The 283911-nt window shown below is 46.9% G+C and overlaps 8 protein-coding genes across 18 annotated transcripts in view; 5 read left to right on the top strand and 3 right to left on the bottom strand.

Moving 5' to 3' along the window:
- PLEKHH3 (pleckstrin homology, MyTH4 and FERM domain containing H3) overlaps positions 1-37649 on the top strand; it is a 41433-nt gene extending 3784 nt beyond the window's left edge. For 2 of the 3 annotated variants that reach the window (XM_077917527.1, XM_028702931.2), the window contains exons 2-12: positions 11328-11386; positions 18727-18815; positions 20889-21083; positions 23350-23507; positions 26980-27088; positions 28520-28817; positions 31118-31325; positions 32416-32552; positions 33507-33627; positions 33903-34138; positions 37080-37649. In XM_077917527.1, coding sequence (XP_077773653.1) covers positions 11328-11386; positions 18727-18815; positions 20889-21083; positions 23350-23507; positions 26980-27088; positions 28520-28817; positions 31118-31325; positions 32416-32552; positions 33507-33627; positions 33903-34118 — 1590 coding nt within the window. In that variant the 3' untranslated portion in view covers positions 34119-34138; positions 37080-37649. Of the gene's footprint in view, positions 1-11327; positions 11387-14755; positions 14866-18726; positions 18816-20888; positions 21084-23349; positions 23508-26979; positions 27089-28519; positions 28818-31117; positions 31326-32415; positions 32553-33506; positions 33628-33902; positions 34139-37079 lie in introns of those variants that run through there. The other variant, XM_028702932.2, reaches the window with a different exon arrangement.
- Positions 37650-40221: 2572 nt separating this feature from the next.
- Positions 40222-63351, bottom strand: TUBG1 (tubulin gamma 1). Of its 2 annotated transcripts, XM_028705121.2 has the most exons (12): positions 63221-63351; positions 62655-62749; positions 60848-60960; positions 59322-59489; positions 58694-58762; positions 53248-53327; positions 51315-51441; positions 50193-50279; positions 47404-47553; positions 44776-44928; positions 42750-42911; positions 40222-40835 (listed from the first exon to the last, which is right to left on the bottom strand). In XM_028705121.2, the coding sequence occupies exons 2-12, from the start codon at positions 62701-62703 to the stop codon at positions 40638-40640; spliced, it is 1356 nt and encodes a 451-aa protein (XP_028560954.1). In that variant the 5' UTR covers positions 62704-62749; positions 63221-63351; the 3' UTR covers positions 40222-40637. The 2 variants fall into 2 exon arrangements, with proteins under 2 accessions (XP_028560954.1, XP_028560955.1); XM_028705122.2 differs by lacking the exon at positions 63221-63351 and having other exon boundaries at positions 62655-62857.
- RETREG3 (reticulophagy regulator family member 3) lies at positions 62937-78222 on the top strand. 2 transcript variants are annotated; one of them, XM_028705120.2, is made up of 9 exons: positions 62937-63336; positions 67967-68073; positions 69682-69709; positions 70804-70930; positions 71857-71941; positions 72521-72658; positions 73110-73192; positions 74037-74169; positions 75468-78222. In XM_028705120.2, the coding sequence occupies exons 1-9, from the start codon at positions 63092-63094 to the stop codon at positions 75914-75916; spliced, it is 1395 nt and encodes a 464-aa protein (XP_028560953.2). In that variant the 5' UTR covers positions 62937-63091; the 3' UTR covers positions 75917-78222. The 2 variants fall into 2 exon arrangements, with proteins under 2 accessions (XP_028560953.2, XP_028560952.2); XM_028705119.2 differs by having other exon boundaries at positions 69679-69709.
- A 2255-nt stretch (positions 78223-80477) lies between these two features.
- PSMC3IP (PSMC3 interacting protein) lies at positions 80478-88644 on the top strand. Its single transcript, XM_028703058.2, has 8 exons — positions 80478-80606; positions 82663-82778; positions 83695-83784; positions 84061-84172; positions 84364-84509; positions 85134-85187; positions 87961-88020; positions 88201-88644. Exons 1-8 carry the CDS (start codon positions 80570-80572, stop codon positions 88255-88257), a joined length of 672 nt encoding a protein of 223 aa, XP_028558891.1. The 5' UTR covers positions 80478-80569; the 3' UTR covers positions 88258-88644.
- Positions 88645-89470: 826 nt separating this feature from the next.
- MLX (MAX dimerization protein MLX) lies at positions 89471-98924 on the bottom strand. 2 transcript variants are annotated; one of them, XM_028701599.2, is made up of 8 exons: positions 98833-98924; positions 96954-96990; positions 95795-95884; positions 94736-94842; positions 94434-94533; positions 93980-94079; positions 93041-93242; positions 89471-90540 (listed from the first exon to the last, which is right to left on the bottom strand). In XM_028701599.2, exons 1-8 carry the CDS (start codon positions 98878-98880, stop codon positions 90484-90486), a joined length of 741 nt encoding a protein of 246 aa, XP_028557432.2. In that variant the 5' UTR covers positions 98881-98924; the 3' UTR covers positions 89471-90483. The 2 variants fall into 2 exon arrangements, with proteins under 2 accessions (XP_028557432.2, XP_028557433.2); XM_028701600.2 differs by lacking the exon at positions 95795-95884.
- Positions 98925-101063: 2139 nt separating this feature from the next.
- DHX8 (DEAH-box helicase 8) lies at positions 101064-141701 on the top strand. Of its 2 annotated transcripts, none has more exons than XM_028701598.2 (23): positions 101064-101245; positions 106626-106711; positions 106851-106923; positions 107946-108028; positions 108818-108927; positions 114118-114420; positions 115067-115211; positions 116911-117111; positions 117286-117373; positions 118638-118735; positions 119346-119493; positions 120894-121075; positions 122687-122881; positions 124161-124346; positions 125222-125432; positions 128222-128403; positions 128548-128688; positions 130397-130552; positions 131525-131662; positions 133788-133916; positions 135860-136056; positions 137762-137941; positions 140851-141701. In XM_028701598.2, the coding sequence occupies exons 1-23, from the start codon at positions 101140-101142 to the stop codon at positions 141068-141070; spliced, it is 3558 nt and encodes a 1185-aa protein (XP_028557431.2). In that variant the 5' UTR covers positions 101064-101139; the 3' UTR covers positions 141071-141701. The 2 variants fall into 2 exon arrangements, with proteins under 2 accessions (XP_028557431.2, XP_028557430.2); XM_028701597.2 differs by having other exon boundaries at positions 114115-114420.
- Positions 141702-152509: 10808 nt separating this feature from the next.
- Positions 152510-248687, top strand: MRC2 (mannose receptor C-type 2). Its single transcript, XM_077917520.1, has 30 exons — positions 152510-153000; positions 178900-179307; positions 183911-184084; positions 187037-187201; positions 189728-189841; positions 192685-192828; positions 194057-194242; positions 195840-195994; positions 199219-199326; positions 211445-211560; positions 214367-214515; positions 215795-216012; positions 218070-218212; positions 219865-219967; positions 220933-221071; positions 222943-222978; positions 226036-226196; positions 228490-228557; positions 228672-228772; positions 231221-231360; positions 232611-232716; positions 233753-233916; positions 235754-235862; positions 236770-237008; positions 238362-238530; positions 238644-238793; positions 240574-240693; positions 242144-242323; positions 244016-244042; positions 245637-248687. Exons 1-30 carry the CDS (start codon positions 152898-152900, stop codon positions 245855-245857), a joined length of 4416 nt encoding a protein of 1471 aa, XP_077773646.1. The 5' UTR covers positions 152510-152897; the 3' UTR covers positions 245858-248687.
- Positions 248688-250179: 1492 nt separating this feature from the next.
- Positions 250180-283575, bottom strand: MARCHF10 (membrane associated ring-CH-type finger 10). Of its 5 annotated transcripts, none has more exons than XM_077917523.1 (12): positions 283402-283575; positions 280967-281051; positions 273912-274017; positions 272866-273021; positions 270354-270531; positions 267719-267868; positions 264891-266283; positions 262688-262854; positions 258506-258615; positions 255574-255687; positions 253741-253774; positions 250180-250903 (listed from the first exon to the last, which is right to left on the bottom strand). In XM_077917523.1, the coding sequence occupies exons 3-12, from the start codon at positions 273996-273998 to the stop codon at positions 250875-250877; spliced, it is 2418 nt and encodes an 805-aa protein (XP_077773649.1). In that variant the 5' UTR covers positions 273999-274017; positions 280967-281051; positions 283402-283575; the 3' UTR covers positions 250180-250874. The 5 variants fall into 5 exon arrangements, with proteins under 5 accessions (XP_077773649.1, XP_028607570.2, XP_077773647.1 ...); XM_028751737.2 differs by lacking the exon at positions 283402-283575 and adding an exon at positions 283038-283159 and having other exon boundaries at positions 280953-281051; XM_077917521.1 differs by lacking the exon at positions 283402-283575 and adding an exon at positions 283038-283159.
- Between the last annotated feature and the right edge of the window lie 336 nt (positions 283576-283911).

The raw sequence follows: 283911 nt of genomic DNA, 5'->3' as shown, positions 1-283911 counted from the left end.
TCCCCGTGACGGGGTGAGCTCCCGTTGCTCAGTCCCTGCTCCTGCCCACCTAGCAGTTCGAAAGCATGTCAAAGTGCAAGTAGATAAATAGGTACTGCTCTGGCGGGAAGGTAAACGCCGTTTCCGTGCGCTGCTCTGGTTCGCCAGAAGCGGCTTAGTCATGCTGGCCACATGACCCGGAAGCTGTACGCCAGCTCCCTCGGCCAATAAAGCGAGATGAGCGCCGCAACCCCAGAGTCGGTCACGACTGGACCTAACGGTCAGGGGTCCCTTTACCTTAATATCCAGCTAAAGCAGGAATGGAGAAACTGTGGCCCTCTGTATGCTGTTGGACTACAGTTCCCATCTTCCATCACCAGTGGCCATGTTGCCTGGAGCTGATGGGAGATTGAGTCCATCAACAGCTCGGCCCCCCCCCCCCCCCCGCCTCCCGGCTGAATTAGATGGTTCTGGGAAGCCCACAGCAGGGCTTGAATCCAACAGCCCTCTCCATGGCTGTTGGATTAATTACCATGGCTAATGCCTATCAATAGGCCCGTTTATAGAGGATAGGTCCAATCCCATTTTAGAGCCATGTAAACCCATGGCCATTGCCTCTTGTGGCCGTAAGTTCAATACATTGCATCAGGGCTGGGGAACCTGTGGTCTTTCAGCTGTTCCTGGACTCCAGCTCCCATCAGCCCTAGCCAATGTGGCCAATCTTTAGGGATGATGGGAATTGTGGCCATTGTGTGACTTTCTTTTGTCTGTCCCCAGTCTGCTGGCCAACCAATTTAACAGGGTGACCCTCAGTTTCAGCATTGAAAGGGGTGGGGACATTCCCCCTCCCCAATACCATGCTGATTTTGCGCACCTCTGTCTTAACCATCCTTGTTTGTATAGCTCAATTGGTTAGAGCGTGGTGCTGATAACGGCAAGGTTGCAGGTTTGATCCTCGTATAGGTTAGCTGCATATTCTTGCATTGCACGGACTTGAACTATATGATGATGAAGATGAAGATGATGATAATAATTTATTATTTGTACCCCACCCACTCTGGGCGGCTTCCAACAGAGATTAAAAATACATTAAAATATTTAATACAGAGATTAAAAATACATTAAACCATGGCAAAGCTAACCTGGTTCCATTTGTTTATCTTCAGAGTCCCTTCCAACTCTAAAATTCTATGATTATCTGATCCCCAAAAAAGTAATTTCCAAGTGCTCTAGCTTTTTTCTTCTTCTTCTTCTTCTTCTTTTGGACAGCGGAAATGCTCCAGCTACTCCATCATGTCTTTTAACTATAGCCTTTGTGCGATGCTGCCAGAACCTGTTCTCCCCAGTGGGGTGCTACGCCAAAGCAGAGCTGGGGTGGGCGTGAGCCTCACTTACCACTACAAAAGCAGCTTGCCTAGCCGGAGAGACCAGATCCTGAACCTGGTCATCTGATAGGTGTTAACTGGGTGTGCCGTAGTGTCACCTTACACTCCTTACCTTGACCCCTCAGGAAATTTAAGGATTTGGAGCAGGCATCCCCAAACTCGGCCTTCCAGATGTTTTGGGACTACAGCTCCCATCATCCCTGACCACCGGTCCTGTTAGCTAGGGATGATGGGAGTTGTAGTCCCAAAACATCTGGAGGGCCGGGTTTGGGGGCGCCTGATTTGGAGGATGCTATCCAGCTTGGGACGCGGGTGGCGCTGTGGGTTAAACCACAGAGCCTAGGACTTGCCGATCAGAAGGTCAGCGGTTCGAATCCCCGCGATGGGGTGAGCTCCCCGTTGCTCGGTCCTTGCTCCTGCCCACCTGGCAGTTCGAAAGTACGTCAAAGTGCAAGTAGATAAATAGGTACCACTCTGGTGTTTAGGTAAACAGCGTTTCCGTGCGCTGCTCTGGTTTGCCAGAAGCGGCTTAGTCTTGCTGGCCACATGACTCAGAAGCTGTACGCCAGCTCCTTTGGCCAATAAAGCGAGATGAGCGCCGCAACCCCTGAGTCGGCCACGACTGGACCTAAGCTTCATGACCGAGTACATATTTGAACCGTGATCTCCCAGGTCCTAGTCCGACACTCTCACCCATGGGTAGGCAAACTAAGGCCCGGGGGCCGCATCCAGCCCAGGAGCCTTCTAAATCCGGCCCACGGACGGTCCAGGAATCAGCATGTTTTTACACGAGTAGAATGTGTCCTTTTATTTAAAATGCATCTCTGGGTTATTTGTGGGGCATAGGAATTCGTTCGTTATTTTTCCTTCAAAATATAGTCCGGCCCCCCACAAGGTCTGAGGGACAGTGGACCCTGCTGAAAACGTTTGCTGACCCCTGCTCTAACCACTACATCACCCTGGCTTCCTAGAGTACTTCTGCTGTGCTATGAGCTAAATTAAGTAGGCAAATAAATATGGGGGAAAGCAAAATGTCTCTTGGAGAAGGATCTGAAATATTTTCCCTGCAGGGTGAATTTGTTTTATTCTGGATTTCATCATTTGATGTTTTAATGTGTTGTAAAGCGCTTTGAGACTTCTTCTTCTTCGAGATATAAAGCAGTCTAGAAAGGAACTGAAGAAAAGGAAAAAGAAATCTCATTAGGGGGGTGGAATGGCGCCTAGACATTCTGTTGTGGCGACCGTAACCTAGGTTTTATGGTGCCATTTGGCAATGACCTTATATGTCTTGAGTTTCCTAACACGGCTCACCCCTGGTTTATGGAACAGCAATTGAAGAACTTCTAGCCCCACATTCCCCCTTTTAGTGGCTTTTCTCCAAGTCCAGTGCCTTTGCCCTGCCAAGGCTTTCTGAAAGAATTTATTTTTCAGTCATGCAAGTTCCTTCATTTCGGGCCCTCAGAACGGTAAGGAAAAGTGTTCCCTTCTCTTCTCCGTCAGGTTGTGGTGAGAAGTGATCAGACACAACCGTGTTTTCACCCGCAGACGCCACTTTGCCCAAGTGAGAAAATCCATGATTTGTCAACTTGCTCATTTATGTGGATTGTCGTCCCAAGAGTTCCATAAGCTGAAACAGTTTTATTTTTCAGGGAGTAGAGTTCTCTCTTTCGAAGGAGGTGGGAAATCTGCTGTAGTCAATGGGCAAACTCTTACAAAGAGTTTACTATTTCAGAACACTTTACAGTGGTACCTCTGGATGTGACCGGGATCCGTTCCGGAGCCCCGTTCACATCCAGAAGCGAACGCAACCCGTGTCTGCACGGGTCACAATTCGCCACTTCTGCGCATGCGCATGTCTTCATTTTGACTGTGCATGCGCGAGCAGCAAAACACGGAGATAACGCATTCTGTTATTTCCGGGTCACCACGGAGTGCAACCCGAAAGCGCTCAACCTGAAGCAACTTCAACCCGAGGTATGACTGTATTTCTAAAGTATTACAGTGGTACCTCGGGTTACAAACGCTTCAGGTTACAGACTCTGCTAACCCAGAAATAGTACCTCGGGTTAAGAACTTTGCTTCAGGATGAGAACAGAAATCGCACGGCAGCAGCGGGAGGCCCCATTAGTTAAAGTGGTACCTCAGGTTAAGAACGGACCTCCAGAATGAATTTTAAGTTCTTAACCCGAGGTCCCACTGTACAGTGTTCACCTGAACTAAAACCCTACCAAAGAAAGCAAAGAGAAGTACCTAGCTTCTTTTTGCTCCCTCCCCCCCACCAGTCCCTCACAGTTCAGACTTCTGATCTGAAATATTTCAAGTAAAGGTGCTTTTTCAGTGAGTACAAGGACTTGCCGATCGTATGGTCGGCGGTTCGAATCCCCGCGGCGGGGTGAGCTCCCATTGCTCGGTCCCAGCGCCTGCCAACCTAGCAGTTCGAAAGCACGTCAGAGTGCAAGTAGATAAATAGGTACCGCTTTATAGTGGGAAGGTAAACGGCGTTTCCGTCTGCGGCTCTGGCTCGCCAGAGCAGCGATGTCACGCTGGCCACGTGACCCGGAAGTGTCTCCGGACAGCGCTGGCCCCCAGCCTCTTAAGCGAGATGGGCGCGCAACCCTAGAGTCGGACACGACTGGCCCGTACGGGCAGGGGTACCTTTTACCTTTACAAGGGCTTGCAGACTCAAAGAGGGCCCTTCCTTACCATGCAAATTTGAGATAATTGCTACAAACAACCATTAAACTTTTAAAAGCCTTCCTGAGCCTAGTCATTATAGTATGGCGTCATTCATTTCTCCTGGAGAAGGAGGAAGGGACACCTGTCAGAACAGGGGAGGGATGTTTAATTTCCATTTTTCATTTCACATTTAATTTGTATACCACCTTTCTATTTCACTATACCCAAGGCGGTTTAGAAGCTGAAGAAGCAAAGAATGTACACCATATAACAATCCAATCCAAAAATGTGATAATAAAACATAACTTTAAAATAAGCAGCTTATATCAAATAAAGTCAGATTCAACAATACACTAGAATAGTATAGAATATTAAATATCAGCGTATAAAAATGAAACAGAAATCAACTCTTAACAATTACAATAAATAATTTCTAAACTAAAATCAGTAAAAACAACGGCAAGTCACAGTGCATTTTGTTGTGGTTTAATCGTTTAGTCGTGTCCGACTCTTCATGACCCCATGCACCAGAGCACGCCAGACACTCCTGTCTTCCACTGCCTCCCGCAGTTTTGTCAAACTCATGCTGGTAGCTTCGTGAACACTGTCCAACCATCTCGTCCTCTGTCATCCCCTTCTCCTTGTGCCCTCCATCTTTCCCAACATCAGGGTCTTTTCCAGGGAGTCTTCTCTTCTCATGAGGTGGCCAAAGTATTGGAGCCTCAGCTTCAGGATCCGTCCTTCCAGTGAGCACTCAGGGCTGATTTCCTTCAGAATGGATAGGTTTGATCTTCTTGCAGTCCATGGGACTCTCAAGAGTCTCCTCCAGCACCATAATTCAAAAGCATCAATTCTTCAGCGATCAGCCTTCTTTATGGTCCAGCTTTCACTTCCATACATCACTACTGGGAAAACCATAGCTTTTACTATACAGACCTTTGTTGGCATCACAGTGCATAAAATAATACAAAACAAATTGAGAAGCAGAGATTGGAGGGTGGGGCAAGACAGGCGGAAAGGTCTTGCCTGATGGGCGGCTGGAAGTATCTCCCCTTGAGGAGACCTTGAGGAATCCTGCCTAGGGTTCTCCTTGCTGGAAGCAAATTAGGGCCTTCTCCCACAAAGACTCTGAACCTGCAGTTTCCAGCTCTGGTAGTTTAATCCTGCTAGGAAGTCACCTGACAAGGATTCCAGGAGAGCAGTCTCAACTCCTGGTGGGGTGGGGTCATCATGCAACGGGTGAGTGTTGGACTAAGACCTGGGAGACCAGGGTCCATGTTTCCACTCAGCCATGAAGCTCACCACCACTTACCCCAACCTACCTCACAGGCTTGTTGTGAGGATAATACGGAAAGGGGAAGAGCCACGGACATCATCTTCAATGTTCGAAATTGTTGTTGTTTAGTCATCTCCAACTCTTTGTGACCCCCTGGACCAGAGCACGCCAGGCACTCCTGTCTTCCACTGCCTGCCGCAGTTTGGTCAAACTCATGCTGGTAGCTTCGAGAACACTGTCCCACCATCTCGTCCTCTGTCGTCCCCTTCTCCTTGTGCCCTCCATCTTTCCCAACATCAGGGTCTTTTCCAGGGAGTCTTCTCTTCTCATGAGGTGGCCAAAGTATTGGAGCCTCAGCTTCAGGATCTGTCCTTCCCGTGAGCACTCAGGGCTGATTTCCTTCAGAATGGAGAGGTTGGATCTTCTTGCAGTCCATGGGACTCTCAAGAGTCTCCTCCAGCACCATAATTAAAAAGCATCAATTCTTCGGCGATCAGCCTTCTTTCTGGTCTGGCTTTCACTTCCATACTTCCATACATGATGTATGGAAGTGTATGGAAGTTCGAAATTAGCCGGGCACATTTTGTACCTGGCTATCGACCACTTGGGACGCGGGTGGCGCTGTGGGTAAAAGCCTCAGTGCCTAGGGCTTGCCGATCGAATGGTCGGCGGTTCGAATCCCTGCGGCGGGGTGCGCTCCCGTTGCTCGGTCCCAGCGCCTGCCAACCTAGCAGTTCGAAAGCACCCCCGGGTGCAAGTAGATAAATAGGGACCGCTTACTAGCGGGAAGGTAAACGCCGTTTCCGTGTGCTGCGCTGGCTCGCCAGATGCAGCTTTGTCACGCTGGCCACGTGACCCGGAAGTGTCTGCGGACAGCGCTGGCCCCCGGCCTCTTGAGTGAGATGGGCGCACAATCCTAGAGTCTGTCAAGACTGGCCCGTACGGGCAGGGGTACCTTTACCTTTACCTTATCGACCACTTGGGGCCAAGTCAAGATGCCTGGGCTCCAGGATGGTGCCTGACATGTCCATCATCTGGGGATCATTGGATCTGGACTGTTTTCACACACTAGTACCACGTCCTGTAGAATTTTCTCCGTTATATTTTATCTGCATAATCAGAATGCATTTTTGGAACCAAATTATTGTTGTTCTCTGTGCAGCTATGAGTAGGAGCAGTCACCATTGAGAAAAAGAGGTGCAAATAGGTCATTATATGTGTGGATTGTCCCTGGATAAGTTCTCAAAGTTCTTAAGCAAGCTCACGGTTGCCATCTGAACTAGCCAGATGTTTAACAGAATCACAGTCAGTCCATCATTTGGAAAATAAGATGTTAGTTCTTGCTTCGGCAGCACATATACTAAAATTGGAGCATGGAAAATAAGACTTTAGAGCCTTCTTGCCCCAAAATGGCAACCAGACATTCCGTTTTGGCGACTGTAAGCTTGGTTTAAGGAACCATTTGGCCCCTAGCTTATATATCTGAGTTTTTAACGCTGGTTTGAGCGCTTTGGAGGAAAGCTGGGACAAGAAAGCTAATTAATATACAGTGGTGCATCGGGTTAAGAACTTAATTCGTTCTGGAGGTCCGTTCTTAACCTGAAACTGTTCTTAACCTGAGGTACCACTTTAGCTAATGGGGCTTCCTGCTGCTGCTGTGCCACCGGCATGTGATTTCTGTTCTCATCCTGAAGTAAAGTTCTTAACCCGAGGTACTATTTCTGGGTTAGTGGAGTCTGTAATCTGTAGTGTCTGTAACCTGAAGCGTATGTAACCCGAGGTACCACTATTATTATAACATAACAACACATAACATAACATAACATCATAACGTAACGTAACGTAACGTAACATCACAACACATAACAACATAACATAACATAACATAACATAACATAACATAACATAACATAACATAACATAACATAACATAACATAACATAACATAACAACAATAAGCATTGTTCTGGAAGCACCCTGTGTGTGTGCTGTTACTGGTGATCAGCCATGATGAAACTGTAGGCTCTGGGTTGCCCTCAACTCCGCAAAGGAGCTCAGTCTCTGGAACAAGACTGCGGCATTTATTTACCAGCCTTTGCATGGGCACCCACTGGAAAGATGCAAAAACAAGGGCAGGGCCTCTTGCACTTTGAATAATTGTGAAGAAGGAGGCATTTCAAGAGTTGTCACTTGCATGACAACCTCGCATGGGACGAAGATGGCCCCATCGGTGCTGCAAACCTTGCCGTTTGGTACTTTGGGGAAATCGTGGCTTCCAGAAACTGGCATTCCCCACCCCCACCCCCCGTAACATGAGGATAGGTAAAGGTAAAGGGACCCCTGACCATTAGGTCCAGTCGTGGCCGACTCTGGGGTTGCGGCGCTCATCTCACTTTATCTCGTTGTCCCCGAGAGGGGGCAATGACAATAAAGATATTATTATTATTATTATTATTATTATTATTATTATTATTATTATTGGCCGAGGCAGCTGGCGTACAGCTTCCGGGTCATGTGGCCAGCATGACTAAGCCGCTTCTGGCGAACCAGAGCAGCGCACGGAAATGCCGTTTACCTTCCCGCCAGAGCAGTACCTATTTATCTACTTGCACTGGCGTGCTTTCGAACTGCTAGGTTGGCAGGAGCTGGGACCGAGCAACGGGAGCTCGCCCCGTCATGGGGATTCAAACCTCCAACCTTCTGATCAGCAAGTCCTAGGCTCTGTGGTTTAACCCACAGCACCACCCGCGTCCCTTTAACATGAGGATAGTTGAGAGCTAAGGGAATCACAGCGGTCTTATAGTCTTGGGGGATGTAATGGGATGGGTGCCAGGCAGCGCTTGCTTCTACTGGTCCTCTGTTGCAAGCCCCCTTCTTCCTCTCTCTGTGTGCCCAGTGCTCGCCCTCTGGGCAGTTAAATATAGTGCTGTTAAATATGTGCTGAGCAACAGTGCCAGAGTGCAGGCATACTGTGATTTTTTAAAGATACAATGCAGCCTGACCTATTACAATGGCACTCACGAAATCAAGACAGCTTTTGCTTATGTTTTGGCCTCTACATACTCGCTGTTTCCTTACCGTCTTTTCAGCCATGCTCCTCTGCAGGTTGGGACAACGTTGAAGCTGGGCTAGCTTGGTGCATGAATTTTAATATGCTTGTAAATGCTAAAATCTGAATTATGACAGCCGCCTTCTTGCTGATTTTAAGCCGAAGAGAGCAAGATGGTGCATGTTGCCGAACCAAAAGGAAACCCAGCAAAGTTTTGCATTTTTGAGCATCATCAGAACATCCCACTTCTTCTGCTTTGCTGCTAATTTTCTGAACCATGAATTCATTTTTAAACACAGCCTACGTGTTGGAAAGGCTGATTTTATGCATGCTGCATGAGTCATAAATCAGGATTCGCTTCTTCTTTTCCATTGCTTGTTCCACCTTGTGATGATAAAGGCCTTTGTCTTGTATCCTTCTCCATAGCCTTGGTCAACATTTTGATCTCCCAGTTCTCCTATAATGACCCACCATTATTAGCTTTTGCCACTTCCTCTAATTCAGATGAAATCACCAGCAATGGCAGCGCATGATGCTTGTAGTCATTGCATAGCATGGATGTAAAGCAAGGCACATCTAGCACCAATACAGTGGTACCTCAGGTTACATACGCTTCAGGTTACGTTCGTTTCAGGTTGCAGACTCCACTAACCCAGAAATAGTGCTTCAGGTTAAGAACTTTGCTTCAGGATGAGAACAGAAATCAGACTCCGACGGCGCGGCGGCAGGAGGAGGCCCCATTAGCTAAAGTGGTGCTTCAGGTTAAGAACAATTCAGGTTAAGTACGGACCTCTGGAATGAATTAGGTACTTAACCTGAGGTACCACTGTAACAGCCTTTTGTAGGCATTATTTGGGCTCCACAACTTTCCGGTGTCCTGGTTTTTACTTTCTGAAATATGGCAAACCCTAGGCTTTTGGCGCATACCTGAATTTGTACATTCACAGAGCCTAGGACTTGCCGATCAGAAGGTCGGAGGTTCAAATCCCCACAACGGGGTGAGCTACAGTTGCTCGGTCCCTGCTCCTGCCAACCTAGCAGTTCGAAAGCACATCAAAGTGCAAGTAGATAAATAGGTACCGCTCCGGCGGGAAGGTTAACGGCATTTCCGTGCGCTGCTCTGGTTAGCCAGAAGTGGCTTTGTCATGCTGGCCACATGACCCGGAAGCTGTACGCCGGCTCCCTCGGCCAATAAAACGAGATGAGCGTCGCAACCCCAGAGTTGGTCATGATTGGACCTAATGGTCACGGGTCCCTTTACCTTTACTTTTACCTTTTTTAGGCTTTTGGCGCATACCTAAATTTGTACATTCCTCAACTTGCCACTTTCAATCAGTGGTTTTGATCCTAAAATCCGGCAGCATTTATGATACGGGTGGTGATAATTAACTGAGCTAGGAGAAAGAGGGTTCTACTTTTTCATTTTTGGTAAGCATTTGAAGGTGTACGAGGGTCTCCCCGCCAGTTCCAGCTCTGCTTCTTCTGCAGAATAATCCTTCCACGCTCTCTTGGCGCCTGCTGCCAGCCTGCCTGCCCCTGCAAGGATTGTGGCAGCCCTTGCAAACTTGATCTGATTTATAACAGGTGTTCTAATGCCAGAGGGCAGTTGGTGCCCTGTCTATAACAGGCTACCTGTCGCAGCAGCTCCCTGGCTTTATATTTCGCCTCTCCCGTTTTTTTCCACCTGGCCTTTGCTCTGGCAGGGAGAAGGGGCCAGGAGGAGCGCATTGGCCTGTGTCGAAACCGGACCTGGCTGTGTGTCCGGCACTGCCCCCGTCCCCGGTCCCCTTGAACTGTGCCAAAAATCTCCTTGCAGATTTTGGCGCCTGCCAATACCACTGAGCCCCTTTGAATAAGGTGCACGAGGCCAGGTTTCCCTCTTGCCCACTGCTGGGGACTTTTCTGCTCTCCCGGCCCGCCCATCCCCCTTTGCAGAGGAAGGAAGCCTTGGCCACAATAGGACTTTGTTTGCCTGTATCTTACTCAGCAATGTGCTTGTGCAATTCTGCACAGCCCTGGAGCCCAGTGCCAAGGTCGGCTGAGGATACAGAAACCCGTTCAGCTGCTGCAGCTTGCGGTGTGTGCAGTGGGGTGGGGGTGGGGGGTGGCTAGCCAGACAGACTGTGGCCTGGGAGGGGCAGCAGCCCAGACGAGGCAGCCTGGGAAAATTGCAGATTAATAATTCGCTCCCATGTGTGGTTGGGGAAATGGGAAGGGCAACGTTACTGTGCATTTTCTCCCAGTCTCTCTTCGGATCGGCCTCTTGCTTTTGTGTGAGAACACACACACACACACACACACACACACACACACACACACACTATAATAATGTGCGGCAGAGGGTGTTGTTCCGGCTCTTGAAACCACCCCAGTCTTAAAAGCCTTCTAATACGTCTTCTAACACGGGTGGCATTGTGGGTTAAACCACAGAGCCTAGGACTTGCCCATCAGAAGGTCGGCGGTTCGAATCCCCGCGACGGGGTGAGCTCCCGTTGCTCGGTCCCTGCTCCTGCCAACTTAGTGTGGCAAGGCCACCTGGAAGAGTTTTACCTTTACATTTTCTGTACAACCATGTATCCTAATAATGCTTAAATTGTTAAGGCTAGAAGGGCCTAAAATCTTACGAATCCAAAGTCTCTCTCTGCCCTGTTCAAAAGCACGTCAAAGTGCAAGTAGATAAATAGGTACAGCTCCAGCAGGAAGGTAAACAGTGTTTCTGTCCGCTGCTCTGGTTCGCCAGAAGCTGCTTAGTCATGCTGGCCACATGACCCGGAAGCTGTACGCCGGCTCCCTCAGCCAATAAAGCGAGATGAGCGCCGCAACCCCAGAGTTGGCCACGACTGGACCTAATGGTCAGGGGTCCCTTTACCTTTAACATGTCTCCTTATCCAAATCACCTGCAAAGCGTAGCTTTGTTTTCTTGTGTCCTGATCAGTGTCTCCCCCCTCCCCTTGCTTTTCAGGGAGCTCCCTTGCAGGTGAACGTCACTCAACCCAGTCGGACCAGCAGCGGTTCCGAAAGGTGAGCAGCGAAGGGTCGCGGGGCAGCTTGGTCGGTAGAAGCACAAGGCTCTGAATCTCAGGGTTGCGGGTTGGATCTCCACGTTGGTCAAAAGATTACTGTGTTGCATGTGGTTGGGCCTGTAATAAACAAAAATTCCCATAAGGGAATAAGGACAGATTTTTATGACCCTTGCGGTCCCTAACAACTCTTCAATTCTGATTCAGTTTGGGGCGTGGCACTCAAATAAGCAAATGTGTTATTGGGGGTGGGGTAGCTGTTCATGTCAGAATTCTGGCTCCTGTCAGCAGAAACCTGTAGGATCCTGCAACTAATGTGATTGGCTTAGGCCCTGACACTTAATCTTTTTTAAAATAATAATAATAATAATAATAAAGATCTATTTGGTCAACTAGATCTTTCCCTCACTCCCATGCCTGCAATCTAAGTCAGAACCCCTTCCCATCAAAGGCCAGTGACTGCCTGCCCTTTCTGTTTGTTGCCAACTTATTCCCTTCTTCTTCGAAGCTGTCATCAGGCTCCACCTTTGGCCAAAAGCAAAATACTGGAAAGGCATTAGTGAACAGAGTTTTTTTTAAAATCCCTACGGCTGAATCCTGCCTCCGTGACAAGCCACCTTGCTTCAAAGTCCTACCTTCTCATTTGGGATGTGCAGTGGTTGGCAGCAGTAGCTACGTGCTAAGGGAGGATCACACACTGCATGTGATTTTCTTGTTGCATGTTTAAAAAAAACCGCTCCTGGGACTCGGTCCTCTCTCAAGTTAGCATATGACTGGGGGTTCCTACTGACTTAGATTGCAGGCATAGGAGTGGGCGAAAGATCATTCTAGCTGCCCAAATATGTCTTTAATTTTTAAAAAAGAATAAGTGGCAGGGCCTAAGCTTGCCTAGAAAACCAGCCCTCTCCCCTGAAAGTATTTCCTCTGATTTCAGATATCTGGGGGCGGCTGTGTGGGGAGAACACTTTGTACATGTTCAGATGCACTCTGATCCCAGGTTCAGTTGCTGATATCTTCGATTAGGACTAGGGAGAGAAACCCCATCTGAAACTCTGGAGAACCGCTGCAAGTCATTGTAGATTACTATTATTATTCATTTATTTCATTTTTATACCGCTTTATATTTTTAAGAAAAATCTCAAAGCGGTTTACTTCATATTAAACATCAACAGAACAATCCAGAATCAAACATTTCTGAAGAAAGTACACAGTCAAAGCAACACAATTAACAGGAAACCAAAATACCATCTCAAAGATTTCAAAATAAAACATTACAAAGGAGGTCAACTACAGAATACATATTTAACACAAAGTTAACGAAAACAAAACAAAAATCTTAAAACATTTCAAAAGAAAACATTTCTGAGTAAAGTCAAATATAAAACGCACATTTAAAACAGCATAATTAACAAGGGAATAAAATATTATCATAAGCGTGACACGGCTGCTGGGCAGGCACAAAAAGATGGGGCAAAAGGACCTAATAATTAGAATTTGTTGTCAGGCATCACCATAGATGATGCTGAGCTACACAGACCAGTTTCCTGACACTGAAAACCTAAGAGTTCAGCCCTAATTTGGGGGGCATTTCTCATGGGCCTCAGACTAATGCGTCCCAAGAGCGCCTTGTTTTGTTCCTTTTTGGAAGGTTTCTCCCTTCTTTCTCAACTAGAGAGCAACTGGGAGAGAGAGAGAGAGGAGAAGCGATTGTGGGAAGAATTCTGTCTGGTGACCCACACTCCTCCCGCCCCACTTGCAAGCTAATGGTTCCCAGCTGGGGTCAGGCCTAGCGAGGGCGCCTGGAGGAAAGGGACTCTAGCATCTTCCTCTGTTGCAAGACAGGGCCTGGGAAAAGGCCGAGGGGAACTGAGGCCCATGTGCGAAGCTGAGAGCTCTGGGCTTCGTCCTCCGCAGAGCGAGCGTCTGAACATAGCTGTGGCTGAGCGCCTGGGGAAAGGGAAAGGGGCGAGTGATGCCTTTTGGAAGGGGCGTTAAAAACATCTAGGTGGCAGTGGACTCGTGTGTGTGTGTGTGTGTGTGTGTGTACACACACACACACACACACACACACACATGCGCAGCTAGACTGGTGACTGGGCGTGGCTGCCAAGACCACATAACACCAGTCTTGAAAGACCTACATTGGCTCCCAGTACCTTTCTGAGCACAATTCAGAGTGTTGGTGCTGACCTTTAAAGCCCTAAATGGCCTCGGTCCAGTATATCTGAAGGAGCGTCTCCACCCCCATCATTCTGCCCGGACGCTGAGGTCCAGCACCGAGGGCCTTCTGGTGGTTCCATCACTGCAAGAAGTCAAGTTTCAGGGAACCAGGCAGAGGGCCTTCTCGGTAGTGGCACCCGCCCTGTGGAACGCCCTCCCACCAGATGACAAGGAGAACAACAACTACCAGACTTTTAGAAGACATATGAAAGCAGCCCTGTTTAGGTATTTTAATTTTTTTTTTTGGAAGCCCGCCCAGAGTGGCTGGGGAAGCCCAGCCAGATGGCCGGGGTATAAATAATAAATTATTATTATTATTATTATTATTATTATTAATTGTAGAGTTGGGACCACACTGGTCATTAATCCACCCCCCTGCATTGCAGGAATCTTTTTGCCCAACGTGGGGCTCAAACCCACGACCCTCAAATTCCGAGTCTCGAGCTAGGCGTTTGGACGAAGGACAACAGGAGGTGCCTGAGATGGGTGCCTCTCAATCTGCACTCGAGCCCCAGGACCTATTCTCATTACCAGGGCGAGCAAAGTGGTCAGTGAAGGAGAGTGAGCAAGTGCAGGCATTGATTTTTCTCATCATGGTATCACGTGCTTCCGGGTCAAAGGCTGTGGGATTGGCTGGCAGCACCTCTTGTCTTGGTTGGAGAGCTTTTCTTTCTACCTGAGCTCACCTGGCAGGCTATCAGGGTGCCAGTACGTTTCCGAGCACAATTCAAAGTGTTGGTGCTGACCTTTAAAGCCCTAAGCTGCCTCAGCCCGGTATATCTAAAGGATCATCTCCACCTCCATTGTTCAGCCCGGACACTGAGGTCCAGCTCCGAGGGCCTTCTGGCGGTTCCCTCATTGTGAGAAGTAAGGTTACAGGGAACCAGGCAGAGGGCCTTCTCGGTGGTGGCACCCGCCCTGTGGAACGCCCTCCCACCAGATGTCAAGGCAATAAACAACTATTTTACTTTTAAAAGACAACTGAAGGCGGCCCTCTTTAGGGAAGTTTTTAATGTCTGACTCTGTATTGTCTTTAATATTCGGTTGGAAGCCGCCCAGAGTGGCTGAGGAAACCCAACCAGATGGGTGGGGTATAAATAATAAATTATTATTATCTTGGGTGGGGCCGAAGCCAGCGGTGGATGTGGCCAGGACCAAAACGTAGATGGGGCCTTTCTCTTTCCCTCTTATTCTCCACTTTGCAATCTGCTATGGGAGGGGAGGGTCACTCTTGCCAGAAGCCTTAAACTGGCCTTCAAAGTTAGTCGGACTTCTGCTGTTTGCCTGCCCTTGTCTTGGAGTAACTGGGAGTCTTGGTTTTCCTGTTTTCCATCTCCCTTGTGTGTGTTTTTAAAAAAATAATATTTATTAATTTTCAACAATTTAAACACAACACTACAAAAAACCAAAGAAAAACAATACAACAATACAATACCGTACAAAAAAGACTACACAACACTAACACAAACAATTAACAAAACAAAACAAAAACCATTCAAAACACAATCCAATTTCAATATCTTATCTTTCGTTCACTTGTTTCCACGACCTCCTCACACCTCCCTTTTTGTCTTCCACTTCTATTAATTGTTTCGGATCTATCCAATTACCGCCCGGTCTCGAATCTTCCATTCCTGGGTAAGGTGATTGAGAGAGCGGTTGCTGAACAGCTTGGTAGGTTTCTGGATGAAACATCTGCTCTGGATCCATTCCAGTCCGGCTTCCGCGCTGGTCATGGGACCGAGACGGCTCTGGTCGCCCTAACAGATGATCTCCGCAGGCAGCTGGATCGAGGTGGGTCGGGGCTGCTGATTCTTCTAGATCTGTCAGCAGCCTTTGACATGGTCGATCACGAACTCCTGGACCACCGCCTTGCCGACGTGGGGATCCAGGGCACAGTCCTTCAATGGCTGCGCTCGTTTCTCTCTGGTCGGGGACAGAGGGTGGCGCTTGGGGGGGAATTGTCATCGCGCCACTCCTTGGTGTGTGGAGTGCCTCAGGGTGTGATTCTCTCCCCGATGCTTTTTAACATCTTTATGCGCCCCCTCGCCCAGCTTGTCCGGAGCTTCGGGCTGGGTTGCCATCAGTATGCTGATGACACCCAACTCTATCTGTTGATGGATGGCCATCCTGACTCGGCCCCAGACACACTGACCAGATGTCTGGAGGCTGTGGCTGGATGGTTACGTGGGAGCCGGTTGAAGTTAAATCCTGCGAAGACAGAGGTCCTTTGGCTGGGGCGGGACGATATGGGATCGGGGGGGCAACTCCCATCTCTTGCGGGGGTGCAATTGGTGCCAGCACCGTCCGTTAAGAGTCTGGGTGTAATCTTCGATACCTCCCTCTCTATGGAGGCGCAGATTACAGCTACAACAAAGGCGGCATTTTTTCATCTCCGCCAAGCTAAGCAGTTGGCCCCTTATCTCTCTCGCCCTGACCTAGCCACTGTGATCCATGCGACGGTCACCTCCAGACTGGATTATTGTAACTCGCTCTACGTGGGGCTGCCCTTGAGACTGACCCAGAAACTCCAGCGGGTACAGAATGCCGCAGCGAGACTCCTTACGGGGTCCTCGCTGCGAGATCACATTCACCCGGTGCTATACCACCTGCACTGGCTCCCGGTGGAGTATAGGATCAGGTTTAAGGTGCTGGTTTTAACCTTTAAAGCCCTATACGGCCTGGGACCCTCGTACCTACGGGACCGCCTCTCCTGGTATGCCCCACAGAGAAACCTACGGTCGGTAAATAAAAACATCCTTAAGGTCCCAGGCCTCAGAGAGGTTAGGCTGGCCTCAACTAGAGCCAGGGCCTTCTCGGCTGTGGCTCCAATCTGGTGGAATGCTCTGTCACAAGAGACTAGGGCCCTGCGGGACCTGACATCTTTCCGCAGGGCCTGCAAGACAGAGTTGTTCCACCAGGCCTTTGGTTGGGGCGCAGCCTGACCCCCTCCTCTGGCAACCTGCACAGTATTTTGGTTGCCATCAATTTGATTTTAATTAATTTTTATAATGATATATTTTAGAATGTGTGATTATTCAACTATTTGGTTATTTGATTGTTGTTAGCCGCCCTGAGCCCAGCTTCGGCTGGGGAGGGCGGGATATAAATAAAATTTATTATTATTATTATTATTATTTCAGCAATTCCTCTCCATCTTCCTCTGTTTTCTATCCTATAATTATCTTAATTCCATCTCCCTTGTGGGGTGTGTGGGGATCCCCAATCTACCTCCCTCTCTGGTCATAGGGAAGGCCCTCCCCCTAAGCCCCAAATGGAATCATAAGTGCTTGTTCCGTATTAACTAATGATAGTACCCCTGAGCACCTGAAATGTAGTTTAGAGTCACCCCCCAAGAAGGAGAATATTGTATATCCCAGACCCATGGAAGTGTACAAATGGGAAATAGCACTTGCAAGTGGACCCTATGCCATGGGATGGAGTCAAAATTCAGAGATGGCGGTGGGCGGATAAGGCTGGAAATCGCTTAACTATTTTGCACATTTTGGAGCACTCCTAACGACACTGGGGGTGGGGGCAATGCAAATATGCAAGTCAGATGCAAAAATAAATAAATAAAATAAATGTGGGGCTGGACTCCCTTCATAGAGAGGGTTGCAGAATTTAGGGGTAGGGTGGGGGCAAGCCCTTCCCTTCCTCTTTCGTCGTTGCCCCCCCTTCCCCAAATGCACACACTGTTCCCTCGGACAATCCAGCCGACATCCTCTCCTCTCCTGAGCTCCTTCGTTTCCCAAATTCTTGGCAGCCTTTCTATATAAACAGCTTATTTTTAGCCGGAGGTTAACAGTGCAAGAGCTGGCGGCCCACTTTCCCACAGCCGTGGAGGGAAGTGGGTGTGGGGCCGCGTCCGAGGAAGGGGAGAAAAAGCCGTGGGGACGGGTGCTGGAATGAGCGTAGGCCGCAGTTTGGGGTTCTGTGGGGAGGGAGGCGAGGAAACATGGGAGCAGGCAGTTTTCAAACCCTGAGCCCCACCTTTAGCTGAACATTAGCAAATTTGGGGCTGTGTTTTAATTTTTGACCATATAGGTTGTGAACCCGCTTTAGTTCCAGCTGAAATGCAGCTTTTTTGACTCCCGACCCACCAGTTGGAGACCAGGCCTCTGGGTATGGGTCACACTCAGGGTGGATTTGATTTAAATCAAATTGATTTAAATCACAATTTTAATCACTAGTCAGTAAGACTTGATTTAAATTATATAATTTTTTATAGAAAGACTCATTCTTGCTGGTATAATCTTAATATTGACAGCCAGATGGAGGTTTCTTTTTTGGAAGAATAAATTTTCAGAGTAGTTTCTGCAGTTGCATCAAAAATTACTGATGTGGTTATGCTATTAGAAATACGTAGAGAGATGATTATGAAATTATTGTGAGATTTAATAAGTTAACTGTTTGGACAACTTTTCTGCTATACTTTATTGGAAGGAGGAAACAATCGTTTCCCTAACAACAATTTAAACAATTTATTTAACTAAAACAATAACATTACAGCGTATGTATCCATGTTTGTTAACCGATGTGGTTGAACAACAAAAACAGACTGAGTTTTAGCACACATGAAAAACTTAAAAACAAATCCTTATTTCCTGATGAATAGCCTTTGGACTATAATGTAGCTTAAATAGAAAACTAGAAAGATTTTTTTTCTCCAAAAGCATTTTATTTAAAAAATCCAATTGAAATAAAAAAAATTTCCAATTTAAAAATTTGATTTATTGTTTTAAAAGTTGATTTTTATTCACCCTGGTCACACTAGGGCCTCAGGTTGATGCTTCCATCTCTTTACCTCAGAGGCACATAAAGCCCTGAGGTAAAGCAAATGTGGCCCTTCAAGGCTCTCTGTTTGGCCCTCAGCACCTCCCCCTTGCAGCCACACCCTGTCTCTCCAGACCGCAGTCCTCACCAGCCCCAGAATATTGCCTGACTGGAATATTTCCTTGGACTCAGAGGGGCATAGAAACTAGCCTACATGGAAAGGTTGGAGCATTTGCATTTGTTGCTCCACCCACTTTTGCCTGTGGCCCTCAGAAGCTTGCTGAGAGGGGAATGCGGCCCCCGAGCTCAGCGAGGCCCTGCTTGACCCTCTCTGTCGTCCCGCAGGTCTCTGCCAGTGTCCGAAGAAACGCACAGTCTTATCACGGAGAAGAAGAGCGGGAGACTGCAAGGAGAACCCGATGCTATCGTGAAAGGTGGGGTCTTAATGCAGCGCGACTCCCTGAGCAGAATCGGGGCTCCTTGGTTTCGTTTGGGTTTTCATTATTCCTGTCACCCGACACTGCCTAGCCTTTTTCAGCAGGTTGGGTCCCAGTCATTTGGAGGAGCGACAAGGTGCGTGTTGAAGGGATGAAAAGCGTGGTACTTTCATTGCAAGTTGCGCTCAATTAAAGAGCAGCCACAAAGTGTTTAGGGGACGCGGGTGGCGCTGTGGGTTAAACCACAGAGCCTAGGACTTGCCGATCAGAAGGTCGGCGGTTCAAATCCCCGCGACGGGGTGAGCTCCCATTGCTCAGCCTTCTCCTGCCAACCTAGCAGTTTGAAAGCACGTCAGAGTGCAAGTAGATAAATAGGTACCGCTCCGGCGGGAAGGTAAACGGCGTTTCCGTGCGCTGCTCTGGTTTGCCAGAAGCGGCTTAGTCATGCTGGCCACATGACCCGGAAGCTGTACACTGGCTCCCTCGGCCAGTAAAGCCAGATGAGTGCCGCAACCCTAGAGTCGGTCACGACTAGACCTAATGGTCAGGGGTCCCTTTACCTTACAAAGCAGTTGTGCAAGATACTGGATGAGCTGGCCAGCTCTTTTTGCCTTCTCCATTCTGGCGCTCTCCAGATCCCATCATTCCTGGCCGTTGGGCCGTTGGGCTTGGGCTGGTAGAAGTTGCGCATGATACCAACTTGGGGAATGCTGCTTTGACCTTGGAGCCAGACCGCAGCCTCTCTGCACATTTTGAAATGGTTGTTCGCGATGCATAATCATGCATTTTTCCTTAACGTTCGCATTTCCAGTCTCTCATTGTTGGCGTCCACCTGTCTTGAGAGACAATGGAGTGCTCCTCCAGGGGTGAAGTCAAAACTGCTGCGATGGCCACCCCGGGGTGCAAGCCTAGGCAGTGTGTATGGAGGTCCTGGGCTGCCCGGACAACAAGACACACACACACCCCTTTCAGCCTCTCTGATGTGGTCCAAAGGAAAGCAGAGTAATACGTTGGGCGCCAGTTTGCCTGCAGGAGTTGCCGGAATGAAGCGTACAAGGCCCCATCCAACCATCTTAGGGACTCCACTCCAAATTTGTGTAGGGTTTACTCCTGAGCCTTCTCTTCTTCTGGAGATATCCCTCAAGGCGCGGGTGGCGCTGTGGGTAAAAGCCTCAGCGCCTAGGGCTTGCCGATCGAAAGGTCGGCGGTTCGAATCCCCGCGGCGGGGTGCGCTCCCATTGCTCGGTCCCAGCACCTGCCAACCTAGCAGTTCAAAAGCACCCCCGGGTGCAAGTAGATAAATAGGGACCGCTTACTGGCGGGAAGGTAAACAGCATTTCCGTGTGCGGCTCTGGCTGCCAGAGCAGCGATGTCATGCTGGCCACGTGACCCGGAAGTGTCTCTGGACAGCGCTGGCCCCCGGCCTCTTGAGTGAGATGGGCGCACAACCCTAGAGTCTGTCAAGACTGGCCTGTACGGGCAGGGGTACCTTTACTCCTGAGCCTTCTCTTCTTCTGGAGATATCCCTCAAGGCAGCAGAGGTTTTGGATCAGAGTATTCCTTCTCCTATGGGACGTGGGTGGCATTGTGGGTTAAACCACAGAGCCTAGGACTTGCCGATCAGAAGGTCGGCGGTTCGAATCCCCGCGACGGGGTGAGCTCCTGTTGCTCGGTCCCTGCTCCTGCCAAGCTCGCGGTTCAAAAGCACATCAAAGTGCAAGTAGATAAATAGGTACCACTCCAGTGGGAAGGTAAACAGTGTTTCCGTGCGCTGCCCTGGTTTGCCAGAAGCGGCTTAGTCATGCTGGCCACACGACCCAGAAGCTGTACGCCGGCTCCCTCGGCCAATAAAGCGAGATGAGCGCCGCAACCCCAGAGTCGGCCACGAGTGGACCTAATGGTCAGGGGTGCCTTTACCTTTTTACTATTCCTTCTCCTACATAGATGGGCTACCTTCCCAGGTTGACCAGCCCTATCTGGCCCACCTGTAGAAGCAGAAAGAGAGCCAAAGTGTCCTTTGTCAACCTGAGCACAGGCTCCACCTCACCATCTTTCTATTGCCTCTTCCAGGCTGGCTGCAACGGGAGGTCCGGGGAGGTATAAAGACCCCTTGGCTGCGTCCTCGCAAGTACTGGTTTGTGCTGACGGAGGATTCCCTCGACTACTATAGCGGGTGTGAGGTGACGGCCCGGTGCCTTGGTTCGCTCGTCCTCACCAGTCTCTGTTCTGTGCTGTGGCCCGACAAGCAGACCTACAAGGAAACAGGTAAAGAATGTGGGCCTGTGCCTGGCTGTGGAGCTCCTTTGCTTGGGTATCGAGCCTTTTAGCACAGGGTTGGAGAACCTCAGATCCAATTGTGGCCCTCTGAACCCTTTCCTCTGGCCCTTGGGATTCTCCTCAGACCACGCCCTCTTCAACTTGGGGGGTGGGGTAGGAACCAACGACATTTCTGTCCGGATTTTCACTTTTTGAAATATGGCAAACCGACTGGAACGTGACCTTGTAACTTGTTTGGGTGGAGGTGTGTGTTGTGTGTAGAAACTTCCTTTTTGTGTGCCTTTTGTGCGGCTGGAGTGCAGCCTTCTGTACAAAGGGAAGAATCGTGCCTATTGCTCTGCCCGTTCCTGCCCTGCCCACTGCTGGTGCCCCTGGCCCTTGAGGAAATGTGGCCTTTGAGCCGAAGCAGGTTCCCAACTCCTGTTTCAGCTTTCTTTGATTGATTGATTGATTGATTGATTGATTGACTGACTGACTGATTGATTGATTGATTATATGCCGCCCATCAGACTGGGTTGCTGCAGCCACTCTGGGCGGCTTCCGGCAAATGTAAACATCAAACACAGTAAAACGTCAAACATTAAAAACTTCCCTGTGCAGGGCTGCCTTTCTATGCTTCCTAAAAGTCGGATAGTCGTTTATTTCCTTGACATTTGAGGGCAGCGCGTTCCACTGGGTGGGCACAAGGACCGAGAAGGCCCCTCTGCTTTTTGCTACCTCGGTCTCAAAGCTGCTTTTCTGCAATAGAAATACATTGCATGCAAAAGGACACGGTGGAGTCTACCTCCTTCTGAATCTGAGCGACTTTATCTGCAAAAAACTTTGCAAAAGCATCTACACTTCCAACACGGGTTGCCATAAGCCCGGACTTTCCCGGACATTTAAGCAATTTCCACCCAGACACTGTTTCCAACGGCTGAATCCCAGCAATGTCTGAAAAATTCCGGACATATGGCAACCCAAAAATATACATACAGTGGTGCCCTACAAGACGAATGCCTCGCAAGACGAAAAACCCGCTAGACGAAAGGGTTTTCCGTCGCGGAAGCGCTTCGCAAGACGAAGTTCCCTATGGGCTTGCTTCGCAAGACGAAAACATCTTGCGAGTCTCGCCATTTCCCCCCCGCTTTCCCCCCCTTATTCAAAGCCGCTAAGCCGTTAATAGCGCTAAATCGCTAATAGCGCTAATCCGCTTAGCCGCTAATGGGGTTGCTTCGCAAGACGAAAAAACCGCTAGACGAAGAGAATCGCGGAACGGATTCTTTTCGTCTTGCGAGGCACCACTGTACACCCTAGGATGAAGCAGGAAGTGTACAGTCCTTAACTTACACACCATGTAGAGATATAGCTATAGATCTATATCTATTAGCATTAGTAGCAGATATAGCCCTGAAAGGAACACAGAAATGAGGGAAGTAGGAAGAGAAAAGGCTTTGGATTCCCCATGACAGCCACACACAGGTCATAGAGAGGCTATGCTTTTATATCTATATCTATCCTTTCAAACTTAGGAGCCCTTTGTCTCATGCACACTTCTCCGAAGTTTCACTTTTTGAAATATGGCAACCCTAGTATATTTACAGGGACGTGGGTGGTGCTGTGGTCTAAACCACAGAGCCTAGGGCTTGCCAATCGGAAGGTCGGCGGTTCGAATCCCCGTGACAGGGTGAGCTCCCATTGCTTGGTCCCAGCTCCTGCCAACCTAGCAGTTCGAAAGCACGTCAAAGTGCAAGTAGATAAATAGGTACCGCTCCAGTGGGAAGGTAAACGGCGTTTCCGTGCACTGCTCTGGTTTGCCAGAAGCTGCTTAGTCATGCTGGCCACACGACCTGGAAGCTGTATGCCAGCTCCCTCGGCCAATAAAGCGAGATGAGCGCCACAACCCCAGAGTCGTCTGCGACTGGACCTAATGGTCAGGAGTCCCTTTACCTTTACTAGTAATTTATACCTGTGTATACGTGTGTGTGTGTGTTTTTATTAATCACATGCTGGTACTCCCTTCTCTGGTTCAGAGCGGTGGACTCGTAATCTGGTGAACCAGGTTCGCGTCTCCGCTCCTCCACATGCAGCTGCTGGGTGACCTTGGGCTAGTCACACTTCTCTGAAGTCTCTCAGCCCCACTCACCCCACAGAGTGTTTGTTGTGGGGGAGGAAGGGAAAGGAGATTGTTAGCCGCTTTGAGACTCCTTAAAGGGAGTGAAAGGCGGGATATCAAATCCAAACTCTTCTTCCTCTTCTTATCCCTTCTTTGCAGGATACTGGGCAGTGACTGTTTTTGGCAGAAAGCACTGCTACCGCCTCTACACAGAGCACTTAAACGAAGCTGTGCATTGGGTTTGCGCCCTGCAGAAGGTCATCATCAGCAAGCCCCCCGTGCAGACCCCAACGCAACTCCTCATGTGTGACATTGAGGTGAGTGGGGGATGGGGCAGGAAGGGAATGGGTGTGATGCGAGGGCCAGGACACACCTGCTGAGGCTGTGAATGGGCCAAGCCACTCTCCCGTCAGGCAGCAAAGGAGCTGGGAAGCCCTTGGAGCTGAGAGGGCAGTTGCAGTTGCAGAGAGGGCGGTTTTCTCCCTTAAATGAAGGGAGTGGCACCTGCACACACAGCATTTCTTACTCCTTTAAGGTCACGCTGCTGGTTTGGACTGTCATTTTTTGCACGCTTTAATTCTTATTCATAACTGCTTTAAGAGCGTCTGCAATGTTACGGGCTTGACGGGTTGTTTAAACATCTTTTTGATAATTATTATTTTACCTGCTGGGTCACCGCTGTTGTAATTTTTATTTGATTTTAGAAAATATATGAAAGTCAATTAAAAATCCATATACAGTGGTGCCTCTGGTTACATACGCTTCAGGTTACATATGCTTCAGGTTGCAGACTCCGCTAACCGAGAAATAGTGCTTCAGGTTAAGAACTTTGCTTCAGGATGAGAACAGAAATCGTGCTCCAGCGACACGGCGGCAGCAGGAGGCCCTATTAGCTAAAGTGGTGCTTCAGGTTAAGAACAGTTTCAGGTTAAGTACGGACCTCTGGAACGAATTAAGTACTTAACCTGAGGTACCACTGTAAAGGGATTGCTCTAAATCTCACGACTCCCCCTCCACCATCCCCTCTATGGGTCCTAATGCCAATATTTACAACTGCATATTTATCCATTATCCACATTTTTTATCCATCTAAATCAGGCATCCTCAGCCTTCGGCCCTCCAGATGTTTTGGACTACAATTCCCATCATCCCTGACCACTGGCCCTGTTAGTTAGGGATCATGGGAGTTGTAGGCCAAAACATCTGGAGGGCCGCAGGTTGGGGATGCCTGATCTAAATTATCCATCGCTTCTGTTGCCTTTCAAGTGTGATTAAAATCCTGCTAATGTTTTCATCTGCTTACAATGGTCTCCCAAATAAATTATAAATTTTCCCCATTCTTTTTAAAAAGTTCTTGTCTTCTTTGTTCCTGAGCTTTCCACTTAATTTTGCCATTTCAGCATAGTCCCATCAACTTGGTTTGCCATTCTTCCCTGGTCAGGATTGTTTCTTCTTTCCATCTGTGGGCTAATAGCATAAACATATTTTTAATAATAATAATAATAAGAATGATAATAATATTTATTATTTATACCCCACTCTGGGCTGCTTCCAACCGAATATTAAAAACAATACAGCATCAGACATTAAAAACTTCCCTAAACAGGGCCTAAATTTAACGATCTAAGCCTCGGGGCAGGGGGCTGGTTTCTGTCGGAGAGGCGAGGCCTATGCTAATTAAACAAACGACCAATTAATATTGTTGCAGGTAGGGGTGGAGAGCTAGGCCCGTTCCTTATTGCTGACGTGCCCAAAAGTGTTAAGTTGCAGCATCTGCCCTGAGGATTTGCAATGTGAAATGCAAACTGGTTTCGTGCCCGGAGCCCACGCGCACCTGGTTAGCCACCTTTGGCGATGGCTGCCCCTTCGTGATGGCAGCAGGTATTTGCATGCAGGTTTCCTAAAGCAGCTCTTCTGGGAAGGTGCTCTTGTTGACACCGCAGCAGTTTCCAGACTAGAATCAGTATCTCTAGAAATTCTGCAGTCAGAAATAGCTCAACTGGCAAATAGGTTAAGGGGAAATACAAAACAATCATTTACTCAAAAATGGGATATGTTCAAGAAATACCTACAAAAATATAATAGCGATATAACATCTATGGCAGAGATACGTTATAAGAAAGTATTAGAAAATATATTAAGAGTAAGCTAATAAGTATAAGTACACTCAATATTGTAAATGTAAAGTACATCAGGAAATGACGGGAAGTCTGTCTTAACATAGGGACGCAGGTGGTGCTGTGGGTTAAACCACAGAGCCTAGGACTTGCCGATCAGAAGGTCAGCGGTTTGAATCCCCATGACGGGGTGAGTTCCTGTTGCTCAGTCCCTGCTCCTGCCAACCTCGCAGTTCGAAAGCACGTCAAAGTGCAAGTAGATAAATAGGTACCGCTCCAGCGGGAAGGTAAATGCCGTTTCCGTGCACTGCTCTGGTTAAACCAGAAGCGGCTTAGTCATGCTGGCCACATGAGCTGTACTCCGGCTCCCTTGGCCAATAAAGCGAGATGAGCGCCGCAACCCCAGAGTCGGTCATGACTGGACCTAATTGTCAGGGGTCCCTTTAACTTTACCTGTCTTAACATAGTTTAGTTTAGTTTATTCTACTTTGGTTTATGGGACGCGGGTGGCACTGTGGGTAAAAGCCTCAGCGCCTAGGGCTTGCCGATCGAAAGGTTGGCGGTTCGAATCCCCGCGGCGGGGTGCGCTCCCGTTGCTCGGCCCCAGCGCCTGCCAACCTAGCAGTTCGAAAGCACCCCCGGGTGCAAGTAGATAAATAGGGACCGCTTACTGGCGGGAAGGTAAACGGTGTTTCTGTGTGCTGCGCTGGCTAGCCAGAGCAGCTTTGTCACACTGGCCACGTGACCCGGAAGTGTCTCCGGACAGCGCTGGCCCCCGGCCTCTTAAGTGAGATGGGCGCACAACCCCAGAGTCTGTCAAGACTGGCCCGTACGGGCAGGGGTACCTTTACCTTTACCTTTTACTTTGGTTTATTTTTGTTTAGTTAGAAAATATAAGAAAAGAGCACGTATAAGTATAAATATTTAATGGTAAAATCATTTAAGGTTATTATTATTATTGTCGTCATCATCACTATTACCTTTGTATGTGAATATAAGATCATGTATGATATCCATGGAATTCAGTAAAAAAGATAGTAATAATAATGATAAAAAGAAATTCTTCAGGCAGGGTGGACCTGTAAGTCAGCAAACGCTTTCGGGGAAATGATTTATAGTGAGCTAAAAAAATGTTTAAAATAACTTTCGTTAAAAAACCAAAGGCTTTTCTATTAGGTATAATAGTAGAAGAGATAGCAAAAGAGGAAAAAGGTCCTATTTATGTATGCGACGACAGTGGCAAGAATGTTGTATGCTCAGGGATGGAAGGAAGGAAGAAAGAAAGAACCCCATCAAAAGAAGAATGGATATTGAAACGGATGGATTATGCCGAAATGGCGATACTGACCAGGAAGATTAGACACCAAGAGGACAAAAAAATGAGAAATAAATGGATTAACTTTATAAGAATATATGGAGGAGCATTGCAAACATTTAAAAACGTTAGCAGGATTGGATTAGCACTCGTAATATAATTTGATAAAGGGTATTGAAAAAGGAGACCTAATAGATTGGATAAAAGTATTTAGTCGCAGAAAAGAGAAGAGATAATTACTGGAAACCGGGGGGAAGGGTGGGGGAAAGTCCAGGGGTCAGAAGAACCCCTATAAAAATATTGAATTTGTTACGGATTAATGCAATTCGCTTTTTTTCTTTCTCCTCCCCATCCCAGGAGAACCGTAACAGCCCAGAAATCCTGGATCAGATTTATCAAAATAACCCCATCCTGTGCTACACGGCTGGCCCAATCTACGCGCCTCTGCTACCCTTCCCGTATGCAGGTGGGTGACCGCTTCCTTGCACACGGGTCAGCATCGTCCTAAAATTCGTTGGCTTCAGTCCTTGGGCACCACGTGCCGTTGACTGTACAGTCCAAGCAGTCCAGGAACTTGGTGGTATGTGTCTCAGGACCGCAATACCTTAAGGACCGCCTCTTCCCATATGAACCTACCCAGTCCCCGAGTTCATCTTCTGAGGCCCTCCTTCGTGTGTCTCCTCCTTGAGAGGTCCAGAGCATGGCAACATGAGAACGGGGCCTTCTCTGCAGTGGCTCCCCATCTGTGGAACGCTCTCCCCAGGGAAGTTCGTCTGGCGCCTTCATTATACACCTTTAGGTGCTAGGCAAAAAGTTCCTTTTTAACCAGGCGTTTGGTTGATATTGGGACGCGGGTGGCGCTGTAGGTTAAACCACAGAGCCTAGGACTTGCCGATCAGAAGGTCGGTGGTTCGAATCCCCACGACGGGGTGAGCTCCCGTTGCTCGGTCCCTGCTCCTGCCAACCTAGCAGTTCGAAAGCACAAAGTGGAAGTAGATAAGTAGGTACTGCTCTGGCGGGAAGGTAAACGGCGTTTCCGTGCGCTGCTCTGGTTCGCCAGAAGCGGCTTAGTCATGCTGGCCACATGACCTGGATGCTGTACGCCGGCTCCCTCGGTCAGTAAAGCGAGATGAGCGCCACAGCCCCCGAGTCGGCCACGACTGGACCTAACGGTCAGGGGTCCCTTCACCTTTACGTTTTTTGGTTGATCTTATTGACATCCAATCCAATACCCTTTTAGAATGTAGCTCTTTTTTTTGGGTTTTTTATTGGGCTATTTTTAATTTGATTTTATATACAGTGGTACCTTTGTTCTCAAACTTAATCCATTCAGGAAGTTTATGCCAAAACCAAAGCGTTCCAAAACCAAGGCGCACTTTCCCATAGAAAGTAAGGCAAAATGGATTAATCCGTTCCAGACTTTTAAAAACAATGCCTGAAACAGCAATTTAGCATGGATTTTACTATCTAACGAGACCCTTGATCCATGAAATGAAAGCAGTAAACAATGTACTGCAGTCACACAATCAATCAGTAGCTGAACTGAGTTCCTCACAGTCACAAAAACAAAACAAAAAGACCGCAAAAACAAAAACACAAAATGAATAGCAAAACAGACAGACCTCAGCAAAACACTCAAAACGGAAGTGTGGCCCTCGAATCGGAAGCGTAACACTCAAAACGGAGCACGTTCGGCTTCCGAAAAAAGTTCGCAAACCGGAACACTTCCGGGTTTGCAGCGTTTGGGTTCCGAGTTGTTTGAGTACCAAGGCGTTTGAGAACCAAGGTACCACTGTATTATGATTTTCTTTGTGAACCGCCCTGAGACCTCCGGGTCTAAATCCAATAAACGATAATGGATCCTGAGCGCACAGCTTATTTCTCCGTGTCTCCGCAGCTCCCGGTGGCCAGGGCTACGCGGGGATCCGTGACGAAGCTGTCAAGCTGTTCCACTCGCTGCAGCAGCTGGAGGGGCTGCGGGACCCGGCCCTTCTCATGCAGGGGGTGCTGCAGACGTGCCACGACCTCCCCGCCCTGGTGGACGAGATCTACTGCCAGCTGGTGAAGCAGACCACAGAGCCCCCAGCGCCGGGTGCAGCCGCAGACCTTCGCTACTGGCAGCTGCTTGCTTGCATGAGCTCCACCTTCAGGCCGTCGCTTCCTGTCCTCTGCTACTTGCAGCTGCACCTCCAGCGGTGAGCCCTGGGGCAAAGGGAAATCGGGGTGCGTTTGTGTATGGGGTGCGTGTGTTGCCTTGCTCATCGTCATCAGGCAGAGAGGCCAGAGATGATGGAATCGTGGAGATGGAAAGGACCTCAGGGTTCATCTAGTTCAGGGGTCCGCAACCCGCGGCTCCGGAGCCGCATGTGGCTCTTTTACACCTTTGCCGCGGCTCCGGGGCGGATACTAGCGAGGGGAGGAGGCACATTGTGCGCCCCAACACTCCCCACTGTGGCGGGCACAGTACTGGCTGTGACGTCGCATGGGGGCGGTGTGTGCGTTAGTCATGCACCGTCCCGACGTCACCTTCCCGCCCGCTGTCAGATCGGAGGGCAGCGGCGCGCATGCTTTAAATGTCGCAATGGTTTTGCGGCTCCCAGTTTTCCCCCCCCTTCGGAAACGGGTCCAAGTGGCTCTTTTTGTCTTAAAGGTTGCAGACCCCTGATCTAGTTCAACCCCCTGCGACGCAAGAAACTTTTTTCCCCCAATTTTTTTTAAATTAATTTTCCAAAAAAATTAAACAAACATACATTTTAATTGTACTTAATCCAATCTTAGTAACATTGTTAAGTGACTTCCTCAAATCCCCCTGGCTGAATTTCAGAGTACATCATTGTAACAGTTTTCCAAAACCAATTTTCTCATTGTTGTTTAGTCGTTTAGTCGTGTCCGACTCTTCATGACCCCCTGGACCAGAGCACGCCAGGCCCTCCTGTCTTCCACTGCTTCCCGCAGTTTGGTCAAACTCAGGCTGGTAGCTTTGAGAACACTGTCCAACCATCTTGTCCTCTGCCGTCCCCTTCTCCTTGTGCCCTCCATCTTTCCCAACATCGGGGTCTTTTCCAGGGAGTCTTCTCTTCTCATGAGGTGACCAAAGTATTGGAGCCTCAGCTTCACGATCTGTCCTTCCAGTGAGCACTCAGGGCTGGTTTCTTTCAGAATGGAGAGGTTTGATCTTCTTGCAGTCCATGGGACTCTCAAGAGTCTCCTCCAGCACCATAATTCAAAAGCATCAATTCTTCGGCGATCAGCCTTCTTTATGGTCCAGCTCTCACTTAACATCTTTCTTTCTTTTCATTTTAACTTTAAACATGTTATTCTCTAACATTACATATTTAAATCCTAAGCCTATCTGGTATGTGCAAGTTTTTCCAATTAAGTTATCTTAACGTATTTAACTAAATAGTCTTTGAATTTCATCCATTCCTCCTGGTAGTCCTCTTCCTTCTGGTCGCGGACTCTTCCAGTCAGGTCAGCTAGCTCCGAAAAGTCCATCATCTTCATCTGCAAAGAAGGAAACTTTTGCCGAACGTGGGGCGCGAACCCACAGCCCTGAGATGCAGAGTCTCATGCTCTGCTAGCTGAGCTATCACTTGGCAGAAGCTTCTCTGCTACTCTAAGCAAAGGCAGTCCTGTTCTCCCTCTGCAACGACTCTTGTCGATAGGACGGTCAGGAAAGGGGCCCCTGTTCTCTCTATCTCTGTTGCTTGGAGGTGGAATGCAAAAAATTGGAAAGAAAAGATTGTCCCAACTAAGGATCAGTGGTTGGATAAATTAATAGAGTTTGCAGAGTTAGCAAGTTTGACAGCCGAATGAAGGATTAACAATGGAGGGGGCAGGGAGTGAATGGGAATGCCTTGAAGAGTATTTAAAGAAAGATGGCATTAAGGTAAACTGGCAAGTAGAATGAGCCTATGATCAGCAGCGGAGAATTCAGTGGTGCCTCAGGTTTACATACGCTTCAGGTTACAGACTCCGCTAACCCAGAAATACTACCTCGGGTTAAGAACTTTGCTTCAGGATGAGAACAGAAATCGTGCTCCGGCGGCGTGGCGGCAGCAGGAGGCCCCCATTAGCTAAAGTGGTGCTTCAGGTTAAGAACAGTTTCAGATTGAGAACGGACCTCCGGAACAAATTAAGTTCTTAACCCAAGGTACTACTATATAAGTGATGGAGAATGCTAAAATAAAGGTGGAACAAAATAATGTGAATTGGATGTCGGGATAGGTTGGGAAGTCCATATAAGAGGATGACAGAATGACGAATGTGTGTAAACTATAATCTGGAAAAAAGGTAGAAATAAAGCTCCGTGCTTGGAGGCGGGATTAAACCTGCCAAGAGGAAGTGGACATTCTTCATGCCCTCCTGTATCTGCCACTGCCAGCAATTTGCCGGTCCTTTCCTCGGAATCTTGTTTGTGGATAGGGCTGTGGAGTGCTGAGCAACGGTCCCGGGCATGGGTTCCCTAATGCCGGTGTTTCCCTGGTCCCAGCAGGACAGAGAACCAGTTCCCAGGCTCGGAGGCGACTTGGTACGGGCGCTTCATCGCAGAGGCCCTGCACAAGACCAAGGGGCGAGAGTGCGTGCCTTCGCTGGAGGAGATTGCGGGGCTGATGGGGCGCCAGGAGACCGAGTGCGGTGTGCATTGCCCTAGCGTTGCCACCTGCCATGTGGCCGTCACCTCCCAGACCACAGTCCAGGAGGTGAGCAGGGGCTGAATGGCGAGGGTGGGTGGTGGGCAGGGGCGACGCCAGTTGGGCCGAAATTCCTACCCGTGGGGCTTGTAGGTTGCCAACAGGAAGCTGTGGCTGAACTTGCGGATTGGTGGTGTTTACTTGGGAGAGGGCGTTTGCAGGTGGCGCTGTGGGTTAGACCACAGAGCCTAGGGCTTGCCGATCAGAAGGTCGGCGGTTCGAATCCCCGAGACGGGGTGAGCTCCTGTTGCTCAGTCCCTGCTCCTGCCAACATAGCAGTTTGAAAGCACACTAGTGCAAGTAGATAAATAGGTACCGCTCCAGCGGGAAGGTAAACAACATTTCCGTGTGCTGCTCTGGTTTGCCAGAAGCGGCTTAGTCATGCTGACCACTAAGAAGAAGAAGAAGAAGAATATTTCTTATTTATACCCCGCCCATCTGGCTGGGCTTCCCCAGCCACTCTGGGCGGCTTCCAGAAAAATATTAAAATACTGCAATACATCAAACATTAAAAGCTTCCCTAAACAGGGCTGCCTTCAGATGTCTTCTAAAAGTCTGGTAGTTCTTGTTCTCGTTGACATCTGATGGGAGGGTGTTCCACAGGGAGGGCGCCACTACCGAGAAGGCCCTCTGCCTGGTTCTCTGTAATGTGACCCGGAAGCTGTACACCAGCCCCCTCGGCCTATAGAGCAAGATGAGCGCCGCAACCCCAGAGTCGTCTGCGACTGGACCTAATGGTCAGGGGTCCCTTTACCCTTTACCTTATTTGGGAGAGAGGAGGGAGGAAGGGAAAGACTTGCCTCTTTCTTCACCAAAAGGCCCAAGCAGCCAGGATTTCGTCTTGCATCATGGTGCTGGCTGCTTCCGTTCCGTGGTGCAGTTGGCGAGAGATGAGGCAAGCTTCTTTTCCCTTCTCCTCCCACCACAGTGTACCAGTTGGGTCTCTGCGCCACTACCCTTCCGCCCCTACCCTTCCCCCCTCTCCGCCCCTCCGCATGCTTGACACTGTCTGTCTGTGTGTGTCCCCTTTGCAGCACTGAGTGCCCTCCTGCTGGACATGCCCAGGCCTCCTGTCACCCCCTTTGTCTCCTCGTCCCAGGTGGCCCTGGAACTGATGTTGCGCCTGGGCCTGGCGCATAGCCCCAACTCATTTGCCCTCTACGAGGAGAGCTGGCAGCATGTGCGCCCCCTGCCGGAGGATGCCCTGGTGGCAGACGTTCTCACGAGGTTCGAAAGGTAAATGACCTCCCCTCAACCCAGTACAATTTAACCTGTGTCACAGCTGGACACACAGGAGCCAGGAGGAGTTAAAAAAGAGTTGGCAGCATGTTGAAAATCCCAACTCAAAGCGACATCCTAGCCTTTGCGGCTCCAGAGAGGATCTTGCAAATATACGGTGGAAGTGGCTTGGGAAATGCTGGGTTGCTGGAGGAGGAATGTGCATGTGATTGCAGGGGTGGGGTCTATTTCAGCTAGCGGGAGCAAAACTCGGCAAAAATAAAAATTTGAAAAACCTATAGTTATGCAGGGCACACTTCTGAGATGAGTACAGAATGTATCTGACTTTGTGGGGAAGAGGGATACAGTAAAACCTCGGTTGTCGAATGTACAGTGGTACCTCTAGTTAAGAACTTAATTCGTTCTGGAGGTCCGTGCTTAACCTGAAACTGTTCTTAACCTGAAGCACCACTATAGGTAATGGGGCCTCCCGCTGCCGTCGTGCCACCGCCACCCGATTTCTGTTCTCGTCCTGCAGCAAAGTTCTTAACCCGATGTACTATTTCTGGGTTAGCAGAGTCTGTAACCTGAAGCGTCTGTAACCCAAGGTACCACTGTAACCCATTCTAGAAGCCCGTTTGGCTTCCGAATGTTTAATGACCGAGGCGCAGCTTCCAGTTGGTTGCAAGAGCTTCCCGCACTCAGGCGGTAGCTGCGTCGGACGTTTGGCTTCCGAAAAACGTTCGAAAACCAGAGCATTTACTTCCAGGTTTTCGGCATTCGGGAGCCGAAACGCTCCAAAACGGAGGTGTTCAGGAACCAAGGTTTGACTGTTATCAAGCTAGCAGGAAAGTTTCAGCCTTTTTCGTCTGCCCCAGTATCCGTGGCATATGCGGTCAGAACATTGGATCAGGTTAGGGCGTTTTTGCATGTCCCAGAACTGACGGGATGTCTTTGCTTGCCTTGTTCTAGCTCAGCTGGGGAAGAGCCACCCAGGAAGCTCCCTGGCAGACTCTGGTTCAGGCATTATGGGTGTCTGAACTTGGACTGCGTCCCCTGCAACAGCCAGGAGTTTGCAGTGCTATTTGAACAGGTAAGAGCTCACGCTGACCAAGAGAACAAGCTTGCAGGTGTGGGGAGTGCTGTTGTTCCAAGCGACACACCCTCTCCCTGCAAGGCCCATTAGCTGTTAATCTACGGCCGTATTGCCCATTTCGAGCCTTGGGCTGCGTCACACTTGCCGAACCTGAATGGAGGCTTCTCCACCCACGCCCACATCCCTTGCTTAGACCAGCTTTTCCTTATTGACCTGCTGTCCACCCGCCTTAGTTGCCTGCTCTCTAATTCCAAGATCTTCCTTACCACCAGGGGATCTCTCGCTGGAGCATCGTCTGCTGGGCTGTGGGCTCTCCCGCCCGCGGTCAAGCTGCGAGCGGAGTGGAAGCAGCTCCCGTGCAGCCATTTCCTGGAGACAGCCTCTCTGATGGGAGTTGCCGCGTGCGAACGGAAACAGATACAGGGGACGAGGCATGCAGAGATCAGCTTGGCGGGCACGTGGTCGGCCTTTGGGTCTGTCCTCTGTGATCCAGAGGTTTAATTATCAGGTAAGTCGTCCCCCCAGCATTTCCCTATTTCCAGGCATGACTTGAGAAGGTACCGTATTTTTTGTTCTATAAGACTCACTTTTCCCCTCCTAAAAAGTAAGGGGAAATGTGTGTGCGTCTTATGGAGCGAATGCAGGCTGCGCAGCTATCCCAGAAGCCAGAACAGAAAGAGGGATTGCTGCTTTCACTGCGCAGCAATCCCTCTTGCTGTTCTGGTTTCTGAGATTCAGAATATTTTTTTTCTTGTTTTCCTCCTCCGAAAACTAGGTGCGTCTTGTGGTCTGGTGCGTCTTATAGAACGAAAAATACGGTACATGATGGAGAGAACTACGAGAGACCAGTGGTACACACTCGAGGCCAGTGGTGAGGAGTAATGGGCAGGCACTGCTATTTGGCAAAGCAGGATCCGACCATTATTGTGGAGGGAGGATTTTCCAAGACATGTAGCACACTCCGGTATCAAAACAGATTTTGGGTGTATTTGCAGGTGGCACTGTGGGTTAAACCACAGAGCCTAGGACTTGCTGATCAGAAGGTTGGTGGTTTGAATCCTCGCAACGGGGTGAGCTCCCGTTGCTCAGTCCCTGCTCCTGCCAACCTAGCAGTTTGACAGCACGTCCAAATGCAAGTAGATAAATAGGTACCGCTCCAGCAGGAAGTTAAACGATGTTTCCGTGCACTGCTCTGGTTCGCCAGAAGCTGCTTAGTCATGCTGGCCACATGACCCAGAAGCTGTACGCCGCCTCCCTTGGCCAATAAAGCGAGATGAGCGCCACAACCCCAGAGTCGGCCACGACTGGACCTAATGGTGAGGGGTCCCTTTACCTTTCTCTAACACTTCTTTCATGCAGTAGCTTGCTATCTATTATCTTCTGGAAAGGGTGTATTTTCAACGCTTAGGGATTTGCATTGTGCCGGGGCAACTCTTAATACCTGTGCTATTTTCCTAGAAAAAAAAGGTGTCAGAACTCACCACAAACTCCTCCCTTGTTCTCTCATAATGGCAATGGCTCTCACCTAAGAGGTGCCAGAACTGAGTTCCAGTGAGTTCAGACTGGGAAAAAGTCCTGCATCTTAACAGATATTGTGGGACCTAGTCATGACCATAGCTGTCAACTTTTCCCTTTTCTTGTGAGGAATCCTATTCAGAATAAGGGAATTTCCCTTAAAAAGGGGGAAACATTGACAGCTATGGTCACGACAGGGCAGTGACACAAGGTGGTAAACAAGTTTTGCTGAAACGACACATTGTGGGCAGCAACTGTTGGCTTTAGAAAAGGGACTCCCTACCCTGTGGCTTGTCCCAAGGTGGCTGCGGTTGGGGATTAAGCCCATTATGGAAAGCCGATTCATCTCAATAAATGTACTTTGAAAAGTGAATTTTTCATCCACCCCTCTTCCTGAATTTTCAATTCCCCCATTTTTGTAAAATCTGAAAATTTTGGAAGTCAAACTAGTGAGAGATGGCACCTCTGATTATATCGTCTCTCCCCTTACTAATGGTTTCAGGTTTTTCGAAAAGTGTAGCCTAAATAAACACAAGCCCTTCTCCGTAACCTAGCCCTAGGGAGGGTCAGAGTTGAAATCCCAGCTAGCGAGCAGACTATCCTCTCTAAGGCCACTTGTATTTAGTGTTTCACCAAATAGATAACCATCTCACTGGTTGTCTTTAGCACCCCTAAACAGTTTCTCCTTCCCTTCATCAAAAGCTTTGCTTTGCTTGAAAGCGGAGCTCCTTGCTTGCGGAATATATACAGTGGTACCTCGGGTTAAGTACTTAATTCGTTCCGGATGTCCATTCTCAACCTGAAACTGTTCTTAACCTGAAGCTAATTTAGCTAATGGGGCCTCCCGCTGCTGCCGCAGCACGATTTCTGTTCTCATCCTGAAGCAAAGTTTTTAACCCAAGGTACTATTTCTGGGTTAGCGGAGTCTGTAACCTGAAGCATATGTAACCCAAGGCACCACTGTAAATGTACTTTTAAATGTGCATTTTTCATCCACCCCTCTTACTGAATTTTCAATTCCCCCCTCCCAATTGTTGTACAATCTGAAAATTTTATTTCGGAAGTCAAACTAGTGAGAGATGGCAGCTCTGACTATATCGTCTCTCCACTTTCTAATGGTTTCAGATTTTCCGAAAAGAAAAGTATAGCCTATATAAACATAAATCAAGCTCATCTCCGTAACCTAGCCCGAGGGAGGTTCAGAGTTTAAATCCCAGCTAACGAGCAGACTATCCTCTCTAGGTCACTTAAAATATATATAAATATCACCTTGTATTTAGTGTTTCACCAAATAGATAACCATCTCACTGGTTGTCTTTAGCACCCCAAAACAGTTTCTCCTTCCCCTTCATCAAAAGCTTTGCTTTTCTTGAAAGTGGAGCTCCTTGCTTGCGGAATATATACAGCTCTCTGACCAGGCTGGCTGAAGGATATAGACTACCCCTTTCTGCCCCCTCCCCTATTGTCCTTCAAGGGAAAGGAGGCGGAGACTTAATCTGCAAGCAGAAGGGCAGGAGAGGGACGCGGGTGGCGCTGTGGGTTAAACCACAGAGCCTAGGACTTGCTGAAGGTCGGCAGTTCAAATCCCCGCGACGGGGTGAGCTCCCGTTGCTCGGTCCCTGCTCCTGCCAACCTAGCAGTTCGAAAGCACCCTTAAGTGCAAGTAGATAAATAGGTACCACTCCGGCGGGAAGGTAAACGACGTTTCCGTGCGCTGCTCTGCTTCGCCAGAAGTGGCTTAGTCATGCTGGCCACATGACCCGGAAGCTGTACGCTGGCTCCCTCAGCCAATAAAGCGAGATGAGTGCTGCAACCCCAGAGTCGGTCACAACTGGACCTAATGGTCAGGGGTCCCTTTGCCTTTACCTTAGAGGGGCAGGAAACGGCATAGGAGGGGGAGGCTGAGCTCTGACCTTCCCCTATTTTCTTCTCAGGCAAAGGAGGCAGTGCAGCAGGCCAAGCGTATTCCGCACGGAGCTGCAGGAGGAGACTCCCGCCGTGATCGCCACCAACAAAGGACTGCACTTAATGAAACGGCCAGCGATGGGACCCTGCCTGCTCTGACTTTTTGCCCTGGCAGCAGCCTTGAAGGCCAGGGAGATCTAGTGCCTTCCCCAGCCAGACACTTGTAGTGACGATACCCGTGGTACTTTATGCTCCTAAGGAGCTGGAAACGTATGTCCTCTCCTGTGTAGAGGGATTCCCTTCCCTTCCCCAACGCGTGTAAAAATTTATTTATATCGATAGATCTCCTTTCCTCCATTCGGTCTCTCGGAACAAGTAGTTGGCACGCTTCACTCTTCTGCCCGTAAAGCTGCAGGCGGCTTGACACTGTGCCTATTGTCTGGTCTGTGCAGGCAGTGCCGGGTTTTAACTCACACATAAAGAGATGGTGAAGAACAGTGGAGGACTTGGGAGTGCTGGGTAGCATCTCCTCCTATGGCTCTCTCTTGTAAAGCTTTTTTTAAAAAAAAACCAAAACAAAATAAATGTAGTAAACACAAGCCAGTGGCTGCTTAGCTTTGAGCTGGATGAAGTGTGTCTTGTGAGAGGGATTACCAGTTTCCCCCCGGAGTTTCTTGTCTCTTTTCCCACCACAAAGGCCTCTGGCCAAGCTGTTCTGAGCCCAGCTGATAGCATCGTGATTTATCGGCGAGAATCGTTTTTTTAAAAAGGCAGGGTGTAAGTCTATAAATACTGTACGGTAACAGGGTGCCTCTAAAACAGCTGGTGCTCATGTTGCATCGCGTGGCCTCTTGCCTTTTTGTGCTGAACCTCTAATATCGTAGCTCATTTTTCCGATCTCTCTCACGGCATGGTGAATGGCTTCCAATCTGCACCATCCATAAGAGCATTCATGTGAACAGAGGCTTGCTCAGCAGCAGATTTGTGCACATGGAGTTTCCACACCTTCTACACAACGCCTAAAGAAAAGGATTTCACAAGAGTTCTGAGTAAATGGAAGTCCAGGGGCCTGCTGGACCAGGGTGAGAGAGCCCACGTCACGCTACAAGCATTTTGGCAAATAGTTATGTTTTCTTTGACGTCCACAAATTGTGTCAAGACCCGATAGGTAGCAGGGAAATACAGAAAGCTGCTTTGAAGCACACACAGAATGACTTTCACTTATCTACTGAGCAAGTGTGTTGAGCCCGAACCCACAAGAATCTGAAGTGGCCTTCAGCCCATGCTGAAATCAGAACTCAAAGAAGGTTTCTCTCGTCTCCCCAGCTGCAACCTCCAGGATGATCTTAACACACACCAGTTTAGGCCTGGAAAACATTTTTCAAGCCAAACCAATACAGGGGGAAGAGAGGCAGTAAGTGTAAGGTAGGTTCTCACGGGCCCCAAAAGGTTGGCAACCCCTAACTCCCATCTCCAGGGACGTGGGTGGCGCTGTGGGTTAAACCACAGAGCCTAGGACTTTCCGATCAGAAGCTCGGTGGTTCGAATCCCCACGACGGGGTGAGCGCCCGTTGCTCGGTCCCTGCTCCTGCCAACCTAGCAGTTCAAAAGCACATCAAAGTGCAAGTAGATAAATAGGTACCGCTCCGGCGGGAAGGTAAACAGCGTTTCCGTGCGCTGCTCTGGTTCGCCAGAAGTAGCTTAGTCATGCTGGCCACATGACCCAGAAGCTGTACGCCAGCTCCCTTGGCCAATAAAGCGAGATGAGCGCCGCAACCCCAGAGTCGGCCACGACTGGACCTAATGGTCAGGGGTCCCTTTAGATAGATGATAGACTTGTAGATGATAGATGATAGATAGACTTGTAGATTTCTTCTTTGCACTGATCTCTTTTTTAGAGCTGCCCATTCTACATAAACAAGATCAAGTCTTTCTTGTTTAATCAAACACTCCCATTTGTGGGATGGGCGAAACACCCCCCGTTTCTGGGACACTTTTTCAGGGGGCGGATGGGTCACCTATGAGCCACTTGCTACAAAAACAGCATTGGCTGGAGTGTAGCAAGACAGCGGGAAAGAATAAAGAGCGTGAAGTATCGCTCCCTCGCGCGTCAGGAAGTGACAGCAGCTGAAAAGGTTAATCTGGCCGTTTATTGTTTTTAAAGAGGGCAAAATACGAGGGCACTCCTCGGTTCTGATCACCCAGCATAAATTCTTGCCCATCATGACAAACCCATTTGTGGGCTTCTGTTTCTCCTGCAGTGGTTGGGCTGTGCAGAGCAGAGGGAGACAACCTGTAGCCTCATTTGGTGGCGGCGGCAGGGCCAACCCCACCCCAGTTCCCATGCAGCCCCTGCCAAGCCACCCTTACGCCGGTGCATCCCTCAACAGGCTGAGCCACCCTAATGCAGTTTCCTCAAGGTGCAAGAGCTTTTAGAAGAATTCATGGTAGGGAATAGGAGGAGAATCCTATTGTGTTGTTTGAAGCAAAAGAAAACAAATGCCATTGCTACCCAAAAGAAAAGGGAATAAAGGGTTCCTTTGTCCAGCAGCTTTAAGAGCAAGAATTATGTCTGTTTCATCCCTGCTACTGGTCTCCATGGTCCTGTCCCTTTATCAGCATGAACCTCCCTGTTAAAAAAAAGGTAGCCGGATGCTATGATAGAGGTTCTGCCCTGCCCTGCCTCGCCTGTTAGTCTGGTACAGTGGTACCTCGCAAGACGAATGCCTCGCAAGACAAAAAACTCGCTAGACGAAAGGGTTTTTTGTTTTTTGAGCTGCTTCGCAAGACGATTTTCCCTATGGGCTTGCTTCGCAAGACAGAAATGTCTTGCAAGTTTGTTTCCTTTTTCTTAACACCGTTAATACAGTTGCGACTTGACTTTGAGGAGCAATTCATAGAACGCGGTGTGGTAGCCTTTTTTGAGGTCTTTAAAGACTTTGGTGATTTTTGAAGCTTTTCCAAAACTTTTCCGACACCGTGCTTCGCAAGACGAAAAAAATCGCAAGACGACAAAACTCGCGGAACGAATTAATTTCGTCTTGCGAGGCACCACTGTATCTCCTCACGCGTGTCCTGTCTTACGTGTAGCTACGGCACAGTTTCTTTCAGCTGCTGTGGGACGGTAACACAAAATACCTTAAGATCGTACACAGAAACACAGATACCTAGTTAACTTCAAAACATTGCATTTCTTAATCCGTTTTGGTGCTTATTTCCGCCTGCAATTGAATACGTTTCAATAAAACACACGTGCGACATGAAAACCGCTTAGCAGAGGAAAAAGCTTCTTAGGGACACGGAAAGGAACAAACAATAAAAGGAGCTATCCTAATGCTGCTAACCAGACTCGCTCCAGGGGAAAATGCCAAAGGGACAGCCTGGTTCTTTTAAGGCAACGGGGGTGCAGTCAGGCCCGGGAATGGGAGCATTAGGCTGCAGTGATGGAGAATTCTAACAGGAGAGCCGAAACAACACAAGGAATCCCTTCCCCTGTTTAGGGACCTGCAAGTACCCTCACAGCCCCAGCCCTGGGTCACAGAAGGTGAAGGACGGCATATTTGTCACTTCCGGAGGGATGCCATGCCTCACTGCTCTTGTGTGCCCCAGGAAATGTAGTCGGGCCGAGTGGCGGCGTGGTATTCATCTATCAGCTCCTGGACAACCTTCCGGGAGTCGTCCAGCTCGTCAAAGTTCTCCTTGAAGATGTCCTCCTTGCGGAACTGCTCCAGGAAGGCTTCGCGTTTGCGCAGCTTGTCGTACTGCTGGCAGGTGCGTTCAAAGAGCTGGGTAAAAAGAAGAAGAGTTTGGATTTGATATCCCGCTTTATCACTACCCTAAGGAGGGACGCGGGTGGCGCTGTGGGTTAAACCACAGAGCCTAGGGCTTGCCGATCAGAAGGTCGGCGGTTCAAATCCCTGCCACGGGGTGAGCTCCCGTTGCTCTGTCCCTGCTCCTGCCAACCTAGCAGTTCGAAAGCACGTCAAAGTGCAAGTAGATAAATAGGTACCGCTCCGGCGGGAAGGTAAACAGCGTTTCTGTGCGCTGCTCAGGTTCGCCAGAAGCAGCTTAGTCATGCTGGCCACACGACCTGGAAGCTGTACGCCGGCTCCCTCGGCCAATAAAGTGAGATGAGCACCGCAACCCCAGAGTCGGCCACGACTGGACCTAATGGTCAGGGGTCCCTTTACCTTTATCTTTAAGGAGTCTCAAAGCGGCTAACATTCTCCTTTCCCTTCCTCCCCCACAACAAACACTCTGTGAGGTGAGTGAGGCTGAGAGACTTCAGAGAAGTGTGACTAGCCCAAGGTCACCCATCAGCTGCATGTGGAGGAGCGGGGAAGCGAACCTGGTTCGCCAGATTATGAGTCCACCGCTCTTAACTACTACACCACACAGCTCAGAAAGCCACAGGGGGGCAGGGCGCTGTAGATTTTGCATCAAGGTGGAGCCAAGCTGAAATAAATTGGCGACTTAAAAAAACCAACAACTACGGTATGTTTTGTGCAGAAGGGTTGCTAATAGTTCCAATGCCTCCTGCTACTCAGAAGGCAACTAGGCCTCTCAGCACTTGAAAGAGCTCTGCTGCCCAATGTATTACAGATTTAGTTGCAGCGGGGAAGGATTTTTTTCGCTGCTGCCATCTCTGGCTGCATCTAGAGCCTCCGAACCAGCTGTCAACAGGGGCTGGGGGTCGCTTGGGATGGTCTACCCATGGAGGCTTTTAAAGCCTAGTGGTTTCATCATTATCATCATACACCACCCATTTGGCTGAGTTGTCCCAGCCACTCTTGGCGTCTTCCAGCACACATATAAAAACATCAAACATTAAAAACTTCTCTAAACAGGGCTGCCTTAAGATGTCTTCTAAAAGTCAGATAGTTGTTTATTTCCTTGACATCTGATGGGAGGGCATTTCACAGGGAGGGCACCACCACCGAGAAGGCCCTCTGCCTGGTTCCCTGTAACCTCACTTCTCACACTGAGGGAACCACCAGAAGGCTGGACCTCAGGAGCTGGACCACAGGGTCCGGGCGGAACGATGGAGGTGGAGACGCTCCTTCAGGTCTAGTGGGCTGAGGCCGTTTAGGGCTTTAAAGGTCAGCACCAACACTTTGAATTGTGCTCGGAAACGTACTGGGAGCCAATCTTTCAGGACCGGTGTTATATGGTCTCGGCAACCACTCCCAGTCACCAGTCTAGCTGCCGCATTCTGGATTAGTTGTAGTTTCCGAGTCACCTTCAAAAGTAGCCCCATGTAGAGCGCATTGCAGTAGTCCGAGAGGGAGATAACCAGAGCATGTGCCATAGTTCTCTGGCCAGCCCATTGCTCCATACAGTCACGGCAACACCCTCTTCCAAACAACCCATAACCACCCACCCTTTACTAGAAGCCTCTCCAGGAACATCTTACAGGACTTTCTTTTCTCTCCTAGATTTACTTTCAGAGAGCTATCATCTTTCGGCCCTTGCTTTTCTTACATATATCTCAACAGACTTGAAACTTGAGCACGAAAAGCCTTAAGGGAAACAGAATCCAGTTTACAAGCGGTTCCTGGACTGTGATCAGGAACTGCGTTAGCTACTAGTCAGGAGAGTAGGTGGAATTAACAGGCGTGCTGCCAGGGCAATATTTCTTAGGTCTGAAAACGCCAATCCCCTTAGTAAACAGCCACATCCGTGCTTGCACCTGGACTCACCGATGAAATGTTGGTATGGTTGGCCATCATCAGACCGCTGACCCGGTGTGCTGACGGCAAGTACGGAGACTTCCTAGAAAGTGCTACTTGGATGCTGGCTGGTCCCCAGGGAATGAAATTGGCCAGCTTCCTCTCTCGGATCCGCTGCAGGCTCTTGTGGACCTGGAAGGAAGGCAGATTATTTTCAAGGGTGCAAACGCAGCTGTTCAAACCGAGGGACCTGTATAGAATAGCGGAGTTGGAAGGAACCATGAGGGTCATCTAGCCTGACCCCCTGCAATGCAGCAATCTTTCGCCCAATGCAGGACTCGAACCCACAACCCTGAGATGAAGGGTGCCGTGCTCTACCAACCGAGCTATCCTGACTGCTTCCTCTTTGGATCATAGAAGGGTAGGAGTTGGAAGGGACCCTGACGGTCGCCTAGTCCAAGGTTTCCCAAACTTAGGTCTCCAGCTGTTTTTGGACTACAATTCCCATCATCCCTTCCCACGCTAGCAGGGGATGATGGGAGTTGTAGTCCATAAACAGCTGGAGACCCACGTTCGGGAAACCCCTGATCTAGTCCAACGCCCTGTAATATGGAAATAAGCAGCTGCCCCATACTGGGATCGAACCTGCGACCTTGGCATTCTCAGCACCATGCTTGAACCAACTGAGCTATCCAGGCTAGGAAGAGACTGTGGACACTTTATATTTTGAGTAGTGGAGGACCTCTGCAGCATTCTACAGGCACTGCAGAGGTATCTGGAGGTGGATGGAGGATGGATGGCGGCTAACAGATTGAGGTTGAATCCTGACAAGACAGAAGTACTGTTTTGGGGGGACGGGGCAGGCGGGTGTGGGGGTCTCTTTGGTCCTGAATGGGGTAACTGTGCCCCTGAAGGACCAGGTGTGCAGCCTGGGAGTCATTCTGGACTCACAGCTGCCCATGGAGGCACAGGTCAAATCTGTGTCCAGGGCAGCTGTCTACCAGCTCCATCTGGTACACAGGCTGAGACCCTACCTGCCCGCACACTGTCTCACCAGAGTGGTGCATGCTCTGGTTATCTCCCGCTTCGACTACGGCAATGTGCTCTGCGTGGGGCTAACTTTGAAGGTGAGCCAGAAACTGCAGCTAATCCAGAATGAGGCAGCTCGACTGGTGACTGGGAGCGGCCGCCGAGACCACACAACACCGGTCCTGAAAGACCTACATTGGCTCCCAGTACATTTCCGAGCACAATTCAAAGTGTTGGTGCTGACCTTTAAAGCCCTAAACAGCCTCGGCCCAGTATACCTGAAAGAGCGTCTCCATCCCCACCCTTCAGCCCAGAAACTGAGGTCCAGCTCCGAGGGCCTTCTGACGGTTCCCTCCCTGAGAGAAGGGAGCTTACAGGGAACCAGGCAAAGGGCCTTCTTGGTAGTGGCACCCTCCCTGTGGAACGCCCTCCTGTCAGATGTCAAGCAAGCAAGCAAGCAAGCAAGCAAGCAAGCAAGCAAGCAAACAAACAAACAAATAAATAAATAAATAAATAATAATTTATTTATACTCCGCCCATCTGGCTGGGCTTCCCCAGCCACTCTTGGCAGCTTCCCAAAAAAATATTAAAATACTGTAATACATCAAACATTAAAAGCTTCCCTCAACAGGGCTGCCTTCAGATGTCTTCAAAAAGTCTGGTAGTTTTTGTTCTCTTTGACATCTGGTGGGAGGGCATTCCACAGGGAGGGCGCCACTACCGAGAAGGCCCTAAACAACTATCTGAAATTTAGAAGACATCTGAAGGCAGCCCTGTTTAGTGAAGTTTATAATGTTTTATCCTGTTTTTAATATTTTGTTGGAAGCCGCCCAGAAGTGGCTGGGGAAACCCAGCCAGATGGGCAGGGTCATTTATTTATGTATTTATTTATGAATGAAATGTGGGTATGCGGTTCTCAGATTGCTTTCCTTGACACTGCCCATCATGAGCAGTGACACACACACACCCCGTGCAGGTTCTTCCATACAGTCGCTCTCCTATGGCTGATCTCTCTCCAGCCACTGACCTGGGTGGGGTCCACTTCCCCCTGGATGATGTTAAGGATGGCGATGTAGCAATGGTTCGTCTGCCGGTCACGCCCCATGGACACCATGACGTTCTTGGGCTGCAGAAGCCGTCGCATCACGTCAAGGACGGTGGTTTTGCGGACGCTGGCCACCTGCGGGGGGGGGGGGGGAGGAGAGGTCAGTATAGGCCAGCATTGGTAGAGAGGTCAGTATTGGTAGAATAAATGAAATGTTCATGCTGCACACAGAGAGTGGATCAGCACAGCTGGGAAGAATTCTCCATTTCAGGAACTGTCTTCCCCAAGAGGCTATCCTGAGACATTACAGAAGAATCACCCCTAGGTTCCAAGACCATTCGGAAGGAAAATGTTTCAGCCTCCCAGCTTTAGTTAACACGCCTCATACAACATCTCTTTTAATAACAATAATAATTTTATAAAAAAAATTATTTATATCCCGCCCTCCCCAGCCGAAGCCGGGCTCAGGGCGGCTAACAACAATAAAATAATACAACATTCTAAAACCATTTCATTAAAATTAATTCAACTCAAATTGATGGCAACCATTAGACTAAAGTTCAGTGAAGATTGCCAAAGGAGGGGGTCAGGCTGTGCCTTGGCCAAAGGCCTGGTGGAACAGCTCCGTCTTGCAGGCCCTGCGGAAACATGTCAAGTCCCGCAGGGCCCTAGTCTCTTGTGACAGAGCGTTCCACCGGATCGGAGCCACAGCCGAAAAAGCCCTGGCTCTGGTTGAGGCCAGCCTAACCTCTCTGTGGCCTGGGACCTCCAAGATGTTTTTGTTTGAAGACCATAAATTCCTCTGTGGGACATACCAGGAGATGCGGTCCCGTAGGTACATGGGTCCTAGGCTGTATAGGGCTTTAAAGGTTAAAACCAGCACCTTAAACCTGATCCTGTACTCCACCGGGAGCCAGTGCAGCTGGTATAGCACCGGGTGAATGTGATCTCGCAGCAAGGACCCCATAAGGAGTCTCGCCGCGGCATTCTGCACCCGCTGGAGTTTCTGGGTCAGTCTCAAGGGCAGCCCCACGTAGAGCGAGTTTTTCTGATATTTGGGGGAGCAGATTCACCTCCTTGGGCCACTCTGGCTGCCCTTAAGTGACAGAGATAGAAACAGAAAGACCAGCTGCCAGGTCAAACCCTGTATCTACAGATCAAGGTCAAGAAAACAGGGAGCGAGAGAGCTCTCACACACAGAAGTCGCCACACCCACACCATGCATTTGATACCCTCTTCTGAACTGCCAGCCTCTGCGATCTGCCCTTCTGCATCTTCTCCTGCTGCTTGCGAGGGAAGGGGTGAAAAGGGGAGAAAACATCTGTATTTAGCGGGGTGGGAGTGCTGCCGAAGGGGTCAGCCTCAGGTATTACCCTTCCTTTCCATTTCTGCACACCTGCAGGCAGCGAGGACACAGGGGGACACATACCCCTAAACATTTTGTGATCTAATGGGAGAAGAAACTAAAAATTTCCAAAAAAAATTAGTTTCTTTGCTAGCACGGTGATCGTCAGTTCCGTTGCTACCCACGATAGCGGCCTCATTCCCTGTCACGGTGTTTCCTGAGTCTCAGACAGAAGCGAGTGTTTAATGTGTGAAGTAGGAGTTGGAATCTAGCACGGCGATGGGTCAGTTTCGGGAAGATGTTTGTGCACAAAACGTCATGCCAATGTGGAGGTTACTGGGAGCTGACAGCTGTGTAATAGGAGGCAATGCATGTTCTTTGTGCTTTTGTCCTTTTACTGTAGTTGCCGTATTTTTCGCTCCATAAGACGCACCTGACCATAAGACGCAACTAGTTTTTAGAGGGGGAATGCAAGGGGGGGAAATCCTTTAAAGGGAGCGCTGAGCAGAGCCTGTATGCACCCAGGCTCTGCTCAGCTCTCCCTTTCACGAGCCGCGAGATGAAGGGCTGCCCTTCTCCCTCCTTGGGGAAAAGCCTGCAAGCGACGCACACACACACCTCGCGGCTCTTTAAAGGGAGCGAGGCTCTTGGGGTATAGCTGCACGAAGCCTCCGCAGGGCACGGGGATGAAGGCTCCCTGTGCCCTTCAGAGGCTTCGCACGAAGCTATAACAGCTAGAGAAAGCGCTGCGCAGCCCTCCCTCTAGCTGTTCTGGCTTTTGGATAGCCCCGCGAAGCCTCCCCAGGGCACAGGGATGAAGGCTCCCTCTAGCTGTTCTGGCTTCTGGGATAGCCGCGCAGCCTGCATTCGCTCCATAAGATGCACACACATTTCCCCTTACTTTTTAGGAGGGGGAAAGTGCGTCTTATAGAGCGAAAAATACGGCATTTCCCCCGATTTGAACTAGAAAATGGTGGTTTTCTTGAGTCAAAATGAGAGTACCCCTAAGCATTGTTTCAGAAGAAAAGCACTGCCTGCAGGCCTCTAACACCATTATAATCATTGCAACCATAGACCGGACACATTCTGACCGCACAGTTCCTAGGATGTGCGATGGCTGGACATTAAAACAGGAGGGCAGGAGACTGAAGACGGTCTCTTCTCAGACCCCTTGAGGGTGCAGAGGGGGGGCCAAAAACCAATAATGGAACAAACCTGAGAACTCACAGAGCTTGGCTTAGAATCAGAGGCAGGAAAGTACTTACAGCCTGGTCTGTGGTGAGAGGGGTGTAGCCCGTGATCAGGAAGTGCAATCTGGGAGTGGGAATCAGGGAGGCGATCAGCCCGATCAAGTCATTGTTCATGTAGCCCGGGTAGCGCAACGTTGTGGTGCTGGCAGACATGATGGTGGAGACCTAGCCAAGGAAGCAAAACCAAAACCGTAAGTCAGGGCAAGGCTTTTTGCCAACAGCAAAAGGAAAACACATTCCTACCTTGGATCCCAAACGCCTTGGTGCTCGGACGTTTTGGCTCCCGAACGCCGCAAACCTGGAAGTGAGTGTTCCGGTTTGCGGACGTTCTTTGGAACCCGAACGTCCGACGGGGCATCCACAGCTTCCTTTTTAAAAATATTTTTTTATTAGAAACTTAAACAAAACAGATTACCCAAAAATATCACATCCTTAATTTCCCCCGTTTTCCTCCCTCCCACCACCCTCCCATAAAGGATCCCCCCCCCCGACTCCCCTCAGTTCCAATCTTTGGTTTCTCTGTGGATTCTGTCCTCTGCATGTTACAAATTTGTATAAATCCTTAAATTATCTAACTGATTATTGTCAATAAAGAGTTTGGGTTTATTCAAAACCTGCCAAAGAGTCCAATTCACTTTGTTGCGTCATCAGGTACTTTGTAAAGGGTTCCCATTCATCTTTGAAATCACACTTGTCCTTGTCCCGTAGCTTGTGTGTCAATTTTGCCAGTTCTGAATAATCCATCAATTTCTCTTGCCGTGATATCCGCGGCTTCCGATTGGCTGCAGGAGCTTCCTGCAGCCAATCGGAAGCCGCGCCTTGGTTTCCGAACGTTTTGGAAATCGAATGGACTTCCGGAATGGATTCCGTTCAACTTCCAAGGTACTGTACTGTTTTCAAGGGGCTCCAGGAAAAGGAACACGTATCTATTTTCCAGGACCACTTCTCTCAACCTCCTCTCAGAATCCTAAAATATAATAGAATCATAGAGTTGGAAGGTACCACGAAGGTCATCTGCTCCAACCCCTTGCAATGCAGTAATCTTTTGCCCAATGTGGGGCTCAAACTCACAGCCCTGAGATGAGGAGTCTCCTGCTCTGCTGACTGGGCTATCTCAGGTCCAATGTGGGCCACAAAGCCGAGTCAGAGGGAGATGTGCCGGCGCGAAGAGTTTATTCCAAATACTTCCAAGTTTAGAAAATAAATGGAGCCAAAATGTAGTCGCTACCCTTCCTGGGATGCAAATGTTGGGCTTGGACATATGAGAACCAGGTTAACCAGCCCTTCTACAGGGCTCTCATCTCTGGAATAAGGCAATTCATCTTGCAAGATGTAATAGCACTCTTAAATTACCGTATTTTTCACTCTATAAGATGCACCAGAACACAAGACCAGTTTTTGGAGAAGGAAAACAAGAAAAAAAATATATATTCTGAATCTCAGAAGCCAGAACAGCAAGAGGGATCGCTGCGCAGTGAAAGCAGCAATCCCTCTTGCTGTTCTGGCTTCTGGGATAGCTGCGCAGCCTGCATTCGCTCCATAAGACGCACACACATTTCCCCTTACTTTTTAGGAGGGGAAAAGTGAGTCTTATAGAGCAAAAAATATGGTAACTACACACAACCTAACACACGCCACTAAAAACACCTGTCAGGGCCGCCTCAGGTCCCAGCTCACAAGAGACCAACGCCAAGTCCACTTTATATACAAAAGTCTTTATTGAAGTACATTGTTTGTTCCACAGCCGAGGCGCGCAGCCCCACGTCTGTTACGCTTAGACCGCTGAAGTCCCCTCTGAATCAGTCCCGCCTCCACACCAGTTTAAGAGGCTTCTGCTGGTCCACCTCTTCCTGTCCTTCCTTTTCCGCAGGGTCTTTCTGCCCCCCTGGGTTCCTTCCCTCCTGCTTTCCCCTGACGCGGAGTCCCCAAACGCCTGCTCCCCCCTCCTCCGTGCTTTGGGACCAGGCTCCTCCTCCGGGCTCTCCGCATTTCCGCGCGCCTCCACATTTGAACTTGGCGCGCGTTCGCTACCCCTGACCTTCCTCTTGACAGTTATACTACTCTCTGTACTACTCTACGCCCCTTCCGGCAGGACGTCTTGCCCCGATCTCCTTCCCCTCTCTGCTTCCTGCTCTGCTTCGTCTGTCCCACTGGGAACTCCACCCTCTTCACTCCGTTCCGGCGGGGAAGCCGGCCCCGATCTCCAACTCCCACTCGGGGTTCCCCTGCTGCTCCCCTGCTCCTGACTGGTCCCCCCTGTGGCTCCCCTTGGCCTGACCAGGGGCGCCCCCTTTTGGGAATCCTCCGATTCACTTGATAGACTCATGGAAGCCCGCAAGTCATTGTCATCCTCCTCCTCCTCGTTCCGGGATTCTTCCCCCTCGCTCTCAGTCTCCTCCCTCATCTGTGCCTCTCTCCCTGAACCCCTGACAACACCCAAATACTCAAACTTGCAGAGAACATGAGAAAATAGCTGGCAAACCAGAAATGCCCAACGCTGAAATCTGAAAAAGAGGAGTTTGCTTATTTCTAGCGAGTGAATAGGGTGGGGCTAAAATGTCATTTGGGTCAAGTTCATTAGAAGCCCACACTTTTATTTGCCTGGAAACATTACGTGCCACTTTTCTTTAAAGTGGCATACAGTTGCCATTTTAAAAAGCGCCTACAGAACCAAAGGTAAAGTAAACAGCAGGTTTAAATTCCCGGCCCTGTATTTTGACATCACCTTAACCCCCAGCCTTCCTTCTTCAGGGGCTTGGGGGTGGGGACAGCATCTTCTTCTCCCATCATCCCTGCTTACTCACCAGCTGGTTAATTTGGGAAAAGGTGGGATTCTGGATATGCAGTCTGTCAGTCGCAATGCGGTTCAGGGCTGTGTTGTCTAGAACCACCTATCAAAAGGGGAGGCAGGGGTTAAGAAGCAAAGGATGAGTACATGCGGTGAGGGAGGGGATCCCTCTGCCCGTTTAATGGACACACGATGTTCCAATTCCACCCCACATCCCCATTCGTTTCCTGACTGCTCTCAGCTGAATTCTCAGCCACATTACAGGGTTAACCGTCATGGAGGTACTAGGGAACAATGTATGAAACAACAATGGAAGCTCAGGAAACACCCAGAAGCTCCCTGACTCTGACTGTGTTGCCGTACGACCAGCGAAACCTTAAAAAAATACCAACCAACTCTACGGAAATTGTTCCCGTGGTCCATCTCTCCATATACAGTGATACAGTGGTACCTCGCAAGACGAATGCCTCGCAAGACAAAAAACTCGCTAGACGAAAGGGTTTTTGGTTTTTTGAGCTGCTTCGCAAGACAATTTTCCCTATGGGCTTGCTTCACAAGACGGAAACGTCTTGCAAGTTTGTTTCCTTTTTCTTAACACCGTTAATACAGTTGCGACTTGACTTCGAGGAGCAACTCATAGCACGCGGTGTGGTAGCCTTTTTTGAGGTTTGTAAAGACTTTGGTGATTTTTGAAGCTTTTCCAAAACTTTCCCGACACCGTGCTTCGCAAGACGAAAAAAATCGCAAGACGACAAAACTCGCGGAACGAATTAATTTCGTCTTGCGAGGCACCACTGTAGCTTGGTTGTTGAATGGCTTGGCTCCCTAACAAATCGGCTCCCAAACGCCACAAACCCGGAAGTGAGTGTTCCGGTTTGCAAACGCTTTTTGGAAGCTGAATGTCTGACGCAGCTTCCGATTGACTGGTTTTTGAACCGTTTCGGGAGTCGAATGGACTCCTCGAACGGATTAAATTCGAGAACCAAGGTACCACTGTATTTAAGAATAGAGTGTTATGTTTCTCAGCTCTACTACTGAGATCTGGGGGGCAAGGGACGGACGAAAGGAAGGAAGGAAGGAAGGAAGGGAGTTTTGCCTCCCCCCCCCCCATGGCAACCCCCAAATTTGTACCCCTTACCACACAGTCGGCATTCTGTGTCAGCCGCTTGAGGGTCAGGAGAGAGTTGTACGGCTGAACAACCACATCACTCATCTCATCTTGGTTGGGAAAGACCGAGTATGTCTGCACCAGCTTCTTGGGGTACCTGCGAGGAGAGAGACGGCCGCTTCAGTAAAGACAAACATCCTGTATCTCTCTGTGCTTTTGAAGGACTCGTTTCTGTGGCCGCAGCGCCAGGGCGTGCATGACGACCCGGGAACCATTTTAGGAGATTAGATGTGCTACTGGGCTGAGGCCTAATCAGATGTTGGGGTGATGAACATCACGGGGTATCTTACTGACTCCTGGCAGAGTCCGTTAACAATTTATACTTTATTCTTGGCTTCTTCCCCTGACAGATAAATTTAGATATATATTTCTGCCGTTCCTTGAAGTGTCCTGCACCGCTGATTATGGGTATCGATTGGAACAAAGATAACATCCTTGGCAATACATTCATTTTTATGACTGATATCCTCCCCCACAGAGATAAATTCATCCTTCCCCATACCTCCCAATTTTTCTTTATTTCTTTCCAGGTATTTGTATAGTTATCCTTAAAGATATTTATATTCTTAGCTGTCAACCACACTCCTAAGTATTTGACCTTCTCTTCTATTATCAATTCCGTAATTTGTTGTAGGTCTTTTTTATATTGTTCTGCCACATTTTTCACCGTTTTCATTTTACTTTTTTTAACTTGAAACCCGCTACCTGTCCAAATTCACTGAGAGGGAGAGGAAGACTTAATGGAGTGGGACAAATCTTATCCAAGACCCATGGTGTACTGGCCATCAGGTCTTCCACAGTAATGACAAGGTCACCTGCATGCTTTACTTCCCACTGAGAGGGAGAGGAAGACTTAATGGAGTGGGACAAACATATCGTTTTTTCAGGTATGGTGGTACCTTGGGTTAAGAACTTAATTCGTTCCAGAACTCCGTTCTTAACCTGAAACTGTTCTTAACCTGAAGCAACACTTTAGCTAATAGGGCCTCCCGCTGCTGCTGCGCCGCCGGAGCACAATTTCTGTTCTCATCCTGAAGCAAAGTTCTTAACCAGAGGTACTACAGTGGTACCTCAGGTTATATATGCTTCAGGTTACAGACTCCGCTAACCCAGAAATAGTGCTTCAGGTTAAGAACTTTGCTTCAGGATGAGAACAGAAATCGTGCTCCGGCGGCATGGCAGCAGCAGGAGGCCCCATTAGCTAAAGTGGTGCTTCAGGTTAAGAACAGTTTCAGGTTAAGAATGGACCTCCGGAACGAATTAAGTACTTAACCCGAGGTACCACTGTATTTCTGGGTTAGCCGAGTCTGTAACCTGAAGCGTCTGGAACCTGAAGTGTATGTAACCCGAGGTACCACTGTACTACAATCGTGTGGGGAAATCACAGCCCACCAATTTTGGCAAAAACTGAGAAGTTGCCGCTTTCATACATAATGAAAATTAACCACAAGCAAGGAGTGTTTACTTGGGGCGTTATTTCCTAGGCCAAAGGGCAGGAGTCAAGTAAAGGCTGCGATGTATCTGCACCATCACCAACGGTTCTGTCCCCTTCCTCGCAATTTCTGAAAACCTTGCAAGGACACGGGCTCGCAAATCGCTACGTGTCGACGCCAGAGAGATGCGGTTTGCTTTAGTGAAAGCTCAAGAACATTCCTTGCCTGTGGTGGCAGGCTGATCTCAGCCTCTTCCACCCGTTTCAAGTCACAACTTCACCAGCTCCAAGGCTTGCCCAAGCTGGTGTCTGGGTGGGGCAGGCCTGACTCTGAGTCAGCCGGGCCTCTTACTCATCCGCTGGGCTGCTGGCTCTCTAAAGTAGCCTGCCTGGCTGCATCGCCTACCACTCCCCGAGTGGCGTGTGCATATGGGTCCATGCATGTGTGGGGTTTTTTGTGCCATTGCTCACCTGTCATTTAATCTCTCCAGGAGGTAAGAGCCCAGACCAGAGCCTGTCCCACCGGCGATGGAATGGCACAGGACAAAACCCTGGAGGAAAGAATGACGTGCAACAGAAAATATGTCAATGCACTTTACAACCGTTAGGCCAAAGGCTGTGGCTAAGGACATTCGAAGCCACTGTCTGTACTCAACAAGGGACGCGGGTGGCGCTGTGGTCTAAAACACGGAGCCTCTTGGGCTTGCCGATCGGAAGGTCGGCGGTTCGAAACCCTGCGACGGGGTGCACTCCCGTTACTCTGTCCCAGCTCCTGCCAACCTAGCAGTTCAAAAGCACACCAGTGCAAGTAGACAAATAGGTACTGCTATGGTGGGAAGGTAAATTGCGGTTTCTTGCGCTCTGTTTTCCGTCATGGTGTCCCGTTGTGCCAGAAGCAGTTTAGTCCTGCTGGCCACATGACCCGGAAAGCTGTCTGTGGACAAACGCCAGCTCCCTTGGCCTGAAAGAGAGATGAGCGCAGCAACCCCAAAGTTGCCTTTGACTGGACTTAACTGTCCAGGGGTCCTTTACCTTTACCTGTACTCAACAGGTGAAGGATGGTTGAACTAGCCCATTTTTTTAAAAAACTGCCATGCTCTGTTCATTGAGTTTGCATGGAAAATTCAGATAACGCTGCTGCCCAATTGCTTTCTGCATTACCATCTTGTAACCTTTTCAGTGCCATTTTTTAAAAATAAAATAAAAAGCAAATCAAACGGTACACTGTATGGAAGGATTCCTTTGTTTTTTAGCTGCAACCTTATTCCTTGCCCTCACTGCTTTTATTTTATTGTAAAAAAACCTCTCCCTACTCCGCTGGGTTTGTTTGTATGGGATTTCCTGCTTTTATTTGTTATTAATTCCAACTGATCTGTCCACTGCGTCGATGTTGACCTTAGGATTATTTTTAGCGGAGCTCAATTGTTTCGATATTGTATGGATAAACGGCTAATTTGGGGTTTGTTAGTTTTTTTGTTAACCTTTTGCATACTTTGTATTTCTACAAGCCGCCTTGAGTCTTCTCGAGACAGGCGACGGATAAATTTAAGGACAACACAACATCCGCAGCTCAAACGCCCCAGGACATTTGCCGCACCCCTGTCCCCTAACCCAAATTGTAACCATGTTCCTCAGTGTTGCCTGAAAAAAACAGAGTGGATTACATAAATCTGTTGGGGAGTCAAGAGAAGAAAAGGACCTTGAAACCTGTTTTCAGTTCAGAATGCAGACTTAGAACTTACAGGTTAGTAGAAAAACAAAGAATTTATTTAGGTATGCTACAACAGTGGCAAGAGTCTTGTTAGCACAAGGATGGAAGAATGAGGAAATCCCAGCGAAAGAACAGTGGCAAGAAAAAATGATGAGTTATGCAGAATTGGCTAAATTGACATAGAAACTGCGAGAGAAGGACAATGGTGACTTTAAGGAAGAATGGGAACTTTTTACAAATTATCTAAAAAGACACCAAAATGAACTGGACTCCTTGGCAGGTTTTGACTTCCGGAATGGATTAAGTTTGAGAACCAAGGTACCACTGAATATGGAGAGAAAGAGAGAGGGAGGGAGAGATGGAAAGAGAGAGACAGTATCAACTTCCCCATTATTAGAGAGAGAGAGAGAGAGAGAAAGAATTAACTTTTCCTTAATTCCAGAAATTTACTGAGCCTAATTGAGCTGCTTTAAAACAACAACAACAACGTTTCTTCCTTTAATCTACAAGGCAATACATGTGTGCCTAGTGGAATCTCATACAAGCAGAAAACACTACCTTGTTTTTGGACAGCCCTGTTTCAAGACACCTGATCACTCAAGCTTGCCATGAGAGGGAATAGCAACAGTTTCTACAGTGGTGCCTCGCAAGACGAAATTAATTCGTTCCGCAAGTTTTTTCTTCTTGCGAGTTTTTCGTCTTGCGAAGCACGGTTTCCCATAGGAATGCATTGAAAATCAATTAATGCGTTCCTATGGAGACCGCTTGCCAGGCTGGCGGTGCGGAGAAGGGCTTTTCTCCCCACCGCAAGCCTTCAGGACAGGTACGGGAACAGAGGGGAAGGGGCGCAGCGCTTCTCCTCTGTTCCCAGGGCTTGCGGTGGGAGGAGGGTTTTTCCTCCCCACCGCCAACATTCAGAACAGCATTCTGAATGTTGGCGGTGGGAAGGAAAACCCTCCTCCCACCCCAAGTCTTCAGGACAGCCATCCGAAGGCTGGCGTGGGGAGAAGGTCTCTCCGCCCCACCGCCCGGCTTCGGAGCAGCCTTCCGAAGGCTGGCGGCGGGAGGAGGTCTCTCCGCCCCACCACCAGCCTTCGGAGGAGGTCCGAGGACAGTGGGGAAGACGCGCTGCGCTTCCCCGCTGTCCCGGAGATTTCCCTATGGGCTTTCGTCTTGTGAAGGAAGCCCATAGGGAAATTCGTTTTGCGAAGCGCCTCCAAAACGGAAAACCCTTTCGTCTAGCGGGTTTTCCGTCTTGCGAGGCGTTCGTCTTGCGGGGCACCACTGTATCTGCCTAAGGGATTCAAAGCAGTATACCTGGAGGATTTCCAAAAAGGCAAGTCCCAGGCAGAAGCTAACCAGACCACGGATTGCACACTGACAGCTAAAGGAAGTAGCAAGGTGTCGCATTGAATAGAACTGCCATCCTTGACTGTGAAGCAGAAAAGCGCCTCTCTCCTTTTACTAGTGTCAGGCAAGTAGCCAGAGACAGACAAATCCCCAAGGTGTAACTCTGTACCTAGAAGCAGCAGCAGAGCAAAAGTCTGAACTCCTCTGGAGGGAGGAGCCCAGAGAGGGCGGCTGCTGCTGAGGTCTGCCAGGCGGACTGCCAAGATAGGTCATGCCTCGTTGCAGCTGCCAGCGGAATAGCAAGAGTAACTTAGGGAATTAAAACGAAAGGGATCTGGGGGAGTTAAAAAGAATTTTTAAAAAAGTGTTTCTTCCTACGAGCAAGAGTGACACACAGCTGTTTGCGAGAGCCGGTGCAGCCTTGGATACAAGGCCAGAAACATCACCAACCGTAGTTTGACCAGTCTGCTGTTTTTACCTGCTACCAAGGAGGCTCTGTCCCTCCTCAGCCAGCTGTACATGGGGCTACCTTTGAAGGTGACCCGGAAACTACAACTAATCCAGAATGCGGCAGCTAGACTGGTGACTGGGAGTGACTGCCGAGACCACATAACACCGGTCCTGAAAGACCTGCATTGGCTCCCAGTACGTTTCTGAGCACAATTCAAAGTGTTGGTGCTGACCTTTGAAGCCCTAAACGGCTTCCGTCCAGTGTACCTGAAGAAGCATCTCCACCTGCATCCTTCAGCCCGGACACTGAGGTCCAGCTCTGAGGGCCTTCTGACGGTTCCCTCCCTGAGAGGTCACAGGGAACCAGGCAGAGGGCCTTCTCGGTGGTGGCACCCGCCCTGTGGAACGCCTTCCCGTCAGACGTTAAGGAAATAAACAACTATCTGACTTTCGGAAAGCATCTGAAGGCAGCCCTATTTAGTGAAGTTTTTAATGTTTGATCTTTTATCGTGAGCTATTGTGAGCTGCCCAGAGTGGCTGGGGAAACCCAGCCAGATGGGCAGGGTACAAATAAATTATATTATTATTATTATTATTATTATTATTATTATTATTATTATTATTTCAGCGCTGGCTGTGGTAGTCAAAGGGGTGGACTGAGGTCTAGCCAGATGCTAGGAGCTCATCTGCAGGTTTTTCTTAATACAGTGGATGCTCGGGTTGCGAACGTGATCCGTGCAGGACGCACATTCGCAACCCGCAGCGGTGCGTCTGCGCGCACGCGGGTTGCGATTCGGCACTTCTGCGCATGTGCAAAGCACGATTTAGCGCTTCTGCGCATGCGTGGCCGCCGAAACCCGGAAGTAACCCGTTCTGGTACTTCCGGGTTTCGGCGGTCCATAACCTGAAAAAACACAACCTGAAGCATCTGTAACCCAAGGTATGACTGTAGTTCAGTTGTCAGTGAGAGGGTTTTTAATGCTATACATTTCACCGTTTCCCACATCTGAACAGCTTTCCCTACTTCCAAGCTGCTACTTCTCCAATGCGGTAAGGCACACATAAACCTGAATGGTATCTTTATGTCCTCCCCCAAAGTGCAAATTATTAGCTGGGGGTGAGCTGCAATTTAGATAAGGAAAAATCGGCGGCGGGGGTGGGTGTTAAAACATATTTTCCTTGAGCCACTCCTTCAATTGGCCACGTACCTCTGTACTGCTTTGAGCTAAACAAAGGAGGGGGGAAGAATGCGAGAGTCAGTCACAAATCTCTGCCACAACCCTGACTGGGTGATCTTCTTTGAGCAGTTATCTCCACCACTCAGCCTAACGTGGGTCGCATGGTTGTTGCGAGAATAAAAAAAAGGGATAGTGAAGGAAGCCACAACCACATATCCCAGCTTGCGCTCTTTAGAAGAAAGGCAGGATTTAAACAAACAACAAGGAGGTGGTTAAGGGGTGATATGATAGCCATGTTCAAATATATAAAAGGATGTCATATAGAGGAGGGAGAAAGGTTGTTTTCTGCTGCTCCAGAGAAGCGGACACGGAGCAATGGATCCAAACTACAAGAAAGAAGATTCCACCTAAACATTAGGAAGAACTTCCTGACAGTAAGAGCTGTTCGACAGTGGAATTTGCTGCCAAGGAGTGTGGTGGAGTCTCCGTCTTTGGAGGTCTTTAAGCAGAGGCTTGACAACCATATGTCAGGAGTGCTCTGGTGGTGTTTCCTGCTTGGCAGGGGGTTGGACTCGATGGCCCTTGTGGTCTATTCCAACTCTATGATTCTAACAACAACGCAATTATTTAGTGATGTGGATTAAAAGACAGCCAAATTTAGCCTGCCTGTACGTGAGTAGAAGTTTGTTTTTGAAGAGCAAAACACAGGGGGTGGGGGTGAAGAACTACTGAGCTATTTTGGAACAAGCATGCAGGAAAAGGCCTCAAAGAGGGACAAAAGCAGTATACAGTGGTACCTCTGGTTGCGAACGGGATCCGTTCTGGAGGCCCATTCACAACCTGAAAAGAACGCAACCCGCATCTGCGCATGCGCGGGTCGCGATTCGCTGCTTCTGCACATGCGCGTGACGTCATTTTGCGCGTCTGCGCATGCGCGAGCAGCAAAACCCGGAAGTAACCCGTTCCGGTACTTCCGGGTCGCCGCAGGATGCAACCTGAAAATGCTCAACCTGAAGCAAGCGTAACATGAGGTATGACTGTATCCCTGCTAAAGATTCGGAACAAACGGACTGGAATCCATCTGGAGAGAAACAGCTGCTTCCAACAGAAAAGTCTAGGAAAACAGATCAGGAAGGCCTCCTTGGACCAGCAAAATGCCAGCCATAGCTGTGTTTTGGACAGTCCTGAAGCCAGTCCCTCCCTCCTTGCTTCTCAAGGTTTCTCTTACCTCTAAGCTGTCACTGCCGTCAGCTTCTCTGTCGATAATGTCAAATATATCTTCATGGATCTTTTCTCCCTGAAGAAAGAATCGCAAAAGAAACCCAAATATTTATCCTCCGTTTGACTTTTTAAGCCGAGAGAAAATTAGAAAGCTATGAAACTAAACCCTACTGTTGACTATATCTTCCATTCAAGCAGTTAAAAACTATGAGACATGTTGCTATTTTGAAGGGGGTATCTTTGCCCACCAGTAAGGAACCAAGGGACATGGGTGGCACTGTGGGTTAAACCACAGAGCCTAGGACTTGCCGATCAGAAGGTTGGCGGTTCGAATCTGCGCGACAGGGTGAGCTCCCGTTGCTCGGTCCCTGCTCCTGCCAAACTAGCAGCTCAAAAGCACATCAAAGTGCAAGTAGATAAATAGGTACTACTCCAGTGGGAAGGTAAACGGCGTTTCCGTGCGCTGCTCTGGTTCGCCAGAAGCAGCTTAGTCATGCTGGCCGCATGACCGGGAAGCTGTACACTGGCTCCCTCGGCCAATAAAGCGAGATGAGTGCCGCAACCCTAATGGTCAGGGGTCCCTTTACCTTTAAGGAACCAAGGCTGCTCAGCCCCCAGTTCTGTGACCTTCTTACCTGTGAAAAGCCACTGGCCCAGTTATTCCCAGCCCCGCCGCCATGCTCAGACAGGTATATGTTTTCTGGGTTGTACAGGTTGGCATATGGAGAGTTCAGGATGGAATGGATCACTCGTGGCTCCAGGTCTAGGAGGACAGCTCGAGGGATATAGTGTTCATCGTCTGCCTGTTAACAGGAAACGCAAGCACCTTGAACCAAAAGGACAACAGCACCAAAAAAAGCACTCTGCCCCTTCCAGGAATTTTCTGCCGGCAAACCTGTAATCTTAAAATGAGTGCCACACATAGATAGTGAGAATTGCCACAAGAGGGCACAGTGGATGCGCCTTACCAGTTGCTGTTATTTTGTCTTTTTTATAAAAAATGGTTTCATATTTCAATAAAATAAACATATTCAAACAGATGCAATGTACAGGCATAATAACCATTTACAGTGGTACCTCGGGTTACATACGCTTCAGGTTACATGCACTTCAGGTTACAGACTCCGCTAACCCAGAAATAGTATCTCAGGTTAAGAACTTTGCTTCAGGATGAGAACAGAAATCGTGCAGCAGCAGCAGCAGCGGGAAGCCCCATTAGCTAAAGTGGTGCTTCAGGTTAAGAACAGTTTCAGGTTAAGAACTAACCTCTGGAACGAATTAAGTACGTAACCAGAGGTACCACTGTAGTTTGCTTTATTTGCCCAGATACCATACGGCCTTGGCTCAGTATACCTGAGGGAGCATCTCTACCCCCATCTCTCAGCCCAGACACCGAGGTTCAGCTCAGAGGGCCTTCTGGTGGTTCCCTCATTGCAAGAAGTGAGGCTACAGGGAACCAGGCAGAGGGCCTTCTCGGTAGTGGCGCCCGCCCTATGGAGCAGCCTCCTGTCAGATGCCATGGAAATAAACAACTGACTTTTAGAAGACATCTGAAGGCAGCCCTTGTATAGGGAAGTTTTTAATGTTTGATGTCTTACTGTGTTCTAATGGAAGCCGCCCAGAGTGGCTAGGGCAGGGGTCTGCAACCTGCGCCTCCGGAGCCACATGTGGCTCTTTTACACGTTTGCCGCGGCTCCGGGGCGGATACTAGCGAGGGGAGGAGGCAAATTGTGCGCCCCGACACTCCCCACTGTGGCGGGTGCTGTACTGGCTGTGGCGTCGCATGGGGGCGGTGCGTGAGTTAGTCACGCACCATCCCGACGTCACCTTCCCGCCCGCTGTCAGATCGGACATTAAGGTAAGAAACAATATATGCAGTGTTATATTTGCTTTAAATGTCGCAGTGGTTTTGCGGCTCCCAGGTGTTTTTTTCCCTTCGGAAACGGGTCCAAGTGGCTCTTTTTGTCTTAAAGGTTGCAGACCCCTGGGCTAGGGCAACCCAATAAGAGGGGAGGTATAGGAATAAATTATTGTTATTATTTACTCTTGGCTGCTATGTCCAGTTCCCACTTGTAGCAGAGCCTTTTGTTCATTGCAGAATCAGAGGGAGGCTACCTCCCCTCAGAACCCACAAGGCAGAGGGAATAGAAGCCTATTGTACCTGGTAGAAGAAGACATCTTTTCGGTCAGTGCCCTCGGTGGCAAACTCCTCCACAATGCCCTCAGGGCTGATGCCATGCTCTGCGCAGAGCTGCTTCCAGAATTCAAAGCCAACTGCAACAGGAACGAAAGCATAAAGGTGGTAATAATAATAATAATAATAATAATAATAATAATAATAATAATTTATTATTTATACCCTGCCTTGCCATCAAGTACAAAGGAAGCTAAAGACATCGCCCTACTACTAAGGGGGAAATAATGCGTGCGCAGTGGCAGCTGCATTCTCTGTCCCACAGAATTTTGACGATACAATACTAGCCCATGAAAATAAGCCCATGAAGGTACCAGCTTACTTAAAAAAAAACCCAAAACTAGCCTGCATTTTGGGGGGGGTGCTGCAGAGGAGGAAGAGTGAGTCGCATACCTTTAGAAATTTAATAAAGAAAGAAATGAAATATGCATCATCTTTGGTGCAAAAATGGTCCTCAGGCAGGAGGTAAGGAGCCTGAGGTATTCCATCTGCTGCACATCACAGTGCCAGTCCCCCCCCACCCCAATTCCACAGGGACTAGCAGCCTGGGCAACACAAGAGAGTCAGAGACTCAGCCCCTGCGCTGTTTTTTACCGGTCCTCCTTTCCTCCGCTCCCAGCCCCACTACATTCTCCCTTCTAACGAAATGGCAGGTGCCATGCTGTTTATTTCCTTGTAATTATTGGTGTGGCTTTAATAGATTTATACATATAGGTTTAATTCGAGAAATACTTTATTTCAATGATTTGTGTTTCCTCTTCCCCGTCCCCCCCACCCCTACGGCTGCTCTGTGTTCAGGCTGTTCTTGATTTTATCTGTAAGCCGCCTCGAGTCCCTGTTCAGGGGGAAAGACATGGTCTTAAATAAATATACGGTAGAGCAGGAGACCCTTAGTCTCAGGGGTCGTGAGTTCAAGCCCCATGTCAGGCAAAAGTATACCTGAAGGGGCGTCTCCACCCCCATTGTTCAGCCTGGACACTGAGGTCCAGCTCCGAGGGCCTTCTGGCGGTTCCCTCCCTGCAAAAAGTGAAGCTACTGGGAACCAGGCAGAGGGTCTTCTTGGTGGTGGCGCCTGCCCTGTGAAACGCCCTCCCATCAGATGTCAAGGAAATAAGCAACTATCTGACTTTTAGAAGACATCTGAAGGCAGCCCTGTTTAGGGAAGTTTTAAATGTCTGATGTTTTATTTTATTTTTAATATTTTGTTGGAAACCGCCCAGAGTGGCTGGGGAAACCCAGCCAGATGGGTGGGGTATAAAGAAATAAATAATAATAACAACAACAACAACTACAGTGGTACCTCGGGTTAAGTACTTAATTCGTTCCGGAGGTCCGTACTTAACCTGAAACTGTTCTTAACCTGAAGCACCACTTTAGCTAATGGGGCCTCCTGCTGCTGCTGCTGCGCCGCCGGAACACGATTTCTGTTCTCATCCTGAAGCAAAGTTCTTAACCCAAGATAATATTTATGGATTAGCAGAGTTTTTAACCTGAAGCGTCTGTAACCTGAAGTGTATGTAACCCGAGGTACCACTGTATTATTATTATTATTATCATTATTATTCCTGCATTGCAGAAGGGCTGGACTAGATGGCCCTTGGCGTACCTTCCAAATCTTCAACTCAAGTGTCTAGTCCTCAACATTTTTCCAGCCCCGCCCCAATAGAACGCGGCCAACGCCAGGCCCCGCCCCTTTAGAACCTTGGCTGTCCCCACGGCTCCCTCCCCCGCCCTGCGCGCCTTTCCATGGATCTCCCCCGCATCCCGGCCTTACTTTGGTTGCCGCATTGCCCCAGCTGCAGAGTGATGATCTCCCGCGGCATGGCGGCTCCGGCCCCTGCTCCTCCCGGGCCTGAGACGCGTCCCCTTCTTAAAAAAAAAAAAAGAATAAAATAAATGCCGTTTGCAGCCCCGCTACGCTTCTTCCCGCCTTCACCTCCTCCTCCTCACACCCTATGAATCCGGTATATAAATATATATATTAGTCTTCCCTTGGCAACGCGCATGCGCCGAAACGGCAGGAAGCGCGCTCTCCGTACGGCAAGATGGCGCCGCCCTATGTTGTCGCCGGTACGGGGGCGGCCATGCGAGTGTGTGAGAGGCGGCGGCGGCGGTAGTGCCGCTGCCTCTGCGGTGTCCGTTGGTGACGGAGAACGATGATCCTCCTCCGCTATCCGCGGGTCTCCCGGTGACGCTGGGCAGAGAGGAAGGATGGAGGCCGAGGCGGAGGCCGGAGGAGGAGGCGGCGGCCGGAGCGGCGAAGGTTCCCTCAGCGGCGGCGGCGCCCAGGCCCCGGCGGCGTCGGAGCGCGAGCGGCGGGTGCGCGCGCTGAGCGCCTACCTGAAGGGCCGCCTGGGGCCTTACGAGCCGGCGCTGAGCGCCCTGCAGGCCACGCTCGTCTGGGAGAGGCCGGCGAGGAGCGCGCTGGGCTGGGCCGGAGCTCACGCCGCCTTCGGGTGCGACGGGCTGAGGGGGGGTCAGGAAAAGGGGCCTCTGGGAGGGATGAAGGAGGAGGCGAGGGGACGCGGGCGGGAAACGGGCTTGACGTCGAACTCCGTGTGAGGTGAAGGTTTTCCTTCCTTGGCACTACCTGAAGTAACAAATCATGAGGGAATATCCTTTCAGGGGTTTGTTTTTGTTTTGGCGAGTGTGTGTGTCTGAAACCTTGTTTCGTAAAGTCATAGAATTGCAGGCTTGGGAAGGATCCTGAGGGTCTTCTAGTCCCACCCCCCTACAATGCATGAATTCCCCCCCCCCCTCATAAAAGGGGGCTGGAACCCACGACCCTGGCATTAATCCAGGCAGATGGCAAGGTATAAAATTATTATTATTATCATCATCATCATCATCAGAGGCTCCTGCTTTTCAGACTGAGCTGTCCCAGGTTGTTGTTGTTGTTTGTTTATTAGCACTCTCTTAAGTAATAAGTTATCACTGAGTGGCGTGGAAGCAGGCTGCATACCTCTTTTGAAGTAATCTGTTAGCCTCCTTTCACAGAACTACAGAGTTGGAAAGGATCCCCAGGGGTCATCTAGTCCAACCCCTTGCAATGCAGGAATATTTTGCCCGAGGCAAAGTTGTCAACTTTTCCCTTTTCTTGCAAGGAATCCTATTCGGAATAAGGGAATTTTGCTTTAAAAAAGGAAAACGTTGACAGCTATGGCCCCAGGTGGGGCTCAAACCTGTGGCCCTGAGATTAGGAGGCTCATACTCTACCAACAGAGCTATACCTGCTTGTTATTTATTATAATTACAATTATGTGCTTATTTATACTGTACCCCCACCTTTCCCCCCTGACTACAAGGGACTACCAGGTGGGTTATCCTGACAGGTGGCTTAAACTCTCCCAACAAAATGAGTCTCTGAAGAGGAATATCCATTATGTTTTTGTGAAGCATGGTGGTATTCTGGTTAAAAGGATAATAATAATAATAATTTATTATTTATACCCCGCCCATCTGGCTGGGTTTTCCTCGCCACTCTGGGCGGCTTCTAACAAAACACTAAAATACAATAACCTATTAAACATTAAAAGCGTCCCTAAACAGGGCTGCCTTCAGATGTCTTCTAAAAGTTTGGTAGTTGTTCTTCTCTTTGGCATCTGGTGGGAGGGCGTTCCACAGGGCGGGTGCCACTACCGAGAAGGCCCTCTGCCTGGTTCCCTGTAACTTGGCTTTTCGCAGCGAGGGAACCGCCAGAAGGCCCTCAGCGCTGGCAGCCTTGGTGAGCTCTGGTGTTAAGTGCATTGTCAGGGAGCCTGGCCTAGTGGTTAGGAAGAAAGGGACTGCCTGGAGGCTGATCCATTTGGGGAATGGGGCACTGCGCCACCAACCTCAGGCTGGCCTCAGTGAGTTGCCACTACCACCCCATCACCCTTCTTACTGCCAATCCAGGGGTTGGCAGCTTCCTGAAGAATTTGTAGAAGTCGTAGAATCATAGAATTGTAGGATTGAAAGGGACCAGCCCAGCCCTCTACAATGGTGTTCCCATGCAGTGGAGGAATCTTTTGCCCAATGTGGGACTCATCCAAGATCCTGAGATCAAGAGTATCATGCTCTAGCAACTGACCTGTTGTTGGGGCCCATATGCTCTTGCCCCTGCTAATCCCTCCTGTTTGCACACCTGTTGTCAGTTTTGAATAAAAAAAGCAAAAAGTAATGGACTGAGGAAGAGCTCCTCTCTCCACCCTCCATTGTGAAGACAATTCTGCTTGCTTGCTAGCTAGCTTGCATCTAGTGTTTTGACATCAAGACAGTGTATGGGATAAAAGTATTTATGGCAATAGAAGCCTTCCTTGTGTCCAAAGGTGAGATTTGAACTGATCTTATTTTTGCTTTAGTTTTTTCCTAGCCAGAAAGTTCATGTGTGCTCTTAGAGGCTTAGACCCAAGGGAAAAGGTTGCCGGCAGAAGTCATTGCCTAGATCTGTTTTATAATGTGGGTTTGTTAGGCAGGTTGGAGCATGCTGAATTGACAGAGTTCAGTTGCTCTCTGTTATGAATCATGAGGGCTAGTGATGGGCGTGCTGGCCAATCCTGCACTTGCCATGGGAACACCTGGAGACTTGATGGAGCTGTTTGGATACTGGATGGAAAAGTTAGGATCTTAGGCTTTCCTAGTGCTTCGCTCAGCATCGATGGGCAAAGCTATGATCCCCTCCCTGAGGTTCAGGTACCCTTTACAGAATCCCCTTCAGTTTCTTAGACTGATTCTCAACCCAGCAAAGCTTTGTCCTTGACCAGCCAAAATCTGCCTCTTACGTGGTCACTGCCTGTGCTTCCAGAAAGTGGTTCTGGAGAGCCAGATTACAGACTTCTGATCCCCTGTTCTAGAAAGTAATGATGTCTCATTGCAATAGGCTGCTTCTCAGAGCACCAAGCTGCTATGGCTGCAGCAGTGCTTTTAAGGAAACAATAGGAAATGTCTAGTCCCCTGAACTGCCTCCATGTGAGCATCAGCATCTACCTGCTGACCTACTTCTGGAAATAAAATGTTCAGTTGCAATTAATAAAAAGAGAGGATGAATGCAGGCAGTTACACACTGCACAAGTGACTGGGGAACCCTGGTCTACCCTGCTCTCAAAGGGAAATCCCCTGATGCTTGATAATCTATTATTGATAACCTATTATTATTGGGTGAAGCCCTGGGAAGCTTCCCCATTCATCATGACCTTCACCGCAGCAAGATTGCTTTAAATGCACACACATTTCCTTTGGTTGTGCTGTATTTATCAGCCAAGTAATTTGTATTCTGGAAAAGAGACCTGAAGTGTGTTAATTCCATAGGTAGGACACCAAAGAAAGATTGTCATTGTTCTTGATAGGAGCCTGAGGTCTTCTGTGTATCCTCTTGCTAAGTACTGGTGTGTATTTGGGTCTCATTGAAGAGCCCCTTATTACATGCCTCAGACTGGTCATTTATATCATTAGTGCTACAGATGGCTTGTGACTTTCTCCCAAGGGCTGCTTCTCATTAAATGATTGAAAATAGCCATCTGTCTCTGATTCTGGTGGATGCAGCGCCTTCCCAACAATACTGATTATATTTGACTAATCGTTGCAGAGCAAGCACACAGCTCTTATTCAGTGAGGGAACAAGCAAGTCTTCAAATCTTCTGAAAAAAAACAGAGCCTCTGAGCTCACATGTCATTTTGTGTGTCACTGCTGCGTGGTTCTGCCTCTCACTGACTTAACAGGCTTCTTGGCATTCACTGAGTATCTCTCTTGCTACATTTAAGAGACTGCAGCCATTCAACAAGGCTCAGGCTTAGCTTACCAGAGATATTAAGACTGTAAAATCCATAGTAATTTATGTCTGTGTTGAAACATAATGGCAGGGATCTTGTGTTGGCTGCTGAGTGTTTCAGGTTGAAAAAAAGTGTAATCAATCATTCTTTGTATGCATGGATACAAAGTTATTTACATGTTTAGGTAAAGGTAAAGGGGCCCCTGACCATTAGGTCCAGTCGTGGCCGACTCTGGGGTTGCGGTGCTCATCTTGCTCTATGGGCCGAGGGAGCTAGTGTACAGCTTCCGGGTCCTGTGGCCAGCATGACGAAGCCGCTTCTGGCGAACCATAGCAGCACACGGAAACGCCGTTTACCTTCCCGCCGGAGCGGTACCTATTTATCTACTTGCACTTTGACGTGCTTTCGAACTGCTAGGTTGGCAGGAGCTGGGACCGAGCAACGGGAGCTCACCCCATCACAGGGATTCGAACCGCTGACAGCAAGTCCTAGGCTCTGTGGTTTAACCCACAGCGCCACCTGCGTCCCTTTACATGTTTACATTTATGGTAAAAATAATTTTGACTATAGAAAGCTGTGTAACTCTTATTCACAGTTTACAGCTTACAGTTGCAGATTGATCTTAAATAAGCTTTGTAGCACTGCAGATTTTGCTTCTGGTTATAATTGAGTGGAAAGTGACCACTGACTTGAATACTTTCTAAATGCCTGATATGATGATACTCATTTGTTTATAATAACTTTTAAGAGATAAATAAGAATAACATGAGAATACATACACACACTTCTTTCTGTGGTCCATAGGCAATTTTCAGCTTTCTCCCGCTTTTCTGCAAACTCCTTACACTTGATGCCGAACAATTTTTCTCCCCTTGATCTTAGTCTCTTTAAACATTGTCCTGCCAGAAGGTACAAGCCATTGTAAACTGATTCCTGTCCATAGCAACCCATATGCTTAAGATTTCAATATAATGATAATAAATAAGCTGCAGCTGCCATAAATGTCAGTTTCCTTCTTGATTGGCAGAGGGAATAGGTAAAATGATCAGTTTTCAGATCATTGATCAGAAACAGGATGATATCTGGTGGATGTCATAGAGGTCACACACACAAAATCCTCTCTCACACATTATTTAACCCTAATGGAAATATACTCCAAAGAGCTGTTGTGATACCTTCCATTCCTTACCCGTTGTTTTCTAACCTCTTCCTGCCAATCATAAGGCAACAATTATTTATCTTGGGCTTTTCCTGCTCCATGGCCTAACATCAGCTCTTGCTTTTAAGGTAACATTTCTAGAAGAAAATTGTGTACTGACTAGCTTTATTTTCCCTCAGGTTTTTTGCTCTGACGTCTCTTCACCTGATATTCTTGGTTGCTTTCACCCTGATACTAATAGTGTGTTTAGATCAGTGGAAGAATAAAATATGGCCTGAAATAAGAGGTATGTTTTTCCCTACTTGACCCTTGAATTCAGCTGTGGTCTCTTCCCCCACCCCCATTTCTGAACTCAAGAAATTGCAGATCTCATTAATCAAAACAGTCATTGACAAAGATCTTGTAAACTGGGCGCCTTCCTAGTTGAAATGAATGTTTAGGAGTTGATAGTGTTGAAAAGGCACCCTGGCTGCTCAGGTGGTGGGAGGGAGAGGAGCAATTCCACCATAATGAAACTGGTGGTTTGGAAAATTGGGATTTGTATTTCAGGTTGCTGCATTTTCACTGCTTGTTCATGTGTTGGAGTTTTGCTTTCCAAGGTCACTTACCCAGATCTCAGATGTTCCAAAGATCTGCTTTTGTTCTCTAGCTCCAGAAAAAGCCTTTGTTTATCAATGTTAAAATTCCAAAGGGGTATTTTTTCTTATTGGTTATAGAGACATACAGTCCAGGCTTTAGTTCATCATTAAATTGAGCATTGAACTAACATCTTGGTGTATATCTTAAATTATATTTTAGTCTGAAAGCAGTCAAGTCAATTCAACAAAACCATAGTATAATTTCTTAGGAAGGTAACCTATGGTAAAAAAATTTATTTGTTGACTATAGTAGTAGTTTATGATATAGAAAGCTGTATTCATGAAGGATGGAAGAATAAATTAAAGCAGTAGTTTTAAAGGCTTCATTGAAGACTGAAACCTGATGGTTTTTCTCTCTAACATGCTGGAGCTGAGGTAATATTTGATTTTAAAAAAACTTGTTCCCAATTGAAAGCCTGCTTAAATTTTGAGAACTATCATCTTAGATAAGAACTAAAAGAGTATTAGTTCAGGTTGCACATAATGCTAAGCAAAATCATGGTTTAGTGCAAGGCCGCAGGTCCTTGGGAGAGGAGATGGTGGTTTCTTGTTCCTCCAGTCCTGCTGCTATGAGCTAAGCCATAGTTTGGCTTAGTATGTCATCCAAACCCAAGCTTGTGGTCTGTCTCCATAAGATAAACCACGAGCTGTAAAACAAGGGTAAACTTGAGTTACTTTTGTGTCAGACCATGAGCTTGATTTCAGATTACGGTACATGAATGACTGAAAAGCAAAGTGACCGTAATATCTTCTCTGGCAACCCACACATTTGCACTAAGCTATGGTGAGGTTTAGCATTACATGCTAACCAGATCATTGACTGCTAGCCCCACCCCCAGGCTGCTATAATAATAAGAGCATTACAAGAAGCTATCTTGAGCAGTGTTTTAATTTTTAAAATACATTTTAAATATATTTGCAGATTTATAAACTGCCTCACAAACGACAACAAAATAGCAGCGTGCAATAAAATACAAAATGTTTGCATTTGTAAACTAAAGGCAACAGAACCATTTCTACAATTGTACAATTGCATCTGTACAAAATTACAAACGTAATAAATAAAAAAGTTGAGTTTATAAAAGTGGGGGCACAGGATAAAATACTAAGCTCAGGATGTTTTCGGTTGCAGGCTGTCAGTGGGAAACAATTATGCATTATTCTCAAGTCATCTGTGTATTTTAATTATGCAGCAAAGAGTTTTCCCAGGCATTTCCCTCACAACTAATCCTCATCTGTCTTTAATGTTTTAGTAGCAAGACCTGATGAATTAGACAATGAAAGGTATGAAAAATTGAATATCCTTTTCTTTGTAGCATGTCTCATGTTACATGTGCTTGTGTGGCTTAGCTGTAATGCTTTTTGTTAATTTAAACCTTATTGGCAAATGAATGCCCTTCCATGGCTGGATGAAAGGAAAGATCCCTTGCTCCTAAATATTGTCGCTTACCTACCTCTTCTCATAGTTTGTAACTAAGGCTGCGATCCTATGCTTGCTTGGGAGAAAGTCTACTGCTAGGTTCCAGAGTAAGGTTGCAATTCTGTGTCCTATTGCAGTGAATAGGACATCATTCTGAGTTGCCATGTAGAGTATTGTGCTGTAAACCATTACAGTGCTACCTTGGTTTGCATACGTCCTGGTTTGCATACGTTTTGGATTACAAACACGTCAAACCCGGAGGTGCGTGTCCCGGTTTGCAACCTTTTTCTGGATTACAACCCCTTTTTTTTTTAACCAAACAAAAAATTTTTGGAGGCCTCATTGGCGAAAGCATGCCTTGGGTTACAACCTGTTTTGGTTTACAAACGGACCTCCAGAACGGATTATGTGTAAACTAAGGTACCACTGTATTAGGCTTAGGCTGCAAGCTACATAAATCTGAGGCCTTGAACTCTGCATGCACTGGGTTCTTAGAATCCCCAGTTTTCCTGTTAAAATGGGTCGAAAAGCTGGGGAAATCCAACCCCTTCACTGCTCCTTAATCTCTTCGAGTGCACAGCCAAGGACATGGAGATTTAAGTACTCATTAACACCCTTTAAACAGCCTAATTGTGAATACATGTGAGTGGCTTGTCTGCCCTTTAGAAGGTTGCCTCCAGTGTCAAATTCTTCTGCACATATCCCATTGAAATGAATTGAGAAAATTTCATTCACTTCTGTGGGTTATGTGTTTGGGAGTGCTGCTGCTTTAGAAAGGGCTCAGATTAAGCAAGTGTGGGTTTCAAGTTCAAACGCAGGGTCCGTTTCCTGCGTGTGAAACGTGAACCCTGAGCAGCTTCAATGAGGTGGAATGAGAAGAGGGCTATTTTAAAACTGCAGTAGGTTTTCCTGATATTTTATCAGCAAGGTAAGATGTCCTTTTTTGTTGTCCCTCCAGCTGGGGCTACGTCCACCCCCGACTGCTGAGTGTGCCTGAACTATGTCACTATTTGGCAGAAGGATGGGTCACAGGAGACAGCTTCATGAGGAACCTGTTGGGCTTCAAAAGGCAAAATCCGGGCAAGGTGAAAAGCAGTCCTCATTGATACTAGCCATCGGGGAATGGGTTGGAGGAGAAGGAGGAGCAAAGAAGAAAGAATAGCAACAGTTTGAATTACTCTTTTCTTTATGTGGAGGTATAATGCATCTGGGAGGTGGGTGGGCGCTGTGGGTTAAACCACAGAGCCTAGGACTTGCCGATCAGAAGGTCGGCGGTTCGAATCCCCGCGACGGGGTGAGCTCCCGTTGCTCGGTCCCAGCTCCTGCCCACCTAGCAGTTCGAAAGCATGTCAAAGTACAAGTAGATAAATAGGTACCGCTCCAGCAGGAAGGTAAATGGCATTTCCGTGTGCTGCTCTGGTTCGCCAGAAGCGGCTTAGTCATGCTGGCCACATGACCCAGAAGCTGTACACCGGCTCCCTCGGCCAATAAAGCAAGATGAGCACCGCAACCCCAGAGTCTGCCACGACTGGACCTAATGGTCAGAGTCCTTTTTATAATCCATCTGCAACTGTGTACGCAAAGTACTCTGTACAGGTGTGCTTTCCTTACTGGGAAAGAAGGAAACTGGAGGATTGAGAGGCAGGTATAAAGGGGAAGAGGAATGGGATGCCAAAATGGGAAAATACTCCAGCCATCCTATTAGATGGAGCTTTCATCGGACTGGTCTTGCTTCCACCTACGTTCCAAAGTAGAAATGTTGCCCTGATTCTGTCAAAATCACTCCAGGGCTTGGTCCAAAGGCAGTCGTGGCTCATGAGGTTCATCCCTCCCTCTCTCCTAATGTTTATGCAAGGCTTCTCAAGCAGAATTCCTCTGTTTTGGTCTCTGTTCCCAAGCAGTTAGCTTGCTGGCAGCAAGCAAAGTGTGTCTGTATGGTCTTGAGCCGTAGGAGCCACCTTGCTCGCTTTTCTCAATTCGGTAGAGACTAACTTTGGGTTTTGTTTTCCAGTTCTGCCTTCTGGCTTGCGGTGTCCTTACATTTTTGGCTGTGTTGGGCCAGTACATTCCAGGTGTCTGTCTTGCCTATCTAACAAGTGAGTATCTGTGTTGGGCGGGGATTGGGCAGCAGAGTGCCCTTCACTTGAAAGTACAGAGCATTTGCAAACAAGGCTATTCTGAGCTGTTCCAACTGGGTTGCATTGCAAACTTGTGTGTACATAATGATTAAACAGTCCATTAAGTGGTTTACAAAAAAAGAAGAAAGTATAAAGCAAACAATAAAACCACAAACATATCTATACGTTTAGATAAGATCTTTATGTATGATATAATACATGATATCTTTGTTCTATTATATTGTATCCCAAAATGCCGTCTTGAGAGTGTTTATTGAACACCAACTCTCTAATCATCCTCTTCCTGCAGTGGTTTCCTTTTTTTAAAATAATAATTTTTATTAAGTCTTCCATTTTAACAATCCAATCAAATCACATTAAATATTCCAAATTATACAAATACACATCATGAAGTCCAAATATTTTGCAAATTATAAATTTTTGTTGGGGCTTCCCATGCTTCAAGTTCAGTGGGGTCCAATCATCTTATGTTTCTACTGCCTTGAGTTTCCAAAAGTTCCTTCTTTGAGTCCTCCTGTTGTTATCCTCTTCCTGCAGTGGTTTCCATCCTTCTGTGGCCACTTGCTGTTTACCACCGGCTGGGTCACCGCCTGTACACCAAATTGGAGCCAGCTCTGCAGCGGCTGGACTTCAGTGTTCATGGCTACATGATGTCCAAACATAAGGAGAGGCAATGTAAGTCTTGTGCAGGGCTGGTACTAACTCATCCACTTCTTGTCTGCCACCTCTTTTTGTTGGTGATGTGAGGAACCTGAGAAGATCAGATGAAAACACTAAATGAATCAGTAGTTACCTAAGAATGTTCCTCGCATCCCTGACCACAGTTTGTGGGGGGGTTGGGGTGGGGGAGGAAGGGAATGAGCATTTCCCACAATTGATGAGCAATTGAATGTCCAAACTGTTTCTAACATGGGACCGGAATTGTTGCAGTCCTAATTAGGGCACAGTGGTCAGTTAGCATTTTAGCTCTTGGAGCGCCCCTCCTACCCTCTGCAGCCTCTGGTTTGCAATCCCAAAGTCTTCTCTCTGGATCACACCTGTTTCTTCTGCTTGGCTTCTTTATGGGCATGCAGAGTTGTTTCCTTCCCATTTATAACTGCTATTCTGTCCTCTGATTTCTCTGCAGTGCGACAAAAGATGCTGAGCCATCATGCTGCTAGTGCTGATGGGAGCGACAGTGAAGAAGAACTTGCTGCTTTCTGTCCCACGGTAAATAGGGCATGGATCTTGTTAAAGAATAAAGGTAAAGGTACCCCTGACCATTAGGTCCAGTCGCGGGCGACTCTGGGGTTGTGGCGCTCATCTTGCTTTACTGGCCAAGGGAGCCGGCGTACAGCTTCCGGATCATGTGGCCAGCATGACTAAGCCGCTTCTGGCGAACCAGAGCAGCGCACAGAAGCGCCATTTACCTTCCCGCCAGAGAGGTACCTATTTATCTACTTGTACTTTGACGTGCTTTCGAACTGCTAGTTTGGCAGGAGCAGGGACTGAACAATGGGAGCTCACCCCGTTGCAGGGATTCAAACCGCCAACCTTCTGATTGGCAAGGCCTAGGCTCTGTGGTTTAGACCACAGCGCCACCCGCTGCTAAGATAGGGTGCTGCTAAGATTGGAGTGGGGGAGGGTAAGCAACAAGGCGGCCTGTGAGTTTTTACTCATGGTCAAACTTGCCTGATTTCTGAAATATAGCATCTCCTGCTGGCTCTATTCTTCTTAGCTTGAATATGAAATTATTTTTTTATAGCGCCATTGGATTTCCCTCATTACAACTACATCTCGTACTTTCAGAAGCAGATTTAGGAGATTTTTAATTTTATAAAACAATTTTTGGGCAACACTTAGGTGGCTGTAAAATGAAGTAAAGAATCCAGAATGGAAATGAAGGACTGGAGGGCAGTGCCTGGCTTTCAAGTTCCTCATTTCCATTGCTGAGAGGAATGTCTCTGGGTCCATGTGGTGTTGAATGGCATTGTGGAGGTATGTGTGCTCTCCAGTAACCCCAAATTACCTTGCTTAGATCTTTTTTTTTTTTTATCACTTGCTTCTTTTCAAGTTGGATGATGCAATAGTTGCCAAAGAGCTGGCTATCTCTGATTCGGAGCACTCTGATGCAGAAGTATCCTATACCGAGAATGGGACATTTAATCTCTCACGAGGTCAAACCCCCCTGACAGAGGGATCTGAAGGTGAGGACAGCTATTATCGAAGTTATTAAAGAACATAAAGGTAAAGGGACCCCTGACCATTAGGTCCAGTCGTGTCCGACTCTGGGGTTGCGGCGCTCATCTCGCTTTATTGGCCGAGGGAGCCGGCATACAGCTTCCGGGTCATGTGGCCAGCATGACTAAGCCGCTTCTGGCAAACCAGAGCAGCGCACGGAAACGCCGTTAACCTTCCCGCCAGAGCGGTACCTATTTATCTACTTGCAGTTTGACGTGCTTTGGAACTGCTAGGTTGATAGGAGCAGGGACCGAGCAACAGGAGCTCACCCCATTGGATTCGAACCTCCGACCTTCTGATCAGCAAGTCCTAGGCTCTGTGGTTTAACCCACAGCGCTACCCGCGTCCCTAGTTGCTACCAAATAACATATTAATCCTACTGTTGCAGCTGTTGGTTGTTGGGCTACAAACCTGGATAAAGTGAGACCAGCCAGGTACTGTACAACATGGAAGGTTTGCCTTGGTCCTGCTCCAAAAATCTTGTAGTTTATATTGAATAAAGCAGACAAAGATTGGTTCAGGAAGGAGTTGAGTACACTGGTCCACTGAGTGACAGAACCTGGAATTTTATTCTTTGAAATGGGAGCTTTCAGTCCTCGGCACCTTCAGTTGAGAGCTTTCCGGTGTTAAGAGTTAGAAAGGCTCCTGCCTGTCGGATTGTTTTAAGACCCATTTGCAAATTAAGAACGCCAGAACCCAGACAGAGTTAGTTCTTAGTCCCTCAAATTCAATTCTGAGGTCTGCTGCAGTACAGAAGCTTTGTAAATTTTCTCTCTCCTGCAGAAGAGGCAGCTCAGTCAAGTATTGGGAATAGGTTTCATAACTCTAATTTTTTACTCGCCCCCCAACATTATAGATCCCTGTGGGAAGACAATATAGTTTTAAAGAAATTATTGCCTGTTTTCCAATAGGAAGTTAGACTACTTAGTGGTAGGCAAAGAAACCGAGTACAGCGGTGCCTCGCAAGACGAAAATAATCCGTTCCGCGAGTCTCTTCGTCTAGCGGTTTTTTCGTCTTGCGAAGCAACCCTATTAGCGGATTAGCGCTATTAGCGGCTTAGAAAAAGGGGGGGGGGAGCGAAAAAAATCGCAAGACTTGCAAGACGTTTTCGTCTTGCGAAGCAAGCCCATAGGGAAATTTGTCTTGCGAAGCAACTCAAAAATGGAAAACCCTTTCGTCTAGCGGGTTTTTCGTCTTGCGAGGCATTTGTCTTGCGGGGCACCACTGTAATGACTTTTCGCCAAACTAATTCTCTCTCAATAGACTTTGATGGCCACAGCGACCCTGAGGAATCCTTTGCCCGAGATCTTCCAGATTTCCCTTCCATCAACCCTGAGGTGACAGGCATAGACGATGAAGATGATACCAGCATAGGCATACCAAGCCTTGCCTGCCGTGGACAAGGCCAGGAAGAGCTGCGACTTTCTCATGACCGGGAGGAAGTGACCTCAGATATCCTAGGTAACCTGCCATTAATGCACAACCTCACAGATGACTTGGCTGGCTTTGTAACCAGGGGAATGATCCAGCTGGCCTTGTCAGGGGCCTCCCAGTCTGGCTCCGTGCCTGGCAACAGACGGCAGCAAAGTGCCAGGGCCTTCCTCCGGACCTCCAGCTCGGAGCTCGATACAGATGCTGAAGGAGATGACTTCGAACTGCTGGATCAGTCAGAGCTGAATCAGATGGATCCATCCAGTTCCCGCGGCCAATAAACAGTTGTCTTCCCTTCCCTGCTGTGGCTCTTCTGTCTCATGGAGCACAGATGGAGAGCCTTGTGCAGGAGTAGGATAATACCCCATTCTTTGATGTGTAGCCTGATTGGGCAAATTTGGAAGACAGTGTGAATTTTAGAACAAAACCCTTCTGGTGCAGAATCGGAAGATATTTGTTGCTGAACCTGCCATGCCCTTCACCTTTTTAGCTTGCTGTGTGTTGCACTCTTGGTTCAAAGCCAAAATGTCCCGCTGTTGTGGTTCACGTTCCAAAACGGGCCTTGGAAGACAGATCTCAGCTCGTCTTTAATGCAACAGAAGTCAGGCAACAGGAATTGGCTTTTATTCAAAAGCCAGATAAAGAGCAAGTTCTAAAATCTCTTGAGTGACGGAAGTGACTTGTACCCAGCTGCTGATTGTAAGAAGGAAATCTTCAGATCCAATTGAGTGTACCTCTGTTATGTTTGTGTATGGGACCCTGACATCTGCAAGGTATTGGAAGCAGCATCTATCTATCCTGAGTAAGCATTTGCACGTAATGACCCCAAATCCTTATGTTTTGAACTTCTGGAGCTCTATTCTGGCTCTTCTCGCACATGATAATGGCAATAATATTTTGGTGGGTTGGACACTCACGCAAACAGTCACACACACACACACACACGCTTTACTATTAACTATTTCAGAGAGGTTCCCAGCACTAAAAATGTCCTCCACCCTGCACCATAAAGGTTTGGGCAGAAGCAACAAAATATTTGGCTCCTAGCTACCCTCTGTCTGTCACCAAAGCCAGCACCTATGCGGGAACCATGAACATGCTTCCTCACTAAACAGTCTGCAATCTGTAGTGGCAAAGGGTCTGTCAGCCTGACGTGTCCATGCACTGGTCATTTGACACCTGTTTCAGAATTCATGGATGTTTTATGCTCTCAGATGGCCCCCTCTTTTTGAAGAAAACAATATAGGTACTACAGAATTTTTTTAGCCTAGGATCACAGATGAAAACGAGTAGCAAACCCAGATTCCTAGGGCCTGCTCACCCACAATATGTGCAGTTTTGCAAGTAGAGCATAAAAGTGGGGATCACAGCTTCAGAATATTTCATTAGAAAAAGCCTCTGTTAACAGAATGAGACTATACCATCATTTCTGTGGATCTCTGCAATCAGTATGGCGGCAGCATTGTTTTGGCTAAAGGGATTTGAAGACCAAATTTAGATTGGCTCGATGACTGATTTAGGGTACCTAATTCCCATATCTTGGTTGCACTGTGTGCATTGCTGTGAAGATGGTGCTGTGTTCCTCAAGAATAAACCATTTACAAATGGCATCTGGATTTTGCTAATGCTTTGGTGTGGATTTTCACAGGAACCCTGATACCTGTTTCGCCTTGTTTCAGTAAAACCGGCACAAGTTGTTAACTACGCTGGTATGATTTTAACCAGTGTCTCAGACCTGCAGAGAACCTTCACAGAACCTACTGTGGAGCTATGTGCTGCAGCTAGTAAGTTGGTGATCCATATCTTCCCTTATAGAACACCACATCCAGACTTTTTGGGTTTGTATACAAAAAGATTGGAAGAGTGTACCTTAGAAATAATTATTCTTGGTGCAAAGCCATTCTGATAACCCTCTGTGGACTGAAGAGAGACTTGAATAAATGCTGTGCTTTTACTTTTAGTTTTATTTAAAAGGTTTCCAGCCCACTTTCACAACTTGTGAATCTGCTGAACTGAACCATCTTGAATACCTGCATATCCAATTAGCCTTCTAGGTTCCCATAGTTCCAGCTCAACTTGCACCCTCTTTCAGGCTCTGTAGTTAGGCGTTTACATATTTTTCCCGACTTCGCACCTGAAGACCTCTGTGATACGCTGCCTATTGTTTTCTTGGCCAAGCAGTAATGTGATGTAGATGCTATATGCCTAAATAGCACATTCTTGCAGAAAAGACTCAAGAGGGTGGTGCTTTGTATATTTGAAACAGCTTGGTTTTGGTAGCATTTGTGTGGCAATATCATGGTGTTTAACTGCCTTTTTTAGTGTTTACAAATCAGCCAATATTGTGGAAGTTTATAGAGTAATTTGTCATCTTGCAGAAGTTTTTAAAATAAGATGCTGATAACTTTTGAGGTGGGAAACTGACATTATTTCATTAGGTTTTGTGTTATGTGGATTAGAACAAGATTTTAGTGCAATAAAACAACCATACCTTACCCACTGTATCAGTAGTGGGATGATACTTTTTTTGTTTTTATTGAGTGTTTCTTTCTGCCCTAACTGGTGCAAAATAAAGAATTTGAGACAAGCCCGGTTTCTTGGTTTCTTCAGTGCTACACTTATAACACAGAGATACTTCAATGGGACATGGGCACACATGCAAGCCCTATCTCTAATGTCCCTAATGGACTCGTTTTTAGATGTGCAAAGCTCCCTGTGATTGAGAACCTGGCTTCAAAATGCTTAGAAACCCTTAGCAGACCTTGGAAGCTACAAGTGCAAACGCCAGAGAGGAGCCCAGGGACATTGCATGCGTCCCTGCCCCTATCTAGGCCTACACTGAGTGCTAATAGCAGGTTTTCCTGGTTCAGATCCAGCAATAAGTATTATTGGGCCACTGACCTTGCCAGGACTAAAGATGGTTGGATTGGCTTCACTCAAGCTTCAGTTTGGAGTGATGCCAGGTAAGTATGATGAAAATTTGCACAGGTGTATAATATCCAGCACAAAAAAGAACAAGACCACCCCCTTCCTACATGATCATAGTACTTTTAAAGTGTCCTGCATAGGTTTTGTTTGGTTCTGCCAACCCACACCAAACAGGTATATTTATTTATTTTAAAAGCCTTTCAAAACAACTTCATTTTTTTTGAAATCTCTAAGCGGTACTTACACTATGAATAATATTAAAAACTATATTCATTATAACAAAAGTGCAGACGATGAATCAATAGAGCGGTATGACAACATCAAAGTAAATAAAACAGATTCTGGGGGTTCATACGCATTAATGAGGGCCCAATCTTACAGGTCAGGGAAAGGTTTAACAAACTGCCGTCTGCGACAAGCAAGGTGGCAGGTTTTGGAATAAGTCTTGGCCGCACTTGCATTCTGACTACCGCAAAGTGTACTGGTTAATAAAGGTTTATTAAAATAAAAAACAACCACCCTTCAAATTCCTTTCTCCTCGCCTTGCCATCAATCAAGTGGTTCCTTTCGTGCAAGTTAGAATAATATTCCCAATGCTGCTAGTATTTATTAAAGACTACAGGAATCAGTGCAGCCCAGCCTTGTAAATCATTCTAAACTCCTTTTGAAATGGTAACATCAACTCCCTGAAGTTCCTTGTGTCTGTGGCTGCCCTTTTGCGAGCAGGCGGGTTTCCCGATTCCTGCCAAGGCCACTAGCTGCTTCTGTTGTTGTTGTTTAGTCGTGTCCGACTCTTCGTGACCCCATGGACCAGAGCACGCCAGGCACTCCTGTCTTCCACTGCCTCCCGCAGCTTGGTCAAACTCATGCTGGTAGCTTCAAGAACACTGTCCAACCATCTTGTCCTCTGCCGTCCCCTTCTCCTTGTGCCCTCCATCTTTCCCAACATCAGGGTCTTTTCCAGGGAGTCTTCTCTTCTCATGAGGTGGCCAAAGTATTGGAGCCTCAGCTTCACAATCTGTCCTTCCAGTGAGCACTCAGGGCTGATTTCCTTAAGAATGGAGAGGTTTGATCTTCTTGCAGTCCATGGGACTCTCAAGAGTCTCTTCCAGCACCATAATTCAAAACCATCAATTCTTCACCAATCAGCCTTCTTTATGGTCCAGCTCTCACTTTCATACAACACTACTGGGAAAACCATAGCTTTAACTATACGGACCTTTGTTGGCAAGGTGATGTCTCTGCTTTTAAATTCTGCATATAAGTTAAATAACCAGGGAGACAATATATAGCCTTGTCGTACTTCTTTCCCAATTTTGAACCAATCAGTTGTTCCATATCCAGTTCCAACTGTAGCTTCTTGTCCCACATAGAGATTTCTCAGGAGGCAGATGAGGTGATCAGGCGCTCCCATTTCTTTAAGAACTTGCCATAGGGTGGTTGACACAGTCAAAGGCTTTTGTGTAGTCAATGAAGCAGAAGTAGATGCTTTTCTGGAACTCTCCAGCTTTCTCCATAATCCAGCGCATGTTTGCAATTTGGTCTCTGGTTCCTCTGCCTCTTCTAAATCCAGCTTGCACTTCTGGGAGTTCTCGATCCACATACTGCTTGAGCCTTCCTTGTAGAATTTTAAGCATAACCTTGCTAGCGTGTGAAATGAGTGCAATTGTGCAGTAGTTGGAGCATTCTTTGGCACTGCCCTTCTTTGGGATTGGGAGGTAGACTGATCTCATCCCAGCTGCATCTCCCCCGCAAAAACTGCATTTCTCCTTGTTTACTCCCGCGAGCCCGGAAGCCAGACAGTGCTTATCCCTCTACCATTATAGCTCCACGGTTTCCAGTGCGCCCTCCCTTTCCTGGCCCGGACGCGCTCCCGGAAGCCGGGCAGGGCCTATCTACCCAAGGGTATAGCTCTATGGTTTCCACGGGGCCCGCCTTCCCGCCCTCTTAGCGGCAAGCTTCCGCTTCCGGGTTTTTCCGGTAGGGGGGTCTCCGCCGTGGCCAGGATGAGCGGAGCAGGGAAAACCCGGGAGGGAGCTGCAGGTAAGGCAGTGCGGGTGGGGGAGAACGTGGGGAATCGAGGGGAAGGCGGAGGGGGTGGGAAGAGAATGAGCGCGAGCGTGCGCGCGCGTCGCCGCCTCTAGGCCGCGGCTCGGGCCTTCCCTCCGGTCCTTGGCGTTGCTAGGCAACGGCCGGGCCTCTCGCCGCAGGCCTCCCTCGCCCGCGGAGTCCGGATCCGGGCCTCTTCTGGCGGTGTGTCCGGAGACCTGTTACCTGCTTCTTGCCTTCCTTCAGGCGCCAATTCTCCCGTTTTCTGGAAGGCCGCAGAGGCTGCGTGGCGATTACTATCATCATCATCATCATCATCATCATCATTATTATTATTATTATTATTATTATTTATTACTACTCATTGCATTTGTATACCGTCCTTCATCTGAGGGCCGCAGGGCGCCTTACCAACTAATAATAATGATAAGTAAATAAATAGAACAACAACAAAGGAAATCGAAATATGTAACAAAGGAACAAAAGCAAACCCTCCTTTAATCAGCCAAAGGTGGTATATAAATTCAATAAATAAACAAGGACATTTTCACCCGGCGCCTAAAGATGTACAATGACGACGTCCGGCAAGCCTACCCAGAGAGAGTGTCCCGCAAAAGGGGAGCTGCCGCTGAAAAGGCCCCGTTCTCATGTTGCCACTCGCCTTATCTCTCAAGGAAGGGGGTGCACAGAGAAGGGCCTCAGGTGGTGATCATAAAAATAAAAATTTATTATTTGTACCCCGCCCATCTGGCTGGGTTTCCCCAGCCACTCTGGGTGGCTTCCACAAAGACCAAAAATAGACTAAGATGTCACACATTAAAAACTTCCCTGAACAGGGCTGCCTTAAGATGTCTTCTGAATGTCAGGTAGTTGTTTATCTCTTTGACATCTGATGGAAGGGCGTTCCACAGGGAGGGTGCCACCACCGAGAAGGCCCTCTGCCTGGTTCCCTGTAGCTTTGCTTCTCACAACGAGGGAACCACCAGAAGGCCCTCTGCGCTGGACCTCAGCATCCAGGCAGAATGATGGTGGAGACGTTCCTTCAGATATGCTGATCATCGCAGGATCTGGGTCTGTTCATGTGATGCTGGAGCAGGCCCTTGGGATGAGCTGAACCAAGAATGGAAGCCCTCGGTCCTCGCTCTGTGTGTTTATTCTTAGCTGGGGGGCAACCCAAAGCAACTTGCCAATAAAGAAACAGAAAAACTCACATCGACACATTAAAACCGGGGGGGGGGGGGGATGCATCAATACATGTTTGTTAACCACCACTTTTTCTTCCTATATGAACATGGCCCATACTGAGGATCCCTCCTATTTTTCCCCACTACAGTTCTTCCCAAGATGCCGTCATCAGCAATAGAAGGGCCTGCACTCTTGATGGAATTGCCTTAAATTTTGCTTTCTCTCCCCACCCCCATGCTCCTCTTTCTTTAATAACAACAGCAACAACAACAATAATAATAATAGTAATAATAATAATAATTTATTATTTATACCCTGCCCATCTGGCTGAGTTTCCCCAGCCACTCTGGGCGGCTCCCAATCAAGTGTTAAAAACAGTACAGCGTTAAATATTAAAAACTTCCCTGAACAGGGCTGCCTTAATATGTCTTCTGAATGTCAGGTAGTTGTTTATCTCTTTGACATCTAATGGGAGGGTGTTCCATAGGGCGGGCGCCACTACTGAGAAGGCCCTCTGTCTGGTTCCCTGTAACCTCACTTCTCGCAATGAGGGAACCGCCAGAAGGCCCTCGGCGCTGGATCTCAGTGTCCGGGCAGAACGATGGGGGTGGAGACACTCCTTCAGGTATACAGGACCGAGGCCGTTTAGGGCTTTAAAGGTCAGCACCAACACTTCGAATTGTGCTCGGAAACGTACTGGGAGCCAATGCAGATCTCTCAGAACCGGTGTTATGTGGTCCCGGTGGCCACTCCCAGTCACCAGTCTAGCTGCCGCATTCTGGATTAATTGCAGTTTCCGGGTCACCTTCCAAGGTAGCCCCACGTGGAGCGCGTTGATTCACACCGCTGCTTTCTGTTTCCAAAGGAGCTGGAGAAGGTGCAGCTGCCATCCTACTACGTTACCTCCAGGAGCAGAACCGGCCTCACAGTGCTCAGGATGCCTTTGGCAACTTACAACGAGAGCATGGCCTGGGCAAGACGGTGAGAGGAGATCTTAGAGGTGAAGGTGTGGGGGCTGTCTCATCCACCATTAGCGCAAAATAGACATGTGCAACATCTTTCAAAAGCTAAGCACACTCTGTATACCTTTCAAAGGCCCCCGATAATACAGTGGTACCTCAGGTTACATACGCTTCAGGTTACATACGCTTCAGGTTACAGACTCCGCTAACCCAGAAATAGTCCTTCAGGTTAAGAACTTTGCTTCAGGATGCGTTCAGAAATCGGGCTCTGGCGGCGCGGCGGCAGCAGGAGGCCCCATTAGCTAAAGTGGTGCATCAGGTTAAGAACAGTTTCAGGTTAAGTACGGACCTCCGGAACGAATTAAGTACTTAACCCGAGGTACCACTGTATTGGGTACTCCTAGTTTGATATTGTCTTGATTTTAAGCAAATCTGACAAATATTTTGTACTTCGCAATGCTGGACATTCAGTGGTAACTGACTGACTGAGATATATACTTGTTTCTCTATACAAGTTATAAATTCAGCTAAGCTTTGTCTGCTTACAGCAGCAGTTTCTCATCATATTATACAGCGTAGTGACATTGCAGCATGGGAGGCTGGCTGTAGAAAATCTCACACTGTGCTTCCTAGGATATTAGGCTCTACAGCTCTTCCCACTTCCACAGCTTACTGATTTTTCCCTGTTACTAGTAGATAGCGATGTGAGTTGTCAAGTACTGTGTCATGCTGGACTTTAGAATTCGTGTTTAGTAAGTCTCCTTTGATGTGCAAGTATCTTGTGGGAAGGGGAGTCCTCAAAGTTATAATTTTCAGTTTTTGTTGCTTGACAAAGATACTTAGATGCACATACAGAAGATCAGTCTGTCCACTTCACAGATATCTTGTGAATATTATTATTTTTTCTCAGTCCATTCCTTCTCTTGTTTCTTTAGGCTGTAGTGAAGGCACTAGAACAGTTGGCTCAACAAGGGAAGATCAAAGAGAAAGTGTACGGAAAGCAAAAAATTTATTTTCCAGATCAGGTAAGGGAAATGCCTTTCAAGTTCTATGGAAAGTAAATATTTGCTCACACCAGTAACTGAAGCCAACTATTAAAAATATTTTCAATGACAACTGTGTAGGAAACTCAAATTCCATGAGTGAAATGTAATTTCTGGACAGGGAAGTAGAGTTTGTGACATGGTAGCAATTTTATCCTCTGTCCCATTGGTCTTAATAACCCTCTTAATAACCCTCTTAATTGGTCTTAATAACCCTTATTATTGGTCTTAATAACCCTCACGTCTTTGGTCATGCAGGATCGCTTTGGTAGTGTGAATGACTCAGAGCTCAAAGGCCTGGACAATGAGATTTCGGAACTGTCTTGCAAAGTACAGACCCTCCAACAGAACTGTCGTCATATGGAGTCAGGTGTGTTGAGGCAGGTTCAGTCCATCTGCTGTGCTAGCCTTTGCTGAGTGAGTGCATGTGCGATTGAGCACTTGAACAGTATGGAGCCTTTGTGAAATGTTTGTATCTGAGCCATAGTACACAGAATGCCTTAGAGTCCTTCCCACTGACCGATGCCATCTCAGATGTTGTAACTAGCAATTCCATTCCAGAACTGAAAGAACTGAAGGGCTCTATGACAACCCCAGAGATGGTTAAGGAGATTGAAGAGTTAAAAAAAGATTGTGCCAATTATACAGAGAAACTGGAGCGAATTAAATCTGCTGCCAATCATGTGACTCCTGAGGAGAAAGAAAAGGTAATGGAGCTGCCAAGGGAGAGGCCAATAGTGGAGACTGGCACGGTCCAGACAGGTATAGTTCTTTCTGGGTGCCCTGCCAAGCTCTGCCAGCCATACGCAGGGCCCCTAGCGCTGCTGAATTTTCAGCTAGCCTCAAACACCAAAGGATGGGAGAACTCCAAAATGCATACTGCCATTTCTTTCTTTCTTTCTTTCTTTCTTTCTTTCTTTCTTTCTTTCTTTCTTTCTTTCTTTCTCTTCCTGGGATCTGGGCAGTCCCAGCACTCATCCTGTACCTAGAGCATTCAAATGGGGATAAATGTTGATTTGTCTGGAGTTGTCTGGCATTTAATCAAATCAAGGCAACCAGTGAGCACATGTTTTCAGGAGCCTTTTAGCTGTGGGGCTTGTTTAAAATTTCACCAAAGCAATTTTTGTACTATGGATGCCCTTACTCACAAGTCCCCTCTGTAAAAGCACAGCTGCCTGCCATTTCTGGGATTCTTTCCCACACAGAAAGCTTGTGCACACACTGTCCAACACAATTGTGGTGGTTTTGGTTCTCACATCATAGCCGGCTGCATTACTGGCCATTGTGTTGGGGACTGAGTGTAAGAATTGTTTTCCTTTTGCTTGTTGCAGGTGTACAATGAAAAGAAGTTGTATTGCAGGGAATGGCGTCGCCGGAAGAGAATGGTAAGGAAACTTGTCTTTCATATAGGATAGAAAGAATAAGTGGTGTGCACAGCCCCAAGGGCAATTTTTAAAATACTATTGGTTAGATCAGAGGTACTACCCCTCCCCTAATACCCCATACATGTCATGTTGGAGTAGTGTGCCCACCTTTAGTCCCCACCCTTTACTCAGGTCTTACCTGTGGCTCTTAGAAGATGTCAGCATGCGACAGTGGCCACATGCCAGGAATGGCTTCAACTGGCCAGCTAAAACAGGCGAGAATGGCCAATTGGTCTCAAACCCTCTGTGAGTTAGGGACTTCCGCTGCATGCAGAGACAGGTTCCGTCGGATTGAGCGGACAAAAGCAATACAGTGGACGCTCGGGTTGCGAACGTGCTCTGTGCGGTAGGCATGTTCGCAACCTGCATTGCCGCGTCTGCGCATGCACGGGTCGTGATTCGGCGCTTCTGCGCACGTGCAAAGCACGATATAGTGTTTCTGTGCATGCGCAAGCGCTGAAACCCGGAAGTAACCCATTCTGGTACTTCTGGGTTCGGTGCGCAACCCGAAAACACACAACCTGAAGCGTCTGCAATCCGAGGTATGACTGTAGTGGGTTCAACGGTCAAGAAGGTGGTTTCTGCACGTGCTGCAGAGGGAAGTGAGGGGCAGATGGGGCTCGTCCACCTGTGAAGGTAGCCCACCTAAGAGAAGGAAAGCGCTGATCCTAAACCTCAGCTGCCTTGCAAGGTATCTCCGGGAGAAGAAAAGGCTAAATAGCAAACCCCACACAAATCCAGAGTGGAGTCCCTAAGACAGTTGGACGGCACGTTGTACGCCTCCTTTCGGCAACTCCTGCAGCCAAGCTGGTGCTGAACGTGATGCTCTATTTTCTTTTGGACCACATCAGCTAGGTCGAGAGGGGGATGTTGTCATCTGGGCTGCCCATGAGCTCAGGTTACTTTGGTGCTGCTGATGCAGAAGTTTCACTTCATCCCCAGAGGTGCACTCCATTGTCCCTCTCTTGAGAGACGGATGCCAACAATTGTTTAGTTCTGTAACTTCATCCATCCAGAGGTGCATAGAAAATGCTATACACATGTGATAGGTGCTACGCAAGTCTGGAAAAACGAAAAAGCAAGGCCCTACAATGTTCAAATGCAGATCCACTTGGTTGCCCAGTTTAATCGGGTTGCAAGTTAGGAGGGAGAAGTTTCTAGATACCCTTTCCAAAGATCAGAACCCCAGAAGTAATGAGAGATGTCTCTTAATTGAAAGATTTCATCCGTTTCTCCTTTGTAAGTTTGCCTGTTTGATTCTGTCTGTTGGTCCTGATGAGTTCAATGGGATTGCAGGCTGAACATTCTTGAAAATTCTAGCTCATTATGTTTAATGTTCCTGGGATTGTGCTTTCTATTGAACACTTGCTAATCTGTGGTGGGAGCTATGAGGGGCTGTGGTTTGCATGTCGTTTTGCACCATGCCTGCCTTGTCCACACACGTGAATAGTTATTTGCTTATGAAATCGCTTTTCTTCAGTTTGTTTCCTTATAACTCCTTTGAGGTTTGTAGCTGAGTGCTGTACCAGACAGTGCAATTGGCTCTCTTTTGTATTTTGAGCTAAATCTTAATTCTAGGTTTAGTCACTGTAGTCTGCTGAACAAAACAACAGGTTCTGGTTTTTCAAGAGAGAATGCCCAGGAATTTCAGGTTTCAAGATGGATATGAGGTTTAGGCCTTTTGTATTTCTCATTGGCTCAGCATTATAATACAGTGGTGCCTCGCAAGACGAATGCCTCGCAAGACGAAAAACCGGCAAGACGAAAGGGTTTTCCGTCGCGGAGGCGCTTCGCAAGACGAAGTTCCCTATGGGCTTGCTTCGCAAGACGAAAACGTCTTGCGAGTCTCGCCATTTCCCCCCGCTTCCCCCCCCCCTTTTTCAAAGCCGCTAAGCTGTTAATAGCCTTTTAACAGCTTAGCCGCTAAGCCCGCTAAGCCGCTAATAGCGCTAAATCGCTAATAGCGCTAATCCGCTTAGCCGCCAATGGGGTTGCTTCACAAGACGAAAAAACCGCTAGAAGAAAAGAATCGCGGAACGGATTCTTTTCGTCTTGCGAGGCACCACTGTACTAATCTAAAACATGGTTTAGCATGATCCCGCAAGTGTGCTGATGCACCTTTAGAAAATCACAGCTGATTTAATCCTTCCCTGCTCCTTCCACACTACCAGGAGCAAAACCATTGTTTGGATCAGCATTACTTCTGAATCTGGTCTCCAGAATGGTAAGTCAGGATCATACCTAGAGATTGGAAGGCCTAGAAAAACCCCAGAAAAATTGGGGGGAAACCAGATTTTTTTCCAAAGGTGTTTTTTTTTTCCCCCTGGAAAAATGGGGGGCGGGGCAGTTTGATATAGTTTGAATATTTCACACACTTTTTTTCCAGAAAAAACCAGGGGGGCGGGACTGGTCCTCTTCCCATTTTTTCCGGGTTTTTTCCAGGCCTTCCCATCTCTAATCATACCAGACTGTTGTATTCTGCACTACTAAGTCCTCTGAAGAGCGTGTTCTTCAAGAGGTTGAGAAATACGGAATAGCTTGTTGCCATTGTTCCTCCCAGCTACAACCTGTAAACTCAACCATGGCTCCTGAAATATTTAGGCTCATCCTTTTTTTTTGGTAATTTTTGTCTGTACCATCAAGAGGGCTTGTTTCTGTCTACCAACACTCTGGTATAATTCTGTCTTGGTTGAAGGGCCAAGTAGCCAAGTGTGTGCTTTGACTCTCTCAACAGGCGACAGAGCTACTTGACGCGATCCTGGAAGGCTACCCCAAGAGCAAGAAGCAATTCTTTGTGAGTACAAACCCACCTCGTCTGCCACTGAATGACATGGCCTCATAACAGTGGGTTGAGCAGGCTTTTCTCGGCGAGCCCCCATAATGCATTAGTCCAACTGCTGCACAGAGGTGGGATATAGGATGCTTCTGTTTGCCTGCCCTGCATCTTAAGGAGTCTGTGTTGTCCTTTGTGCAGGAGGAAGTTGGCATTGAGACAGATGAAGATTTCAATGTTACTTTACCCAACGTCTGAACCCAAGGGCTTCCCTGTTTTATGAAACTGTCACCTACTTAGCACTCAAGTTTCAGTCCTACATATTCCACGTTGCTGTATATTTTTGAAACGACGTTTGCGTTGAATGGAGAGAAGCAGACCCTGCCTACTGCACTATTATTTCTTCGTTCCAGCACCTCTCCCCTGGCATGTCAGGCTAATTGCCATTTTGTTCTTAAAGCTGTTAGTCTCACTACACAGGACTGCTGATAAGCACTTGAGAAAATTGTCTGGGGGTGGGGTGCGGGACACAAAATAAAATACTTGAATTAACTCTGAAGGCGGTATCATTTTTCTCTGTTTGTAACCAGCCTGCATTCTGTATAGATGGTGTGTTGTGCATATTAAACCCACCCAGCTCCTTTGCGTTCTGTGTTTAATGCTTCTTCTCTCTGCTTTGGGGAACTTGTGTTTCGTCTAGACTATTTATGCATGGGGAAGGGTGGCTGAATATATATTTAAAAATTGGCTTAGCCTTAGACATATGTGGTTGAGATACCTCGGGAAGGTTCCTTTGAGATTTTAACCATAGAAATGTTTTTTTCAGAGCAGCATTTGTTTGTTTGCTTAAAACAGGGGTCGGCAAGGCTTACCAGCCATGGGCCAGATCACGCCGGCGGAGATTGTCCGTGGGTCGGACCAGGACAGTGCTACGCCAGAAATCGCATCTGCACATGTCCACGGCACTGGAAATCACTTCTGTGCATGCCCAGACGCCGAAAACCGCACCTGCGCAGAAGCAATTTTCAGTGTCTGGGCATGCACAGAAGTGATTTCCGGTATCTGTGCGCAGATGTGATTTCCAGCACCGCTTGTGAGTCCCTGCGCTGTGCCGATTTAGCGCAGCACGCAGGGGATTCAGTGAGTGGGCAGCTCAGTTCGGGGGCGGCTCGTGGGCCGGTAAAATGATCTTCATGGGCCGGATCCGGCCCATGGGCTGCACGTTGCCGACCCCTGACTTAAAAGGCTGTTGTGTTTTTAACCTAAGACAGCCTGACTTGTGCAAGTAACACTTGGGGGTCTAGATGATCATTCCAAATCTCACCCGAGAAGAGAAAAATGTTGGAATAACTTGAGTGCTGGAACTCTCAAGGTGTTCAGAGATGGATGTGTAAGTGTGTTGGAGAAGCCGGTTTCTAAAATTTAGCTTTGGCTATGCGTGGCTGAAAACAAACAGGCAAGCACACTCCAGTCATTCAAACACTTAGCAAAATTTATTAGAATTGCTTGTCATGATATAAAAAAATAGTTTTCATTTTCACAAGTGAGGTCTGTCTAAGCGAGTCCTTATCCACCAGCCAGCAGCAGATCTAGAAAGTGGTGCTTATGAAAGGACAGGGGACCCTCCTTCTTTGTAGCTACAGAACAGAAAGCAGAAGCTGCAGAGGAAGGTTGGCTTAGGCTCACTTTTGCTGCATTTTTAGAAACTGGGGGGCTCCGAGGGGCTGAAAAGGCTTCCCCTGCCATGTAAGCCTTGCCAGCCTCTCACAATCTGTAGTACTGAAGGCAAACGGTATTGTGATCCGGTCAAACAATTACAGAAGCTGGAATTGGAGAGCAAGGCTTCAGTGTTAGCATGGCTTATTGCCCTTCTGCACCGCAAGCAGAATACATCATGTATGCAAAACACACCCGCTTATTGCATAACTTGTTCAGGTCACAGCCCTTAGTAGCCCAAACTAAATGCTGGGCTAAGGCATCTGGGTGTGTGTAAATTGGGTGTCTGGATAAAACACAATAGAGAGGGGGCTCTGTTTTAAAGTGTCCACACCAAGTTAATGCCACTTAGACCAAAGCCTTATGTGTACTGAGAATTTAAGAGCGTCTGCTCTTGATTTGAGGTGAAGCGAAGGCTGGAAGAGAGCTTGAGTCCCGGTACTTGCGTACCCTTAGGAAAGGAACTTTGCTCACAATCAAACCCTAGGACTGTGTGTTGTAGATGGGTTTTTATCAGACAAGCTAGGTCAGCATGAAGAACACATCAGGGCCGAGGCTTGAAAGAGCGAGACCGCAGCGACTGATCCTCATGAACAGACAGCTAATTTCTTTCCTGCTCACATAAGGAGGCCAAAGAGAAGGGTTTCAGAGGTCAATACAATCAAATAGCCCTCCAGAAAAGCTTGAAGAGGAAGTACGGGCAGGAATAGCCTCTTGGCTACAGAGCGCCAGGCTACGACACGCCCCTCCTGGGGTGCCCAAGTGTGGTCAGTAGAGCTGGCTCTTCAGTTGTTGCAGGACGCCAATCACAATGTCCCGTAGGGTCTAGGAGGGGAAAGTCCATAGGAATTTGTAAGAAGCTGGTTCAGGTTAAAGGGTATTCTTTGGAAGGGCTGGGAAGACAGGGGAAACTAGGCTGGATGGGATTAAACCAGAACCTTTAGTTTTCAGCCTCCTGACCCATGGGAATCATCAACCTCTTAACAGGGGGACACCACAGTCTTGCACCTTACCCTAAGGACCACCTGAGACATAGTAGTAGTAGTAATAATAATAATAATAATAATTGTTTATAACCTGCCCATCTGGCTGGGTTTCTCCTTAAAGGTAAAGGTAGAGGTACCCCTGCCCGTACGGGCCAGTCTTGACAGTCTCTAGGGTTGTGCGCTCATCTCACTCAAGAGGCCGGGGGCCAGTGCTGTCCGGAGACACTTCCAGGTCACGTGGCCAGCGTGACGAAGCTGCTCTGGCGAGCCGGCACCAGCGCAGCACACGGAAACGCCGTTTACCTTCCCGCTATAAAGCGGTACCTATTTATCTACTTGCACCTAAGGGTGCTTTCGAACTGCTAGGTGGGCAGGAGCTGGGACCGAACGACGGGAGCTCACCCCGCCGCGGGGATTCGAACCGCTGACCATGCGATCGGCAAGTCCTAGGCGCTGAGGTTTTACCCACAGCGCCACCCGGGTCCTTGTTGAGTTTCTCCTTATGTCCCTGTTTAATCGCTGAGACCTACTGGAGGAATGCCATTAACTGTATCTCAAGTGAATGAGGAATGTCGGTATCTGTGAAAAATTCAGCATGGCTGATCCAGCAATGTGGAATGCCCTCGTGATGGAGATCAGCCAAGAAACATCACATCTTCTTTTTAGACCACTTCCTTGGGAGGGTGGATTTTATGTGATTGGCGAGTTCCTTCTGATTTCATGTTTGCTGTATGTAGCTTAGACATTTGCTATATGAGTTAAAAGGTAAAGGGACCCCTGACCATTAGGTCCAGTCGTGGCTGCCTCTGGGGTTGTGGTGCTCATCTCGCTTTATTGGCCAAGGGAGCAGGCGTACAGCTTCCAGGTCATGTGGCCAGCATGACTAAGCCGCTTCTGGCGAACCAGAGCAGCACACGGAAATGCCGTTTACCTTCCCGCTGGAGCGGTACCTATTTATCTACTTGCACTTGACGTGCTTTTGAACTGCTAGGTTGGCAGGAGCAGGTACTGAGCAACGGGAGCTCACCCCGTTGCGGGGATTTGAACCGCCAACCTTCTGATCGGCAAGTCTTAGGCCCTGTGGTTTTAACCCACAGCGCCACCCGCATCCCTTCTATATGAGTTAGCAGTATATAAATCTTTTTATAAGCAAATACTACACAATAGGTGGAGGAGGAGCCAGTTGTCAAGTTCCTTAGGATCATCCTGCGTAAAGTGCTGGTAATCAAAGCCTGATGTGGCACTATCCTGAGGATCTGAGGTGGGGCGGGGACCGCTTGAAAAAGTTGAGCAGTTTATCAGCATTGAGCAAATATGGACGAGGCTTCTAGTAATGGGAGGGGAGATCTTCTATGAATACATATCTGCCTTCACATCTCGACTCCCTTCCAAAAAATTGTGCAAGTTAAAACACTCAGAGCTTACTGTTCAAACTAAATTGTGAATTTACCTAGGTAAATGTTAACGGTGCTGAACTGAGATGTTCTGGTCACAGAATTCTTCAGCAAGCAGCGCAGGAGGCAGTAAAGCCAAGGCCAAAATCAGCAGGGGTGGGACATCTTAGGAGCCAAGAGGAAGTTGTGTCCATTGGAACACAACTGTATCACTTCCGCAGCACTTTGTCATCTCACTGCTGGGGACCAGGCTAGTATGAGCTACTCTTGACAGTCCTGAGCCCCAGGAGCTACATTTATTCAGTTTTCAGATGATATGCAGCTGAAACCACTTGGGCACTAAATGAACCAGTTATCGGACACTGGGAGAGGAGAGGCAGATGGACTAGGAGCTGCCATAGCTGGGGGCACTGAGGTCCATGAGATCAGAGACCTGTTGTCTCCTGAGTCAGAATGGGGCAGAGCATGCTATAGGCTGGCCAGCAGCCCTCATCTTTTTGAGTCCAGTGATGGACAAGCAGTTCCCATGTAGGCTGAAAGCGTTATACTTTTCCAGAAGGCCATTTTTTTCTTCTGATTTTGCCCCTGCATTCTAGTGGAAGGGGTTAACCCTTTGCTCCCTGCTCTAGTGCCCTGCTGACTTGGGAGTATTTGCATAATTAAGGTGCTGTGGAAGATAAGGAAACCATTTCTCTCCTATCAGGAGTTCAATCTACCCAGTTCCAGCTGTACAAAGAGATGAACGCCATAGGCTACTGAGTGGTACTTAGCAACAGCAGGAGGAGTTAAGGAAATCCATCTCATGACCCCTTGATCGATTCAATTTCCACCTGCTTGCCTCTGAGCAGGAGGCAGCACGGACTCCAAAGAGGTTAGCGTGAGCAAAACAAGCACGTATTTGCTGCACGAAACCGCTAACCACATGCTCTCAAACTGCGGAATTACCTGTGGCTTGCAGTGCTCTTCTATCCAGCTGAAGACACATGCCGAGAGCTCCTGAAAGCTTGTCACGGAGATGGAGGCGTTGAAGGACTGGAACAAGGAATCCATGATACCCTGGAAAACGTTGAACTTCACCTGGTCGGAGACCTGGTTCTTCCCTTCATTAGGATTGTCCTGGTGAGCTTTGACAATCTGTTCATAGTTTCTGAAATGCATAAATGTGGGCTTAGGAGAAGCAGATTGGGCTGGAAAGACACGGAGGGCTTATCTGAACTCTCGGATGTTTTATAGCAGCTGTTGCAGCGGGGAAAGCTCAAAGCTCAAAGAAACAGGATAGAATTGACCGCTCACAATTAAGGAGTTCACTTCCGTCCCTTATAAATATTGTGGGAACAGCTGCTACTGAAGCATGCTGTCTTAAGGTCATGTGTACAAAATAATAATAATTTATTATTTATACCCCGCCCATCTGGCTGAGTTTCCCCAGCCACTCTGGGCGGCTCCCAATCAGTGTTAAAAACAGTACAGTGTTACATATTAAAAACTTCCCTGAACAGGGCTGCCTTAAGATGTCTTCTGAATGTCAGGTAATTATTTATCTCTTTGACATCTGATGGGAGGGCGTTCCACAGGGCGGGCGCCACTACCGAGAAGGCCCTCTGTCTGGTTCCCTGTAGCCTCACTTCTCGCAATGAGGGAACCGCCAGAAGGCCCTCGGAGCTGGACCTCTGTGTCTGGGCTGAACGATGGGGGTGGAGACGCTCCTTCAGGTATACTGGACCGAGGCCGTTTAGGGCTTTAAAGGTCAGCACCAGCACTTTGAATTGTGCTCGGAAACGTAGAGCCAATGCAGATCTCTCAGAACCGGTGTTATGTGGTCCCGGCGGCCACTCCCAGTCACCAGTCTAGCTGCCGCATTCTGGACATAACAGAGGGTCTTACATTTTCATGATTTTCAAGGCCATTACATCTTTCCGGAGCGTGGAGACCTCTTCCTCCTGCTTCTTCTTTTCCTTGTGCAAGAACTGGATATAGTCAATGGCTGAGGAGCAAAGACACCAGCAGGTTAGAACACAACCCCAGAGGGGCTTCTCAAAACATAACCAGAACCTGTGGGCTATTCTGCCCTGTTAACTCAGGAAAGTTGCAGTCTCTGTCTCCCCCTAGGAGGAAGACAAGGAAGCTAGGCTCCCTTTCGGCACTAGTGCTAGTTAGACACATCTATTCAGAGTTACATAATCTGAAAAAGAGAGCGAGCGAGCAGAGGATGAAACAGGTTTCAAGACTAGTGGGAGCTTGGCAAGAAATAAGACAGAGGATACTAAGAAATAAGACACACAGTGTAAATGGAAGGAAGACTAAAAGCCAAACACACCCAAGCAGTTCCTCAACTCACTTTTCTGCAACACAATTGCCTTGCTTAACTTCCCTGAGCCTATGGAGAAATCCTGCTGCTGGCAGGTAGGTACAATCGACTGCAAATCGTCGTAGCCTTTCTGTAGGAGAGAGGGAGAGCGGTGTTAAAACTTACAAAGCAAGGCTGTCCCCTCCCAAATGATTAGCTAAGTCAGCACACCTCCAGCCGCCATTTCTTTTCTCGGCTGCTGCAGGGGAGGGGCAGTGCAAACTTGCTATACCAGGGGGGGCAGAAAGGGGCGTCGAGCATGTATGGATGTGTAGGTCACCCCACTTTCTGACCTTGATGGCATCCCTCCGCTTCTGCTCAGCCTGTGTGTGGGCGCGGCGGCGGCGGTCCTTGTAGATTTCTTTGTAGGCTTCCTGCTGGTAGTCGGAGTCTTCATCATCTGCAGCAGGAAAACAGGCCTTGTCAGCTAAGGGGCAAGGCAGCAGGAAGGGGCCTAAGGGAAGCGGGGGAGGGGCGCCCAGCAGCTTCCTCACCGCAAGATTTCATCAGGCTCAAGTTGCGATGAGAAAACTGCACGGTGTATGGGAAGAATCGCCATTTGCAGGCTGTGAAAGCGCAAGCCAGCCTTGGATCCCTTTTCTGGGAATTAAAAGGGAATACGCCCCTGCTAGGGGGCTTCCTTTTCTCTGCATTTTCACACTTCCATGGGCCACTGAGAAGGAGGGATGGGACGTTAGTAAAGGTAAAGGTACCCCTGCCCGTACAGGCCAGTCTTGCCAGACTCTAGGGTTGTGCGCCCATCTCACTCAAGAGGCCGGGGGCCAGCGCTGTCCGAAGACACTTCCGGGTCACGTGGCCAGTGTGACATCGCTGCTCTGGTGAGCCAGAGCCGCACACGGAAACGCCGTTTACCTTCCCTCTAGTAAGCGGTCCCTATTTATCTACTTGCACCCGGGAGTGCTTTCGAACTGCTAGGTTGGCAGGCACTGGGACCGAACAACGGGAGCGCACCCCGCCGCGGGGATTCGAACCGCCGACCTTTCGATCGGCAAGCCCTAGGCGCTGAGGCTTTTACCCACAGCGCCACCCGCATCCCTTAACACCTTGCAAAAAAGTCAGGGATTAGCCAATAATTTGGCTATGTCAAACGAGGAGTGCAGTTTCCAAAAGTCATTACCAACCAGCTGCAGGCAGGTTGGTGAAGCTGATGTCCCATTTGGTAGTCCTTTAATACCTCTCTTCTTCCCTTCCATGGCACTCCCTTCAATTGGAATACTTAAGACACTGCCTCCCAGCTGCCCAGGAATAATGCAGGGGTAAAGGTGAGAGGCTCTGTTCACAGTTGGGAGACGAGTGACTGTTCCATTGACAGAGAAGCCAGGGGGCTGTACCTGTGTTGGGAACTGAAGAGGCACTGGTGGAGCCGATGCTGTTTGCTCTTGATACAATGCTCCCTTTCCTCCTGCTTTCCACAAAGAGTGCTGAAAGAAAAACACCACCAAAGTAGACCTGACAAGAGTGCATCCTCCACATAATTTTACTCCTTAATACCCTCTATCCACCCTACTGTGTTTGCAGTTAGGGGGAGAAAAGGGTTCGGCCCTCCCTCTTTGATGGCACACTTTTATGTGAAGCAGGGATTTACTGGTTGCAATCGGGCAACCGGGAGCTAAGCTACATTAACAGAATGAAGCGGTGGGATCCGTCATATATATCTCTGGTAAGTGTATGTACGGCACGAAAGGCCCACAAACGAGGTCACCATAACTGCCTGCCTCCCTCACAATTGTCCCTTCATGCTTCCAGCTCAAAGATGAGACATCGTCCCTCTCCCACGCTAAGAATATGGGGCACACAAATTCACACAACCCTTCCGTTCCCAGCTGAACGCTTCCGAAGGGGCAACACGGGAGACCTTGTCCTTCCCAAATCCTGTGCATGTCTGAGGAGGGGAGGGGAGGGGAAGAGTCAGTGGCAACCACAAACCATGGCTAGCCAAAATTTGTGGATCCAAAGCCCAGTTGAAATGTGTAGGCCCAAAACACGAATCCACCAAGGAAGGGAATAAAGGTAAAGGTAAAGGTACCCCTGCCCGTACAGGCCAGTCTTGACAGACTCTAGGGTTGTGCGCCCATCTCACTCAAGAGGCCGGGGGCCAGCGCTGTCCGGAGACACTTCCGGGTCACGTGGCCAGCGTGACATCGCTGCTCTGGTGAGCCAGAGCCACACACGGAACGCCGTTTACCTTCCCACTAGTAAGTGGTCCCTATTTATCTACTTGCACCTGGGGGTGCTTTCGAACTGCTAGGTTGGCAGGCGCTGGGACCGAGCAACAGGAGCGCACCCCGCCGGGGGATTCGAACCGCCGACCTTTCGATCGGCAAGCCCTAGGCGCTGAGGCTTTTACCCACAGCGCCACCCGCATGCCATAAGGAAGGGAATAGCTCCTGTTAAAACACAAGGGCCCAGGGAGAAGCAGGGGAAGCAGCTAAGGATATTTAGCAAGACGATAAGCAATCCATGAGAAAGAGGGGCTACCAAAACACTTACCAGGATCCAGCCCGTTGTCGCTAAACGTTGAGTCAACCTGATTTGTTGTGCCACAAGAAGAGAGGGGGGGGGAATAAGACAACTTTTTCTTAGACACAGGCCAATGTCTTACTTGAACTGTGGCTGGTTCTTAAGCATCTCTAAAACTGATACCTCTGTGCTGAGTGCACAAAGAGGAGTGTTCAACAAATACGCTGTTATCTCATGTCAAGTAAAACTAAAACAAAATCATTCCATGGACCCCCATTAAAACATTTTTTTTCAAAACCTAATTACTCTCTGTAGAAAGATCAAAGTGACAATGCAGGAAGTCAACCTCCTGAAAGGTTGCTTTTGCCCTCATATATTTTATAGCACTAAAAGAAGGAAACGGAAAGTTATATATTGCAGCCTCTGGATAGGAGACAAGCAATATTCCTCCCTACCTTCTGGGAGAGAGGGGTAGTTTTGGGAACTATCCCAGAATCAGCAGCAGCAGGGCCAAAGAAAGGATCTTGGAGAGCTGCCGCCAATAAACAATACTAGGTGGGATGGCTCAGTGGTCTAAGGCAGCGTTCCTGAAACAGGAGCCTCACAATTTCAGACCTTTTGGAGCAGAAGGCTCAGTGCTGAGCTTTCCCCACTCCTCTTTCATTCTGGCCCATTTGCAACGCAGCAGAAAATGAGCAATGGGCACTATAATCTTTTCCAGCTCTTTCCTATGCACTTAGCAGCTCAAATACACACAAACATTCAACAGGGTCTCTCCTTACTCCAGCCTTTCCCAACCTTGGGTTACCCCAGAGGCTGCTGGACTACAACTCCCATCATTCCTGACAGCTGGTCCTGCTAGTTAGGGATGATGGGAGTTGTAGTCCAACATCTAGGAACCCACAGCTGGGAAAGGCTCCATCACCGTGAGCTCGGAGGTAGGGTCAGTTCAGGCTGTCAAAGGGGCAGGAGGAGTCTTGAAAGCCCAGAATGCCAATCCCATAGCTGTCAACCTTTCCCTTTTCTTGCAAGGAATCCTATTCGGAATAATAATAATAATAATTCAGTGGCTTGAATTAATTAATTTTATAATGAATGATTTTAGAACGTTGTTTATGCTGTACTTTTGTACTGTTTTATTGTTGTTAGCCGCCCTGAGCCCGGCTTCGGCTGGGGAGGGCGGGATATAAATAAATTTTATTATTATTATTATTATTATTATTATTATTATTATTATTATTATAAATTTTATTTATACTCCGCCCTCCCCAGCCAAGACCGGGCTCAGGGCGGCTAACAACCAATAATAAAAACAAGTTGATTAAAATACAATTTAAAAACAAGATTAAAATACAACATTAAAACATTAGGAAGCAGCCTCTTCACAGGAGGAGAAAGGAAAAATAAAGAGGGCGAGGAAATCAATCTTGGAATAAGGGATTTTCCTTTTAAAAAAGGGAAACGTTGACAGCTATGCAATCCCGGGAGAACCAACTGCTGCTTTTTTTTTTTAAGTCTCCTTGGCATCTTTTAATGCAATTAGGAGGGGTTGTTTATCAGCTCCATTAAGCCACGTTTAAACTAAGCCCAGATCTCAGCTGATTTCGTAACCAGAGAAATCCGCCCCAGAGGCGATCAAGCGAGCGCCTTTCTTCCCACTTCTCCCTATTCACTGACCTGGGGTGTTTTTTTTTTTAAGTTATATACACTGAAAAGGCCCCAGGCCTGCTTCCCAGTGGGGAAGGGGCATTCTTCACATGCTCAGAGACACTGTCTTCAGAGCCTCGCGGGTTCTGCAGGCTGAGCAGGCGACCGGTCCCCACCCACCCCGTCCCGTAGACCTGCCCCATGGCTTGAGCCTCGGTCCCCACCCGCTCGCCTTGCCTTTACTCCCCCCGGTCTCACTCACTCTGGCCGTCCAGGAGCTCTCCGGAGAAACGCTCGACGGCTCCGCCATCTTTCCAGACCCTCCCCCCCCCTCCGCCCCCGGGTCTGGCACAGCGTCACGCGTCATGCCGTGACGTCGCCCAATCAGGGCTGCGGGAGGGCAGTTCTTGGAAGGGAGTGCGCTCGGATGACCAGGGGAAAGATTACACACACACTCAGAAGCCCTGCCGTATTCCTTCCACCTGCACCGCAGACTTCATCATCATCATCAATAAATTTATTGCACTAGCCAAAGGCCGCGACAGATCCCTGCAATCATTTTAAAATGTAATGCACACACACATACACATACCTTCATCATCATCATCATCAATAAATTTATTGCACTAGCCAAAGGCCACGACAGATGTAATGTAATGTAAAATGTAATGCACACACACATACACATACCTTTATCATCATCATCATCATCAATAAATTTATTGCACGTCAGATCCCTGCAATCATTTTAAAATGCAATGCACAAACATGTACACATACTCAGACGCCCTGCAGGGTAGGCCAGCCAGCCAGCCGTATTCCGTCCACCTGCACCGCAGACTTCATCATCATCATCATCATCATCATCATCATCAATAAATTTATTGCACTAGCCAAATGCCGCGACAGATCCCTACAATCCTTTTAAAATGCAATGCAGCTACTAATAAAAAAAAACAAGTGACCATGCACTGCGAGATCATCAATAGCACGGATACCACTAGCTGAGTTGCAGTTGCAATAACGTTGTTGTTGTTGTTTAGTCGTTTAGTCGTGTCCGACTCTTCGTGACCCGCTGGACCAGAACATGCCAGACACTCCTGTCATCACTGCCTCCCGCATTTTGGTCAAACTCATGTTAGTAACTTTGAGAACAGTATCCAACCATCTCGTCCTCTCTCGTCTCCTTCTCCTTGTGCCCTCCATCTTTCCCAACATCAGGGTCTTTTCCAGGGAGTCTTCTCTTCTCATGAGGTGGCCAAAGTATTGGAGCCTCAGCTTCAGGAGCTGTCCTTCCAGTGAGCACTCAGGGCTGATTTCCTTCAGAATGGAGAGGTTCGGTCTTCTTGCAGTCCATGGGACTCTCAAGAGTCTCCTCCAGCGCCATAATTCAAAAGCATCAATTCTTTGGCGATCAGCCTTCTCTCATTTCCATACATCACTACTGGGAAAACCATAGCTTTAACTATACGGACCTTTGTTGGCAAGGTGATGTCTCTGCTTTTTAAGATGCGGTGCAATAACGTCGCCCAGTGCTATTGCTCCCAAATCGAGGACCAGATTGAGGGGAAGTGTGCAATAGCCTTGGCAGGGTACCCTAATGCTGGTTTGAAGCTGAGGTTGGTTTGACATTCGAGTCAACACACACGTACACACACCATAGCTGTCAACTTTTTCCTTTTTTAAAGGGAAAGTCCCTTATTCCGCATAGGATTCCTCGTGAGAAAAGGGAAAAGTTGACAGCTATGACACAAACCCTCAGGCTGTATGGGCTCAAAATCGCCCCTCTTAGACACCCCTCCCTTTGCAGAAGACCCTCTTTGCAAACCCCTTGCTTGAAGCCCCCATAGACAGGCAGGTGGCAATTGCAGACGTTGCAAAAGCACAAAACAAATTCTATGTCTGATGCTGTCTTGTTTTTAATATTCAGTTGGAAGCCGCCCAGAGTAACTGGGGAAACCCAGCCAGATGGGCGGGGTATAAAATAATAAATTAGTTATAATTATAATTATAATTATTTATTATTTTAATTAGAAATCACAAGGAAGTAGGAGCAGAAAAATCTCTCTTTGCCGGTCCTTTTTTTTTTGAGGGGGGACACCAGCTGATTAGTCACAGTTAAATCATAAAAAAAATACAATTCTCCCCTGATTCCTATGGACAGCCCAGGGGGGAGTGAACATAAATAAAAATTATACTGAGAGCAGAACACCCATCTCTAAGCTTCAGTCTCTAGAGAGCAGCCCTTAATCAGCCTTGCTCCGATTGGACTACGACTCCCATCATCCCTAGCTAGCGGGACCAGCGCCGGGGGATGATGGGCTTTGCAGTTCAACGGCAGTTACCAATCTCGAGAAGGGCTTGTCTAGGCTTGTCCTTGTCTATGGTTTCCCCTCAAGTCTATGGGCATCGCCGTAGGAAGAGGAAACCGGAAGTGACGGCAGTTGTTTTCGGAGCTCCCCGCTCCGCCCACATTCTCTATGATCCTTGCGCTGTAGAGGCGCCCCCGGAAGTGCCGGTCGTCGGACGCCCGAAGGCTGCGCGGTGGGCTCAGGGCGGTAGAAGCGCCATGGCGGAGCCCGTGGACGAGCTCGCTAAGCTCGAGTACCTGTCCCTGGTCTCCAAAGTCTGCACGGAGCTCGACAACCACTTGGGCATCAACGACAAGGATCTGGGTAGGCTCCGAGGGCTTAAAGGGGTCCATTTTGTCATATTGGCTGTTACTGTTTTTATCTGTAAGCCGCCTCGAGCCCATGTCAGGGGGGAAAGGCGGGGTACAGATAAATAAATACAGTGGTACCTCAGGTTAAGTACTTAATTCATTCTGGAGGTCCGTTCTTAACCTGAAACTGTACTTAACCTGAAGCACCACTTTAGCTAATGGGGCATCCCATTGCCGCTGCGCCGCACAATTTCTGTTCTCATCCTGAAGCAAAGTTCTTAACCTGAAGCACTATTTCTGGGTTAGCGGAGTCTGTAACCTGAAGCGTATGTAACCTGAAGCGTATGTAACCCGAGGGACCACTGTATGTTGTTGTTGTTTAGTCATTTAGTCGTGTCCGACTCTTCTGACCCCATGGACCAGAGCACGCCAGGCTCTCCTGTCTTCCACTGCCTCCGGCAGTTTGGTCAAACTCACGCTGGTAGCTTCGAGAACGCTGTCCAACCATCTGGTCCTCTGTCGTCCCCTTCTCCTTGTGTCCTCCATCTTTCCCAACATCAGGGTCTTTTCCAGGGAGTCTTCTCTTCTCATGAGGTGGCCAAAGTACTGGAGCCTCAGCTTCAGGATCTGTCCTTCTAGTGAGCACTCAGGGCTGATTTCCTTAAGAATGGATAGGTTTGATCTTCTTGCAGTCCATGGGACTCTCAAGAGTCTCCTCCAGCACCATAATTCAAAAGCATCAATTCTTCGGCGGTCAGCCTTCTTTATGGTCCAGCTCTCACTTCCATACATCACTACTGCGAAAACCACAGCTTTAACTATACGGACCTTTGTTGGCAAGTTGATGTCTTTGATTTTTAGGATGTTGTCTAGGTTTGTCATTGCTTTTCTCCCAAGAAGCAGGCGTCTTTTAATTTCGTGACTTCTGTCACCATCTGCAGTGATCATGGAGCCCAAGAAAATAAAATCTCTCACTGCCTCCATTTCTTCCCCTTCTATTTGCCAGGAGGTGATGGGCCCAGTGGCCATGGTCTTAGTTTTTTTGATGTTGAGCTTCAGACCATATTTTGCGCTCTCCTCTTTCACTCTCATTAAAAGGTTCTTTTAATTCCTCCTCACTTTCTGCCATCAAGGTTGTGTTATCTGCAATAACAGTAATAAATAATCTGTGACTTCTTAAACGTGTTAGGGGGCTGTTATTATGGTTATAATTTATGCTTCCCAATGTGTTATTAACAGTGAATTTTTGGCATTTCTTATGGTTCTAGGGCCCTCATACACAGTATCTAAATATATATTGTGACATACACATTTTTAAAATTAAAATTAGAATGTACATGGCAGTCACCTGGTGACAGTGGAGAGGTTATCGCTTATTATTATTATTATTTTAACAATTTCTTAGTGATTTCTTCCTCAGTACTTCAACTGTCCTTTCATTCTTTTATTTTTCTCTTTCATGGATGCCATGTTCTTTGGAAGCTTGGTTAGACCAAGTGAATGGCTTCCTCCACATGAATAGGAGTTCACTTTTTGAATAATAAGAATTATAGGTCACAGGATTTTAGAGATGCTTAGGCGGGGCATGGCAAAAAAAAAAAAAAGGTTGTGACTCACTGGTTTACGCTGTGGAATTTATGTTCTTAATGTTGTACACAGCCCTGGATAAAGGGTGATATATATAAATTGAGTAAATAGTGAGTTTGCGAGAAGTGAGGTTACAGGGGACCATGCCTTCTCAGTAGTGGCACCCACCCTGTGGAACACCCTTGCATCAGATGTCAAGGAAGTAAACAATTATCTGACTTTCAGAAGACATCTGAACAGGCAGCCCTGTTTAGGGAAGTTTTTAACGTTTGATGTTTTATTGTGTTTTTAATATTCTGTTGGAAGCCACTCAGAGTGGCTGGGGAAACCCAGCCAGATGGGTGGGGTATAAATTATAATAGTAGTAGTAGTAGTAATAATACAGTGGTACCTCGAGTTAAGTACTTAATTCGTTCCGGAGGTCCATACTTAACCTGAAACTGTTCTAAACCTGAAACACCACTTTAGCTAATGGGGCCTCCTGCTGCCACCGCGCCGCCAGAGCACAATTTCTGTTCTCATCCTGAAGCAAAGTTCTTAACCTGAAGCACTATTTCTGGGTTAGCGGAGTCTGTAACCTGAAGTGTATGTGACCTGAAGCATATGTAACCCGAGGTACCACGGTATTTGTTTTGTCTGTTGGTAAAGAAAGGAGGTGAGGGGATTCTGGGATGAAAACCCCACATTTGCTGGGCTGCCTTGTGCTCTCTGGAGGCTGCGTTTATGAAGCTGGGGAATTAATAAATAAGAATGCCAGAAGAGCCTTGCTAAATCAGGCGAATGTCCCACCTAGCCCAGTATCCTGTTCACATAGTCGCCCACCTGATGCCTGTGAGAAGCCCGCAAACGGGATATGAGTGCAACAGCGCTCCCTTCCCACCTGCAAATTGCAGCAACTGGTATTTAGAGACCACTTCTTTGGTGATCATTCATAGCCAAGGAAGATTGTCTTCCATGAACATGGTCTTAACAATGAGTCCGTAAGGGACTGTGAAGGCCAGTTCTGGATGCACACGTCCTTCCACAGTGGGGACATAGGTTTCCAGGCAGGAGTTGATCATGGTGAGGGTTTGCCAAACATAACTTACTTTTTTTCCCCTTCAAATTTTTTTATTAAATTTTCCACAATTATAACATAAAAGGTAAAGGGACCCCTGACCATTAGGTCCAGTCATGGCCGACTCTGGGGTTGCGGCGCTCATCTCGCTTTATTGGCCAAGGGAGCCGGCGTTTGTCCGCAGACAGCTTCTGGGTCATGTGGCCAGCATGACTAAGCCGCTTCTGGCGAACCAGAGCAGCGCACGGAAACGCCGTTTAACTTTGATGTGCTTTTGAACTGCTAGGTTGGCAGGAGCAGGGACCGAGCAACGGGAGCTCACCCCGTTGCGGGGATTCAAACTGCTAACCTTCTGATCGGCAAGTCCTAGGCTCTGTGGTTTAACCCACAGCGCCACCTGCGCCCCAATATTATAACAAATACCACATAACAAAAAAAAAAAAAAAAAAAAAAAACAGAAGTACACCAAAGAAAAAAAACAGTACACAAAACCACCCTACCCATCACAATAAAAAATAAAAACGATCTTAATCTTTTGAAAACCCATCCTTATTTACATGTTAATTGGCTTCCTCTAATCCCGCCCTTCTGAATTTCCTTGTATCTGCATGTAACAGCTTTGCAATATCATTCTTAAACAAAAGTATTTCCAACTGTTATCTATCTTATTCATTTTCTTACCATTCTAAATCACATTTATATAATTAAATCCTAAATTAGTCCTAGGCCTATTTGGTACTTTCAAGTGACTTCTAATCGTTTATATTACAATATTTATTCAAATAGTCCTTAAATTTCTTCCAATCTTCTTGGTATTCCTCTTCTTTCTGGTCGCGGATTCTTCCAGTCAAGTCAGCTAACTCCAAAAAGTCCATCATCTTCATCTGCCAATCTTCCACTGTTGGTACTTCTTGTATTTTCCAGTTCTTGGCTAGTAATATTTGAGCAGCTGTTGTGGCATACAAAAATAATTTAACATCTTTTTTGGGCAGTTCCAAACCTGTTATTCCAAGAAGAAAGGCCTCTGGTTTCTTGATAAATGTATATTTCAACATTTTTTTCAATTCATTATAAATCTTTTCCCAGAAGTCTTTCACCTTGGTGCAGGTCCACCACATATGAAAAAAGTACCTTCTTTTTTTTTACATTTCCAGCAGAGATTATCACTATTATGATAAATCTTTGCTAATTTTACAGGGGTTAAGTACCATCTATACATCATTTTCATAATATTTTCCTTTAACATCGTACATGCAGTAAACTTAACCCCTTTCTTCCATAACCTTTTCCCAACATTATATTATGTCCAATGTCTCTTGCCCAATCACAAACATGACTTCCTCTTAGCATGTTTCTTCCTTTTGTCCTGAGTTTGAGTCTCTTCAAGGTCTACAACACCTTTGGTAAAGGCTGTTCTCCCATTGGAGCTCTCGCAGGCCAATGACTTCCAGCTGTCGGTGTTTATACTATACTTTTTAAAGATTTGCCTCTGACAGTGGAGGTAGAGCATATCTATCATGGCTGGTAGCCATTGATAGGAAACGCTCTCATACAGAGGCCGAGGATTACCTCCTCCCCTCAGTCAAATTACCAATGGTGTGAATTTTCCTGCAGTAGAAAACTTCCCACTGCCCTAGATAGGTGGTTCATTGTAGCATGTTTGTATACGATGAAAGGATACAATTCAGAAATAGCTACAAAAATAAAAATGTTCACCTGTGGTCATATGACCGACAATGATGCCTTCAGTTATCATGCGACAAATGTATGCATTTTAATTTATTATTTGTTGGATTTTTATTCTGCCTTTCTTTCAACAAGCAATGAAACGATTTAAAAAATCATTGGTACCATTTAATATCTTTTAAACAGTTCTTTTAAATTCATTATAATCAATTCTGTTTCCCCCCATTCCACCCCCAATACACCCCTACCTGTTGCCAGGCTTCTGTTATAGCTGTTCCTAAATCTGAGAGTGCCCTTCCCAGGGGGGATATGCTTCTGGACTGGCTTGCTAATGTAATCTGGACTGTTTTTAGCTGTAGGCATCTCTTCTTCGTTAAATCTGCTATCTGCTTATAGCATCCTGCGAATTGCATAGAGAGTGCACCGGTTCTTCCAAGCTGTATTTTTCGCTCCATAGGACGCACCTTGTTTTAGAGGGGGAGAACAAGAAAAAAAAAATCTCCCCCTCTCTGCTCAGCGCCCCTTCAGCGAAGCGGCAGGATAAACGGAGCCCCTTCCATTTCTCCTCCCGCTTGGCTGAAGGGGCGCTGCGCAGCTCTCCCTCTCTGCTGAAGCCAGGAGAGTCTTGCTCTCCTGGCTTCAGCAAAAGGAACCTGAAGCCTCCGGAGTGCAGCGGGAACTCGCGCTGCGCTCCACAGGCTTCAGGCGGCTATCCCTGAAGCCTGGAGAACGAGAGGGGTCGGTGCGCACCGACCCCTCTCGCTCTCCAGACTTCAGCGAAAGCAACGCGAAGCCTCCGGAGCGCGGAAGGAGCGCTCCCTCTGCACTTCGGAGGCTTCGCATTGCTATCGTTGAAGCCAAGGAGCCTGCATTCGCTCCATAGGATGCACACACATTTCCCCTTCATTTTTGGAGGGGGAAAAGTGCATCCTATAGAGCGAAAAATACGGTAGTTGGGAAATGTATATGCAGGTATTTTAGGATTCGGGACCGTGCCTGCTCCAAAACAGTGTGAGCCATTTTCGCCTAATCCTTTTTCCTTTCACCCTCCAATTGTTTACAGCTGAATTTGTGATAAACCTCGCAGAGAGAAATACAACCTTTGATGCATTCAAGGCAGCCTTGGTGAAGAATGGTGCTGAATTTACAGTGAGTGCCAAAATCTTTTGAAGGCAGCAGGTCCTGAGGGTGGTGTTGGTGGTTGAGCTGGTGGGGGGGGGGGAGAGAATTGCAGGAGCAATAAATTCTGTTTCTGCTTCTTTTTTTAAACCCAAATCCTGTATTTTAGGATTCCCTCGTTAGCAACCTGCTGCGTCTTATACAGACGATGCGACCACCTGCAAAACCTTCCACTAGCAAAGGTAAGTGAAGCCTCACGGGCACACAGGCAGAATGGGGGTGGAAGGGACCTAGCAGCTGCAAGATGTGGTTAGAAATCAACCATTAATAGTTGCACAGTTCTGGAATAGGTGTACAAATAAACAATAATATGGGTTAAAAATAGATACCACTATGCGTTGGTACAAGCCAGATTCTGGGTCAGCACACTTGCAGTTTCATAGTGTGAGCCTTTATATATACGATATATGATACCTTTATTGTCATTGTCCCATGCAGAACAATGAAATTGAAAAACTACATAAAACATTTAAAACCCCTAAAAGCTCTGAAACCCCATTTTAAAATACACTATACTATAGAGGAGTGTTCCCCAACCTTGGGTCTCCAGCTGTTTTTGGACTACAATTCCCATCATCCCTTGCTAACAAGACCAGTGGTCAGGGATGATGGGAATTGCAGTCCGAAAACAGCTGGAGACCCAAGGTTGGGGAACACTGCTATAGAGACCCCTTATGCTGCATTTAGAACCAGAATTGCATTTGTGTAGAAACTCTTTCTCAGGCGGCTAGTCCTAGCCTTTATAACACTATACCTTCTTCCAGAAGGCAGAAGCTAAAAGAGATCATTTCCGGGGTGCGTACTATCCTGCGCTATCTCTGCCGCTTTCTTATGGCACCTGACAGCATAGATTTGATCTAAGGTGGAAAGAGTGCACCACTTTAGTAAGTGGTCTTGGGATTGCTGCCAAAATTCCACACCGTGAGTTACAGGGTTTCAGTGCACACCTTGCCATCCTCAGTGCTTGGCCTGTCAGAAGGGATCCCATCACCTGCCTGTCACCAGGGAAAAGAGCTCCTCAAAATACAAATCTGCCATGGCCCATCGCCTTTCCAGAGTGCAAGTAATGCAGCAGAGTTAATAACATTTAGATGAAAATCTAATAGCGAAAGTAATAACGAAAGGAGGTACATATACAGGTTAAAAGTGAAATGAAATGAAATTTCAAGTCTTGTGTGTTTTCTTTTGTTTATTATCGCTGCAGAGGCTGTAAAACCGAAAACCGAAAAGGAAAAGTACAAGGAGTTGTTCCCAGCCCTCTGTAGACCAGACAATCCCATTGTCAGGGTAGGTGGGTTTTTGTTATGAGCTTCAGACGGGAAGAGCAGAGTGCAGAGGAATCTGGGGGCAAGAGAGCACATTAGGAACAGGGTGAGTGGGTGGGACTTGCACACAAGAGTGTGGGTTGCAGGCATAGAGGCTGGAGGGAGAAGGTTTGTGAGATTAGGGAGGAGAGCCAGGCACTTCAAGTGCGGGAATGGAGTGGGTGTTGTGAATAATAGCAAAATAACAGCACTCCCAAGAAATTATTATTATTATTTATACCCCGCCCATCTGGCTGGGTTTCCCCAGCCACTCTGGGCGGCTTCCAACAAAATATTAAAATACAGTAGTCCATCAAACATTAAAAGCTTCCCTAAACAGGGCTGCCTTCAGATGTCTTCTAAAAGTCTGGTAGTTGTTTTTCTCTTTGACATCTGGTGGGAGGGCGTTCCACAGGGTGGGTGCCACTACTGAGAAGGCCCTCTGCCTGGTTCCCTGTAACTTGGCTTCTCACAGCGAAGGAACCGCCAGAAGGCCCTCGGCGCTGGACCTCACTGTCCGGGCGGAACGATGGGGGTGGAGACGCTCCTTTCTGTTTTCTCTTGCTTCCCTGATCAGCAGCAGAATCCAAACCATGCCTACTTAAAAGCAAGTGCTACTGAATTCAACAGTGGGGTCCAAGTGTGGTGAGAGTTGACTTTGGGGCTAAGAAGAACTTGGTTCTAGTTCAGCTGTCACCACATGGATCTGAAAGAGATGTTGAATTAGTGTACCAGCGGTCTATTCAGGGGGGTTCTCTCCTTTCCTTCACAGACAATGTTGGATGAAGATGATGTGAAGGTCGCTGCCGATGCCCTCAAGGAACTGGAAGCTTTGATGCCAACTGCAGACAGGCAGGAGAAGCACCGAAGCAGTGAGGACCAGTAGGTTCCTGGGGCTTCATCTCCTCAAGAAGGAAACTTTTTCAGTGTGTTGTTGTTGTTTTGGAAAAATCATAGGTGATCTAGCTCAGAGGTGGGCAGAAGGCAGGTTGGGATCTACTGGTAGGTTTAAGAATGGTGCACAGTAGATTGGCATGAGTTTCTGATTCCCAGTTGTCTAACAGTAAGGTAAAGGTAAAGGGACCCCTGACCATTAGGTCCAGTCATGACCGACTCTGGGGTTGCATCGCTCATCTCGCTTTATTGGCCGAGGAAGCCGGCGTACAGCTTCCGGGTCATGTGGCCAGTATGACTAAGCCGCTTCTGGCGAACCAGAGCAGCACACGGAAACGCCGTTTACCTTCCCACCGGAGCGGTACCTATTTATCTACTTGCACTTTGTTTTTTGTTTTTTTCTGCATAATTTTTATTGAATTTCAGAATACAGAACATAAATCAAATGAGTCAATATTCATATTGTTCACAAAAAATAAAAGATAAGACTTCCTTCTGTCGTTCCACGAATTTTCCAGAGTAACATTAAATAATACATCCGCATTTCCTTTTTTGTAATGCCACATATTGTTCACATTCATCTGTTTTCCTTTGGCATTACCCTTACTTTTTACAGAGCATCTTTATAACCCACCAGTGTTATCTCTTCATCCGTTAAGTTTTCCAGATATTTCGTAAGACTTTCCCAACTTTTGATAAACCTCTGATCTTTTATATATCTAATTTTGCCTGTCATCCTGTCCATCTCCACATATTCTAACAATTTGGATCTCCATTCCTCCATTGTTGGTAAACTCTCTTGTTTCCAATTTTTAGCTATCAGGACCCTTGCTGCCGTTGTAGCGTATTGAAACAGTTTGTAATCCTTTTTCTTTATCTCTGTTCCTACCAGACCTAGTAGGAACGCCTCGGGTTTTTTAACAAAAGTGTATCTTAGCATTTTCTTCATTTCATTATATACACTCTCCCAGAACCCTTTGATCTTTTGGCATTCCCACCACATGTGGTAAAAAGTCCCCTCCCTGTCCTTGCATTTCCAACATTTGTTACAGGATCCATACATTTTAGCTAATTTGACCGGGGTCAAATACCAACGGTAAAACATTTTCATTAAATTCTCTTTAAGTAACACACAAGCTGTAAATTTAAGATGTCGTTTCCAGAGTTTTTCCCACTCTTCAAAGTAAATATTCCGGCCAAAATCTCTGGCCCAGTGCGTCATTACCGCCTTGACCTCCTCGTCAACTAAGTTCCAATCCAGTAATTGCTTGTACATTTTAGATAAGATTTTTATGTTATCCCCCAGAATCTCAGTTTGGAATCTAGAATTTTTTTCGGCATATCCTTTATCTTTGACGTCTTTTCTAAACATGTCGTTTATCTGGTGGTAGTGTAGCCAATCATATACTTGGGATTTGACCTGATCATATGGCCTCATCTTCCACTTCCCTTCCTCCTTCATTAACAGATGTTCATAAGTTGCCCATTTCTCCCTCATATTAGTCTTTTTGACAGCCATAACCTCTAATGGGGATAGCCATTGGGGTGTTTTAGGTTCTAGCATATCCTTATATCTTTCCCATACCTCCATCAGAGGACCCCTAAATATATGATTTTCAAATCCCTTATGCCCCTTCTTTCGCCCATGCCATAGATAGGCATGCCATCCGAAGCGGTTGTCGTGCCCCTCCAAGTCTAACACTTCCCTGTCTTCCAATTTTATCCAAGTTCTGACCCAGCATAGGCACGATGCCTCATAGTAGAGTTTCAAGTCGGGCAGGGCGAAGCCTCCCCTTTCTTTCGTGTCTGTCAGTAATTTAAACTTAACTCTCGGCTTCTTCCCCTGCCAGATAAATTTGGAGATCTCTCTATGCCAGGTTCTAAATATCTTTGTACCTTTTATAATTGGGATGTTTTGGAAGAGAAATAAGATTCTTGGTAGCACTGACATTTTGATTGTATCTATCCTTCCCCAAAAGGATAATTTGAGCCGGCCCCACACTTCTATATCTTTCTTAACTCCTTTCCATACTGGTTCATAATTGTTTTTGAAGAGATCTATGTTTTTTGGCGTTACCCATACCCCTAAATATTTCACCTTCTTTGTCACTTCTATTCCTGTTTCTTTCTGTAATTCCTCGATCTTATCTACCTGCATGTTCTTAACTAGTATTTTTGTTTTCCTTTTGTTTAACTTAAAGCCCGCAACTTCCCCAAATTGTTCAAATTCTCTGAGTACCTCTTTTAATGAGCCCAATGGGTCTTCCATTGTTACAACCAGATCGTCTGCAAAAGCTTTAGTTTTATGTTCATGCTGGCCGACCCTGATTCCTTTAATTTCTTTGTTGTCTCTGATAGAATTTAGCAGGACCTCTAGTATCATTATAAATACCAGTGGAGACAGTGGGCATCCCTGTCTTGTTCCTTTGGAAACTGTTATTTCTTCTGTTTCCACCCCATTTATTATCAGTCTTGCTTTTTGTTCCGTATAAATAGCTTTTATCCCATTAAAAAATTCCGTACCTACTTCCATGTGGTCCATGTGCTTCAACAGGAATTCCCAATTTACGTTATCAAACGCTTTCTCAGCGTCTACAAATAACAGTATACCTTGTTTATCGCATCTTTCTGTTAGATATTCTATGATGTTTATAATATTCCTTATATTATCTTTGATCTGCCTGTCCGGCAAGAAGCCAGCTTGGTCTCTATGAATGTTTTTTACAAGAATGACTTTGAGTCTCCTTGCCAGGACTCCCGTAAAAATCTTGTAGTCTACGTTTAATAAGGAAATCGGCCTGTAGTTTTTAATTTGATCTAGATCTGAATCTTGCTTTGGGATTAATGTGATCAGTGCCTCCTTCCACGACTCTGGTATTTCTCTTTCCTTTAGAATTTTGTTCATTACTTCCTGTAGTGGATTCAGCAAAACCGATTCCATCTCTTTATAATATCTGCTGGTGAACCCATCTGGGCCTGGAGCTTTTCCATTTTTTAGGTCTGATATGATTGCTTTTATTTCCTCCGTCTTAATTGGGGCATTCAATTTTTCTTTATCCTCTGCGGGGATCTTATTGATATTCTTAGATGTTAGATATCTCTCTATTTTTCTTGTCTTACTCTTTTCTGTGTTCCTAAAGAGGTCTCCATAGAAATCCAAGAAGGCTCTTCTTATTTCTTTAGGTTTATTTATCTCTTCTCCTTCCACCACTATCCTATTTATGATATTCTGTTCCTTTCTTTTCTTCAGTTGCCAAGCTAGTAATTTCCCAGTTTTGTTAGCATATTCAAAATTTCTCTGTCTCAATCTTTTGATTTTCCATTCTATCTCTCTATTTATCAGCATTGTATATTGGGATTGTAGAATTTTTATGTTCTCTTTTACTTTCTTGTTTTTTGGATTTTGAGTTAATTTCTGTTCATTTTCTACTAGTTGTTGTATAATTTCTTTTTTCCCTTTTTCTCTTTTTTTATTTTTAATTACGCTCTGTTGGATGAAAAATCCCCGCATCACCGCCTTGCCTGCGTCCCATACCACCCTTGGTTTTATATTGCTACCTAAATTATCTTCGAAGTACTCTTTTAGTCTAATTTGAGCTTTTTCTACTACTTCTTGGTCATCCAGCAGGTATTCCTTCAGTCTCCATCTATTTAATCTACTCTCCTGCCCTCTCAATTCCATTTTAATTGGATTATGATCTGAGATTGTTCTAACCTGGATCTCCACCCGTACAGCTCGTGGGACAAGTTCTTTTGAAATCCACATCTGATCTAGTCTCGATGATGAATCATTAGGTTCTGAATGGAAGGTATATTGCTTTTCTAGGGGATGTTTAAATCTCCAGATATCTACTAGACTACAGTTTTGTACCAGAGAGAAGAAGGTTCTAGGTAACTTCCCTTCTTTACCTTTTGAATCCCTCAATCTGTCCGATTCTAACGACACTACTCCATTCATATCTCCTAGTAGTATAATTTTCTGGTCAGCGTACTCCAATAGTTTTGCTTCCAACCTCCCATAGAATTCTGACTTATTCTCATTGGGCGCATATATACCCACTATTATTATCTTTTCTCCCTGCCATTGTATTTGTACTGCTGAAATCCTTCCTTCTTCATCCTTAAAAAGGTGTTTCGCTTCAATTTGTTTATTTATATAAATGACCACCCCCCTTTTTTTACTCCGATCTGAGGATGTGAATTCATTCCCTAATCTTCGGTTGATCAAAATCCTTTTATGTTTCCTCGCTATGTGTGTCTCTTGGAGGCAAAGGAAGGAAAGAGGCAAACTTGCACTTTGACGTGCTTTCGAACTGCTAGGTTGGCAGGAGCAGGGACCGAGCAACGGGAGCTCACCCCGTTGCGGGGATTCGAACCGCCAACCTTCTGATCGGCAAGTCCTAGGCTTTGTGGTTTAACCCACAGCGCCACCCACGTCCCCTGTCTAACAGTAGCCTTGTCTAAAAGGTTCCTCTCCTCTAAATGAGCCAGGTAAAAACAAATGTCACAGCGTGACGAAGGGTGTGTGCGGATGACGAGGTGAAAGGACTTGCAAGGTTCTGTTATTGATCGCAAATTTATTGATGGCACGTGTACCTCTTATTTTCTTAATTCTTAGTGCCCCACCCAAAATAGCTACTGTTTTGCACCTGCCTCTTATTGGTGGACCTCAAGGTTTTACTTAAAAAGTAAAGTAGATCCCAAAAGTCTGCCCACCCCTGATCTAATTCAACTCTCTTATCTCAGGTAGGATGTTCCATCACGAATCTACAAATTTCACCATCGTAGTGGACAATATTGGAGTACAGACCGCAGCCTGGAGAAGCTGCTGAATTTTGCCATTTTGTTTCTGTAAAAAAAGGCACCTGCCAGTATTTTACTATTATCAGCCAAATTAGGTTGCCCAACCAGACTCTGCTGCTGTCACTAATTCTGCCATGCCCTGTAGTCTTCCACTTGACTGACCAAGGGGGAGGCTGCAGAGGTGTTTTAAAAACAACTCTCTCTGGTCTCCCAAGGAATCCCGTTGCGGGGATTCGAACCGCCGACCTTCCGATCAGCAAGCCCTAGGCTCAGTGGTTTAGACCACAGCACCACCCGTGTCCAAGGTACCACTGTATTAAAGTAGCGTCTGAGTCAAGAGGGGACTTGAGTACTCATACTTTCTGTTGTTAGCAGCAAGAGAAGGCGGAGGAGCCGCAGCCGCAGCAGAGGTCGGGACCAGAAGCGGAAGCGGAAGTCGCCCTCTCGTTCCCGGACGAGGGAGCGGAATAAGGGAAAGTCCAGGTACCGTTCCAGGAGCAGAAGCCCCAGCTGGGACCGGAAGGAGCGGGAGAAGCCTGCAGAGAAGAGCAACGAGCGATGGCGGGATAAGCACGTGGACCGACCCCCACCAGAGGAGCCTTCCATCGGGGACATCTACAACGGCAAAGTCACCAGCATCATGCAGTTTGGCTGCTTTGTCCAGCTTGAAGGACTCAGGTACTTGATACAAGGTGGGCTTCACCTTTTGCATCCCTGGCTGGCACTGATCTGTGCAGTTCCAGAAAGTGAGAAACTGACACAACACTTTTTTTTAACTGCAAAGCCATGTCTATGGCATTTTAAAGGGTAAAGGGGACCCCTGACCATTAAGTCCAGTCGTGACCGACTCTGGAGTTGCGGCGCTCATCTCGCTTTATTGGCTGAGGGAGCCGGCATACAGCTTCCGGGTCATGTGGCCAGCATGACAAAGCCGTTTCTGGCGAACCAGAGCAGCACACGGAAACGCCGTTTACCTTCCCGCTGGAGCGGTACCTATTTATCTACTTGCACTTTGATATGCTTTTGAACTGCTAGGTTGGCAGGAGCAGGGACCGAGCAACGGGAGCTCACCCTGTCGCGGGGATTTTATAGCATTTTAGGCACGTACAAAGTAAGTTACGTTGAAGTCCAGGGGTTTTTTGTTTTGGGTAAGCTTGCTTGGGGTTATGTACACCTCCCAGTCCAACAATTAAGTGTGTTATTACCATATCCGCCTTGATACCTTTACGGTGGGTGGAACTTACAGTGTATAACTTCGAAAAGCTCCTGCGTGAGACGTAGCAGATACCCACTGGCTCTTTCCGCGTCCGATTCCCCTTTTTAGGAAGCGCTGGGAAGGACTTGTCCACATCTCAGAGCTGCGCCGCGAGGGGCGTGTTGCTAACGTGGCCGACGTGGTGAGCAAAGGGCAGAGGGTCAAAGTCAAAGTTCTGTCCTTCACTGGCTCTAAAACCAGCCTCAGCATGAAGGTAAGAGAGGGTCCATTCCACAAAAGCCCACCTCGTGTCTGCTTCTGTTTCTTTCCCCTTCCCTTTCTGTCCTTCCCTTCTGTCTTGCTCCATGTTTCCCTGGGACATTAGCATCTCCTCCTTCCTCTCTCTGCTTCATCTTGCCTTGCTGCTCCTCCAGTACGCATTTGTCAGTCCCTGGCCATCCTCATTCCACTCCTCCTTACTTTGGCCATATAATATAACAATTCCATCTCTGATTTGGGCCAAGGGGTGGGTCTCTTTTAGGACAACGTATTGCTACCTAGGAGGTGAGCGGTTGCTATCAGGGAATAGTGCCAAGGCAATGTTTCTACCCTGGACTTCAACTATTCAGCCTTGCTCTGCAGTTCTTTTGGCCTTGGGATATCTCACCTGCCCTTTCCTCTAATTCACACCAGCAGTTTTAAGGAAGAGGGTAAAAGTGGGGAATCCTGCATGGAATACACTGATCTCAAGAGCCACCTGCTACTGACCTCAGAGGTAGTGACAGATGCAAATGGGCCATTGTTTACCAGCCAGTGCGTCTCGCTTACTAGGAAACCCCAAGACAGGAACTGTTGTTGTCGATATCAGCCATGCTGCTACATGTCTCACCTGGGCAACACACTAGGCTTGCACACTAATTGCAAAATGGAACTATTGGAGACGTGGAGTAGAAATTGGTACCATGTTTCATATGTGGTGGCTACGTAAAAAAATTAAGATCTTCTGGGATTACATATACAGTGAACTTAAGAAAATGTTCAGGGTCTTATTTTTAAAAAAAACCAGAGGCCTTTCTACTCGGAATTACAGAACCAGACATTCCTATACAGCAGTACCTCGGGTTAAGTACTTAATTCGTTCCGGAGGTCCGTTCTTAACCTGAAACTGTTCTTAACCTGAAGCATCACATTAGCTAATGGGGCCTCCCGCTGCTGCCATGCCGCCGGAGCACGATTTCTGTTCTCATCCTGAAGCAAAGTTCTTAACCCGAGGTACTATTTCTGGGTTAACGGAGTCTGTAACCTGAAGCGTATGTAACCTGAAGCGTATGTAACCTGAGGTACCACTGTAAAGGTAAAATAAGTTTTTTTTATACGCCATTTTATACGTTAGTCTTAATAGTGACTAACTGGAAAAGTGATAAAATTCCTTCCAGATCAGAATGGTTACGAAAACTAGCTGATTATGCAGAGCTGGCCCAACTATCTGAAAAAAATGAAAGACAAGTCAAAACAAATATTTATGGCAAAATGGGAAGTTTTCAAAACATATCTTAAAAATAACTGTTGCAGAATGAATTCGGTCGCTGCCTTTGAATAACTTTTGCAGCTGTACTAAATAAGAAATAAAGACACAGAAGAGTAATGTTTTGTTGTAAAATGAACATGCAGATTTATGCAATAAGTTTGTAAATTTTGAAAGAAATATGGAGAAGACGGGAAGTTGGATGTACTTTGAGAAGGTTTACTGACACAACATAAAAAAATACTTTTTTGTTTATTTTGTATTTGAGGTGGCGGGTGATGTAAATGTATGGTTGTTGTGTGTTCTTTGTTGTTTTTGTCAATGTGTACAATAAAGCATAAATTTAAAAAAAAATTAATTGCAAAATGGAACTAAGCTAATTTTCTTTTTTAATTTTTGCACCTCTACATTGAGGGGAGTGCCAATCTGTGATTTATGTGTGCTTTAGGATGTAGATCAAGACACAGGGGAGGATTTGAACCCAAACAGACGTCGGAACCTCGTCGGGGAGTCTGAGGAGGCAGCCATGAGAAACCCAGACCGGCCAACCCACCTGTCCTTGGTCAGCGCTCCAGAGGTAGAGGACGATACGTTGGAACGGAAGCGCCTCACCCGCATTTCTGACCCTGAGAAATGGGAAATCAAGCAGGTAACGATTTCTTGCTTGGGACTAAATCACCAATGGTAAGACCAGTCCTGAGTCCTTTGCCCGAGCATGAAGAGGATGTTGGCTGTCGTTTAAAGAAACTTGTGTTTGTAACAAGACAGACCTCTTAATTCTTTGGCTGAAGGTTTTATCCTTGTGATTCCCCACCCCTTTCAGATGATTGCTGCCAACGTGCTTTCCAAGGAGGAGTTCCCTGACTTCGACGAGGAAACGGGGATCCTGCCAAAGGTTGACGATGAAGAAGGTAATGAAAGCTGTGATGGTCTAGACTTGATTCACCTCTGTGCTTGTTCCTCATCTAGCAATTCGTTTTGCTCACGTCCCACTCTGAACTGGAGAATGGTGGATTTGAGGTACAGTGGTGCCTTGGTTCTCAAACTTAATCCATTCTGGGAGTCTGTTCAACTCCCGAAACAGTTCGAAAACCAAGGGGCGGCTTCTAATTGGCTGCAGCAGCTTCCTGCACTCAATTGTAAGTCACGGAAGCAGCGTCAGACATTCAGCTTCCGAAAAACGATTGCAAACCTGAACACTTCCGAGTTTGCAGCTTTCGGGAGCCGGTTTGTTCGGGAGCCAAGCCGTTCGAATAGCAAGGTACCATTGTACTTCCACTATCAAGACTAATTAACTGCTCCCCTGCCTTCCACACTGCCTAGAAACATGGCTAACATCTGCACCCATCTAGATGTTGCTGGACTACAGCTCCCATCATCTCTGACTTTTGGCCCTGCTGACTGGGACTGATGGGAGTTAGTCTGCCAACATCTGGAGGGCCACAGCTTACCTGCCCCTGGCTGAGAACATCTGCAAGGTAGAACTCAAGGGAGAGCCTCTTTCCATTGTATTTCTGTGTTCTCCAGAGGCTAGGAGCTTCTCCACCTCCATCGTTCTGCCCGGACACTGAGGTCCAGCACCGAGGGCCTTCTGGCGGTTCCCTCGCTGTGAGAAGCCAGGTTACAGAGAACCAGGCAGAGGGCCTTCTCGGTAGTGGCACCTGCCCGGTGGAACATCCTCCCACCAGATGTCAAAGAGAAAAATAACTACCAAAATTTTAGAAGACATCTGAAAGCAGCCCTGTTTAGGGGAGCTTTTAATGTTTAATAGGTTATTGTATTTTAGTGTTCTGTTGGAAGCCGCCCAGAGTGCCTGGGGAAACCCAGCCAGATGGGCAGGATATAAGTAATAAATTATTATTATTATTATTATTATTAGAGGGCAAAAGTTTTCCAATACAGGGACCAGTCTGCTCTCTTTGCAGGGGCTAGATTAGCCTAGAGGCTGCTAGATAATCATATAAAATTGTAGAGCTGGAAGGGGTCACGAGAGTCATCTAGTCCAACCCCTCCTGCCCTGCTGGAATCCTTTGCCCAATGTGGGGCTGTACCCACTGAGCTGTCCCAGGTGCCATCCCCTAGCTTTGCTGGTAACGAACAAGGTTGGGGCTTGTTGATGAGAGCAGGGAACCTTGTTAAAATGTGCCTGGGACTGAGCTCAGTTCCCTCTTCCAGACGAGGACCTGGAAATCGAACTGGTAGAGGAGGAGCCGCCGTTCCTGCGAGGGCACACCAAGCAGAGCATGGACATGAGCCCCATCAAGATTGTGAAGGTGACGAGATCCAGACCCCGGGCCCTTCCATAATTGCCAGCAGTGGGGAGGGACGGCGAGGGTGTGCTGATACAGTGGTGCCTCGCAAGACGAAAAGAATCCGTTCCGTGAGTCTCTTCCATCTTGCGGTTTTTTCGTCTTGCGAAGCAAGCCCATTAGCGGCTTAGCGGGCTTAGCAGATCAGCGGCTTAGCGATCAGCTGTTAAGTGGCTTAGCGGATCAGCTGATTAGCGGCTTAGCGGATCAGCTGATAAGCGGCTTAGCGGATCAGCTGATAAGCGGCTTAGCGGATCAGCTGTTTAGCGGCTTAGCGGCTTGGGGAAAGGGGGGGGGGAGGAAAAAAACCCTGCAGGAACTCGCAAGACATTTTCATCTTGCGAAGAAGGCCCATAGGAAATTTGTCTTGCGAAGCACCTCCAAAACGGAAAACCCTTTCGTCTAGCGGGTTTTCCGTCTTGCGAGGCATTCGTCTTGCGGGGCACCACTGTATTTGATTTGGGGGTGTAATTTGTTGGGATGGCTACCACGATGAGAGAAGCTCAGGAAGGACTTCTTGGACAAACTTAGCTCTGCAGCAAGTAATGGAGTACGTTTTCCTGTATTACTCCAGAACCCTGACGGCTCCCTGTCTCAGGCTGCCATGATGCAGAGTGCGCTTGCGAAAGAGAGGCGAGAGCTGAAGCAAGCACAGAGGGAGGCAGAGATGGACTCCATCCCCATGGGACTCAACAAACACTGGGTGGATCCCCTCCCAGACGGTAACCGAATCTTCCTCCTGGTGTACCGTATTTTTCGCTCTATAGGACACACTTTTCCCCCTCCAAAAATTAAGGGGAAATGTGTGTGCGTCCTATGGAGCGAATGCAGGCTCCTTGGCTTCAGCGATAGCAACGCGAAGCCTCCGAAGCGCAGAGGGAACGCTCCCTCCGCGTTCCGGAGGCTTCGCGTTGCTTTCGCTGAAGCCTGGAGAGCGAGAGGGGTCGGTGCGCACCGACCCCTCTCGCTCTCCAGGCTTCAGGGATAGCCGCCTGAAGCCTCTGGAGCACAGCGGGAGTTCCTGCTGCGCTCCGGAGGCTTCGGGTTCCTTTTGCTGAAGCCGGGAGAGCAAGACTCTCCTGGCTTCAGCGAAAGGAACCCGAAGCCTTCGGAGCGCAGTGCGAGTTCCCACTGCGCTCCGAAGGCTTCAAGCGGCTATCCCTGAAGCCTTTGGAGCGCAGTGGGAACTCGCGCTGCGCTCCGAAGGCTTCAGGTTCCTTTCGCTGAAGCCAGGAGAGTCTCTCCTGCTTCAGCAGAGAGGGAGAGCTGCTCAGCGCCCCTTCAGCGAAGCGGGAGGAGAAATGGAAGGGGCTCCATTTCTCCTGCCGCTTCGCTGAAGGGGCGCAGCGCAGGGAGGGGGAGATTTTTTTTTTCTTGTTCTCCCCCTCTAAAACAAGGTGCATCCTATGGTCGGGTGCGTCCTATAGAGCAAAAAATACAGTATTTTTGGTTGTAAAATGTACTTCTGTTTAGACATCGCTGTGGGAACCCGCTGTAACATGTAACATGTACTGTAAATTGGGATGCAGCAGGCAATTTAGGAGACGCAGAGATCCAGAAATTCTGGCTGGCCTTGATAGCCAACTTCTTTCCCCCTCTGAGCAGCTATGGAATGAATGGGTTTTGCTGTCCAATTACTTGAGCTCATGTGCTCACTGTCGGGATCGCCGCTCGGCCAAGCTGATAAAGCTCATTTTCCTCTGGCCGAGCCCTCCGACGATAATTAACGACCTGAGCCTTTGATGAGGCCTCAGGCACATTCCCATTCAGCAGAGTTTCCAGCACAGGGAAGTGATGAGATTTATGGCTACATCGCTATGCTTTATTTCTTACTACTCAGACAGCAAAGAAATATACACCCTCTCTCTGTGAAAGTAGAGAGCAACTGAAACAAAGGAACAGGAAATCAGTAAACATCACATCCGTCTCCTGTCTTCCGTGAGACTTCCAACAGCCTGGAAGGTCTCTGGAATGTAAACAGAGACTTGTGACTCCAAAAGCACTGCACAGTGGCAACACACAGAAACTAACACTCACACCCCTTTCTAGTCAGTTTTCTCTTACCCCTTCCATGCTGCCATACGGACCAAAGTGTGATGTACATTTTCCTCTCTCTTTCCAGTGGATGGGAGACAAATCGCTGCCAACATGCGAGGGATTGGCATGATGCCAAACGACATCCCAGAGTGGAAGAAACACGCCTTTGGAGGCAATAAAGCCTCTTACGGGAAAAAAACTCAGCTGTCGATCATTGAGCAGAGGGAAAGTCTCCCGATTTACCGGCTGAAGGATCAGCTCATCCAGGTAAGACTGAGAAGAAGAAGAAGAAAAAAGCCAGCTGTCTGGAATTGAACCAAGGGCCATCAAGTCCAGCATCTCAGCATGCCGATATCAGGTGGTTTGGCCTCCACAGGAGATGACCATGGTGTTCCAAAATCCTTAAGGAGCTTTTATATTCCTGCCAATTCTTCTCCCATTAAATTCTGCAAAACCTGTGATTGCCGGGAGTTGATGCAGCTTCATCTATGAATGCCTTTACCTAGCAAACGTTTCCTGTTTAATTCCTGCATGCCCTGCCTTTCTATCAGAAATTCAGGGTGGCTTACAACCCAGAGAATAAAACCGTAAAAACAAATTGGTTAATATGCAGTCGAACAGACCGGGGAGCCAATACCGTCATACCTTGGATCCCGAACGCCTTGCAAATCAAACATTTGGCTCCCGAACGCCACAAACCCAGAAGTGAGTGTTCCGGTTTGCAAACGTTGTTTGGAACCCAAACATCCGCCGGGGCATCCTATTGGCTGCAGGAGCTTCCTGCGGCCAATCAGAAGCCACGCTTTGGTTTCTGAACGTTTTGGAAGTCGAACGGACTTCCGGAACGGATTCTGTTCGACTTCCAAGGTACGACTGTAGAAGCATAACATCAGCTTTATAAAGAGAGGGCTGTGAATGTGGTATATGTACTTTGCATGTAGGTTTGCTCTTTTGGATGTCCAAAACCTGAGCAGGGTGTGGCTGTTAGGATATTTCCATTCCACCTTATAAAGGGGACAGGCTGTTGTGAGTCACAGCCTACGTATTTCCTGTTCACAGGAAGTTTATGTTTTGTACATAGCTTTCGTTCTCTCTGTGCCTGAACATCGAAGCAGGCAGTCATGTTTTTTCTTTGTTCTGACCAACGCTGAATAAAGTTGTAAATAATGCTCTCCTGAGTGCATCTTCCGTTGTGCGAACTCTGCTGATAGAGCATGCACGAGCTCTGGAATGTGGCAAGCTATCTCCGAGGCTCGTGTCACTAATTGACTGATACTGCGTTTCTACAAGAGATCGATGGATCGTCCGGAGACGGCGTGGGGACATGATGGCCTCTGTCTCCCTGGCAGTATCCCAACAGTGGCAGGGTGTATGAAACCAGAAGTTGCCCTATAAGGAACTTTGAGAACACCAGATAGAATTAGTTGTCTAGAGGCAGGATGCAAAGCAAATGGTGTCTGCTCAGTGAGATAAAAGTCACCATCTGGTCACTGGAAGCTCCCCCAGGTGGTTAGTTTATTTGAGCATCATTTTCCATTTGAGCTCTTTCTTGAATAACACTTTAAGAACCATACACTTTCAAGAGAAAGCTCTGACATTTGGATTCACCGGGAGCTGTGGCATTGGCAATAATTTCTAGGAAACATTTTTCCACCTGCCGTGCTATTGCATCCATGCAGATTGTAGGCCCCTTTCCGTAGCGCCCGAACCTGCGGCTTGATTTTAAAAGAAAAACCGATTCGTGCAGACAAAGAGCAGCAAGCTTCCCTTTTGGACGTAATGTTCACGGAGGAAAACGGACAGAGTAGCAGGTGGGAGAGATTTGAGTACCTTTGAACACTGAAGATACCTGATCATCCCATGGCTTCTCTGTCCTAGGCTGTTCACGATAACCAGATTCTGATCGTCATCGGGGAGACGGGCTCCGGGAAAACGACGCAGATCACACAGTACCTTGCTGAGGCTGGCTACACCTCCCGCGGGAAGATTGGCTGCACCCAGCCTCGGCGAGTGGCTGCCATGTCCGTGGCCAAGAGGGTATCGGAGGAGTTCGGTTGCTGCCTGGGGCAGGAGGTAAGATGTGCTGGCGCTTTGTGGATTGACCCTGCAACGTGCCAGAAGTGGCAGATCATACAATTCCATGGTGGCAGCTGCGCTGATTACTTTCCTCTAGCTGGCAAGAGTGAAAAGGCTGTGTGAAGTTGTGCTCAGGGCTAACACAATGGAATGGGCAAGAGACCATTTGGGAAGTGCAGATCTATTCCGCAGGCCTGAGGTTCCCATCCACGCGGGAATGTGTCCATCCATCCATCCATCCATGAATCCATCCATTCCCATCTACGCGGGGCTGCCCTTGAAGCTGTCCCAGAAACTCCAGCGGGTGCAGAATGCTGCAGCGAGGCTCCTCACGGGGTCTCTGCCATGGGAGCATATTCACCCAGTGCTTTTCCAGCTGCACTGGCTCCTGGTGGAGTACAGGGTCAGATTTAAGGTGCTGGTTTTGACCTTTAAAGCCCTTCACGGCCTAGGACCCTCGTACTTATGGGACCGCCTCTCCCGGTATGCCCCACGGAGAGCCTCAAGGTCCATAAATAGCAACACCCTAGAGGTCCTGGGCCCTAAGGAAGTTAGCTTAGCTTCAACCAGAGCCAGGGCCTTTTCAACACTGGCTCCAGCCTGGTGGAACGCTCTGCCTCATGAGACCAGGGCCCTGCAGGATCTGATCTCTTTCCGCAGGGCCTGTAAGACAGAGTTGTTCCACCTGGCCTTTGGCTTGGAGCCAATTTGATTCCCTCCCCCTCTTTCTTTTTCCTTTTTCCTTTCTCCTCCTGTGATGACACTGCATTTTAATATTTTAATGTTTCAATATTTTAATACAAAAAAAATCCTTCCAGTAGCACCTTAAAGACCAACTAAGTTAGTTCTTGGTATGAGCTGTGTATCTGAAGAAGTGTGCATGCACACGGAAGCTCATACCAAGAACTAACTTAGTTGGTCTTTAAGGTGCTACTGGAAGGAATTTTTTTGTTTTGACTATGGCAGACCAACACGGCTACCTATCTGTAACTCAATATTTTAATGTTGTATTTTAATCTTGTTTTTAAGTTGTATTCATTCAACTTTTTTTTAAATTATTGCTTGTTAGCCGCCCTTGGCTGGGGAGGGCGGGGTATAAATAAAAATTATTATTATTATTATTATTATTATTATTATTATTATTATTATTATCCTTGCTGTACACCTTTAAATTTGCAGTTGCTTCTTCCAGGCAAGCAGTCAAGACATAATCGCCAGAGCAGAAATGTTTCCCATTCACCCCCTCCTGACTGTTTTGCCCCACTCTTCCTGGTAGGTTGGCTACACCATCCGGTTTGAGGACTGTACCAGTCCTGAGACGGTGATCAAGTATATGACAGACGGGATGTTGCTGCGAGAGTGCCTGATCGACCCGGATCTGACGCAGTATGCCATCATCATGTTGGATGAAGCCCACGAGCGCACCATACACACCGATGTGCTGTTTGGTCTCCTGAAAAAGGTGTCAACTCTTTCAAATCTCTCTCCCCACCCCCCACAAGCTCCTAAAAATAATGAATTAGACAAGAGCAATTGACGAAAGGCTTTATTTTATTTTTATAATATTTTTAATTTGATTTTCAAAAATATAAACATACAACGAAACACAATACGAAATCCAAATATTGAGATTCCTCTGAATCTCCTGAATTCCTTCCATGGGTCCTTTTAGTTCTATTTTCAACTGCATATCAATACTTCTCCAATTTTTCATCTTCCTCAGTTATCTATACATTCTGTTACATTTCAATTGTATTTAAAATCCCGCTAATGTTTTGACCTGTTTACAGTGATTTTGTATATACATTATAAACATTTCCCATTCTTTTAAAAATTTCTTGTCTTCTTGATTCCTGAGCTTCCCAGATAATTTTGCCATTTCGGCATAGTCCGTCAACTTGATTTGCCATTTCTTCTTTGGTTGGAGGGTTGTCCCTTCCTTCCACCTCTGGACTACCAAAATCCGAACGGCCATTGTAGCATACATGAACAATTTCCTCTGGTTCTTTCGACTCTATATAATTTGGAGTCTATATACCTATTATTCCTAATAAAAAGGCTTCTGTTTTCTTAACAAAAGTTATTTCGAACTTTTTTTCATTTAATTATATATCATTTCTCAATGACGGAAGGCTTTTTTAACAAGGATATGGATTCTCCACTGTGTAACCCTATGCTCAGAAAATAAGAAAGAAGCCTGTCTGTCCTGGGCCCCAGCTCTTGATTGGTCCTCGGATTAGTCTGGCTACCAGCCAGGGCTGTTGCCCCCTCATGGCTTGTGTTGCTGTGTACCTTTTTTCCTGCACTGAGCATGCTTTGCCAACTTCTCTCCTGCAGACGGTTCAGAAGAGGCAAGACATGAAGTTGATAGTGACGTCGGCCACCTTGGACGCGGTTAAGTTCTCCCAGTACTTCTACGAGGCTCCCATCTTTACCATCCCAGGCAGGACGTACCCGGTGGAGATTCTCTATACTAAGGAGCCAGAGACAGATTACCTGGATGCCAGCCTAATCACAGTCATGCAGATCCACTTGACGGAGCCACCAGGTAAGGCATGGAATGTTGGCGCTCACCTCGAAGGTTGCTTCATGTTGGAGGATGGAAGGCTTTCAGTCCCATGCAGTAATCATAGAGCACTGCTGCAGGTTCCAAGGTGGCGCTGTGTTCTAAACCACCAAGCCTCTTGGGCTTACTGATCAGAAGGTCAGTGGTTCGAATCCCCATGACGGGGTGAGCTCCCGTTGCTCTGTCCCAGCTCCTGCCAGCCTAGCAGTTCAAAAGCACGCCAGTGCAAGGAGATAAATAGATACTGCTGTGGCGGAAAGGTAAATGGCGTTTCCGTACACTCTGGCTTCCAGTGTGATGTAGTGGTTAAGAGAGGTAGACTCGTAATCTGGTGAACCGGGTTCGCGTCTCCGCTCCTCCACATGCAGCTGCTGGGTGACCTTGGGCTAGTCACACTTCTTTGAAGTCTCTCAGCCCCACTCACCTCACAGAGTGTTTGTTGTGGGGGAGGAAGGGAAAGGAGAATGTTAGCCCTTTGAGACTTCTTCGGGTAGTGATAAAGCAGGATATCAAATCCAAACTCTTCTTCTTCTCTTCTTCTGTCACGGTGTCCCATTGCACCAGAAGCAGTTTAGTGCTGCTGGCCACATGACCCAGAAAGCTGTCTGTGGACAAACGCCGGCTCCCTTGGCCTGAAATCGAGATGAGCGCCACAAACCCCATAGTCGCCTTTGACTGGATTTAACCATCCAGAGGTCCTTTCCCTTTTTTTTTACCTAGCGTGGCTGGCTTGGGCTAGATGATGTTTAAGTCTTCTCTTTTCTGTTCTTCAGTTTTGTTTTTGGTGTTCTAAAAAAAAAAAAAAAGTTGACAGACACTTTAAAGGTCTATCTCATCCACATAGACCTGCTATGAGAGTGGGGTAGTCTGCTGTAGATGCTCTTCACAAAGAAGAAACCTTTGATGGTGAGTGGCGCTGTGGGTTAAACCACAGAGCCTAGGGCTTGCTGATCAGAAGGTCGGCGGTTCGAATCCCAGTGACGGGGTGAGCTCCCGTTGCTCGGTCCCAGCTCCTGCCAACCTAGCAGTTCAAAAGCACGTCAAAGTGCAAGTAGATAAATAGGTACCACTCCGGCGGGAAGGTAAACGGTGTTTCCGTGCACTGCTCTGGTTCTCCAGAAGTGGCTTAGTCATGCTGGCCACATGACCCGGAAGCTGTACGCCGACTCCCTCGGCCAATAAAGCGAGATGAGCGCCGCAACCCCAGAGTCGGTCATGACTGGACCTAATGGTCAGGAGTCCTTTACCTATCCTAGAATAATAGAATTGTAGAGTTGGAAGGGGCCACTAGGGTAATGCAGGAATCTTTTGCCCAATGTGGGGCTCAAACCCACGACCTTGAGATTAAGAGTCTCATGCTCTACCAGCTGAGCTATCCCAGATCTGTAGCACACTATCCTCCTATGTGCACCCAAACAAGAAGCTACATTTCCTCACACCGTACCACTCTCTAGTCATTTACGGACCCTCTGTTAAGCCCGTGTTCATGGAAGACAATCTCGCTCAGCTACGAGTGAGCACCAGAGAAGACGACGACTACTCTGTTTATGCTGAACTTGCCTCCCAAACCCTTCTCCTTCAGGCACAGAAGAAGAGAAGAAGAAGAAGAGTTTGGATTTGATATCCCGCCTTTCACTCCCTTTAAGGAGTCTCAAAGCGGCTAACATTCTCCTTTCCCTTCCTCCCCCACAACAAACACTCTGTGAGGTGAGTGGGGCTGAGAGACTTCAAAGAAGTGTGACTGGCCCAAGGTCACCCAGCAGCTGCATGTGGAGGAGCGGAGACGCGAACCCGGTTCCCCAGATTACGAGACTACCGCTCTTAACCACTACACCACACTGGCTCTCAAATAATGCAAAGCTGTCGGTTTGGCACCCACCTAACCACAAATTTTCAAGCTTGCTTTGACAGTCATAAGGGCCCGAAGTTTGCTTTCCCGTCGATTCAAACGAAGCTGAGTTTGTGAAAACTGGCCAATTTCATACATTTTATCTTCATTGGCTCCCAGTATTTTTCCGAGCACAGTTCAAAGTGTTGGTGCTGACCTTTAAAGCCCTAAATGGCCTCGGTCCAGTATACCTGAAGGAGCGTCTCCACCCCCATTGTTCAGCCCAGACACTGAGGTCCAGCGCCGAGGGCCTTCTGGCAGTTCCTTCACTGCGAGAAGTGAGGTTACAGGGAACCAGGCAGAGGGCCTTCTTGGTAGTGGTGCCTGCCCTGTGGAACGCCCTCCCAGCAGATGTCAAGGCAATAAACAACTACAGTGGTACCTCGGGTTAAGTACTTAATTCATTCCAAAGGTCCGTTCTTAACCTGAAACTGTTCTTAACCTGAAGCACCACTTTAGCTAATGGGGCCTCCTGCTGCTGCCACGCCGCTGGAAGAGGATTTCTGTTCTCATCCTGAAGCAAAGTTCTTAACCTGAGGTACTATTTCTGGGTTAGCGGAGTCTGTCACCTGAAGCGTATGTAACCTGAAGCGTATGTAACCCGAGGTACCACTGTATTTTACTTTTAAAAGACAACTGAAGGTGGCCCTGTTTAAGGAAGTTTTTAATGTCTGACACTGTATTGTTTTTAATATTCGGTTGGAAGCCATCCAGAGTGGCTGGGGAAACCCAGCCAGATGGGAGGGGTATAAATAAATTATTATTATTATTATTATTATTATTATTATTATTATTATTAATCTGTTCCTGAAGTTGTAAATGTTGTGCCCTGGCCTGCCTGCGGGTGGAGCTAATCAGAGCAACCATTTTTTCTGTTCTGCAGGAGACATCCTGGTGTTTTTGACTGGCCAGGAGGAGATCGACACGGCCTGCGAGATCCTCTATGAGCGAATGAAATCCCTGGGTCCCGACGTCCCTGAGCTGATCATCTTGCCCGTCTACTCGGCCCTGCCTAGCGAGATGCAGACACGCATCTTTGACCCAGCTCCCCCAGGGAGTCGAAAGGTAGCTGCTTCCACCACTTTCTGGCAGGGATGGTGCCCCCCCCATACGATTCCTGTGAAAGTTCCCTTCTGGAGGCTTTTGCTGCCTCCTGTTTAGCATGCTGTTTGACCCAGGCTGCGTGTCTGTCCCTTTCGTCCTATCCAGGTGGTCATTGCCACGAACATCGCTGAAACTTCGCTCACAATTGACGGCATCTATTACGTGGTGGACCCCGGGTTTGTGAAGCAGAAAGTATACAACTCAAAGACAGGAATTGACCAGCTGGTTGTGACACCTATTTCTCAGGTACGTGGCTGGGTGGCTGTTCTACACAAGATCTGTGACTGGGGTCCGTGGGAGATAGAAGAATTTCTGTTGGCAGATGTGATGGATTTCTCTTGCTCAGCCCTATGAAATACGGAGAAGAAAATGATTTGTCTGCTTGTGCTATTAGGTGAATGTTGTTTAGTTGTGTCCAACTCTTCGTGACCCCATGCACCAGAGCACGCCAGGCACTCCTGTCTTCCACTGCCTCCTGCAGATTGGTCAAACTCATGCTGGTAGCTTCGAGAACACTCTGTCGCCCCCTTCTCCTTATGCCCTCCGTCTTTCCCAACATCAGGGTTTTTTCCAGGGAGTCTTCTCTTCTCATGAGGTGGCCAAAGTATTGGAGCCTCAGCTTCAGGATCTGTCCTTCCAGTGAGCACTCAGGGCTGATTTCCTTCAGAATGGATAGGTTTGATCTTCTTACAGTCCATGGGACTCTTGAGAGTCTTGTCCAGCACCAGAATTCAAAAGCATCAATTCTTCGGTGATCAGCCTTCTTGATGGTCCAGCTCTCACTTCCATACATCACTGCTGGGAAAACCATAGCTTTAACTATACGGACCTTTGTTGGCAAGGTGATGTCTTTGCTTTTTGAGATGCTGTCTAGGTTTGTCATTGCTTTTCTCCCAAGAAGCAGGCGTCTTTTATTTGCCAGGAGGTGATGGGCCCAGTGGCCATGATCGTGGTTTGGAGGCTGCAAAAATTCTGAAATTTGAATGTCTTCTGCTTCTGAATAACTCTTGCTCAGACTGGGCCACACACGTGTGTCTTCCCCACTTCTGAGATTTTGTGGCATGACCACACACTTCCAAATCTAAGGCCTAGAAACATGCTTGCTTGTTTAAAAACAAAATTTTTGATTTTTAGAATGCTGAGTTCTGTGTTTGTGCGGCACATCCATGGATCCCCTAAGCAGCCTCCCATAGTTCCACAGAGATGTTGTTGTACCTTTTGCCGTATTTCCTCATTTACTTATTTTTACGTATTTCAAAAAATTACATATTCCATACTGCAGCTATAGTTCCCTGGTGCTGAAAAAAATGCACTGATTGGGCAGTCAAAAGTAATTCGCAGGGAAATAATTTGCAATAAATTGGAAAAAAATGTTTAAAAGTACTTTTTTTTAAAAAAAGAGTCCTTTTTGTTGGGGATAATTCAGATGGAAATTCCCAGGTGTCAAAAAAGGTTATTTATGTATGCTACCACTGCGGATCATGTTCTGTTAGCCCCAAAATGGAAAGCGAGCGAGGTCCCATGGCAACTTAAACTGATGGAATATGTGCAGCTTGCATATAGAATATAGAATAAGAGAACATATAGAATAAGAGAGCAAGAAGAACATACGTTTAACAGAAGATTGAAAAATGTTTTTTGAATATAAGGGGGGGGGGCAGAATTGTGTATATTTGAAAATGTGGGCAGCATTAAGATAAACTCAACAGTGTAAATTAGTTTTGATGGATGTAATAATGGAGTACTGAATGGTTTAGTTTATATAAAATATGCAGGGATTTACGTTATGCAAAATGAACCATGGAAAGAGAAGAAGGGAAGGCATTGATGTTTTAAGGTTGCTTAAATGAATATTCTAAAATGTAGAACAGAAAATCTAATAAAAATTATAGAAAAGGGGGGGAGGGAAAGAAAGTAATTCGCTGACCTTGTTTCTTATCTATGATTCCTGCAGGCCCAAGCCAAGCAGCGAGCTGGGAGGGCTGGGAGAACTGGGCCAGGCAAGTGCTACCGGCTGTACACAGAGCGGGCCTACCGCGACGAGATGCTCACCACCAACGTGCCTGAGATCCAGAGGACCAACTTGGCCAGCACTGTGCTGTCCCTTAAGGTAGGCGCTGGTGACGCAGCAGCTGGTCTCTTATGGCGGAGCCATCTCGAGAAAAGCCTTGCAGAGCATCTTTGTAGCGCCTTGTAAAATGAACCTTCCTTCCCTTCGTAGCATTTGAGCTGTATTCTTTTCGTTTGGTCAGGGCGGCGGAAGATGTTTGTACAAGGCATGGTCAAAACCACTGAGCCTCTTGGGCTTGCCGATCGGAAGATCGGCGGTTCGAATCCCCGCGATGGGGTGAGCTCCTGTTTCTGTCCCAGCTCCTGCCAACCTAGCAGTTCGAAAGCACACCAGTGCAAGTAGATAAATAGGTACCGCTGCAGCGGGAAGGTAAACGGCGTTTCCATGCGCTCTGGCTTCTGTCCCGGTGTCGTGCTGTGCCAGAAGCAGTTTAGTCATGCTGGCCACATGACCTGGAAAACTGTCTGCGGACAAACGCCAGCTCCCTCGGCCTGAAAGCGAGATGAGCGCCACAACCCCATAGTCGCCTTTGACTGGACTTAACTGTCCAGGGGTCTTTTGTTGTTGTTTAGTAGTGTCCGACTCTTTGTGACCCCATGGACCAGAGCATGCCAGGCACTTCTCTCTTCCACTGCCTTCCGCAGTTTTCCCAAGAAAGTAAAATCTCTCACTGCCTCCATTTCTTCCCCTTCTATTTGCCAGGAGGTGATGGGACCAGTGGCCATGATCTTGGTTTTTTTGATGTTGAGCTTCAGACCATATTTTGCGCTCTCCTCTTTCACCCTCATTAAGAGGTTCTTTAATTCCTCCTCACTTTCTGCCATCAAGGTTGTGTCATCTGCATATCAGAGGTTGTTGATATTTCTTCCGGCAATCTTAATTCCGGCTAGGGATTCATCCAGCCCAGCCTTTCGCATGATGAATTAGTCTTTTACCTTTACCTTTTTTATCTAGATGTCTGTACAGCACACCTCATGTTCTCTCCTCCCTCTCTCTCACGAACACATACAGGCTATGGGAATCAACGACCTGCTCTCCTTTGATTTCATGGATGCTCCGCCAATGGAAACTCTGATCACCGCAATGGAGCAGCTGTACACTCTGGGTGCCCTAGATGACGAGGGGCTGCTCACCCGACTGGGACGCCGGGTAGGCCCTGCACTGTTCAGGTCTCATGGCTGGGGGGGGGGGGTTGATGGAAGGGATATCCAAGCTCAGGGAATCTTTGAGAAACACTACATGTAGAACCTAGTGTTTGCAGGTAGAATAAGCAACTTGAGTCTGCTTACATTTGCTCCTCCTCCTTATTTGTTATTGCATTAAAATTCTGGGATTTTGATTGTGATTATTTATATGCCGCCCATCTGACTGGGTTGCTTCCAGCAAATTAAAACATCAAACATTAAAAAACTTCCAGATACAGTGGTACCTCGGGTTAAGTACTTAATTCGTTCCGGAGGGCCGTTCTTAACCTGAAACTGTTCTTAACCTGAAGCACCACTTTAGCTAATGGGGCCACCTGCTGCTGCCACGCCCCCAGAGCACAATTTCTGTTCTCATCCTGAAGCAAAGGTCTTAACCTGAAGGACTATTTCTAGGTTAGCGGAGTCTGTAACCTGAAGTGTATGTAACCTGAAGCGTATGTAACCCGAGGTACCACTGAACAGGGCTGCCTTCAAATGTCTTCTAAAAGTTGTATAGTTATTTATCTCCTTGGCATCTGATTGGAGGGCCTTCTACAGTGTGGGTGCCACTACCAAGAAGGCCTTCCGCCTGGTTCCTTGTAACCTCGCTTCTCACAGTGTGGAAACCACCAGAAGGCCCTCGGAGCTGGACCTCAGTGTCCGGGCAGAACGATGGGGGTGGAAACACTCCTTCAGGTACACTGGGCCGAGGCCGTTTAGGGCTTTAAAGGTCAGCACCAACACTTTGAATTGTGCTTGGAAACGTACTGTGAGCCAGTGTAGATCTGGAAATAGGCCAAGAAATAGATGCAGCAATATGGGAGAGAAGGAGCCGCAGAAGGTGTTGGAAACCCTTTTCTCCCTACCCCAGTGATCTGGAAAGCTCTGCTCAGCCTTTCTCCCTTAGATTGTACCAGATACAGAAGAGAGATGATACATATTTTTAATTTCTCACCCATAAGAACTAGAAACTTGTTTAACAAAAGGAGAGAACAAGCTTCCTGAGCTTGCCAGAATCCTGAAATCCATTGCGGGTGTGCTAAACCCTTGTGCCCTGCCCTGACTTTGGGGGTGGGGGAAAGCTCCCTGTGCAGCACTGGGACAAGAGATGGTTAGAGGTCCCTAGCCCTGGATTTGCCTGGTATGCCCTGGGAACCGTCTCAGAAGGAAGAGCTTCAGTTATGATAGCTATACCAGACAACCAGCTTCATAAGTATTAACGGAAAAATCCAAGGGCTCCCTTGGACAAAAAAACAAAGACACCAACCAGGATAACTTGGAGCAAAACAGCAGCCTGTAGGCTTGGCCTTTAGTGATCTGTTGCAACAGGGTGCTCCCCTCACCCACAGGAGAGAGGAGGGACCCAGAAAAATGGTGTGTAAGACTTATAAAGACTTTTGAAATTGCCACCCTGTAGATCAAGACCACCCCCAGAAACATGATACATACATCACAGAAGGGGTGTAACCTTAGACCACCCCCCAGATACATCACACCTACATCACAGAAAAGGCGGTCTAAAACAGAAATTTGAATATTGTTTTTCTCCTGTTGTTGTTTATCTTCTGTCTGGCAGGTTACTTGATTGGATTTCCTGGGGAGCCTGGCCATTCTTTTGTAGTGATAAATACTTAGTTCCTGGGCCAGGTCACAGGCTCACACCCTATTCAAACACAGACATAACCATAAGACAGGATTTGTGAAGGAAAAGACAATGGGGAGGCTTTTCCAGTTTGACCTTGCAGAGAAAAGATTTGCTCAGTTTAGGAATCAAAATGGTTCCAGGTTGGCCTTCCTGTGCTGATCTATGTATGTGCTTGGTTGGTACGCTTATGAACATTACCATATATCTAAGACCATAAAATTCCTATCACAACTTCCCCCAATTCCTATCGCATAAGGTAGAAATAAATATCAAAGAGGGAGTATTGAAATGTGTGTGCAAGTACTTGGGGCATTCTGTTCCTGCCCCCCCCCCCAAGACAAAGTTCGGTGGTTTGCTGCAATCAGGTTGACTGCCACTGCTTGGGGAGCTGCACAGATTCGAAGAAATAACCAGATGTGAATGCCGTTCCCTTCCTTCCCGACAGATGGCCGAGTTCCCCCTGGAGCCCATGTTGTGCAAGATGCTCATCATGTCAGTGCATCTGGGATGCAGCGAGGAAATGCTCACCATCGTCTCCATGCTGTCGGTGCAGAACGTCTTCTACCGACCCAAGGTAAATGGGCACATTTGGGGGATTGGACTCTCAAGGCAGCCTGGCACTGGTCGCAGCTGGGCCAGCGCCAGGGAAGAGGAAAAGAACATGGAGTGCTGGTCTGGTGGGTAGTGAATCGGACCTAGATGTGGGAGACTGTAGTTCTCTGTCATGGATTCACTTTGCGCAGCTAGAGTTACCCGGCATCAACTCCTTGTTTTGGAAAATTTACAGTGGTGCCTCGCAAGACGAAATTAATTCGTTCCGCGAGTTTTGTCGTCTTGCGATTTTTTTCGTCTTGCGAAAGTTTTGGAAAAGCTTCAAAAATCACCAAAGTCTTTAAAAACCTCAAAAAAGGCTACCACACCGCGTTCTATGAGTTGCTCCTCGAAGTCAAGTCGCAACTGTATTAACGGTTTTAAGAAAAAGGAAACAAACTTGCAAGACGTTTCCGTCTTGCGAAGCAAGCCCATAGGGACGTCTTGTGAAGCAGCTCAAAAAACAAAAAACCCTTTCGTCTAGCGAGTTTTTTGTCTTGCGAGGCATTCGTCTTGCAAGGTACCACTGTATTTATTTTTTTACTTTACGTGCCACTTTTCCACAACGAGCTGTGCTCAAAGAGGCTTGCAACAAACCTTCAAAACGTTAAAAAAGGAGAACGTTGGAAATGCCAAATGTACAAAACAACAGAGCATGTCAGTAAATTCAAAATAACAAAAATCAACAAGAAGAAGATGTAGATCAAGCACACTAGGAAGTGCGCAGGGTTGATGTGTCAGCTAGCTGTGATTGATTCCCTGTTAACTAATGTTGAATTATCATTGACTCCCTTGTGTTAACGTTTGTAATAAGCGGATGTTTTAAATCCTTGACCGTTATTTGATATTGTCCATCCCATAACTAGCAGATATTTCAGCAGGTCAGATGCCTGACTCTAGAGCAGATGTAGGGGACCCTTGGCCCTCCAGGTGTTGCTAAACTACATCTCCCATCATCCCTGGCCATTGGCTATACTTGTTGGGGGCTGATGGGAGTTGTATTTCAGCAACATTTGGAGGGTCAGAGGTTCCCCACACCTGCTCTAGAAGGTGTATAGAGCCTAAAATGATGTCAAAAGGGGGAAGGAGCCTAGGCAGTGGCCCCTTGCAGCTGCGTTGATGTCCAATAAAATGTGCAACTTTTGTTCAGTTTGTGTCATGAGCCAGCCAGCCTTGAATTGCTTCATAAACTAGAGATGAAAATCAAAACATAGTGTTGAAATACATATATATAGAAACAGTTTGTGTGTTCAGTTTGCACAAGTAATTGAAGGTGCCAGTGTAGTAGAAGGCAAACCACTTCTCTTCTTCCCACACCCCACAGTATGTCTGCATCTGTCCAGAAACATTAGCACAAATCCCTTGGTAATGCCAGCCCCTTAAAATAGTGCAATAACAAATAATGACTACAGAAAATCGTGTGATGGGTTCCAATAATTTGTTCAAAGGCTATACAGTCGTACCTTCCATCCCAAACGCCTTGGTACTCGGACGTTTTGGCTCCCGAACACCGCAAACCTGGAAGTGAGTGTTCCGGTTTGTGAACGTTCTTTGGAACCCGAATGTCCGACGGGGCTTCTGATTGGCTGCAGGAGCTTCCTGCAACCAATTGGAAGCCACGCTTTGGTTTCTGAACGTTTTGGAAGTCGAACGGATTTCCAGAATGGATTCCATTCGACTTCCAAGGCATGACTGTAAATGTTGTTAAAATTATTTGCGATTGTGCCTTTTTTTTTAGCTGACCTGCGTAGATACTACCATTTTGTGCATGCACTTGTTGCCATTTTGTAAATTTTAGGTAAATTATATTGGCTCCTCCAGAAACGGATTCCTTATAAGCCGGAGTTCTGTCCCTGTTCTTTTGGTGTTCCTGATGACAGGGGGGCTGCTGGATAAAACTTCCTGTTTTGCTTGTGTGCGTTGTAGGATAAGCAAGCTCTTGCTGACCAGAAGAAAGCCAAGTTTCACCAGACGGAAGGGGACCACCTCACGCTTCTGGCTGTGTACAACTCCTGGAAGAACAACAAGTTCTCCAACCCCTGGTGCTATGAGAACTTCATCCAAGCCCGATCGCTGCGCCGTGCCCAGGATATTCGCAAACAGATGTTGGGCATCATGGATAGGTGAGGGTCTGGCCACAGACAGGAGAAATGTGCTAGAACAGGAGGTTCCCAAACTGTCATGGACCAGTGATCCATGAGCTTCGTTCAGGTGGTCTGCAGCTCGCCGGTGGATTCGTGGTTGAAGATGGGAGCCGGGACATCCATTACGTTCAGTTCTCATACGGATTTTTTAATTGTATTTAAATTTTCTTCTTCTATTGCTTCCTTGGGGCGGGGGAGACAACGGGGGAAGCATCCATTCTGTGTGTCAGTTCTCCCAAAGGCATCTCAGCCTTCCAGAGTCTTAATTAGAGCTGGCCGATTTTCAGTTCATCGTCCAAAACCCGTATGATGTTCAGATCACGATACAGTGGTACCTCGGGTTAAGTACTTAATTCGTTCTTGAGGTCCGTTCTTACCCTGAAACTGTTCTTAACCTGAAGCACCACTTTAGCTAATAGGGCCTCCCGCCGCCACCACGCGATTTCTGTTCTCATCCTGAAGCAAAGTTCTTAACCCGAGGTAATATTTCTGGGTTAGCGGAGTCTGTAACCTGAAGCATATGTAACCCGAGGTACCACTGTACTGGTTTCAGACTTTTTGAGCTGGCAGTACATCACAGCTCCCCGGCCACCGCTAGCACACCTGCCTGCCTGCCTGTGCTGTGCTGGCAGCGCCATGATGTATTCTCAACTCAAATCACCTGCTCTCCTGTCTGCCTGCCTGGCTGCGAGTTTGCCTCTGAGCGAGCAAGCGGGGTGAGCGGCCAGTCTCTTTCCTCCCCAGTGGTCTCTCGGGAGGACAGAGACTGCCCGCCCCGCTTACTTGCAAGGAGGCAGACACACAGCCAGACATTGCCCAGCCCTAGTCTTAATTAGACTGACTCCCTCCTTTGGCAATCTTTACAAAACTTTAGTTTATGGTTGCCATCATTTGGTATTTTAATTAATTTTTATAATGTTTTTATAATGTTGCATTGTTTTAATGTTGTTAGCCGCCCTGAGCCCGGCTTCGGCTGGGGAGGGCGGGATATAAATAAAATTTATTATTATTATTATTATTAATTAGTTAGGAGTGTGCTCATGGTAGGAGGCAATACTTAACTTATTCTCCCCGCCGCCGCCGCTAAGCACTAAAGGTAAAGGGACCCCTGACCATTAGGTCCAGTCGTGGCCCACTCTGGGGTTGCGGCGCTCATCTCGCTTCATTGGCCAAGGGAGCCGGCGTACAGCTTCCGGGTCATGTGGCCAGCATGACTAAACCGCTTCTGGCGAACCAGAGCAGCGCACAGAAACACCGTATTACCTTCCCGCCGGAGCGGTACCTATTTATCTACTTGCACTTTGACGTGCTTTCGAACTGCTAGGTTGGCAGGAGCAGGGACTGAGTGATGGGAGCTCACTCCGTCATGGGTATTGGAACCGCCGACCTTCTAATCGGCAAGTCCTAGGCCCTGTGGTTTAACCCACAGCGCCACCCGCGTCCCTTCCGCTAAGCATGAGAGCAGCAGAAATAGTACACCCGATGAAGATAATCTAATGTTCAAAAAGTTGAACGTAAGTTTTTGAGCTGGGCAAAACTCTCTTTCGAGCAGAGCGCTTCCCTGGGGATCGCAGCAAAGTTTTAGCTGTGGAGTGTGTGTGTGGACTTGGGTGTAGGGCAGCCTGTATTTGCATCAACCGAATCTTCTGTTCTAAACTCTTCCACCACTCCTCTGGTTGGACAGGCACAAGTTGGATGTAGTGTCATGTGGAAAAGCCACCGTACGCGTCCAGAAAGCCATTTGCAGCGGTTTCTTCCGGAATGCCGCCAAGAAGGATCCCCAAGAAGGCTACCGGACCTTGATTGACCAGCAGGTCGTCTACATCCACCCCTCAAGTGCCCTCTTCAACCGCCAGCCTGAATGGTAAGGAGGCTGGGGCTTGCCGGACGTCATTGTTTGTACCAAGAAAAGGGATGTTTGTATGACACAGTTGAAAGTTAAGAGGGAGATCATGGGCTTCAACCCCATTTACTGTTGAATAGAACCACATGGGGAGGCTTGCAAAGGACTTGATTTGACTGCACACCTGGGAAGTGGCTAATAATAATAATAATAATAATAATAATAATAATAAATTTATTTATACCCCGCCCATCTGGCTGAGTTTCCCCAGCCACTCTGGGCGGCACCCAATCGAGTGTTAAAAACAATACAGCATTAAATATTAAAAACTTCCCTGAACAGGGCTGCCTACAGATGTCTTTTAAAGATAGGATAGCTGCTTATTTCCTTCACATCTGATGGGAGGGCTTTCCACAGGGCAGGTGCCACTACTGAGAAGGCCCTCTGTCTGGTTCCCTGTAACCTCACTTCTCACAGTGAGGGAATCGCCAGAAGGCCCTCGGCGCTGGATCTCAGCGTCCAGGCTGAACGATGAGGGTGGAGACGCTCCTTCAGGTATACTGGACCAAGGCAGTTTAGGGCTTTAAAGGTCAGCGCCAACACTTTGAATTGTGCTCGGAAACGTACTGGGAGCCAATGCAGATCTCTCAGGACTGGTGTTATGTGGTCCCGGCAGCCTCTCCCAGTCACCAAAGCAAGCTCCCCATCCCCCGCAAAGCATTGCCCACCCGCTAAATTATTGGAAGGAAGATGCTAAGTAGGATTGACCCCCCTGCACATCAGCTGGTACAAAGGGAAATCAATCCAGCTTGATTCAGGTGTGCAAGGGAACTTCATCCCTTGCACACTCCATGCGCTTAGCTTTGCTAGGCTTTGAAGTCCTGAAGTCGGGACCTTCAAGCTCTTTGCAAAAGTGCTTTGAAGTCCCAACTTTGAGGCTTCAAAGCAACACCAATTGCGATGTCACTTAATTGACAGGTGGGTGGTGACGCCCAATGGTCAAATTTGGTCCGCAAGGCAAATCCTGATAAGGGTCTGACTTGTGGAGCCAAAATGCTTTCCCAGCCCTGGCCTAGGTGGTTCTTACAGGAGGAAGGAGTGTGTGGTTGGCAAGCAAGAGTGAATACAAATAAAAGTGTGGCATGCATTTTAAAATAAATATACGGTATCTTAGCCCTGTGGGAATTTGCTCCTGTCACACCTGGAGAAATACACATGCTTTTGTCTTGTCATATGCTTTTGTCTTGTCATATTTCAATGCCAAATTTGTTTGGGGGAGGGATTCCAAACCAGCTGTCACGTTGCTGAAGACTGCAAGCTCTGATTTATGTCCTCATTCTTGTTGATCCTACAGCAGTGTTTCTCAAACCTGGGTCCCTGGGTGTTAGAGTACGACTCCCATCATCCCTAGCTAGCGGGGCCAGTGGTCAGAGATGATGGGAGTTGTAGTCCGGCAACAGCTGGGGACCCCAGTTCAAGAAACAATGCCATATAGATACCCTTGGTGTAGGGCAGGCATGGCCAAACTTGGCCCTCCAGGTGTTTTGGGACTACAGCTCCCATCATCCCTAGCTAACAGGACCAGTGGTCAGGGATGATGGGAATTGTAGTCCCAACGCAGCTGGAAGGCTGCGTTTCGGGGTGCCTGCCCTAAGCTCCTGAAGGTAATGGGGTCCTTTATATGCCCAGCTGTCCTTTGTCAACAAGAAATTGTCGCTGGTTTTTTTGTGTGCTGAATATATGCTATATGGTCATTTATGGACCTAATGGGTATCTAAAGCCATAATGGGATCAAAATAAATTATGTATTACATGAAATCAATCAGTAGGCATAAGACTCATACCCTTAGTCTATGCTGCCTGATCATCAGTCTACAAGCACTCTTTAATATTAGATACAACAGCCTGACCTACATTCAACTGTGCTGCACTGCAGTCTGCAGCTGCATGCTACATATTGCCTTGCAACCAGTCCATGCAGAATGTAGGCACCCTATATATAGAAATGAGCAAACCAGTGATATTTTAGGGAGCAGGCTAGCAGGCGGGGCCCATTACTTACATCATAGGAGCCTACACAACACAAAACACTGTTGCTGTATGTAGGTTTTATTTTATTTGTTTTTTATCTTATATTTTGGAGGCCCAGGTTTGGCCATGCCTGGTGTAGGAGATCTGCCTTCATCTGACCACAAACTTGACATGAGCCAACAGTGTGACGCGGCAGCTAAAAAAGCCAATGCAATTATGGGCTGCATCAATAGGAGTATAGCATCTAGATCAAGGGAAGTAATAGTGCCACTGTATTCTGCTCTGGTCAGACCTCACCTGGAGTACTGTGTCCAGTTCTGGGCACCACAGTTCAAGAGGGACACTGACAAACTGGAACGTGTCCAGAGGAGGGCAACCAAAATGGTCAAAGGCCTGGAAACGATGCCTTATGAGGAACGGCTAAGGGAGCTGGGCATGTTTAGCCTGGAGAAGAGGAGGTTAAGGGGTGATACGATAGCCATGTTCAAATATATAAAAGGATGTCATATAGAGGAGGGAGAAAGGTTGTTTTCTGCTGCTCCGGAGAAGCGGACACGGAGCAATGGATCCAAACTACAAGAAAGAAGATTCCACCTAAACATTAGGAAGAATTTCCTGACAGTAAGAGCTGTTCGACAGTGGAATTTGCTGCCAAGGAGTGTGGTGGAGTCTCCTTCTTTGGAGGTCTTTAAGCAGAGGCTTGACAACCATATGTCAGGAGTGCTCTGATGGTGTTTCCTGCTTGGCAGGGGGTTGGACTCGATGGCCCTTGTGGTCTCTTCCAACGCTATGATTCTATGATTCTATATTGCACATAGAGGAAAGGGTTTTTAGAGTGAGCCGCATTCTGGGGAGAGAGGGATGTCCTAATTCACCTGTCCCCCTTTCTCGTCCTGCAGGGTTGTATATCATGAGCTGGTGCTCACAACTAAAGAGTATATGCGGGAGGTCACCACCATCGATCCCCGCTGGCTGGTGGAGTTCGCCCCTGCCTTCTTCAAGGTCTCTGACCCCACAAAACTCAGCAAGCAGAAGAAACAGCAGCGCCTGGAGCCCCTTTACAACCGCTACGAAGAGCCCAACGCCTGGAGAATATCGCGAGCCTTCAGGCGCCGGTGAGCCCTCCTCGTCTGCCAAGAACGGTGGCTGGACACAGCACCATCACGCAGTCCAGTCGTGGGCATGTCTGGACAACTTGCTATGTACGTTTCAAGACTAAAAGGTGTAGTGGTGCAATGCCAGCTCTTAAAGGCACCGCCTCCACCATGGCTGGTCTCAGAGACACCTTTCTTCACGGGATATTTTCTTTTGTTGCCGTTCCTGCGCTGTGCAAAGGTCAAAAGTTGGCGTGCGGTTTCGAGTCCCCTCTGTTACCGAAAGGCCTCCTTTCTCCGCTGCCCCAAACGGGAACACAAAGCTCTCGTGTGACCTTTTCCCTTTGGAACCACCCTATTTTTCTTCAAAGCAACCCTCTGGAAGGACATTTGAAAAGAGCTGCTCCTGGAGGAAGCAAGACAAAATACCCAGACCCCCTACACTGGTGGCCTTTCTTGAATGTGGTCTTGAGCTGTGCTGCCATGTCGCTTGCCCACTTCCTGTCAGAGCCCAAACAGTGTACAAAAAGCTGTTCTCTTTTTCCCCCAAGGATTCACTGACACCTGAAGCAACACTCCTGTGTTTCGTCAGTAATATTGCCAAGCAGTTTTTAAATTTGAAGAAAATAAAAAAAAGATGGAGGCCGTGTTGTCTAGATCAGAGTTTTTGTCTGTCTTTTTCTGTACGATCTTACTTGCGTTTGGTGAAAAATGTCCTCTGTCCTCAAGGTTGGATGTGCCTTTGCAGTACCAGGGAGGGGTGACTAACCTGTAGTCCTTCAGGAGCTATTTTCAACCTCCCTCCATCTCTCAGGCCAGTGGTTGGGGATTGTGGGAGTTGTAGTCCCAGCAATATCTGCAAAGCCACCTGTTTTGGGAGATGCAGTACAGATTCAGATGTACTTGAGGGAGTGGAGAAGAGAGCGCAATGCCTCCTTGATGGCTCTATGACTCTTCACAGCACCCCTTCATTACAATTGCTGGCAACGTTCTGCTTGTCTGCTGAGAGGGCTAAGAGAGGTTGTGTGATATTCCTTTATGTCCCATGTGTCTGTGGTACAAGGAGGACTCTTTAAATGAAAAGTTGTCTTCAGATTTTTTTTTTCCTCTGTCTGGAAGCTGGTGTGTGTACACACACATGTACAGTGGTACCTCAGGTTAAGTACTTAATTCGTTCCAGAGGTCCGTTCTTAACCTGAAACTGTTCTTAACCTGAAGTACCACTTTAGCTAATGGGGCCTCCCGCTGCCGCCGCGCCGCCGCACAATTTCTGTTCTCATCCTGAAGCAAAGTTCTTAACCCGAGGTACTATTTCTGGGTTAGTGGAGTCTGTAACCTGAAGTGTATGTAACCCAAGGTACCACTGTATTGTGGTTGTCATCCTTCCGTCTTGAGAGATGATGGAGTGTGAAATCAAATCGCTTGGATATTCAGCACCGAAGTGAACCTCCTCTGGACGGAAGCCTGGGCAGTGTGTTTGGAGGTCCTGGGCTGCCCAGACTTCAAGACCCACTTCTCGGCCTTGCGGTGGTGGTGTGAACAGAGACAGGGGGTTTGGAAGGTTGCCAGGGTGTGAAGTGACAGGAAAATAGTGTTTTTAGCAGGGTGTTCTGAAGAAGAGGAGGAGGAGAAAGAAAGACTGGGATCCATCTTGGGCAGGCTGGCTGAAGGCTGGCTGCACTGCTGTGGGGTACAAGTCCCTCTTAACCATGCTGTACAATCTGGACTCCCTCCATGCAGACTGAATGTGTAAATAGGTGAATAAACCAGATTTCTTAAAGCTACGATGATCTCCGCTGTGTCTCAGTTCTCTAAAGGAACACAGAAACTGGGTGAGTGTCTGGAACCCCTGGGAATCTTGCAGAGGCTGGGAGTGGCACACGACTTTTTTATCCATACACACACACTGTGATATTCTGCCTGCTCACGTCTAGGGGATAAACACTACTACTAATATTGTTAACAGAGACACATACATCTCACACACACTTCTATTCCTTCCCCTGCCGCCACCTCAATCCAGAGATGTCCAATGCACACTGAGAGGGGACCAGCTTCCTCCATATATCCATCCTAATGTAGTTCGTGCAAGCATTGTTTATGCTACAGTAGGGTTTGCAGTTGGGAGGGATGCGGCTGGTGCTGTGGGTTAAACCACAGAGCCTAGGACTTGCCGATCAGAAGGTCGGCGGTTCAAATCCCCGCAACGGGGTGAGCTCCCGTTGCTCGGTCCCTGCTCCTGCCAACCTAGCAGTTCGAAAGCACGTCAAAGTGCAAGTAGATAAATAGGTACTGCTCTGGCGGGAAGGTAAACGGTGTTTCCGTGCACTGCTCTGGTTCGCCAGAAGCGGCTTAGTCATGCTGGCCACATGACCTGGAAGCCAGTAAAGCGAGATGAGCACCACAACCCCAGAGTCAGCCACGACTGGACCTAATGGTCAGGGGTCCCTTTACCTTTAGGGTTTGCAGTTGTTTTGATACAAGCACGTGTAAAGAGGATAAGGAGAAAAGAGAAGTGCAATGTCACCCTGTATGCCCCCTCCTCGTTTCTGCAATCAAAGAAAAAATCCTTTTGTAAGCGAGAGAAATGCCTCTGTGTTCCGTCGGCTTCCCCCCGCTGCGATGCGGAGAGCGATTGAGGGAAAGCACTTTGCCTAACCATTCTTCATAATTCCAAAGAGCTCGATATATGACAACCAGCAGCAGCTTGACATTCCTTGCTCCAGTTCCAAGCAGTGAACACATCTGGTTTAAATTAATTTAAAAGAATAAACTTGTATGACTTTTTGAGAGCAGGACGAGAAGGAATCTCCTGTTTATAAGTAGAGCTTTCTTTAAAAACGACACCGAGGAGAGAAAAGTGACCTTGAAGGCCTTTGGTGGGCGAGAAATTGACATTCCCCGAGTTACTAAAGTGATCTTCGTACCGCCTTGAAGTAGAACAGAGGATTCTGTGGAAATGAACCACTGGGAACCGACAAGAGGCTAGGATAGGATTTGTGCTTGGAATACAAAGGCCTGTTCATGCTCTCTTAAGTGTGAGCCTTGCTACCTCGTGCTTTTTACACTTGTAACGCTATTTCTAAATTAAGTTAATAAACCGGGGGGGGGGGGGGTGTTTAAGCATTCTCTTAAATTTCTCCCAGATTTCCATGATTATCACAGAATCATAGAATTGTAGATTTGTAGACTAGATGTAGCATCATCTAGTCCAGGCATGCCCAAAGTCCGTTTCGGGGGCCTAATCTGGCCCTCCGCTTGGTTTAATCCGGCCCCTGCAGCAGCTTATTTTGTGGGGTAAAATCCTAAAAGAAAGCTCAACAATTTCAATCCTAAAAAAAGCTCAGCAACTTTGGTTGGCCCTCATGGCCCTTCACTTCATCAAATCTGGGCCGCTTTGAAAAAAAGTTTGGATACCACTGATTTCTAGTCCAATGCTGGAATCCCAGCTAAAGCATCTGTGCTGCTGAATTGCAGAAATAGTCTCTGTGTTGAAGATTCCCATAGGATCTCAAGGTGAGACAACTCAGCGATCATCTTTTATTTCGTAATGTTTATTTACGTAAACAACAAGGGTATGAATATAGAGAAGAAACCAACCGAAGCGGGCCTCCAGAACAGAGAAAATGCGACATCTAAAACTATATTAGTGGTGCAGCAGTAAAGCTGCAGGCACATTTGCAAAGCTAAGCAGGGTCTGGTATGGTTACAAATCGGATGGGAGGGGATGTTGAGATTCCTGCAATGCAAGAGGGTTGGGCTAGATTACTCTCTTGGTCCCTTCCAACTTTACAATTCTATGGTTCTATTTGCCGACAAAGGTCCGTATTGTTAAAGCTATGGTTTTCCCAGTAGTGATGTATGGAAGTGAGAGCTGGACCATAAAGAAGGCTGATCACCAAAGAATCAATGCTTTTGAGTTATGGTGCTAGAGGAGACTCTTGAGAGTCCCATGGACTGCAAGAAGATCAAACCTATCCATTCTGAATGAAATCAGCCCTGAATGCTCACTGGAAGGACAGATCCTGAAGCTGAGGCTCCAATACTTTGGCCACCTCATGAGAAGAGAAGACTCCCTGGAAAAGACCCTGATGTTGGGAAAGATGGAGGGCATGAGGAGAAGGGGACGACAGAGGACGAGATAGTTGGATAGTGTTGTCGAAGCTACCAGCATGAGTTTGACCAAACTGCGGGAGGCAGTGGAAGACAGGAGTGCCTGGTGTGCTCTGGTCCATGGGGTCACGAAGAGTCGGACACGACTAAACGACTAAAGAACAACAACAACATATCTATTATAGCACAAGTCACAAGTGGGAAACAATACGAACAGACGTACAGTTGAGGAGCACCGAGGGGGCCCAAACAAGAATGCAACTCAGTAGTTCTTCCAAAATGAAGTCATACTTGGCAGGACTAAGCAGTTTATCATGTGTTTGTTCATGTAGGTCATATGAAGGTCAGCGCACTGCAGCAAAATCATCTGAGGATCCTTTGCCCCTGGTAGCCCTAAGATCATGCGTGGGATTTTCCTGGGTGATGAGAAGCAAGGCTTTCTTGTACCACGCATCTTGAGCAAAGGTCAAAGCATCTTTCTAGGTTGGAGAAATATTTAGACAGGTCACGACCAAGAGGAATAATTGTAGCTGTTTCAGCAAAAACTCAGAATTTCCCCCATAGAACGTGAATAATTAACAAAACTTTGGATCCATGAAATGAAAGTAATAATCAAGGGACTGTACTGTAAAATGAGTAAGACCGTATGGAAGATGATAAAAATTAAAGATTTTTTTTTTCTTACCTGCACTGATGATAGTCATTGTTTGGATGGCAGACTTTTATCCATTTCCACAGTCACTCAATCAATCAATCAATCAATCAATCAATCAGTAGCTGAACTGGGTTCCACACAGTCACAAAAACAGATTAACCAAAAAAGCCTCAAAAACAAAAATGCAAAATAAATAGCAAAAACAAGAACACCAAACTTAATCCGTTCCGGAAGTCCATTTGACTTCCGAAATGTTCGAAAACCAAGGTGCAGCTTCTAATTGGTGCAAGTGCCCTGGAAACAATAGCTGACAGCCACATTGGATGTTTGGCTTCTGAAAAACGTTCGGAAATCGGAACATTTACTTCCGGGTTTTTGGCGTTTGAGAACCAGGGCGTTTGAGAACCAAGTTACCACTGTATATAGAAATAATAATAATGAGAGGAAGACTCCCACAAAGGGTCCAAGGAGGACAACATGCTCTGTCAACACAGAATGTGGCCATTTTCTGCAACTTTGGAATATTACTTTTCTGGCTGAGCAGGCAAACGTTGGGATTTTTACTGCACCCTCCCCCCAGTAACCTTTATTATGTCTATTTTGTTTAGATTAATTATGTGGAAGCCACTCATTGTGCTAACCAATGTGTGTTCATCTGCCTATGTTAAGTTTTTAGTTTTGTAAAGTTTCCTAATGTCTCCAGTATGTTGACCATGAAAAACTGGTCCTATAAACACCTACAAGAGACAAAGACCATTTTAACTCAGTGGGGTTTTACTTCAGAGTAAGCATGTAGAGGCTTGCTCTGTAATTCATAAATCTGTGGTGTCCTGATGAGGTTGAAGACTAATTTAAAGGTTCTTATTCTTGCTGCTGCTTAACTTGTGTAATGGTCTTTTGGAAAGCTAACACAGGATCCAGTTGTTGTGACAACTTGTCATCATTAAGATTAGTTCAAGATGGCCCACAATTAAAATCTGATACGAGAATAACATGCGGGATTATTCATGTGTGTGTAAATAAATGATAAAACTGCCTACAGTTTGCAAGGACCCTTGACAGCAGACATTAAATTTAGCCCGCTCAGATCACATTTTTATTTCCTGTGAAATGGTCTGTAAAAGCTTCCATCTCCTTACTATACTAAGCTGTGTGTTCTTCAGGGAGTGGTGCTAATGCTAGGAATTCATCAGTTTGATTCCCCCGCTGAACAAAATGAAGTCATCACTTGGTAAACTTCAGATTTTGTAAGTAAACTGTGTACAGTTCTCGGAATCAGTTCCAAGTACCTAATCCACATTACAGTGGAATGGAAATCAATCTGTCCTGGATTGCTGCATTGTGTTGTGACGTGGAATCACAGTCTCCAATAGTTGCCCCAAGATTGTCACATTTACAGTGGCTTTCTTCTTTACTTCGCTGAAGGCTTGAGCAGCTAAAGTGCTACCTCGGGTTACAGACGCTTCAGGTTACAGACGCTTCAGGTTACAGACGCCGCTAACCCAGAAATAGTACCTTGGGTTAAGAACTTTATTTCAGGAGGAGAACAGAAATTGTGCGGCGGCAGCACAGTGGCAGCAGGAGGCCCCATTAGCTAAAGTGGTACCTCAGGTTAAGAACAGTTTCAGGTTAAGAACGGACCACAAGAACGAATTAAGTTCTTAACCTGAGGTACCACTGTATTGCGCTTTCTTCTTAACTTGCAAAAGCTGTTTCTGTTGTGTAGTTAGTGACAGGATTCAGCCTCTTCTGACAGGCCTGACTTTTCCAAAAAAAAAGATAGTTTTTTTTTTAAAGCAACAGAAAAGGGCCTTCTCAGTGACTGCTCCCAGATTCTGGAACTCCCTCCCTGGAGAAGCTAGACTGGCTCCTTCCTTGTACTGCGGCTTCTGGGAAGTAACTGCTTTTAATGAAATGGCTGGTGTCGTGCTTTTTAAATTGCAATTATTTGTATGTTTCAATCAGGTTTTATATATGTCTATACTCTTAATCAAGGTAGGGTTACCAGATATCCCCATTTCCCAGGGACAGTCCTCGGATTTACAAATCAGTCCCCATACAAAATCCATTGAAGTTGAAAAGTGTTGCCGGATTCATTGAAAAAAATCTGGTAATCTTATATTAAGGTTTGTTGTTAGTGATTCTTGTTTGTATCTGTAAGCCCCCTTGAGTCCTATCAGGGAAAAAGGCAGGGTATAAATAAATATATTATAACAACAACAACAACAACAACTCACACGCAACTTTCTACAGCGATCTGTTCGTGTAGCTGCTGCGGCAAAATATACAAATGAACCTCTGAGAACTCTGGCAGGCGGCCATAGACATGGACAAGAACTGGGTGTGGGGCGCTGGGGGGAAAATAGCCTGTAAAAAAGAGGAAGGGAAACAAGACATTGCTAACACGACATAAAAGTGTGACCCACAACAAGCTTTGCTGTGGTGCTGGTGTGTGCGGGTTACATGAGCCTATTATAGGAAGAAGGAGAAAAGATGGAGATTCTTGGTGTTGGTTGTCCTTACTGCTGCTCCTTTAAGTGTTTGCAGTACCTGTTCAATGCCAGGGAAATGTGGGGATCGATGACCCACACACACCAGGGCCGGATTTAGGTTTGATGAGGCCCTAGGCCAGGCACCCCCAAACTTGGCCCTCCAGATGTTTTGGGACTACAACTCACATCATCCCTAGCTAACAGGACCAGTGGTCAGGGATGATGGGAATTGTAGTCCCAAAAACCATCTGGAGGGCTGAGTTTGGGGGTGCCTGCCCTAAGCTCCTGAAGGTAATGGGGTCCTTTATATGTCCAGCTGTCCTTTGTCAACAAGAAATTGTCGCTGGTTTTTTGTGTGCTGAATATATGCTATATGGTCATTTATGGACCTAATAGGTATCTAAAGCCATAATGGGATCAAAATAAATTATGTATTACATGAAATCAATCAGTAGGCATAAGACTCATACCCTTAGTCTATGCTGCCTGATCATCAGTCTACAAGCACTCTTTAATATACAACAGCCTTACCTACATTCAACTGTGCTGCACTGCAGTCTGCAGCTGCATGCTACATATTGCCTTGCAACCAGTCCATGCAGAATGCAGGCACCCTATATATAGAAATGAGCGAACCAGTGATATTTTAGGGAGAAGGCTAGCAGACGGGCCCATTACTTACATCATAGGTTCCTACACAACACAAAACACTGTTGCTGTATGTCGGTTTTATTTTATTTGTTTTTTTATCTTATATTCTTAACCTGAAACTCTTCTTAACCTGAAGCACCACTTTAGCTAATGGGGCCTCCTGCTGTTGCGCCGCCGCCACACGATTTCTGTTCTCATCCTGAAGCAAAGTTCTTAACCCGAGGTACTATTTCTGGGTTAGCGGAGTCTGTAACCTGAAGCGTATGTAACCTGAGGTACCACTGTATTGCTTTTCTGACATTCCTGCATTATTTTGCTGATATTGCTACGCTGAACACACAGTAGCTCGTATTTTGATGACCTCCAGGATAGCAGCCTACGGCTTGCATGTGTGGCTTTGCCGAAAAACCAAGTAGTAAGGGGTAGCAATTTTATGTTTCTGGGTTTTTTTTTAATCTACCTGCTTTCTTCATAAAATGAACTCCCTCAAAGCGGTTCGTAGAAACTCAGGTTGTGAAGATACCAGCCAGGAACAAAGAAGATGCCACATTCTGCATCAGCCCTCAAAGTGACTGGCTAGCATCTAGGGCCCAATTTCCATGTCAATAAGCCCCTCTTGTTGTTGTTTAGTCGTTTAGTCGTGTCCGACTCTTCGTGACCCCATGGACCAGAGCACGCCAGGCATCTCTGTCCTCCACTACCTCCCGCAGTTTAGTCAAACTCATGCTGGTAACCTCGAAAACACTATCCAACCATCTCGTCCTCTGTCGCCCCCTTCTCCTTGTGCCCTCCATCTTTCCCAGCATCAGTGTCTTCTCCAGGGAGTCTTCTCTTCTCATGAGGAGGCCAAAGTCTTGGAGCCTCAGCTTCACGATCTGTCCTTCCAGTGAGCACTCAGGGCTGATTTCCTTAAGAATGGATGCGTTTGATCTTCTTGCAGTCCATGGGACTCTCAAGAGTCTCCTCCAGCACCATAATTCAAAAGCATCAATTCTTCGGCGATCAGCCTTCTTTATGGTCCAGCTCTCACTTCCATACGTCACTACTGGGAAAACCATGGCTTTAACTATACGGACCTTTGTTGGCAAGGTGACATCTCTACTTCTCAAGATGCTGTCTAGGCCTGTCATTGCCCTTCTCCCAAGAAGCAGGCGTCTTTTAATTTTGTGGCTGCTGTCACCATCTGCAGTGATCATGGAGCCCAAGAAAGTACCATAAAATCTCTCACTGCCTCCATTTCTTCCCCTCCTCACTGTAGTTTAAATCTTGTACAGAGCTGGCCCGTTACATTTTGCCGCCTGAGGCAAAGAACAGCGCCCCTTCCCATTCCATGCACAGAAGCTGACCAGAAGCTGGCAGCTCAATCTCACTTCAGTACGGGAGTCATGACACAGCCTTCCACTGCACCTGAGGGTGGCAAGTTTAGTTTAGAAGGTGCAGGTCAGATGGCTCATATGGTGGTATGCAGAGCTCTGTCCCTCACCATCTTGCCACTGCTCTCTGCAATCTCGCACCTGGTGCTCAAGGAGGTTGCCTCATTCTGTCTAATGGTAGGGCCGGTCCTGGAAGAGAATGCACATATAGCCTAATGTGGTGAGGTCATGACCTCCCCTGCTACATAGTCAAAAGAGTAGCAGAGGCCCTTAAAAATAAGATATGATTTCCCTTTCAAAGTGTGTGTGTGTGTGTGCGTGTGTGTTTCTGGGTGATAGACCTCAATCAGAAAGGGGAATGACATACAGTGGACGCTCAGGTTGCGACTGAGTTTCTGGGTTTTGGCAGTCCGTAACCCAAAAAAACACAACCTGAAGTGTCTGTAACCCGAGGTATGACTGTATTTCCTAGTCTATGTCTAGTCATGTGTGTCTAGAGACATATTTTTAAAAAACTCCAGCCCTTTTGTTCCATTTTCACTGAACATTATTATGACCATGGGTGAGTTCAGGTGTTCTGTGGTGCCCTGTAATGGCTGCTAAAACACACATATATAATAACTCAGTTTTGAAGTTTATCAAGTTGGGCTGGGGTATCGTTTAGGGAATTTTGTTGGTTTTGTTGTTGTTGCCGTTATTGGTATTAATTTTCTGCATATTTATTTCTTTAGATCACTAGCGATTCATGAGGAAATGTTCAATTTTCCTGTGTACTTTTTGAGGTGTTTTATATATTGATTATGTCTACTTTTGTTATTATGCCAATCTTTTCAAGTTGTAATCCTCTTTGAGCAGGGTTTAAACTATGTAATGGCGGCATACAAATAAATTGACGGTGGTGTTGCAGGGTTGTTTTTTTGTTTTTTTTAGCCGCTTTGAGTTCTCTTTTCCGAAAGGTAACGAATAAATAAATAAATAATAAAAGCAGTCAAGCTTAACCTCAACTCCTGAAAGGCATATCCATAATTGCAAAGTAACACTACTGTATTTTACATCAGTCTAAAAGTGTATAGGCTTTTCAATTGCACAGTGTTGTCTCTCGCCCAGAATGGAAAATTTGTTGTTGCTGTTTAGTCGTTTAGTTGTGTCCGACTCTTTGTGACCCCATGGACCACACAGGCTTCCTCAAGCTCGGCCCTCCAGATGTTTTGAGACTACAATTCCCATCACCCCTGACCACTGGTCCTGCTAGCTAGGGATCATGGGTGTTGTAGGCCAAAAATATCTGGAGGGCCGAGGTTGAGGAAACCTGGACCAGAGCATGCCCGGCACTCCTGTCTTCCACTCCCTTCCACAGTTTGGTCAAACTTATGTTAGTAGCTTGGAGAACACTGTCCAGCCATCTCGTCCTCTGTCCTCCCCTTCTCCTTGTGCCCTCAAGGAATGGAAAATTAGCTTGCTTTAATAGGCTAAGAGACAAATTGGAGGACAGTGCCTTCAACGTGTCAGTTTTCCACATATCGGGGCTGTGACTTGGGGAGGAGAGTTGGTCTTGATAATATTTTGGATGCATTGCAGTCTAGTGATTTTATAAGAGGTCCGCCTATTTATTGGGGGGGGGGGCGGAGTTTCCACTGTGGCAAATTGGAAAGTAGATTATCGCAATTGGGGGGGGGGGGACGACGACCCCAAAAGATGGAGCGTTGCAGCTCTTTGAGTTGCATATTAAACATAATAAATTGGTGGTGACCAATCATCCTAAAATGCAGGATTGCAAAATACTGGAGCGGGAGGGGGAAGCCTTATTATTTGCAAGACATCTAGTCCATTAACTTTGGGTCTGAGTGGAGGGAGACCTGATCAAGCCATGCAATCCCAGGCAGCCTACTATGCCATCTCCGCTTTTGCAAAAACTGCTCTCCTTGCGTTGCATGCATTAACAAGACAAAACATGCACCCGCGCGCAGCATCGCGCCCATTTAAAAATGCCCGAGCGCAGCTGGGAGGGAAAAGGAGGTGTCTTTGAAAAGTGCGGCTGCGGTGGGAAGAAATGCTCTTGATTTTTAAGGTGGGCAGAGGGAGAGAGCTTGCTTCCCGCCCCCCCTCTTGCAAGAAGGGCTTGGGGTAGAACAGGAACCAGAGTCTCTCTCTCCTTTCCTCCTCTGCGTCCCCCTCCGCCTCACTTGCAACGTGTTGCAATTCCTCTTAGCGCACATCCAGCTTGCCAAACCGCGGAAAAAAGTTTGAGAAGTCTTGGAGAAAGCTTCTCTCCCCCCGCCCCCCCCCATTTCCCTTCCGCCCACAACTGGCTGGGCAGCCTGTGGGGCTCGTGACGCAGCGTCTGAATTCTTAGAAGGCAGGGGAGGGGCGCTTTTTTCTTTTTTTTGGGAAGGGGGGGCGCATTCCTTGTCTCTCTCCCATCTCCCTGTCTCTTTACCCTCCCATCACCTTCCCAAAACAGGAGGAGGGGAGGAAAGGACCCTGAGTCAGCACGGAGAGAGAGAGAGAGACAGAGTGCGCAAAGAGGCAAAAGAAGGAGAAGAGGGAGATCAGTCCCACCCCCCAGCTATGAAACTTCCCAGCCCCCCCTCTTCGCCACGGCCTCGCTTGCTGAGATGCGCCCTGGGCATCCTTCTGACCATTGAGCTCGGACTCTGCGCTCTTCTCCCAGGTAGGGCTGAGTTGGCCAAATGTGTTTGTTTTTCCTCCACTTCCAAACTTGCAGCGTCTTTTCAGAAGGGCGGGAGGTTGGGGGTGGTGAAAGGAGGTACTTGTAGGTCTGCCTCTTTAAAAAAAAAGAAGGGGGGGTCGGCTCCTCACAAAGTTAGCATGCACTCTTCTCCCCCACCCCACCCCGATTTCCCTCCCCCCCACCCCGTTTTGGGCAGTTGTTGGGGCATTTGGGGGGTGTATGCGAGCTTGCGTTTTGCAAAGAAGGGAGGAGAACCCTGAATGGAACCAGATGTGGTTTGGAATTGCGAAGGGAGGAGGAGATGGAAGCGGCTGTTTTTGAAAGTAACTGGGGGGGGGGCACACACTTGCTTCTCTTCTACCTCCCCATCAGCAAAAGAGAGAGAGAGGATTTTCTCTAGTTGCAAGATCTGATCCCTGCTGCATTTGAAATAAATGCTCTTGTTTCTGCGCCCCTGAGGTTTGGGGATTTTATTCTTTCACCCACCAGTTCTGCCTTGCAACCCTGCAGGCTTTTTTTGCATGTGTCCAGCCGTAATAAAAACCCCAACACACCACCGGATTTTTCCAGAGGAATCAGTGTTTCCAAAAGCATTTTTCCAAGCTGGTCTCCCAATTGTCCCTCCGAAGAGGAGGATAGCGATTTGGCCAGCAACAACAGTGATAGAGACGAGAAACTAAAGAGAGGCATTTGTTGGTCCCCAGAGCTTTGTCAAAGGCTCAGTGTATTTGCCTCGCAAGCACACTGGCCTTGCAAGTTGGCCAGATTTGCAAAACTTGCTCCAGTGTCTGGACCGGTCAGTTGCGCCAGACAGTGACATTTAAAGAAATAAATAAAACCCTTCCTTTTTGCTCCAGTTTCCATGCAGTCTGCAACCAAAGGATTAACAAAAACAAACAAAACGTTGCAGCATGATAAATTTCTAAAAGAGCCCCATTGTGGCTTACGAAGCGAAAAAAATGCAATTTAAAGTAAATCAGGAAGCCGCTGGGAAATGGGGGGAGAAGGAAGCTGTTGGGAAAAGGGTCAGGAATGAAACAGTGTGTGGTCGGTGGGTTGTCTCAGATTTGGGTGGGAAGTTAGAGCAAAAGATGCAATGATGGAGTGAGAGCAGCTTTGTTGTTGTTGTTTAGTCGTTTAATCGTGTCCGACTCTTCATCACCCCATGGACCAGAGCACGCCAGGCTCTCCTGTCTTCCACTGCCTCCTGCAGTTTGGTCAAACTCATGCTGGTAGCTTCGAGAACACTGTCCAACCATCTCATCCTCTGTCGTCCCTTCTCCTTGTGCCCTCCATCTTTCCCAACATGAGGGTCTTTCCCAGGGAGTCTTTTCTTCTCATGAGGTGGCCAAAGTATTGGAGCCTCAGCTTCAGGATCTGTCCTTCCAGTGAGCACTCAGGGCTGACTTCCTTCAGAATGGATCGGTTTGATCTTCTTGCAGTCCTTGGGACTCTCAAGAGTCTCCTCCAGCACCATAATTCAAAAGCATCAATTATTTGGCGATCAGCCTTCTTTATGGTCCAGCTCTCACTTCCATACATCACTACAGTTTATATATGGGGACCAACATCAGAGCAGCTTATAAATGGCTAATTGCATAGGCTGATTGGGGTAGGAGATCGCCCACAACCACATGCTCTTCTCTGTCTCCTCCCACCCAGCGGCTTGCACACCTCTGCAGCCAGCCAGGTACCTGCTCAACACTCGCAGAAACTTGTATTCCTGCCTCACCCCCTGGAAAATGGGGAGCAGGAAGAATGGGCCACCCCACTCCCACAGTACACTGCTCCAACCAAAGGCAGAGCTCTGCTGCCTGCAGCTCCTTTTGCAAGTAAAAACCAGCCGGGGTAGATGGGAATTGTAGTCGAAAACATCTGGAGGGGCACCAGCTTGGAGGAGGCTGGTAAAACAAAGAATGCAAATAGATGCCAGAATGTTCAGTGGTACCTCAAGTGACATACGCTTCAGGTTACAGACTCCGCTAACCCAGAAATGGTACCTCGGGTTAAGAACTTTGCTTCAGGATGAGAACAGAAATCATGCTCCAGCAGTGCGACAGCAGCGGGAGGCCCCATTAGCTAAAGTGGTGGTTCAGGTTATGAACAGTTTCAGGTTAAGAACGGACCTCCGGAACGAATTAAGTACTTTTAAAAAAAAATTATTATTAATTTTAACATATTAATTATCATGCATACCACAGAACTTCACATCTTATACAATCTTTTTGGACTTCCATCAGCACCTCTGATGATCGCCCATTCTTATCATTTCTTCTGCATTTCTTCAATTCATATTGCCTTTAATTATCATAACTAACAATCCCCCATCTTTATCCCTTTTTGCAATAATTCAAATAATTCACCTCACAAAACTTCTTGCAAACCTACAAACATAATCTGGTCATCACAATTACTTTTCAGATAGTCCGTAAATTTACACCAGTCTTCTGTGAATCTTTGGTTCTGCAGGTTTCAAATTTTTCCTGTTAGTTTATCTAGTTTCAGGTTAAGAACAGACCTCCGGAACGAATTAAGTACTTAACCCGAGGTACCACTGTAGTTTGTTGCCTAATACGTTGGACTTGGATGTGGGAGACCTATGACTCACGCCACAAAACAGTGGCCATGAACAGTGTTCCTCTCTGTAAAATGGGAATAATAATAATGTCCTAGCTCTCTGGCATTGTGAGGACTTTCGTATTAAATGCTTAGAATGCTGTTGCTGCTTAGCAAGTGAAATAAGCAAAAATGAAATTAAGAGTCAAGAGGTGCACAGAATGTGAAATGATGTGTTTTGAAAACACTTGGTGCGGTTTCACTGAGGCTGCATACATATCATACATTTAAAGTGCACTTAAAACACATGACTTTCCCCAAAGTAGCCTGGGAACTGCAGTTCTTTAAGGGTGCTGGGAATTACAGTTCTGTGACAGGTAGATGACAGTTCCCGTAATTATTTTGGGGCAGTAATATGCTTTCAATGTATGGTGTGAACACCGCACAGTGGAAAAGGAAGACAGGTTCTAATGCCTCTCGCTCTTGAGTTTTAAGATATATTAATGGACTTCTTTTTGAGCACTGGCATATTTCTAGTGTGTGTTTTTAAAAGCCAAATAACTATGTTGTACTGTGGGTGGCCTGTTGCTTTCGAAGGCAGCTCTTAGAATGAGAAGTGAACTGTTGGCGTAACTCAGTCGTCCATCAGACAACTGGCATCTAACTTTTTTTTCTAATTTGCTCAAAGATAGTTTCTCTCTGATTATTGAAAGCGTCACTTCTGCCTACATGTTGGATGGAGTGAAAGGGTTTAGAAGCAAAGCTGCGAGATCTCTTAAAAAAACCAACATGACAATTTTGAGTCCTTTTTATTATTCTTTGAACCAAGAGAAGTAATGTGTGGGATGGGAGACGAGAGCCTCTGCTAACCTCTAGGTTAGATTACTGCAATGTGTTGTACACGGGGCTGCCTCTGAATACTGTTCTGAAACTTCAGCGGGTGCAGAATTCTGCATCTAGGTTGCTCACCGGGGCAAGGCAGTTTGCGCATATAATGCCAACCCGACCGCACTGGCTCCCAGTTAGTTTCCAGGCCCAATTCAAGGTGCCGGTTTTGACCTGTGAAGCCTTAAATGGCTCAGGACTGCAATACCTCAAGGGCTGCCTCCGTTCATATGAACAGACTGGACCCAGTGATCGTCATCTGAGGCCTTGCTTCATACGCCCTCTCCAATAGAGGTCGGGGGGGGGGCCAATACGAGAGCAGGGCCTTTTCAGTGGTAGCTCCCCATTTGTGGCGTGCTCTCCCCTGGGAGGCTTGCCTGGCGCTTTTGTTACATATCTTTAGGCGCCGGGCAAAAACATTCCTCTTCTCCCAGGCCTCTCGCTAATTAAACAACCTATGGATTTTTAAACTGTATGGCGGGTCATTCTTTTAGTTTGCTGTTATGGTGTGGGTTTTTTTTGTTTTTATGTTGTAAACCGCCCTGTAATCTTCGGATGAGGGGCTGTAGAGTAATTTAATTAATTGATTAACAATAATAAAAATAATACAATGGTACCTCGGTTCTTGAACATCTCCGTTGATGAACGTTTCGGAACCTGAACGCCGAAAATGGTTTTCAAACGTTTCAAAACTGGAACGGTCTTCCGGAACGGATTGCGTTTGAGAACCAAGGTACCACTGTACTTGAGAAGAAGGAATGAGCAGATCAAAGCCTTCTTTCTATACCTCTCTCCACCAAAACCTTTGCCTAAAAAGAAAAAGCATCCTAGAAGATTCTTGTGTTTTGTTCCAACCAGGGCCGGATTTAGGTTTGATGAGGCCCTAAGCTACTGAATGTAATGGGGCCCTTTATATGCCCAGCTGTCCTTTGTCAACAACAAATTGTCGCTGTTATTTGTGTTGAATATATGTTATATGGTGATTTTCTGACCTAATAGGTATCTAAAGCTATTTGCACATAACAAATAGGAGCCTACACAACACAAAACACTGTTGCTGTAAGTAGGGTTTATTTTATTTGTTTTTTATCTTATATTTTGGAAATGTACATCCAGTCCCCCCCCCCCTTTAAATTCTTTGGGATCCGCCAAGAGAGTGTGGCCCTAAGCTATAGCTTGTTTAGTTTATACGTAAATCCGGCGCTGGTTCCAACCCAAACCTATGAATGCCTGTTAGTGCTGCTGCTGTCACTTGGGGGCATTCCTGGCTCACTGTTAACATGTCTATAGGATGCTGTGGCTCAGGGGTCGGCAACGTGCGGCCCATGGGCCGGATGCGGCCCACAAAGACGGTTTTACTGGTCCACAGGCTGCCACCGAACTGCCTGCTTGGTGAGTCCCCTGTGAGCTGTGCTAAACCAGCATTTTGATCAGTATATTACCATGTTGTGCTAAGGTGGTGGGAAAGAACTGTATGCCAGGATACCACCCGGAATTTCATCACGTGAAATTGCAATGCGAAATTCCCGCAGTTTCCTGGCATTCAGCTGGATTTCCCAGAAGTGGCTTTCGCGTTTCGTGAAAGAACACAAAAATTGTCAGAAGGAAACTGAAATAAATTGCAGTCTTCTCTCCTAATTGTGAAGCAAAAACACAAAAAGCAAACAACGTCCATCACCGCTGTTTAAAATAGGGAAACCAGAACGATATTCCAGTCCGATAGTTGCGAACATTATTTTTACAGAATTTGGAAGTTATTGCAGGGCTGCAGGCAACAGTACAGAAGACTTTCTGGTTAGTCGCTTCTTTGGTTCTGTGTGTGGCATGTGAGCTCAGAAGAAGGCAGGCCAGTAGGGAACAGACCCGAATACAGTGGTACCTCGGGTTACATACGCTTCAGGTTACAGACTCCGCTGACCCAGAAATAGTGCTTCAGGTTAAGAACTTTGCTTCAGGATGAGAACAGAAATCAGGCTCCGGTGGCACGGCGGCAGTGGGAGGCCCCATTAGCTAAAGTGGTGCTTCAGGTTAAGAACAGTTTCAGGTTGAGAATGGACCTCCGGAACGAATTAAGTACTTAACCTGAGGTACCACTGTATCAGTGATGTGGAAAGGCTTTTTGTGAAACATCTTGTAGTTGGCCAAACCAGCTATCAGTATCAACATGCCGTGGAACCTGGTCTGTCTACCACATTTGGGTGCTGTAGGTCACGCCCAACTCAAACATTTAAAGCAGGGGTCAGCAAACTTTATTAGCAGGGGGCCGGTCCACTGTCCCTCAGACCTTGTGGGGGGCCGGACTATATTTTTTTGGGGGGGGGGAATGAACAAATTCCTATGCCCCACAAATAACCCAGAGATGCATTTTAAATAAAAGGACACATTCTACTCGTGTAAAAACACGCTGATTCCCGGACCGTCCGCAGGCTGGATTTAGAAGGTGATTGGGTCGGATCTGGCCCCCGGGCCTTAGTTTGCCTATCCATGATTTAAAGCACTGTTATGGCACATCAAGCATCATGGCTTCACCCAAAGAATTCTGGGAAAGGGAAGTTTGTTAAGGGTGCTGAAAGTTGTTGAGAGAAATGACATTCCCCGTGATTCATCGGGGGGAAGGCATGGGGTGTAAATGTATGGGGTGGACTTCAGCTTTTCCTCCATAGGAATTCCAGGATTCTCGACCCTTTATTGCTCTGCACTGCAGCATCGCAGCTTCTCTCTGTGTATGGCCCTGTTGAATTTGCTCCCGTTTGTCCTCCATTTCTCCCAGGTTTCCCTTAGTACAACCACAGACCTGTTAAAAACTAGATTCGTGCACACTGACGGGCTTCCAGTTTGATTCAGAATTTAACTTTAGTAGTTTGGTAGGGGGGACGCGGGTGGCGCTGTGGGTTAAACCACAGAGCCTAGGGTTGCTGATCAGAAGGTCGGCGGTTCGAAACCCTGCGACGGGGTGAGCTCCCGTCACTCGGTCCCTGCTCCTGCCAACCTAGCAGTTCGAAAGCACGTCAAAGTGCAAGTAGATAAATAGGTACCACTCCGGCGGAAAGGTAAACGGCGTTTCCGTGCACTGCTCTGGTTCGCCAGAAGCGGCTTAGTCATGCTGGCCACATGACCTGGTAGCTGTACGCCAGCTCCCTCGGCCAATAAAGCGAGATGAGCGCCACAACCCCAGAGTCGGCCATGACTGGACCTAATGATCAGGGGTCCCTTTACCTTTTAGTTTGGTAGGGGCAAAACTGTCTCGCACTTGCATCCGTGTTTATGCAACCTGAGTCTTCTGCCTGCAACTGCAGCATGGATTTGCCTCGGGAGGGTGGATGGAAGGTCCCCATGGAGGCAATTTAACTCGACTGACCTTCTGGAGCAATCTGAGGTATGCTTTGTTTAGGAAACCTTTTCTCTCTGGAAATCCAGATTGGCCACCAACAGTGGCCAGGTGTGTGGGCCGCGTTTTAAAGCACCATTTAACACCTCTGAGTGTGGTTTTTAAAAAGGGTGTTGATGTTATTATTATTTGTGTAAAAGCTCTGAAACAGCTTGCAACAGAAGCTCTGGAGCAATGATTTAATTCCCCCCCCCCCCCACCTTTTAGGCTGTTTTTGCAATATGAACACACACAAACACATAACCCTCAGAGGTGCTTTATATAGTATGCAGCTTTTATTGATCTAAAGGCAGCATTTCCCTTTTGGGATTTTGGGGGAAAGTGGTCTAATTAACTATAAAAAATGCTCCTTTTTTCTTTAAAACTTTGTATATTAATACGTGCGGGGACGCGGGTGGCGCTGTGGGTTAAAGCCTCAGCGCCTAGGACTTGCCGATCGAAAGGTCTGCGGTTCGAATCCCCGCGGCGGGGTGCGCTCCCGTTGTTCGGTCCCAGCGCCTGCCAACCTAGCAGTTCGAAAGCACCTTCGGGTGCAAGTAGATAAATAGGGACCGCTTACTAGCGGGAAGGTAAACGGCGTTCCGTGTGCTGCGCTGGCTCACCAGATGCAGCTTGTCACGCTGGCGACGTGACCCGGAAGTGTCTCCGGACAGCGCTGGCCCCCGGCCTATAGAGTGAGATGGGCGCACAACCCTAGAGTCTGGCAAGACTGGCCCGTATGGGCAGGGGTACCTTTACCTTTACCTTTATATTAATACGTGCAGGAAAGTGCGGTGTACCAGAGATCCATCTTTTTACAGATCCCGTGCCATTTTAAAGCTGTTTGTCCTATTTCACCTATATACAAATGGTATTGTTGAGTTTCTGTCATCACTAACTTATCACGTCTCCAAGTTGGCCACAAAAAAAGATTTCTGTTTTATTGGATGCAGATGATCCTACAATTCTATTCCAGAAAAAAAATGGGTGTGAGGGTATTTTCTGAATATTGTTAAAAAGAAGGTAATGGTGACACACCCTCCACTAATGGTATTTAGATGAGCAGCTTATTGAACAAGTAACAATTTTTAACTATTTGGGAATAGATTTTCAACCTTCTGAAAAGATCAACAAGAATATTGGCATAGAAAAAGCTATTCAAATTCTGCTTTTTTTTTTTAAAAAAAAGACCCAAACAAAAGGCCATAACTTTATTTCTGCAGTACTTGGCTAAACCTTGAGCTCAGTTACTATATGGGATTCCGATGCTAATTTAAACCCTCTGGATGTTGGGCAGTGTAAATTCCTTCGACACGTTTCCTCTGTACCAGGTTGGGTCTCAAATGTCACTTTGCGACCCGAAGCTTCCATTCTCACACAGGCCTGGATGAGGCCATTGGCTCTGGCTGAATGGCTTGGTTGGTTTCGTTCCGCTCGATTCGCTTGAAAGCAAGCTGGATGAAAGCCATCGATTTACGGTTATGCGCGTTTGGCTTTTCAACCACATCAGTTATTAAGTTTAGGTCCAAGCAGAGCATTAGAACGTATTGAGGCGACGCCCGTTTGATACTGGACCACAAAATAACCTTTCTGCAATGAGAAAATTGAGTCCTGGTATGACTGCTTTGGAGATAGCCCTCTTGATAACAGTAGCATCTCTCTACGTGGGGCTGCCCTTGAGATTGACCCAGAAACTCCAGCGGGTGCAGAATGCCACGGCGAGACTCCTTACGGGGTCCTCGCTGCGGGATCACATTCACCCGGTCCTATACCAGCTGCACTGGCTCCCAGTGGAGTACAGGATCAGGTTTAAGGTGCTGGTTTTAACCTTTAAAGCCCTATACAGCCTAGGACCCTCGTACCTACGGGACCGCATCTCCTGGTATGTCCCACAGAGGAACTTACGGTCTTCAAACAAAAACATCGTGAAGGTCCCAGGCCACAGGGAGGTTAGGCTGGCCTCAACCAGAGCCAGGGCCTTTTCGGCTGTGGCCCCGATCTAGTGGAACGCTCTGTCACAAGAGACTAGGGCTCTGCGGGACTTGACATCTTTCCGCAGGGCCTGCAAGACAGAGCTGTTCCACCAGGCCTTTGGCCAAGGCACAACCTGACCCCCTCCTTTGGTAATCCTCACAGAACTCTAGTCCAATGGTTGCCATCAATTTGATTTGAATTAATTTTATAATGAAATGATTTTAGAATGTTGTATTATTTTATTGTTGTTAGCCGCCCTGAGCCCGGCTTCGGCTGGGGAGGGCGGGATATAAATAAAATTTATTATTATTATTATTATTATTATTATTATTATTATTATTATTATCTGCAGGATCTAACATATCCAAAGGTCAGAAGAGCCTTCTTGAGTGCACAACTGGGCGTGCTTCCTTCAGCAGTAGTACTTGAGGGTTGTTTTAAAACAGGCATAGGCAAATTTGGCCCTCCAGATGTTTTGAGACTACAACTCCCATCATCCCTGACCACTGGTCCTGTTAGCTAGGGATGATGGGAGTTGCAGTCCCAAAACATCTGGAGGGCCAAGTTTGCCTGCGCCTGTTCTAAGAGAATCCTTTCACAAAGTTGGATATAGAGTTTTCCACTTCCATTAGGTCTTGCCACCCAAAAATAAAAAATATGCTATATTTTCTAACTTCAAAAGCAACTTCCTGGCTTGGGGTTACGTCCACAGGCTCTCTTCCTCCTAGGAAAGGAGCATTGCCTGAGAGGAGTCCTTTGCCACGGATGGAAGGAGTCATTTTGCATTGATTTCCTTCACAGAACTACAATTCCCAGAGTTCCCTGGTGCGTGGATGTGGCCGTAATGTGGAAAGTTGGTCGGGATCAGTGCCCGTTTACCAGATACAGTGGATGCTTAGGTTGAAAACGTGATCCGTGTGGGATGCACGTTCGCAACCCGCGTCTGTGCACGCGTGGGTTGCGATACGGCGCTTATGCGCAAAGTGCAATTTAGCGCTAATGCACATGCGCCACCGCCAAAATCCAGAAGTAACCTGTTCCGGTACTTCCGGGTTTCGGCGGTCCGCAGCCCGAAAAAACGCAACCTGAAGTGGTTGTAACCCAAGGTATGACTGTAGGCAGATTAGGCACTGGCCTGTGGGCGCTGGGACAACGGATCAAAATCATAATTGATTTTGAAATACTGATCTTGAAAGAAAGTGTCAATCAAGCTTTCTTCTCTCCTAAAGTTTGTGAGGGGACCCCCCAAGATTTTGACTGCCTAGGGGCCTCCGCAGGGTTTAATCCGGCACCAGTTGGGATTCTGCTAGCCGTTTATGACAGAAGAGTAACGATCGGGTTGTGCCAGGAGTCAGCAGTCTGTTAGCATCCTTAGCAATGCTGAAATTCACATTTCAGGGTGTGTGTGTTGTTGTTTTTAAAAAAAGGCTAAGAACATGTTTAGACAGCATATTATGGCTCCACCTCATACGGCCACATCCGAAGAGCAGGAAATGTAATGGAGGAAAATATATTCCTATCTCCATTTTTTTCGGCACTTCAGCTCCCTGTGTGAGACTTGCTAGATCACAAAGGCAGGACTAGGAGGTCCCATATTTAGGAAAAAGGTAAAAGGCGGATCTACACGGATCCTCGTGAATTCATATGATTTTTTCATTCAAATTAAATAAAACCACCATGATACTGTAGACCATGTCTTACTCTGTAGAAAGCATCAAAAAAATCACGCATCCACTGTTTCGGGGGGGGGCGCAGGGGCGCAAAAACATGGTTAAAAAACACGGATCCTCATGGATCCTCATGATTTTTGCACTAGATCAGCCCAAACTCACTTTCAAATTACAAATCATGTCCAGGGGCACAACATCCACCACAGAAATCACGCATCCACGGCTTCCTGGCGAAACCGTGGCCCAAAAACGTGGTTTTCAAGAACGGATCTTCATGGATCCACACGCTTTCTGCATCGGGCCAACCCAAACTCACCGTCAAATCACATATCATAGTAAGGGGCACAGCCTACAACACAAAAAACTCGGATCCACACCTGCCTGGCCACGCCCTGGCCCAAAAACGTGGTTCCGAAGCACGGATCCTCATGAATCCTTATGATTTTTGCACTAGATCAGCCCAAACTCACCGTCAAATCACACATCATGTCCAGGGGCACAGCTTACACCACAAAAAACTCGGATCCACGGCTTCCTGGCCATTCCATGGCCCAAAAACGTGGTTCCAAAGCACGGATCCTCATGGATCCTCACGCTTTTTGCATTGGGCCAACCCAAACTCACCGTCAAATCACACATCATTCCCAGGGGCACAGCTTACACCACAAAAAACTCGGATCCACGGCTTCCTCCCCACTCCATGGCCCAAAAACGTGGTTCCAAAGCACGGATCCTCATGGATCCTCACGCTTTTTGCATTGGACCAACCCAAACTCACCGTCAAATCACACATCATTCCCAGGGGCACAGCCTGCACCACAAAAAACTCGGATCCACGGCTTCCTGGCCACTTCATGGCCCAAAAACGTGGTTCCAAAGCACGGATCCTCATGGATCCTAACGCTTTTTGCATTGGACCAACCCAAACTCACCGTCAAATCACACATCATTCCCAGGGGCACAGCCTGCACCACAAAAAACTCGGATCCACGGCTTCCTCCCCACTCCATGGCCCAAAAACGTGGTTCCAAAGCACGGATCCTCATGGATCCTCACGCTTTCTGCATTGGACCAACCCAAACTCACCGTCAAATCACACATCATTCCCAGGGGCACAGCCTGCACCACAAAAAACTCGGATCCACGGCTTCCTGGCCACTTCATGGCCCAAAAACGTGGTTCCAAAGCACGGATCCTCATGGATCCTCACGCTTTTTGCATTGGGCCAACCCAAACTCACCGTCAAATCACACATCATTCCCAGGGGCACAGCCTGCACCACAAAAAACTCAGATCCACGGTTATCTGGCAATGCCATGGCCCAAAAACGTGGTTCCGAAGCACGGATCCTCATGGATCCTCACACTTTTTGCATTGGGCCAACCCAAACTCACCGTCAAATCACACATCATGTCCAGGGGCACAGCTTACACCACAAAAAACTCGGATCCACGGCTTCCTGGCCACTCCATGGCCCAAAAACGTGGTTCCAAAGCACGGATCCTCATGGATCCTCACGCTTTCTGCATTGTGCCAACCCAAACTCACCATCAAATCACACATCATTCCCAGGGGCACAGCTTACACCACAAAAAACTCGGATCCACGGCTTCCTCCCCACTCCATGGCCCAAAAACGTGGTTCCAAAGCACGGATCCTCATGGATCCTCACGCTTTTTGCATTGGACCAACCCAAACTCACCGTCAAATCACACATCATTCCCAGGGGCACAGCCTGCACCACAAAAAACTCGGATCCACGGCTTCCTGGCCACTTCATGGCCCAAAAACGTGGTTCCAAAGCACGGATCCTCATGGATCCTAACGCTTTTTGCATTGGACCAACCCAAACTCACTGTCAAATCACACATCATGGCCAGGGGCACAGCATCCACCACAAAAATCACGGATCCATGGCTTCCTGGCCACTCCATGGCCCAAAAACGTGGTTTCGAAGCATGGATCCTCACGGATCCTCACGCTTTTTGCATTGGGCCAACCCAAACTCACTGTCAAATTACACATCATGTCCAGGGGCACAGCATCCACCACAAAAATCACGGATCCACGGCTTCCTGGCCATACCGTGGCCCAAAAACGTGGTTCCGGACCACGGATCCTCATGGATCTTCACGCTTTTTGCATTGGACCACCCCAAACTCACTGTCAAATCACACATCATAGCCAGGAGCACAGCCTACACCACAAAAGTCACGGATCCATGACTTCCTGGTAAATCCATGGCCCGAAAATGTGGTTTTGAAGGACGGATCCTCATGGATCCTCACGCTTTTTGCATTGAGCTACCCTAAACTCACCGTCAAATCACACATCATGTCCAGGGGCACAGCCTACACAACAAAAAACTCGGATCCACGGTTATCTGGCAACGCCATGGACCAAAAACGTGGTTTTGAAGCACGGATCCTCATGGGTCCTCATTATTTTTGCACTAGATCAGCCCAAAGTCACCATCAGATCAAACATCATGGCCAGGGGCACAGCATCCACCACAAAAATCATGGATCCACGGCTTCCTGGCCATACCGTGGCCCAAAAACGTGGTTTTGAAGGTTGGATCTGCACGGATCCTAACGCTTTTTGCATTAGGCCACCCCAAATTCACTGTCATATCAAACATCATGTCCAGGGGCACAGCCTGCAGCACAGAAAACTCAGGTCCACGGTTATCTGGCAACGGCATGGCCCAAAAACGTGGTTTTGAAGGTCGGATCTGCACAGATCCTAACGCTTTTTGCATTAGGCCACCCCAAATTCACTGTCATATCAAACATCATGTCCAGGGGCACAGCCTGCAGCACAGAAAACTCAGGTCCACGGTTATCTGGCAACGGCATGGCCCAAAGACATGGTTTTGAAGCACAGATCCTCATGGATCCTCACGCTTTTCGCATTGGGCCAACCCAAACTCACCGTCAGATCACACGTCATAGCCAGGGGCACAGCCTGCACCACAAAAATCACGGATCCACGGCTTCCTGGTCATACCGTGGCCCAAAAACGTGGTTTTGAAGCACGGATCCTCATGGATCCTCACGCTTTTTGCACTAGATCAGCCCAAATTCACCATCAAATCACACATCATCGCCGGCGGCACAGCCCGGACCACAAAAAACTGAGATCCACGGCTTCCTGGCCATACCGTGGCCCAAAAACGTAGTTTTGAAGCACGGATCCTCATGGATCCTTACGCTTTTCGCATTGGGCCAGGCCAAACTCATCATAAAAGCTTTTTGACACCTAATCGTCTCCGCCTCTCATTGCGCGGGAGTCTCCTGCGCAGGGTGGGCGTGGGTAGCGGAGTGCCTGGGCTCTCTTCACTGACTTCCAAGGAAGAATCCCGGAGCCCTTCCACCTCCTCTTCCCATTGCTCTCCTGGACTCTTGGTGTCACGCGTATTTCCTTCCCCTTCCACCAAGCTGAGTCTCCCCCTTGTGCTAGGACCTTCACCTGCAGAATCTGAGACCCTCTCCCTCTCCCGTGTCTCTGATGTCAGTTCCCTGACAGCTGCCATTAGACCCTGGATTGCAAAAGAAATAATACAGTACTGTAGGAAAAACTATTTTGAAAGACAAGACAAATATTTTCAAGTGGAAATTGATGCTGTTCCTCCCAAGAAGAGACAAATCTTGAACGAGAGTTATATTACTGTGTCTCGACCTTGCCCAGAGGGATGGGCAACCTATTGCTCAGATATTTTACCTTCCTTGTTTGAAGGCTGCTGGCCACTATGTTTCTTGAAGGAAGGGTGCAGGAGGCCCAGTGGTGACCTAACTATGGTTTACTGTGAAGGAAACTGCAAGGACTGGTACCACTGCTTTCACATAGGCATTGATTCAAAAGATCTTCCAGAGGTTTTCGTGTGTCCAGACTGTCAATCCACTGTGGCCAAATAGATTTTGAAACTGCAAAGTGTCATATTCCACAGGTTGGTATAATACAGCAAAATCCAAACATATAGTTTTCATCATCATGGCAGGGATGGTCCTTTTCCGTAGAATTCTTATTTATGGAGTTAGTTTTTATATCCTGCTTTTCTCTACTTGAAGAAGTCTCAAAGTGGCTAAAAATCTCCTTTCCCTTCCACCCCCACAACAGACACCTTGTGAGGTAGGTGGGGCTGAGAGAGTTCAGAGAGAAGTGTGACTGGCCCAAGGTCACCCAGCAGCTGCATGTGGAGGAGCGGGGAAGCGAACCCAGCTCACCAGATTAGAGTCCACCCCTCTTAATCACTACACCACAGAATCGTATCTCTTAAAACTCTGGAGCAAGCTGTTCAGTTCAGCCTTGTAGTGATACTGATTTGTGGAGGAAAGGTTGGTGATGAGCAAGATCTGTTCCCATTTCCCAACACAGAGACCATAGAGCAGTTTCTTTTGGGAGCTGATCCTGCAGAGTGTTTCTGTTCAGAATTTCCGTGGCAGAAATCGGCTAAGTGCCTTTATAAACATTCAGCTTCTCAAATTGGAGGTGGAGGGCAGAGAAGGTGCTAGTCCTTACCTCCCTCCTCCCAGCCCCATGATCCGTTGCCCAATGGGCTGAATTTCAGGGCTTTTGCATGCAAAGGGCAAGCTTGTTCTTTACTTGTTTAGATCTTTAAACTTGGGAACAGATATTTGGCTCCATGACCACAATGACCAAAAGGTTCAGCTTCTAGAGGACTGGAAAGATCATGATTGTACTTCCCCTACCCTCAGCCCTAACTCCGTTGAGTATTTTTTGTTATGAGACTGAGTGTTTGGGGCTGATGCCGTGGCATTCTTGTCCGGGGGCTTGATGGAAAAACAGAAAAGTGACCCTCACCTAACTCTCCAATGCCCTTCAACAAGAATGCTGTAGGAAATATTGCTAAGCCCAAAGGGAGGCAATTTGCTTCAGCTCACCTTGTTAATGGCAGAGCAAAAGCTATGCGTGTGTCATTCTCAACCAGTCTACTTTCAGGACTGATTTTAGAACCCTCTTATATCAGGCCACATGGTCACTGGGGTGGCTCCATCATGCAACCATGACTATCCACACAGGGACCATCTATTTTTGTTTTTTTCTGATACTGGATTTTAAGTTACAGTTACATCTTTTAAAACAACTGTCAGTATATCACACTGTATTGAGTGCATGTCGGATCTCGTCTTCAGTTTTCCTTTTTCTGTGAACCGTCCCTTGGAGCTCTCCGGGCCCCATCCTGTTATTTGGCTCTGCCCAATGACCCACCCTTGCATCGCAGTGTTCACCTTCTGTTGTCAGATATTTCGGTTTTTAAGCCTTTGTGCTTTTTTATGTTTGTACATATTTTATGGGCTAATAGCCGTAAATAAATGAATGAATGAATAAGTATCACACTGTATTCCACTTGCCTTCCAAAGGAACACATGGCTCTCCCCACATAGCGGGTTAGGTTGAGACTGCTGATCCAAAGTGATCAGTAATTTTTACGGTAATTACAATCCTGCTTTCCCTTGTACCAGCTTACCTTGACTTTGGTAAGGCCTTTGAAAAGGTCCCCCATGATATTATTGCAAAACAACTAGTAAAATGTGGGCTAGACAAAGCTACCGTTAGGTGGATTTGTAATTGGTTGATGGGCTGAACCCAAAGAGTGCTCATCAGTGGCTCACCTTCATCCTGGAAAAAAATGACTATTGGGGTTCCACAAGGTTCTGTCCTGGGCCTGGTGCTATTCAATATTTTTATAAATGATTTGGATGATGGAATAGAGGGCGTGCTAATCAAATTTGCAAATGACTGCAAACTGGGAGGGGTTGTGTAGTGGTTTGGAGTTACTCGTGCGTAAACCGACCCCGTTTGGGTGCTTGGTTGCCTGGTTAAATCCTTCGGACTGCACAGCCCATCTCCGCTTGACTGCCTCAGTCACTGACAGAATCTGTCTGTGGGCGTTTCTTAAACCTCTGCCAGCATAAAAGCTGTTTGACACCTAATCGTCTCCGCCTCTCATTGCGCGGGAGTCTCCTGCGCAGGGTGGGCGTGGGTAGCGGAGTGCCTGGGCTCTCTTCACTGACTTCCAGGGAAGAATCCCGGAGCCCTTCCACCTCCTCTTCCCATTGCTCTCCTGGACTCTTGGTGTCACGCGTATTTCCTTCCCCTTCCACCGAGCTGAGTCTCCCCCTTGTGCTAGGACCTTCACCTGCAGAGTCTGAGACCCTCTCCTTCTCCCGTGTCTCTGATGTCAGTTCCCTGACAGGTTGCTAATACACCAGAGGACAGGGTCAGAATTCAAAATGACCTGAATAGCCTAGAGAGCTGGGCCAAAACCAACAATATGGAGTTCAATAGGGAGAAATGTAAGGTACTACACCTGGATAGAAAAAATGAAATGCACAGGTGGGGGACACTTGGCTTGACAACAGTACCAGTGAAAGGGATCTGGGAGTCTTAGTTGACCACAAGCTGAATATGAGTCAACAGTGTGATGTGGCAGCTAAGAACGCCAATGCAATTCTGGGCTGCATCAATAGGAGTATAGTGTCTAGATCAAGTGAAGGAATGCTACCACACTATTCTGGTTGGTCAGACCACACCTGAAATACTGTGTCCAGTTGAAGAAGGATATTGTCAAGCTGGAACATGTCCAGAGGTGGGTGACCAAAATGTAAAAGGTCTGTAATCCAAGCCCTATGAGGAGAGACTTAGGGAGCTGGATTTGTTTAATCTAGAGAAGAGAAGATTAAGGAGTGACATGATAGCCATGTTTAAATATTTGAAGGGATGTCATGTTGAAGAGGGAGCAAGCTTGTTTTCTGCTGTTCTAGAGACTAGGATGCAGAATAATAGATTCAAACTATGGGAAAAGAGATTCCACCTGGGCGCGGTAATCCAGTCAGGGAAAAAGGGAGGCATACTATGTTTAGGGCACCATTTCCAGCCTCTTCTCCTTTTCGGGGTGAGAATAGTGGATCCTAAAAAGGGCTGCTCAGTCATGGATACAGCTGCTGAGCTGCTCAACTGCCTTATTCCTTGAGTCAGAACGACTGAACGCCCATGTGTCGGTTCATGACTAGGGGCTTCACATTCCTGCCCCTGTAGCCATTTAGTGATCGCCATGGGGGTTGGGTTTGGGGGGGTTGGGTTGGGTTTTTGGAAGATGCCTGTGCGTGAATTTGTTTTATGTGTGTAGATCAGTGCACACTGACCAACGCACAGCCTTCGCAGTAGGGCTCTGTTCTGATGGCATGAGTAGTCACGACGAACTGGTGGATCCTATCTCATGCAGCCTTCATCCGCCTTCACAGCCGTTGTAACACACTGCTTGTTATCACCCGCCTGTTCTGCCATTGAGGACTTCTTGGCTCATTCTTTGTCTAGCTCCTTCCCTGTTATGTACTAAGCTTGGATCCTAGAACAATAGGCAAGTAGGATCCTAGAATGCAAGAATTGATTGGCTTGCAGGAAAGACCAATCAGGCTCCAGGAGGGAAGCAGAACCAGCCATTCAGACGGGACTCATTGTGTAAATAATGTATATAAAAGCCTGAGGTTTTGGGGAAAATTCAGTCACTGTTTTACAAGCTGCAATAAAGAGCATGAAATCACTACAGGACTCTGAGCATATTTAATTTTCTTTGACCTTACCACCTTGGGTGACCCTGCTGGGAGTACGAGATTCCCAACGGCTTCACTCACAAGGGTCATAGGAATGTGCAAGCCCACTCACCATGACAAGTGAGAGAACTGAGATAGATTGCACTGAGCCCTGGTCTCATTAGACAAAGTGTTCCACCAAAAAGGCTCTGGCTCTGGTTGAGGACAGCTGGATATGTTTTGGGCCAGGGACCACCAGTAGGTTGCTGTTAGATGAGCATCACACTCATGGGGGTGTATTGGAAGATAATTCCCACAGATAAGAAAGGTCACAGACTGTTTAGGGCTTTAAAGATTAGCACCAAAACATTGAACCTGATTTGATACTCCACCTGGAGCCAATCCAGCTGATGAACAACCAACTGAATGTGGGCTCTCCACAAAGTCCAAGTAAGAACTCATGCACCTGCATTTTAGACCATTTGGAGTTTCTGGAGCAGTCTCAAGGGTAGCCCTGCATATCTCTCTCTCTCTCTCTCTCTCTCTCTCTCTCTCTCTCTCTCACACACACACACACACACACACACACACACACATATTTAAACCCTGCACTCCCCGGCTCAGGTGTATAGCAAGTTAAAGTACTCTAGTACTGTATACAGGTGACTACTGCATGGATCACCATGGCTAGGTTGGAAAGGGACAGGTACAGTGCCGATTGCCTAACCTGACATAGATTAAAAAATTCCAGTTTGGCTACATTTGTGACCAATGCCTCCATAGAGACAGAAGCATCCAGGATCACACCAGGACTCCTGATGGCAGCTACAGGTGACTATTGCACCCCATGAAGAGCTGGGAGCTGGCAAACCAAACTGAAATTATTCTGGCCCAGCCATTGGACGCCCATCTTTAAAGGATAGAGATTCAGCCGACACTGTTTCCTCCATCCCAGCACACCCACCTAAAAATTGGCCAATATATCCAGGGTAGCATCTGGCCAGGGCCATGAAGCAGTAGATCCATGATGTTTGTGGTCAGATCTGTGGTTATGTACAAGATATGTGAATGAAGGGTGAATTTGGGGTTCCCCAATGCAAAAAGTGTCATGATCCATGAGGATCCGTGCTTCAAAACCATGTTTTTGAGCCATGGAGTGGCCAGGAAGCCATGGATCCGTGATTTTTCTGGTGCAGGCTGTGCCCCTGGAAATGATGTGTGATTTGCCGTTGATTTTTGGTTGGCCCAATGAAAAAAGCGTTAGGATCCATGAGGATCCGACCTTCAAAACGACGTTTTTGGGCCATGGCGTTGCCAGATAACCGTGGATGCTAGTCTTTTGTGGTGCAGACTGTACCCCTGGACATGATGTGTGATTTGATGGTGAGTTTGGGTTGGCCCAATGCAAAAAGCGTGAGGATCCATGAAGATCCGTGCTTTAAAACCACGTTTTTGGGCCACGGTATGGCCAGGAAGCCGTGGATCCATGATTTTTGTGGTGCAGGCTGTGCCCCTGGATATGATGTGTGATTTGACAGTGATTTTGGGTTGGTCCAATGCAAAAAGCGTGAGGATCCATGAGGATCCGTGCTTCAAAACCACGTTTTTGGGCCTTGGAGTGGCCAGAAGCCGTGGATCCGAGTTTTTTGTGGTGTAAGCTGTGCCCCTGGACATGATGTGTGATTTGACAGTGAGTTTGGGTTGGCCCAATGCAAAAAGTGTGAGGATCCATGAGGATCCGTGCTTCAAAACCACGTTTTTGGGCCATGGATTGGCCAGGAAGCCGTGGATCCGAGTTTTCTGTGGTGCAGGCTCTGCCCCTGGGAATGATGTGTGATTTGATGGTGAGTTTGGGGTGGCCCGATGCAGAAAGCGTGAGGATCCATGAGGATCCGTGCTTCGGAACCACGTTTTTGGGCCTTGGAGTGGCCAGGAAGCCGTGGATCCGAGATTTTTGTGGTGTAAGCTGTGCCCCTGGACATGATGTGTGATTTGACAGTGAGTTTGGGTTGGCCCAATGCAGAAAGCGTGAGGATCCATGAGGATCCGTGCTTCAAAACCACGTTTTTGGGCCACGGTATGGTCAGGAAGCCGTGGATCCGAGTTTTTTGTGGTGCAGGCTGTGCCCCTGGACATGATGTGTGATTTGATGGTGCGTTTGGGTTGGCCCAATGCAAAAAGCGTGAGGATCCATGAGGATCCGTGCTTCGGAACCACGTTTTTGGGCCTTGGAGTGGCCAGGAAGCCGTGGATCTGAGTTTTTTTGTGGTGTAATCTGTACCCCTGGGCATGATGTGTGATTTGACAGTGAGTTTGGGTTGGCCCAATGCAGAAAGCGTGAGGATCCATGAGGATCCGTGCTTCAAAACCACGTTTTTGGGCCACGGTATGGTCAGGAAGCCGTGGATCCGTGATTTTTGTGGTGCAGGCTGTGCCTCTGGACATGATGTGTGATTTGTCGGTGAGTTTGGGGTGGCCCGATGCAAAAAACATGAGGATCCATGAGGATCCGTGCTTCGGAACCACGTTTTTGGGCCTTGGAGTGGCCAGGAAGCCGTGGATCTGAGTTTTTTGTGGTGTAATCTGTACCCCTGGGCATGATGTGTGATTTGACAGTGAGTTTGGGTTGGCCCAATGCAGAAAGCGTGAGGATCCATGAGGATCCGTGCTTCAAAACCACGTTTTTGGGCCACGGTATGGTCAGGAAGCCGTGGATCCGTGATTTTTGTGGTGCAGGCTGTGCCTCTGGACATGATGTGTGATTTGTCGGTGAGTTTGGGGTGGCCCGATGCAAAAAACATGAGGATCCATGAGGATCTGTGGTTCGGAACCAAGTTTTTGGGCCACGGTTTCGCCAGGAAGCCGTGGATACGTGATTTTTGTGTTGCATGCTGTGCTGCTGGCCATGATGTTTGATCTGATGGTGACTTTGGGCTGATCTAGTGCAAAAATCATGAGGATTCATGAGGATCCGTGCTTCGGAACCACGTTTTTGGGCCAGGGCGTTGCCAGGCAGGCGTGGATCCGAGTTTTTTGTGGTGTAGGCTGTGCCCCTTATTATGATATGTGATTTGACGGTGAGTTTGGGTTGGCCCAATGCAGAAAGCGTGTGGATCCATGAAGATCCGTTCTTGAAAACCACGTTTTTGAGCCACGGTTTCGCCAGGAAGCCATGGATCCGTGATTTTTGTGGTGGATGCTGTGCCCATGGCCATGATGTTTGATCTGATGGTGACTTTGGGTTGATCTTGTGCAAAAATCATGAGGATTCATGAGGATCCGTGCTTCGGAACCACGTTTTTGGGCTAGGGCGTGGCCAGGCAGGCGTGGATCTGAGTTTTTTGTGGTGTAGGCTGTGCCCCTGGCTATGATGTGTGATTTGACGGTGAGTTTGGGTTGGCCCAATGCAAAAAGTGTGAGGATCCATGAGGATCCGTTCTTGAAAACCACGTTTTTGGGCCATGGTATGGCCAGGAAGCCATGGATCCGTGATTTCTGTGGTGGATGTTGTGCCCCTGGACATGATGTGTAATTTGAAAGTGAGTTTGGGCTGATCTAGTGCAAAAATCATGAGGATTCATGAGGATCCGTGTTTTTTAACCATGTTTTTGCGCCATTGCGGCACCACGAAACAGTGGATGCGTGATTTTTTTGGTTCCTCCTACCGACTAAGATGTGGTCTACAGTAGCATGGTGTTTTTATTTTGTTTCAATATAAAAATCATATGAATTCATGAGGATCCGTGCCTCGGATCCATGTTTTTATGGTGCTGCAGCGCGGCAAATTGTTGGATCCACGTTTTTTATAGTCCAGTTTGTAGGCGTGCCTTCTAGGTGTGATTTGACACTGCATTTGTTGGAATTATTTTTAAAAAACTGGAGGATCCATGAGGATCCGTGTAGATCCGCCTTTTATGCAGACCCCATATTTAGAGAGTATTTTGCGCCTTTGCTCTTCCCTCCTCAGGTAACTTGCCTTTGTGTTTGCCCCTCCTGTAAAAGGTTCTGAAACCTCCAGCGGCTGTAATTTTCTAAGTTCTCCTGCAAGTGGTAATTTTCTACTTTTAGCCCTTTGACTGTTTTTAGAGTCAGCCGATTTCTCCCTTTTGGTCATAGGCGCAAATTCTTTTTCTGGTCTGGACAGTTGAGTATGACCTTATGGTTTCTAAACTCATCTATCCTGGAGCATGGCGAAGCCTCGGGAGAGCTTATTTTTCCCAGAACCTGTTATGTCTTGTCCTTTGTTTTTGGGGGTGCTGACACCATTGCCTCCTTCTGTTCCTGCACGGAAAGGGATCTTGAATGATTAAATATATATCTATATATCTATATCGCATACCCTCCAAGATTTCCCCAAGGAAAATAGGGATATACTATTCAACAACAACAACAGTTCCCCTTTCATCTGACTGGGTTGCCCCAGTCACTCTGGGCAGCTTCCAGCCTATATAAAACCATAATAAAACATTGAACATTAAAAAAGCTTCCCTATACAGGGCTGCCTTCAGATGTTATCTGAAGGTTGTCTAGTTGCTTATCTCCTTGGCTCGGTGGGTCACATAACTCCATACCCTCCAGGGTGGATAAAAATCAATGATTTATTTTTTAAAAAAATTAAAAAAGGAATTACCGGTAAAAAATTTAAATCAGATTTTTTAAAATTTAAATCGGATTTTTTGATTTAAATCAGATTTTTAAAATAAAATGCTTTTGGATAAAAAATCTTTCTAATGATAGTTTTCTATTTAAGTTACATTATAGTCCAAATTCATCAGGAAATAAGGATTTGTTTTAAGTTTTTCATGTGTGCTAAAACTCAGTCTAAGGTTGTGGGTTGTTGTTTTTTTTAAAAAAAAAACCTGTTTAACCACATCAGTTAACAAACAAGGATACATATGCTATAATGCTATTGTTTTAGTTAAATAAATTGGTTAAATTGTTATTAAGGAAATGATTATTCTCCTCCTTCCAATAAAGCGCAGCAGAAAAGTTGGCCAAATATAAACAATAATTTCATAATTACCCGTCTTTGTATTTCTGATAGTATAACCAAATGAGTAACTTTTGATAGAACTGTAAAAACAACTCTAAATATTTATTATTCCAAAAGTGAAACCTTCTTCTGGTTGTAAATATTAAGATTATACCAGCAAGAATGAGTCTTTCTGTAAAAAATATGATTTAGATCAAGTCTTACTGACTCGTGATTTAAATCAAGTATTAAAAAGGTAAAGGTAAAGGACCCTTGACAGTTAAGTCTAGTTGCAGACGACTCTGGGGTTGTGGCGCTTATCTCGCTTTACAGGCTGAAGGAGCCGACATTTGTCTGCAGACAGTTTTTCCGGGTCATGTGGCCAGCATGACTAAGCCACTTCTGGTGAACCAGAGCAGCGCACGGAAACACCATTTACCTTCCCACTGGAGCGGTACCTATTTATCTACGTGCACTGGCGTGCTTTCAAACTGCTAGGTTGGCAGGAGCAGGGACCGAGCAACGGGAACTCACCCCGTCGCGGGGATTCGAACCACCGACCTTCTGATCGGCAAGCCTGTGAGGCTCAGTGGTTTAGACCGCAGCGACTAGTAATTTAAATCGTGATTTAAATAGATTTGATTTAAATCAAATCCACCTTGATACCCTCCAACATTTCTCTGAGGAAAATAGGGACGTCCTAAGGGAAAAGCGGGACATTCCAGGATCAAATCAGAAACGGCTTCTGTAAATTTGGGGCTGTTCCTGGGAAATAGGGACGCTTGGAGGGTTTGAGATGGTTGTATTGTGTTAGTATGGCTTCCGTCAGCAGGACATGGAAGCAATCGATTTCTGGCGATTCCCTTGCGGAGGGTTCCCCAACCCTTTGGAGCAGAATTATGGAAGGGAGGGAGCTACAGGAGGAAAACCAGTTCCCCTCACATTCTGCTGACGGAAGAGTTATGGTCATCTGAACAGCACATTGTATAAAATCTAGAAGCAACATCTCATCAGCTGAAAACCTTGCCCTTAAGCCAGAAACAAGGCAAAAGCCCGACTCCAGCTATGGCCTGGGTCTTGTGAGAAACTTTGCTAAGGAGATTGGCTTGGTGCGAGAAGGTAATTGCAGGTTTTCATAACCGTTTGGGGTTTTAAGCAAAGCGGCAAGTAAAATGCGGTTCTGCAAGAATGCATGTTTTCATATTCAGAGGTGGTTGTATACAGTACTATTCTGGTTGGCTGCCCCTGCCATCTGGGAAACTACCTCGTACTTGATTCCTGCAGAGCTGTTTGCTACCAATATGGGGCTATTGAAAGCAGATCCCACCAGATCTGGGCACTATTCCACATTATGCCTGCTCTAACTCAGGTTTTCATTTCATTTCATTCATTTGTTTATTAAGTGTGTATACCAACCTTACTCCAAAGATCACAGGGGAACATAAAATTACAAAATAAGAACACAAAATATAGTACAGTGGTACCTCTGGATGCAAACGGGATCCGTTCCGGAGCCCCGTTCGCATCCTGAGTAGAACGTAACACTTGACTGGTGCCTAAAGGTATGTTTTGAAGGCCCCAGGTGAGCCTCTCTGGGGAGAGCATGCTGCAAACGGGGAGCCACTGCAGAAAAGGCCCTTTCTCATGTTGTCACCCTCCGGACCTCTCATGGAGGGGGCACACAAAGAAGGGCCTCAGATGATTATTATTGCAGGGTCCGGGTCAGTTCATATGGGGGAGAGGCGGCCTTTGAGATATTGCAGTCCTGAGTCTTTTAAAGCACTGTAGGTCAAATCCAGCGCTTTGATTTGGGCTCATAAACTTAATTGTCGGCCAGTGCAGTCAGGCCAGGATCAATATAATAGGTTCAAGCTGTCTTGCCTTGATGAGCAACCTGGCCTCTGAATTAGTGGGTTGACCTGTGTTGTTGTGAGGATGGTCCTGTCTGTGACAGGGAGTTGCTAACTACATGGAGGGTTTTTTTTTTACACAGTGGTACCTCAGGTTAGGAAGGGGCGTGGGTGGTGCTGTGGGTTAAACCACAGAGACTAGGACTTGCCTATCAGAAGGTCGGCGGTTCGAATCCCCGCGACGGGGTGAGCTCCCCCCGTTGTTCGGTCCCTGCTCCTGCCAACCTAGCAGTTCGAAAGCACAAAGTGCAAGTAGATAAATAGGTACCACTCCGGCGGGAAGGTAAACGGCGTTTCTGTGCGCTGCTCTGGTTTGCCAGAAGCGGCTTAGTCGTGCTGGCCACATGACCCAGAAGCTGTCTGCAGACAAACACCGGCTCCCTCAGCCAATAAAGCGAGATGAGCGCCGCAACCCCAGAGTCGGTCACAACTGGACCTAATGGTCGGGGTCCCTTTACCTCAGGTTAAGAACTTAATTCGTTCTTGAGGTCTGTTCTTAACCTGAAACTGTTCTTAACCTGAAGCACCACTTTACCTAATGGGGCCTCCTGCTGCCGCCGCACCGCCGCTGCACGATTTCTGTTCTCATCTTGAAGCAAAGTTCTTAACCTGAGGTAATATTTCTGGGTTAGCGGAGTCTGTAACCTGAAGCGTATGTAACCTGAAGTGTATGTAACCCAAGGTACCACTGTATATAAAAGTATACAGTGGACGCTCGGGTCGCGAATGTGATCCGTGCGGGATGCAGGTTTGCAACCCACAGTGTTTGCAACCCGCAGCGGCACATCTGCGCATGCACGGGTTGTAATTTGGCACTTCTGCGCATGTGCAAAGCACGATTTAGCATTTCTGCGTATGCGCGACCGCCGAAACCTGGAAGTAACCTGTTGCGGTACTTCTGGGTTTTGGTGGGTCCACAATCCAAAAAAACGCAACCTGAAGCATCTGTAACCCGAGGTATGACTGTATTTTGTTTTAATTTTCACAGACTCTGGGATATTCCTCATCTATAGCAGTGGTCTGCAAGGCTGCTTGGAGACTAAGGACTCTCTAGTGAAAATTTCCAAGAGCTGCAACACCAGCCTCCCAGCTCAGAAGTGGAAATGGGTTTCCCGGAACCGGCTTTTCAACGTTGGGACCATGCAGTGCTTGGGGGTCTCCTGGAAGTCTGCAAACTCCAGCGCAACAGCCCAGGCACTAGGCACCTATGAGTGCGACCGGGAATCTGTCAACATGCGGTGGAACTGCCGGAGCCTGGGTGACCAGCTTTCCCAGTATTTGAGCTCCCGGTTGGGGAACTGGTCACTGACACCATCGGAGAGGGGCGACCAGGCACGAGGAGGCCAGTGGAAGATCTATGGCCACGATGAAGATTTGTGCTCCAGGCCGTATTCGGGTAAAGCCTCTAGTAGAGAATTGGAATTTATTCTTTCTCATTCTTTGCTGCCGCTGGTAGCACAGTGGTACCTTGGTAGTCGAACGGATTGACTCCAAAACAAACCGGCTCCCGAATCCTGCAAACCCAGAAGTGAGTGTTCTGGTTTGCGAACGTTTTTCAGAAGCCAAATGTCCAACACGGCTTCCAATTGAGTGCAGGAAGCTCCTGCAGCCAATCGGAGGCCGTGCCTTGGTTTTCGAACGTTTTGTGAAGTCGAACGGACTCCCGGAACGCATTTAGTTCGAGAACCAAGGTACCACTGTATGTGTTTCACGGGTTTGCTGTGCGAATTCAGAAGGTGGCTCTCTAAGCTGCACCAGTGGTGGGTCTAGCACAGCAAAAGTGGTTCCTTCTACGTTACGCACTGAGTTGTAGGAGTTTTCAGAGCTTAGGATTGCTCTACAAATCATAGTTGAGTGGAGCGTCAGAAATTTCCAACTGTTTGTAAAAGCCAAATGGGAAAATGGTGCTGTGTTTCTGAAAGATGGGTCCTCGATTCTTTGCCTCTCATCCGCGATGCTCACTGCCTTCCCACCATATTTTAACTGTCTCTCTTGAGTTTCATTTTGCCAAAGTCTGGGCCGTCGCCAAAGCCACCGACCACCATTCAGTCTAAATAACGCTTAAGTTCAAACATCAGCCTCAGTTTGCATTGGAAACAGCTGCATAGTGAAATTGTGGTTTAAATTGCTTTAGTTTGAATCCAGGTTAAGTTGGTTGCCTTCTGGCTGTTTCCACACTGGGCTCCTGCTATGAAATAGCTGCGCTTTTACTCACTTTCAATGAGGAATCTGCAAAATATCTTAACAAAGCACCCCCCCCACTTTATCTTTTCGTAAACCCCTTTGAGGCTTTTTTTTTGCCCCCCCCCCCACAATCAAGCTGTGTACAAATTTTACAAAATAAAATAAACATGTTTGCAGATTTTGTTTTTATTCATAGCTCAAAAATTCTGACCTTTATAGCTCAATAGAACAGTTGTACATTTTCTCCAGGTTTAGATGATCCATTTCATTACAATTTTGGCTGGTTTGTGACTACAACTCCCATCATCCCTAGCTAACAGGACCAGCGGTCAGGGATGATGGGAATTGTAGTCCCAAAAACAGCTGGCGGGCCAAGTTTGGCCATGCCTGGGTTAGATCATATGGCCTTTGGAGATTGCTCAGCTGTTTTGTCGATTGCGTTCTAACCATTTCCTTTACTAGGGTCTAGCTCTCCTCCGAATCAGCTGTGTCACAATAACCCTTCCATTTACCTAAATAATACTACCTTTAAATCTGGTTTCCCCCACCGCCAAAAAAAGAGACTGCAGTTGAAGGCAACTGTGATTGGTAGTGAGGCAGGGGGAGAGAGTTTGTAATCCTTTATCCTCACACAGCAGGTGGCGCTGTGGGTTAAACTACAGAGCCTAGGACTTGCCGATCAGAAGGTCAGCGGTTCGAATCCCCGTGACGGGGTGAGCTCCTGTTGCTCAGTCCCAGCTCCTGCCAACCTATCAGTTTGAAAGCACGTCAAAGTGCAAGTAGATAAATAGGTACCGCTCTGGTGGGAAGGTAAACGGCGTTTCCACGTGCTGCTCTGGTTCGCCAGAAGCGGCTTAGTCATGCTGGCCCCATGACCCGGAAGCTGTATGCCGGCTCCCTCGGCCGATAAAGCGAGATGAGCGCCGCAACCCCAGAGTCGGCCACGACTGGACCTAATGGTCAGGGGTCCCTTTACCTTTTTTATCCTCACACAGTGGTCCCAGAGCAGATTCTCTCTCTCTTAACTTACAGGGCTGGGGAAAGAGAGATTGCCCATTTGGCTACAGGGTATTAGAGTGACTATTCCACTTCCAGCTTAAAGCAGAACAGCGATTCTGTGCTGCTAAATTGTCCACGTCTGGGAGCACCCTTTGATTTCCAGCGAGGAAAGTTAGCCGTGACTAACGAAGGTTGCACTAAAATGAGCGCAGGATTAAAGTTCAACTAATTTAGCCTGGATGGAACCCTCTTTCACAAAACCTATGTGTGTTCTAAATTGCAGCATAAAACCACTCTGTGATGTGGAACTGAACTGTCCTGTGAAAGGGTGCTTTTCTGTCCCTCAAGGCTGCAAAGATAGGCAGAGGTACATAGGCAAGTACCTAATAGAATCTAAGGCGCTAGATGGAGGACCAAATTTCCAGAGAATCCGTGTTCCAGTGCTCTTTAACCTTTCTTCAAAATAAGTGCACGACAAAAATGCCGTTTTTGTTTAATTTGAGTAATTTATTTACTTCACGGAACTGAGCTGTTCTTTGGCAGAAAATTTGGGCTATGTTGATGCAGACCTTTTTGGGAGAGAAAAAATACCTGAGTACATATACATGTATTTCAAGGTGACCAAATGAACAAGAAACTCAGAACTTGGACCAGAGAGCGGTTTACGAATATGAATAGAGTCGTAGCCCAAAATTCATAAGTCAAGTCAGTGTGTCTTTCTGAAAGGACAAATGAGCTCACAGAGGGCAAATCCTCACCACCTCTGCGTTGTTGATATATTAGGAGAGGAAGGGGGGAATCACATTTCAAAGAAGTTCTTGTTTTGCTTTGCCTCTTCCCAGTCCGCTTTTGATGTGCTAACTTTTCAGACAATGCCAAACCCCAAAACCTTGCAAACCAATTCTGGATTGAATAGTCGGGAAGACCTTTTTTAAGTGTCTCCTATTTTTGCCGCAGTAAATAGACTAAACCCTTTGCTTTGGGAATTAAGCCCAACGCATGTACATTTCCAAACCCTGTGAGAGATCAGTTTCCCTGCTGAATATTTAGGGGCTCAGATGCAAATGGTCTTATTTGATGTCTTTGCCTTCTGCTAGTTTGATGACCTTGAAGCTTTTTCAGCCAGCTGTGCTTCAGTCAGCATCCTTCCACTAACAAACAAGCCCTGTGTCCGCTTGATGCAGGATTTTTATGTTTGTTTTGGTAGCGCAGCAGTGCGCGCATACTCTCGGTGCATGTGGAAAAGTTTCATCATGTGCTCAGTGGAGCAGCCCGCCAGCCCAAATATGTGCTGGATTAATTTGAAGTCAGGCAGGGTATGCTGTGAGGGCACAGCTAGCCGGAGGAGTTGTGGAATGGCGTGTTGAATGTTAACTTAGGGCTGCAAGAACATACAGGTGAAACTCGGAAAATTAGAATATTGTGGAAAAGTTCATTAATTTCAGTAATTCAACTTAAAAGGTGAAACTAATATATGAGATTGGACGCGGGTGGCGCTGTGGGTAAAAGCCTCTGCGCCTAGGGCTTGCCGATCGAAAGGTCGGCGGTTTGAATCCTCGCGGCGGGGTGCGCTCCCGCTGCTCGGTCCCAGCGCCTGCCAACCTAGCAGTTCGAAAGCACCTCCGGGTGCAAGTAGATAAATAGGGACCGCTTACCAGCGGGAAGGTAAACGGCGTTCCGTGTGCTGCGCTGGCTCGCCAGATGCAGCTTTGTCACGCTGGCCACGTGACCCGGAAGTGTCTTCGGACAGCGCTGGCCCCCGGCCTCATGAGTGAGATGGGCGCACAACCCTAGAGTCTGTCAAGACTGGCCCGTACGGGCAGGGGTACCTTTACCTTTAATATATGAGATAGACTCATGACATGCAAAGCGAGATATGTCAAGCCTTTATTTGTTATAACTGTGATGATCATGGCGTACAGCTGATGAAAAGCCCAAATTAACAATCTCAGAAAATTAGAATTTTAAACGAAATCAGCAAAACAAGGACTGCAAATAGAGCAATATTGTGCCTCTGAGAAGTAGAAGCATGCATATGTACTCAGTACATGGTTTGGGCCCCTTTTGCATCAATTACTACCTCAATGCAGCGTGGCATGGATGCTATCAGCCTGTGGCACTGCTGAGGTGTTATGGAAGACCAGGATGCCTCAATAGCAGCCTTCAGCTCTCCTGCATTGCTCGGTCTCATGTCTCTCATCTTTCTCTTGGCAATGCCCCATAGATTCTCTATGGGGTTCAGGTCAGGCGAGTTTGCTGGCCAATCAAGCACAGTAATCCCATGGGCATTGAACCAGGTTTTGGTACTTTGGGCAGTGTGGGCAGGTGCCAAAGTCCTGCTGGAAAATGAAGTCAGCATCCCCATAAAGCTCGTCTGCGGAAGGAAGCATGAAGTGCTCTAAAATCTCCTGGTAGACGGCTGCGTTGACCCTGGACTTAATGAGGCACAGTGGACCAACACCAGCTGATGGCATGGCCCCCCAAATCAACCCAGACTATGGAAACTTGGACTTCAAGCATCTGGCATTGTGTGCCTCCCCATTCTTCCTCCAGACTCTGGGTCCTTGGTTTCCAAATGAGATGCAAAAGCTGCTCTCATCAGAAAAGAGATTAGTCAAGAGACAGATGAGAGACATGAGACCCAGCAATGCAGAAGAGCTTCTCCATGATATTCTAATTTTCCGATTTTCACCTGTAGGTTGCCAAGGCCTTTGGGGTTAAATGATAAGCAGTCTCTATCTCTCCATATCAAAGAAGGACTCTCCATATGAGTTCTTTCTCTCTGTGTGTTTTATCTCTCTCTTCTCTTCCTCCAGAAATATACACCATTCAAGGCAACTCTCACGGGAAGCCCTGTACCATCCCCTTCAAGTACGACAACCAGTGGTTCTATGACTGCACCAGCATGGGGCGTGGAGATGGTCACCTCTGGTGTGCCACCACACAGGATTACGGCAAAGATGAAAGATGGGGGTTCTGCCCCATTAAGAGTAAGCTGCTTCTGTGGGGTGGGAAATCACGGGGACTGATGGGCATGTAGCAGCCAAACCACAGGAGTGAACAGATGGTTGTGCCAACTGTTTAACCGAAAAACAGTCCTCCTTTCTTAAGGCACCATGGGAGGTTTCCTTCTACCTTCTAAGCCTCCAGGGTTTTGGTTTCCAAAATTACCCTTCTGTAAGTGTCCCGTTCACACACACATGCCCTGAGCGGTTGCACTGGTTTCTGTGATTCAGTCTTCCCCCTCAAGAGTTGGAGTATTGATGAATATTCCATGCTGGTGTCCAGGGACAAGGGACCAAAACAAGTAGCGTTCGCCGTAAATAGATAAGATAGGCATGCAAGTGCTGCAGAAGCTGTAGTACTGTATAGAACAGGCATCCTCAACCTTGGCCCTCCAGATGTTTTTGGCCTACAACTCCCACGATCCCTAGCTAGCAGGACCAGTGGTCAGGGATGATGGGAATTGTAGTCTCAAAACATCTGGAGGGCCGAGGTTGAGGAAGTCTGGTATAGAAGGACACCAGTGATCGGTCTCTTTCCTGTATCGTGACAAAGGGTAAACAATATATGCATTAATTTGAGACTGTCCTTTACCCTCAGGGCTCAAAGTGAGTTAAATATCTTACAAATGTATATAAAATAAAACAGACATTGAATGGGTGCTTCTCAGAGTACTCAGTTTGAAAGATAAAGAAGGAGTGCAAGCCTATAGAAGGCCGTATCGCCATTCCCAAACTGCTGTCCCATCTTCTCTTATTCCTGCTACAATGGTACCTCAGGTTACAGACGCTTCAGGTTACATACGCTTCAGGTTACAGATGCCACTAACCCAGAAATAGTACCTCGGGTTAAGAACTTTGCTTCAGGATGAGAGCAGAAATCGCCTGGCGGCGGCGGGAGGCCCCATTAGCTAAAGTGGTGCTTCAGGTTAAAAACAGTTTCAGGTTAAGAACGGACCTCCGGAACAAATTAAGTATGTAACCAGAGGTACCACTGTATAAAGTACAGTGGTACCTCTGGTTGCAAATGGGATCCGTTCCAGAGGCCCGTTCGCAACCTGAAAGGAACACAACCCGCATCTGTGTGTGTGCAGGTCGCGATTCGTCGCTTCTGCGCATGCGCGTGATGTCATTTAGCGCGTCTGCACATGTGCGAGCGGTGAAACCCGGAAGTAACCCGGACGCAACCTGAAAACGCTCAACCTGAAGCAAGCGTAACATGAGGTATGACTGTATAAGGTATAGTCACTGCCTTCTCTCCTCTGCCCGCACCTCACAGGACCCTGTCACAGAACACAGAGGCTGGAAAAAGCCTTCCCTAAAACTCTGGAAAAGTTATTCTTTGAAGGAGAACTATCTGAAAATGAATCACAGATGGTATTTAACTCTGAGTAGGTTTTTTAGGATGTGTAAGACTGATCAGATAAGTGCTGGAAGTGTGAAGAGGCGGAGGGAATGTTATTTCATATGTGGTGGACGTGTTAAAGGGGAAAAGAATATTGGGAAATGAACCGTAATGAATTGGAAAAAATGTTTAAAAGTACTTCCCCCCAAAAAACAGAGTCCTTTCTGTTGGGGATAATTCAGACTGAAATCCCCAGGTGTCAGAAAAAGTTATTTAAGTATGCGACTACTGCGGCCCCTTGTTTTGTTAGCCCCCAAATGGAAAATGAGCAAGGTCCCAACCAAAGATATTCTAGTGGCAACTAGAGTTGACAGAATATGCACAACTCGCAGACTTAACATATAGAATAAGAGAACAAGAGGGACATAAGTTTACAGAAGATTGGAAACCGTTTATTGAATATAAGGGAAATAATTGTGTACAGCTGAAAACGTTGGCAGCATTAAGATAAATTCAGCAGTATAAATAAGTGATGGTGGGTGTAATAATGGAATACTGAATGATATAGTTTCTGTAAAATATGCAGGGATTTATGATATGTAAGGGATGCGGGTGGCGCTGTGGGTTAAACCACAGAGCCTAATACTTGCCCATCAGAAGGTTGGCAGTTCGAATCCCTGCGATGGGGTGAACTCCCATTGCTCGGTCCCTGCTCCTGCCCACCTAGCAGTTCGAAAACACGTCAAAGTGCAAGTAGATAAATAGGTACCACTCTGGCAGGAAGGTAAACGGCATTTCTGTGTGCTGCTATGGTTCGCCAGAAGCGGCTTAGTCATGCTGGCCACATGACCCGGAAGCTGTACGCCGGCTCCCTCGGCCAGTAAAGCGAGATGAGCGCCGCAACCCCAGAGTCGGCCACGACTGGACCTAATGGTCAGGGGTCCCTTTACCATTTACCTTTATGATATGTAAAATGAACCATGGAAAGAGAAGAAGGGAAGTCATTGATCTCTCAAGCGTGTAAAATGAGTATTTTAAATTGTAAAACAGAAAATTTAATAAGGGGTGTGTGTGTGTGTGTGTGTGTGTCCGTGTCTTTTCCACCTCCCATTCCGTTGTGGTCAGCAAAAGGTGTCACGGCTAAAATGGCCACTGTTTCTTTAATGCTTAAAAAGCTGGGTCAGCATGAGTCAGCGGCCTGCACCGGGTTGTATGTATAGAGTGAGAAATGTTAGATTGGTTGGGTTGGTTGGTTAGTGAGTGAGTGAGTTAGTGAAAGCTAGTTAGTGTTGATGTGTATAGTTGGTCAGTCGCTTTTGCACAAAGACTTTTAAGAATAAAAGCAGAAAGCACTCTGCAAGGATATTCTTGTGGACTCTTTTATGCCGACAAGGGTCCAAGGACCAGGCTGAGGTGACAAAGGGAGGTCAGAACCTTTTTTTGCTTTTTACAAACACTGACAAAAGGGACTACTCCCCTTTGATACTACCTGCAGATAGCTGCCCCCAGGGTGTCTGTTGATCGGTATGGATAATAGTCACGTTAACTTGCAGTAGTAAATGCCCTTCTTTCTTTCTTTTTGCCTGTCCTCTTAGGCGATGACTGCGATACATTTTGGGACAGGGACCAGCTCACCAACAGCTGCTACCAGTTCAACTTCCAGTCCACCCTGTCGTGGCAGGAGGCTGGGAAGAGCTGTGAGCAGCAAGGAGCCAGCCTGCTGAGCATCACTGAGGTCCACGAACAGACCTACATCAATGGTGAGCAATGGGCACAGGGAACTGAAGGAGTCCCTGTGTGCCGGACCCGGGGGGGGGGGTTACCGAGAGGCGTGGTCAGAGTCCGGTCCTGGGTCAAGGGTCTGGAGACTGTCCACCAAGGGCGAAGCGGGGTCCGAAGCAAGAAGCCGGGCGTGGAAGAACAGGTCTGGGTGCTGGCAGAAACAGGTTTCCAACGACGTTGCTCCTGCAACCTGCTACTGGGCTGACTGGCCTTTATCTCCTCTGAGGCCAGGGGTGGTCCCGGCCCACAGGTGACCCGCGTCTCCTGGCCTTAAGGCGAGCGCTCCTCCTGTGAGAACTTAGTTCCCTCTGCCTCTCTGCCCTGAGCCTCTGCAGCTCAGGAGAGGCTGGAGGGTTACTGGGCCCAGAGGCAACCTCACCTTCCCCTGACGGGGCTGAGAGTGGAGCACCTGCAGGCAATGGGTCCTCCATCACCTCCGGAGCCAGAGCAGATTCAGCTGGTGTCTGCTCCTGAGGATCCGGCACTGGTGAGGGCCCTTCAGGTTCAAGCCCCTGCCCCGGTTCAGCCGGCCCTGGAGGCAGGGACTCCTGTGCAGGCTGGGACAACTCAGATTCAGCTTCTGAAAAAGATTCCCAGGCCATCACACCCTGCTTCCATAAGTGTGCAGGATGCCCTGACTGCCTTTCTCCCTGTGTACATGCACACCAGCAAAAGGCCGTTCCAGTCATGTTTGTTCTCCTGGTCTACTTCAGTGAGTGGGAACTCGGTTTGGGAAGGGGCTATACTGAGGACTGACTGGGAAAGTGGGCCAATCACTGTGTGTGTGTGTGTGTGTGTGTGTGTGTGTGTGTATATATGTATATATATATATATATATATATATATATATATATATATATATATATATATATAAAATATTTATTAAGAATTTCAAGATTACAAAAAAGAAGAAAAACGAAAAAACAACACTACAATACCTAAAAAGGAAAAAAAAAGCGAAAAAAAGAAAAAGGGGGGAAAATACATAAAAACCAATACAACACAACAACAACAACGAAGAGAATAAAAACCCCATAATACATATTTTTATCTTTCATTTTCTTGTTTCCTGACCTCCTCACACCTCCCTTTTTGTATTCTAGCTTAATTAGTTGTTTCAGCAAATTCCTTCCATCTTTCTCAATTTTTATTGAATTATTTATCTTAACAGTCTAACCTAATTAGTTAACTCAGCAGATCCTTACCATCTTTCACCATATTCTGTTATTCAATTTACCTTAATTTATTTAACCTTATCTTACCGTAAAATACCTTAACACTTAAAACTTAATGCTTATTTACATAACTCCTTATATCATTTCTACTAAAGCCAAATAGTTTCATTCCAACATTTTCCCTAATATAACATATGTGCAAATGTGTTTCTGAACAGCGACAGGAGATTTGGAGTTGCAGTTCTGTGATCACTTGAGATTCTGCAGCGGATTTCATTTCATTTTTTAATTTGTATACCGCCTTTCTATCTTACAATACTCAAGGCGGTTTACAAGCTGAAGAAACAGAAAATGTACACCTTATAACAATCTAATGCAATACAGAAATATGATAATAAGACGTAACTTTAAAATAGGCAACCTACATCAAAAAAGCAACATTCAACAATCATTAGAATAGTATAAAATAATATCAACATATAAAAGTTAAACAGAAATCCACTCAACAGTTACAATAATTGCCTCAGTACATAAAACAATACAATACACATTGAGCAGCAGAGGGCGGGGCAAGGCCTTGCCTGATGGAGTCTCTCCCCTCACAGTCTCTCTCAAATAATAATAATAATAATAATAATAATAATAATAATAATAATAATTTATACCCCACCCTCCCTGTCTAGAGCTGGGCTCAGGGCAGTTAACACCAATAAAATCACAGTAAAAATGTAATAGGGGGAAAAGAAAAGAAAAATTAAAATACAGGTTAAAATGCAATTTAAAATGCAGCCTCATTTTAAAGGTAGCCGATAAATCAAGACTATAAGGGGAAATAAACATAAGGGTCAGTCTGAGTCCAAACCAAAGGCCTCTTCAGTACAGTCAAACCTTGGATACCGAACGCCTCCATTTTGGAACGTTTCGACTCCCAAACACCGAAAACCTGGAAGTAAATGCTCTGGTTTTCGAACGTTTTTTAGAAGCCGCACCTCGGTTGTCGAACGTTTTGGAAGCTGAATGGGCTTCCGGAACGGATTATGTTCGACAACCGAGGTTTGACTGTATTGCTGCAGAAATTCAGAATCTCTTGAGTATTGGAAGAGAAGGAAAGCTGGCAGGCTCTTCTTGCAAATGAGAGAGATAGGATCTGGGGACAATCAGGCTGTGTTACGTGTTCAGCAGGGCAAGCGTCCAAGATTTGGGGAGGTCTCTGTGGCTGGAGGGAGTGGGGGCTAGGTTCTGTCAGGGACCAGGAAATGCTTGCGTTGCTGGATGTGTCTTACGCTGAGAAGGTGGAGGATCTGACTGCCCTTTTCCTGTCTACACCAGGACTGCTAACAGGATATGGTTCCACACTGTGGATTGGGCTTAATGATCTGGACCTCAACGGGGGCTGGCAGTGGTCAGACAACTCACCCTTGAAGTTCCTTAACTGGGAGAGTGGTAAGTAAGAAAAATACCAAGAGGATGGGTGAATTATCCCAGTGAATTGACAAATGAGCCACATGCCTGGCATAGGCTGTTGGTATTTACTGGAGACTAATTTTACACGGGTGGCGCTGTGGTCTAAACCACTGAGCCTCTTGGGCTTGCCGATCAGAAGGTTGGCGGTTTGAATCCCCGCGACAGGCTGAGCTCCAGTTGCTCGGTCCCTACTCCTGCCAACCTAGCAGTTCGAAAGCATTCCAGTGCAAGTAGATAAATGGGTACCACACCAGCGGGAAGGTAAACGGTGTTTCCGTGCGCTGCTCTGGTTTCACCAGAAGCGGCTTAGTCATGCTGGCCACATGACCTGGAAAAACTGTCTGTGGACGAACACCGGCTCCTTCGGCCTGTAAAGCAAGATGAACGCTGCAACCCCAGAGCCGTCTGATATTCTGATATTGGTTTGGCCAAAGGTACCCCACAAATGTCATCCCTGAGCAGTCACTTGAACTTGCGTCGCTGTTGGCAAATCAAGCTCTTCAGCTGTGCAGTATAAATTCTCTCCTGCCTTCAGTGATGCAGCTAGATAATTTAAAACCCCAGACTTTATGACCTTTCCCCCTCTTCTTCTTCTTTTTTGCAGTGGGGGGCTTTTGATGCCCATGTGTATTGTGGGCAGTTGTGAAGCAAACAATTCACATTTCTCTTCTCCATCCCCTCCATACTTTAAAACTGCTTCTAGGTTTCTGATAAATCAGAGCAAGAAACACTTTGTGAATTCTGATTTTTTAATTTTTTTTAAGGAGCATGTGGAGTTTCTCATTTTAAACTAGCCATCTGGACTACGGGAATAAAATGGGTTTTGCTTATGCTGAATGCATTTACTTGGGAGTAAGCATCATATTTGCTTGTTGTAGAAAAGGATGTAATGGTTCTAAAGTAAATAATGAAACGAGCATTCTGTACATTGGTGCTTGGCCATTTCTTGACACTCTCTCTCTCTCTCTCTCTCTCTCTGTACAGTGGTACCTCAGGTTACATACGCTTCAGGTTACAGACTCCGCTAACCCAGAAATAGTACTTCAGGTTAAGAACTTTGCTTCAGGATGAGAGCAGAAATTGCGCAGCGGCGGCACAGCGGCAGCAGGAGGCCCCATTAGCTAAAGTGGTGTTTCAGGTTAAGAACGGACCTCCGGAACGAATTAAGTACTTAACCTGAGGTACCACTGTATATATATATATTAAAGCAAGAAGATCAATGGACGAACCTGAATAGCTCAGTTCTTTAGAACATGGGTAGGCAAACTAAGGCCCGTGGGCCAGATGCGGCCCAATCGCCTTCTCAATCCGGCCCGCGGACGGTCCAGCAATCAGCTTGTTTTTACATGAGTAGAATGTGCCCTTTTATTTAAAATGCATCTCTGGGTTATTTGTGGGGCATAGAAATTTGTTCATCCCTCCCCCACAAATATAGTCTGGCCCCCCACAAGGTCTGAGGGACAGTGGACCAGCCCCCTGCTGAAAAAGTTTGCTTTAGAGCGTGGAGCCCTGCTTTAGAGCGTGGTTGCAGGTTTGATCTCAGTATGGGACCACCTGCATATTCCTTCATTGCGGGGGGTTGGATGCTGAGGGTCTCTTCCAACTCTGCAAGGCTATGAGTCTTAAGGATACTGCAGCAACCAGCATCGGCCCCATGGTACCCAACTGCTGACACCAAGCCTGTTTGCCACTGCCCCATCAGCTGCTGTAATTGTGGGTGGGTGGGTTGTGGGGCCTTGTGAGTTCGGCCAGAAGGCACCAACCATAGCTGCCCCACTGCCTGCCTCTTCCAAGTCTCAACAACAACATCCAAAGGGCATTTCTTATTCCGATTCTCATTGGAACACAGTGGTACCCCTGGTTACGTACTTAATTTGTTCTGGAAGTCCGTTCTTAACCTGAAGCTGTTCTTAACCTGAAGCACCACTTTAGCTAATGGGGCCTGCCGCGCTGCCGGAGCATGATTTCTGTTCTCATCCTGAAGCAAAGTTCTTAGAGAGCCAGTGTGGTGTAGTGGTTAAGAGCGATAGACTCGTAATCTGGGGAACCGGGTTTGATTCCCTGCTCCTCCACATGCAGCTGCTGGGTGACCTTGGGCCAGTCACACTTCTTTGAAGTCTCTCAGCTTCACTCACCTCACAGAGTGTTTGTTGTGGGGGAGGAAGGGAAAGGAGAATGTTAGCCGCTTTGAGACTTCTTAGGGTAGTGATAAGGCGGGATATCAAATCCAAACTCTTGGGAAAATTGGGAAAGGAGTACGACAAGGCTGTATATTGTCTCCCTGCTTATTTAACTTATATGCAGAACTTTATATATAGTGATAAAGCGGGATATCAAATCCAAACTCCTCCTCCTCCTCTCCTTCTTCTCCTTCTCCTCCTCCTCCTCCTCCTCCTCCTTCTTCTTCTTCTTAACCTGAGGTACTATTTCTGGGTTAGCGGAGTCTGTAATCTGAAGCGTATGTAACCTGAAGCGTCTGTAACCCGAGGTACCACTGTAAATTCATAGGCTGCCTCCACACCATATATTTAAAGCACAAGATTCCACCCAAAATCCTGAAAACTATAGTTCGTTATGGGAATTATAGTTCAGTGGGGGCATGAGCTACAGTTCCCATGATTCTTTTTATGGGGGGGGAGCCATGTGTTTTAAATGTGTGTGCGCAGCCTCTGTATATGAGATTCAGAACTGATCTCAGATGACATCCTCGGGTGTGGTTTTGCCTCTTGCCGCACAGCAAAGCACTCTCAGGCTGTGCTTTTCTAGGTAAATAACAGCCGTAGTTGCAAAGGTTGGTGATCTCCTCCTGCTGCCCCTTGCAGATCAGCCTGACAACCCCAGCGAAGAAAACTGTGGGGTGATACGGACAGAGTCGTCAGGGGAATGGCAGAACCGTGACTGCAGCATGGCCCTGCCCTATATCTGCAAGAAGAAACCCAATGCCACTTCTAATATATACTTCTTACGTGAGTAATATGGAGAAAGCGATGGGTTTGACATGTATATGTATATATCAAGATCTGAAAGCCACCTATCTCGCGCCTGCCTTTCTGCAACCCCAACAGCTATTGGCCGAGCTGTTCTGATGTCACGGAATGTCCGTGGAACATGTTCTGACTGTTTGGAGTGGAAGTGAGTGTCGGGAACGGAATGCTGCAAAGAGCGCAGCTTCTGTGAGACGAGTGAAAGGGCAGTTTAACTGCAGTCTTTTTTTTCCCTGGCTGAAGCTGAACAGGAAGAGTAGGCCTAGGGGAAAGCATGACTATATAGCAGAGAGTGGGCAGAAGAAGCTTTCAAGCAGTGCTGTTGAGAGAAGAAGACAAAAGCCTGAGGGGAAAATGAAGGAGGGAGACCTGGTGGAAAACATCTTGCTGGATTTAGGGGCAGAAATACGTGGAGTTGGTTGGAAGGAAGTAGGCAAGCAATGTCGGTTTGTAGAAAAAGTGCCAGGCAGTCCTAGAGGGTCTAAGTGAGGAGGGAGGGAGGGGAATTTTACACTTTCATCTGCATTGGCTGCAGGGTCTGTAGTTTGAAGGATTTTATTAGTTCTCTGTTAGATGGAGCCTTTTGGATTCATATATTTATTTACTTTTTACGATTTCTGACCTGGCCTACCCTGTAAGGCCCCAATAAATCAAAACTAAATAAAAGAAGGGAAAAGGTTTACAGTCGTACCTTAGAATTCGAACAGAATCCGTTCCGGAAGTCCGACTTCCAAAACGTTCGGAAACCAAATCATGACTTCTGATTGGCTGCAGGAAGCTCCTGCAGCCAATCAGAAGCCCTGTCGGACATTCGGCTTCCAAAGATAGTTTGCAAACTGGAACAGTCACTTCCGGGTTTGCGGCGTTCGGGAGCCAAAACGTTTGAGAACTAAGCTGTTACGACTGTGCATGCAATGATAAAAAAACAAGTAAAACAGTTCCAATCAAAACTAGCACAGTATGGAAGAAGTGAGTCCTTAAAAAAGCAATAACCCCATTAATTGACAGAGGCCAGAGTGAAAGAGGTGCGTCTCTTCAGCACACGACAGAACCTATACGATGAAGATGCTTGCTAGTTTGTTCGTGGAGGGCGTGTGAAATTTCTGCTTTCTGGGTTGCGGATCTTGGGTGTGCGCTCCTAATTAAAATATCGCTCCCACAACTTTCCCCGGATACTGCTTACGCAAAGCTTTGCTTTCCCTAATTGCAGTGGAGTCTGATGTGAAGGTTGACTGTGATCCGAGCTGGCAGCCTTTCCAGACCAACTGCTACCGCTTGATCAGTGAAAAGAAGAGTTGGCCAGATGCCAAGAAGACCTGCTTGCGGAGCGAAGGGGATCTGGTCAGCATCCACACCCTCAACGAACTGGAGTTTGTTACCAAGCAAATCAAGCAAGGTAAGCAGTTCTGTGTCACACTCTGTGTGTGTGTTTGCTTGTGTGTATGTGGATTATCCCATAAAGAAGGCTGATCGCCGAAGAATTTATGCTTTTGAATTATGGTGCTGGAGGAGACTCTTTGAGAGTCCCATGGACTGCAAGAAGATCAAACCTATCCATCCTTAAGGAAATCAGCCCTGAGTGCTCACTGGAAGGACAGATTGTGAAGCTGAGGCTCCAATACTTTGGCCACCTCATGAGAAGAGAAGACTCCCTGGGAAAGACCCTGATGCTGGGAAAGATGGAGGGCACAAGGAGAAGGGGACGACAGAGGACGAGATGGCTGGACAGTGTTCTTGAAGCTACCAGCATGAGTTTGACCAAACTGCGGGAGGCAGTGGAAGACAGGAGTGCCTGGCGTGCTCTGGTCCATGGGGTCACGAAGAGTCGGACACGACTAAACGACTAAACAACAACAACATGTGGATTATTTAACTTTTTTTTTATGCCAGCAAAAGCTTAGTTGAATATCGAGCAGTGACTGCTGTAGAACCAGAGTTGCTCCTTTTATATCTGCACACACTTCCAAAATGTATCAAGCTGATTCTCTCCAGGAGAAGCTGGCTGTGCAGAATGCTAATTGGCTGGCTCTTGTGACAGTCACAAAGCTGCCTCCCTCCCATCTCGCCATCCAGATGTTTTGGGGACAATCTTGCAGCTATTCACCTTGAGCACAGGGTGTTAAAAGGGGAGTCTTTTAGAAAATCTGGATTTATTTTTTTTAAAAGCACTGAATAAATGTTTAATGGATAAACATGCCGCGGGGTCTGGAAAATCGTTTTGAAATGTCACAGTCTGGAAGAGCAAAATCGAGGAGAGTGAAGGTTATGGGGAGGAGCTACAGCAGGGAAATGCTCCACTACTTCTGTAGGGAGCTATGTCTGCCTCTTCCCCAAGTTTCTAGTCCTTAAGAGGTTCAAGTGTTTTGCTAAATGCTCACAAACCGGAGGGAACTGGTTGGAAAAAGCTGGTTGGGAACTGGTTGGGAGCTGCACGGCCAGGGAAAAAACAATGCTATCCAGGGTTGTAAAGACTGCAGAGAGAATAATTGGGTGCACTCTTCCCACCTTAGATCAAATCTATGCTGCTAGGTGCCATAAGAAAGTGGCAGAGATAGCACAGGATAGTACGCACCCCGGAAATGATCTTCAGCTTCTGCCTTCTGGAAGAAGGTTTAGGGTTATAAAGGCCAGGACTAGCCGCCTGAGAAACAGTTTCTACGCAAATGCAATTCTGGTTCTAAACGCAGCATAAGGGATCTCTGTAGTATAGTGCATTTTAAAATGGGTTTTTTAAGTTTTGGGGGGGGTTTTGAATGTTTTGTGTAGTTTTTATGTAGTTTTATGGAGTTTTTATGTAGGTTTGTGGTAGTTTTATGTAGTTTTTATGCAGTTTTATGTAGTTTTCAATTTCATTGTTCTGCAAGGGACAATGGCAATAAAGATATCGTATCGTATCGCCTGGGTGTATTGTGTGGGGCAGTCACTGGCAGATGAAGAGGATTTTCCCCCCTTCATTTAGTAGAAATCCCCCCTTTCCCTGCTTGTTTTGGCAGATGTCGAAGAGCTCTGGATTGGCCTGAACGATCTCAAGCGGCAGATGAGCTTTGAGTGGTCAGACGGCACGCCAGTGCAGTTCACATTCTGGCACCCCTTTGAGCCCAACAATTTCCGAGACAGCCTGGAGGACTGCGTGACCATCTGGGGACCGGTATGTGTAAGAGCTGGAAGTGTAGCCTTATTAGACTTTACCGATTGGTGGGCTCTGCGTTGCTCCCGGATGGGAGAAAGGAAGTCAAATGACACCGAGGGTTGGTTCAGAGAAAGAGTTCTTTATTTTTTATTTATTTTTTATTTTTTATTTTATTTTATTCTTCACGGCCTAGGACCCTTGTACCTACGGGACCGCCTCTCCCGGTATGCCCCACGGAGAGCCTCAAGGTCCATAAATAACAACACCCTAGTGGTCCCAGGCCCTAAGGAAGTTAGATTGGCTTCACCCAGAGCCAGGGCCTTTTCAACACTGGCTCCGGCTGGTGGAACGCTCTGCCTCATGAGACCAGGGCCCTGCAGGATCTGATTTCTTTCCACAGGGCCTGTAAGACAGAGTTGTTCCACCTGGCCTTTGGCTTGGAGCCAATTTGATTCCCTCCCTCCCTCTCTTTCTTTTTTCTTTTCCTTCTCCTCCTGCAATGAGGCTACATTTTAATATTTTAATGTTCCATTATTTTAATGTTGTATTTTATTTTTGTTTTTAAGTTGTAATCATTCTTCTTGTTTTTATTATTGCTTGTAAGCCGCTCTGAGCTCGGCCTTGGCTGGGGAGGGCGGGGTATAAATAAAAAAATATTATTATTATTATTATTATTATTATTATTATTATTATTATTATTATTATTATTTCTGCTCTCCGGAGCAACAGAAAGGCACTTGCGTGGTCAGTCCACAGCAAGTCCAAAGAAATGAGAAATTTCATGCAGTATATATATCCTCCAGGCACCCTCTCCCCCCTTCCCCAGGAATCCAGCCACGTCAGCTTGTACACGCAGGTTGACATCGCAGATGTTCCTGCTCTGGTACTCTTAACCATAAAAGGGTTTTCCTTCCTGTACTCCTGACCATAAAAGGGTATTCCTGTTCCTATACTCTATCTTGGAGCAAGAGGTCACCAACTCTAAGAACACACTCTGGCGCTGTTCCCGGACTAGGTCTGTGCGTCAGAGTGTGGTCAGGATGTAAGATAAGACCCAGACGCATCATCCCTACTCCACTGGAACAGCCAAGGTCATCCATTGCCGTGACTGATAAAGGAGAGAGCTGTTTATACGGCTGTGTTCTTGTTATGCATTTGCTCAACAGCTCAAGTTAATGCATTTTAGAAATGCTCCCTTGGAGAAAGAAGAAAAGGGGGGTTTTGGGTCCCGTTTCAAACTGACTGCTCAGAAACCCGTTCCTTCAGAAGGATATCCATCACGAGAAGGGGACATAGCTCTGAGCATACAGGATAGAACCCTCTTCGTATCTGTCGTGCAACACTTAGGAATGCAAGCTTTCATGAATTGAAGGTCGCAATTGATTGCCGGAAATTATATTTATAAATATGGCTCCTGGGCAAACCTGAGCTGACAGTTAGCAAAGTGGTTGGAATTCAGAGCCTTAAAGAACAGGCAGTTTTGCGGGCCGTCATTCAACTGGGTCAGCTCCTTCATCCTTTCAGTAGATTGGACGGAAAAAGAAACCTAGTAATGACTCCCCTTTCCCACTTGGCCGCAAAGCAAGTGTGTAATGCAAATGGTTTTTCTTTTAACAGTAAGACAACTAAATTGGGTAGTAGTGTCCAGGTGAAACCCCAGTCAAGTGAGAATCTTGGGCCCAGAGGCTTAATTTGGCCCCAGGCTCCTTTCTGGCCCTCAGGACTGTCCTCAGGCCACACCCCTCAGTGGTCCTGGAATTAACTCTGAGCATGCTCCTTGCTGGGGGATGGAGAGGGATGGATGAATGTGAAGAAACTATACAGTACTGTGCAAAGGTAAAATCCACATATGTTGCGGTGCCTGCGTTCCTTTCTGGGTAACCACCTAGCCATTGCACATGGTCCAGAAGGGAATATGGCTCTCGGGTCGAATAATAATAATAATAATAATAATAAAAAATAATTTATTACTTACCCATCTGGCTGGGTTTCCCCATTCGTATCCTACAGTAATGATAAGTAAAGGTAAGGTACGCAGGTGGTCTAAACCACTGAGCCTCTTGGGCTTGTCGATTGGAAGGTCGGTGGTTGGAATCCCTGCGACTGGGTGAGCTCCCATTGCTCTGCCACAGCTCCTGCCAACCTAGCAGTTCGAAAGCACACCAGTGCAAGTAGATAAATAGGTACCACTGCAGCGGGAAGGTAAATGGCATTTCCGTGCGCTCTGGTTTCCGTCACGGTGTCCCATTGCGCCAGAAGCAGTTTAGTCATGCTGGCCACATGACCCAGAAAGCTATCTGTGGACAAATGCTGGCTCCCTCGACCTGAAAACGAGATGAGCGCCACAACCCCATAGTTGCCTTTGACGGGACCTAACCGTCCAGGGGTCCTTTACCTTTTTTTTTTTTTTTTACAGTAATGATAATCTTGAACATATGTTTATTTTCTTACAGAGTTTCCCCCCTTTCCACTACTGTACCTGGGAATAACTTTTGCTGCAATTCTGATTAAGTAAAACAAGGGTAGGGAATGGATCTGAGAACTGATCAGTGGAGAGTGAGGATGTGTAGGAGAAAATTAGATTGAAATGGAGGAGCAGGCAAGATGGAGTATCGCTGCAGAAGGGCACAGAGACAAATAGCCTGGGTTTTTTTGGCGGGGGTTGGGGAAATCAAAGTCTTCCTATGCAGAATTCTTCTGATAAGGCAAGGCTGGGGAAGCTTTGGCCCTCCAGATGTTGTTGGATTCCAACTCCCATCAGCCCCATCCAGCATGATCAGTGGTCAAGCATGATGGTAACTGTAGTTTAGCAGTATCCAGAAGGCCACAGGTTCTCCTCCCTGTGATAAAGGATTGTATTGGTCCTGAGGCTTTTGTGTGTATGTTTGTTTTGTAAATAGAATAAAATTTCATCAGTGCATCCTTCAATGGACTTATTTATTTCCTGTGCTCGATTTAGGAGCTCTCTTTTGCTGGACCAAGGTGAGATTAGGGCAGAACAAACTGCAAGTAATTCTAGTGCTCCGAAAAGAACATAGGGGTGGTGCCCCCACAGTTGCAAAATAATTTAAATAATTTGAGTCCAGCAAGATCCGAAGGGCACTAGGTTGGGAGAAATGATGGACTGGGCATACGCCGTAGGGCGGAAGGCTTACATTTTTGGGTTACATGTTTTGAAGTTGCTGCTTACTGTGGGGAATTCTTTTCCTTGAGCTGGGATTTCTCTGCCTCTCTCTGTCCAGGAGGGGAGGTGGAACGATAGCCCTTGCAACCTGACGTTGCCTTCCGTGTGCAAGAAGCGTGGCCGCGTGAGCCAGGGGAGAGAAGAGGAGGACCACGGCTGCAGAAAGGTAAAGAGAGCAATGGCGGCAATGCATGCAAAGGTGACAGGGCGGAAGGCCGCAGGAAGGGGAGGCTGGGAGTTGTGGTCCAAAGGCTGCCTCTTGGGGAACAGGCCTCTACAGGTCGACATATGAGCACTTCTGGAGAGGAGAAGGATGAGGCCCAAGGCCTGTCCTGCCCAAGGCAGGTGAGGTTTCTGACTCACAAGCGACTGAGGAGAAGTCTCTGTGTTTTCAAATGCTGCTTTGGAAATAATAATAATAATAATAATAATAATAATAATTTGTATGCCGCTCTCCCCAGCCAAAGCCAGGCTCAGAGCGGCTAACATATAAATAAGACAATATGCATAATACATTATACAATATGCAAATAAAATAACATTCAACATTCATTAAAACAATATAGAATAATATTAAATATCAGCATTTCAAAATTAAACAGAAATCCACTCAACAGTTACAATAAGTAATTTCTAAACACTCATTTGGAGCAGAGCGGTGAACAAATAAGAAACCAGAAGTTCGTAAACTCTTTCTAAAATAAAAGCAAGATGCGTGTCCTGTACTCTGTTTAAACTAAGCTATTGCGCTTTGAGAGAGACATTGTACCAGCTGCATGTTGTCTGTCCAGATGTGTGCTGTCCAGATAGACTTCCTTTTTCCAGTGCAGTCCAAGTTAGATCTCCTTTCCAGCTGGCCAGGGCCAGAATGCTCGCCTTTTTCCCTCTGCAACAACAGCGCAAGCTGGGAAGGGAGACATGGAACATTTCTGTATTAACTGCTTTTAGCTAAGGGAATTCTGGCATTGTCAAGGGCCCTGTGACACCAGCTGGGATGGGGCAGGAATGTTTGTCTGTGTCAGAGCGGGGTCCCAAGGTGTGAGTGGGGGGTATGCAGCTCAAGCCGCGACTTAGTCCTGCCGTGGGTCACAGAAGGGGAGGCAGGGCTAGTTCAGGGAGGGGGTCCGGTTGCCAACTGTGTCGTGCAAACTGACACAGCTCCACACTCGGGTGTGCACGCTTTTAAGCCCAGCCTTCCCATTTGTGATAAGTGCCTTGCAATTGAGGGACCGCACCCTGCTCTTTAAAATTAGAGGTATTTTGTTATGCCAAGCCATGTATCATGCTTCAAATCGCGCATCCTGTACTTTGAGCTGAAGAAGAAGAAGAGTTTGGATATCCCGCTTTATCACTACCCTAAGGAGTCTCAAAGGGACGCAGGTGGGTTAAATCACAGATCCTAGGACTTGCCGATCAGAAGGTCGGCGGTTCGAATCCCCACGACAGGGTGAGCTCCCGTTGCTCGGTCTCTGCTCCTGCCAACCTAGCAGTTCGAAAGCACGTCAAAGTGCAAGTAGATAAATAGGTACCACTCTGGCGGGAAGGTAAACGGCATTTCCGTGCGCTGCTCTGGTTTGCCAGAAGCGGCTTAGTCATGCTGGCCACATGCTGGCTGTATGCCGGCTACCTTGGCCAATAAAGCGAGATGAGCGCTGCAACCCCAGAGTCGGCCACGACTGGACCTAACGGTCAGGGGTCCCTTTACCTTTACCTTAAGGAGTCTCAAAGCGGCTCACAATCTCCTTTCCCTTCCTCCCCCACAACAAACACTCTGTGAGGTGAGTGGGGCTGAGAGACTTCAGAGAAGTGTGACTAGCCCAAGGTCACCCAGCAGCTGCTTGTGGAGGAGCGGGGAAGCGAACCCGGTTCACCAGATTACAAGTCCACTGCTCTTAACCACTACACCACGAGACCGTGTGCAGATTTTATTGATAAAGCTTTCCGATTTTCTCCGAGCTGAGAGTCCCCAAGGCTTTCGCCCGAAGGCGGGAGCCGCAAGGAGAGACACAAGAAATCTGTAAGATTCCTTAGAATACTGTTTTTGAATTGAATTGATGTTTGGGTGTGGAGGAGGGTGACAGAGAGGAGAAGTGGCTGAAGTTTACGAGCATTGGTCGGTTTGTTTGTATGCTTGTTTAAATGCTCCCTTTTAAGTAAACACACTGTTTAGCTCTGAGGGATGAGGGTAAAAGACTGGCTTGCTAAAAGTTGAACCCAACTTCTTACAAACATTAAATGGCAGCCTTTGCCTTTGGACAGCTGGTCCCTTGACTTAGCAGATATGGGCAGGAAGGAAAGCCGCATCATTCCTCAAAAGTTGTGGTGGGAGCTCTGAATTGCTCTCTAGGATCAGAATGCATTGGGGTTGTTTGTACCTTTGAAAACGTCCATGTCGCTAGTTGCAGAAGACACTGGGCTGGTTTCTGGGTCTTCTAGCAGATGCCTCTAAGCTTCCCTTTAGATGTTTCCTTCGTTTTTGGCCATCTGGCTTTTGCTTGGTTCTTCTCCATTGTGTTTGCTACCTTCCCATTTAAGGAAAGTTTTGTGTGCCTTTTTAAGAGTCCGAATCGTGCCCTCCAGATGTGGTTGTGCCAACTGGAGCTGATGGAAGTTGTAGTCCAGCAACATTGGGTGCTTTAGTTGCGATTCCTGCATTAATGTATTTTTAATCTTTGTTGGAAGCCGCCCAGAGTGGCTGGGGAGACCCAGCCAGATGGGCGGGGTACAAATAATAAATTGCTATTATTGTTATTATTATTGCAAGGGGTTGGACTAGATGACTCCGAAAGGGTCCCTTATAACTCTTAGGAATCTAACATCTGGAGGGCACCAGGTTGGCAAAGGCTGATAAATACCAGCCAAAGGTGGGTCTTTGAAAGGAGAGTCATCTGAACTGCTTTGAGTAGCCCAGCTGCCATGTGGGCCATGCCGGGTGGGTGGGTGGGTGGGTGTCTGTGTCTCAGTCTCAGTATTGCTTGGACTCCATGCAGAAGAAAACCCCACGTCTTGCTTCCTGGTTCGCAGTGCCTCTCTCCCCTCCTGACCCAAATCCTTCTCCCTTCTCCAAAACACTTTTCCCCCCAGCTCTCAAACCTCAGGACGAGGAAGTATTCTTGAATAATAATACTTCTTCTAAGTCACGAACATAGCTGAGTCTGTACACAAGTGCTTTTCGGCCCTTTGCCTAGATCTGCAAAGCTACAGAAGCAGCAAAAAGTCGTGTGCCCACATGGGAGCCCAGAGGTGAAGCCTGCCAGCTGGCAGCCCCTGAGGGGTGAGGCAAGGATTGCTAGGGTTCTGGGTGCTGTGTTCCCATGCCCTGCAAACTTGTATACGCCTTGTGTTTTATGAATATATTTAGCCTCTTGAACCCCAAAGGAAAAGGATCTGGCTGTAGAAGAAAACATTCACCAAATAGAAAGACAGAGATGCTTCGCGACTTTGTTTTTCTGCCGCTCACCTAGGCAGTCTGCTGCAGCAGAATTCCCTTCTTAAGCAGTTTTATTACGAAGCGTGAAATGTTCTCCTTGACGATAAAGTTTCCTTGAAATGTGTCTGCAACCGTAGCTGTCAGTGCAACCATCTTTTCTGTTCTCCTTCATTGTTTCTGATGCATGCTGAAGGTGTGCCCCTCTTTCCTCTGCCTTCTGACACCTTACGTCGATATAGATATATTTAGGAGGCACCCTGCTCCTTTGATTTTCATTTGCTTCAAACCAATTTGCATGTTGCATTTTAAACCAGTTCTTCAGCCACCTGATGTGGCGGATTGGCAAGCCCTGCTCCATTGCGCCAAGGGACCGCATTTGGTCCCTGAGCCATCCCACCCAACCTGGGCTGCGGTCTGCCAACGGCTCATGGACTGGCACCCGTCCGCAGGCCAACAATTTTGAGTAGCGCTTTTAAAAATTGCTGGGACCTTGTGGTGAAGACCAGGCAAGAAACTTGAGTAAAACAAGTACTCAAGTAGGTTAACCTTATTCCCATTTTACAGATTTGGGAAAACGAGCCTGAAAGGGATTGATTCCCCTAAGGCCAGTTCAGGACCAACCAGAGATATGACAAGAGTAAAAAAAGAAAAAGCGCAAGCCACTGGATAATAATTTATTACTTCTACCCCGCCCATCTGGCTGGGTTTCCCCAGCCACTCCGGGCGGCTTCCAAGAAGAGATTAAAAATACATTAAAACATCAGTCATTAAAAACTTCCCTAAACAGGGCTGCCTTCAGATGTCTTCTAAATGTCAGATAGTTGTTTATCTCTTTGGCATCTGATGGGATGGCGTTCCACAGGGCAGGTGCCACTACCGAGAAGGCCCTCTGCCTGGTTCCCTGTAACCTCGCATCTCACAGTGAGGGAACCGCCAGAAGGCCCTCAGAGCTGGACCTCAGTGTCTGGGCAGAACGATGGAGGTGGAGACGCTCCTTCAGGTATACTGGGCCGAGGTCGTTTAGGGCTTTAAAGGTCAGCACCAACCCTTTGAATTGTGCTCGGAAACGTACTGGGAACCAATGTAGGTCTTTCAAGACCGGTATTTTGTGGTCTCAGCGGCCACTCCCAGTCACCAGTCTAGCTGCCGCATTCTGGATTAGTAGTAGTTTCTGGGTCACCCTCAAAGGTAGCCCCACGTAGAGCACGTTGCAGTAGTCCAAGCGGGAGATAACTTCTGGACTTCTCTTTTCCTTGTCTCCCTTCTTTCCCTCCCCATTGTCAACATTCCAGATGTTTCCTCCAGCTGTCAGAGGCTCCCGATCTGGTTGCTGGCCCACAGAGCTCAGCTAAAGCTCCAGCACTCCCTATCTTTTGTCCTAAAGCAACCAAGATGGTGTTTTTGGCAAGAGGTGAGCCCATCTGCCGGAGCTGTCTAGCGGATGCATTCCTCGCAGGCAGCATTGCGAACTTGGATGAAGGCTGGCGTCCAGAAGGTCCCTTCCTCCTCCCTCTCTCCTTCCCAGATATCCCTGTTCTTTTCCAGCATGACTTTTAAAAAACAACAACAACATGCTGACATTTCCTTGGTTTTGTATTCTCCCAACTGGTTTCCTTCGTAACTAGGAAGATCCAGCCATAGGCCGTTTATGCTAACAGCAGAGCTCAGAAGACCAGCTCCTAACCCCCCATTAAGTACCGTATTTTTTGCTCTATAAGACTCACTTTTTCCCTCCTAAAAAGCAAGGGGAAATGTGTGTGCGTCTTATGGAGCGAATGCAGGCTGCGCAGCTTTCACAGAAGCCAGAACAGCAAGAGGGATTGCTGCTTTCACTGCGCAGCGATCCCTCTTGCTGTTCTGGCTGCTGAGATTCAGAATATTTCTTTTCTTGTTTTCCTCCTCCAAAAACTAGGTGCGTCTTGTGGTCTGGTGCGTCTTATAGAGCGAAAATACAGTAGTTTCCTTTCTAAATCTGCATCCAGTTGTTGAATATATGAGCAGGAGTTCTCCGCTAGAGTAAGATGATTTGGAAGCTGTGGAATCTCTTCCTTCAAAGAGCTTCAATAAGTGATTGGAAGCTGCAACAGAAAAGTCTTTGCAAGGAAGGGAATTCTCTTGTTGCGCATATTTCGGCCTTCATCTTTCCTCCCTCCCTCCCTCTTGTCATTATGGGTTGAGAAATGGTCCATAAAGGTGGAGCAGAAGAGTGTGCAAGGGAGAGAATCTTTCTCTGAACAAGAAGAGGGAGATGGTTCTCATCTTTGGGGTACAGAATCAGCCCAGGGAAGCTGTTAGGATATCTGTCTTGAGATTGGGGATAGCTGGTGTTGTGCCTTCTAGATGTTGTTGGACTACAACTCCCATTATCCCTGGCCATTGGCCGTGCTGGCTGGGGATGATGGGAGCTGGAGTCTCTCCTGGGGATCTCATAGCCCGTTGTTTTTCATCTGCGGTACTTGTACCACCCGATGTGCTGTGAAGCATCGCTGGCTGAAAAATCCTTGGGGTTAGGTGATCCACAGTGTCAGGGAACTGCCATCAGCTCAGAAGCGAGAGGTGGAAGGGCAGTTGTGTTACAGGGAGCCTCCGAAGATCTTGCAAAGCAGTTCTTCCTCTGGTGAGGAGGGAAGCCCCGCCTCCAGTGGGGAAGGGGCGCAGGGATCAGAAGATGCTAGGGAGAGCCTCAACACCGAGCCTGAGCAAAGCGGAGGGGAGGCAAGTCCCACTTTGTGCAGTAGGTTTGCGCGCAGAGAGGGGAGGAGAAGGATGGGGGAAACACGACTATTATGCTGGGTAAGGTATAAGGACCGCCCACTCTCGGATTCTGCTAGCGACTGAACAGACATGCACTTGCGACGCTCTGCACTGTAAATGGTTTGTACAGATAATAAAGCCTGGAGAAGACAGGTTGGAGTCTTGCCTGTTTGCTCTTGAGCAACCACACCAGACCTGACACACTGGGTCCCTTGTGAGTGGATAGGTCTGTGCATGTCTCCCTAGCTAAGGCGTCCTAACTGAGTTAAGTTGTGGGCGAACATATCCGACGACACAGCGATTCTTCCAAAGCAGCTCTTTATTTGTAAGCCAGAACAGAACTGAACTGAGGAGCTCAGTCAGCCTACTTATATAGAGCTCCACTAGAATGCAACAGTAACCATTTTCTGTAACTAGCCAATCACTGAACGTCACTTTCGATCCTTCATTTGCATACAAACTATCTACAGTATCCCCTTGCTGGCCCAGGGTGAGAACTTCAGTACATAACAGCTCTCCTGTTTCTTTCCTTCTTGCCCTGGGTCTTCCTCCTTGCTCATTTGATCCCTTCTCCTTTTAGCCCTCCTTCTCTTGTGGCCAGCTTGCCGCCTCCTTCCGAAGGCTTCTCCCACGCTGCATGTTGATAGTGGCAAGCCCTGTGGCTGCCTTCAAAAGGAGCTTTTTCGGATCTCTGAACGATTCCCCCTCCATCTGCCTGACCAATTTGAGCTGCCTATTGTGCTCCCAGCTTAGGAGAGGCTCCAACATCAACAAACCAGAGCTATGAAAGCACTCTGCGGTGGGGTTTGAACTTCTTCCCTTTTCCCTTTTTTCTCGTGCCGAAGGAAGAGAGTTCGCTTCCCCTTCTTGGACTCTTCTGGGCATTGGTAGCTTGGGTTAGGGTGTGGGGATTTCAAGCGGCTTTGATGTGTTTTCCTTCTTCCTTTCTGAACTCTGCAACGTCTTCTTCTTGTGCTGTGACCTTGAAAACCAAGCCAGAGCCATGCTAGCTGGAGAGGGCAGGCACCAATAATGGAGACCCCCACCTCCCATGACCCACAGGCCAAGTCCACACAAGTAGTCCATAGCTGTCAAGCGTCCCTTATTTGGCGGGACAGTCCCTTATCCCAGCGCCATGTCCCGCTGCTGTCCCTTATTGATGATGTCCCTTAAATAAGATACTGAAGGTAATGGGGACCCTTCTATGTCCAGCTGTGCTTTGTTAACAACAAATTGTTGCTGTTTTTTGGTGTTGAATATATGCTATATGGTAATTTATGGACCTAATAGGTATCTAAAGCCATTTGCACGCAACAAAATATGTATTTTATCAAAGTAATTGTTGATCCCTTATTTTGGCTGCTGATCCCTTATTTTCGAGGCGGCTGGTCCCTTATTTTCAAATCTGTAAGTTGACAGCTATGCAAGTAGTCACTTCCTTTCTTTCCCATAAAAAGGATGCTGCAGAAATCCAAAGGGTTGCATCCAGTGCTAATTTTGCTCGAAGAAGAAGAAGAGTTTGGATTTGATATCCCGCCTTTCACTCCCTTTAAGGAGTCTTAAAGCGGCTAACATTCTCCTTTCCCTTCTTCCCCCACAACAAACACTCTGTGAGGTGAGTGGGGCTGAGAGACTTCAGAGAAGTGTGACTGGCCCAAGGTCACCCAGCAGCTGCATGTGGAGGAGCGGAGACGCGAACCCAGTTCCCCAGATTACGAGACTACCGCTCTTAACCACTACACCACACGGGCTCTCAAGCAGTTCCATTGAAGTTAATTGACATGCCTAACTTGCACCCATTAAATTCAGTGGGTCTACTTTGGGTGGGATGGGAAGGGACTGTGAAGCCATAGGGCCCATTTCTCAGAAAGCACATCCTGCATGCCAGTCAGGGATGGGAGAGGAATTCGCTGCCTTGATTGCCCTTCTTCCACATTTGTTTGTTTGTTTATAACAATATAATAATAATTTATTACTTATACCCTGCCCATCTGGCTGGGTTTCCCCAGCCACTCTGGGCGGCTTTCAACCAAATATTAAAAACACAATACAGCATTAAACATTTAAAAATCTTCCCTAAACAGGACTGCCTTCAGATGCCTTTTAAAAGTAAGATAGTTGCTTATTGCCTTGACATCTGTTGGGAGGGTGTTCCACAGGGCGGGTGCCACTACCGAGAAGGCCCTCTGACTGGTTCCCTGTAATCTCACTTCTCGCAGTGAGGGAACCGCCAGAAGGCTCTCGGAGCTGGACCTCAGTGTTTGTTTGATTGCCGCCCTTTATCAAAAGATCTCAGGGCGGTTCACAAAGATAAAACACAGGTACAGTGGTGCCTCGCAAGACGAAATTAATTCGTTCCGCGAGTTTTGTCGTCTTGCGATTTTTTTCGTCTTGCGAAGCACGGTGTCAGGAAAGTTTTGGAAAAGCTTCAAAAATCACCAAAGTCTTCAAAAACCTCAAAAAAGGCTACCACACCGCGTGCTATGAGTTGCTCCTCAAAGTCAAGTCACAACTGTATTAACGGTGTTAAGAAAAAGGAAACAAACTTGCAAGACGTTTCCATCTTGCGAAGCAAGCCCATAGGGAAAATCATCTTGCGAAGCAGCTCAAAAAACAAAAAACCCTTTCGTCTTGCGGGTTTCCCGTCTTGCGAGGCATTCGTCTTGCGAGGTACCACTGTAAATAAATAAACCAAAACAACAAAAACAATAACCCCCACCTTCCCACAGAAACATTTAAAAGGCCGTAGACTATTAATCAGCCGAAGGCCTGGTTGAAAAATATAAAGTGAAGGCACCAGGCAAACCTGCCTGGGGAAAGCATTGCACAAATGAGGAGCCACTACAGAAAAGGCCCACTCTAGTTATTTTATTTATTTGCTAAATTTATATATACACTTCAGTGTTGAGGATTTTATTCTCTCTTGTGATCCCCTGGTGCTTAGTTTTAATAATGAACATTTTATCATTTCCACTATGTTGGGGTTCTTTGCTTTCATTGTTGGTTGTGTTTTTATTGCTGTAGTTTTTATCCTGCGTTGTAAGATGCTCCAGTTTCTGTTTTGAAAAGAGTGGGGTGGATGTGAGTATTATTATTTTTTTACAGTAAGCGGTCAGCATGCTTAGGACTGCAGCCAAAGGTGCTTTTGATATACGGTGTGACTATTTGATATTTTCTCTTGGGATGGTAAAATAAACAGTGATTTTAACAAATGCCTGCCCTCCTTAGTTGAGAGCCTAGGTTTGCATACTTGGTAGTTGTGGTTTCTTAATCAAACTGTGTTGAATTTCATCTCCACCACCACAAGCATGCAGCCACCATTAGCAATGTGCTGAGCTAAGCTTGAATGGATAATACTTCTTTCCACTTTAAAAAGCAGTCACTGGGATGGGCTGCCAAAAGCTGGCCCACACTCAGCTCACAGCAGCAGATGGCAAGTGGCTCGCCTTGCTAAGCCTTGATGGTGGGCTTAACAAAGTACTGTTTCGAACACGGGTTCAAATGATCGTGTGGGTGACTCTAAGCAAGGAGGGAACAGAAAAACAGTCTGAAATATAGAGAGTGGATTTCATGCTCTTTATTCAGCTCATAGTGAGGAGGAATGAAAGTTCCCCCCAAATATCTGCTTTATATACATTATTTACCCAATGGGCTGCACGTGATTGGCTAATTCCGGGATTCTCCTGTAGGACAATCAGGTTGTGGATTCACTTCCATCTGGAGCTGGATTGGGTGGCTCCTGCGGACCAATCATACTGCTGCATTGTTCTAGGACCAATCAGACTACTGCATTCTGAATCCTACTAGGACCAATCAGACTGCTGCATTTTGGATCCTATTCAACTCAGTACATAACACAGTCGTACCTTGGAAGTTGAATGGAGTCCATTCCGGAAGTCCGTTTGACTTCCAAAATGTTCGGAAACCAAAGCACAGCTTCTGATTGGATGCAGGAAGCTCCTGCAGCCAATCGGAAGCCCCATCGGACGTTCGGGTTCCAAAAAACGTTCGCCAACCGGAACAGTCACTTCCGGGTTTGCGGCGTTTGGGAGCCAAAACGTTCGAGAACTAAGCTGTTCAAAAACCAAGGTACAACTGTACATAGAAAGTGTGTGACTCCTTTCCAATTTGCAATGTCGACTCATCATTCAGGGACAATGTTGGTTTGATAAGTTTGTTCAATAAAGCCATGTCATAAGTAAGGTGGGATGGAATGCCCAAATCGTTCTCATTTTCACATATGATCTGTCATATTTTGGGTCTCTCCCAATTCTACATCGATCTGTGAGTTTACTTTTTTTATATAGAAAAATCCATATGAAAATCATATTTACATAAACTTTTTTTTTTGCGTTTATGCATTTCTAAATGTATTTTAGGCCGCCCTATGAATTTTTCATCATATTTTTGGAATGGTTTTTGAGCTGAGAGCTACATAGCAAAATTTGGAGTTGTATGAAATATGAAGAGTAATTAAATTTTGATCTGCACATCAGTCTGGGAAGTAGGATCAGGCCAGGGTGTGTTGGAATTCGCAATACCTTGAAGACTCTCAACACAGCAGTCTTGACTTGATGGCAGCTTTCCCTTGGTGGAAATCAGGTTATCTTCAGAGGCGAACCATCAAGCAATTTGACTTATGCGTCTTCCTGGAATAATGGATCGTGTGAATGAACAAAGATTGGAAATACAGTTAATCCGCCCGAGGACAGAATTCTCTCTAGTTTCATCTAAATTTGGGGAAAATATTGAATGACATTTGCTGCTGACTTTTTTTTCACAGCATCACCAATATGCAGTGGTACCTCGGGTTAAGTACTTAATTCGTTCCGGAGGTCCGTTCTTAACCTGAAACTGTTCTTAACCTGAAGCACCACTTTAGCTAATGGGGCCTCCAGTTGCCGCCGCGCCGCTGGAGCACAATTTCTGTTCTCAATCCTGAAGCAAAGTTCTTAACCCGAGGTACTATTTCTGGGTTAGCGGAGTCTGTAACCTGAAGCATATGTAACCCGAGGTACCACTGTATACTAAAAATGTTCACAACCGCAAGAGAGTTTGTGATTTTGTTTTCCAGAATGGGAGGATGGTAAGTTTTCTCTCTTTTTCGGCACTTAGCAGAGCACTGGGAAGGAGTGACAATAAATTGAAACGCCCCGTGGGGTCCACAGTGACAGCTGTTGTGGGTGTTTTGAAGAGTACTGGCCACTGCCATTTTAATCCCATCCTCCCTGATATTGCCTAATGTTGATTTCCCAGCCTGATAGTATTGCACAGCCTAAAGTCTCTTGTTGGATCAAGCTATAACCACCTAGCAAAGCACAGTAACACTTTGGTCAGATCAAAAGTAATAGAAATTGCCTTACTCTTTGCAATTGTTTATTTTATTTTATTTTATTTTATTTTATTTTATTTTATTTTATTTTATTTTATTTTTGCTTTTCAGATTTATACATTTCACTAATTTCACAATCATTTAAACATTTCAGAACTTGACTTCCTTTCCCCTCTCTCTGCGGTTCCTTAAATTTATTTTTACTATCTTCTGCATATTCAAATTAACTTAATGTGCTCATTTATTCATCTACTTTAAATATATGCTCTTATAAAACTGCAGGTTATTGCAATAATCCTGCCAGTGTTCTTATCTGCTTATAATTTATCTGTAAATATTCAATAAACCATTTCCATTCTTTTATAAAAACTTTGTTATCTTGATTTCTTATTCTCCCGATAAATTTTGCCATTTCTGCATATTCCGTAAGTTTTTGTATCCATTCTTCCTTTGCTTGGATATCTTCTGCTTCTTTCCATTTTGGGGCGAGTAACATTCTTGCTGCTGTAGTCGCATACATGAATAAGTTTCTATACAGTTTAGGTATTTCTGCCCCTATAATTCCCAAAAGAAAAGCTTCTGTTTTGTTGTTTTTTACAAAGATTATTTTAAACATCCTTTTCAATTCATTATATATCATTTCCCAGTAAGCTTTAACCTTACTACAACCATACGACAGAAAGAACCATCTTTCTCTTTACATTTCCAACACTTATTTGGTTTAGATTTCTACATTTCGTTGACGTTTTTCTGTCATGTTTTCCCCAGGGTTGGAAATGGCAAACTCCATCTTGCTATTGGCTGGGAGATGACCACGTGACATACAGTGACGCTCGGAAGGTGTGCACAGATTATTCGTCTACCCTGGTCACCATCACCAACAGGTGTGTGTTCTGTTGTAAGCCACCCGGAGTTTTTATTCAACAAACGTCTTTTTTTATTATTTAAAGAAATTGGATTCTCATGGAATGGATTTTCAGATATTGTGCTGCAAACACTTAGAGGGAATGGCTAGGCCAGGCACTTGACCTCTTGGTTATTTTTGGAAGGAGCTATGCTGCCTGGCAAGGGACGCGGGTGGCGCTGTGGGTTAAACCACAGAGCCTAGGACTTGCTGATCAGAAGGTCGGCGGTTCAAGAAGGACACTGACAAACTGGAACGTGTCCAGAGGAGGGCAACCAAAATGGTCAAAGGCCTGGAAACGATGCCTTATGAGGAACGGCTAAGGGAGCTGGGCGTGTTTAGCCTGGAGAAGAGGAGGTTAAGGGGTGATATGATAGCCATGTTCAAATATATAAAAGGATGTCATATAGAGGAGGGAGAAAGGTTGTTTTCTGCTGCTCCAGAGAAGCGGACACGGAGCAATGGATCCAAACTACAAGAAAGAAGATTCCCCCTAAACATTAGGAAGAACCTCCTGACAGTAAGAGCTGTTCGACAGTGGAATTTGCTGCCAAGGAGTGTGGTGGAGTCTCCTTCTTTGGAGGTCTTTAAGCAGAGGCTTGACAACCATATGTCAGGAGTGCTCTGATGGTGTTTCCTGCTTGGCAGGGGGTTGGACTCGATGGCCCTTGTGGTCTATTCCAACTCTATGATTCTATGATTCTAAATCCCGCGACGGGGTGAGCTCCCGTTGCTCGGTCCCAGCTCCTGCCAACCTAGCAGTTCAAAAGCACGTCAAAGTGCAAGTAAATAAATAGGTACCGCTCCGTTGGGAAGGTAAACGGCATTTCCGTGCGCTGCTCTGGTTCGCCAGAAGCGGCTTAGTCATGCTGGCCACATGACCCGGAAGCTGTACGCCGGCTCCCTCAGCCAGTAAAGCGAGATGAGCGCCGCAACCCCAGAGTCGGCCACGACTGGACCTAATGGTCAGGGGTCCCTTTACCTTTACCTTTATGCTTCCTGGCTGCCACATGGCAAAAAGCAACAGGATGCTAGACTGGTGACTGGGAACGGCCACCAAGACTACATAACTGTCAGAGTTGCTTCAAGATCCTAGCTCACAGAGGATCACGCTAGCCAACGGTCATTAAGTAAAAGTCTTTATTGAGTTACAGTTTCCATTCTCAAGCTGCTGCGTGCAACTCTACGTCTAGTAGCTAGATCGGCGAAGCTCCGTCTGAATCTCCGCCCCTTGTACACCAACTTAATATCCTAGCCCTGCTCCACCTTTTCCGCCTGACTGTTCTTCTCTGGGTCCCTCTGCCCCCCTGGGTCTCTTCCTTCCGGGATTCTTCTGACGCTGACCCCCCGGACCCTCCTGTCTCCTTGCGCCGGGCTTTAGGACCCGGCTCCCTTTCCGGGCTGCCTACTGCGTCGCCTTCCTGTGCATTTGAACTTGGCGCGCGCGCCCAACCTTCCACCTTCCGTCTAACCGTCTCTTCGCTCCCAGATGGAGGTGTGGCCACTCCTGACTCGTGCCCTCCCTCCTGTTGTGAGCTGCCAGCGCTTGCCCCCTGGCTCCCTTCCTCTTCCCTGTTCTCTGGCGGTGACGCTGGTCCCGATCTCCAACTGCTCTCCTCTGAGTCCCCTCTGGCTCTATCTTCCTGGGGTGCCCCCCTAAACTCCCCCCTTGCCTTGGCCACTGGTGCTCCTTTCTGTGAATCCTCCGATTCACTGGAAAGACTCGGAGATCTCGGGTCGTCGTCATCGCTCATCTTTTCTTCTGCCTCCTCCCCTTCGCTCTCTGTTTCCTCCCTTGCCCTTGCCTCTGCTCCTGAACCCCTGACAATAACACTGGTCCTGAAAGACCTACATGGGCTCCCAGTACATTTTCGAGCACAATTCAAATTGTTGCTGCTGATCTTTAAAGCCCTAAACGGCCTCGGTCCAGTATACCTGAAGGGGCGTCTCCAACCCCATCGTTCAGCCCAGACACTGAGATCCAGCTCCAAGGGCTTTCTGGTGGTTCCATCACTGCGAGAAGTGATGTTAGAGGGAACCAGGCAGAGGGCCTTCTCAGTAGTGGCGCCCTCCCATCAGATGTCAAGGAAATAAACAACTATCTGACTTTTAGACAGTCAGAAGGCAACCCTGTATCAGGAAGCTTTTAATGTTTGATGTTTTATTCTGTTTTTAGTGTTCTGTTGGGAGCTGCCCAGAGTGGCTGGGGTATAAATAATAAATTATTACTATTACAGTGGTACCTCGGGTTAAGTACTTAATTCATTCCGGAGGTCCGTTCTTAACCTGAAACTGTTCTTAACCTGAAGCACCACTTTAGCTAATGGGGCCTCCCGCTGCCGCCGCGCCGCCGGAGCACGATTTCTGTTCTCATCCTGAAGCAAAGTTCTTAACCTGAAGCACTATTTCTGGGTTAGCGGAGTCTGTAACCTGTAAGCGTATGTACAGTGGTACCTCGGGTTACAGACACTTCAGGTTACATACACTTCAGGTTACAGACTCCGCTAAGAACTTTGCTTCAGGATGAGAACAGAAATCATGTGGCAGTGGTGTAGCGGCCCCATTAGCTAAAGTGGTACCTCAGGTTAAGAACAGTTTCAGGTTAAGAATGGACCTCCAGAACGAATTAAGTTCTTAACCCGAGGTACCACTGTCTTATTTATTATTATTATTATTATTATTATTATTATTATTATTATTTGACCATCAACCTCTGGAGGAGAGATCATGGATTGGTGGATGTGGTGAGGAAGCGACTGACTCATTCCCTTGTCTCCCTGGCCAAGGTTTGAACAGGCCTATGTGAGCAGCCTAATTTATGGCTGGGAGGACGAATATTTCTGGACAGCTCTACAGGACATAAATGAAACGGGCTCCTTTCGTTGGTTGAGCGGGGACGAAGTCACCTACACCCACTGGAATCGCAACCAGCCCGGTAATAGATATCTGTGTGTGTGTGTGTGTGTGTGTGTGTGTGTGTGTGTGTGTGTGTGTTTGTGTGAGTACCTAGGGTTTGTTTACATCTTTCAAGTGACTTAGTATGTGTCTCCCTTCTGCAATCACAGTAGGTTATGCATCCCCCTTATTTCCTTTTAAAAAAGAATATTTATTTTGCCTTCCCCCACAGTAAGAAATTTGGCTTGACTGCCTGAATTGCCTGCACTTCCTTTTTCATTTTTGAATAAATCTTATTAGGGTTTGTAGAGAAAAATACAAAACTTCATATCAAATATCTTTTCCTTTTTTTTGGTCCGAACTAAGACTTTGATCTAACAACAACAAAAACATAAAGGGGGAGAGAGAAAGGAATGAACAAAGAAAAAGAGAGAAATAAAGAAAAAGTAAAAGAAAAGAAATTAAAGAGAGAGAGAGAAACAATAAGAAGAAACCTTGGTTTGTTGCGTTTCGTTTGGAGCTAAACAAACCATAATCCTTGATTCAGGTATAAGGTTAAATTAGAGATTGTGACTGGTTTCTTCCACCCATTCATGGGGAGAAGCAAAGGGGGTGTGGTTTGTTCAACTAATCCAGAATGCGGCAGCTAGACTGGTGACTGGGGGCGGCCGCAGAGACCACATAACACCGGTCTTGAAAGACCTACATTGGCTCCCAGTACGTTTCCGAGCACAATTCAAAGTGTTGGCGCTGACCTTTAAAGCCCTAAACGGCCTCGGTCCTGTATACCTGAAGGAGCGTCTCCACCCCCATCATTCTGCCCGGACGCTGAGGTCCAGCACTGAGGGCCTTCTGGCGGTTCCCTCATTGCGAGAAGTGAGGCTACAGGGAACCAGGCAGAGGGCCTTCTCGGTAGTGGCGCCCACCCTGTGGAACACCCTCCCATCAGATGTCAAAGCGATAAACAACTACCTGAGATTCAGAAGACATCTTAAGGCAGCCCTGTTCAGGGAAGTTTTTAACGTGTGATATTTTACTGTATTTGTGGTTTTTATGGAAGCTGCCCAGAGTGGCTGGGGAGGCCCAGCCAGATGGGCGGGGTATAAATAATAAATTATTATTATTATTATTATTATTATTATTATTATTATTATTATTATTCATGCACAGTAAACCGTGGTTTATAGCTTACCATGACGTGCGCAGCCATTATCTAGTTTGGTGGTTATTGCCTGATTTTGCCAAGCCAGGTGGAAACCGTTTCCTTTGGCTTAAATTTTTTCCTCTGGCCTGTTTCCCCCTTCCCATGAGGCTTTCAGGTTATAACAAAGGCGGCTGCGTTGCCTTGGCCACGGGGAGTGCCATGGGACTATGGGAAGTGAAGAACTGCACCAGTTTCAAGGCCAAATACATCTGCAGGCAGAATTTGGGGACTCCGGTGAACCCTGAGCTTCCTTCGCCTCATCCCACCCCGAGCCTCACGGGAACTTGTCCAGCGGGATGGGTCACCAGCCCCAAGTTGAGGCACTGCTACAAGGTGCGTACAAAACGAGGGAAGGCAGCCAGCCAGTTCATGCTCAAAACTTTTACAGTGGTACCTCGCAAGACGAATGCCTCGCAAGACAAAAAACTCGCTAGACGAAAGGTTTTTCCGTTTTCGATTTGCCTCGCAAGACGAATTTCCCCTATGGGCTTGCTTCGCAAGACAAAAACGTCTCGCGACTTTGTTTTCTTTGTCTAAAAACAAAGACATGTTTTGTTTATAAAGTTAATTTATTTTCCCTTCAATTTTTGAACTGCTCTTTACAGTATGTGTGACTTTAAAGAGCAGTTAATAAACTGTTGTTGTACCAAATTTGGCTTTGTTTGGACTTTTTTTGACCATAGGAACGCATTAATTGATTTTCAATGCATTCCTATGGGATTTCGTGCTTCGCAAGACGAAAAATTCGCTAGACGACAAAAAATTGCGGAACAAATTAATTTCGTCTTGCGGGGCACCACTGTAATACAAAGTGAATGGTATTAGCTCAAATTGGTTTTGGATTTAACATTTGTCACAGCAGTTCGGGCTTGTAATACTCTCACCGACTGCAATCAGTTTGTGAAACGGTTCCCTTTTTTCTTTCCTTTTTTCCAAAAAATTATTGATTTTCTCTTATAGCACACAGACATAAACACAGAAAAGAACATTACATTTAACAGAACATAAAAACTTAACAACAGTAAAAACACAAAAGATTTTTTCCTTCTTATTCCTTCTTATTCCTTCTTATTCCCTGGTATATTTACATTGTTAGAAGACTTCCGCGACACCTTCCAATCTGAATTTCATCACAACACATATTTAGCAGTTCCCAATTTCATATTTATAGCATCAGTATCCTCTTTCATTACAAACTTCTTATCCTTCCTTCCAATTGTAATCCATAATATTATTATTCATCTTTTTCTATCCCTTAGCCTAATCTGTTACTTCTAGGAATTTCTTAATTATCTTATATTGCAATATCTCACTAAATATTCTTTAAATTTCTTCCAGTCTTCCTGTGTTTCCTCCTCTTTCTGGTCGCGGATTCTTCCCAGTCAGGTCAGCCATCTCGGAAAAGTCCATCATCTTCATCTGCCATTCTTCTATTGTCGGCATTTATTGCAATTTCCAATTTTTGGCTAATAAAAGTTTTGCTGCTGCTGCTGCTGCTGCTGCTGCTGCTGCTGCTGCTGCTGCTGCTGTTGTTGTTTAGTCATTTGGTCGTGTCCGACTCTTCATGACCCCATGGACCAGAGCACGCCAGGCACTCCTGTCTTCCACTGCCTCCCGCAGTTTGGTCAAACTCATGCTGGTCGCTTCAAGAACACTATCCAACCATCTCGTCCTCTGTCATCCCCATCTCCTTGTGCCCAACATCAGGGTCTTTTCCAGGGAGTCTTCTCTTCTCATGTGGGGGCCAAAGTACTGGAGCCTCAGCTTCAGGATCTGTCTTTCCAGCGAGCACTCAAGGCTGATTTCCTTCAGAATGGATCGGTTTGATCTTCTTGCAGTCCATGGGACTCTCAAGAGTCTCCTCCAGCACCATAATTCAAAAGCATCAATTCTTCGGTGATCAGCCTTCTTTATGGTCCAGCTCTCACTTCTATACATCACTACTGGGAAAACCATAGCTTTAACTATACAGACCTTTGTTGGCAAGGTGATGTCTCTACTTTTTAAGATGCTGTCTAGGTTTGTCATTGCTTTTCTCCCAAGAAGCAGGCGTCTTTTAATTTTGTGGCTGCTGTCACCATCTGCAGTGATCTGTAGTGGCATACAAAAACAGTCTAACATCCTTCTTTGGCAATTCCGGTCCTGTTATTCCAAGTAGAAAGGCTTCTGGTTTCTTAATAAATGTATTTTTCAACATTTTAAAAAATTCATTATAAATCTTTTCTCAGAAGTCTTTCACCTTAGGACACGTCCACCACGTGAATCGTATTAGCTCAAATTGGTTTTGGATTTAACATTTGTCATGGCAGTTCGGGCTTGTAATACTCAGAAGTGGCGGCTCTCACCGACTGGGATCGGTTTGTGAAACGGCTCCCTTTTTTCTTGGGCAGGTGTTCACCTACGACAAACTGCAGGAGAAGAAAAACTGGATCATGGCCCATTTGTTCTGCAGCGATCGGAAAGCACAACTCTTGAGCGTCGGCACTTACGAGGAGGAACATTTTATAGCCAACACGCTCAACAAGATATTTGGGTGAGGATTGAGTTACGAAAGCAGGAGGTGTATGTTTCTGGGCGACACCTTGGCAAATACTGTATTTTTCGCTCCATAGGGCGCACCGGACCATAGGGCGCACCTAGTTTTTAGGGGGGGGGAATAAAGAAAAAAAATTATTCAACCCCCCCCCTCAGCCGCGGGGCTGGGGTGGGGGAAGCCTGAGCTTCCCCCAACCCCAGCCCCCAGAACAGGCTGCTATCCACAAGCTTTCGGAGCCCGAAGGCTTGCGGATAGCTGCCTGAAGCCCGGGGAGCGCAACGGGAGTTGGCACTGTGGTTCCCGGGCTTCAGGCTGCAGGCAGCTATTCGCAAGCCTTCGGAGCCCGGCGGGAACTCCCACCGCACTCAGAAGGCTTGCGGATAGCTGCCTGAAGCCTGGAGAGTGAGAGGGGTCGGTGCGCACCCACCCCTCTCGCTCTCCAGACTTCAGTGAAAGCCTGCATTCGCTCCATAGGACGCACACACATTTCCCCTTCATTTTTGGAGGGGGGAAAGTGTGTCCTATAGAGCGAAAAATACGGTATATCCATGTGCTCTCAGGCACACTTGAATGTTCCTTCATATGTAAGCGCATTTGCGAGTTTTGGTTTACGTGCCTACAGTGTGATTGCGTTTTATATAGACAGATAGACAGCCGTCCTCCTCGTCCCTTGCTTTGAGAGACGATATAGTTGAAACCCACATTTTAAACCCCACCTTTTTTTAAAAAAAATGAAGATGGAAACTGAAACAAAAAGTTAAGAGGTTTTGCTTCCTCTTGAAGCTTGTGAAGAATCATAATGTTTTATCTGGTGGTTGTGAATGGGTGGGGATATGGAAAGAGTGAGAGGTACCGTATTTTTTCGCTCTATAAGACACACCAGACCACAAGACGCACCTAGTTTTTGGAGGAGGAAAACAAGGGGGAAAAAATTCTGAATCTCAGAAGTCAGAACAGCAAGAGGGATCGCTGCGCAGTGAAAGCAGCAATCCCTCTTGCTGTTCTGGCTTCTGGGATAGCTGCGCAGCCTGCATTCGCTCCATAAGACGCACACACATTTCCCCTTACTTTTTAGGAGGGAAAAAGTGAGTCTTATAGAGCAAAAAATACGGTATCTGCTGAACTGAGAAGAAGCGTGGCTGTTTCCTAAAAGGGGGAAGTGGAAATGAGGGGTTCAGGTTTCGCCAATAAAAAATAACCCCCACATGGTTAATCAGCAGTCCTTGATTTTTTTTCAGCGGGAGGTAAGCTGAACAGGGCCTAGATGGTGCTCTGTGCATTTTTATTCTGAAACCTCGGCAGTTACTTAGCTTGGCCCGTCACAACCGTGAGATGCTGCTCTTCTCCTGTCACCATGGCTACAAAATGGAGGGGGAAGTTGGCGCCTCCCGGGTGTTGCAGGACTACAACTCCCATCATCTGTGACAACCGGCCATACTGCTTGGGCTGATGGGAGTTGGGAGTTCCAACAATATCAGGAGAGCCACATGCGTGCTCCAACCCTGCTATAAGCAGCTTGAATCAAGTGAGCCAAATCACATATAGCAAAATGGGGTGGCGGCTGGGGGGACATACCTTGGGAGCATTAAGTCTTCGCACAGTTACATTCATGGAAGAACTGACCCATCTTCTTTTCGGATGCCTTCCAGGGCATCAGAACCTGAAATTCATGAGCAGCATTGGTTTTGGATCGGCTTGAATCGCCGGGATCCAGGACTTGAGAGGAGCTGGCGATGGAGTGATGGTCTTGGGGTGAGTGATGGTTTGCTCAATCTATTAAAAAAAAAAAGCACACCAAGGACTCAATAAAGATTACAAATTCTAACAGAGATTACAAACTCTTAACTCAGAAATATATGTATAAATGGTATATAATACTGTTTTATAATTTAGGATTGTTTTATAATTTATGATCATTTAGAATCTAAATGTATTTTCATGTAATGTTTGATACTTCCAGCTGATGAAGGTGAATACATCGTCCTGGCTTCTAATCCATAATTGACTTTTGACTTCTTCTCTATAATTGAAACTGAGTCTCCATCTGCAAGCTGATAAATTATAAGCATCAACATTATTGTCGAGTGAGAAAGAGAAAATCTTTGTAACGAATTATTGTGTTATACATACAGTGGTACCTCGGGTTAAGTACTTAATTCGTTCCGGAAGTCCGTACTTAACCTGAAACTGTTCTTAATCTGAAGCACCACTTTAGCTAATGGGGCGCTCAACTGAGTTAGATGAGCCAGTGACCTATGGCATGGGTAGGCAAACTAAGGCCCTGGGGCTGGATCCGGCCCAATCGCCTTCTCACTCTGGCCCACGGACAGTCCAGGAATCAGCGTGTTTTTACATGAGTAGAATATGCACTTTTATTTAAAATGCATCTCTGGGTTATTTGTGGGGCATAGGAATGCGTTCATTTCCCCCCAAAAAAATATAGTCCGGCCCCCCACAAGGTCTGAGGGACAGTGGACTGGCCCCCTGCTGAAAAAGCTTGCTGACCCCTGACCTAAGGCTTCAGTTGACTAAGCATGACATTGAGGGATTAATAATAATAATAATAATAATAATAATAATAATAATAATAATTTATTTATACCCTGCCCATCTGGCTGGGCTACCCCAGACACTCTGGGCGGCTTCCAGAAAAATATTAAAATACTGTAATACATCAAACATTAACTTGCCCTCCCCCATCCTCCTTTTGCCTTCAGTTCTCCTACCATAACTTTGACCGCAGCAATCACGACGACGAGGACATCCGGAACTGTGCGGCGCTGGACTTGGCATCCTTGCAGTGGATGCCTCTTCAGTGCGATGCTCAACTGGACTGGATCTGCAAACTGCCCAAAGGTGACTGAGATGGTGATGGGTTGGCCGGGAGGGGAAGAGTTAGCCACAGTAAAGAACTTTGCAGTCGCCTCTTTCATGTCTACGTATCTTCAAACGCGAGATTTTGAAGGAGGAGTCTTGAGGTAATGTTCAGCCAACTCAATAATGTCCATTAAGCGAAGGAGTTAAGTACCTTGCCTGGGCTTCAGGAGGGCTTAATATCTTCATAGGTCACCACAGTGTGCTATGAGTTACCGTATTTTTCGCTCTATAGGACGCACCCGACTATAGGACGCACCGTATTTTAGAGGGGGAGAACAAGAAGAAAAAAATCTCTCCCTCTCTGTGCAGCGCCCCTTCAGCGAAGCGGCAGGAGAAGTGGAGCCCCTTCCATTTTCCTCCCACTTCGCTGAAGGGGCGCTGCGCAGAGAGGGAAAGCTGTGCAGTGCCTCTCCAGTGAAACAAACCCAGGAGAGCAAGAGGGATTGGTGCGCACCAACCCCTCTAGCTCTCCAGGCTTCAGGGATAGCTGCTTGAAGCCTCCGGAGCGCAGCGGGAGTGCCCACTGCACTCCAGAGGCTTCGCATTGCTTTTGCTGAAGCCTGGAGAGCGAGAGGGGTTGGTGCGCCATGACCCCTCGGGCTTCAGGCGGCTATCCCTGAAGCCTCCGGAGCGCGGCGGGAGCACTCCCACTGCATTTCGGAGGCTTCGCGTTGCTATCGCTGAAGCCATGGAACCTGCATTCGCTCCATAAGACGCACACATATTTCCCCTTAATTTTTGGAGGGGAAAAAGTGCATCTTATAGAGCGAAAAATACAGTAATTTTAATACCATTTGCCCTGCCAGGTCGAGGATTCTTTTGTGGCTGACCTCTTTGGGGTTTTTTTATTGGGGTTTGGTGCCTGCTTTCATTTTTACTGCTGTTTATTTTTGCTGCTGTTGATTGCATGACTAATGTTTCAGTTTATGTTACCGTTTTGAAAAAACGCTATAAGCTGCCCTGAGCATGGCAAATTTCTACGCGAGTGTGAGGTGTATAAAGATTGTTGTATTAAGTGCATCTGTTTCTTGTCAGTTCCTCAAATAGGATTACAGTGGTGCCCCGCAAGACGAATGCCTCGCAAGACGAAAAACCCGCTAGACGAAAGGGTTTTCCGTTTCGGAGGCGCTTCGCAAGACGAATTTCCCTATGGGCTTGCTCCGCAAGACGAAAACGTCTTGCGAGTCTCGCCATTTCCCCCCCCGCTTCCCCCCCCTTTTTCAAAGCCGCTAAGCCGTTAATAGCCTTTTAACAGCTTAGCCGCTAAGCCTTTCATAGCCGCTAAGCCGCTAAATTCCTAATAGCGCTAATCCGCTTAGCCGCTAATGGGCTTGCTTTGCAAGACGAAAAAACCGCTAGACGAAGAGAATCGCGGAACGGATTCTTTTCGTCTTGCGAGGCACCACTGTATCTTCCCAAGATAACTTGGTGTCCCTACTTAATGGGTATGTTAATATTTTTAGAATAACAAAGTTTCTTAGCACCACTAGTTCATACTAAGATTACTCAACCTCCCAGGGACATTCTGTCTTCCTTCTGGTGTCTGTGTTTGACTTCCACCCTCTCTCCACAATCTAACCCTTTCTGATTTTTTAAAGAATTAATGTTTAATTATTTCTTTGATACATGGTTGAATGTGTATAAAGACAAGTAGCTGCGTTCCAATAAACAAAGGATGAGGGTTGCTCCTCCTTCATAACCAGCAGGGATTGCAGTACAGAAAGGATAGGGGGAATATCTTACTTTCCTGAAGGAGCCTTTTTTCCTGAATCAGGAACTGAAATGAATTCTGGGCCAGGCCCAGCACATCTCCCTTGCTCACTTGCTGATCGTGTGCTGTTGTTTAATAGGCACTGATGTGAAAGAGCCAGAGACAACCGTTCAAGGTGAGTAAATATTTCCGCCCCTCTCATCCCATGTGGCAAAGCCTCTTTTGTGCAGAGATCGCTCTTGCCTCCACCCTCGCCCCGTACTCCTTGATTTGTGGACGCAAAAAACGAGTGTGTATGTGTGTGTTTTCTGGATGCATGCAAGCTAGAGGAAACACGGTGCCAACTTCCCGCCTCTGTTATACTGCGCTGTTGGCATTGTGCTTTTAGAGCTGTGTTTCTCAAACTTGGGTCCCCAGGTGGACTACAACTCCCATCATCCCTAGGTAGCAGGACCAGTGGTCAGGGATGATGGGAGTTGTAGTCCAACAACACCTGGGGACCCAAAAGTTTGAGAAAGGTTTATTGGGAAACTGTGTACGTGCAGCTACTCACACAGAGTCAATTAAGGTTTGGCAGACAGCCAGAAGGCAATCTGAAGGAGTAAGTCTGCCTGGTGATAACAGGGGCATGGAGACCGCTCCCTGATTGGTCAAGCTCTCTCAAGGGAGTGATAATTAATGGCCTACTAACTGGAATGTGTTCAGAGGTTCAGAGTTCTGTGTCAGTGTAGGAGTTGTGAGTCGTATCAGAGAGAGCTAGCAAAAGATCCATGTTCTGTTCCTGTAAATAGTCCACTGTATATAATAAACACCTAACTACAAGCTCCTGGTTCCTGCTTCGTCTATCCTGTCTGCAGCCAAGTCGCCAATTGCTTCCGTGGATTCTGCGTTTACTCGGCTAGGTCTGGCTAAGGTCCTGCAACTAGTCCGAAAGTTGCGAAACACCAAATAGGTTTTGCCCTTAAGGTTCAGCAAGGTGGTCTTGTCAAGGATTGGTAGAGTGCGGCTGGCAGTCTTACGTGGCACGGCCCCTTGCTCTCTCAGCTGAGGCGATGTGGGGTCTGCAGTTGGGAATGTGGGCTATGTCCCTGGGAAAGGGAGTTATGTGTTATACCAAGCTTATGTCAAAAGCAGGCAACAGAAATATCAGCTAACTGAATAGATAGAATTGGATCCTTCTCAGCTATAGGCCTGCAGAGGTCAAGTATGAGTTTAAGAAGCCTGCACTCATGTACCTAGCTTCATCCAGGTCTAGAAATAGAATAGCTGTGCTGGAGGCAGCATGGAAAACAGGGCGACTGAACCATCATGACTTCTGATTATTTATCTTACTGAAGAAAAGAATGTTTTTGATGTAGGAAAAAGGCAGCAGGGCTGTGTATGTGTGTGTGTGTTTGTGTATTTGTGCATGCATAATGTGACGGAGGTTTACGAAACCATGAGTGATGTGGAAAAACTGAGATCCCATGAGGTCTGGCTAGTGCTAACTTTGGCTTTCTTTCAGTGCCAGGTTAAGACCTGGTTATTCTCTCAGGGTCTTTATGAATTGTTAATTCTGCAGCCTAACATGATGGCATTTGCAGCTCTGCATTTTAAGTCAGACGCAGTGATTTATACTTTTGCCTGCTCCTGCTATATTCGCGTAAACGTTTTGAATGAATTGTGTGCCCTGCTCAGAGATCAGTGCGATCCAGAGCAGGCTATAAATATTTTCAGAAACAAATAGTGGAGACATTCATCCCCCAGCCTCAACGCCTGGGGCACCTGTTCTTGAAACTGATAGGAATAATAATAATAATAATAATAATAATAATAATAATAATAATAATTATTTTATTTATACCCCACCCATCTGGCTGGGTTTCCCCAGCCACTCTGGGCGGCTTCCAACAAAATACTAAAATACAATGAAACATCAAACATTAAAAACTTCCCCAAACAGGTTTAAGAAAAACAAGCAGTGATTCATTACACAACACATCATTAACCTATGAAATTCATGACCCCAGGATGTTGAGGTGGCATTTAGCATTACAGTGGTACCTTGGTTCTCAAACATAATCCGCTCCGGAAGTCCGTTCCTAAACCAACGTGTTCCAAAACCAAGGCATGCTTTCCCATAGAAAGTAATGCAAAACCAATTAATCCGTTCCAGTCTTTTAAAAACAACCCCTAAAACAGCAATTTAATATGAATTTTACTATCTAACAAGACTACTGATAACACAGTACCATGTTTGTTCATTAGGTTAAAACGTAAAAGGTAAAGGACCCCTGAAGGGACGCGGGTGGCGCTGTGGTCTAAACCACCGAGCCTCTTGACCTTGCCAATCAGAAGGTTGCCGGTTCGAATCCCCGCGACGGGGTGAGCTCCCATTGCTCTGTCCCAGCTTCTGCCAACCTAGCAATTTGAAAGCACGCCAGTGCAAGTAGATAAATGGGTACCATTGTGGCAGGAAAGTAAACAGCGTTTCCATGCGCTCTGGTTTCCGTCACGGTGTTCCGTTGCACCAGAAGCGGCTTAGTCCTGCTGGCCACATGACCCGGAAAGTTGTCTGAGGACAAACGCCAGCTCCCTCGACCTGAAAGCGAGATGAGCGCTGCAACCCCATAGTCGCCTTTGACTGGACTTAAATGTCCAGGGGTCCTTTACCTTTTACCTTTTTACCTAATGAACAAACATGGTTCTGTGTTAGAATCTATACAGTTTGGTCAACCCGTCTGCGTAAGCAAACATAGAATGTGCCTTCTGAGTCTCTGTTGGAAGAGAATTAGGTTGACTAGATAGCTGCGTTGACACTTGGAAGAGTTGCAGCTCTTCTGATGTTGTTGTTGTTTAGTCGTTTAGGTGTTCGACTCTTCATGACCCCATGGACCAGAGCACGCCAGGCACTCCTGTCTTCCACTGCCTCCCGCAGTTTGGTCAAACTCATGCTGGTAGCTTCAAGAACACTGTCCAACCATCTCGTCCTCTGCCGTCCCCTTCTCCTTGCGCCCTCCATCTTTCCCAACACCAGGGTCTTTTCCAGAGAGTCTTCTCTTCTCATGAGGTGGCCAAAGTATTGGAGTCTCAGCTTTAGGATCTGTCCTGAAGGACAGATCCTGAAGCTCTTCTGATAGGGGGCATCTAAGGGAAATATGAGGTTTTGGTGGTATTAGCTGCCTTAAGTAATCTCCACCTGGAAAGCACCAAGTTTCCCCAGGGTCTCTTAACACGTCCCGTTTCTCCACAGCGAGCAATGAGTGGGTGAAATACCAAGATGCTGAGTACAAGTTCTTTGACCATCATTCAACTTGGGTACAGGCTCAGAGGATCTGCACTTGGTTCCAAGCTGAGCTGGTGTCAATTCACAATCAAGCTGAGCTGGACTTCCTGGGTCAGAACTTGAAGAAGGTAGGGAGCCACCTGGAATGGCAATGGGATTGGGCCAAAAAGGAAACAATTTTTAAAATCCCATCCGGTTGTGACAGGGACCTTCAGGCAGGAAGGGAACATTAACGATTAGTTGGGTCTAAATTGGGTCTTCCCAAAGATTTAAGGAAAATTTACTAGGTGAGAAATGCAAGATGGCCTCCAACTTACAATAATCTTAATACATTTTCCCTGACAGAAGTCTAAGGAATGTGCTGTTGGTGTATAAATATGGGTATTAGGGTGTCAGGGAATCCATTCTAGAAGGAAAAATATGTTAACATTACTATTAAGTGATTGCCATACTTCATTTTTTTCACTTAGCAAATTCTCCTCAGAAGGGTCTTGGAATCCTGGTACTTTGTTTCTACTATTAATTTATAGGATCAAAGCCTTCCTGGCCCAATTCCTTCAGATGCTTGTTATTTCCTTCCCAGACAAAAGTGAGAACTGCATACAGAAAACAATGAAGGGATTTAAAATTTTGGCCTAGCTGCAGTTAGACAGCATCAAGCTCTCAACCTTTTCTAGAGCAGAAGCTCACAGGGCTATTGCAAGGGTTTGAAATAAATTTCTTTTAGTTTACGAATCTATGTATATTGTTCTACACACAAGAGCAGCATAACATAATTGACTAGACAAGTTAAGGGCCTGCCTAAAGAATTTTTTTTCAAGATGGTAGCAAAAGCATAGTCAGCTGCTGCTTATGACCTTCTCCTCCCAGTTAGTGTTTCACACAGCAATAACCAGTAATAATAATAATAAAAAAATAACAATAAACACAGCTTTGTTGTTGTATTCCAAGTGCTCTTCATTTCTTTATTTGATATATAAAAATACTTGTCTGCTGCAATTTAAAGTTTCAAAGCTCTTTATAATTAAATACAGTAAGAACGGAAATAAAAATTAAAATGGATAATCAGCTATTATGGATACTTAATAGTCCCCGTAAGCTGGGCAGCAAAGAAAACTTCCCTGCAAACATTTGACAGTTAGCATAGAAGGTGCATGCTGATTCGGTTTGGGGTTGATAATCAGATGAGCCTCACCAACTCATGGGACAACTACAGATGACCTCAGTGATTGAGCTTGGAAATAATAATAATAATAATAATAATAATAATAATAATAATAATATTTCCCGCCCATCTCTGAGCACCTTCCAACATAATATTAAAAATACAACAAAACATCAGACATTAAAAACTTCCCTAAACAGGGCTGCCTTCAGATGTCTTCTAAAACTCAGATAGTTGTTCATTTCCTTGAGGGCATTCCACAGGGCGGGCGCCACTACCGAGAAGGCCCCTCTGCCTGGTTCCCTGTAACCTCACTTCTCGCAGGAAGGGAACTGCCAGAAGGCCCTTGGAGCTGGATCTCTGTGTCTGGGCTGAACGATGGGGGTGGAGATGCTCCTTCAGGTATACAGGGCCGAGGCTGTTTAGGGCTTTAAATAATAATAATTTTAGAAGGTGTTCAGGTGACCCCTGAAGCACCCTGGACCTACCTTTTTCAGTGCTGTGTAAATCAAGACAAGTCTGGGACACGGGTGGCACTGTGGGTTAAACCACAGAGCCTAGGACTTACCAATCAGAAGGTCGGCGGGTCGAATCCCAGCGACAGGGTGAGCTCCTGTTGTTCGGTCCCAGCTCCTGCCAACCTAGCGGTTCGAAAGCACATCAAAGTGCAAGTAGATAAATAGGTACCGCTCTGGCGGGAAGGTAAACGGCGTTTCCGTGCGCTGCTCTGGTTCGCCAGAAGTGGCTTAGTCATGCTGGCCACATGACCCGGAAGCTGTACGCCGGCTCCCTCGGCCAATAAAGCGAGATGAGCGCCGCAACCCCAGAGTCGGCCACGACTGGACCTAATGGTCAGGGGTCCCTTTACTTTTACCTTAAATCAATACAAGGACCTTGAACCTGTCATGTCACCTGTTGGCAGCTATGTGTTCCCATAGCCATTGCATTCTGCACCAGCTAGAGTTTCCAGACCAGGGCCAAGGGCAGCCCCACACAATGTGCATCGTAGTGATCCAGCCTTACGGTCACCAGTGCATGGACAGCAGTGGTTAGGCAGCAATTCTGTAGGGTAGGCAGTGGGTGCCAACACAAAATGACTGCCCATGCGCAGGCAAAAACAAAAGGTGCTGGGACTCCATGCTGGTATCGTTACACAAAAAGAGCCTGGTGGGAGGCAATCTGAAGATCAAGGTTGCTCAGACAGTCTTTTCGTTCTCCCCCTTGACATTATTGCATATAATTCCTCCTTTGGGCAGTTTTCAAGGGGACAGGAGCAGCACTGGTGGATTGGGCTGAGCACCTATGAGAATGATGGACGATTTCGGTGAGTCTCTCTATTAAGTGTCTTCTGTCCTAGAAGCAATTTTTGGTGTGTCTTAGATTCCTGCTTGTGTTCAAAATGCGGAAACCTCCCCAATGTGTTGTTTGCCATCTCCAGGTGGTCTGATTATTCTCTCTTGAACTTCGTCTCGTGGGCACCAGGAAAGCCTCGGCCTACCACCAAGGACAGGAAGTGTGTATACATGACCGCTAGCCGAGGTGGGTAATGGGCATGCAGACATTGGCCTGATATTCCTAATCAGCTTACAGATCAACATTCTCCCCTATGGCCCTTTGCAGTCTCTGGTCTGATCAGCTCAGACCAGCCTCCTGATAATTCCTAAAAAATATTCCATCCCTCCAGAAACCCATCAAACCCTGAACTTCTGGCTGATGTCCCTGAAAACACACAGTGGTACCTCGGGTTACATACGCTTCAGGTTACATACGCTTCGGGTTACAGACTCCGCTAACCCAGAAATAGTGCTTCAGGTTAAGAACTTTGCTTCAGGATGAGAACAGAAATCGTGCTCCGGCCGCCCGGCAGTAGCAGGAGTCCCCATTAGCTAAAATGGTGCTTCAGGTTAAGAACAGTTTCAGGTTAAGAACGGACCTCTGGAACGAATTAAGTACTTAACCCGAGGTACCACTGTATAGGGTAGGCAGTGGAAATGTTAAGATCACTGGCGTCCTAACTTATTATTGTGATGTTGTTTTTAAGCAGTTGCCTAGTCTTTAGAGTTATAATACAGTGGTACCTTGGTTCCTGAATGGCTTGGCTCCTGAACAAATCAGCTCCCGAACGCCACAAACCGAGAAGTGAGTGATCTTGTTTGGCAACATTTTTCGGAAGCTGAATGTCCGACGTGGCTTCCGCAGCTTCTGATTGAGTGCAGGAAGCTCCTGCAGCCAATCGGAAGCCGCGCCTTGGTTTTTGAACCGTTTCAGGAGTCGAACGGACTCCCAGAACGGATTTAGTTTGAGAACCAAGGTACCACTGTACATGAACACTCACCATTTTAAAAAACAACAACAATTGGACAGCTAGATAAAAGAATGTTGTGCCCCAAAAAGAAACCTGACCCAAGTTTGGGGTTTTCTGCGTTGGAATTTTTTTATACAAAATGTTGGGACAGGCTGTGATGGCTGCTGTTTCTTACAGTGGTACCTCAGGTTAAGTACTTAATTTGTTCCAGAGGTCAGTTCTTTCTTTTCTTTTTTTTCAAGCTATTTTTTTTATTAATTTTCCAACATAGATTTGTACAGAATTAAACATCCAGTTCTCACTTAATCATTCTTTTAGACTTCCATCAGCATGTCTGACAATTCTCCGTGTTATCTCTTCATCTCACATTTCTCAATTTTATATTGCACTCTAACAATCTTAATCATATCTGTCAGGGGCTCAGGAGCAGAGGGACAGGAAAGGGAGGAATTAGAGACCGAGGGGGAGGAATCCGAGGGGGAAGTGAGCGATGAGAGCCGCCCGAGGTCTCTAAGTCTCTCCAGCGAATCGGAGGATTCACAGAAAGGGGCTCCCGTGGTCAGAGCTAGGGGGTTGCCAGAGGGAACACCTCAGGAAGGAGGGGCCAGAGGGGACTCAGAGAGCAGCAGCTGGAAATCGGGACCAGCTTCCCCACCGGAGAGCAGTAGGGGGGAGGAGTCCCAGGCATCGGCATCAGGCAGCTTTCCGTCAGCGGAAGGACATGAGTCAGGGTTAGCCACGCCTGCATCAGAGAGTGAGGAAACGGTCAAAAGGAAGGTCGGAGGCAGCGCGCGCGCGCCAAGTTCAAAAGTACAAGAGGGTGGCGCAATGAGCAGCCCGGATAGGGAGCCAGGTCCTAAAGCCCGCCGAAGGGAGGGGGAAGAGTCCGAGGGGTCCGCCTCCGAAGCGTCCAGGAAGGAAGGGACCCCGGGGGGTGGTAGGACCCAGAGGCGGAAGGAGAGACGGAAAAGGTGGAGTAAGGCTAGAGTCTTAAGCTGGTGTACAGGGGGCGGAGACTCAGACGGAGCTTCGCCGGTCTAGTGTCCAGACGTAGAGACGCACGCTAGGGTTTGAAAATGGATAATGTACTTTAATAAAGACTTTTGTATATTACCGCTGGCTAGCGTGGGTCCTCTGTGAGCTGGGACCTGGAGGCAGTCTCTGACAGTATCATATTTTTTAAGCAATATTTCTATCAATATTTTTCACAGGGCTTCTTGAAAACCAACAAGTAATAATTGTTCATCACAAACATTTTTTATATACTCTGTAAATTTCTTCCAGTCCTTGGTGAATCTCTGGTCTCTTTGATTCCTAATTCTGCCCGTTAGTCTATCCATTTCTGCGTGTTCCATCAATTTCATTCTCCATTCTTCTCTCATGGGCATTTCTTCCCCGGAGATCCGTTCTTAACCTGAAACTGTTCTTAACCTGAAGCACCACTTTAGCTAATGGGGCCTCCTGCTGCCGCTGCACTGCTGGAGCACGATTTCTGTTCTCATGCTGAACCCCAGGTACTATTTCTGGGTTAGCTATTTCTGGAGTCTGTAACCTGAAGCGTATGTAACCCAAGGTAGCACTGTACTTTGAGATGGCTGCTGTTTCTTACTTTGAGAGTGCCATTGGAACCAAGCAAAATACAGAATCTGCTCTCGTATCTTCTCCTTTCTCTCCTTCTGCAGAGGACTGGGGCGACCAGAAGTGTTTTACTGCTCTGCCTTACATCTGCAAGCGCACCAATATTACCACAGGCTCCTTGCCACCCCTGCCGGCACCTACTCCTGGCAGCTGTGCCCAGGGCTGGCATGCTGTCGGCAATAAGGTACTTGGAAGTGCTTTCCCTGGAACTGAGCATCACCATTCTTGAAGGGGGGAGGGAGTCTGCCAGGAATGTTTGTGTGCCAGGTCCCCCTTGAACTGGACGGGTGGTGGTGCGGAAATAACTCCTGTGGAGTATGTAGAAGGGCAGAAATTTGGCTGATTGACATTCCTGGTTCAGAAACCACTTACCCACTTAATTTCCCCCTCCTGTTCGTGAACGTATGAGAGTGTGGAGGGTAGTATATTGAGTTTCACATCTAGGACTGACGAGACATGGGTTCAAATCACAGTCCATCAGCCTAGCTTAGAGGAGTGAGATTTCAGATAGATAGCTGTTTCATATTGCAAGTCTGTCTGCGTAGTTTTGTGTAGTTCGATTTCCCCTTCTCTCAAATGCCTTGATATTTTTTACCTTCTTAACTCATGGTATCGTTTCGGAGAGGGGAAACCATCTTGAGCTTTTGGGGAGGAAAGGATGGGATAAAACTGAAAATACATAAAATAAATGTGAAAGTCCAGTGCTGAGGGCCTTCTGGCGGTTCCCTCGCTGTGAGAAGTTACAGGGAACCAGGCAGAGGGCCTTCTCGGTAGTGGCGCCCGCCCTGCGGAATGCCCTCCCACCAGATGTCAAAGAGAAAAACAACTACCAGACTTTTAGAAGACATCTGAAGGCAGCCCTGTTTAGGGAAGCTTTTAAAGTTTAACAGAATATTTTATTTTAATATTTTGTTGGAAGTCGCCCAGAGTGGCTGAGGAATAAATAATAAATTATTATTATTATTATTATATTATTATTATAAAGTCACAGGAGGGGAAATAGTAAAGGTAAAGGTACCCCTGCCCGTACGGGCCAGTCTTGCCAGACTCTAGGGTTGTGCGCTCATCTCACTCTATAGGCCGGGAGCCAGCGCTGTCCGCAGACACTTCCGGGTCACGTGGCCAGCGTGACATCGCTGCTCTGGCGAGCCAGAGCCGCACACGGAAACGCCGTTTACCTTCCCGCTAGTAAGCGGTCCCTATTTATCTACTTGCACCCGGGGGTGCTTTCGAACTGCTAGGTTGGCAGGCGCTGGGACCGAGCAACGGGAGCGCACCCCGCCGCGGGGATTCGAACCGCCGACCATGCGATCGGCAAGTCCTAGGCGCTGAGGTTTAACCCACAGCGCCACCCGCGTCCCGTAGGAGGGGAAATACCTTGCCTGAAATGTCTGCTGTTTATAAATCTCCTTTTCTGTCAATTTTATAATGCAGTGCTTTAGGATTAACAGCGAAGAGCAGGTAACCTGGCAAGAGGCGAAGCGAAGGTGTGAGATTCAGGGGGGCGTGCTGGCAACCATCTCCAATTACGTTGAGCAAGGTAAGGGCCCTTTGTTCACAAGACAACTGTGTGTGTGTTCATGCATGTGTGTGTGCGCGCGCGCACACACACACACACACACACACACATTGCCTCACCTCGCCTCTGGGAACTGATCCGCTTTGGGCCCCAGGCAAGTGTCTTCATGAGCCGAAGAAAACCCAAGGATCATTCAGGCATTTGCCTGAACATATGAAAGGCTAATCTGTGGACTTATTGTCCTGAACACCGGACTGGACTGGACTCTTGGTTTGAGGGCCTTCTCGGCAGTGGCGCCCTCCCTGTGGAACGCCCTCCCTTCAGATGTCAAGGAGATAAAGAACTAAATAACTTTTGGAAGACATCTGGAGGCAGCCCTGTATCAGGAAGTTTTTCATGTTTGACGTTTTGTTACGTTTTTATATGTGCTGGAAGCCGCCCAGAGTGGCTGGAGCAACCCAGCCAGATGGGCGGGGTATAAATAAAACCATCGCCGTATTATTGGAGTGATTGCAAGAAAATTAGAACAGTCCATCATAATATATCAGGGGTCAGCAAACTTTTTCAGCAGGGGGCCGGTCCACTGTCCCTCAGACCTTGTGGGGGGCCGGACTATATTTTGCGGAAGAAAGAAAAAGGACAAATTCCTATGCCCCACAAATAACCCAGAGATGCATTTTAAATAAAAGCACACATTGTACTCATGTAAAAACACGCTGATTCCCGGACCATCTGCAGGCCGGATTGAGAAGGCAATTGGGCTGGATCCGGCCCCCGGGCCTTAAGTTTGCCTACCCATGTAATATATGAAGGACTAATAGAGAACAGAGTGCCTCTGAGAAAGGACAGAATGTACTTCCCTCACCCACTGAATAAGCGTTGCCTTTCCCTCGCCCACCTCGGAGGCAGTTAGAGGGCCCTGCGACGTCTCTTTTTAGTGGAAACACTTGATGGCAAAACTGAACTCTGGCTTTGTAGGCCTCTAGCCCCTATGTAAACAAAGCTTTGCACCTTCATCTGACTTCCTCCAGTAACGTGCCCTTCTTCCCACTTACAGCCTTTATAACCACTCTCCTTCCAAATGTGACCTCTGACCTGTGGATCGGCCTCCAGGACGCAAAGAAGGAGTTCCAGTGGGTGGAAGCTGAGCCGGTCAGCTTTGTGAACTGGGGTCCTGGTGAGCCCTCTGGATGTGGGGCAGCCACAGCTAGTGAGAACCCGGTGAGCCAAACCCTGGGAGATCCCCTCACCCCGTTTTGTAGCTATCTCTTTGGGGAGCCTCATATTTTTGTGGGGATGCTGTGTGTTTCATAGAGGGGGGCGGGTGGCGCTGTGGGTTAAACCACAAAGCCTAGGACTTGCCGATCAGAAGGTCGGCGATTCGAATCCCCGCGACGGGGTGAGCTCCCATTGTTCGGTCCCTGCTCCTGCCAACCTAGCAGTTCAAAAGCACGTCAAAGTGCAAGTAGATAAATAGGTACCACTCCGGCGGGAAGGTAAACGGCATTTCCGTGCGCTGCTCTGGTTCGCCAGAAGCAGCTTAGTCATGCTGGCCACATGACCCGGAAGCTGTACGCCGGCTCCCTCGGCCAGTAAAGCAAGATGAGCGCCACAACCCCACAGTCATTCGCGACTGGACCTAATGGTCAGGGGTACCTTTACCTTTACCTTAAACGTATCTTAGGCCGCCCTATGAATTTTTCATCATATTTTTGGAATGCCTTTTGAGCTGAGAACAACATAACAAAATCTGGAGGTGTATGAAATATGAAGAGTAATTAAATTTTGATCTGCACATCAGTCTGGGAAGTAGGATCAGGCCAGGGTGTGTTGGAATTCACAATACCTTGAAGACTCTCAACACTGCAGTCTTGACTTAATGGCAGCTAATGGACCTGATTGGTCAGGGGTCCCCTTTACTTTTACCTTTACTGTGTGTTTCATGGAATTGTAGAATTGGAAAGGGACCCTGAGGATCGTCTTGCAATGCAGGAATATGCAGCTGTCCCATCCGGGAATCGAACCTGCAACCTTGGCATTATCATCACCGTGCTCTAACCAACCGAGCTATTCCTCCCTTTGTTTCCTCTGCCAATACCTTTTCAATCTGGGTGGTCCAACACGTGGCCCTCAAGGCTGTCTTTGGCAGCCCTCGGCAGCTTCTTAAAGCAGTTTGAGTAGACGGCTTTTTGTTGTTGCTGTGAAAACAGACAGCGAAAGTGCATGTCGTCTCTCAATCTTTGCGATGCCAAATGGGCCAGCCCTCCTCCTCTAACATCGCCCTGGGCCACACCAACAAGGCTGCGGTGGGGCGGGCGTCTTACCATCCGGGCAGCCCAGGACCTCCATAGACACAGCCCAGGCTTGCACCCCAGGGAGGTCACTTAGGTGCCAACACAGCGGTTTGATTTCACCCCCAGAGGCACACTCCATTGCCTCCCGAGACAGGCGGATGCCGACAGTATCCTTTGATGGCATACTAGAGGCCAATGAAACATCTTGTTGCCAGTGAGTTCTGCAGAAATATTTAGTGTCTGTCCTCAACTGGGTGCCTGCGTTCTGCGCCAGCTGCAGATTTGCAACAGTTGTGAGGGGTTGTTGCGTGTGGAGGTACCGTATTTTTTGCTCTATAGGACGCACCGGACCACAAGACGCACCTAGTTTTTAGAGGGGGAAATAAAGGGGGGGGAATTATTCCCCCCCCCAGCCCCAAAGAGCAGCAGAGGACCCCAGAACAGGTCCGGGAGTGGCGGCAAGGTTGCTCGCAGCCTTGCTTCCACTCCCGGAGCTTGCGGGGCTGGCGGGGGAAGCCCAGTCCCCCCCCCCCCCCAGCCCCAAGGACCACACATTCGCTCCATAAGACGCACAGACATTTCCCCTTAGTTTTTAAGAGGGAAAAAGTGTGTCTTATGGAGCGAAAAATAAGGTCTTTTGCAACTGCATACCCTCAAGACTGGATGGAGCCTTGCGCGCTGCTCCAGCTGATGGCGTGCGGTGAACAGCCTTCCCACTGTGGGCACAGGTGAGTGACTGACGCTCCTGGTTCTCTCTCTCTCAGACCAACTGCGCTGTGGTTTGGCATGGCATCCCGCCCCAGTTCACCGGCCGCTGGGATGACAGGAATTGCCTGGAGGAGAAAAATGCCTTCATCTGCCAGAGGAGGAAAGGTAAGAGTGCAGGAAAGATGCAGGCGGGGACCGGGGGAAGGGAAGGGTCAGGCGGGCTGCAGCTGTGCCTGGCAAAGGGAGGATTAATGTGCCTTGGCAATTATCCAAGGTGCCACTGTTTCTCGGACCTCCCCGCAAAGAGCTGCGAGTGAGAAAGCAGAAAGAAATGGCTGGTGGTAGAAAGAGTCGGGAGGGAACACACCTGGCTCCCGGTGGAGTACAGGATCAGGTTTAAGGTGCTGGTTTTAACCTTTAAAGCCCTATACGGCCTAGGACCCTCGTACCTACGGGAACGCCTCTCCTGTTATGTCCCACAGAGGAATTTATGGTCTTCAAACAAAAACATCTTGAAGGTCCCAGGCCACAGGGAGGTTAGGCTGGCCTCAACCAGAGCCAGGGCCTTTTCGGCCGTGGCCCCGATCTGGTGGAACGCTCTGTCACAAGAGACTAGGGCCCTGTGGGACTTGACGTCTTTCCGCAGGGCCTGCAAGACAGAGCTGTTCCACCAGGCCTTTGGCCAAGGCAGAGTCTGACCCCCTCCTTTGGTAACCCTCATAGAACTCTAGCTCAGTGGTTGCCATTAATTTGATTCTGAATTAATTTTAGAATGAATTGATTTTAGAATGCTGTGTTACTTTTATTGTTGTTAGCCGCTCTGAGCCCGGCTTTGGCTGGGGAGGGCAGGATATAAATAAACATTTATTATTATTATTATTATTATTATTATTATTATTATTATTATTAATTAAAAAACACATTTGAGTGGTGTTCAAAAAGCTCCAGTATGCATTTGAATTAAACCAATACTGCTACGTTAATGGCTCTGGGGCAGGGTGGGATGGAAGTGCAAGCTACGGTTATTCCAGTTCTAAGGATCTCTGGTCCTCTTTCTTTCTCCCACTCCCAGATCCTGCCCTGAGCCCTTCCCCAGCAACCTTCCCCCCTGCTTCCAACTCCACCCTCTCGTACTTCAACAGCACTTACCGCATCCTGCAGAAGCCTCTCAGGTGGCAGGAAGCCATGCTCCTGTGCGAGAGCCTCAACACAAGCCTGGCGAGCATGACGGAGCCGTACACTCAGGCTTTCCTCACCCAAGCAGTGAGCAGCCTGCAGACCCCGCTCTGGATTGGCTTGTCCAAAGAGGAGGTAAGGCAGTCAGGGGGGCTGGAGAAGACAGAGCTGCGAGAGCAAGGGAAGCAGGGCCGGCCCTGCCGTTTGCCAGGGCGGTGCTCCTGCTTCAGGCAGCTCCACTAGATGAAGGCAGGCATCAGTGTCCAAGTGGTATAGCAAGACCTTTTTGACATTGTTGGCCCTGGTAGGCTTTTGGGCTCTGCTTCAGGCGACAAAGTGTCTTGGGCCAGTACTGGCGGACAGGTGGGGATCAGAGTTGGGAGTGGCACAGTTGCTAGAGCCAGTAGCCAGAGCTGCAGAGGTCAAATGACCTACAATGCACTGTCCTGGATGGGAGCTCAAGTGTCAGGGACCGGACTGAGGAGGAATGGTGGGGACCGCACCCTCCCTTCTCCTGAACCTTTCCGAGAACAGAAGGACACTACAGTCATACCTCAGGTTAAATACACTTCGAGTTGAGCGTGTTCGAGTTGCGCTCCGCGGCAACCCGGAAGTAACAGAGCGCGTTACTTCCGGGTTTCGCCGCATGCACAGACGCTCAAAACGGTGTCATGCGCAGAAGCGGCAAAAAGCGATGCGCGCAGACGTGCCGTTGCTAGTTAACGTTTACCTCTAGATGCGAACGGGGCTCCGGAACGGATCCCGTTCGTATCTAGAGGTACCATTGTATAGATTTACAACAGTGGTTTGCAGAAGGTCACAGTTCAGAGGCTGCAGAGGGGAGAAGATGGGAAATATTGGGAGAGGAACAGCAGGATGAAGCAGCACCAGGGGAGAGACAGCTGACAGACTCCGTGTCTTTGGAAAGCATTCCTGACCCCCCACTCCCAGGACCAGACGAGCATTGAGGGTAGTAGAACAAAAAGCTCAGAGACAGAAATCTCAGATTAGCCGACGCAGGGGTGACGGAGAATAGGAGAGACGTAGGGGGTGGGACTTTACTTGGAGCAACGCCATTATGTAGGGGAGACCCCATTCCTTCGTCTCTCTCTGTGACTATTGAATAAACTACTTGGTAAGAACTTTTATTGCGTATCAGCTTCTTGGCTGCCATCGTGGGAGGGATAGGATTCTCTGAAGCCTGACACCAAGAGTGGCAAGGTGGGACCAAGTGTAAGCTGCGAGTCACTGGAAAAGGGGTGCTTTCAGAGCTGGATCCTACTCCTGAAACATCTTAAGATAAACTACCCGTGCAGGACAGGGTATCGAACAAATCCAGAATATTTCACAAGCCTTACAAGTGCACCCTCCTGATCACTTGGATTTTATCTCCATCCAGTCCCGGTTATACAAGCTCCCCCCTCAGAAATCTTATTCTGTCTGGTCCGACTTGGCCAATCTTTTATTGGTTTACTGGGTTGCTTTTAGGGGAGGCGAAGCTACACGTGGTTCACAGAGGAGAGCCTTTCCTACACAAACTGGCAGGCTGGAGAACCGCAGCAGCTTGTGGGGTGCGCATACATGGATGTAGATGGGACCTGGAGGACCGCCGGCTGCGACACCAAGCTCCAAGGGGCCATCTGCAAAATGAGCACAGGTGCTGTACCTGGGAGAGAACTCGGCCGGGGCAGGAGGGGATGCTGTAGTCAGCCCTGAGCCTGAATGGAGAAAAGGCCCAGACATTCCTTCTAACCAGCTCTTCCCTTTCAGGGGCCCTTCCCCCCCACAAGTGGAGGTACAACGGGAGCTGCCCGAAATCTGTGGAGGATTCTTCCTGGATCCCCTTCCGGAATCACTGCTATGCCTTCCACATGGAAGTCGTGCTGGGCCAGAAAGAAGCTAAGAAGAGATGCGAGAAAGGTAACGTGCTTCTAAGAAGCTCAGAGGGAACAATCGTGCTCCAGTTCTCATGCCCTAGGACACGGCTTCCGGCGCAAAGTCACGTTTTCTTTCGCTCTGGGTTTTCTCTTTGTATTTGGTTTCTTTCCTCCTTCCTTGTGCCTGAAGCACACGCCAGCATTTGTCTTGGAAGTGGATTATTCAGCAGCAGTAAAAGGTAAAGGGACCCCTGACCATTAGGTCCAGTCATGGCCAACTCTGGGATTGCGGCGCTCCTCTCGCTTTATTGGCCGAGGGAGCCGGCGTACAGCTTCCGGGTCATGTGGCCAGCATGACTAAGCGGCTTCTGGCGATCCAGAGCAACGCACGGAAACACTGTTTACCTTTCCGCTGGAGTGGTCCCTATTTATCTACTTGCACTTTGACGTGCTTTCGACCTGCTAGGTTGGCAGGAGCAGGGACCGAGCAACGGGAGCTCACCCCGTCGCGGGGATTCGAACTGCTGACCTTCTGATCGGCATAGAGCCTGATCTTAGGCTCTATGGTTTAACCCACAGCGCCACCCTCGTCCTTGCCCAGCTACCTGCCTATTCCTCCACTTGGGACCTTGGAGCAGTTCTTGTAGGTGGGACAATAATTTTTAGAAAGCAAAGTCATTAATGGACTCATCTCTTTATATTTAGCACACACAAACAATTCCCGGACAACAACCCACGACAACAATGGAACATCAGAGTAATAACCAAATACAGTGGTACCTTGAGTTACATACACTTCAGGTTACATACGCTTCAGGTTACAGACTCCGCTAACCCAGAAATAGTACCTTGGGTTAAGAACTTTGCTTCAGGGTGAGAACAGAAATCGTGCTCTGGCGGCACGGCAGCAGTGGGAGGCCCCATTAGCTAAAGTGGTGCTTCAGGTTAAGAACAGTTTCAGGTTAAGAACGGACCTCCGGAACGAATTAAGTACTTAACCCGAGGTACCACTGTACCAGAGCTGAAGGAATCTTCTCACCCCTACTTTGTGCCTGTTTTAGTACAGAACAGTGTGCACACGGCGTTGGCGATGTGTTTCTGTAGAAATCCCAGTTGCTGCAGACATGCTCTTCTAAAGCCGAGGCACCTTTCTCCCTAGAAAGTCAGAGAACTGCTAACTCTAAGAGTCTAGAGACTGTCGTTTTTTCCTTTTCTTTCTCCTTCGGAGCCAGTGCTCGAGGGGAGAGCAAACAAAGTGCAGTTGTTTGGCAATAAGGCAATCGGCAGAGTTTTTTTCTGGGGCAGGGATTATTCTGCCCGTTTAAGGGTCCTCTTTGGTTAGAAGGTTTCGCTACAGGAGCTAGGTGGGGAAAACTTGTGCGGCCTTCAGGCACGTAACATGCAGGCACCTGTGATTCTGTCAACCAAACTCAGTATCCTGAATATGAGTGTTTTTGGCAAGTTTTTCATGGGAAGTTTGTCCGCAATGTGTAAGAGATCGAGGAATGAATAAGAATTACCTGCGTCAAATCCCGCCTCTCGTTCTCATGACACACAGAAACAGCATCCTTTCTCCCAACACGAGGGAGAGTAATATTGGCTCACCTTACAGATCAAATGAATATATGAAAAGGGGTGCTTAATTTGCATTTTATTATTTTATTCTGGTGACAAAATTGGAGCTTCCTTCGTGTGGACGAGGGTGTCGTTCAGAAAATGCAGAGTGCGAGAGCCTCTCGGCTGTACTCTTCTTGCCCAGTAAAACTTTCAGGCTTGTGCATCTGTTTCTTCTCCTGTTCCATCATCTCCCGCTTCCCCCACAGTTGGAGGTACGGTGCTGTCCATCCTAGACGAGATCGAGAACCTATTCGTGTGGGAGCATCTTCAGGCTTATGAGAGCCAATCCAAAGGAGCTTGGCTGGGGATGGCCTTTAACCCCAAAGGTGAGGCTGGCAATGTCTTGATTGATTGGCATGTAGTTAACAGCACGTTATCGTTGTAGGAAATGAAGAGCAGTGAGGAGGAAGAGTTTGGGGCGATAAATGAAGGGTGGCATTAATACATGAACTGAGACCAGGCGCAGGCAAACTCAGCCCTCCAGATGTTTTGAGACTTCAATTCCCATCATCCCTGACCACTGGTGCTGTTAGCTAGGGATGATGGGAGTTGTAGTCCCAAAACATCTGGAGGGCCGAGTTTGCCTATGCCTGACTGAGACTGAGGAGCAGTCCAGTTTGACCCCGCATATGGATCTTGGCCACTTTGATTCCTATGCATAAATGGACATTTAAAGTCTATAATCTGCACCCAGGGGAAACAGCAGAAGGAGAGGAGGGGGAAATATGCAATCATATTTATTTAAAATCATTTCTAAACATAGATAGGTGGCTTATAAAAAAAGATAAAGGACCCCTGACAGTTAAGTCCAGTCACAGACGACTCAGGGGTTGTGGTGCTCATCTCACTTTACAGGCCGAGGGAGCTGGCGTTTGTCCGCAGTTTTTCCAGGTCATGTGGCCAGCATGACTAAGCTGCTTCTGGTGCAACGGGACACCGAAACCAGAGCAGCGCACAGAAACACAGTTTACCTTCCTGCCGGAGTGGTACCTATTTATCTACTTGCACTTTTGGGCGTGCTTTTGAACTGCTAGGTTGGCAGGAGCTGGGGCCGAGCAACAGGAGCTCACTCCATCGTGGGGATTCGAACTGCTGACCTTCTGATCGGCAAGCCCGAGAGGCTCAGTGGTTTAGACCACAGTGCCACCCGCGTCCCTTTAGGTGGCTTATACCCAGCCATTTTTGCCCAGCAGACTACACTGTAATTGTCACAGTCCGGTTCACGGGCAATCAAAGTCCCGGCAGGGGGCAAGATGGCAGGGTGGAAGCAGGAATGGGGGCCTAGAAGCCAGGAGTCCAAGGCTCAGAGAGCCGGGAGTCAAGAAGCCAAAGGTCCGAAGGTCAGGAAGCAAGGAGGCACGAAGTCAGGGGTCCGAGGATCAAGAAGCAGGGAGTCAAGAAGCCGAGGTTCAGGAAGCCAAACACAGCAAGGCAGGGAGCATGTTGCTGTGGCAAAGAGCTGAAGGGAAATGCTGACCTTATATCCCTGCCCAGCTCTTGCCACCAGGTGCTGTGAGTTACCACTCGGCCTCACCAGTGCGGCCGCGCCTTGCCTCTTCAGAACAAACTTAGGAAGGCCCCAGTCCTGCAAAGTCCTATTGGTCACAGGGCCTGGCTTCTGCACTCACATCTGACAGTAATCCTTGAAACTTGTTTCCTCTTTCGGAAAATGAATTTTTGATCCTTTTCTGCCGTCCAGCAGTGGTGCTCCCTCCCTCTCCCTCTCCCTCTCCCCCTACCCCGCCACCCCACAGCATGTTTCTCCTTCCTCTGCAGGGGGCACACTTGTCTGGCATGACAACATGGCGGTGAACTATTCTAACTGGGGGCAGGATGACACGGGACCCAGTATGCTCAGCCAAAACAGCTGCTACTGGATCCAGAGCAGCAACGGGGTGTGGCACTTGGGCTCCTGCTCCAACGTCACCATGGGAGTCATCTGCAAGACAACCCGAGGTAAGCGGGTGGTTTTGAAGGCCTTGGAGCTAAATAATAATAATTATTATTATTATTATTATTTATACCCCGCCCATCTGGCTGAGTTACCCCAGCCACGCTGGGCGGCTCCCAATCAAGTATTAAAAACAATACAGCGTTAAATGTTAAAAGCTTCCCTGAACAGGGCTGCCTTCAGATGTCTTTTAAAGATAGGATAGCTACTTATTTCCTTCACATCTGAAGGGAGGGCGTTCCACAGGGTGGGCGCCACTACCGAGAAGGCCCTCTGTCTGGTTCCCTGTAACCTTACTTCTCGTAATGAGGGAACCGCCAGAAGGCCCTTGGCGCTGGATCTCAGTGTCCGGGCTGAACGATGGGGGTGGAGACGCTCCTAAAATGTGGGGTGAGGCTTCTAATGGCCATGGGTCAGACTTCAGCATCGGGGAATCAGAGCAGGAGTTTGTTGGGGTTTATTAATGGGCCCTCATCACTACAGTCATACCTCGTTACATTCGGTTCAGGTTACCTCTTTTCAGGTTGCATCCCGCGGAGACCTGGAAGTACCGGAAATGGTTACTTCTAGGTTTCGCTGCTTGCGCATGCGCAGACACTCAAAATGACGTCACGCGCATGTGCAGAAACGACAAATCGCCAGACACAGGTTGCGTTCTGCTCATGTTGCGAACGGGGCTCTGGAACGGATCCCATTTGCAACCAGAGGTACCACTGTACATTGTAAGGGCCAGTTGCACTAAATCACACATGATCAACAGCCAGTGAGGTGGGTTTCGGTGGCTCAGAGAGACTGCAGGGGATTGACCTTACTTCTCTTTTGTTTAAGAATAGAATCCTGTATATATCTTCATGCATTGAGACTTTTTTCTAGTCCACTATTGTGGTGGCGGTGATTTTTGGATAATGCTGATAATTTAAAGAGAAAGAGTCTTGACCAAAGACAGCCAGTGTGCTGTTTGGAAACCTGGCCCTCTTGGGCGCTGGGTGGTTTAAACAGAATATGTTAGACATGGATTGTCCTCTGCAGACGGCCTTTGGTTGTCCCAAAACTTGAGATAGAATGAAATCATTTATTGGGTCAGCTTAGGCCGCTGTGTGAATCTGCAGAGTTCTATGGGTTCTTGAAACTCTTCATCAGCTAGTGAAAAGCGAGGCGGCTTTCAAGTAGATAAGAGAGGGAGCTGGGCGACTTGTCTAATCTAATCTTTTCCATTCTGCCTAATGAAGAGTTCTGTGAAGGCTGAAAGGCGTGCATACTCTTAATCATTCCTAAATTGGTTCAGTAAAGGTATTACTCTTAATACGTTTGATTAATGTTACTTTATGGAGAAAAATGAAGGACAATAAGAGCTAGAAAGTAGGGTTGCTCTACCAGTGGACAAGGGGGCAAGTGTGGTTGCAATTGAAAGAGAGGATATATTATTTATTATATTTATTATTATTTTTAGGGTTGAAAGTCAAAGGAATGCAATAGCTAATGAAAGTCAAAGGAATGCAATAGCAAAGCATGGAGGGGTTTGCTATGTAATGTTTTGAGCAGCTCTGAAGAGCTATTTTCAAGCAACATATGAAAAAGGACCAGGAACAGGCAAATTAATAACACCCTCTCTCTTTCTCTCTCTCTCTCTCTCTCTCTCTCTCTCTCTCTCTCTCTGTCTTCCTCTCGCCACTGTCTGGGTTCTCTTTCCATGGCAGCGGAAGAAAGCAGCCTCTCCAGATCAGGTACGTACCAAACTGGAAACTGGTTGCCGTGTCTCCTTGTAGGTGAGCTTGGCTTTGCCTCCTGACACTCCTTTGAACACCAGTCCTGAAACAGATGGACTCCCAGTCTGGTTGTCTTGTGCCTTTTGCACTATAGAAGGGGGTGAGAATTTGAAGCAGGAAAGCTGGACCTTCTTCAGTTGCAATGACTGGGCACAAGTGAATTGGACAGGCCTAGGGCCCTCGTACCTACGGGACCGCCTCTCCCGGTATGCCCCATGGAGGACCTTAAGGTCCATAAATAGCAACACCCTAGAGGTCCCGGGCCCTAAGGAAGTTAGATTAGCCTCAACCAGAGCCAGGGCATTTTCAACACTGGCTCCGGCCTGGTGGAACACTCTGTCTCAGGATCTGATTTCTTTCCGCAGAGCCTGTAAGACAGAGTTGTTCCGCCTGGCCTTTGGCTTGGAATCAACTTGATCCCCTCCCCCTCTTTCCTTTTCCCTTTCTCCTTCTGTGGTGGAACTCCTATTTGGGGACTTCCTTGGCTTTTTTCTGGCCCACGTAGGACTAGTCTGGATAGTTGGCCTTGGTGAAGATTTGATGTTTTCATCTCCCCAAAGTTTTTGAGTTTCTTCTGAAATGAGGCTGCATCTTAATGTTGCATTTTAATCTTGTTTTTAAGTTGTATTTTAATCAATTGTTTTTATACCTGGTGTTAGCCGCCCTGAGCCCAGTCTTGGCTGGGGAGGGCAGGATATAAATAAAATTTATTATTATTATTATTACCTCAAACAGCCTCTCTCCTCATTTGTGCTTGGAGCACAACCTGCCCTCTGCCACCTCTCTCCCTTACCTGAAGCAGTAGGGGAAGCCCGTGGCGGAAGGGTCCCAATGGACCACCCCATGGCAGCAATCCCCACCAGGGAATCCCCACCTGGTTTATTTTATTCATTAATTTTTTTTCCTCCCAAAGGAGTGCATGGTGGCAAGCAATAATTTAGATGGAGGGATGAGCAGAGCTTCTAGTAGTGAGTGAGTGGCACTTCGGTGCTCTGCATACTTTCTTACTCCTCTCCCATGATTAGAGTAGCTGAATACATTCTGAATTTAACACCTCTGTTTATAATATTCACCCCGGAATTTGGTTCTTTGGCACACAAAGGGGCTGTTTTTAGCACAAGACAGATCTGTGCAAAAGTTGCTGCTCTGGCATAGAGATTAGTTATGGGTAGGTAGCCGTGTCGGTCTGCTGTAGTCGAAACAAAAATAATAATAACTTTAAAAAATTCCTTCACCTTAGAGACCAGCTAAGTTTGTTATTGGTATTAGCTTTCGTGCGCATGCACACTTCTTAGGATACACTGAAACAGAAGTCAACAGACCCTTATATATAGATGGCAGAGAGATGTTAGGTGGAGATTGAGCGAGATTTGCTTCTTTTGAAACCCAAATGGCAAGAGTTCCCCCATTTCGATGTGTCTGCTCAAAATTCCCCATCCCGCTAAGCAAACTGAAACTAATCCTGGCCAGCTCTGTGCACAGAGTCTCCCCCTCGCTCTTCCACAAAAACGGGTCTCCTTCCCTTCTGACCCTTCTTCCCTCTCTTTTGCAGCTTTCCTGGAGAACACAAAGGCCATCGCGGTGGTTATCCTCTCCTCCTTAGCACTGTGTGCCCTGATAGCAGTTGCTATCTATCTGTACAAGCGCCGGAGGACCTCAGAGCGAGGGGCGTTTGAGAGTGCCCGCTACAGCCGTACCAACTCCAACCCCAGTGAATCTGCAGAGAAGAACATTCTGGTGTCTGATATGGAGATGAACGAACAGCAAGACTAGTGGGGGGATTGGCAAGCCGGGGTGGGGGGAGGGAGGGACCTGAGTACCTGTCATAACATGCCATCTCAACAGCAAGCCCCCGAGGACAGCAGGGTCAATAGATAGGACTGTGAACTGCTAAGGAGATGTGGAGAAATACTTTTTTTAAAAGTCCCATTTGTATGTGACACTGGAAGAAATTCAACCCTGGCCTTGTACGTCTGCCCTTCTCAAAGAGGAGCCGTGGGAGAAAAGGGAAGGTGGTTCATTTGTTGGAGAGAGTGAGTTAGAAAGCCTCATTTTGGATGCTCCAGTCTCTGCAGTGTCTTCTCCACATTTCCTTAGAGAATGAAAATGCAAGCCTTAATTCTTCCTGGTTCTAATATTAAAACAGGGAAGGGCTTGCAAGGTTTCCTCGTGTTCTTCTTGGTAAGAACACACCTTTCTTATTTTGGATTACTTCTTGAAGCCATGTGGATAGTTAAAAGAGTGATGGGCCCTTGAATTCCTAATAACGGTGGTTCGATCTGCCATTCCTCTGATGCCGAGATACCCCGAGATAAATACTTCCCCAGCCATGCCACTGCCATAGCAACCATTCTGCTGTTAAATTCTGTTGCCGTATAGAGGGCCTTTCTGCGAAAACGACTGAAAGTGGTGCCACAAGTGTTTTCACAGCTTCAGGATGGCCTCTTGGTGACAAATGAGTAAGGGGTGTGTGCTTGGGGGTGGTGAAGAAGACAGGAATGTTGCTATTTGCCTCTGCCTCTTTTAACGATGACGACTCCGGCTAGATAGGCACTTCCTTGCAAAACTCACAAGCCTTCAAAGAATTGAACATGGTTATCAGCCCTTCTACAAACAAGTGGTGGCGGCGGGGAGTTGGCTAAATGGTCCTGGGGGGTTGTGTCATTTCCCACTGATCACAAAACAAAACAATGCATCGAGTAGGTCAAGTGTGGGGCTGAGATACCTGCATTTTGAACAGGAACAATGAGCATGAGTTGTCCACTCGAGGCAAGGCCTGCTCCCCCCCCCCCCCCCAAGAACAAAATGTTGCGGTCTGAGCACTTTAAGAAAATGCATTGTATCTGCAACAGAAACACTGCCCTGAACTTAAAATGGGAAACAAATGCATATTTATTGCAGAAAACAGGTTGTTTTTTTTGCAGAAAGGTCCTCAGAACAACAGCATTTCTTGAGTGGAAAACGAATATACTGGCACTTGTTTTTAATTTTAATTTTGTTTTTGTTGTTGCCTTGCTGGATAAGAGCTATAGACAACTTGTTTTCTGGTACTTCTCGTTTTATACCGTATCAAAGTGCATGTTTGACAATTATACCTTCTTTTGGGGGTATTTTGTGTCTGTGTGTAGATGTGATGGCCAAAGGTTCTACAATTCCCCCCCCTTTCCCACTTAATTCTCAATCATTCTAAGCAATGCAACAGGACACTAAAGTTTTTTTTTTGTTTTTTTTTGCTTCCAGAATAAGTATACAACTTGTGTTTGGATAGCATATGCTAGTGAGTGACCTTGGGTGAAAGAAATGTGGAATTAAGGGGGGGAAATCGAACAGGGCATGCTGTGGTTGTCGTTTTGTCCTTTGCTTCCAACTCAATAACTTTTGAACAGTGGCTGAGCTAAGGATGATAAGGGGAGAATAGTTCTTTTCTGCTACTCAAATAATTATGAGACTTGTTGTATATATAAAAAAAATCTGGTAATTTTCACTTAAGCTGGATATTAAGTGTTCATAAAAATGTTTACCTTTGTCTCTTTAATCTTTAGGTACCTGGAAGCTGCCATACCAGGCCATGGTATGGGGAGTTTCTGAGACAATCTTAGGTTTTCCAGTTCCTTTTCCCTTGATGACTGCTGCTTGTTTCCTGGGGATCTTTTTGGTTTAGATAAAGATGTTCATACATATTGATTTATGGCTAATGCTAAACAACTTCTCTGCTCAGGGGATCGTTTTTCAGGGCTAAATTGGAATGGCTTTGCCCTGGACTCCACCATGAGATGTATGAAGTCACAATGCCTTCGATAATATGTAGTGTGCCTTCATCTCTCTCATAAGTAGCCACAGGCAAGCCTTGTGTGTGTCTGGGCAATTAAGCTCCCAGGCAAAAGGCCAATTTCTGGGCTCGGGTGCTGGGAACCTCTCATTTTACAAACGAAGCACTAACCCTTTTGCAGCAATATTGAACAGAGGATTCCAATGCAGGCGTGAAAATGGTGCAGGCCTGAGAACTCAGTACCCATGTTCACTGAAATGGATATTCTCTGAAACCAAAGCTTCTGCCCCAGGAATGTTGATGTGCCGTATGAGCACTTCTTCAACGTTTTGACAAAGGAATTGTCATGGAAATGCCTTCTGCCCCAGAAGGCAAGCCTGTTGGTCAATATATATTCAGGAATTAAGTGCAATAGCAGGCCAGAAAGGAGGGAAGGCTCTTCCCAGATGTGTATGCTGCTGCCATTCCCTCAGACTCTCCCTCAGTAATTATGACAGTACCATAGCCACCCCTTAACAACAGTCTTGACCATGTTATTCCCCTCTCTGCTTTCAAGGTGAATAAAACACAACCAGACAACTATCATTGCATTCCGTACAAGGAGGGAAGAGTTATATCCCAAAATAATGAGAAGTTTGCTTTGTTTGTTTGTTTGTTTGCAATTACTGGAAAAATGCTTCAGATTAAATGCATTTCCTATCACCCTTCTGAATAATGTGAAAAGATGCTGGAAAAGAAACTGGCAACTTTTAAAGTAATTACTTTTGCTTTTAAAAAAAAAAGCCTTCTAGAATCTTGGAATAAAGCTTCATTTCCCCATCCGTTTCAGCAAAAGCAGACTCTTCATCTTCTTCCATGGTTTTCAGTAGTCGCAAGAAGCCAAAAACCTCTTTTGCCCCATTTCTTGCTTTCTCAGAATTTACCATTCACTGTGCAGTGCGTCATTTTAATTAAAGTTGCAAAAATTCAACTCTGATTGATCCCAAGATTGGTAATGGCAGAAATTCCTCTTCAGTGGCTATATCTGGACTTAAGATGAATTTCGAGAATGTCAGTCTTGCAGTCTTTTGAGATGAACGAAATGTGGACTCAGCCCAATTGTTAAACGCAACTTGTCCCAAACCTTTTAGCTTTCCCATCGCCTACCTCACAAACTGCTCACATGGCCTTTAAGGAGAGCAACCAAGGAAGCTCATTCTCAGCTAAGACAATCTGAATGCTAGTGGGCTCCACCCAATGTATCAGCCACTGAATTGTATCAACATGTGGAGAAACCTCTGGAATTCAACTCTTAAAAACTCTAATGCACATGTCTAGATAGAAGACGGGAGTGGTAACATCATTAAGGGAAGGAGCTTAAGCAATGCTCTCTTTTTGAAACAGAGGCAGGTGCTGTGAGAAGTTGCCTTTTGAGCTACAATTCAAGGCACTGCACTGGACCAGTTAAGCCCTTCAGTGCTAAAACACAATGGACCAAGCAAACCCATTCTGAAACAGAGCGCACATGCGTTTGTGAAAGGCATGACAGCTCTGGATGACACCCAATGAGGAATGCCATTCTATCGGAGGCTTCCTTGGGAAAGGACTCCACCACTGGGGCAGATGACTACATCCAAAGTGCCTCTCCGTATGCAAATCAATTCGCTCTAAATACCAGTAATACATGTTTTCAAAAGCCTTCTTTTCACATTTGACACCAGCAATTGCAACACAGCAGTAAGTGCAAGTTCTGCTACAATTGTGAAAACGGGAGAAATTTGCTCTAACCTTCAAGTTTCATGGCCTCTTTCCAGTGTGGGCTCTTAGTATACGGTGGACCCTCTAGTTACGTATCACTCTGGATATGTAACTTTTGGGTTACGAACGTGGCAAACCCAGAAGTGCATACTTCCGGGTTTCACCGTGCGCAGAAGCGCTAAATTGTGCCATGTGCGCAGAAGCGGCGCCTCTGCCTACAGACTTTTCAGGTTGCGGACGGACCCCTGGAACAAATTTAATTCGTATCCGGAGGGTCCGTTGTAATCTGAAGTCATTCAAGCTGCATTTGCTGCTATTACTATTTTAGCAGCAATCCAGCGTTGGCAGTGTTGCAGCTGCTGTACAGAACCCAGGAATTGGCGGTCTATGTTGGCTGCGTGATGCAGCAGGGATGGGTGGGAAGGAGAGAGAGGCACAGATTGCCTTAGAGCATCTCTCCTGAAAGTTCTGTCACAAGGGGAATGCCCTGGCTAGCTGATATTCACCTGTGGGAATCTCCCTCCAAAGCAACAACCTGTTCACTTACTGATCAAATTTTTTAAAAAGAACATGGGAGGGGGTGCCTGAGGAGTGAACAAAAGATTAAATATTTTTTATTAGGGCTTGCCATTCAAAAGGAAGGCAATAATGTTAAAAGACTGGTCATACAACAGTACATCAATACATTTACATTTCTGTGCCATGAAATGTCCTGTGAAAAGGCTGGGCGTACAACAACTCAGTTTTAACGTACAAAACATTGCTTTTATCTCCAGGGAACCCTGACCCCAAAGGCGCATGTCTGAAATGGTGCAGAGTGGATTCTAGTAGGGCAGGTGCTGCAAATGTAGATACCTAGTTTGCCATCTCGGACGGTTTGTCAGTCAAAGCACACACACAACACACTCGTGAAACCCTAGCCAACGTTTTGAATTTTGATTTGAGTAGCTGGGGGCCAGGAAGTAGGAGAGATTAAAAAGTTTACACTCTGCAAGTTGCTGTTAATAACCCATGTTGTTTTAAAAAGATTGTCAGTCAATATTGCAACTTCAAAAACGAAAACAAAAGGGGAAAAACCCACAAGAATCAAACCACACAAACAGCCAAAACAACCCCAGACCCTTAAAAAGTCTTTTGATTTCAATGGGTGACACGGAATATGAATGGCGTACATACTTATTGTGGCCTGGTGTTAAGTAAGAGTGAAAGTTGAAGGATGTGAAGAAGGGCTCTCTGTCAGATTCCCAAAGAGGTCTCCTCCTAAGATCCTCCTTGAGAGCTCTTTTACCCACTGTTGCCAGAATTGGCTGAATCTGCAAAGATGGAGGAAATAAATCACTTCTTAGAACGCTTTTCTGTATAATGTGGCAATTGCCTTAAATGCATTCAATACACTATTACTCAAAAGAGCAACGGAGGCTCAAATGTTCACCATAAATCCAAATTTAATTACTTATCTCCAGAGACTTGTTTTGACACATTTCATAAAATAGAGGAGCCAGAGAGCCCAAAAAGTAAGGCATCCAAGGTGCCAAATTTAGTTAACTCCTACTTGCCATATGCTAGGACTATCTGAAAGGATGTGGATATATGTTATGTTAGGAAATGCGGCTCAAATAAATGAAGGGCTGCTTTAAGGAGGCCTGTACTGGTGTCAGTCCCCCATGACTGCTGTAAACAATGCAAGAACTGTAGGTGTGCAGGCAATCTGGTCGTGGGGGAGAAAAGGGTGAATGATGACCAATGAAACCCTTTCCAATTATATTTTCCTATGATTGTATGGAGAGAAAAGGTGTCCTTCTAACAGTGCAATTCTAATAACCATGTCTACTCAGAAGTAAGTCATACTGAATTAAGTGGAGCTTACTCCCAGGTAAGTTGGGTTACGATTGCAGTCCAAATGTTTTATTTTCAATTCAACTTTTTCACAGCATAAGCTTGCACAACCATTCTATAAAGAGAGAGGGAACTCAAGAAGTCAAGAGGATGTGCAGAGATAACTTGGAGCACAGCTTCAAGTTCTACTGAGGCTGCAGCGCTCAGCTCCAAAATGTGATATTATAAAGGAAGGAAACGCCCTTGGTACATGCAGAGTGCATTTCACCTCATTGCTCGTTAACCACATTGGACACCACGAGTTGGGGCATTACTGGGGCATAACTGACCATGCTAAATAGCTGTTTGCAACATTTCTGTAAGTTAGCTAAATATAACAGGCCTCTTGATTTGAATGTTACTCTTATCTGGGAACTTCAAAAGGGGTAGGAGCCATGTGGGTATGTTGACGGAAAACCAATTTTCTTTGGACACCTTGAAGGTGTGTGTGTGTGTGTGTGTGTGCGTGCGTGCGTGCGTGCGTGCTCCCATACACACACACAGTGCTTTTTTCTGGGAGTACGCAGGTGTATACCTACCCCTAAACATTTTGTGAATCTTAAGTTTGGCCTCATTGAGGGGCAGTATTTCAACATGAGTAGGAAAATGAGAGTACCCCTAAACATTTTCTAAGCACTGTACAGTATATATTATAGGCAGTGGAGCATCACAGTCCTTGTGTGTTAGACTTGTCCTTGCTTTCAGACATACCCCTAATATAAAACAGACAAAAGCGGAAGAAGAAGACCCTGCCACTAACCCAGATGCAAACTCTATCACTGTATCTATTCAAGCTTTACTATTACAAATCCTAATAAAAGCCAACCCCATAGCTTTCACCCGCCTACTGAAGATGATACGCTACAGTCTGTTTGCAAAAGAATAAGCAAAACGCCCAGAAACCAATGGGGAGAAGCCTTCGGTTTCCCAAGGCACTTCAAATGGAGATTCCAGTGTGAAATTGCTATATGAGAATTTACACAAGGAAGTCTTTGCTTGAGCCAAGACAGGCCTCTATCAATTTCATACCCACTGTTGATGTTACTTAACAAAGGAAGGGTTATTGTTATCACCAGTTATTGCTGTTGTGATTAGTCGTCATTATAGTATCGGTTTGTTTAAGCCTTATATAGAACTACCAGTGGCCTTCTTGAATCTTACAGCTTTTTTGCATCACTGCATATCCACCTGAGTGTATACATATTATACACACATACAAATATACACAACTATACCTGCTGACTGAGGATTGTTCTTCCTGCTCTAGTCTGGAAAGCACAATAAACCTGGTAGGCTGTAATCTGAACTAGGAGGGTTTTTTTCTAAGTAAATGTGCATAGTATTTACCATCAATGAACAGGTCTAAATGGCACAATAGGGCAACACCTCTATTAGCATTCATTAAAATGTCACAATGCAGCAAGCAAGATGGGGAATTTCAAATTTCCTGAAATGCACTGTCAAACTTAAAAAAAAGGGAGAGGAAAAAAGCTGTGCCTCAAAGCGAAGTTTTACGTTTGCCACAGTGTCAAGCTAATTTCCAGGAGGTGGTAAAAGGGCTTTTAAAGCTCAATCTTCTATAAGAACCCCTGTGAGATTTACTCCTAGGTAAGTAGAGGGTTGCAGACTTGTTAACACCATGCAGAATGCAAAACTCAGCTCAGATTGCACCAGGGGCTACTGGGACAAAACACCTTCCTCCCAATAATGACTATTCATCTATTTGCCTATTTCCAATGCTTAAACAAAAGACATAGGCTCCCTGTAAGACAGAGGAAGGAGTCTGTGCAACTGGTTTTCCCCATTCATGTTCATTGTGGTAAGTTACAGGGAGAAGCTGCTACCAGCATCCTTGTTGGACAAGTGGATGAAGCTGCGCTTGGGCTTCAGTCCCTACTTGTTTATAATACAACCACTATAACTCTCTCCCCCTGCTTGTCAATTAATTTCTACCCTTTCAGATACCTTGAGCTCTCCTTTGTACAAAGCAAACAAGGGCTAGGAAACACTTCCCATTTTCATAAAGCCCCATGGAATATAATTCCCATTTTGACAAACCTCCAGTTCTTCTAAAATCACACAGCTTCCCTTTGTTATTTAGAGAAACCAGAGCATCTTCTGCAGTGCCTGTGGCTTAATGAGACACTTGCACCTCTGATTAGATGCACCGTAAGGGAATCTAGCATCTTGGTAGATCTAAGAGTCCTTTATCAGGAATACTGCAAAAAGTTACTGAGAAATAGTAGGAGTTGCTGTAAGCCCTACATAAACCTACTTTGGTTTTCCTCTGTTCTAGGCTGTCTTGAGAGCTAGGGGGAAAGGAAAAAAGGATTAATACATGTTGTTCCTAATAAGAGTGACAAGACACATAGAATTTCAACACCAATGTTGTTGGCATGGCCTGCGGAAAAGGCGCTTTAAAGAAACATCTTAAAAATCCAAGACAAGTGGGTGAACCATCCCATTGCGGAAATGTAAGGTACAGTGAAAATAATGTTAAAAGAGACAATCGATAGGTAAATGTTTTGTTTGTCTATAAAATGAAAAAGAAATTGCTTTCTTTGCCCACGGACCTATGGCTGGATACCTTTTGGGAGTGCAGTCCTAAATTGGGGGGAGGGGGGTTCTGTAGGGTCTTCAAGCAGAAGACAGTAGGTTTGAAAAAAACTTGGAAAGACACCTAGAATTTTGGCAGTTTGGTATACGATGTCACAAGTAAGGCATGCATTTCTGCTAAAGTACATACCAATAAGCACCTGTAGGTTCCTTTTTTTATATGTGTACCTTACATAAAAAGGTAAAGGTACCCCTGCCCGTACGGGCCAGTCTTGACAGACTCTAGGGTTGTGCGCCCATCTCACTCAAGAGGCCGGGGGCCAGCGCTGTCCGGAGACACTTCCGGGTCACATGGCCAGCGTGACATCGCTGCTCTGGCGAGCCAGAGCCGCACACGGAAACGCCGTTTACCTTCCCGCTAGAAAGCGGTCCCTATTTATCTACTTGCACCTGGGAGTGCTTTCGAACAGCTAGGTTGGCAGGCGCTGGGACCGAACAATGGGAGCGCACCCCGCTGCGGGGATTCGAACCGCCGACCTTTCAATCGGCAAGCCCAAGGCGCTGAGGCTTTTACCCACAGCGCCACCTGCATCCCGCGTACCTTACATACGGTCATATTAAAGCTATTGGCCTGTTTAAGGCATCCTGGATATTTATGACGTTTTAGACATTAACGAGGAATGTTAATTTCGTAGCTAAGTCACTTTATTTATTTCTTTGCTCGCTTGTTTCTGATGTCATAAATGAGACGCATGAGGCAAAGGGAAGTGCACTTGTGTGGTGGGTGAAAGATATGATAGTGTCTGAAAGCCAGCCCCATGCAACCCTGTAAGTAGCAAAAAGGGGTCATAAATGTGTAACTGATTTAGCAGTTATCTGACAGGATCTAATTACCAAATGGCCAAAGATGCTGACAGATACAGAATTCATGTACAGCTATGGTTGCTACAAGTGCAGACTGAAGACAGCCCTTGGAAACAATCACATTGTAGCACAGATTTTTTATGGCAGTGCTTACGGTCCTGTACTGACATCAGATTAGCCAGAGGCAGAATAGAATGCCCTGCGATAAAAGATGAAGAACTGGCATCAACTGGTTTTAGGCTGCAATCCTAAACACGCACCCTAGTGCCCATTGGGCAGAGTAGGACTTACTTCTAAGAACATGTGTAGGATTGCCCTGTCTCACAACCAGCATAGCAGGGCAGTTGAGTCTAACCGCATGATGCGATTCATCTCACAGCTGCTTCACCCTTTACCAGTTTAGGTACCCTAGTATTTTCAGCAGAAAAAATGAAAGCAGCAAAGGGAAGATGCAGAGTCCAATTCTATAGGACAGAGGCCAATTTCTGCTCCTTGGAACATGACCCTAAGAGTTTGGGGGGACAGAGTCCAATTTCTGCTCCTTGGAACATGACCCTAAGAGTTTGGGTCACTTTTACATCAAACACTGCATACATAACTTATCACAGCAATCACTGATGGGAGGCTAGTGAACCTAGGTTGCCGTGTATAAACAATGAGATGGAATTAGATATCGTTCTCCTCTTACCCGATCTCTGGAGGCTTGGTTGTAGTTTAATCTCATGAGTTCGGCAAACCTTTGCTCATACAGGTGAAGCAACAGCACCAGATAGAGGCCTGAGTTCATCAGTTCATCCTGGGCCTGTATGTAGGGGGAGAAAGGCTTTTGAGTTTCTGCCACAACTGGGTGAGCAACTCCACATGACCCTGGTTGCCTTCCATGAGCTTCTGAAGCAAGGAGGCCTTTTCTATTCATGGAGGCTCCCTGCAGATTTCAGAACTTTTTGCATTGCTAGCTGCAGGGATGGCAACATTTTTCTGCCTCAGACAGAACTCTGTGGGTTCTGCATGACATTGTTGGGTGGAGCAACATTACATCCCAGCCACAAAAAGCCAGAAGTTTCCTTCCATACCATTCTCCATCCAAGATATTGGCATGGCTGCAGTTCAAGGACATATTTCAGCCAGGCAGAAACCCTTGAGAGGACACAGATAAGAGGCAGTGAAGGGTCTGAGGAGGGTGCATGGTTTGGGGAGGGTCCTGAATGGCCGCATTTGCCCCCTAGCTCTGAGGCTCTTCAAGAGTGCCTTGTTGTCTGCTTGCATTTCTTTCGCCAAAGCTTGTGTTGCCTTTTCCTTCTGATTTAGGCAAGATTTCCATTTTCTGAAGGATGCCTGCTTGTCTCCAATGGCTTCCTTGATTCTTCTCATTGACCATGATGGCACCCACTTGGTCTTTGTGCTACATGTTCAGTCTAGCTGAGCTTCTAATGTTCTGGTCTTAAATAGCCTTCAGCATTCCCTTTCAACTTCCCTTTTATCAATATCCTTATTTTCTAAAAGTTTCTCCTTTGGAAGCCAAACATGGAGATTGTCAACTTACATCTATGTTGACTTTGACAGCTTCACAACTGCTGTTCCCAATCAGTTCAGCAACACTTACGTCTCGCACTAGTTCCTGGGTACCACTTAAGATTAAGTCCAGGGTGACCTCCTCTCTCGCCATTTTCATCAATAGCTGTTATAAGGCACAGTCACTGCAGGGCATCTAGAAATGCTACCTCTCTGTCGTGAATTTACCTAGTCAATTGAAGCTGCCAGTTTCTACAAAATGTCCCCCTTTGGATGCCTTATTCATTTCATTCTCCACTTCATTATCGTCATGGACATTTTGTTAAGGGGGATGATAGTATATTCCCAGTACTAAATGACTCTTGGGGGTAAACACCCTGATTCCATAGATGAGTCTGCCCCTTTTGTGATTTCTAAATTGTCGGACTTGGTGCTCTTTGAGGTACGGAGTGACTCCCACCACCAGTAATGCTTCCTTGTTGTTCCTCTAGAATTTGTTTTCCGAGATAACCTTATCCCACCAGTTCTGCCCATTCTGCCAGGTTTTCAATACACCTGCTGTATCTATGCCGTCTTTTAAACCCAAGCACTCCAACTCACTAATCTTGGCTCAGAGGCTTCTTGCATTGGCGTGTAAACACAAACACACAGCGTTTCTCTACAAATTTACTGTATTTTTCGCTCTATAGGACGCACTTTCCCCCCTCCAAAATTTAAGGGGAAATGTGTGCGCGTCCTATGGAGCGAATGCAGGCTCCTTGGCTTCAGCGATAGCAACACAAAGCCTCCGAAGCGCAGAGGGAGCGCTCCCTCCGCGCTCCGGAGGCTTCACGCTGCTTTCGCTGAAGCCTGGAGAGCGAGAGGGGTCAGTGTGCACTGACCCCTCTCGCTCTCCAGGCTTCAGGGATAGCTGCCTGAAGCCTTTGGAGCGCAGCAGGACCTCGCGCTGCGCTCCAAAGGCTTTGGGTTCTTTTTGCTGAAGCCAGGAGAGCAAGACTCTCCTGGCTTCAGCAGAGAAGGAGAGCTGCGCAGCGCCCCTTCAGCCAAGCGGGAGGAGAAATGGAAGGGGCTCCGTTTCTCCTGCCGCTTCACTGAAGGGGCGCTGAGCAGAGAGGGGGAGAAATTTTTTCCCCTGTTCTCCCCCTCCTATGGTCCGGTGCGTCCTATGGTCCGGTGCGTCCTATAGTGTGAAAAATACGGTAATTTTTCCTGTGGTGCTTTGGCCTATTTAAATGGCTATCTGTCCCTCTGCACTTTAGATGTCTGGTCCTAGTTTACTGCCATCTGGATAATCATAAACATGTCTTTCCTGGCCATATTTTTTCTATATAAAAGTGCACACCATTCTTCATTAGAATATTATTCATCCTGGTAGTTTCATTTGGGATTTTCTATCATTTCCAGCTCAACTAGGGCAGCAAACATTTCTCCAAGCACAGGTGCCTTTCAAATAAGCTTCTACCAATTGCTGAATTTTTCTTGTAAGATACAGAAGAACTGAAGAGCCAAACCAATATAAAGTAGATATAACATACATTTATATACAGTAGTGTTATGATACTGGGTGTTCGGCTTTTAGCATGGCATCGTCTCTTCAGTACCACTCCCACTCCAGTTAAAAGTTAAAAGATGCAGGTTTTAAGAGTTTACTAAGGTATGTTGCCATTTGAAAAACACAAAATAAAAAACCTCTGAGAACACTGATGAACTGAAATCCCTGTAGAATAAAGACATGGCGGGATTCCCTCTCGTCACAGCACTTTCATCTCTACCTAAAAAGTCATGTAATGACTTCATTTAATTGCAAGTTTTCTTTGCTTAAAATTAATTGTCCAAGGTGATGAGCAGGTTTTAGAAAATGATCATCAACTAGCATTATATGGGAAGTTAGACATTGCTTAAAATATGAAAACTGAGTAACTGCACATCTCTCCCTTGAACTTTCTGTTTTCCATGAAGACCTACAGGTCTTTGTGCAACAAGAAGTTCAGGTTACCTGTTCTGTTTAATACCCGTAGCCTGTTCTCGGACCTTACAATGAAAGGCGAGTAAGAAATAAATAACGGTTCAGATGAAGACCTTATCAGGGCGCCCCTTTCGTTTCTTACCCGAGACTGCTGATGATTCCTGTAATAGTCGTTCACGTTAAAATCATCCAGATCTACAGTAAGGCTCTGCTTACAGAGTTCACATGTTTTCACTGCACCAAGTTCAGCACCTGAAGAACAAAAATTCTTTGCTTTATCTTATATGCAGCACATACTTGCTGTAGGTTGAAAATGTTCACATTCCACCGAATACTACTCCAGAAATCTGCTCTGTTCTAGGCTCTGTGTATACCTTGTGATACAATATTTGGCACCAGAGGTACCAGCACAATACCCCACCACCAGCAATATGGATTCTCAGACACAATACCCCACCACCAGCAATATGGATGGGTATTATTTGCATAGGCTGGGTCAGAAAAAAATAGCGCTGCCTGGCTGCAGCTTCAGAGATTGCAGTGTCAGGATGAACTTTCCACTGAAAAATATGGTAGGGGTCCGTGACTCAGCCAAAGTTCAGTTTCTCCAATCTGTCTGTATGCCCTAGCAGAATGTACTTTCTAAAAAGAGAATTGTCAGAAATTTTTGTCTGATTCCAGTAATTCTCATGATAGTTACCCAACTTCTTGTCTAACTTCCCGCCTCTTCTGGATCTGATAGCATATTATCAATCTAATCCAGCCTTTCTCAACCTGTGGGTCCCCAGATGTTGTTGAACTACAACTCCCATCATCCCTAGCTAGCAAGGCCAAAGCTTAGGGATGATGGGAGTTGTAGTCCAACAACATCTGGGGACCCACAGGTTGAGAACCGCTGTATGATACGTTGTATGATACGTCTGAGAAAAAGATCTCTTGAACTACTTTTGTTTTGGAAATTTTCACAGGGCAATGTTCATCTTTTGTGAGACGTTCATTTCATAGAATCATAGAATAGTTGGAATAGACCACAAGGGCCATCGAGTCCAACCCCCTGCCAAGCAGGAAACACCATCAGAGCACTCCTGACATATGGTTGTCAAGCCTCTGCTTAAAGACCTCCAAAGAAGGAGACTCCACCACACTCCTTGGCAGCAAATTCCACTGTCGAACAGCTCTTACTGTCAGGAAGTTCTTCCTAATGTTTAGGTGGAATCTTCTTTCTTGTAGTTTGGATCCATTGCTCCGTGTCCGCTTCTCTGGAGCAGCAGAAAACAACCTTTCTCCCTCCTCTATATGACATCCTTTTATATATTTGAACATGGCTATCATATCACCCCTTAACCTCCTCTTCTCCAGGCTAAACATGCCCAGCTCCCTTAGCCGTTCCTCATAAGGCATCATTTCCAGGCCTTTGACCATTTTGGTTGTCCTCCTCTGGACACGTTCCAGTTTGTCAGTGTCCTTCTTGAACTGTGGTGCCCAGAACTGGACACAGTACTCCAGGTGAGGTCTGACCAGAGCAGAATACAGTGGCACTAAAGCTTGGGAGACTCTTATTAGGGTTTGCCCAATACATTTTGCTACCCAAGGCGAAAGACAAGATGGCACCTCCCACCCCAATTCCACCAGACTGGAGCTGAAACTTACTTCAGTACAATGGGACCATGCTTAGCTCAGTTGGTGGAGCACGAGACTCTTAATCTCAAGGTTGTGGGTTCGATCCCTGTACAGTGGTACCTCAGGTTAAGAACTTAATTCGTTCTGGAGGTCCGTTCTTAACCTGAAACTGCTCTTAACCTGACGTACCACTTTAGCTAATGGGGCCTCCCACTGCCACTGCGCCACCGCCACACAATTTGTGTTCTCATCCTGAAGCAAAGTTCTTAACCCGAGGTACTATTTCTGGGTTAGCGGAGTCTGTAACCTGAAGCGTCTGTAACCTGAAGCATCTGTAACCTGAGGTACCACTGTATTGGGTGAAAGATTCCCGCATTGCAGGGGGTTGGATGAGATGACCTTGGGGTCCCTTCCAACTCTACAAATTATATGATTCTATGTTCTCTGTCATACCTGAGGGCAACAGGCAAGGCTGCTGAGCCGACAAGGCACAGCTTGGAGCAGCAGCTTAGCTTTGTTTTAAGTTAAAGGAGAGAAGACAACAACCTTCATTGAATTGTAAGAATCCCCCCCCCCACAAGCCCAAAAAGTGCTGCAACTTTTGCCTGTCCCCACAAAACCTGCTGATATTTCTCTCCCCACACCTTTGTGGGGAACAAGTGATCCTACAGAGGTGCAGTGGGGGAATTCTAACCAACCACAAATAAAGTCACAAACCTAAATTTGTTAGATTTGTTTCCAACAGTCCTCAGCACCTGGGTAGCACTGTCCCTATTTGTCTGTTGGGTGATACAGGAGAACCAAAAGAACTCCTGCTTGGCCCTGTTCATTTCTGTGCATGATGCCTGTGTTGAAACCCAAACAAGGTGTGAACATTTGAAGTATCTCTTTTCCTAGTCATCTGCTGCTGATGCTCTTCATCAGTAGACGTTCAATGACAAGATCAACTAGCCCAACCATAAACTATTAAGCTGTGGTACCTGGTTGGAACACAAGGTTGCTTGCTTTCATGATATTTCTTCTAAGTGTGCATGTACTGTTTGGGTGTACAATTTGCAAAATTTGGAAGCATTTTCTCAGAGAAAGCACATAAGCACCACAGCCTGTTGTTTTCTTGGTTTCGAGATCCTTTTTGATGTGCTGAAGCTAAAGAAAGTCATTCCTAGTTAATTTTCTTTGCCTGTTCTATCATGCTTTTCCATTCCAGTAAGGTATTACATGACTCATTCTCCCTGCTTTTGCCTGATGTAACCTTGTTATACCATTTAACCCCAGCATAGACCAGACTATCAAGGATGATATCATTGAAGAAGAATAAGTGTAGTTATTTCCACTGTTACATCATATACACAAGTGTCTTTGAGGGAGGGGAAGCATTTGCAAAATCTGTTTTACTTTAAATAGTTCCACTTTTATGTGGCCATTTCTCATGAGTTGTATGCAGAAACAAAGGTAATGAAATTACAGGTTTGGTAGTTATGGAGGGCTTGTTTTTTGTCCAGCCTCCAAAGCCGATACATACTCTGAGTAGGCATAGAGTACAAGAGGATATTCCTTTGGCAGAACTACATGTAAAGGTCCCTCCTTGCTGAGACTGTAAGTAATTTTACTGAAGCATGTTAGTAAATCATCTTGCAACACATAAAACACCCTGGTAACTTTTCTGCTGTCGAAAAACACTATATATTTTAACCAAATAGTTTTAAGTGAATTGAACCTATAGAAGTCCAGTTATATGCATTTTTCTTTCATATAAAACATTCCAAATCTGTGGCCTTTCTCCTACTGATTTTGGTGGAGTTTAGATATGCTTATTGAGACATCTTTCTGACAGCTCAAACCTAGGCATGTCTACTAAGAAAAGTCTTACTGAGTTTAATGGAGCTTACTCCCAAGTAAGTGGGTATAAGATTGCAACCTCAGTATGAATAAAAGCAGGTAACATTTTTGCTGAGGTATTCTCAGCCCTCTCTTAGTGGGAGTTAGAATCATAGAATCATAGAGTTGGAATAGACCACAAGGGCCATCGAGTCCAACCCCCTGCCAAGCAGGAAACACCATCAGAGCACTCCTGACATATGGTTGTCAAGCCTCTGCTTAAAGGTAAAGGTACCCCTGCCCGTACGGGCCAGTCTTGACAGACTCTGGGGTTGTGCGCCCATCTCACTTAAGAGGCCAGGGGCCAGCGCTGTCCGGAGACACTTCCGGGTCACGTGGCCAGCGTGACAAGCTGCATCTGGTGAGCCAGCGCAGCACACGGAACGCCGTTTACCTTCCCGCTGGTAAGCGGTCCCTATTTATCTACTTGCACCCAGGGGTGCTTTCGAACTGCTAGGTTGGCAGGCGCTGGGACCGAGTGACGGGAGCGCACCCCGCCGCGGGGATTCGAACCGCCGACCTTTCGATCGGCAAGCCCTAGGCGCTGAGGCTTTTACCCACAGCGCCACCCGCGTCCCTAAAGTTATAAGAAGGTTTCCCCAGACATGTACGCAGCACCTGATGAGCAGCCTAGTTCAAGACTGAGCAAGTCATATTTCTGCTAGTTTTGATTGTTGCCAGAGTAGAAAGGGAACAGACAAGCATTTCTAAATCTAGTTTTGCTCTGATGTCGGCAGACAGTACATACAGTGTGCCTGGGCCATGATGGAATTTTAAACTAAATTACATGCTAATGTTCTTTCTTTGCTTAAACTTGCAAACTCACCTGATTTGATCTTAGCCTTTAACCAGGTCTTTAGACATTCCTGATGGACAAATCGAAGAGTCCCGCCACACCCGCACGGTTCCAGCAGTGGGTTGGTTATGGATCCCCCAGCAATCTGACATATCCGACACTGATCTCCCTCCTCTTCAGAGTCTTCTGCTAGGAGACTGGAGATACAGCAGAGGTTCCATAATTCAAAAACAGTGGTCTGGAGGAATGACCTTCAATAGGGCATGCTTGTAATGTATTTGAAAAGTAAAATTTATGGATTGGGGTGGGGGGGGAGAAAGCAAAAGGATTCCTTCTAAATTCCCCTCTCACAGGTGGGTGAGATGGTCCTACTAAACCAGGCTTCCTCAACCTCGCCCCTCCAGATGTTTTGAGACTACAATTCCCATCATCCCTGACCACTGGTCCTGCTAGCTAGGGATCATGGGAGTTGTAGGCCAAAAACTCACTTTTTCCCTCCTAAAAAGTAAGGGGAAATATGTGTGCGTCTTATGGAGTGAATGCAGGCTGTGCAGCTATCCCTGAAGCCAGAACAGCAAGAGGGATTGCTGCTTTCACTGTGCAGCGATCCCTCTTGCTGTTCTGGCTTCTGAGATTCAGAATATTTTTTTCTTGTTTTCCTCCTCCAAAAACTAGGTGCGTCTTGTGGTCTGGTGCGTCTTATAGAGCGAAAAATACGGTATACTCAGTTCAATGGATATGCATAACTGAGGCAAGGGAGGGTGTTCCCCTATTGCTAGATGCCGCATCAATTAAGGAATATCACAGCAACACTTCTAAGGCCATCTCTAACGTGAGTTTCTTCCTATCACTGCCTTACCCCACCTCTGATCTGCCACGCAGGTAGCTCTTTCTGTTTGTGATCTATTTCAATTTAGATTGAAATGTAACTTGCTAGAAAAGTTACAGATAGGTAGCCGTGTTGGTCTGCCATAGTCAAAACAAAAAAAATTCCTTCCAGTAGCACCTTAAAGACCAACTAAGTTAGTTCTTGGTATGAGCTTCCGTGTGCATGCACACTTCTTCAGATACCTATCTGAAGAAGTGTGCATGCACATGAAAGCTCATACCAAGAACTAACTTAGTTGGTCTTTAAGGTGCTACTGGAAGGAATTTTTTTTGTTTTTGCTAGAAAAGCTTAGTATAATACTGTAGGAGTAATATACCTGCCAATTCTATGATTCTATGTAGGCCGGAAGATTACAAACATCCACATATTTTTTTCTTCTTACCTATGTGAGACCACTGAGAGACATGCATAATCAGATGATTTGGAGCGAGGTGTCACTGATGACACTCTAATCTGTATCAGGAAAGGCAGTTCAGCTGCTGGACTGTGATTCACAGCGCCTGCTGTGGCTGAAGAGGCCCGTAACTTGTAACTGCTATCTCCCGCATTGTTTGTGCTGCGCTGGCGGCACCGAAGTGACCTCACCGGGGGGGAAGCTTGGGCAGTGTGTATGAAGGTTCTGGGCTAACCAGATGACAAGACTGATGTGGTCCAAAAGAAAGCTAGTAATTGGCACCAGCTTAGCTGGTGATTCTCTAGCGGTCTAGAGAGGCCTACTCCATTCAGTGCTGAATGATAAAGTCCCACAGAACCTGGGTCCCAAATATCTAAAAGAGTGCCTCCTCCTGTATCAATCTGCTCAGTTATTATGACCAGCAAGAGAGGCTTTTCTTACAATTCCACCACAACTGTGGCCTATAAGAGTGACTTCTTGGTAGTGGCCCCCCGGTTGTGGGTGTAAGAGGTGCATGTTGTTCTGACACTATAGTCCTTTAATCAGCAACTAAAGATGGACCTCTTAATTTGGCATTTGCAGAAGGATAGGGCTACAGGGGCTGTGCTGTTGGAAGCTTGTCTGCTCCTTCTGTTAAATGCTGTTTTAATCACGATTTTAAACGTTTTATATTTTGATGTTATATTGTTTTATCTATGTAGGTGCCGTGCCCTTGGGCTACTGGTGAATGGCATTTTATAAATGCCGAAAATAAATAAATAGAAATAGACATTATCCCATTCCAAGGTTTCCTGAGTTGAACTCTAGCACTAAGTACAGGTTTTTAACTGCCTCAAAATGGCTTCAGACCAGGCAAAGGACTTCAGTGGCAAATTCCCCTCCTAATGACATATCTTGAGACGGAAAAAGTACATTTGTCATAACTGCCCCTCCAATTATAGACTGCTTACCTCTCTTGCAACTTCTTTAGTTTCTCAGGATCTGTCTCGGGCTTACTAATCTCCTTCATATTTGGTGAACTGCAAGTGGTTGTACTGCTCACAAAACTGCTCTGATTTCGCAAATCAGATACCGTCAAGAAAATTGGTACTTGATCAGGGAGAGGGCCAGCCATGTGAAGATGTGCTGTGAAGTTTGCCCGGAAAAGAGATGGATGGGAAGAATCTGTGGATGAGGAGGAGCTGTGGGAATTCAGAAAATTGTCTTCATCGTGAGAAGTGGTGCTTGGGGAAAGGCTGCTTAGACCATTGCTTATACTATCTTCCAGGAGGCTACTGTCCTCAAAGGTGCTGATGGTAGGTGATGAAGACTGACAACTTTCAGTAGCTGAAAAGGACTCCCTGATTCTTATAGGAGATAGCTGTCTACGAACAGTGAACCTGGGGCTTCCACTCAGCTCTGTGGTTTGCATAGAAGCTGCAGCAGCATCCACATTGCTTGTCGTTTCAGTTCTGTTTATAGGTTGTGCTAAGGATCCTGGGATATTAAATGTGGAACGCATAGGAGGCCTCTGAACTGCTGGCCTAGCTGAACTAATGAGTCCAGTGTAACATCTTTGATTGCTCTCAAAACCTTGTCTCTCTCTACCACAGCCGTTGTTCCCTGACCAGTCTTCGGTAGAACTTAAATTGCCAGTGGTCTCATTGGCTGCTGCGCTTCTGGGTCTGCTTTCAGCATGTGGGCTTTTGGAATTCTCACCTTCGTTTTTGTGGGCCTCTTCCGAAAGGTTGCTTTCTTCAAGAGCATGAGGGTTCCTTTGGTCTCTGGTCTTCCTTTGGCCCGCTGAAGGTTGTTCAGCTGCTGCCTCCACTGCTCCACTGTGTTGCCGTGGCAATCTGTGGGAAAGCTCAGCCCGCCTAACGTCACCCCCGACTCCCATATCACAGTTCGGCTGCTCGGCCTGTGCGACGGGCATCCCACTGACTCTGTTGCTCTGATCAGGAGGAGGAGTCTTGCTGATATCATAGGAAAGAAACTCTTCTTCTAACTCGTTAACGTCTTCAGCGTCATCAATCTCTTCGGTAGAACCTTCCACATTTGCACACAACAATGCATAAAAATCGTCTTCTCTGGGCCTTATGGGAGTATTTTTAATGGGGGGAAGGTTGGAGTTGCTTGGCTCACTTGATAACAAAGGACCATTAGCAACCTGAACAGTAGAATCCATTACGGTAGTTGGGGGCTGCTGAGCTGCTGTTAGAACACTTCCTTTTTTGAGATCCCTGTCTAGGCTTTTGCTGTCTATGTTTAGTTTAGAGGTCTGGATTAAGGTCCTCTTTTCTGGAGTTTTCTTCTTACTCTTGAGAACAGGGCCGCTTCTTTGTCCTGTGACATCTTGCGAGTCTGCATTGAGAGCAAGAGTTGCTTTCAGAATTTCTTTGCCAAAGCACTTTATTCAGTTTTAGTCATGTCCGCAAACCGATCACACAAGAACCACCAGTGGCAATTATATTCCCCAGATCCACCTGGGGACTGCATGGCTCCTCCCCTTAAGCCCCCCACCCCAAACAATTTCTTTAAAAATGGTTATACTGCCCCTTAAATTTATAGATGTGGTATCTGGAAATGGAGTGAGGCTTCCTTTTAGCCTTTTGGCAAACTGGGACTTCCTGCAAAATGAGAGAGAGGACCTATCTTTTCTTTGAATCTCCCTAATGAAAGAAGTGGAGTGCTCTTCGGAGAAGAAGACTTTTCCAGTGATTTATCCAAACCCTGTAAGGCTCATTGAAAAAAGACACCTGTGTGGTTTGTTGTTGTTTTTAGATTCAGTATAGTCCAATGGACTATGCTTGAAAAGACACAACTTCAGTTCCCTTCTTCACCATGAACTCGCTGTATTGCCTTAAAAGAAACCTTTCTGTTTGCCTCTTGCAAAAACATCTGTGTACAGTGTCTCTCTATGGGGCACTGCATGTAAGTGGCCTCTTTGGCTATTTCTATCGGCCCATATGGGACCAGCACAAATGGCCGGGCCTGGTGAAATTTTAATTCCTTACCCCTAGGGTTATGATTCGTGGGCTCCCACTTAATTTTATTTTGATTTTAAATGTGTTTCGAATTGTATTTTAAACTAATCGTTTGATTTTGTGTTTTCAATGTATTTTACATATTTGGTGTTAGCCGCCCTGAGACTGATCTCAGTCGGGGAGGGCAGGGTATAAATAAATATTATTATTGTTGTTGTTGTTGTTGTTGTTGTTGTTGTTGATACAAAACAATGATGCCTTATTTTTATTAGCTCTAATCCAGAATCAGTATTTTGGGAACTGTACAAAAGGGGGCCAACAAAGGGGGGTGGTAGAAGTCTGCTTCACTTGTTTTAGCAGCTTCTAATAGCAGCTGCTTGCCCATTAATCATTTTAAGTATCTGCATGTGTGTGTTTGTGTATACAGACACGCACACACATGACAGTGAGAACAAGCTAAGCCCCATTTCTTGTTCTCCTCTCTACATACATGGTAGATCCCCACTGCATGCACGGAGCCTTTCCCTGTCCACAGACGAGGCCTTTGTATCGCTGGCGCTCCATGCACACTTTTCGACCAGCTGAGCTGTGATCTCTCAAACCACTTCAACAAAAGGCCCGCAGCAGCTTTGATGTTCAAACCAAACCCTCCTTTGAATTCAATCTAAACAACTTCAGCTTCTATCAGGGGAGAACTCACTCACATAATAGTTCCACATATGCCGTGAAACAAAGATGGAGCTCTGGACCAGGGGTGACTTCTATAAACAGGAGGTATAAACTTAATGCAATGCGGAAAAAGAGTTTCTCACCAGCACTCTTGGTAGTCTTTGCTATTCCGTGCAGCACTGGTGTTTTCCTCCCTCTTCCTTCCACTCTTTTCATATTCTCAGTGTCTGTGTTTTCCAGAAAACTTCTCTGGTTCAATCGCTGTCTTCGTGATAAAATTGGCTTCTGGAAAGCTGATAAACATTGTTTTATGCAAATATTTTTTTTAAGGAACCTCTGCCTTATGAATCGTGGGTCCATGGAGACTAAGTTGTAAGAGAGCACAATATATGAGACTGCATAACATTTGCCCATGGGGCACAGCACAGGGAGTACATGTCTTAGCTTGCACTTTCTATGTGTAAAACTTCACTTTCTATGAGTGAATTTGTAAGGGCTTGAAACTGTTCTCTTAAACCAACTGTGCTTTCTAAATCCTGGGTTTTTATTTCCTCCCTGCATGGTAATGCTAAAACAGAGCGGCAAGGTGAGTGGGGGCATGTAGAAGAATAGGGTATGTTTCATAGCTATTCTTTTTTGTTACCTCTTCCCCAAGGTGAGATACTCTTTCTCTAAGGTAAGGGGGTGGAAGGCAGCAGAATGTAAGGCAGGGGCAGTGTGTGAGCACAGTTGAAAAAAGCTTGTTTGAGATAGGCTGTCCACCTCAATTGTTCTAGTTACAGGTAGGTAGCCATGTTGGTATGCCATAGTCGAAACAAAATAAAAAAATTCCTTCCAGTAGCACCTTAAAGGTAAAGGGACCCCTGACCATTAGGTCCAGTCGCGACCGACTCTGGGGTTGTGGCGCTCATTTCGCTTTATTGGCTGAGGGAGCCGGCGTACAGCTTCCAGGTCATGTGGCCAGCATAACTGAGCCGCTTCTGGCGAACCAGAGCAGTGCACGGAAACGCCGTTTACCTTCCCGCCGGAGCAGTACCTATTTATCTACTTGCACTTTGACGTGCTTTCGAACTGCTAGGTTGGCAGGAGCAGGGACTGAGCAACGGGAGCTCACCCTGTCGCGGGGATTCGAACCGCCGGTCTTCTGATCGGCAAGTCCTAGGCTCTGTGGTTTAACCCACAGCACCACCCGCGTCCCAGAGTAGCACCTTAGAGACCAACTAAGTTTGTTATTGGTATGAGCTTTTGTGTGCATGCTCACTTCTTCAGATATCTGTATGAAGAAGTGTGCATGCACACAAAAGCTCATACCAATAACAAACTTAGTTGGTCTCTAAGGTGCTACTGGAAGGATTTTTTTTATTTTGTCACCTCAACTGTGTTCACTCTCTGTAACACAGTCAAGTTCCACTGCTTCAAATTACCATCCCATCCCTAATCACAATTACACAATGAAATGAAACACTCATGTCAAACAGCACAGCAGGAAAAATCAATACTATTCCAGCCTTAAAACAAACAAACTGATCAATCTAAAAGACCTGGGTGGATTTAAAGACACTAAAAAATAAATAAGGCTTGACACCAGGCAATCCTCCCTTGTGAGGGAGTTCTAAAAATTGGACACTGCAATTAAAAGGTCCCATCTCTAGCGATCACCTACCTAACTTCTGGTAGTGATGATGGGGGAGTAGAGAAGAATCCCTGAGGATGAGCATAATACTTAGGCAAGTTCATGTGGCAGAAGGCCATCCCAAAGGGGACTCAAACTGTTTTGGGGCAGAAGTTGAAACCAAACTTTGATTTGCGCTTGGAAATCCACTGGGAGGTGGCATACATAAATTTACCACTCCTGGTTCCCAGTTAGCAATCCAATCACCGTGTTTTGAAGTATTTGTTGTTTCTGAACATTTGTCAGAAGCAACGCCCTGTGTAATGTACTCCAGCAGTCCTTATCAAGCGTCCCCAGGGGATGGTTAGCTGTGCCCCAGTTATCTCTGTGCAGGAGAGGTTGCCACTGGCGCAATAGCCTCAGATGATGAAAGGGGCTTTGCATTTAAGGTTCCGCCAAGGAATCCAAAGACAGATCTAACAGCATCTCCAGACTGCAAACCTCCTCCTTCAGAGGGAGCTTAACCCTGCCTACAGCAGGTTGAACAAAATCTTCCAGGTCAGATGCATCTGTCAGCAAGAGCACCTCTGTAACATCTGTACTGAGCTGGGTTTGGCTGCCTTATTGGATTTGACTCTTTTGACTCCAATCCTTGCCTGCTCACCTAGGTAAAGGTAAAGGTAAAGGTAAAGGGACCCCTGACCATTAGGTGCAGTCGTTGCCGACTCTGGGGTTGCAGTGCTCATCTCGCTTTATTGGCCGAGGGAGCCGGCATACAGCTTCCGGGTCATGTGGCCAGCATGACAAAGCCGCTTCTGGCGAACCAGAGCAGTGCACGGAAACGCCGTTTACCTTCCCGCCAGAGTGGTACCTACTTATCTACTTGCCCTTTGACGTGCTTTCAAACTGCTAGGTTGGCAGGAGCAGGGACCGAGCAATGGAAGCTCACCCCGCCGCGGGGATTCGAACCGCCGACCTTCTGATCGGCAAGTCCTAGGCTCTGTGGTTTAACCCACAGCGCCACCCGCGTCCCCTACCTGCTCACCTAGAAGCCTTCAAATATCTTATGTCCTCTCTAGGACCCCTTGAGCTTGTGAACATCACTGGCTCCAGCTCCGCACATCCGTTTCTTTCAATGAATAGCTGAGAACTTTCTCCATACGCACCTGAAAAATCTTTTTTGGGGCCAGGTCCACTTTTTTCTGTTTTTTTGGCGCATGTGCTTGATTTCTGCTTCTGCTTAACAGATGTTTTGTCAATGGCAGGAAATTTAGCTTCTCCTTTGTTCCCAAGAGGCTTAATAGCAGATTTCAGTTCACATCCAGAAGATTCTTCGGAGGAGGTCTGCCAAGGCGAAAATTAGTTAATTTATTAACAGAATCTTCTTTACCAATGCAAAAGCTACATCCCAGTAGAAGAAGCCTCTTATTTAGCCTTCAATGTCTAGAAGCTTATTGTGGCTACTTAGTAGTGAGTAGTACTCTGTACTAGAGATGCCCGAAGAATTTATTTTTTGTGAATTCCAGTAAGATCTGACCAGATCCACATCATCTGCACTAAATAAATTTTATCTCAAAACACACTTTTAAATGTGTATTTTGCTATCCTTTAGAGCTGAGAACTGTACCAGATCATTAAGAAAGTGCAAATGCCAATGGATAACATTATTATTATTATTATTATTATTATTATTATTATTATTATTATTTAAAAATCTATACTGTCGTTCATCTGAGGTTATCAGTTTAAGGCTTTATAGGTCAAAACCAGCACTCTGAATTGGGCCTGGTAGCTAACTGGCAGCCAATGCAGTCGGTCCAGGATCGGTGTAATATGTTCAAACCATCTTGCCCTGTTGAGCAACCTGGCTGCCAAATTCTGCCCCAGCTGAAGTTTCTGAACCATTTTCAGAGGCAGACCTACACACAAAGCTTTGCAGTAATCTAACCTGGAGGTTACCTATAGGCAACAGTAATTAGGCTATCTCTGTCCAGATGGAGGCGCAGAGGATCCACCACCTAAGCCTCAAGGCCACCTAAGCCTCAAGCAACAGCAAAGAATCCAGGAGTACTTGCAAGCTACATACCCGCTCCCTATCAAGAGGAGGCAACCTCAAATCGATCTAGCCCAGGGAACCAGCCACTAACAGTGTCTCAGTCTTAACTGGATTGATTGAAATGGATTGAAATGGATCTAAAATATCAGTTTCCTCCAAGAGCGCCTGGATCTAGTCCACAACCACCTGCTCAAGAACCTTGCCCCAAAAGCAACTCGCCAGTAGTTACTTAGATTGCCTGAGTCCAGGGATGGTTTCCTGAGGAGTTGTTGGACCACACCCTCTGGCAAGGAGGTATCAATCACCGCCCTGGTCCAGTCAGCTGTCCCCTCCCTGCTACTTTTTATCAGCCAAGATGGGCAAGGGTTCAGAGCGCAAGTAGTCACCCTGACCAATCCAAGCACCTTGTCCATATCTTCCAGCTTTACTAACTGAAACTCACCCAACACAACAGGACTAGACAGTGCTCTGGACACCCTTTGAGATTCATCTGCTATAACAGCGGAGTCAAGATCCCAGTGGATGCAAGTGATTTTGTCCTCAAAATGATTTGCAAACAAGTCACAGTGAGCTACCATTGGTTCCACCACCTCCTTTGGGCCAGACTGTAAGGGGCTTCACACTACAGTGGAACCTCGGGTTGCGGACGTAATCCATGACAGAGGCACGTCCACAACCCGCAGCGTTCATAACCTGCAGCACTGCATCTGCGCACGCACGTGATGCGATTTGGTGCTTCTGCGCATGCGCGAAGCGTGATTTAGAGCTTCTGTGCATGCGCGAGCGGCGAAATCTGAAAGTAACCCTTTCTGGTACTTCCGGGTTTCCCACGGTCCACAACCTGAAAACGTGTAACCCAAAGCATTTGTAACCCGAGGTACCACTGTACCCGGAAAAGCTCTACTGGATGGCATAGTGAGGATGCAATGAAGCAGCAAAGTATGCCTTCTTTGCTGCCTTCACTGCCACTAGGTGGGCTCGATGATGAACCCTCACCAGTGCTCAATTGAATTCGATCAGATCTTTCCTCCACTCACATTCAAGCCGAGATAGGCTTGTTTAAGGTTTCACGGTGTGAATAGATTAACTTTTACTCTGCTGTCAGCGGAGGGGTCCTGTATTAAATTAGTCAAATGTGTAAAATTAGCCTATTTCATTTTCAAAACTGTACAATGAATGCGTTGAAAAATAATGAATGCAGATGTTAAGGAAATAATAAAGGCTTTGCAAAGAGCAGATAAAACCGTAGATAGATATGTACATTTGCATGCTGGTATATTGGTTCGGAAGGCAAAGAAAAGCTAATTAAGTATATACTAGAGTATTTCTCCAGAAAGTAAACGCTTGATGAAAGCATATGAATAATCACCCAGTCCCCAGGATAAATATAAATGTTATACAGTGCATCATATTTGTCACAGATACTTACATGGGGGAAAATTAGATAACAAATTCCTAGCAGCCATTCCCCACCCCCCTATTGAGCTCCTTTTCCTGATATGTTCTTTGTTTAACAACCAGATGGGTTGAGGCAGTCCTGAACGCTGGAGTGGCTAGGGGGCATTATCAGATTACTCTTCTCTTGCACTTGATTTTTATCTCTGAAATTAACAAATAGCTACCTGTCTATTAGTGGGGACTCTGGAAATCCATGGCCTTTCATAAGTACGCACAGCAGAGATGGACGATATATTTGTCTGTCTCAGTTCTTGTCTGGCGTGTTGCTCTCGTTTCTTCTCAGACTGCTCTTTAGTCTGTTCTTGTTTTCTCAGGCAAGCCTAAGAAACAAGCACAACTTTGTCTGAAAAGAGCTTTATGTGAGGGACTTAAAACAGTGCCGGATTTACGTATAAGCTAAACAAGCTATAGCTTAGGGGCCCACTCTCTTGGGGGCCCCAAAAAAAATTAAAGGGGAAAAAACCTGGATGTACATTTACAAAATATGAGATAAAAAATAAATAAAATAAAACCTACATACAGCAACAGTGTATTGTGTTGTGTAGGCTCCTATGATGTAAGCAATGGGCCCTGCCTGCTAGCCTGCTCCCTAAAATATCACTAATTTGCTCTTTTCTATATACAGTGGTATGGGACGTGGGTGGCGCAGTGGGTTAAACCACAGAGCCTAGGACTTGCCAATCAGAAGGTTGGCAGTTCGAATCCCCGTGACAGGGTGAGCTCCTTGCTAGGTCCCTGCTCCTGCCAACCTAGCAGTTCAAAAGCACATCAAAGTGCAAGTAGATAAATAGGTACCGCTCCGGCAGGAAGGTAAACGGCGTTTCCATGTGCTGCTCTGGTTCGCCAGAAGTGGCTTCGTCATGCTGGCCACATGACCTGGAAGCTGTACGCCGGCTCCCTCAGCCAATAAAGCGAGATGAGCGCCACAACCCCAGAGTCGGCAACGAGTGCACCTAATGGTCAGGGGTCCCTTTACCTTTACATACAGTGGTACCTTGGTTCTCAATCTGTTCCGAAAGTCTGTTCCAAAACCAAAGGACAGCTGGACATAAATAGGACCCCATTACCTTCAGTAGCTAAGGGCCTCATCAAACCTAAATCCGGCCCTGGACTTAAATGATGGTGCACCTGATGAAGTTAGCCTCATCCCTCGTAGCTTTGTGTTTATGTTCTTCATGGAAATGGCAACACGGTGGATAAACGGCCCTACCTGATACTCTGAATCCATCTTGTGCTGCATCTCTCTCAGGTACTGAGCATCACTGATAAACTTCTGTCTTTCTTTTGCTTCATACATGGCAGTACTTCAGGAAAACCTACAGATAAAACAGACCGTCACAAAGCAGGTGTTGATCTTAGGGAATTCTCTCCCCTTCATAGTCAGCATCTGATTACGATGGGATGCAAAACAGCTCCCAAACCAGGAAGCTGATATTATCCTTTAAACTTTTGGAAGCTAGCCACCAGATTCCTATTTAAACCAGAAAGGAAGCCCAACCTAAAATATAGCAATATTGCTAGGGTATTTAGTGGTATTTTAAGGCTTAGAGATGGAGCGCAAATCAAAACCCGTTTAAAAGAAAAATATGAGGTTGCAGTCTTTCACAGATGCATACACACACTAAAGCACAAAGCAGGGAAAGCACAAGCACATTACTGCCTTATCTGAAAATAGTAATCTTGTTTTTGAAAGAAGTTACAAGGTGCATAATTACAGGATTCAGGTCAGTTCCAGGAATCAGCTCTGGCCTGTAAATCCACAAGTTGCAACTTGAGGCCAAAAGACTCAGTAGACACAACCTACGGCATATATATATATATATATATATATATATATATATATATATATATACATATATATATATGGTGACCTTAAAAAAAACCTGTGATTTCCTGAGCCACTATTTAGCTGGTTCCCAATGGGCAGTAAAATCAATTAACTCTAGATCTAAACCTTCAATAATAATAATAATAATAATAATAATTTATTATTTATAGCCCGCCCATCTGGCTGAGTTTCCCCAGCCACCCTGGGCGGCTCCCAATCAGTGTTAAAAACAGTACAGCGTTACATATTAAAAACTTCCCTGAACAGGGCTGCTTTAAGATGTCTTCTGAATGTCAGGTAATTATTTATCTCTTTGACATCTGATGGGAGGGCGTTCCACAGGGCGGGTGCCACTACCAAGAAGGCCCTCTGTCTGGTTCCCTGTAGCTTTGCTTCTCGCAATGAGGGAACCGCCAGAAGGCCCTCAGCGCTGGATCTCAGTGTCCGGGCTGAACGATGGGGGTGGAGACGCTGCTTTAGGTATACTGGACCGAGGCCGTTTAGGGCTTTAAAGGTCAGCACCAACACTCGTGCTCGGAAACATACACAATATGTTGATGTCAGGTTAGCAAAGGGCCAAACTTAATTTCCTAAATAAGATTGCAAGTCTAATGGCTGTCTGGGCTAACACTTTAAGGAACGGGGTGAACTATCAAGATTAGAGGAGGGGAACCTTTTTTTTCTCTTGAGGGCCACATTCCCATGGGGATAATCTATCCCTAGCATTCAGGCTGGTGGTGGGTGGGGCTGGAGCCAAAAGTGAGCGAGACAGCCCTTTGCTCTCTGTTTCTGCTACCCCTCCACCCCCTTTGTCTCTGCCACTCCCCCTTCCCCTTCTTTGATGCCAACATGAAATGAGGCCTGCTGCTTGGGAGAAAAGCAATGACAAACCTAGACAGCATCTCAAAAAGCAGGGACATCACCTTGCCAACAAAGGTCTGTATAGTTAAACCCATGGTTTTCCCAGTAGTGATGTATGGAAGTGAGAGCTGGACCATAAAGAAGGCTGATCGCCGAAGAATGGATGCTTTTGAATTATGGTGCTGGAGGAGACTCTTGAGAGTCCCATGGACTGCAAGAAGATCAAACCTATCCAATCTGAAGGAAATCAACCCTGAGTGCTCACTGGAAGGACAGATCGTGAAGCTGAGGCTCCAATACTTTGGCCACCTCATGAGAAGAGAAGACTCCCTGGAAAAGACCCTGATGTTGGGAAAGATGGAGGGCACAAGGAGAAGGGGACGACAGAGGATGAGATGGCTGGACAGTGTTCTTGAAGCTACCAGCATGAGTTTGACCAAACTGTGGGAGGCAGTGGAAGACAGGAGTGCCTGGTGTGCTCTGGTCCATGGGGTCACGAAGAGTTGGACACGACTAAACGACTAAACAGCAACAAACTCTAGATGCCCACCAGTGATCAAGATAAAGTGTTTTTAATGTGGCATTTTAAATTATTCTAATTTGCATTGCGACCTTAGGGTGAACAGCTGGTAATAAATTAAATTAATAATGATGATGGTGATGATAAATAATAATAATAATAATTAATAAATCAATTTTGCAAGATAAAATACATTTAGCAAATACTTATCAAAGATCACCCAGAGTGATATCCCAGACAACAGAAGGCAGGTAATCTGACTGACTCCATATTCTCTAGGGCATCATTTTGAAAACAGGTAAGGTCGAAAAGGATGCTGCTGTTTGGCTCCAAGCAGAACAAACCTTATTTCTTACAATTAGAGTTTGTTTGTTTTTAATATGAAGAAAAAATAAATTATTATCTATACTGTGACATGGGTAGATGCATAAATTATACTATTTAATGCAGTGCTTCCCCCCCCCCCCATAAAAATGTTTAGGGGTACTCCCATTTTCCTACTCACATTGAAATACTGCCCCTCAATAGGGCCAAACTTAGATTCACAAAACGTTTAGGGGTATGCGTACCCCCCCCCACAGAAAAAAGCACTGATTTAATGTATCTATCTATGTCAGAGCGTAGAAGTATTAAGAGTAACGCAGTTAATATAAAACTACTTCTATTCAATTCTGCCAAATAATTTATACATCTTGTAATTTATCCTCACAGCAAATGCAATGCGGGCAGAGAGAAAGCAGTTCTGATTTTTTATTTATTAAAACAATGTAGACTGCCTCCCATTCAAGGAACCCTGAAGCAGTTCACCCAATCAAATTCCAACACCCAAATGTTACAGACATATAAAAATCAAATAAAGATTAAAATACACAATCTAGCTAAATAAGATCAGCATCAAACCATAAGCAATGTCAAGGACATGCACAATATGTGGGAAGAGGATATTCCAAAGAGAAGGGCTCTATCTGTTGCATCTGTGTCACTGCTTACAGAGAAGGCTTACAGAGAAGGCTAATATACCATTTATAAGAGAGTGAACATAAAAAGTAATTTCATCCTAGGGACTTGCCATTTACTTGCCAATGACCATGGCTGTGATATCCCTCGAATGGTATCAGCAACTATAACACCACCAACATTGTTCATTACACAACTGTTATGCGGCAATTTTTAGTGATGCCTTTAAGTCTCAATAATAATAATAATAATAATAATAATTTATTTATACCCCGCCCATCTGGCTGGGTTTCCCCAGCCACTCTGGGCGGCTTCCAACTGAATATTAAAAACAGTACAGCATCAAACATTAAAAACTTCCCTAAAGAGGGCTGCCTTCAGATGACTTTTAAAAGTAAAATAGTTGTTTATTGCTTTGACATCTGCTGGGAGGGCGTTCCACAGGGCAGGAGCCACTACCGAGAAGGCCCTCTGCCTGGTTCCCTGTAACCTTACTTCTCGCAATGAGGGAACCGCCAGAAGGCCCTCGGCGCTGGATCTCAGTGTCCGGGCTGAACGATGGGGGTGGAGACGCTCCTTCAGGTATACTGGACCGAGGCCGTTTAGGGCTTTAAAGGTCAGCACCAACACTTTGAATTGTGCTCGGAAACGTACTGGGAGCCAATGCAGATCTCTCAGAACTGGTGTTATGTGGTCCCAGCGGCCACTCCCAGTCACCAGTCTAGCGGCTGCATTCTGGATTAATTGCAGTTTCCGGGTCACCTTCAAAGGTAGCCCCACGTAGAGCGCGTTGCAGTAGTCCAAGCGGGAGATAACTAGAGCATGCACCACTCTGGCAAGACAGTCTGCGGGCAGGTAGGGTCTCAGCCTGCGTACCAGGTGGAGCTGGTAAACAGCTGCCCTGGACACAGAATTAACCTGTGCCTCCATGGACAGCTGTGAGTCCAAAATGACTCCCAGGCTGCGGACCTCAATAATATGAGATCATCATCCAGACACTGGCACCAAGCTACAGCAAGAATGCTCTCAACTGAATCATCTGTTTACTTAGGAACTTTTTCACAATCTCACAAGCCTTGAATTCCTGGCTTTGGGTAATCTGTGGTGTTTGCAGGGATTCTTGTGGTTCATTGCTAGTTTTAGACTTGTTCAGCTTCAGCTCATTTCTACTGCTTCCTGCCAGCTTTTCCAAGCTGGACACTCTTCATTCCCTAGATTATCAAATTATCGTTTTGTTGGGTTCCTGGACGCATTGGGGTTAAAGGTGGCGAATGAGTTGCCCAGGCTGCCTGGATGGCAATTTATCTTGCCACCAAGCGGGTGGCGCTGTGGGTTAAACCATAGAGCCTAGGACTTGCCAATCAGAAAGTCGGCGGTTCGAATCCCCGCGACGGGGTGAGCTCCCGTTGCTCGGTCCCTGCTCCTGCCAACCTAGCAGTTCGAAAGCACACCAAAGCGCAAGTAGATAAATAGGTACTGCTCCAGTAGGAAGGTAGACGGTGTTTCCGTGCGCAGCTCTGGTTCGCCAGAAGCGGCTTAGTCATGCTGGCCACATGACCCGGAAGCTGTACGCCGGCTCCCTCGGCCAATAAAGCGAGATGAGCACCGCAACCCCAGAGTCGGTCACGACTGGACCTAATGGTCAGGGGTCCCTCTACCTTTACCTACCAAGCATATAGGGATCATGTTGAGCAATTTTTACCAAAATTTTCAAATCTAAACTGATGGCATAGCAGTAAATCTGTGGGAAAGCCAGAACATCCATAAATTAACTGTGTTCTTAAAGCAATATTTGGATCGTGGCCACAGAGGGCAGTTGTCCTAGTTCAGATACTTATTTGACATGCAATCCATATTCACCAGCAACTGAAGGGGGAATCCTTACCAGAATGTAAAGTTCAGCCTACTTTTCTGCAGTCCCAGCTCCCTGATACTTGTCCCTAACAGGGCTTTTTATGTGGTAGCCCCAGATTGTGGCACTCCCAAGTTTTGTTCACCAGGCACCTGCATTATTATTTTTTAAGGCGCCTTGCAAAATCTACCCTCTTCTCTCTAGCATGGATTGGCAACCAAGAAGTCTCAGGATCAAAACTGGGTCTGAAACCATTCTGAAATGGATCCACATTATTAGTTTCATTTAAAAGTGTATTCAGTTCATCAGCCACCATCAATTTGAATACTATGCCCATCCCCAGGCATATTTGAAAATGTCAAATCATTAACTAGGTCAGTAGGGTTTTCTAAAATGTGTTTGCCTCTGTCAAAGAAGGGGAAAGATCTCCTCTGACAAAGATGCTCTTTCTACCATGCTAATAAGGCTAGCCAATGTCCAATGACTTACTATTCGTTAGCCAACAAGGGCAAGAGTCAAGAGGGCGTATTATGGCTCAGACTTCTTCAAGCACTTGTCTGCCTAAGAAGATAAAAAGCAGACCTTCCTGTATGTTTTATAATCCCTGCCTTAAGTTTGAACTGACATTTACATAGCTCAGGCTAAGTGACTGTTAGTGCTGAAAATACAGCCATACTGTGACAAGGCAATTGAGACCAAAGAACAAATATCAAATTGCATCCCTCAGGTTCCATGAATGACAGCTGATGAATGCTAAGGTAAATCCATGTCTGATATAATTAACTCTTTATTTTGTAGGTAAAAAGAGTGGCTATTTAGTAAATAACAGAAAAACATACAGGGATATAGAAGTGATGATTTTGGTTACTTTTTGTTGTTAGATGTATTAATGTAATATAATGTGCTGAAGGTATTATTTCCTAGCTTTTACTTAACTTTCATTAACATTAATACATATTTGTAAGGTCTTTGCTTATTTAAAATGAAACACAGTGAAAAATGAAAAATAAAACCCTGTCTGGCATTATTTTGAAATGAAACATTAGCTCGTTGGCAAGAAATATTCAGATTGACAAAGAGTTCAGAACTAAAATAACTGCCATGTCCGAGACTCCTGTTTAGGTAAAGTGATCTTAAGATATTCCTTTATTAACTGAAACTCAAACAATTAGGTGTTATAAAATGTACTTTTGTGTACATGACCCAGTAAACAAAAATACATGTGAAAGCAGGTTTCTCCACATAGAACTGAAACAAAAACTTAATAGCCCATGTACAATCCTATGACTTTACTCCTTGAGTTACCCATGTAGTATTCCATGGGATTACCATATGGTAACCTATGAACAATTGCAGGGCAGTCCTATATATGCTACTCATATTTAAGTTCCAGAGTTCAACGATGCTCGTTCCCAGGAAAGTGGGTATAGTATAGCAGCAGTTAGTCACTGCTTCTCGGTGGTGTACCAACCTTCTGCTGATCTCATGCTTCTCTAACTCAGAGCCACAATGCTGTGATACTAAGATAATTTAGAAATGTAAAATGTTTAACCAAAAATATTTCCTCCACTTCAAGCAACTCTGGAAAAGCAAACCATCAATCCAGTCTCCTGCGCCTTATTTCAGTTCCACACAATAAGGGTCATAGTTTGTTAATGGGTGCTGGAACCTCTGCAACTCATTAATTGTTCCAGTTTGCTTTTCTGTGCTCCTTAATCCAGTGGTTTTCAACCAGTGCGCCGTGGCACCTTGTGGTGCCTTGAATGAGGGTCAGGAGTGCCAAGGGCGAGACTGGCCTCTGTCCCTCTTTCCTTCCCTCCCTCCTCTGATACCCTATTGCATCTCTGCCTCCCAAAGGCTTGCACAGCTGTTTGTTGCAGCAGCCCTAGCTACAAGCTTTCCAGGCGCATGGTGCCTCAGGGCCTGGCCAGGGGTTGCTTCCCAGGCCCCTGTAGGGCACAGTGAGGAGGCACCTTTATTTGGGGCAGAGGGTGCAGCTCAGAGACCAGGGGCAGCAGCTGCGGCTGTCCAGAGGACTCCCAAGGAGAAGGGAGAAGAGAGGAGGTTGAGGGAACACTCTACAAGGGAGGGTTCGAAAAGGGGTGAGGGGCTGCCGGCTCTGCAGGCAAGGGGTGACATAACTGGGCTTCTGAACCCCACAGGGGTGCCAGAGGAAGAATTTAGTTGGTCAAGGGAACCTTGGACCCAAAATTGTTGAAAACCTCTGCCTTACTCTAAAGCACTCACGCTCAGGATCACTGCAGCTGCTGTTGCCCTCTCATTGCGGCGCTCTACTGTGCAGAATTGGTTCTCTGGAGGCAGGTTTGCCACACTATGTACAGCAAAAGGAAAGGGAGGAGGGAGAAGGAAAGGGAGACAGAGAGGGGAGGAAAGGGCATGGGAAAAAATGAAAGACGATTATATAAGAGAGAAGGCAGATACGGCGTTTAAGTCAACCAGGTACTATGGTTCTCTGAAGTCTAAACATTCTGTTTCCCTTGGCTCTTCCAGTGACTTAACAATATTCCGAGAACTATGACATGTCACAGGTTGAAACAACTCCCCTAACAGATATTTCTGTCCAGGGTTACTAAACTGAGCAGGATGCTCAGTAAACACTGCTATAAGTTGGCCCTAGAGATTATGGCAATGAATAATGCCATGAGAAAAAGACATACATTTTGCAATCATAAAAATGTGGCTATAACATGCAGGATAAGCACACCAAGAACTAGATAAAATTCAAGTTTATAAAGTTTGGAAATTGAGAATATTTGGATAGCATATCCTGAGCCCAAGGAATTTAATTATCATGGGTGCTACCCATTTGGTAAGTCAATGCTGGCTCAATTAATACAAGTTTGTAGATACAGAATAGTTCACCCCTGGTTGCTGTACTGAAAGGTAATGGCCAGAGTTGTCACTAAATTAGTTGCAAAACCACTTTCGATGAGATAGAAATAACTCAGAAAATGAGATTTTAACAAGAACTTTACTAGTACAGAAAGACATTCTGGCAGCCATGGGCAGCAGAATTTATGGTACAGTGGAGAGGATTTGGGGTGACTAAGTTTGCCAAAGAAGCAGGAGGTGCAAGTCTCTCCTTAACCCCCTCTCCACTTTAACCAAGTTTCACCTTTCCCAAGGAAAACCTGGTTTGTTAAAAAGCTGTTGCAAGCTACCCTTTTGCAACATCTGCGGGACCCATTTGTGATATGAAACATCCTAAGTGGGGACACCTAGGCATATTAGGAGAAGAACCGCTGATTGTGCTCATATTTTACAGAACAGTGTTGTGGGGAGAGCCTGGGGTAGGGAGGAAGAGGGTGTCCAAGCTTCTTAGAAGATGGGAAGGCGAGTCCGTCCTGTCACCTCCCCCCCAAATTAGGAAGGGGATTGGATCTCCCTCACGTATATAAAAATGGCTGTGTAAAAAAACATTTTATATAATATAGGGGAAATGTGTAATTTGGACCAGAGGCTGCTCCCCAGCAGGGTGTATTGTGTGTGTGTGTGTGTGTGTGTGTGCGCGCGCGCACGCACGCCTGTGTCTTTCTCTGTGTGTGCCTGTGTCTATTTTTGTGTGTGTGTCTGTCTGTCTGTCTGTCTGTGTGCATGTGTATCTGTGTCCGTCTGTGTCTTTATATGTGCGCGCGTCTGTGTCTGTCTATCTGTATGTGTTTGTGCGTGTCTGTGTCCGTCTGTGTCTTTATGTGTGTGTGTCTGTGAGTGTGTGTCTGTGTCCATCTGTGTCTTTACGTGTGTGTGCGCCTGTGTCTGTTTCTGTGTGTCTGTGTGTGCCTGCCTGTGAGTGTGTGTCTGTGTCTGTCTGTGTCTTTGTGTGTGTGTGCCTGTATCTGTTTCTGTGTGTGTGTGTGTGTGTGTTTAGGTGTGTGCGCGCGTTTGTGTCTGTGTTTTAGTGTGTCTCTGTGTGTCTGTGGTGCACCTGCTTGTGCCCACCTGTGCCTGGGTCTTCTTCCCTCTGCAAAAAGGGGAGCCACCACCAACATGGCCATGGGGAGACGAGACCTCCCCCTCAGCCGCCTCCCCAGAGGAGGAAGAGGTCGGGTTAAACCCGGGCGCCCCGCCCCCTTCTCCCCGCGTGGGGGGGGGGGAAGAGCCCTTCACTTCAGGTAGGCGGGGGGGGGGAGGCAGAGTCAGTGTCTCCAATAGACGCGAATGGGGACGAAGATTTCCCGCGTTCGCCCCGCAAAGGGGCTGACGAAGGGGCGCTTGGAATTAATGTGGGGGTGTCGGTCAAGCCCCCCGCCCCACCCCCAAGGGAGCCCCTCCTTCCTTCCCTCCCTCCCCCCCTCACCTTTCCTTTCCCTCGCTGCCTCCCTCACGCGCGCTCGGGCTCTCCTCCCTCCCAAAGCGCCGGCGGGCAGCGTCTCTCCCGTTTCCCTAGCAACCTCCACGGTTCCGGTTGGGAGGGGGCGGGGAGGAGTGCGCGCGCGCGCGCGAGCGGGTGGGCGGGCGGGCGAGCGAGCAGGCGCGCTCCCTCCCGGCGTCAATACGTGAAAGCAGCACAGAGAGCTAGGAAAAACAAAGAGAGCGGCGAGTCTGTCAGATAGGACTGCCGAGTTCACGTGGAATAAACATTTTTCTTATTCTTATTCCTATTCAGGCCTCCCATGTGAAAACTGCCCTAACTATAATGCTGTTACCATTATGACACGTACCTGGGAAGAAATCCCCGCTGAACTCTGTGGGACGATATTTCTAGATGTGTGTAGGGATGCTCTGTAATAAACCAGTGGAATAATATAAGTTTTTGGCATGGGTGTGATGGGGCAGTGGTGTGTCCGTCTGAAAACGATGTTTATTATTTGTTGGTCTGTGGTAAATTCATATACCACCCTTCATCTGTGCACCATAGGGCGGTCTAAAGAATAGAAACGCAAAAATACATAAACAAACAATAACTCCCAAATCCACCCCACACAGGGCCATAAAGGTAAAGGTAAAGGTACCCCTGACCGTTAGGTCCAGTTGCGGATGACTCTGAAGTTGCAGCGCTCATCTCGCTCTATAGGCCGAGGGAGCTGGCATTTGTCCACAGTCAGCTTCCAGGTCATGTGGCCAGCATGACTAAGCCGCTTCTGGTGAACCGGAGCAGCGCACGGAAACGCCTTCCCGCCAGAGTGGTACCTATTTATCTACTTGTACTTTGACGTGCTTTTGAACTGCTA

This window comes from Podarcis muralis, chromosome 13 (genome assembly GCF_964188315.1).
Source record: "Podarcis muralis chromosome 13, rPodMur119.hap1.1, whole genome shotgun sequence".
Taxonomy (NCBI): domain Eukaryota; kingdom Metazoa; phylum Chordata; class Lepidosauria; order Squamata; family Lacertidae; genus Podarcis; species Podarcis muralis.
The sequence above is the reverse complement of the archived record's forward strand: the minus strand, read 5'-3'. Positions and strand labels throughout refer to the sequence as shown.

Coding starts and splice junctions, on each gene's coding strand:
- MARCHF10 (XM_077917523.1), bottom strand. CDS start 273,998: ATGTATGAAGCAAAAGAAAGACAGAAGTTTATCAGTGATGCTCAGTAC. Junction 266,284..267,718: donor AAAGACTACCAAGAGTGCTG/GTGAGAAACTCT, acceptor CTCTCAATGCAG/ACTCGCAAGATGTCACAGGA. Junction 258,616..262,687: donor AAAGGCTAAGATCAAATCAG/GTGAGTTTGCAA, acceptor TTTGTTCTTCAG/GTGCTGAACTTGGTGCAGTG.
- RETREG3 (XM_028705119.2), top strand. CDS start 63,092: ATGGAGGCCGAGGCGGAGGCCGGAGGAGGAGGCGGCGGCCGGAGCGGC. Junction 68,074..69,678: donor AATATGGCCTGAAATAAGAG/GTATGTTTTTCC, acceptor TTAATGTTTTAG/TAGCAAGACCTGATGAATTA. Junction 70,931..71,856: donor AAAGGCAAAATCCGGGCAAG/GTGAAAAGCAGT, acceptor TTTGTTTTCCAG/TTCTGCCTTCTGGCTTGCGG.
- TUBG1 (XM_028705121.2), bottom strand. CDS start 62,703: ATGCCGCGGGAGATCATCACTCTGCAGCTGGGGCAATGCGGCAACCAA. Junction 44,929..47,403: donor CTCTCACCACAGACCAGGCT/GTAAGTACTTTC, acceptor CCCCCCCCGCAG/GTGGCCAGCGTCCGCAAAAC. Junction 40,836..42,749: donor ACCATACCAACATTTCATCG/GTGAGTCCAGGT, acceptor CTTTTTACCCAG/CTCTTTGAACGCACCTGCCA.
- PSMC3IP (XM_028703058.2), top strand. CDS start 80,570: ATGAGCGGAGCAGGGAAAACCCGGGAGGGAGCTGCAG. Junction 83,785..84,060: donor AAATTTATTTTCCAGATCAG/GTAAGGGAAATG, acceptor TTGGTCATGCAG/GATCGCTTTGGTAGTGTGAA. Junction 88,021..88,200: donor AGAGCAAGAAGCAATTCTTT/GTGAGTACAAAC, acceptor TCCTTTGTGCAG/GAGGAAGTTGGCATTGAGAC.
- MRC2 (XM_077917520.1), top strand. CDS start 152,898: ATGAAACTTCCCAGCCCCCCCTCTTCGCCACGGCCTCGCTTGCTGAGA. Junction 192,829..194,056: donor TTCTAATATATACTTCTTAC/GTGAGTAATATG, acceptor CCCTAATTGCAG/TGGAGTCTGATGTGAAGGTT. Junction 194,243..195,839: donor TACCAAGCAAATCAAGCAAG/GTAAGCAGTTCT, acceptor TTGTTTTGGCAG/ATGTCGAAGAGCTCTGGATT.
- MLX (XM_028701599.2), bottom strand. CDS start 98,880: ATGGCGGAGCCGTCGAGCGTTTCTCCGGAGAGCTCCTGGACGGCCAGA. Junction 96,991..98,832: donor AGAGCTCCTGGACGGCCAGA/GTGAGTGAGACC, acceptor ACAACAAATCAG/GTTGACTCAACGTTTAGCGA. Junction 90,541..93,040: donor AAGAGCACTGCAAGCCACAG/GTAATTCCGCAG, acceptor TTCCCCTCCTAG/ACCCTACGGGACATTGTGAT.
- DHX8 (XM_028701597.2), top strand. CDS start 101,140: ATGGCGGAGCCCGTGGACGAGCTCGCTAAGCTCGAGTACCTGTCCCTG. Junction 117,374..118,637: donor AAAGGTTGACGATGAAGAAG/GTAATGAAAGCT, acceptor TCCCTCTTCCAG/ACGAGGACCTGGAAATCGAA. Junction 121,076..122,686: donor TGAAGGATCAGCTCATCCAG/GTAAGACTGAGA, acceptor TCTCTGTCCTAG/GCTGTTCACGATAACCAGAT.